General features: G+C 39.2%; 2 protein-coding genes and 2 long non-coding RNA genes across 4 annotated transcripts; 3 read left to right on the top strand and 1 right to left on the bottom strand.

The window, feature by feature from the left end:
- Positions 1 to 24,154: 24,154 nt before the first annotated feature.
- On the top strand, positions 24,155 to 175,692 carry LOC134200720 (uncharacterized). The gene is made up of 2 exons (XR_009975760.1): positions 24,155 to 24,307; positions 175,499 to 175,692. It is a non-coding gene; the product is annotated as an uncharacterized LOC134200720 (long non-coding RNA).
- On the top strand, positions 119,454 to 123,151 carry LOC134200719 (uncharacterized). The gene is made up of 2 exons (XR_009975759.1): positions 119,454 to 120,837; positions 121,287 to 123,151. It is a non-coding gene; the product is annotated as an uncharacterized LOC134200719 (long non-coding RNA).
- A 15,854-nt stretch (positions 175,693 to 191,546) lies between the features above and the next one.
- On the top strand, positions 191,547 to 193,028 carry LOC134200814 (uncharacterized). Its single transcript, XM_062674471.1, has one exon. The coding sequence runs from the start codon at positions 191,547 to 191,549 to the stop codon at positions 193,026 to 193,028; it is 1,482 nt and encodes a 493-aa protein (XP_062530455.1).
- A 335-nt stretch (positions 193,029 to 193,363) lies between these two features.
- On the bottom strand, positions 193,364 to 200,547 carry LOC110385330 (thrombin-like enzyme cerastocytin). Its single transcript, XM_021348478.3, has 4 exons — positions 200,227 to 200,547; positions 197,722 to 197,785; positions 196,455 to 196,601; positions 193,364 to 193,584 (listed from the first exon to the last, which is right to left on the bottom strand). Exons 1-4 carry the CDS (start codon positions 200,316 to 200,318, stop codon positions 193,384 to 193,386), a joined length of 504 nt encoding a protein of 167 aa, XP_021204153.3. The 5' UTR covers positions 200,319 to 200,547; the 3' UTR covers positions 193,364 to 193,383.
- Between the last annotated feature and the right edge of the window lie 40,176 nt (positions 200,548 to 240,723).

Raw genomic sequence — 240,723 nt, 5'->3', positions numbered from 1 at the left:
ATCACGCAGCATTCAAGCTCAGTTTCGACTCACCGCAAACTTCGAGCAGCACTGGCCCTTGCAAGCTAATCTCAGCACGGACAACATTAACTAAAAATGACACGACCTCCAGTCTCGGAGGGGAGTGATGTGGCGGGTAGCCATCATACAACGCAAGATAATTGACAGATGCCTGAATCTCGCTTACGACATTTTCAAGATAAAAGCGCATATATACAAGTTCCGAACAACAACATTTGGACCGTCGGTCTACCGAGCAATATCATCCGCTCGGTGGAAGATCTTCCTTTCGTCGTTAAGACTCCCAAAGTAGTTATAGCGCTTTTTTAACGATGGTTATAGGGACGGTTTTTTTTAGTTTTAATTACTTTAACTCAGAAATAAGTGCTTGTTATAGTCTTTGAATTGAAACAAGAATGTGGCGCGCCTTATGGTGGTTGGATATCAGTTATGCGCGGGCACACCTAAGCTACTCCCTAATGCTTTGCCTCTTTTCATAAAACATTTGAGGAAAGACATGTAACATTTAACAGAAGTGAACATTCGTTTACAGTAGATGGAGAATGTAACTTAGTTCAATGGTTTTTTTCTTTTTTATTGCCTTTGTAGGCAGACGAGCATACGGCCCACCTGATGGTAAGTGGTCACTGTCGCTCATGGACGTCAGCAATGCCAGCGGCAGAGCCAAGCCGCTGCCTACCATAAAGTACTCTCCGCAAGACTCGTTTGAAGAAGGACATGTCATAGCGCTCGGAAAACACCGTATAGAAGAAATAAAGGAATTCTCACAAGTGTTACTCATTGACAAACGAACAGTGATGAAAGAGTGTAGTGGGATCAACTCTTTTCCAAACACCAGCTCACAGCCAAAACATTGGTCATCTAGTTTTGCTCACGATACCATGACCACTGGTTAAGATTAACTTGTAACGGGAGTCCAAATAAATTGCAACACTATTGTCGCTACTCCTAACGTGGTTGGAATCGCTTTTTAATGAGATCAAGACCTACTTGGTGCTAAGTGTTTACCGGAGCTCATAGCATCGACGATGTTAATGGCGTCACCCACCTCCAGACATAGCGAGACATAGTGTATAGCACAACTTCGTGGTAGGACTAGGCAGGGTGGTGGTATATCATTCATTTGCGTAATTACTGGTGGAAGGACCTATTGTGATTCCGCGCGGATAGATACCACCATCCTGCCTATTTCTGTCGTGCAGCATTAATGCGTTTCGGCTTGAAGGGCGGGGCAGCCGTTGTAACTATACCGAGACCTTAGAATTTATATCTCAAGGTGGGTGGCGCATTTACGTCGTAGATGTCTATGTGCTCCAGTAACCGCTTAACACCAGGTGGGCTGTGAGCTCGTCCACCAATCTAAGCAAAAAAAATATCTCTGTGGGTTTTTGTAAGGTAGTCTAACACCAGTAAAATTGCAGAGGATCACAGATTAATAGATGGATAGTATACGCTGTTTTGACGTATTCCGACTATTGAGAACTGTTAAAAGTTAAAACAGTCATAACAAAACACATCTATGTGTGTTACTAGAACAGCGATGTCGTATTAATCTCCATTTCTCTCGTTACGCCCTCCTTACCGAAGGCACGAGGGCTGGTTAATTGTTTGAAACGTTATCGAGTCTGTCGGTAATGCGGCGTCGTATTCCACAGGCATAAAGTTCTAGTGTAGGAAAGATTTAGTACAGCAAACAACTACTGTATGTTTTATTGAGAACTAGCTGACCCGGCAGTTCCGTCCGACGGGGGACACATCAAAGGAAAAACAAAATTGTTTGTTTTTATATAATTCCGAGCATTTTCGTATTTATCCTTATACCTTTTAAACCTTCTCTGGACTTCCACTAATAATTGAAGACCAAAATTAGCCAAATCGGTCCCGCCGTTCCCGAGTTTTAGCGAGACTAACGAACAGCGATTCATTTTTATATAATAATATATAGATAGATATTAAATTTGTTTGGGCTGAATGTTGTGTAAAGGATTAATGAAGCTCACAGGGAACACAACGATGTTAAAGCCAACAACGATTCAATTGTTAGTAATTTCAAAGGGAGCACAATAGGGACTATTCCAAAAAGAAATTGATAGTTTGATTAAGCCAGTCTAGCTATGGGTGTATTATCAGTTATAGAACAACTCAGCCTACGCAATGCAACGTCAAAACTGAATAAATTTGAATTAAAGGAAAAATTTCGTAGAAGTTAACTCGGTCTCAATGATAAGACGGCCGGTGCAGCCCACTGAGTTTCTCGCCGGATCTTCCCAGTGGGTCGCGTTTCCGATCCGGTGGTAGATTCTGCGAAGCACTGCTCTTGCTAGGGCCAGTGTTAGCAACGCCTCCTGGTTTGCGCCCCGAGAGCTCACCTACACGGTAGGGTTACGCTGATATAGCCTTTTTTTTTTTTTTTTTTTTATTGCTTAGATGGGTGGACGAGCTCACAGCCCACCTGGTGTTAAGTGGTTACTGGAGCCCATAGACATCCACAACGTAAATGCGCCACCCACCTTGAGATACAAGTTCTAAGGTCTCAAGTATAGTTACAACGGCTGCCCCACCCTTCAAACCGAAACGCATTACTGCTTCACGGCAGAAATAGGCAGGGTGGTGGTACCTACCCGTGCGGACTCACAAGAGGTCCTACCACCAGTAATTACGCAAATTATAATTTTGCGGGTTTGATTTTTATTGCACGATGTTATTCCTTCACCATGGAAGTCAATCGTGAACATTTGTTGAGTACGTATTTCATTAGAAAAATTGGTACCCGCCTGCGGGATACGAACATCGGTGCAACGCATCTTAGATACGAATGCACCGGACGTCTTATCCTTTCCTCTCAAAGCTATCAGTTTAGGCAGGAAAATAAGGCCGGTGCATTCGAATCAAGCGATGCACTGTGGTGGTGTTCAAACCCCGCGGGCAGGTACCAATTTTTCTAATAGAATATAGCTTTCGATAGAGCTCGAAATGCTCAATAACAAATTAATGTTAAGTAAACAGGATTTGAATATTGAGAAAGTCCGATACCTACCTATCAAAGAGAGCACTGACCTGGAAATTGTCTAGCAAAAGGAAGAGAGGCCGCCCCAGAAGAACTTGGCGGCGCTCGGTGGAGCAGGAGTTAGGTCTCTTGGGCATGACTTGTGAGGAGATAGAACAGAATGCCCAAGACCGATGTAAATGGAAGCATTTGATTCGAGCCCTACACCCCAGCAGAAGGTAATAGGAAAGAATGATGATGATGATGATGAAACAGGGTTTTCTTTGGCCCGAGACTCTACCCTTTCAACTGTACAAAGTACAGAATCAGAGTGATTTGCATGTTCCATATGTTGATTTATGTTACTACATAATATTGTTGAGTTGCTTTCATTTTATTAAACTGTGGTTGCACGCTGAAAGGGCTGACCACAGTCGTTAACTCAGATAACTAACCCTTCGCCACTTCACTTTGGTATATGCAAATCCATTCATATACGCGTAGTGTAATGGGAGTACTCTTCACCCAGTGGCTTCGGTCTTGATTGGTAAGAGTTCTAACGAGACGAGCTCACAGCTCACCTGTTGTTAAGTGATTACTGGAGCCCATAGACATCTACAACGCGCCAAATGCGCCATCCACCTTGAGATATAAGTTCTAAGGTCTCAAGTAAGTTACAACGGCTGCCCCACCCTTCAAACCGAAACGCATTACTGCTTCACGGCAGAAATAGGCAGGATGATTTTGTCGTATACAAAAATTTGTAAAATCTTTTTTCGCTGAACACACGGAAAAAAAAACGTGACGAAATTTACATGTTTTTACGTCCATGTAAGCTTACTAAAAATACAAAATAAATAATTTAAAAAAAACAAGAGCATGCTAATTTTGTGTACACTTTGAGTGGGCCGTATTTTAAAAGTCCTATTCAAATAGGATTCATATATTAACATAAGTTAACGGTACCAGTACGGCTTAGTCAGTACTTGAGTTATTTTGAGTAGGTACTTACAGACACACAAAAAACAAATTTGAATTATTCGTCATTTGTATTGTCTGCCGACTGACATGTCATTTACATTGTTAAAATAATTAGAGGTCCCGCAGTAGTCGAAATTCGACTATAATTAATTGGAATTGTAAGTTTGTACACTATTATGATTGTATTTTATACTTCTATAATCATAAATTTCGCCAAGACTACACTATAAAAAAATATTAATAAAGACAAACAATATTTAATCTACTCGCAATTTTACCACAGACGTCAAGAACAAAAGTTTGACAATAAATAGTATGTATGCGTGTGTGCGTCAAATACATGGTATGTAGTGTGCGTAATGTTTTCTTTATTGATTTAATGTATCTTATAAGCATTATTTAAAAAAAAATAGCATTGTGTACTTCTTCTCTATATTCTCTATAAGTGTGAAAAATTTCATACTCCTTTGTCCGCGCAATTTTCGTAAAAAGGGATACAAAGTTTTTGCTTCACGTATTAATATATAGATTTTAGTTAGGTTGTTGTTACCACCAAGTTATTTCTTTCGTAAAGGAAAACTGGAAATTAGCGAGAAAGCGATTCGTGATTTAGGCAGGTGACATATCCATTCGTATTTCGCTCGTGAGATATCAATACATTTGAACGTTGAGGGTGAAAATATGCCATAGCTCTGACTGCCAACGGGATCCTAATTGATGTCCATCCTCTTCCCAGTTAAAGTCAGTTTGCTTATAAAATATATTTAGAATCCGAGTTCTGTATGTACATTTATTTAACTCTTATGTATTTCCGGTAAAGGATAAGACGTCCGGTGGATTCGTGTTGAGCGATGCACCGGTGTTCGAATCCCAGGCGGATACCAATTTTTCTAATGAAATACGTACTGAAGAAAGTTCACGATTGAGTAATTACTGGTGGTAGGACGTCTTGTGAGTCCCCACGGGTAAGTACTACCACCTGCCTGTTTTTGCCGTGAAGCAGTAATGCGTTTCGGTGTGAAGGGTGGGGCAGCCGTTTTAACAATACTAAGTGAGAGACTTACAAGTCATGTCTCAAAGGTGGGCGGTGGCGTTTACGTTGGTAGATATCTATGGGCTTCGGTAAACACTTAACACCAGGTGGGCGTGTGTGTTATAACGTGTCTGTGTCTGAGGGTGCCCCTGGTATGCCGATGTTACATGAGGCCCAGTCGCGTCACTCCCCAAAAGGTGGTCTATGGGTCGAGAGACACGGGGTTGAGTCGCACCACTTCTAGACACGTCACAACCGGTAGACAACCGGTGAACAGGAGACTCTGTGAGGAGGATCTCAGGGCGCCACCACTTACCGTTCTGGGAGACTCACGCCAATAAATGAAACAATTACAATATATATTACACTTGAGTTTATTAACTACACATGAATACAGATTTAATGGTTTTAATTGTTCACACAGATTGAATTTAGTGGTAAGGTGTCCTTGATTAAATGTGTGTCGGTAAGTATACCGAACACACGAGAAAGTATTTAATGTAAGTGAGATTAAATTAACAATATTATAAACAATGACGGTATCACCAGTATGGTTCACAAAATGACGATGAACGTTCACTGGCTTGCTTCCCCGCAACTGGGGTTGCTGGATCCGAGCCAGGATGTGTATGCAGGTGTGTTTTTTGTTTTACGGTAGTCAAGCACTTTCTTGGATCGCCTAGCCAGAGCACCTCGCTTCCGGCAGCGTCCACGCAGAAAGGTACCTACTGTGGGATCTCGAAGGTGATAATAAAGTCACACTCCGCACCCTAACTGATGTACATGTAATGTACCAGTTATTAGGACCTACACGACAAGACAAAGTGGTGTTAACTTCTATTTAGATAAAGGTTGTGGACACAGTGTGGAGAATAAATTATGAAACACTTACCCTGGTTGAATAAAAATACACCAAGGAACTGTTAAATTGACTTTGGTAAATACTTAATAAAACTTGCACTGCAGCTCGAGAGATGTTGATTGAAAAAGGGTTCGGACAAAGTGACTTGTCCTTTTATACGAATTGTCTTACGGTTTTCGAATGTTCCGCCTATAGTGCTGTGACAATCTCACCCTCGAACCACAGACAAGATAGTACAGTCATGCCATGCAGTGTCGAATAAGTGCACTAAGCAGTGTTTCATAATTATATATTTCCCCACACTGCGCCACGTATACGCTAGAGGGCGTTAATTTAAAAACAAAAAAACAATTTCAATTTTTCTAGCGTTGCAGTTTGTCCGCCCATTTCAGCAATAAAAAAAAGTTTTTCATCGTTAAGCGGCTTATAAAAAATATAATAACTAAAATGTATTCTTAAAAGGAGTCCCCTTTGGAAAAGTTCCGAAGATACTGAAGATACTGGCAGCGTTCCCCCTTTGAATAGCTAGACTAATGCTTTGTCCGAGGTAGCTATCAGTTCTTCGGTCTCCTGTGATGTCGACTAACCTTTTTGCTTTTTCCTTAAAAAGCCTTATAGCGCTAGGACCCCAAGGACCAAGGGTCTCGACACCGAATGGGACAAAAACATATTCCGAGCCTAGACCCCTGTATTTTTATTCTTTAGCTTTTTCAGCCTCTTCACAGGTTGCATCCCGTACCATTTATTTTAGAGATTAATAAAACGAATTGGAGTTATACTATTAAAATAGTTTTAGCACATCGTGAAGCGCTATTTTCATGCTTGTTACGATACGAGCGTTCCACACACATGTATTAAAAGCTTGCTTCTGTGCGGTATAAACCCTTCTGATAACGTAGAGCGACACTAACCTGTTGCGGATGCCCCATTCCTTCATAAAAACGTTCTATAGTTAGTGATACAGCGTGTTGTTAGCCCCTCAACCAAATAAATAAATATATTTCGCTTAAAGAAAAAAGTGCGCATGCAGCTTAGTGCACGTGAAAGAATTGAAACTTCTTTTGCAGTGTGTAATATTCGGGTTTGCTTCAATGTTCATTCTTAAATCAAATTTCTCTCGTAATACGGAATGCCGTGTATAAGAGAAACAACCCTTTCACCAGTTATAATATATATTTAAATTTATAATAGGAAATCTTTTTTTTTTTTAAATCCTTCATTAAAAAGAAAATATTATTATAAGATAGTTAATATGCTACTGCCATCTACAGGAGCAATGAGAAACTAACAAAAAGCCATGTAATGACCGATGCCCGTAAACAGATTGTGTATAAGAGAAACGACCAAGTTCGCTTTCTCCCTCTCTCCTAGGTGGAGTAGTTTTTTTTAATTTTTTTTATTGCTAGATGAGTGGACGAGCTCACAGCCCACCTGGTGTTAAGTGGTTACTGGAGCCCATAGACATCTACAACGTAAATGCGCCACTCACCTTGAGATATAAGTTCTAAGGTCTCAATTATAGTTACAACGGTTGCCCCACCCTTCAAACCGAAACGCATTACTGCTTCACGGCAGAAATAGACAGGGTGGTGGTACCTACCCGTGCGGACTCACAAGAGGTCCTACCACCAGTAATTACGCAAATTATAATTTTGCGGGTTTCATTTTTATTAAACGATGTTATTCCTTCACCGTGGAAATCAATCGTGAACATTTGTTGAGTACGTATTTCATTAGAAAAATTGGTACCCGCCTGCGGGATACGAACATCGGTGCATCGCTCAACACGAATGCACCGGACGTCTTATCCGTTAGGCCACGAGGACTTCTTCGCGATACGCTCTGTCTATTTTCTCACTCTCGCTTGTCCTAATTTGTATGTTTTCTCTCTAGCCGTAACGAATCTGTCGTGGGTTAAATTTTACTCTCAACGTGCCTAAAGGCGTTTCACTCAAACACATGCTTTAAAAGCCAGCATTTTATTTTTGTTTTGATTTTCTTATTATCTTGGTCAGAATTTAAGATCAATGCATAAAATAATTGTATTGTCGTCGGTATTGATAAGTATGTAAGTTATCAAGATAATCGGATGTCTTGAGGTCTATGAAAATTATGTTAAAAGATTAAGTACAAAGGCTTAAGTAGATTAGCTGACGCTGTACAGCAATTTGAGCGCAATGAAAAGCCAGAAAGGTCTTAAAAAGTATTTATATCCATTGATGTCGTAAATAAAGTTAATATACTAAAATCTTAATGTAAAAATCATTGAATATTTCTTACTTACGTATATTGGATAACAAGTTCTATGTCACATGACTAATACAAACGATAATATTGTCAAATTAACTGACCTCTTAAGTACATAATATTTTAAAGCCTAATTATTAAGATAGCGGTCCCCCAGTAGTCGAAATTCGACTATAATTAATTGAAATTATAAGTTTGAACATTATTAGAGTTCTATTGTCAAAGACTAATTTCTATAATCACAAATTTCGCCAAGACTACACTATAGACAAATAATATTAAAGATAAACAATATTAGCCTATTCTCAATTTGACCACAGACTTTAAGCAATAACAAGAGTTGACAGTAAACAAAGAGTGTATGTCAAATGTGTGTGTGTGTGTCAAATACACGGTAGTGTGTGTAATTTTTTTTTAATGACTGCTTTTACTAATCCGTAATTTAAAAAAAAAAACGAATTTTGCACTCCTCTATATTCTCTATAAGTGTGGGAAATTTCATACGCAATTTTCGTAAAAAGGAGTACATAGTTTTTGCTTCGCGTATTAATATATAGATGCCTGGTGAAAAGAGGAGGGTTGAGTAGAGCTGGACATTCCTACCGTAAAACGTCAACGCCGAGCACTGGGCGGCGGGAAATAGCCCAGCCCCCGGATACAACCAGAGACCCGGAGCGGGACCAGTTTGCCGTGAAGGACTAAATCCCTTCGAAATACTGATGTGGAAGGACGTGGGAACCCACCACAATTACATCCCAAGAGAGTCATGGACAGAGAAACATTTAAACTGTTTCAAGGCCATGACCACGACCCTCAGTAATGAGGAAAACGACGCAAGGAGGAGGAGCCTGGTGACTCATCATGATGGGAGTGTAAATGAAAATCCATTTTGCATCCGATCTCACGTATTTTCTCCGTAGCTTCCGAAATTCTAAGTATCCATACTTACTGCTTGTTGCCGCGAAGTATTTTAAAATGTCTAATCAAGAAAGAGCGTAGCCAACAAGCTACGAGAAATCGACCTTGTGTATCCAGTGCCAAGAGCTTATTTTGCCCAATTTATTATTTCTTACAACACTTCCGATCATCCAGAGCCGTCGCAATACGTCTTACTTTTCCATTCAACGTGTCTATTCATATTTATGACTATTTTTACGTGACGCTTGCTTGTCGCCACTAATATTTAGATATTTTTATAGGAAAATCAACACAGATACTTAGAACCCGTTGACTGCCGTGTAGGTCACCGGTGTCCTACGCGGCGCACTGAAGTAATTATGTCGACATCTGTTACGAAGCGTCTGGATTGCCTTCTTTTGTTAATACGATTTTATTAGCTTCAGACGTATGTATGTATGTTTGTAACGTTCTAACCTTATCACCGAACGTTTTAATAGTTCCAGCCGTGAAGCAGTAATGCGTTTCGGTATGAAGTGTGGGGCAGCCGTTGTAACTATATTTGAGACCTTAGAACTTACCTCAAGGTGGGTGGCGCATTTACGTCGTAGATGTCTATGGGCTCCAGTAACCACTTAACACCAGGTGGACTGTGAGCTCGTAACAGCTCCATATCATAGGGCTAGGTATGTATTTCATCATTATTATAAGAATAGTTTCCGTTTCTGCCGTGAGGCAGTAATGTTTTTCGGTTTGAAGAGACGTGCAGCCGTTGTACTGTAAAAAAGAGACTCACCTCTCAAGTTAGGTGACGGCATTCACTTATTTGATGGCCATGAGCTCCGGTAACCTTTCAAACTCCAGGCCGTGAGCTCATTCACATATCTAAGCAGTAATAAAAGACTTCATGACCTATATATTACAAGTATATGTACATATTAATTAGTAAATATACATTAATAATACATGTTTATAACCTAGTGTTCAATTTACTCATGTCTACTGTAATATATAAATTACATTGCCAAAACAAATACATAGATACATACATACAAATACATACAAAGATACATATATAAAAATCAAATTAAATAAAACATTGGCATCGATCAATAAAATAATAAACACATCAAGCAATTTTCGGGAACACAATCAGCATCCCCGATATCAATTTTTATTGCGATCAAAAGGTATTTTTCGCTTTACAGGACGAATCGTAAACAAGTTGGATGACGTAGTACGCGGCAGTCGGGAGCCGTCCGTGGGGCGACGCGCGCGTCTTACACCACGTCACGTATCGCCCGTCGTAGCGTATCACGTAGTCGACGGCCCACGCAGCGTATCACGCCGAATTATTCGCGTAGCGCTAAACGTGCGCGCATTACGCGAACTCGCGTTTACGTAGAGCGATAAAGGGCTGTGAAAGTGCATATACATTTTGGTTTTTTATTTTAACAATCGGTAAGTCATATTAATTGTATTTAAAAGTAATAAACAATTTTTTTAAAGCATTTAAAATCTACAGCTCTTTATGGCAAGGCGTATTGTAAACTAGCTTGGTAACATCCTGTTTATTTCTAAGGATGTAAATTGAGAATTCCTGGGCATTTAATCAGATACCAGTCGCTTAAACTTAGTGTACAGGTTCCCTTACCACTCAATATATATATATATATGTATTAGGAGACAGTAATGTTGAAAATAAATATTACGAACATTTATTCCTAGATAATGTAATTCAAAGGATTTCACTTGAGTTTTCTTTGTTTCATTCACACTATATTTTCAATGTTACGTCTCTATTAAAAGCACCAATACAAAATGATCTGTATTTTTTTAACTATAAACTCGATGATAATTATTGATTTGACTTACGTTGTAAACAAACAAAACATATTTATGATTAATGATGATTATAAATTATGAGGTGAATCTATGTGTAAACTTTGGCATCTGTTAGTGTCATTGTTAACGTTAAGATCTCGTAATGTAATAGTGATCACTCATTACGATTGTCAATAAATTTTCCCCAGTGCTTCAATGTTACAAATCCGTCAAACGGATATTAACACTAAGATAGTATTCTCAGATATGAAAATGACGCTGCCTTAATGTATCGTTAGATTCGTATCTATACCGATATCAGAGAGCGATATGTCTCCCGCATATATGACATATTTCTGCCGTCTTATTTATACTACCACCACCATTAACCACCACCGAAACAGTAGTCCCTACGATTTAGAACTACTCAGCTCGTCAACAGTAAATTTCTAGATATTTTTGGCCATTCACAATGTAGGTCTCGAATGAATTTCAGTCCTCAATGTTTCGCGACTTGAATTCGGTGTTCTGACAAGTTCTTCCGTAAAGCAGGTTCGAGTCATCGGCAATAGGCAGCGACTCGATTTTGCCCTGACGTTGTTCATGTGCGCGAATAACATGCTCACTTATCACCCGATGGGGCGTATTGTTTTCATTTATTCATGGTATAGTTCGGTGAATAAACTTATAACCCACCTGTGCTCCAATATCACAAATAGTAATTATTATCATCTATACTAATATATAAATCCACAGTGGTTTTTACGATGTTCCGTTATAACTACTGAACCATGCATCCGATTAACTTGAAACTTGGTATCCATGTAGAAAATACATGTACTTTTTTTTCCCTACCTATGCTGATAGCCTTGAGAGGCTATTTCGGCTTCGCCCTAACGTTTGTAGGTGAGCTCGCGGGGCTCAACCGGAGAGTTGCTAACACTGACCCTAGCAAGAGCAGTGCTTCGCAGAATCTACCACCGGATCGGAAACGCGACCCACTGAGAAGATCCGGCGAGAAACTCAGTGGGCTGTGTCTGTGGGTTAACATGTACTTAATGGATAGGCTAATATTTATTTGAGTGTTGGACTCCCTGATAATAATGACAATAAATAATAATGTTAATTCTAAATGCCCAGCGAATCGGGCAAGTACGGCTAATAAACTAATAATCCTACTCAGATAAAAATACATACGTTAATTAATAATGTATGAACTTTGCAAAATCAGTTTAAGGATGTACTTTAAGCACTAGGAGGTTTCACACTAGTTTGCGAATGAGTCCAAAATCCAAACCAAAGCACCTCTTTAGCTTTGAGAACGAAGAAGTCGTTAGTCATAACGTTTCCCACCGTTTAAGGCCCACCGGGTTCCTCGCCGGACCTTCTCAGTGGGTCGCGTTTTCGATCCGGTGGTAGATTCTACGGAGCACTGCTCTTGCTAAGGCTAGTGTTGGCAACGCCCCCAGGTTAGGGCCCCGAGAGCTCACCTACTCGCTCGGTTGCGCTGGCGTTGTCTGGCAGGCTACCAGCTTAGGTAGGAATAAAACAAAAAAAATAAAATGGAACTGATGGTGCGGGGACCTCGTAGGAGGTTCGGCCCTCTACCCGAAAAAATAAATAAATAAATGGGGTAGTGTGAGCCCTTACCGGTAGGTATCTCCACCCTGCCCATAATGCGTTCTGTTTTGAAGGTAGAGAGAGCCGTTATGTTATACAGTTGAGACTAACCCCCGTATCTTTAGCCGTTCGCACGAGTTTAACTCGATTCGACTCAACCTCCAACGCACGTTTTGGTATGCTTGATCGTAAAAATAAACTCCACTCAAACAACCTTCGAAAAATTCCTCACCGGAGTGGAGTAAATGAACTGACAAGTCAAGGTACGTCGTGACGTACCTTCTCTCTCTGACGTACCATGATATTCAGGTTGTCATGTCTACGGACTCCAGCAATTAATTAACAGGCGAACCGTTTGCTCGTTTAAGGGTATAGGCTATGAAAAAAAATATGAAAAAGCTTTCACTAAGTTTGTAACTGCTTTACGGCTCATCGAGTCCTTTAGGGTTTTTTGTATCAAATCTGTAGTAAATTACGATTAAGACATTGTTCCATTTTAAAATAAACCATAACAACATATAACAAAAAGTATATTATTCTTTAAATCTCCCAAACTCTTAGTTAAAGCTTACTACCTTATTTTTCTTCCTTAAACCACCATTAAGCTGTAAAATCCAAGATATACGACTGTTTACTGCAACGTTTCGTGTAATTTAAAAGCTCTTTGATGCAACCGAGCTTTGTATCGGAGCTTTTGCGGAAACGAAACGCATTATGTTGTCACGTTTGTTTTTTGCTTTACTGGGTCAAAATGGAGCGATAAACTTCTTTCTATTTCTTTTTCTTAGCCTTATCCCATTGGTGCAGCATGTCTTCTACGCTGTTGTGATGTCCATCCACTTTGTTAGCCACTTAACATCATCTTTACTGGTGGTAGGACCTCTTGTGAGTCCGCACGGGCAGGTACCACCACCCTGTTTATTTCTGCCGTGAAGCTGTAATGCGTTTCGGTTTGAAGGGGACGGGGCAGCCGTTGTAACTATACTGAGACCTTAGAACTTATATCTCAAGGTGGGTGGCGGCATTTATGTTGTAGATGTCTGTGGACTCCGATTACCACTTAACACCAGGTAGGCCGTACGCTCGTCCACCCATCTAAGCAATAATTAGAAAGGTGGCAGTGAACTTGCTCACTAGTCTACGCAAAAATATTCAAAAAATAATGACAGAACGAAGAAGTAGAAGTCAGGATACTGGAAGATTACGTATATAATTCTTATCGTAGTATTGAAAAATAAGCAAATGAAAGGGAGGCGTTGACCCCGTGCGGTTATTGCTGATACTCCTGTGTGGCGGATATTCCGATGGCGCCAGATGACGCCACGGTACATGTTCTTTATAGTCAGTTCCATTAAATATATAATGACTACTGGTTTCCAGTAGTCGAAATTCTATAATTAATTGAAATCATAAGTTTGAACATCATTATAGTTTTATTATCAAAGACTTTACTTCTCTAGATACAGATTTCTCCGAGGCTACTTTATGGACAAATAATATTAGAGACAAACATTATTAATCTATTCTCAATTTGAACGCAGACTTTAACGATAAAAAAAAGAGTTTAAATGCGTGTGTGTGTTAAATAAATAGTATTGTGTAATGTTTTTTTTTTATTGATTATATAAATAGTAGTGTGTGTAATGTTTTTTTTATGCATAATCACAAAAAATATTAACATTCTCCACTTCTTCTCTATATTCTATATAAGTGTGCAAAATTTCATACTCCTCCATCCGCGCAATTTTCGTAAAAAGGGGTACAAAGTTTTTGTTTCACGTATTAATTTATAGATGATATCAAAAACTCCAGAATGAAGGAATACAATGAAATACTTAATTGCGTTTTCTGTAATATAAATAAGATTTTATTGACAGTATGCAATAAAAAATAAAACAAATTTATCTAACAAAATATTCACTCACTTGTAATATAAATAAAAAAAATAACACTGAAAATCAATATTTTGAACAGTATTATTACCAAAGCAAAACTGAACTACTTACTCTCCTCACTGAATGACAGGTGAGTGAATCCGTTTAAGAAAAATCGTTTTAAAACTAAAGGAGTTTTAAAGGTTTTAAATTAATAATGTTTTTCTTTACATATTAAATTTACATATATATATGTCGTGGTTAATGTCCGTCTCAGTCAGTGAGTCTCTGACAGTCAGTCAGTCAGTCGGTCTGTCGGTATGTGGAACGAAACTGTCAGTTTACCCTGTCATTGTGAAAGTTGTGTGTGTTGAGTTTCAATAATTATTATTCAAAAGGTTTTATTGACTTTTTATAAACTGAGTTCAACCAAATACGAGTGATGACGAAACCTACCGCTCAGCCATCCCTGGCGCGTGCTGACATATAATATAAATAAACACCTCAAAATTTCACTTAATATAATAACCAAAAAACTACAACCGATTATCTGTTTATTATCATAACCAGATCGATTAACTTACTTCCACAATACTCAATTAATTGAAGAGCGTATTAATTGAATTATTCATAAGTTGCGCGACTAAATGCCGATAATGGTTTTGCTGTTCCTCTCCAGGGAACAGCTTGTTTCATCGAGATAAAAGATAACGTTAGGGAAAACATTTAACACGCTCACAAGAGACAACGTAATGTTTAAACCAAATCAAAACAAATCAAATTTATTCAACATAAATGAAAGTACATACTTGTTGAACGTCAAAAAGAACTACCGCCAATTCACAAATACTAGACTCCGTCCTGAAAAGAACTGGCAAGAAACTCAGCGGGCACGTCTTTTTTTTTTATTTTAGATTTTTTAAATATTAATTTTTACAATGAGTATTATAACGTAACAATTATTGCAATATTGAAATGCCCGGAGCGAGAAACTCATTCCCACTTTGTGCAATCCTCTAGATAATCATTGACTTTATAGCAGTAGTTCCTTGAACTGAAACAACAGGAAAGAATATAGACATATCTTGGTTAACAGCATGCAGTTAGCCCACTGAGTTTCTCGCCGGATCTTCTCAGTGGGTCGCGTTTCCGATCCGGTGGTAGATTCTGTGAAGCCCTTCTTAGTGTTAGCAACGACGTCAGGCTTGAGCTCCGTGAGCTCACTTACTAGTTCGGTGAATCTAGAATAACTCCTCGATGTTACCAGAAAAGGTAGGTTAAAAAAAAAACCCGTAGCCTTTACAAAAGCGACAGGAAGAGATGTAGAATTTGTATTATTTTAACTTAAAGCTAGTTCGTTCACTTATTTACATATTAAATATGTTTTTTTTTTTTATTGCCCGTGTAGGTAGACGAGCAAATAGCCCACTTGATGGTAAGTGGTTACCGTCGCCCATGGACTTCAGCAATGCCAGGGACAGAGTCAAACCTCTGCCTACCGTTAAGTACTCTCCACAAGCCTCGTTTGAAGAAAGATATGTCATAGCGCTCGAGAAACACCGTGGAGGGGAGAGCTCATTCCAAATCTCTGGAAGCGCACCGTGGATGAGCGCAGTGGCTCCAGGTAGTGTGGATGACTATGGATGAATTCGTGTAATAAAAATCAAACCCGCAAAATTATAATTTGCGTAATTACTAATGGTAGGACCTCTAGTGAGTCCGTGCGGGTAGGTACCACCGCCCTGCTTATTTCTGCCGTGAAGCAGTAATGCGTTTCGGTTTGAAGGGTAGGGCAGCCGTTGTAACTATACTGAGATCTTAGAACTTATATCTCAAGTTGGGTGGCGCATTTACGTTGTGAATGTCTATGGGCTTCAGTAACCACTTAACACCAGGTGGGCTGTGAGCTCGTCTACCCATTTAAGCGATTAAAAAAAAACTACGGTGGCGGGCGGGGCGATAGTAAAAAAAAAAGTACTGTATGTTACTGTTTACTTAAATTAAAATATCTTTCTTATTTTGATTTTGCTATTCGGAAAAAAATAATGTCGCTTACTACTTCCATAGTAGGAGTTTTAAGTTCCGCGTTAATAAAAAAAAAAAAATTCATGTGTGCAATTCACACGTGGTAGAAGTGAAACCTTCCAAAATTAAAATACAATTATCCTAAACGTCTTAAGTATATGTAAAATTTTGTCATTAGTAAATAATTGTAAGGTAGTGCCCTCTGTGAATTGATATTTTAATTTCACGTATAATCCTAAATTAAAATTCACTACAAGAACTTTCATACACACGTTAGTATTAAAAAATCTCACAGATGGCGCTGTATTAAATAGTATGTATATTATTTCTGTCTCATTCTTTGCTGGCTTCATCCTACACATTTTTGTATTTGTGTCTCTTACCTGTCGTTTTTTCCGTTGCATCCGGTTTGAAATCACAACGATTCTAAAGAAGTTTTCACTTCAAAAATTATAAGCGTTTTGACGTAGCTCGTGGCTACGACGACGCTACGGCTCTACAAAGAACAGCTACGTACTACGAATTTTAATTTTTTTCTATTTAATATGGATTCATAACAAAGCCTGTACAAGTATGTACTCCTTTGATTACAGGAAAAGTGAATTCACAAATAAACAATTATATTAACACTAAGTAAATTGAGATTGTTTTTTTTTTATTTTATTTTTTTATTGCCCTTGTAGGCAGGCGAGCATGCGGCCCAACTGATGGTGAGTGGTTACCATCACCCATGGACTTCAGCAATGCCAGGGGCAGAGCCAGACCGCTGCCTACCGTTTAATACTCTCCTCCATAAGCCTCGTTTGAAGAAGGACATGTCATAGATTGTTAAGATTGTTGATAAGTTTATATGTATGACCGGAATGTATGGTATATATACCTATGTATGAATGACAGATAAGCATGACTGAGTGAGAGAGATAGGAGATTTCATGTTAGGAGGTAAGAGAGACGGCGAATGAATGTTTGACACATAGTTTTATTTATAACCGAGGCAAGGAATGAGGGTTGTTACCGGACACAGTGGCGAACAGACGTAGCATCACTCTAAAGAGGAAAGACGTTGATATTTTATGTAATTGTATTCTTTTCTCAGTTGTATGTACTCTTGGTGGTCGTGGTCGTGGTCATCACTTCGGGTAGTGGTTCGCTTCACCAGACGTCACCATCCCTCCCGTATCGCCGACCCCTCTTGTGCACTTGTTTTAGATGGGTGTATCTTGTATTAAGAAAGACAGAATTAAAATCAAGTTTGAGTGAAGGGATCAACTGCTTCACTGGCCCAAACCAAATTACTATCTCACATATACCTACATATATCAACAAACATAAAATATTAGGTATATGTATAAATAAAATTTTGTCGTGTATTATTTATTTACCAGTATTGTGTTGGTAAGGTAGATGGGAAAAGACCTCGGGGGCGCAGCCCAATACGTTGGTCCGACCAGATCCGCACCGCTCTTGATTCCACGTTTCATAACGCCCTCCACACCGCCGGAGACAAGAATGGATCGAGAAAGATCGTGCGTGCGAAGGTGATACAAAAGGGTGGTCACGACCCTCAGCAATGAGGAATACGATGCAAGGAGGACTACAAAAGCTACGAACTTCCAGATAAAAAGTTTTCGTCCCAAGAAGGTGATTTTAGGGGGTAAAATTATGAAAAAACACCAATTTACGAGTACTTTTATATCCAAGCAGATTTTTGAAACTTTGTGCTTCTTACTTTGAAAATAACGGACTTGCGTATGCCTTAAATCTGCACAAAGTATTCCTTAGCGGATGGTTACGATATAACAGACATTACCTATCAAAATTTCCACTTTGTAGCCCCAGCGGCTTAGACTTCGTTGTTGAATCAGTAAGTTTTTTTTCTCAATTATAGCTACAACGGCTGCCCCACCCTTCAAAACGCATTACTGCTTCACGGCAGAAATAGGCGGCGGTGGTACCTACCCGTACGGACTCACAAGAGGTCCTACCATCAGTAATTACGCAAATTATAATTTTGCGGTATAAGTCAGTCGGGACAACTTTTTATGAGTTATTGCAAAGTCTTTACACTTTAAACAATGTTCCGGTGGTAAGGTGTGTGCTGGGATTCGCGCTATGATATCTAATGTTTCCTAGAACCACTTAACACTAAGCAGAATTAAATCCTCTAATAATAATGAATTAAAAAAAACGCTCGGGCTAATTTGAGAAAAATAAGAAAAGCAATATTTGACTTTATATTATAATAATTCCATTAAGAAATCTAACGTGTATACTTCCAATACAAGTACTTTACGATTGATTCGGTGGTGCGGTAGTTAGCTGCCCTGACCATTGCGCCGAGGGTCGTGGGTTCGATTCCCACATCGGGCTAACATTGTGTGATGAACAGGTTTGTTTGCTCTCTTTGTCTGGTTGTTTATTATCTATTTAAGTATATATTTAAAGTATGTTTGTTAGTAATTGGGACCCATAACACAAATAATCCTAAATTGGGGCCGGCGACCGTGCGTGATTTGTTCCCGATCATTTATTTATTTAATACTTGCGACCCGCCCTCGCTTCGCTTCGGAAACTGTAATTTATAATATTATTGATTTATCCACTGTTTAATGTATGTTATTATATATATAAACCTTCCTCTTCAATCACTATATCTATCAAAAAAAATCGCATCAAAATCCGTTGAGTAGTTTTAAATTTTTATGCATACATAGGGATATAGGGACTGAGAGAGACTTTGTTTTATACTATGTAGTGATAATAGACTTTTGTTTTTTATCAAGAACAAAAATCTTTAAAAAATATTTGTTATAATTATAACTATTTGTAAATATGTGTAGCAAGATAAATTTAGAGTTTTGTATTTTACTGAAATTGTAGTATGTTTTTCTTTGAACATAATTTAGAATTAAGTTGGCATACGAAAGGGCCTGATTAAAACATTGAGATTGTAACTTTATGTAGATTTAACACGATTTTCTCTCTACAAGGTTATTCCTTACGCAGGGCTGCCAGATAAAGCGAACTCTAAAAACACATACCTACATATTTTTATTAAGTATAAATCTAACGTTGTTTAGCTGATAATTATTTATCTAAAAACAAGATATTTTGCTCATAAAAATTATAAAAAATACACCAAAAATATTATTTAAAAACCTATTATTCACTATTGAAGTCGTCGTGACCTAAAGGATAAGACGTCCGGTGCATTCGTGTTGAGCGATGCACCGGTGTTCGAATCTCAGGCGGGTACCAATTTTTCTAATGAAATACGTACTCAAAAAATGTTCACGATTGACTTCCACGGTAAAGGAAAGACAAATGGAAAAGTCTGGAGGAGGCCTTCACCCTCACATAAGAGGGGTTCTTGCATGCCTGCATGCTAAATTAATATAACCTTTTTTATATATTTTATGTTGATCCGACTAATATTATACACAATTTATTAAGAATTCTATCATAATTAATATCTATTATTATTAATGTATTATCAACAAAGGAATAACATCGTGTAATAAAAGTGAAACCCGCAAAATTATAATTTGCGTAATTACTGGTGGTAGGACCTCTTGTGAGTCCGCGCGGGTAGGTACCACCACCCTGCCTATTTCTGCTGTGAAGCAGTAATGCGTTTCGGCTTGAAGGGTGGGGCAGCCGTTGTAACTATACTGAGATCTTAGAACTTATATCTCAAGGTGGGTGGCGCTTTTGCGTTGTGAATGTCTATGGGCTTCAGTAACCACTTAACACCAGGTGAGCTCGTTCACCCATCTAAGCAATAAAAAATAATAAAAAGGCAAAGAAAGTTTCTTTATTTTTTTATTATTTTTTATCCATTTTACGAAACAAACAGCATTTCAAAGCTTGGAGATTTCAAGTTCATGAAGTCTGTTCTTGTCGGAGCTAATGCCATACTAAGCTCTTCCATAAGTAAGCTTTTTCATGCAGTCTTAACTCGAGTAGACAGAAACAGCTTTTTCCCCTCGATTGAGAGTGTAGTGGCCTCGTAATTGCTTGCTGTTATTTGCTCTAAAACTCTTTTGAAATTAACATCCATTCCCTCTATCCTTATGGTTTATAAATTTCCAATTCTAGCCGCATTAGTTTATGGATATAAGAAGGAAAGTCAATTTCAGATCCCGCTTAAGATAATTTCTAGAAGTGTTGTTTATAGACAAGTTAAATACAAATATATTTGGACCATCGATTTGAAGAATACCTTGCGGTGGAAGATTTACTCTTATGTTGTACTATATAAGATCCAACCCACGAGAATGAAGCTGCCATTTCTGCCGTGAAGCAGTAATGCGTTTCGGTTTGAAGGGAGGGGCAGCCGTTGTAACTATACTGATACTTTAGAGCTCATATCTCAAGGTGAGTGGCGGCATTTACGTTTTAGATGTCTATGGGCTCCAGTTAACCACTTAACACCAGGTGGGACGTGAGCTCGTCAACCTAAGCAATAAAAATAATAATTGATAAATAAAATTGAATTTAAATTGCTTTTTGGAAGTCATATGAATGTTTCATAATTAGCCACGGTTGGTATTTTGTTACTAGTATTGTAGAGCTTAAGTAAGTGAACTAAAATCTGAAATGTACTTACTACTATACTAAAAGGCAATACTAATACCGAAATGGTGAAAAAAAAGTAGTATATTCTAGTAACTCATGACTCTTATCAAAATTATAAATTGGAGATTTTTTATGGTACAAAATAGACCTATTTTTTTGTAACCCTAACTTGTTAAATACTCCAAAATAAATCTAAATTACACCAATTTAATATTTTTCTAGGCCTTATTTATGAAAGTTTAAAGACCTCGTTTAAAATTAGGCGCGTTGCGAGCTAATCAGTCCTTCATCAGTTAAGAAACTACGCAATATGAAATAAAATATATTATTATCAAATCAGTAAAATCAATCAAATCCTCGACCATTAGTTGACTGACGATTGAACAACTGGTACTTTTCAAGTGCTATTCTACAGAAGGGTAATACCAATCCGATGAGAAGTTCCAATGAGAAACCTGGTGGGCTCTAAGGCGAAGTGGGTGGTGGGTTTGGCGTTTCTATATCTGAGGACCCGATTAGCCGCTTATGATGAGCTCGTAGGCACAAAACAATAAAGGTGGTGGTGGTGGCAAAGTGGGTGTAGCCTATATCATTTGCTAAATACTAAGTTTAACCTTTATGTATATAACCTACTCTTTATTTATTACCAAGGGCTTCTTTCAGTATTATTTTTTAGTCTATAAAGAACTAGCTAAAGAGTTCCTCGCAAAAGATTAAGGCTTCGTTTGAAATTTCAACCCTCGGCAATCCGACACGGATGTCAGTGTTTAATTAAGTTTAAACTGAGGTGGAGTTGTGAAAAACAGATATTACCGGAATTCATTGTTTTCATTCGTATTCATAAGTAGATGAATTTTTGGGTTTTTTTCTCTTACCTACGCCGAAAGTTCGGTTTTCCTCCTGCTCTACAGAGAAGAAAGTCTATCTTTTCCTCCCGCTGTACAGGGAAGAAAGTGTAACTTTTCCTCCCTGGGTACTGACAAGTGCGCATGCGCGTTAGTATCTACGTCTGCTCTCACGCACCTAAAATTCTCCGCCATTGTTGTGCTCGGGTAATTTGGGTGTAAAAGTGAAATAAACAAAAGGCAATAAAATGTAATAGCGAAGTATTAAGCAAAGATGAGTTCATCAGGCAGTTATTATTCAATTGGTAGTAGTTTATTTAAAAATTAAAAAACAGTTAAATTGTTTTCTTAGGAGTAAAGGGGGGTTCTGCCCCCCTACCCCCGACCAGGGCTTCGGGGAAATGTCCTACTTTTTTCCCTTGGTGCATGATGTACAAGGGCGGGATGATAAGTAACTAGCCTAATAATGAAACACTTAACTTTCCATGATAAAATTAATTTTATTTTTCAATATAGTCTCCGTGAGCCTCTACGCACTTATTCCATCTTCGTTCTAAAGCAGTAATGCCTTCCACAAAATTATATCTTCCGAGGCCTGCAAAATACTCCTACAGCGGCTAGGACTTCATCACCAAATTCAAATTTAGAACACAGGTGGCCAGAGATACGAATTTAAAAATGACATATATATTTTTTTAATTTTATCTTTTTAAATAGCAGAGGCTAGTTACTTATCATCCCGCCCTCGTACTATTACTAGAATACACTAGCTACTGAGGAGCGCCTAGCCAAATTGAAATCTTTTGATACTTCAAGTCGATATTTGTCGAACTTATTTTCGTAATCGATTTCTATATGTCTCAGTGTATACCCTCGCCATTACTGATGAAAACATCCTCTCGGAGTCATTGAATTTGGGATGCTTTTAAATTGTAAACGCAAAATCATATTGCAGTGTACTTGTGCTGCATGCAAATTGAATCTACCGACACATGACAGCTAACGCCGAATAGAAGAAATCAAGATTTTTTATTTTATTGCTTAGATGGGTAGACGCGCTCACAGCCCACCTGGTGTTAAGTGGTTACTGGAACCCATAGACATTTACAACGTAAATGCGCCACATACCTTGAGATATAAGCTCTAAGGTCTCAGTATAGTTACTACCCTTCAAACCGAAACGCATTACTGCTTCACGGCAGAAATAGGCGGGGTGGTGGTACCTACCCGTGCGGACTCACAAGAGGTCCTACCACAAGTGAAAACTTCTATCATACCTATCAACCGATAACATCAAAAAGTGTTTGTAATGTATATACACTAAAGAATCCACTGGATGTGGTTCAACATGGTGAACTATGGAGAAATTCTTTGTCTAGTAGTCTGTAGGCTAAAAATGATCAGGAAGATTTTAAGCTCAGAGTTAAAAAGCCTTCATTTCCGCTAGCATTACCCCATTCCCGTTCCTGCGGACAGAATGGAAAGCAGTCGACGTCGCCCCAAACACGTCATTTCGGATCCTCCCGATCCACTAACGGTGCTTCTAGGTACCTCAAGCACCGGTCATCGTCCTCGTTGAACCCGTCGCTTGCGACGAAGGGTTCGACGAGAAAATTAACCCTCAGACACATTCCACTGAGTTTCTCGCCGGATCTTCTCAGTGGGGTGAGAAGGTGAGGTCACGTACTAGTTAAGGCGACGCTGATATAACCTCTCAAGGCTATCAGCTTAGGTAGGCAAAAAAAAATTATATATATCATTGCCAGTTCATATTTTTCACTTTGAATATAATTTTCACATCTCAAGCGAAATTCCCAACATCTAATGTATCTTCTCTATAAATATGGCAATTTATAATATAACAAATATATTTTTTTACTCGAAGGAAGCTTCTCGAACGTAGCGCACAAACATTTATTCTATGACATTAACTCCGGCTTGCGCAAGGAATTTCCGAGCGTAAACGTGCGCAAAATGTTGATATTACGTTAATACAAAAGTGCTTCGTTGTATGTCTTATGTAAAATGGGGAAGCTATAAACTCAGCTTTCTGCGAGTCGTTACATATGATTAAAAACACTTAAAGCTCGCGTTATAAGTGTTAGAAACGGTAAGCCGTAATGTTTTATTAAATAATAGAACGAATTTTATTTTTATTTAGGCGTTTAATTGTAAAAAAAAATGCCGGTTGAAAACAATTAAGTTACGGTAATTTCAAGCTGAATTTAAATTGCAAAAATTTATTCCATTGTATTTAATTTAAATTTTATTTAAAGTGTAAGTTGAAGTCATCGTGGCCTAAGGGATAAAACGTCCGGTGCATTCGTGTTGAGCGATGCACCGGTGTTCGAATCCCGTAGGCGGGTACCAATTTTTCTAATGAATTACGTACTCAACAAATGTTCACGATTGACTTCCACGGTGAAGGAATAACATCGTGTAATAAAAAGTGAAACCCGCAAAATTATAATTTGCGTAATTACTGGTGGTAGGACCTGTTGTGAGTCCGCGCGGGTAGGTACCACCGCCCTGCCTATTTCTGCCGTGAAGCAGTAATGCGTTTCGGTTTGGAGGGTGGGGCAGCCGTTGTAACTATACTGAGATCTTGGAACTTATATCTCAAGGTGGGTGGCGCATTTTACGTTGTAGATGTCCATGGGCTCCAATAGCCACTTAACACCAGGTGGGCTGTGAGCTCGTCCACACATCTAAGCAATAAATAAAAAATAAAAAAGTGGCTTAAAGACTTATTGTGTCGATTCCTTTCTTTATTTGTGTAATTGTATTAATTTCAATTTTAAATGTATGAAGAAACATTTAGATTACAAAGACAAAGCTGATATAAAGACACCACACAACACAAATAGTATTTATAAAATTTATTATGTCTCTCAAAATTTCCCAAAGTACATTAAATGTAAACTTCATTTGAAGGTTCGGATCATCTCGCGAACCCACTTTTTAAGCACAATGTATTTTGTGTTAAAAAGAGGAAGTTTTTTTCGTTACTTTGGTGAGTGTAGCAACGTTCCTGATGGTGAGTGATCATCTATGCTCATGGACAATAGTTGGGACATATAATGCTTGAGATCTTTATGACGAATAGTTTTTTTTTTTTATTCCTTAGATGGGTGGACGAGCTCACAGCCCACCTGGAGTTAAGTGGTTACTGGAGTGGTTACAACATAAATGCGCTACCCACCTTGAGATATAAATTCTAAGGTCTCAAGTATAGAGTTACAACGCATTACAGCTTCACGGCAGAAATAGGCAGGGTGGTGGTACCTACCCGCGCGGACTCACCACCACGCTCCTACCACCAGTAAAAAATACAATGTTAAAATGCTAATTTTTTTACATTTCAAAGTTTTTCTGATTGTCTCAGATGGAAAGACACTATTTAATTACTGGCGTTGGTAGATAGTATAAAGACAAAACCCACCTTGAAACAGTATATTGCTACAACATTTATTTCCCCAATGGTACCGGAGCGCGTAACTGCTTCGCCAAAGAAGCCTATTAGACGAATTTTGCGCGTTCACAGCAAACATTGACCCTTTTGTCATGGTTTGCTTCCGACAATATTGGCATTCTTAGGGTCGATACCTCGGTGTTAAGTATTAGAATCTTCAGGAAGGCTGAAGCTAAGTTGGTTTCTAATGTTCGAAATTCCAACGGTAAGCAGCGACCATGCTGTGGTCGTAGTATTGCTGACGTCCAGTACTAACTGTGACCACTCAACATCAAGTAGGCGGCCTGATAAACTGCTTACGTAATAAAAAAAATGGATACAGAAATCCGCCCGTCTAGAAGGACCCCAGTGCGATAATGCGGATTGATAAAAATTCAAACTCAATTATTAATAAAATCGCACTTAGATCATCGCATTATTCCTGCCGCAATTACTGTTTATTCAGCTTAACTATCAAAGCCTTAATGTAGCCGAGTGCTTGATTTCCCTCGGGACTCGACGAAATGCTAACAAAATATCTAATGCGCGTGTGATATCAGTGGAGACAAATTTGTAAGTCACTTCTCTTAAGACTGTCTACTCCTGGATACCATACTACTGCCGCTTCGTTGCTAGGGCCCTAAGATAGGGCCGGACTTGTCGCTTCCAACTGTAGAGACTACGATGCTTGGCAGCGATAAGTCCTGGCAGGTGATGCTCGACTTCTGCAAGTCCACCATCTGGCAGAAGGAGGCGGCGGAACGAGAGAGCGAGAACTCTTCTTCCGCCGCCGAGCCGACGGTCGGAGGAGGGCATTTGTCCAGCTCCGGCGTCTGTGAGCAGGCAGTCTCCTCCCGGTGATGGTCACGGGGCGCCTTAGAGGGTCGAGGCTGCGCCGCACGCTACCATCACCCTAGCGCGGTGGCAACAGGAGGATGGGAGGGCGGTCCGCATTGCCGTTGTCGCTGTCGTCACCCAACATACTGTGGAAGAGCAACCCAGTCGGCAGTGTATCGCCTCGATGACTCGTCGGTTGGGCGTCCTAGCCCTGGTGTTGCGAGTCGGTTGTAGTGTTGGCCACGGGAACCCCCTACAATACCAGGTGCTGATCCCAGCGGAAATCGGCTGCTGGATATGAGAGTGCAGGGGAGTCGTTTAGTGAAGTAGGGCTCTAAAGATATCCTTGGGCCCGCGATTTGGAGTCGCAGACTAGACCCACATATCGCGCACGCCTATCAGTGGAGACAAATTTGTAAGTCACTTCTCTTAAGACTGTCTACTCCTGGATACCATACTACTGCCGCTTCGTTGCTAGGGCCCTAAGATAGGGCCGGACTTGTCGCTTCCAACTGTAGAGACTACGATGCTTGGCAGCGATAAGTCCTGGCAGGTGATGCTCGACTTCTGCAAGTCCACCATCTGGCAGAAGGAGGCGGCGGAACGAGAGAGCGAGAACTCTTCTTCCGCCGCCGAGCCGACGGTCGGAGGAGGGCATTTGTCCAGCTCCGGCGTCTGTGAGCAGGCAGTCTCCTCCCGGTGATGGTCACGGGGCGCCTTAGAGGGTCGAGGCTGCGCCGCACGCTACCATCACCCTAGCGCGGTGGCAACAGGAGGATGGGAGGGCGGTCCGCATTGCCGTTGTCGCTGTCGTCACCCAACATACTGTGGAAGAGCAACCCAGTCGGCAGTGTATCGCCTCGATGACTCGTCGGTTGGGCGTCCTAGCCCTGGTGTTGCGAGTCGGTTGTAGTGTTGGCCACGGGAACCCCCTACAATACCAGGTGCTGATCCAAGCGGAAATCGGCTGCTGGATATGAGAGTGCAGGGGAGTCGTTTAGTGAAGTAGGGCTCTAAAGATATCCTTGGGCCCGCGATTTGGAGTCGCAGACTAGACCCACATATCGCGCACGCCTCCTAGACACGGGGACCGGGGACCCTACAGGCGATTCTTCCCCGGTTAGAAAAAAAAATTCTATTTCGAGCGGTACACGTGCGTAGGTTTAAAAAGAAAAAAAAAAACTGTTTACTCAATGAAATTCAAATTATTAAAGTGACAATTTTAGATTCAATTGTTTATTTCGATTTTTTTTTTAATTTTCTCAAAGAATACTACGTCAACAATGTTGCAATGAATTTAAAAACGTCGTTTATAAAGTGGATATTTGTATTACTTATTATGTTCACACGAGCTCGGTACAAGACGTAATGAAATTGAATGCAAATGAAGGGACGAAATGGCCCTACGTCGTTCGTGAGGTTGTATCGACGAATGTGGTAAGTTTTTTTTTCTGATAAGAACAAAGTTTTGAGCAAAGGTTAGTTTATACACTTAAACGGGCACTGATTTATAGCTCACAGCGTCATTCCAAAGTATGATATCGAAATGCAAAATACATTTTAATTAATTTTGATGTAATATAACATATTAGCCATTAGGATTAGCAAGCTTAAGTGGCAGTGGATAGGTTACATATCGCGAAGATCGGACGGCTGATGGTGCAGAAAGATTATGGAGGGGAGACCACATACTGCCAAGGACTGTTTAAAATGTCGTCGTGGCCTAAAAGATAAGACGTTCGGTACATTCGTATCTATCGATGCAACGGTGATCGAATCCCACATGCGGGTACCAATTTTTGTAATGAAATACATACTTAACAAATACGATTGCCTTACACGGTGAAGGAATCAAAATCGTGTAATAAAAATCAAACCCGCAAAGTTTTAATTGCGTAACTGCTGGTGGTAGGACCTCTTGTGAGTCCGCATGGGTAGGTACAACTACCCTGCCTATTTCTGCCGTGAAGTAGTAATGCTGGGTCACATTTGATGCAAGTAGCAACGGATCGGCCGCACTGGAAACTGATTTGAGAGGCCTATGTGCAGCAGTGGAGAGCTATAAGCCAAGATGATGATGATGATAATATAATATTTTATGTTTATGCCATTTTGTTCTTTCTAAGAAGGCTGTTTGATATTTTTGCTATCTATTTCCGCCGCAATTTAATCTTGGCTCCTGCCTCAATGTATATTGTTGCATTTATTTTCATAATGTCTACGACTCGACATAGTGAACCGATCAAAATACTATTTAGTTTGTATAATTGTTGTTATCTATAGTTTTAAGCTACAACATAACTACGAATGCATTATTATACATTTTGGATGCATCTGAGATGTTGATTCGAAATCTTTAACAGTTAAAATGTCATTTATAACAACGTCAAAATCACAAACTTGACCCTTATCACCATAGTTTAACGGCGTCATTAATTCAGCAGGATTTCGCCGCTAATTACTATTTGGTAATTCATGAATATTGTTCAAAACAAGCTTGGAAATCGTCGCTTTTGTTTAGTATTTTAAGGGTTTTTTTGACGATTCCAGTGAAATAGAGTAAATTTTTTGAGGGATGACATTAAGTGGTAGATTCTGCGAAGCACTGCTCTTGCTAGGGCAAGTGTTAGCAACACTTCCGGCTTGAGCCCTGTAAGCTCACCCACATGTTAGGGCGAAGCTGAAATAGCCTCTCAAGGCTATCAGCCTATGCCATTTTTTTCCATCCCTTTGTATGGAAAAAAATGACGACACATAAATCGTGTTCTTTATGTTCTCCTTCACTGGTCCTCTAACGGATATTGAGGGGTTCCGAAACACTTATCGGGACCAGAGCCAAGTGATAACCAGGGAGCGATGGTTCTTTGTTTGATGCTACCAGTCGAAGAGACGCATGGGCGAATGTTCTCCGACTTATTCACAACACAGGCATAGTGGCACTCCATCATCGGCTGTTTTTCAAGGGTCCTTCCCTCAGCGCTGTGTCATGTTCAAGCGATAGGAATTCTTAGCGATAGCCAAGGGCTTGGTTGGGCCGCTAATGTTATTAATGTCCATTGATATCGACAACTACTCACCATCAGATGATAAATTTGAACAGTAACAAAAACAGCGAAGAGCAACGAAATAATCGCTATCAAACACTTCCAATCAGAGCACTTATTTCGCTGCACAAATAGAGGGAATTGTAATAGAAATCCGCGAACTCACATAATGTTTTTCAACCAAACTAATTCGCGAGAAGAATCAGCGAAAAATTAGTAGAAGACTTTGCTTGAAGATTATTAATTACTAGCTGACCCGGCAGACTTCGTAGGGCCTCAATCGACAAATATAAGATCTAAACTTTTGTATAAAATAAACTTAACACAAACAAAAGGAATCCGTCCGACGGAGGACACAACAAAGGAAATACATTATTTTTATTTAATTCCGAGCATTTTCATATTTATTTACTTTTTAAACCTCATCTGAACTTCCACAAATAATTCAAGACCAAAATTAGCAAAATCGGTCCAGCCGTTCTCGAGTTTTAGCGAGACTAACGAACAAGCAATTCATTGTTATTTAAATAGATTATACCAGATTTCCGCTCGCAGCTTCGCCTGCATGGACAGCAGTCTATGTCACGTGTGCTGAGATTACTACGGAGTAGTGCGATGAAGATAGCATATATTTTTGCCCCGATCTCAAACTATACCCTTACGAAATTTTGTCAAAATCGGTTCAGTGGTTAGGGCGTAAAACTTAATATACTGAAAGAGATATATTTCCGGTATTAGTACGATTTATCGGTAGTATGGATGGTCTGAACTCCTCCTACTCCTCGTCGTGCTGTCCAATAAATAACAGTTACTAGGAGCTTTGTATTATAATTTTAAGGTTCTGCTATCCCACAGCAGATATCCACATTGAAAATGTAGTCACAGCGGGCGTTTTTCCGTATCAACTCAATTTTCTAAGCACGTCCTCCTATTCCAAACTTGAACTTAAAGTATAAACTACGTTAGATACGCAACTTGGAACTTAGAATATAGCAGAGTTGTATAATACACGTTTCCAGGAAGGAAACTCGACGCTTAACGAAGGATAATAGGGTAGGATCTGGTGGAACGTTGCCGACGACGCTTGTAAGATTTGGGTCTAGATTCAGCACGGATTTGATGATTTACGCAACTTGAAGTAATTTTTAGGATTCCGGAGCCCGAAAACGCCGAAATTGCCACAATATTTTCGTCATATCCGTATTTCATTTTTATTATTATTATTAGCTATTAGAGATCAGAAGTATTTACAAAGCGGCACGACACGAGAACCCTCTCATCGTGGCCGCCGGTAGCTACATTCCCGATCCAGCGGACAGAGTGGAAAGTAGTCGACGTCGTCCAAAACACAAAAGTGCTTCGACTTTCTCAATACTGAGGGTCGTGACCACCTCCTCGCAACAAGAGTTCATTCCGGATCTTTCCACGCCATTTGCTTCTATCTGCTGCCGAGTGTAGAGCATCGTGACCTGTGATGTCGAGGTAGTGCAGATCTGGTCAATCCAACATGTCGGGCCTCTACCTCGTGGTCTTCTTCCGTCCACCTTGCCAGTCACCATAAGCTTCTCCAAGCTGCCGTTATCCTTTCTTGCAATGTGGCCAAAGTATTCCCGAACTCTACGTAGGCAGATGGTAGAAAGCCTCGTCTTTATCCGGCTAAAGCTATCAGTTGTAATTTTCCCAACACACTGAGATATTAGAACAACATTAAAAATCAGTTTTATTTTATTGTTTAAATTCCAATCTCGAATGGCAATTGTGAAAGGACAATAAACATAATATTAGTCCGTTGAAGCAGTGTTACTTCTAGTTGCGACTTGCAAAATTCGTGGAGCACTAGATACTACATTTAAGAATCTATTAAGGAAATGAGTTTGATAATTTCTGTTAAAGGTTGTTTAGAGTTAATTAACCACGGGACATAGCAGTATCATAAAATGTACCAAGCCTGAATTAGGTACATCCATTAACAGCGACGAATAGTTACCGCGACTTCACTATGGTCTTGACTTCCTTTGGTGTTGACAGTTGCTTCATCACAACAGCGAGAGAATGTTTTTTTTTTGTTTTTGTTTTTTATTGGTTAGATGGTTGGACGAGCTCACAGCCCACCTGGTGCTAAGTGGTTACTGGAGCCCATAGATATCCACAACGTAAATGCGCCACCCACCTTGAGATATAAGTTCTAAGGTCTCAAGTATAGTTACAACGGCTGCCCCACCCTTCAAACCGAAACGCATTACCGCTACACGGCAGAAATAGGCAGGGTGGTGGTAACCCACCCGCGCGGACTCACAAGAGGTCCTACCACCAGTAAAAAGTTTTAAGTGAGGCAGAGTGTACAAGGTTTTTAGAGCTAAAATTCGATTTCCTTGAGTGGAGTCGAGGAGGTTTTGAGATAACGGATTTGACTCTTATATTTTTATTGCTTTTATATACAAGCATAAAACCCACCTGATGGTAAGCGGTTACCTTCGCTCATGGACGTCAGCAATGCCAGGGGCACGGCTAAATCGCTGCCTACCCGTGAGTATTCTCCGCAAGCCTCGTTTGAAGAGAGACATTTCATTTGATCTTTGCTTAAGATATTTGAAGTTCAAGGTCTGGTTGTCTCCTGTATCTATTTCCATTTATTTATACCATTTACATTTATATTACATTTTCTTTGTATTTTTAATCAACTGTTCTTTTTTTTTCCTGATATCGTTAACTCCAGTTTTCCACTATAGATTTCTAACCTTTAATTGAGGTAAAATTTGTAACGTATTTCTTGTTAAATTATTAATCTTTTATAATGTTGATCACTTTGTTAGTACAACTAAATAAACAATAACCAAATGAGAATTTCAGCGTCCATTAAAACTTAGCGATGTTTTTTTTTTATTGCTTATGTGGGTGGACGAGCTCACAGCCCACCTGGTGTTAAGTGGTTACTGAAGCCCATAGACATCTGCAACGTAAATGCGCCACCCACCTTGAGATATAAGTTCTAAGGTCTCAGTATAGTTACACCAGTACTATATACTCAGTATAGTTATAGTTAGTACCGAGGAAGTGTGATTTCCGCCACTATGTACGTAATTTGTATTCTCGTCACGAAATACTCGTGAAATTTTTAATTTGAATAATAAATGTTCAGCGTGTTTTATATTAACAACAAAAACATTTCATGTATAGCGCGCTAAGCAAAAAAGAAATCTGTTGTGTTATACACACGGTCTGTCACTAATTTGCGTAATTACTGGTGGTAGGACCTCTTGTGAGTCCGCACGGGTAGGTACCATCACGTTGCCTATTTCTGCCGTGAAGCAGTAATGCGTTTCGGTTTGAAGGTTGGGGCCACCGTTGTAATTATACTGAGACCTTAAAACTTGTATCTCAAGGTGGGTGGCGGCATTTACGTTGTAGATGTCTATGGGCTCCGGTAACCACTTAACATCGGGCGGTGAGCTCGTCCACACATCTAAGTAATAAAAAAACAGCTTTGCGATAACCCGTAGATAGAATTTGGCGAGATAAAAACAAGTAGATACTCCCAAACATCGATCAGCATGGTACATTGAGAATTTTATTTTTATTACCTTCGATTTCCACCCAATGATTTTCTCAAACTTCCAGAGGCCCGATTAAATGGAAAAAGTGAAAATATTTATTACTTTTTTCTAATATACCATAATTTCTGACTAGTGTGCTTAGTGCGAGTTCTTTAACGTTCTCGATAGCGTAAAAGTTAACTCAAATTTGTATGCAGTTGGAACAGCGCCACTAGCGGCAAACGTAGGCAAAAAGTTGAGTTAACTTTTACACAACAAACAAAAATCGTGAATGGAGATTTTTAATTTACTGATTGGGGCTTTGAAGGACGCATGCAAAGGTTTTTTCAGGGCTAGTTGAGGAGATGAGCTTGCGGTCTAACTGCCTCATAAACTCTTGAGACTTGAGGCCGCGATCTTATTCTCATTGTAGACAGGCTGTTTGTAACTACCCGTGCGAATTTACAATATGCCCAAAATTTATAAACATTGTGGTGTTGAATAGTATTACACGATGTTATTCCTTCATCGTAGAAATAATTCGTGAGTACATATTTAATACTTACTCATTAGACAATCTCATTAGATAGATTATAGAATAATTTGACAGAATCATCTCATTAGATTTATCAGCGGGATTCGAAGACTATTATAGCCGCGTTGTTTGATTTGCGTTTACCATGCGTCTCATCCTTTAGGCCACTCAAATAACCATTTGCATATTCAACGATAAAAGCAAGAAACTCCTGCTGAGATGCCGGTTCCTTGGTTTTACCAAAATATGGACATATTTAATACCAGGGTTGTCTAGCCTCACTGATAATGGGGGTGATTATGGTGCATAGTGATTTTCCGAAATAGCTCTGACGGCAGTTCCGATTTTGTCTTCTATTCGCTAATAGCTACACCAGCGTTGGGTTGAAGTTTTTAACTGAATTTGAGGCGAGTTTTTCTTTGTCCCTATTTGGTTTTTAAATTCAAAATCGATAAGTCCTGTCTGCGGAGAGAAACGATCTTCTGTGTTACTCTATTCGGTACATTGAATATTGATGAGTCATGATATAAAAAATATCTACTAGACGCTTCGACTGCGAATTAATATCGTGAGTCATGTGGCTTAGTGGTTTCGTATAGTCGTGCTGTGTGAATTAGCGAGGATCAAAATGGTGATAGTTGTTAAAATGGTGATAGGGCCTTTAATCCTAAAATGTCGGACTGCGACCCCGCTTTTCTCAGGTTTTGCTACCATCCCTTGTAAGGTAAATTTGGGTGACATTTTTATAGTTTTCACAGATAAAATAGATCAACACTTTCATGTTATAAATTTTGTGGTTGATGTAAATGTCTATCGTGTCTTGACACCATACATATATACATAATATGTGTAACCATGAGGCGGTAGGTCGCTGGAGGTAAAAATGTGGATGACGCTGTAGGGTGGCAATCAAAAATATCGCGATGATTTTTATAGTCATAATATTGAGGTCAGCTAAAGCGTTTTGACTCAATAATTAATACTGACACAACATTGTAATTTTTTTAAGCTTTCACAACATCTGTGTTGGTGATATTTTAACTTAAGCTGTTTTTTTTGTTTTTTTTTGTTTTTTTCTCCTCCCTAAATTGAGAGCATTGAGAGGCTATTTCAGCGTAAACTTAATTAATTAGTAGGTGACCTCACGGGGCTCAAACCTGACGACGTTGCTAACACGAACCCTAGCAAAAGCCACTGAGAAGATCCGGCGAGAAACTCAGTCTGAGGTTGTCTGAGGGTTCGACGAGGACGATGACCGGTGCCTGAGGTACCTTGCTAATTTTGTGGTGAAGCCAGATTTTATCTGGGAAGGAGCTGTCAGTATTACAGTCGGGTCCGTTCATCATGGTCACCGCCTTCATTCAGTATTCACGGGCACAGATTGAGGCTTCACACATTACGAGCTCGGTGCTGGCAAACTCGCCTCTTCCGACTTAGACTAGCGGAATTCACGGAAATGGGTCAAGGCTGAAAAAAAATTGGACTTCTAAGAAACGATGCCGAGAAATTCCGAAATTTCAGAAAAATAATTTTCTCTTTCTCCTCTTAGAGGGGCTGCTACGGATCGGCCTAAATATGGAAATTTTGTATTCCCACTAGCCTTTTCGAACACAATTTTTTTTTTAAATAGTCTAAAAAAGAATTTGGCTATACGTTTGTTTTGTTATAAATACGCTTTTAGTGGCTGTTTTAGTGGCTGATCTGTCGCAGGACGGCTGATAAATCCATTGTCTTTCGACATTGTGGCAGTAGTAGATGTTGGAAACCCATTTTTTTTTTTTTTTTTTTTTTTTTTCGGGTAGAGGGCCGAACCTCCTACGAGGTCCCCGCGCAAAAGGGGCGCGCGGGGTATGTGAGACTCAACGATCTGCATGGTGTTGTGAGCAGACCGCGGGCCCAAGGATTTTAGAGCCCACCCACTAAACGACTCCTCTGCACTCTTACACCCGACGTCCGATCCCCTCCGAGGTCAGAACCCGGATGAGGTAGGGGGGCTACCGCGGTCAACACTACAACCAGACGGCGCGGCTCACCCCAAGGACGCCCAGCCGACGGAGCCTTCGAGGCGAATCGAAGGCTCTGAAACGTCGGCCGTCTCGGTACGGCAGCCCGTCGGGCCGCCCAGACGGTGCCGCTGGTGTCCCGGAATACCCCGCTGGACCAGAACCAGCCTGCCGGGTCGGGACGCGATACACCGTCGACCGGTCGCTCTATTCACTCCACGGCAGCGCGCTAGAGTGCTGGTAGCGCGCCGCGCGGCCTCACCCCCTCAGGTCGCCCCTTGACCTTCACCGGGGGGAGGCCGCCACCTACAGGGGCCGGGACGTACGGGCGTATTCCCGCCTCCGGCCCCCGGCTCGACGGCGACGGATCGGTGCGGAAAGGGAAGAGCTCTCCCTCTCTCGCTCCGCCGCCTCCTTCTGCGAGATGGTGGACTCGCAGAAGTCGAGCATCGCCTTCCAGGACGCGTCGCTGCCGAGCATCGTAGCCACGACGCGCGGCAGCGAGAGGTCCTCTCCTATGACCGCGACGAGGGCGGCGCGTTGCTCGTCAAATCCAGAGCAACGCGCCAATGTGTGTTCCGCTGTGTCTTCCTCGTCGCGGTCCGCGCAGTGGTGGCACTGCGCCGTCGGCTCCCTTCCGGCTATTTTGAAAAGGTACCGGCCAAAACAACCATGGCCGGTCAAGATGTTGGAAACCCAACAAAATTGGTATAAAACCTTTTTTATTGTTTTCGTTGTGATTTCTGACATTACATTTGAATTTGAATTTTGGAATGTCCTTAGTTTTGTCAATTCTCTTTTCATCCGTGCTATTGTACGCGATTTATAAAATTTCTAAAATACAAAAAATTTTATACGTGCAATTCTCGCGAGTTTATTTATCAAGTTCCTTGCCTATCCTAATCATACAGTCCACTACGGTAGAAAGTTATTGCTCGTAAAGAGGGTCAATTGCTCGTAAAGAGGGTCACAATCTGGAACAGCTGATGGTGACAGGAAAGGTAGATGGCAAACGTCCCAGAGGACGCAGTCCCACGAGATGGTCGGACCAAGTACGATCTTCTCTGAGCATCAATTTCCATAATGCCCTTCATGAAGCAAAGGATCGCGGCAGATGGAGGGAAGTCGTATGGGAGAAACTGATGCAGCGGGGGAGTCTCGACCCTCAGTAATGAGGAAAACGACGCGAGGAGGACGGTAGAAAGAGATTGCGCAGCACAAAACGATGATAGTTCCGAGACCTCTTCACTCGTCCTAAATCAGATATGTTTCGATTCAATTCGATTTCAAAATAGTTTTCACCAAATTGAAGACTTTCCAATAGATTGAAAAAAGTAACACAAATCAAAGAAGTGGTGAAAGTGAAATAATTTAAAGACTACCAGGATTTGAGATAATTTTAGTTTTTAGATAGACTAACCAGCTCAATTATTTTTCTCTTATGGTTAAAATTAAATTTATTGAAAACCTATTGTCGTGTCTGGCACCGCCCTTATTTTACAATCATTGTTTATAAAGTGGCAACATTTTGTTTTATTACATTAAAGTATATATTTTTTTTTTAAATTACAACACTGTTCATTACCACGAAGCCGTTTCATTTTGAACTCCCACATCAAAGATCTAATAAAATTAAAGTTACGCCGAAACACCTATTTTACTTGCAAAGTATGTTTCGACAAATATCTGAAATCCAATGAAATTGAGTTTCATTTTCGTTATCTCGGAACGTCCCTGACTCTTATACTGCTTAAAATACAAAACAACAATTGCTCTAATGTCATCTTCGAGGAAGGAAATAAGCCGCAGAGGAATACCTTATAGACGACCAAAAAAAATACCGCTTTTCCTTGAAAACTGTTCTCATAGGAAATACGCGTTATGGCGATGTTGTTGTAGCGATACCGCTTTGTATTTTTTTTTATTGCCCTTGTAGGCAGACTAGCATACGGCCCACTTGATGGTGAGTGGTTACCGTCGCCCATGGACTTCAGCGATGCCAGGGGCAGAGCTAAGCCGCTGTCTACTGTTAAGTACTGGTGGTAGGACCTCTTGTGAGTCCGCACGGGTAGGTACCATCACCCCGCCTATTTCTGCCGTGAAGCAGTAATGCGTTTCGGTTTGAAGGGTGGGGTAGCCGTTGTAACTATAGACCTTAGACCTCATATCTCAAGGTGTGTGGCGCATTTACGTTGTAGATGTCTATGGGTTCCAGTAACCACTTAACACCAGGTGGGCTGTGAGCTCGTCAACATACCTAGGCAATAAAAAAAAAAAAAGTACTCTTCACAAGCCTCATTTGAAGAAGGGCATATCATAGCGTTTGGGAAAAACCGTGGAGGGGAGTTCATTCCAAATTCCTGGATGGTGCGTGGCAAAAATGATCTCTGGAACCGCACTGTGGATGAACGCAGTGGTTCCAGGTAGTGTAGTTAACTCTGCTCTGGTGGCGGGCGGTGCGATGGTAAAAACGAGATGATTGAATCATCTCAATCAATTCTTGTATGTCTTGATTGTAGCTTTTTTATATTTTTAAATAATCAATGAACCAATAACAAATCTATATTAATACTAGCGACCCCCCTGGCTTCGCTTCGGAAACATTAAAACACACATGAAACCAAAAAAATATTTTTTTTTTTTTGGAGTTTACTCCTTTAGAATCGATTTACATATATAGGCCCGGGGTATGAAAATTATGGGGACCAAAATCGTACTAGCATGTCACACGAAATGCGTTATGCGCCTGATTGCGCATGTCACACGAAATGCGTTATCGCAGGTGACGCCGGGCTGCTGCGCCGGCAGTCCGCCACAAAGCCTCGTACTGATCGCGCGTTTCTCTCATTATTGTATTTTCATATATTTGTTAGTCGTTTGTTTTGTGTCTCGTTAATTTGTTAATAATCTGTAGTGTATCGTGTTGTCGTAATATAGAACTATTTCTTGTATTGTTTCGTTTAATTTTTTATATCCAGTAAACTCCAGTCGTGCGTCGGAGCGGACACACACACTTTTTTTTTTTTAAAAAGTAGCCTATGTTCATCAGGGGCAATGTCGGCTTCTAATGGAAAAAGAATATTTCAAATCGGTCCAGTAGTTTCGGAGCCTATTCGAAACAAACAAACAAACAAATCTTTCCTCTTTATAATATTAGTATAGATATAGATCAGTTCTCAGTCTACACGTGACTTTTATAGAGTTTTCGTGTTATTATTCCTAATTAAAGATCCACAATTTGACCTTGTACACGAAACCCAAAGACAAGAGAACTCAGAGCAGATGACCGTATCACGAAACCGAATATCTTGCACTTTTCCCTATCACAAGCACGCGAATTTCACCTTTAGATTGCACGTCGCAAGAGCTAATATCATATGAGGTTCTTAATTAATACATCCTCCAAAGCTAAAGGAAAGCGAAGTCGATGCTACGTGATCGAGCTTTTAATGACATTCCCTAGTGGACATCGGGGGGCAGTAATAAGCGCGTCGAAATGACACCGGCCTAGTGATCAGGCGTTTGATTGAGTGAAGTTAGACGGGATTTTCAGATACGCCCATTTATAACTCTTTTTCATTTCCTTTAAAACGAATACACGGATCCGAAGCTAGGTCTTTCAAGAATCAAATAAGGGCTTAAGTGACGGTAGCCACTTTCAGAGACGTAAGAGAGAGAGAGAGAGAGAGAGAGAAGAAAGAGAGAATACACTTTATACCAAAATAGAAAAAATACAATTAACTTAAAAAAAATCAACAACCAGATACATTTGTACAATCTTCTGTCTCGGTCTTAACGCTAAAAAGAATCTCTTCTAGACCACCGTTTAATTTGCAGAAATTCTGGAAAAAATAAAGATATAGTAGGCATGTTGCGATATACTAATATTAGGAATATATTATTATAGAAAATATATACATACAATAAATAGATATAATGTGAAATAACTATTTGTTTTTTATACCAATATACATACTTGGTGATTGGTGTTAACATCGACGTCAGGTTTGAGCCCCGTGAGCTCACCTACTAGTTAAGGCTACACTGAAATGGTCTCTCAAGACCATCAGCTTAGGTAGGAAATAAATAATTAAACCTTGTATACACGACAGTTTTCGAATCTCACTTGAAACCATTAGATTACGGAACGAATTCAATCTCCCAATATTTAATTGGCTCCAAAGTGAGCTTCTAGGACACTATTTGCAGCTTGGCACCATCTTTGACCTCCGTCGGAATTTTATTTGATAGACAGACTTATGATATCAATGCACCCACTAATAAAGAAAAACAAAATCTTGCAAAAAATCACAAAATACGAAATTAAACAAACAAAATAGCGCGTTTAATATCTACAGTGTAGCTATGAATGAGCTCCCAATTAGGCGGTCGAGTGGACGAGACTAGGGTAGGCCCTTTCTGATTTTTTTTAAAAACTTTTTTCTTATTTAACCTTTATAAAACAATTCTTATTAATGCAATTAAATCAAATCAAATCAAATCAAATAAAAAAAAAATATTCAACATAAATGAAAGTACATACTTGTTGAACGTCGAAAGAACTATCGCTAATTCACAAAAACTGACCTCTGTTCTGAGAAGAACTGGCAAGAAATTCAGCGAGCATGTCTTATTTTTTTTAAATATTAGTTTTTTTTTTAAATATACATTTTTACAATGAGTATTATAACGTAACAATTATTGCAATATTGAAATGCTCGGAGCGAGCAACTCATTCCCACTTTGTGCAATCTTCTAGATAATCATTGACTTTATAGTAAGCTTTATTGCACAGATGTTCTTTAATAGTTTTCTTAAGCCTATGTATATGTGGTATAGTGTGTATGTATTAACATTTTACGCTTGTAATGTGTGGAATGTTCCGATTGCAATTTCAACTTTATTTTAACAGTTAGTAGTCTCCGGAGCGGTAGTCATCCAGCTATTGCTTATGACCAACTGAGTTTCTCACCAGATTTTCTCAGTAGGTCTTGATTCTGATCCGGTGGTAGATTTTGCAAGGCATTATTCTTGCTAGGGGTAGATGTTAGATAATTCTTTAAAGCTGAGTTCCGTGAGTTCGCTTCTTCGGGGCTTACTTCGTCGGGGCTACCGGTAATTAGGTAGGGAAAAAAAACCTACTTGTGTGACAGTTTGCTATTCGTGAATCTGTTCGTAAATAATTGCGTCGAGTCAGAGACAGTGGCAACAGTCTTCTGAAAATCATAACGAGCAAGATCGAGGGACTGCTGATTAATAGCCTTTGCAGCAGGCATTTGGAAGGAAAAAAATAAATAAAATAATAATAATAATAAAACAAAAACAAATGTAATGATATAAAATGTATGTAATGATAGTTATGTGTTAGATTATTTAAGTTACTAACAGATTATAAGAAATCGTTACTTACAAAATGTTATGGTTTAAAAAAAAACTGAAATAATAGTATAAATAAATAAAAAATAATAATCCTCCTAAGTAACTTTGTTGTGTCAACCCTAACAGGAGAAAATGTAGACTTTATCCCGATAAGGGGGGAAGTCCAGCGGAACGAAGGGAGATAGTTAACAACAGAGTTCTGTTAACTAATTTGTTGAGAGGGAGACGAGGGGCCAACTTGTTGGACCCGAAAAATATTGCCAAATAAAACGTACACATAATATTTGTGAAACTGGCTATCAAATTATCGGGTTGGTACTTCTGTGTGCTGTAGTAAGTATTTCAATAAGCTATGAAGCAAAGCTATATTGTTGTGCTGAGTGCTAAAACACAGAATTACTCGTGGTATGTTATGCGACTGGGCATACCTATAGATGTTTTTAACAGAATGTTACTTTTTTTTTATGGGATTTTACGACCTGGTAAGACCTTTAAGTCATGTCTTATTTTAATTTATTTTCTTATTTCTATGAAAAATGATGAAATGGAATCAAGATGATTAATTTGAGACATTAATCAACTGGGATGAAATCAAATGAAATGAGATGAGACGATATGGGATGAAATATAATTTCAGTAAAATTGTGGTCATCTACTGAGACTTTTTCATTGGACTTTTTGGAGGATCCCGAGAAGTGACGTCCAGCGGCTTTGTTTCATTTACCCACATTTGTGCACTTTCACAGATATTAAACAGTTAATAAACCACCATTATTACACATTTAAACCTGAACAAACACTAAATAGACAAAATAAAACAAATCACACAACTTCACTCCTCGCGTTCCCGCCAAAAAAGTACAGAATGTTACTCAAAAAGAATTTGAAACCTACCTTACTTTTTACTTTATAAAAATATAACGAAATCAATAAGTTTGTTGCGTGTTTTTTTTTTACGCATTTGATAAATATGTATTTTGGTATTTCCTTGCCAGACTTTCTCAGCAACATAAGTCCTGTGGTAGAGAAAACACTACATATTATAATAGTTAGACATCGCTTACGACACCAGGAGACTTAAGAATTTGGTCGAACTCGACAAAGAGTTCGACGTGCAACCTAACCCAAGAATCATTTAGCGGTAGGCAGCGGCTTGGCTCTGCCCCTGGCATTGCTGAAGTCCATGGGCGACGGTAACCACTCACCATCAGGTGGGCCGTATGCTCGTCTGCCTACAAGGGCAATAAAAAAAATAAAAAAAATCAGTTTGCTGAGTTTCTCGCCGGATCTTCTCAGCGGGTCGCGATTCCGATCCGGTAGTAGATTCATTCGCGAAGCAGCTGCTCTTGAGTTGTTAGGTCTCTTTCGGAGGCGCTCGGGCCCTGTTAGCAAATCCCACCCCTCCTGGCTGAGCTTTTGCTCGCCCACCTGTCCTGGTGAAACTGGAAAGGCCTCCGGGCCACCAGTAATCCTTTAATCCAAAAAAAAAAGAATTGTAATTAATTTTTGATTCCATTTCTTAGAAATTTCGAGACTATACCAATATTGTGTTCCACAGTATTCCGGTTTTCCAGTTTAACTTGATCTCCATTCAAGGGCTCTCGTATTTTGGACAAGTTAAATTGAAAATGTCCTCTGAATGAAAGCTTTGCATATCTTTAACAGGACCGCTTGTTTAAGCTGTGATATCTTGGTGTGTTTTGTGATTTTGAAGGACCCTCTCTTTGTTTTCTGGATAGGGAATCAAGGAAAGAAAACATTTGGATCCGATCCAATTTTTCGTATAGAGACCCAATTTTTATTGTCTGGTCTTCAGTATAGTCACCAGACTAGAAACCGATTTAGAAGAGACTTTGGTCTACTATGAAACTACTTACAAAACATACTTACCCTACTTAACCTATCTATCTAGGAAGATAGCACCAATCCCTGATTTTATTACGGGTGGTACCATACCTCAAGTACTCCAATAAACTAAGGGCGCTTAGAAATCAAATGGAATTTTATAGTTAGTTTTGAAGACACATATTATTGAAAACATTAAATGGATAAAATATCCCGATAACAATAAAACCAAAGAAATTACTTTAAGACAAAAAGGTCTTGGTCTAAACAAGATAAGAATGTCATAAATAGATCAATTGGATTAGATCCAAATCTATTACAGATGTTCAGTTCAGTTTTCTAGACCAAAGCTATGATACATCATCCTAATGGAGTATTATAAATTATAATGACAATCGCAATCGCTATTACAATTATAGTTGCACATTTGGTTGTGTGATACATAGACGTCTGAAGATGGTGGGACTCAGATTATCATATCTATGAGATGGGGTCATAACAAGAGTAAATTTAAAAATCAAAGTTGATCTATTTGGTATGTAATTAAAATCCACATGACCTTTATGGAAAATTGTTTTATTATATTAAGAGATGAGATTTTGAGATTTCCATCAACTGAATATTCTTTTTTAATGCATATATGTGTGGGCGAGCTCATAGACCACCTGGTGGTAAGTGGTTACCGGAGTCTATAGACATCTACAACGTAAATGCCGCCACCCACCTTGAGATATGAGTTCTAGGGTTTCGATATAGTTACAACGGCTGCCCCGCCCTTCAAACCGTAACGCATTACTGCTTCACGGCAGAAATAGGACTCACAAGAGGTCCTACCACCAGTAAAATCATCATCTATAATCGTAGGCAATTGTTTATCTGTCTCTCTGGATAAAACTATGAGCTTAATGTATTCTAAACCGTCCTTCTGGCTGTTAATTTTTTAACATTAATATAAAATTACAACATCTATTTAAATGTCTTTACATAATTAACCCCCACTTTCCTTCTGTATTTACGTCTCACGTTTTTTTCTGTACAATAAACTTGAGGACAGTAAACAAGTGATGTAATTTTATCTGTAAGACGACCCGTTACAGGGACTATAATAAAATTTGCTATTTAATGAAATGCCTAGTTTGAAACAGCAAAGAATTCCTATCATAGAGACTTGGTAGATTGATGTGTTTAACATAAACAACCGTATTTAAGGCCATCCTTCATCAGTGTTGACGCGATCCATGCAACATCCAATATATATTTTTTATTACTTAGATCTGTGGACGAGTTCACAGCCCACCTGGTGTGAAGTGGTTACTGGAGCCCATATACATCTACAACGTAAATGCGCCACACACCTTGAGATATAAGTTCTAAGGTCTCTCAGTATAGTTACAACGGCTGCCCCACCCTTCAAACCGAAACGCATTACTGCTTCAAATAGATAGCAAGGACGTTCACGAAACTTGTTCAAGACGGCATCTATAATAAAGATCAAACTTGTTTTGGGTGACACATTTAATGATTAAAATAAGAGCACGTTATTATACTAGCTACTGGTGGTAGGACCTCTTGAGAGTCCGCGCGGGTAGGCACCACCACCCCGCCTATTTCCACCGTGAAGCAGTAATGCGTTTCGGTTCGAAGAGTGGGGTAGCCGTTGTAACTATACTGAGATCTTAGAACTTATATCTCGAGGTGGGTGGCGCATTTGCATTGCAGATGTCTATGGGCTCCAGTAACTACTTAACACCAGGTGGGCAGTGAGTTCGTCCATCCATCTAAGCAATAAAAAAAAAGGCTGGCTCGCATGGGAGAGAGATCTCATGAAAAAAGTAATTATTTAAGTTGTTTGTCGGGAATCGTCTAGCTGCGTTTCGTCTAGCTACCAAACTAATGACCGTCTCCGACATATATATAAAATATACTTTACAAGTGTCACTTGAGTAAAAATAAAGAATAGTCCTTTCTCAAAATCGTTGCTTTGTATACTTGACTGTGACGACCAACGGAGAAATCAGAAGATCGGATGACACGGTCCTCGAATAACTTTTCACTTTGTTTACGTAAGACTTGGTCTATTTTCAGAATGTTCTTATGTATAAGCAAATTATGGCTATGGATTTTTTACGTAAGAATGAAACGGGTCAATAGAGAAAAAGCGTACGGAAACCAAAAGAGTGTATGTTTAGTCCACTATATGTATACGTATTAATCCTTTGAGCAGGGCCCTGAAACTGCGATACTTTAAGACAACTATTTTTTTTTGTATGGAAACTAGCGACATCTTGTAGCGGATACCCCTAAACTTATATGTTGTTAAAGTTAAGGCATTCAATTATTGTATAACTAAACACAGGAAAAAGTCTTAATTGTCAAATTGGTTAAATTTTATCAATTTGTGGTTTCTAAAAATTTACAAAATCCTTCATTAAAAATTAAATATAGAATAGATAATAATTATGTTACTGCCATCTACAGGAGCAATGAGAAACTAATCGAAGCGAAGCCATCTAGTAGCTGACGCCCGTAAACATTTTTGTTGAGTTCTTGAGTTGCTTATCTATAACTAATGTATGTGTATTATCTATGCCTTTGAGCGCGAACCGTCGATAGATCGACTCTCTATTAATGCTTATAAAGTGCGGAGCGTCACGGTACCGACTATTATAGGTATTGGGCACAGTTTATGACATGTCGTAACGCGAACATGTATAACGTTTTAAATAAATTAATAACATTTATAAACAACCATATAAAATTATTCTGCTGTAAATTTAGCATTGATTTTCGGATTTTTTTTTAAGTTAAAGTTTTAAGGTAATTTTGAAGTTAATTTCTGCAAATTATGTGAAAATAAGCTCAGCATTAAAAGGGTTAAGGTTTTCTTTTATAATTGTAACATTTGAATTGGAGATTAGTCTTCAAGAGCAATATTTTAACACCCTATCGTTGTCATTGGCGAGCAAGGGACATGAAATTCATTGACTAAGAAATGTTTTCCAACACCTAATTTATTCGTTAAGATTTTCGTTAATATTTCTTCAACGCAATCGAAGAGTGAAATTGGCACACGTAAAAACCAGTCGTAAGTTTGAGAAATTTCAAATTATTTTTAAGATATAGAAGTCGGTGAATCGCATGGGGCTTCAAATGTGTTTTGTTTGTTGATTGGAAACAGTTCCGCGAATCAAAAGCAATTTTATTGCTCAATCGGTAATTGATGAATTTACGAGTTTTTTTTTCATTTGGTGGACTCTATGTTATGGAATTTTGATTTCTTTTATATCCACGTACTAGAGATACATTCTAAGTTTGTTTTTAATTACTTATATGGGAACCATCTGATTTTAAGTAGTTACCAGATCCCATTGGCTTCAACAATCTAAATGCCGCCAACCACCTTGAGACGTGAGTTTTAAATCTCAGTTTTACAGTACAACGGCTACATCAGCCTGTAAGCCATATTATTGCTTTAAGGCAGAAATAGGCAGTACCGTAGTATTTACCCGTGCGGGCTTACAAGATGGCCTACTACCAATACGACTTGAAATTTGACAACTATGGTTTGTGTTAATTGAAACTTCAGCCCGATTTAAGTTGTCTTCCAAATACCGCAACCTTGTAACGACAGTCTGGTCACGAGCGTTATTTCTTATTTACCTCAAGAAAGGAACATTTTAGGTTAAACTATTTCGACTACAACAGCAAAAACTGGTGGTAGGACCTCGTGTGAGTCCGCACGGGTAAGGTACCACCAACCCGCCTATTTCTGCCGTGAAGCAGTAATGCGTTTCGGTTTGAAGGGTGGAGCAGCCGTTGTAACTATACTGAGAACACATATCTCAAGGTGGGTGGCGGCATTTACGTTGTAGATGTCTATGGGCTCCGGTAACCGTTTAACACCAGGTGGGCCGTGAGCTTGTCCATCCATCTAATAAATAAATATAAATAAAAACTTATGACTGCTTCGCGGCAGACATAGCCAGGTGATTGTGCCTTGCTGTGTGGGTTTAGAATATAGCCTTGTTATAAAGGCGTAGAAGACGAAGAAAATATGACTGTTCCTACTCCTTGTAAACATATTATGGTTTAAACTTAGCTTAAACTATATTTCTGGCGAATAAAGATTTTCTTCTTCTTCTTCTTCTTCTTCTTCTAAATGGCTTGGTTTAGCTTGGAATGATTTGCCCTGCCAAGCACTGCTCTTATTGGGGCTGGTGAGAGCTAATCCTCTCAGGTTGAGCCCGTGAGCTCACCTAGCTGTACCGGTGCAACCCACTTCGATAAAGCGGCACGACACGAGGACCCTCTCATCGTGGCTGCCGGTAATTACATTCCCGATCCTGCGGACAGAATGGTAAGCAGTCGACGTCGCCCCAAACACGTCGTTTCGGAGCCTCCCGATCCACTAACGGTACTTTTAGGTACCGGGTTCGATGAGTAAATTAATCCACAGCCCACTGAGTTTCTCACCGGATCTTTTCAGTGGGTCGCGTTTCCGATCCGGTGGTAGATTCTGCGAAGCACGGTTCTTGCTAGGGTTCGTGTTAGCAACGTCGTCAGGTTTGAGCCGCGTGAGCTCACCTACTAGTTAAGGTTACGCTGAAATAGCCTCTCAAGGCTCTCAGCTTAGGTAGTAAAAAAAAACCAGCGTAACTGGTCCGTTAAGCTTTCTACGAATAGGTAGGGAAAAAAAAGCGATAATGAAAATTAGCATTGCTTAAATTAATACCCCGAGTCGTGGAGCTTTAATAAACTCTTCACAACTTTTCACAACATAATTGGAATCTGCATCAGACCTCTCGCTGAAATCAAGAAGGGTTAGTAAAAGAAAAAACCTCCAAAGCATTCCAAAAATTATTCGATCCCATTAAACAAACATCCTGTACATCAACAGTCCGCGACGAAACGTCTTGACTACTAACGAGGATCGCGGAATTCTCACCTCTATTTTGTGAGCAGTAAATATCGAATCGGTAATACATCAAATTGGGTGTTCTTCGCAAATTATCTTACGAGTTTCTAGACCGTGAAATTATGTGTTAACAAGTTCCGGGGGAGTTCGAGGGTTGTAATTGGAAAAGACTGAGCTTCCACGAGCCGTCTGGACGCGGGGGGGACGCGAGATGGGGGAGGTGCTAAATGTGCTGGATCACTGTTGTTTGGTTAGAAATCGATTCACGCCACAAAATCGATTTGAGATAAGATTTAAAAATCTAAAATATCCTTACGAGCATATTAGATTCCAATTGTGTTGAATTATTCTAGAATAGCATTGTTAGGTCATCGGTTGCGAGTAAATAGTTCGACCGGAAGCCGGGTATCGCGTTGTCATACACGCATTCAATACCGTAATTGTTGTGGCCACGAAACAAACGCATTTTGCAAGTACGCGATGTTGTGAAATTTGTGAATGTGAAAGAAAACCCTCTGACTTGTTTGTTGCTTAAAACCGCGATAAAGAAGTGTACGTAAGTCTTTTATTTGGATATTTTCTGTCTAAAATCACGAATGCATTTTTTTTATGCGAATATTAAAACTTATATTGAATTATATTTAAGCTCGTGTTTATTGCATTAAAATTTTATCGTCACGAAAATATTTTCATTTTTTAATAAGTATTCACAGACTATACATACTTAATGACTTCTACGGCTCTTGAAATGTACAACTCACTTACCGAAAACATTATGCGATCTTACCGTATGGTACTGTTGCGCCGGTAAGAATAACGCCATCTGTCGCCGAATAGCAGAAACTAATAAAAGTATTAGTTAATATTAGTTGCTTTGATTCGAGAACGTTCGAGAAGTGTTTCATGACCTATGCAAGTGTAGTGTTCGCTTACGCGGCCAGCACCAACTTGAAGCCCCTTCAAATCATTCAATCCCGTTTTTGCAGGATAGCCTTCGGAGCACCATTGTTCCTAAGGAACGTGGATCTCCATTATGACCTAGAGCTTGACTCAATCAGTAAGTATCTACAGTCAGCATAATTGCGCCACCTTGAGAAGGCTCACGACATGAAAACCCTCTTGTCATGGCTGCCAGTAAATACATACCCGATCCGGTGGACCGAATGGTAAGCAGTCGACGTCGCCCTAAGCACGTCATTTCGGATCCTCCCGATCCACTACCGGTGCTTTTAGGTACTTCAAGCATCAGTCACCGTCCTCGCCAAACTCGTCGCTTGCGACGAACAGCTCGACAAGTAAATGAACCCATTGACCCAGCCCACTGAGTTTCTCGCCGGTTCTTCTCAGTGGGTCGTGTTTACGATCTGTCTGCGAAGTACTGCTCTTGCTAAGGCCAATGCTAGCAGCACTCCTGGTTTGAACCCCGTGAGCTCACCTACGAGCTCGATGTATCTAGAGTAACCCCTCGAAGTTACTAGAATAGGTAGGAAAAATGAAGTGTAATGCCATCTATTATCAAATACCGGAAACACATATCGAAACGACCCTTCCTATGGGGAATGTTCTCGATAGTTGTAGAGTTGTCGTATCGACTATAAAAAAGGCGTTGCAGAGATTACACGAAGGCAGTTAGTAATCGGATCCACTTGAACCGAAACAGTGAACCAGCGGTTTACCACAGGCTTGCCATTTTAGGAAGTAAATTCTCATTATTCCAACCCTATCAATGGAGAGTTTTTTTTTATGCCCCTATAGGCAGACGAGCATAAGGCCCACAGGATGGCGAGTGGTTACTGTCGCCCATGGACTTCAGCAATGCCAGGGGCAGTGCAAAGCCGCTGTCTACCGTTCCTAACCTAATCTCTACTTAAACCTAATCTCTACCTAACCTAATTTAATAATCGCTAGTTTCATGGCCACAATTCTATTACGCGTCGCATGGCCCTCGTGTTGTTGACACGTAGATCTCACAGTTTGCTCTATTACACGGCTGGTGTTTGTACTACCATTGAATTCGCCTTCTTGAAGCTTTTTCATGTAGGATATGATTTTTTTTTTATATTTTTCGATCCGGGAAGAATGGTTTTTGAAGTGACACTGTTTGTTGGGGCGGCAGAAGTAAATGCGCACTTTGTGAGCGCAAGTGCTTTAGTAAGCACAGTATTAAATACTATAAACAATTTTAAGCAAAATAGAAGAAAACAAATGTCTCGTCAGCGTTTAGAAATAATATGGGATACGAAACGAGAGCTTTTCCACACTTGTCCACAGTGCTTTTCCAGAGATCTTTTTGCCACGTACCATCCGGCTTTGGAATGAGCTCCCCTCCACGGTGTTTTCCGAGCGCTATGACATGTCCTTCTTCAAGCGAGGCCTGTGAAAACTACTTAACTGTAGGCAAGAGGTTGGCATTGCCAACTTCTATGGGCGACGGTAACCGCTCACCATCAGGTGGGCTGTATGCTCGTCTGGCTAGAAGGACAATAAAAAGAAGTTGATTAATAATTTATGAGTTTTTCAAGTTTTCTGTGGTCGTTTCTTTTGCGGCGCAATTAGTCTGATTGGTATTATCTGAGTTTATATCTGGTACGAGCTTCAGATCTAAACTGAAACAGACATTAAATAAACTGTGGATAGCTGTTGGATTATGACGATGCTATATAGATAGATTTTATTTGTTTGACTTGAGTACAATCTGTTTAATGTAATTAATTGTTTGCACTGTCGGCGCGAATCCAAATGGTTCCAACTTAGAGTGGGTTTTTTTGTTGCTTTGGCTGGTGGATGAACTCACGGCCCAACTGAGGTCAAGTGGTTATCGGAGCCTATAGACATGTACAGCGTAAATGCCGCCACCTACCATGAGATATGAGTTATAAGATCTCAGTTTGTACAGTACAATGGCTGCCCCACCATTCAAACCGAATCGCCTTAGTGTTTCAAGGCAGAAATACGGTACGGTACCTACCCGCGGGGTCTCAAAAGAGGTCCTACAACCAATAAGCAAGAGGTCCTAACACCAGTAATATAAAGAACTAGCCGTACTCGCCCGCTTCGCTGCGCATTTAAAATTAACATTGTTATAATTTATTGTCATTATTATTAGGGAGTCCAATACTCATATAAATATTAGCTTATCCATTCAGTACATGTATTTTCTACATGGATACCAAGTTCCAAGTCAATTGGATGCATGGTTCAATAGTTATAATGGAACATCCGTAAAAACCACTGTACATATACCTAGTCTTGCCATAAATACTGAGACAAAGGAAAAAAAACATTTATAAGTATACTTAAGTATACTTCGTCTGGCCATAAATACTGTTACAATTAAAAATAAACAAAATATTACATTTGAATTTCGAATCTGTCATTTTTATATGATTGCTCATTGAGTTTTCTCATTTTGGCGCTAATACGTTGTACAATATTTTGCGATATTAAAATGGAGTGGGGTGATAAAGAGAACCGAATCGCTTTGATTGCATTACACAAAGTAATGTTTGTGTACCAGGCTATTAATAGGTGCAATGAGACCTCTTCTGTTTGTGACAGAAAAAGACCTGGCCGTCCACGTAGTGTTCGTACGAAAAAGGTGGTCAAAGCAGTAAGGGAAAGAATTCGAAGAAATCTTGTCCGAAAGCAAAAGATTTTATCTCGGGAGATGAAGATAGCACCTAGAACCATGTCGCGTATTTTAAAAGATGACTTAGGACTTGCAGCCTATAAGAGACGTACTGGTCATTTCTTAACTGATAATTTAAAAGAGAATAGGGTGGTAAAAATTTTTTTTTACAATTGAGCAACATTTTAACAAACAAAATGACCGTATCTATGCTCAAAGCTCTAAGGAAGCTTCCCAATTAGTCGACAGAGTGCAACGTGGGCACTATCCGACTTCAGTGATGGTTTGGTGGGGTATTAGCTATGAATGAGTGACTGAGCCATACTTTTGTGAAAAAGGTATCAAAACACCGGCACAAGTGTATCATGATACCATTCTTGAGAAGGTAGTGAAGCCCCTTAAAAACACCATGTTCAATAATCAAGAATGGTCCTTCCAGCAAGATTCGGCGCCAGGTCATAAAGCTCGGTCTACGCAGTCTTGGTTAGAAACGAACAATTCGGACTACATCAGAGCTGAAGACTGGCCGTCGTCTAGTCCCGATCTTAATCTGCTGGATTATGATTTATGGTCAGTTTTAGAGAGTACGGCTTGCTCTAAACGCCATGATAATTTGGAGTCCCTAAAACAATCCGTACGGTTGGCAGTGAAAAATTTTCCCATGGAAAGAGTGCGTGCTTCTATTGATAACTAGCCTCAACGTTCAAAGGACTGTATTGCAGCCAATGGAGACCACTTCGAATAAGATTTTAATACTTTAAATTGTATTATATTTATGTATTAAACTAACACACTATAAAAATAATAAATGTTATTTGCCATAGTTTTTTTTTTTGATTTCCTTTGTAACAGTATTTATGGCCAGACTAAGTATATTAGTATAGATAGATTCACCAGTATATGTATATAGAATCTTAGAATAGATTAGACAGTATATAGAATAGATTCCGATAACTTAACATCGGGTAGGCTGTGACATTCTTCAATAATTTACTCTATATTTTTATTAATTCGTAGAAACTTTTTACAATTTGCGGCCGCCATATAATAAGTGTAATTACTCAAATAATTTTGATTAGTCAGACCGCTCCAAAGTTTCAACTATAATAAAATTAGTCTCCTGAGTCGCTCCGACCCCAATTAGACTAATTATTTAAATTGTTCTTTTTCAATTCAAATGTTGTCATCTATACAAATAAATAAGATTGGAGTGTCGGTTTGTAATAATAAAATAACCGCTTTTTACTACACGCATATGAATATACTAACCGTATTCGCCCGCTTCACTGGGCATTTAAAATTAATATTATTATTTATTGTCATTATTATTAGGGGGTCCAACACTCGTATAAGTATTAGTCTATCCATTAAGTACATGTATTTTCTACATGGATACCAAGTTTCAAGTCAATCGGATGCATGGTTCAGTAGCTATAACGGAACATCCGTAAAAACTACTGTAGATTTAGATATACGGTACATACACCAAAATAACCTTTTTATTTTATTTTGTCTGCCTGTCTGTCTGTTTGTCTGTCTGTCTGTTTGTTCCGGCTAATCTCTGGAACGACTGGACCGATTTTGACGGGATTTTGACGGGACTTTCACTGACAGGTAGCTGATAATATAAGGAGTAACTTAGGCTTTTTTTAGACTAGCTTCACCCCACGGCGTCATCCATGGTACGAAAATAACCGCAGGTAACATCACGGGACATCAGCTAGTGCTGTTATATATTTTGTTAGGAATGTAATATTAAATTTTTAAGCTCATCGTTACATATTTTTTATAGCCGATACCACATCCCTGGAATTATCGAGAATATTCCATATATTTCGAGTACTGTGTTTCCGCCATCTGACAATAGATGGCGTTGAGCTTCTCGAGCGTCCTAGGTGCTACTAGATCCTTCGGTATTCCTTCGGCTATTTGACGATAAATGGCGTTACTCTTATCGGCGTAACAGTATTAATACAACCTGATGGTTGTCTGGAAGAGATCGCTTTTAACGATAAGACCGTCAATTGTACTTTTTTTTTTTTTAATGTTTCGCATTGTTTTTTTTTTGGTGTACATTAAAGAATACTCTCTTTGTCTCTATTGCTCAGTACTGTTGATATATTAATTTCAGCACGCACTGTATTTTAAACAAACACTCATAACTCTTCTAGATATATCGATGTACATTTCACATATCTAAAATCGAAATACATTGCAATACAGAAAACGTGCAAAGTCGAAGCATATTCCAGGCGCGTTCTCGATTTTTCTTGAATTTACAAACATAAGAAATTGGCAGCACGCGCGGAATGAATAAATATATCATTGCTAATCGAATCCTCGGAAGGAAACATGTGACATGCGTGTGACGTCATTACCAGGCCGCGACGTAGCCAACGAGATTTATGAACATATTTTTTTTGAAGTGAAACTTCTTTACGCGCTTGAGGGTAAAATTTTTACAGAACGTCACGCAGGTATGCAACGGAAGTGAAATTAAACTACGATTGAAATTAAGTGCTTGTCAAATGCCAGTAGTAGTAGTTGTTCTATTTTTCCAACTGGAAAGGCAAATGTATCATACCATACAGCCTAATATTTTATATTTTTTTTGTGAAAAATGTTAATAGGAAGTGAAATGAAATGAAAAGAATTTGGAACATTAATCAAATAGCATGAAATTAAATTAGTCAATTCAATTGGCAAAATATTAGTCATTTACAATTTAGAAATCTAAACATAATGTGACTGTCAACACTGAGGTTTGAGATTGACAGACTTTTGGCGGGAACATATCTTCCTTTTTCCCTTCCTGTAAGTCTTGCAAATCTAAAGTTTTAGATTTGTATAAATATAAGCAAGACTTATAAAAGTAACTTTGTACGCACGCACTTTTTTTTCCTAAGCGTCCTTAGAACGTCTTGACATGCATACATGATTTTGGCGCGTATTATTTGTTAATTGTAATGTTTTTTTTTTAGTCTATCAGCCCACAGAGGTCTACTGCTGGACCCAGGCCTCATGTTAATTACACTGTGTGCTTTTTGTGAGTTTTTTAACTTTCTCGATAGCGTAAATATTAACTCATATTTGAATGAAGCTGGAGCGTTTTCCTGTTTGCCGCTAGGGGTTCTGTTTCGTCTGCATACTTTGAGTTAACTTTTACGCTATCGAGAACGTTAAAAAACTCGCACCAAGCACACTGATCAGAATATGGTATATTCGAAAAAGTTAATAAAGTTTTTCAATAAAGATTTATAGTTTTTCAATTTAATCAGACCTCTGGAAGTTGGTGAAGCACACTGGTCTAATTTTAAAATTTTCCACTTAGATATTCTCTATTCTCTCTTTAAAACAAAAAAAATAATGATACAGTTCCGCAATAGTTTAGTTCACAGCGTAGACTGTTGCCAAAGTCAAAACTATTCGTATAATTTTTAATTATTTAAATAGATGATTAGTTTACGACAATTCTATTATGTTTACCTAATTTTAGTTTTAAATTTGAAGTGGATGATGGCGCTCGCATTTTTTTTGTAGGCAGACGTTTGTGATTGACCTCATGGACATCAGCAATGACAGGGGCAGAGCTAAGCCAAGCCTTCCTACTTGTCATATCTATTTGCTGCAGTCAACAGTGGCAATGCGGGACCTCATCCATCAGTCTAGTACACAATTTCTTTCTGAATCACAAAACCTTCTAGAAAGAATTTTCCAGAAAGAATTCCTTTCAGACACAGTCTTCAGAATTGTCACTAAAGAACAAATCCAATGAAATCCGTTTAGATTTAGCACCGAGACTATGCCGGAGCCGGTATTTACATGGGGCATCCCGACACTATCGTAAGGTCGCAACTAAAACTCGTGGTATATACGAAAGCCGATTTTAGGTGTAAGGATTTAAGGATATAATTTCCTTGCGTAAACAAAATAAATAAAAACAAGGCGTTTTGGTTTGGTTTATGTGTCCTTTTGCCGTTTTTATTCAATTCGCAATTTAGTTCCTGTAATTTTGGAGGCGAATATCTTCACAGTATACACGACCTTGGATCAAATGAGTGTTAAGATTTCAGAGAACCGGGAATGGAGCGAACGCAAGGAAGATGAGTTGATGAGATTTTTTAAATGATTTTATCGAAAAATCTAAGCGAACTACTAGAATATCTGAAGTTTTCGTAACGAGATTAATGATGGTCTAAATTCTTGGGATCAATTACCAATTTTCCTGCTATTTGTATCTCTAAAAGAAAAATATATAAATGTAATGTGTAATATATAATATTTTTTATATTTAATATATAATATGTAATATTTTTTTTGCGTGAGGGTAGTCTAAGTGTCAATACAAAAAATTTGTGTTCTAAGATTTATTTTAATTTAAATATAATACAGCTTATATTGTTATGATTTATTGATACCAGGTTGATCACTGACCTCCAATACTCTCATTTCAACAATTATTTCTCCTCTGAACTCACTGAAACTAAAAACTTAATTATCATCACCATGGATATTTACTCCAAACTATTTGCACAACTGGAAGACTTGTCTACAATACTGAACTTAAGAATGGCACAACACGAAGAAGATTTGAAGAATGCAGCTACCACAGATCTCCCACATAAAACCATAGCGAGTTTATCCCGTGAGTTTGCTGAATTTAAATCCTTTGTGTGTAATGCACTAAGTGCTTTGAAAACTCAAATCGAGTTGCTTACTTTGGGCCTGGACAGACACGAAATGATGTCTCGTCGGAAAGTACTGTTGCTTCATGGGGTCAACAATAATAAAGACCCTTCAGCTACTGTTTTGGATATTTTAAAAGGTCCCATGAAATTGAGTCATATAATTTCAACTGACATAGTAACCTGTCATCATCTTGGAGCTAATAAAAGCAAGCCTCGTCCAGTTTTAATAAGGTTCAAATGCCATAGCCATCGAAGTGAAGTTTGGAAGAATAAGGTGTTGCTGAAGGGTTCTGGGTTGACGTTGTCTGAATTCTTGACGAAGTCCCGCCATGATGCATTTCTGGGTGCTCGCAAACATTTTGGCCTTAAGCAGTGCTGGACATCAGAAGGCAAGATAGTAATCCAGCTGTCTGATAAAACACGTCGGAAGATAGAGACTGTCGCTGAGCTCCGTCTGTTGATAAATCAGTACCCTGTGGCACCAGCGCCTAGTGATGAGTCTGTTGAAGCCGTGAAAACCACAAAGTCGCAGGTCAAGAATACGTCGGACAAGAGGATCCGTAAACCACCTAAACAATAATGTTTCACTTTATTTATTTTAAGGAAAGTATAGCATAATATTTATTTTTAATTATTTTACTTTGTTAAAATTCTTTGATGTATTCCATACTCATTTTTATGTCTATCTTTCTGTTTTACTTTATTTCTTAGTTTGGCGTTTGTTAATTTTGATACATAAGTTAATATTATAGTTTATGTTTGTTGGTTAAACTTAGTTATGTATTATGTATAACCATGTATTTCAACATAATAACATAACATTGATATGACTTTGACAAGTTTGACACAATGACATGCATTGGTATGTTACCTACCTCCTTTACAATAGAACTTTGGCTCTGTGGCTTTTGGCCATCAATTTTAGTTGTAGGTATACCAAATCATTGATGATTTAAAATAATTGTCTGTAATTTGTTTTTCTTGGAGGTTAGTTTGATAATATTATATTTTGTATTCTTAGAAGTTATTAACGATTTTAGGTGTAATTTTTACTTTTTTTTTTTTTTTTTTTTGTTTTGTTAGTCTTTGTTTATTATTTTATTGGTATTATTGATTTTTATTACTTATTTAAAGCATTTTATGTACAGTGACACTGATGATAATTTTTTGTCATGTTCTTCTTCTGTTTCCTCTGATAGAAGCTTTACTAGTGCGTTTGATAATGACGATTCCACTCATCTACGCGATCAACTTGCTTATTCCCTTTCGTCTTCTTCTAAATGTTTCAACGTCGTTCATATCAATGCTCAAAGTGTTCACGCACATTTTCCTGATCTATTATCTTCCTTTGACTCAGACCATGTTCACGCTGTGCTTATCTCTGAGACTTTTCTTAAGCCTTCACTCCCATCCTCGCAATATGCACTCCCCGGATACAAACTTTTGCGAAATGACAGGACGGGTCGCGGATGTGGTGGTGTTGCAATCTACCTCCGTGCTGATCTGAAGCATGCAGTCGTTGATCAGTCACCAAGCGAATATACTCAATCTGCTGAGCACCTCTTTATAGAGGTAACTATCCAGCACACCAAGATACTTCTTGGTGTTTTTTATAGTCCTTCAAGTCACATTGATTATTTCTCATCTTTTGAAAGTATGTTAGAAAATGTATGTTCTATATATGACCATGTCTTGATCCTTGGAGACTTCAACACTTGCCTGATCAGGGATGACGCACGGTCTCAGCGATTCCTCTCTCTAGTCTCTTCTGTAAACATGCACCCTCTTCCCTTGGGGGCGACTCATCGTGCTCCTCACTCTACTCCTTCTCTCTTAGATCTTATTATTGTCTCTGACCCTTCCAAAGTTTCAACGCATGGACAGTTATCAGCTTCGTTCTCTTATCACGACCTTATTTACCTTTCTTACAAAGTTCGTTGTCCTCGACGCAAATCGAAATTTCTCCTTCTACGCAGTTTCAAAGATATTGCTCTCGAGCGTTTGAGGATTGATGCTGGTAATCTGGACTGGTCGTCTGTTTACAATTGCAATGACATCGACAGTAAAGTTGCTGCCTTTAACAACCTACTATTAGATCTCTACAACAACCATGCACCTCTCAAGAGAATCAGGGTTAGGCACTTGCCTGCACCATGGCTCTCTGATGAAATTAAGTTGTTCATGAGTAGGCGCAATAAAGCGAAATTGAGGTATAGGAAGAACTCGTCTGAGGAAAACTGGGCAGTCTACAAAAAACTTCGCAACCGTTGCAGTCGCCTGTGTAGGGATGCAAAGAGACGCCACATTCACAATTCCGTAACTAATCTCGATTCTACACAAGTATGGCGATTTCTCAAGTCTCTTGGTATCGGTAAGGCTGTTGAGGAGAATACCGTAAGTGCGAATATTGACGCACTCAATGCGCATTTTGCCAAGCCTCCAGTCACGCTCGATGCCACCATCAAACTTTCTACTCTTAATCATCTCTCAAATCTTTCTAAGCCATTAAATACTTCCTTTTCCTTTACACCAATTGCTAAGCGGGATATTAAAAAATCCTTTCAATCCATTTCCACTAAGGCAGTAGGATGTGATAATCTGCAGCTTCAAATGTTCACACTTATCATGGAGGAACTTGCTCCTATCCTTTGCCACATAATAAATTTTTCTCTTGAGTCCAGTTCCTTTCCGTCACTTTGGAAAAAGGCTCATGTCCTACCCTTGCCTAAAATTGCAAAACCTTCTTCTTTATCCCATTACCGTCCTATCTCTATTCTCCCGATCTTTTCCAAAGTCCTCGAGAGCATTGTTCAAAAACAACTTTCTTTTTACCTCTCTTCGAATAACCTACTGAGTCCGTATCAATCTGGATTCCGTCCAGGTCACAGCACTGTCACCGCGTTGGTGAAAATCACCGATGATATTCGCTTGGCCATGGAGCGGAAATCAATTACTATTTTGGTTTTACTGGACTTCAGCAATGCTTTTAATTCAGTTGATTTTGACATTCTTCTCGGTATCCTATCCTCTCTTAATGTCTCGTCTTCGGTAATTCAGTGGTTTAATTCTTACCTCCGTGGACGCTCGCAGTCGGTTCGCTACGAAGAGTCTTTCTCTGAGTGGTGTGACCTCACTGCGGGTGTTCCACAGGGTGGCGTACTTTCTCCTCTCCTCTTCTCTGTGTTTATAAACACAATTTCTCAATCTATATCTTCACACTTCCATCTCTATGCAGACGACTTGCAGCTATATCGCCATACGAGGGTCGCTGACGTTGGGGCTGCCATTTCGGCAATCAACGTGGATCTCTCTGCGATTTACAACTGGGCAAAGTCCTTTGGTCTTTTGGTGAATCCTTCGAAATCGCAAGCTCTCATTGTTGGTGGTAGGTATATGTGCGGCCTTCTCGATTACAGCTCGTTAGCGCCCATCCTCTACGACAACGTTCCGATAGCGTATTCGAAATGTGTAAAAAATCTAGGTTTATACATCGACAGTCACCTCTCGTGGATTAATCACGTTTCCGAAGTAAGCAGAAAAACTGTTTACTCCTTTCAGTCTCTGAAACGCCTTCAAAAATTCTTGCCTCTTCGCACTAAAATTTCTCTTGCCCAAACGCTTTTACTTCCTCTTCTCGATTATGCTGATATCTGTTTTCTAGATGCTTCTGAATTGCTTTTAGATAAACTCGAACGTCTGCAGAATTTGTGCATCCGCTTCATTTTTGGTCTCCGGAAGTATGATCATGTGTCTGATTTCCGGGCTGAGCTGGGGTGGCTGCCGATTAGGCGACGTCGTGATTGCCACATTCTCTCTTTTCTCTATTCTATTCTTCACAATCCCGATGCCCCTATCTATCTCCGTGAACGCTTTGAATACCTGATTCCTGACGGCAAAGTTAGTCGACAAGCCACATCTCTTCTTTTAAAAACTCCCATTCACAGCTCTAGTCGCTATAGTGGCTCTTTCACAATACAAGCAGTGCGATTATGGAATTCTCTCCCTCAACCTATTCGTGCTAGTTCCTCTCTAGAAGTTTTTAAGAGTCAAATGAAGAAACATTTCCTGTCACTGTAATTGTATTTAAGTTATTGTTTTATGTATGTTTATTTATATGTATTTTTCATTTTATATTAGTTTTTTTTTTTTTAAGCTTATTTTAAAAATCATGCTTTAATAGCTTTTATATTGTACACTATTCCCCTCTTATACATCGTATTTCACTCTGCTATTGGTTTGCTGGAAGAAAACTCATGAATGAGTTAAGCTCGCCTTTGTACATTGATTTCGACATTCTTTAAATCTGTTTTTTATTGTATTTTCTTTGTGTGTACAATAAGTATATAAATAAAAAAATAAAAAAATATAATTTTCTCAAAAAATTTCGTACTATATTTTTCTTCTTCTTCTTCTTTGTCGTTTCCTCATTACTGAGGGTCGTGACCACCTTGGTCCAGTTTTTGCACCAGCTTCCTCCAATGCTGCCTGCATTCGGCAACAGTGGCGGGATAACCATATCCCCAGCTGGACAACCAGCTGGATGAGGCTGCAGCGGCCTAGGGGGCTAAATCCCCTCTAAAAAGTTCTGGTACGGAAAGGAATGGGAAGCTACCGTTACTGTTTTTCCCAAGAAAACCACCATGAGAAAAGACTATATTTTTACTGGTGTGCAAATAGAAATAATACAAATAATTGAGACTTCGAAATTATGTCACAATAAAGGGTCGCGGCATTTGTGCCATGATGTATATGAACCAGCTAACACTTAACTGCTGAAAGCACGAACGACATTCGACACGAAGGAACAGCTTCGAGCTTCTAGTGTTAGACCTGAAGACGTCTAATGCAAAGGTTCTTCCATCAGATTCAATAATCTTTGCATTAGACGCCTTTTGGTCTAACACTAGGAGCGGGCCTAGGCACCCCGGTAACCGTACTGGTCGAACTCGACAAAGAGTTCGACGTGCAACATAACCAATCCATCAGTTCACTGAGTTTCTCGCCGGATCTTCTCAGCGGGTCGCGATTCCGATCCGGTAGTAGATTCATTCGCGAAGCAATTGCTTTTGAGTTGTTAGGTCTCCTTCGGACGTGCTCGGATAGTTGTTAGCAAATTCCACCCCTCCTGGCTGAGCCTTTGCTCGGCCACCTGTCCTGGTGAAACTGGAAAGGCCTCCGGGCCAACAGTAATCTTTCAATCATAAAAAAAAGCTTCTGTATAGTATAATCACAATATACTATTATAGTCAATAATATAAACGTGAAAATTTGTATTTTTGGATGTTAGTTACTTAATCACGCAAATATGATTGAACAAATAAAATTTCGCTCAATAAAAAAAAGCTTACATGAAACAGTCGACGGAAATAAATATTCGATTGCCTAGAGATATCTTAAACTGGGAGGCAGATTAAAGACGCGATATCCGTGGCCTTGTCTGATAAGCTAAAACAAAAAACCACCAATCAAACCGAAACATTCAACCATCGATCACAACATCATTATCAGTTCTCGAGAGACTCATTAAAAGTACAAAAGCCATCTTCCGAACAACAATACACTTCGACACGAGAACAAAAACCCTGCAACCCTGCTGTCTTACGTCTTAAAAGTCTTTTTTTTTTCCTTCCTTTTTTACTTCTTTTTTACCCACAGACATCTACAACGTAAATGCCTCTGCCCACCGTGAGATATCAGTTCTAAGGTCTCAGTAGAGTTACAACGGCTGCCCCGCCCTTCAAACCGAAATGCATTACCTGTGATGTGATAACTACCCGTCCTACCTCCTGTAATATCTGTAGTATTTATTGAAAAATCTTATTAATTATACAAATAAAATTACTGCGACCGAGAATCGAACTCCCGTTCTTAATATATGTATATACCTAATTACTAGATGGAGTACAGTTTGTATAGGCTTGATGGAGACAGAGAGAGAGAGAGAGTTCCAGTTGAAAATTGTCACTAATTACAACGGCAGCGTCTTAATATACATTCCTAATGGTAATCCGCATAAAATACTACCAGTAACTGATGACATACATTTAAATTGTCAAATTACGAAGATCTGTCTCATTCTTAATCCTTGTCTTAGGGATGAGTTAAGGGCGGGTCACATTTTTACAATGATAGCTGACGTGATCTGTTTAAGGGGTGATCTTTAACTGTTGAGTTACGTAGGGGATATAGTTTCGTGGCTGAAATAAGTAGGATAGTTGTGCATCCCGGGTGAGCTTAGAGCACGCTCTTCCGCTGATTGCGGTTTGGAGATCGCAATATGCTGTTGTGATAATCAGGGGCCGTCCATTCTCCAGTGAATCCCTTAGTCGTCTCTCAGGATAGCGCGGGAAACGATGATACGTTGTTCTGGTGGTAAGACCTCTTGTGAGTCCGCGCGGGTAGGTACAACCACCCTGCCTACTTCTGCCGTGAAGCAGTAATGCGTTTCGGTTTGAAGGGTGGGGCAGCAGTTGTAACTATACTTGAGACCTTAGAACTTATATCTCAAGGTGGGTGGCGCATTTACGTTGTAGATGTCTATGGGCTCCAGTAACCACTGAACACCAGGTGGGCTGTGAGCTCGTCTACCCATCTAAGGAATAAAAAAAAATTCTAGTAGGGGACCACACAGCTTACATAAGCCACTATAAGGAAGCCGCCAAAAACGTGATAAGTAGTGTTGGATTTGAACTTCGCTTTTATGGTTTATTTTATTCAATAAGCGTAAAGTTAAACTGGAAAATACACAATTTAAATTCTAACTTCATATAAGTTTTAACATGGTCGCCATCAATTTTAAATAATTATTTTTTGCGTGCGGTTACACCTTAACGCGTCTTAGGGTTGTACTCGAGTAATTAAAAGTACCAAGCGTAAGAGTTTAAGTTAGACAAGAGAATGGATGCATAAGATTTAAGTCTCAAATCGTTTAGTAGCCAAACCCTATCCTTCACACGGAAACCTATAGTCGATTTGCGGCCGTAAACACTATTATTATTATTATTAAGGTACTCTGACAAAATTAACTGCCGGACAGACTATTACTGGTGGTAGGACCTCTTGGGAGTCCGCACGGGTAGGTACCACCACCCCGCCTACTTCCGCCGTGAAGCAGTGATGCGTTTCGGTTCGAAGGGTGGAGTAGCCGTTGTAACTATACTGAGATCTTAGAACTTATATCTCGAGGTGGGTGGCGCATTTACGTTGTAGATGTCTATGGGCTCCAGTAACCACTTAACACCAGGTGGGCTGTGAGCTCGTCCATCCATCTAAGCGATAAAAAAAATAAAAAAACCTACACGGCAGTCAAGCGTTAAATTACTTTCTAGTCCCGTTTCTTAACTGAACTGTGTGCTTAGTGCGAGTCTTTTAACGTTCTCGATAGCGTAAAAGTTAACTCATATTTGTATGTAATAGGATCGTTTGCGTACGTTTGCCGCTAGGGGCGCTGTTCCAACTGCATACAAAAGCGGATTAACTTTTACGCTGTCGAGAACGTTAATAAACTCGCACTGAGCACTTCTGAGTGCTGTAAATCTTTATCTTTGCGCAGATCAAATTCTGTAAAAGAAAATATATGTCTTAGTACGTTCTCTGGGATAACATTATTCGTGGCGGAGTCTGACAAATAGTTTGGCTAACGACCGACGAACGACAGGTTTACAGCTCTCGGATTGTCGTGAATAATGAATTTGCTGTATCAGATCCTTTATATCGATTTAGATAATAGTGCTTTCGACGATAATTTAGAAATTTTTTTTGTACTTAGATTCTGTATTACATCACTAGGGGGTAATTCACCGGGTAATATCATCGGTAATAATATCGGGTAATAAGATCGAATTCTTACCAGTGTTTTTTTTTAAACTTTCCTGATTTAATAACTTTAATAACTTTTGATTTGTGTTATTAAAACGCATAACTGCAAAACGCATAACTACCTATAAGGTAGTGATAGTTTTTTTTTTGATAGCACGATGTTACTTCCTGACAGGCACCAAATTAAGATTCCCTTTGTTATGGGTTCCAGAGACTGACAAACATACTTAAACGTATACTTTTTAAATATATACAGATATATGTAGATAATAAACACTCAGACAAACCTTTTCATCACACAATGTTTGCCCGATGGGGGAAGTCAGGGCTGCTAACTACGTATGCTTATGCTACTTATGCTTATGCTACTTATGCCTGTGCTGCTTATGCATATGCTGCTTATGCTTATCTCCAGGATTTACACTCATAATAGCATGACTCCAAACGGGTATATAAGGCATTTTAACAACAAAGCTACGGACTCTATCAATTGAAGCAGATTGTCATGTATTTCGAATAATGTGGATATGAAAATTTCAACTCGTATTCGTAATAGCACGCGATTTATCTATACATATAAATAAAATTGATGTGTCTGTTTGTAATATTGAAATAAACGCTTTTTACTAATGAATATACTAGTCGTACTCACCCGCTTCGCTGGGCTTTTAAAAATAACATTATGGTCATTATTATTAGGGAGTCCAACACTCATATTAATATTAGCCTATCCATTAAGTACATGTATTTACTACATGGATACCAAGTTTCAAGTCAATTAGATGCATGGTTCAGTAGTTATAACGGAACATCCGTAAAAACCACTTTAGATTTATATATTAGTATAGATATACGGTACATACACCAAAATAACATTTTTTACAATTTTGTGTTTGTCTTTCTGTCTGTTTGTTGCGGCTAATCTCTGGAACGGCTGGACCGATTTTCACGAGACTTTCTCTGATAGGTAGCTGATGATATAAAGAGTAACTTAGGCTAGGCTTTTTTTAGACTAGCTTCACTCCGCGGCGTCTCCCGCTATAGGATAATAAACGCGGATAGAATCGCGGGACTCAGCTAGTATGCAATAAAGAACTTTTTAAACCACAGCAAGTTATAGTTGTTGGCCAATATCTGAATTGAAGTTGGATTATCTGTTTTAAATGATTGCATAACGTTTTTCATTGCAGTACACAATGACATGTAGACAAGCTCAGTGGTTGATTGGTCTGTGATCACAGTAATAATTCAAAGTAGCTGGCACCATGCCTATTGATTTTTTTTTATTGCCCGTGTAGGCAGACGAGCATACAACCCATTTGATAGTGAGTGGTTACAGTCGCCCATGGACATCAGCAATTCCAGGGACAGAGCCAAACCGCTGCCTATCGTTAAAAGGTAAAAACATGAGGTGGATATCTTAATAATAATGTTAAATATCCTATCATCAGGCTAGAATGCTCCTTTTAACAAAGGAGTCAAAGAAATAATTTAAAAAAACCAGCTGTCAATGACAAAGTTTTTCGTCTTTATATATCAAAAGGAACTCTTGAGTCTCTTCTTGAGCGACCTTCGAGATATGGATAAGTGGGTGCTCTCGTGCAGATGGCGTAGATAATAAGTAGACATATACGTATGTTTATTTATTTATTGCTTAGGCGCTTGGACGAACTCTGGTGTTAAGTGGTTACCGAAGCCCAAAGACATCTATAATGTAAATGCCGCTACCCACCTTGAGATATGAGTTCTAACGTCTCAGTTTTTACGGTACAACGGCTGCCTCGCTCTTCAAACCGAAACGCATTACCGCTTCACGGCAAAAATAGGCGGGGTGGTGGTACCTACTCGCGCAGACTCACAAGACCACCATTATTTACGCAAGCTATAATTTTGCGGATTTGATTTACTATTGATAAGCGCTGGGATTCGGGATAAATAAAATTCCACCAAAGTATAAATTAAAACTGTATTAAACACTTATAACACTCAACAAACACTTTAGAACTCTCAATTCGCTTCTTCCGCTTCGCTTCAGGTGATCCGTTCGCTGTTTCGCTTCGAGTAGTTCCGATTACTGACTGACTGCGTGCAACGTTTTTATAGCAACTATTTTATACCACATCCCTAGAATTATCGAGAATATTCCACACATTTCTAGTATTGTGTTTCCGCTATCTGACAATAGATGGCGTTGTACTTCTCGAGCGTACTAAGTGCTACTAGATCCTTCGATATTCGTTCGAGTATTCGGCGATAGATGGCGTTACTCTTATCGGCGTAGCACTATGTATGTATGTACTATTATTGGAGAATATATTTTTATTTGCTTTTCCCTCTTGCTTTTGCAGAGAGACCAGCATATAATGGCGAGAGGTGATCGTCACTCATGGGTACCAGTAACGTTAGGATACAGCTTTGGGGCGTACAGATAGCTTTGTTTAAACTTAGTTTGAATATTAACACAGACAGCTTAGTTCGTACGCTACCAACTTATCAAGTTTATTTTATCTTGTATATTTGATGGGAATCACCAATATTGTTTTGATGCTGACGTTAAAAAAGCTACCGCTAACTCAGCGGTTTATTGAGTATCACTAGTTTCCACTATAGCCTTAAATTCACCGTTGTTGTTGACTTTAGTTTTTGGGCCACGACGGATTTCAATTTTAGATCATAATTTTCATATAGTAAGCGTTCAACACAATGACGCATCGTGCGTTCATTCGTAGTGTTCACTCCGCACACGTCATTAATGTTGTGAGCTGTCTATGCGGAGTTGGAACCGTATTCCATAATTACTCGTTTATTTATCGTGTTCATATTGATGACTAGCGGCCCGCTCCGGCTTCGCTCGGGTCTTTAACAAAAACTTCAACGATATTTGTCGTTGTTTTATTTAAAAAAATAAAAGAACACTTATTGCGGCATAATTATAATAGTTAGACATATGCTGTCGCAACACTTTTTGTTTTTTTTTTTTTATAACAACTAAGATGCAAACGAGCTAGACGGGTAAGTGATTCACCGCCGCCCACGGTCACCAGCGTTTACGCCAGTGCGTTGCCTACCCTTCAGGTAAGAATATGCTCTTTTCTTGAATAACCCAATGTCGCAGTTGTTGGGGAAGACCGCTGATGGCAACGAATTCCAGAGATTTACTGTGCGTGGCAGAAAACTGTTTTTAAAACGCATTGTAGTGGAACGCCAACCATCCAGATGGTGCGGATGATAGTTCCGGCGAGACGATCGATGTTAATAATAATGTGCTCTACAAAGTCGTAGTACATTATATCGTTCTATCATCAATAGTTTTCGCAGAGCACGCGATGTAAAGAATGTGTTAGGTAATTTTTTCACACCTTGGGTTACATTATTGGAGTTTTAGTAAGGAGCCCTAATTTTTTTCAAAAAAGTTTATAGCCTATGTCACTCGGGAATAGTGTAGCTTCCAAACATTGAAAGAATTTTTCAAATCGGTTCAGTAGTTTCGGAGCCTATTCAATACAAACAAACAAACGAATCATTCCTCTTTATAATATTATTAAGTACTAGCTGACCCGGCAGACTTCGTAGTGCCTCAATCAATAAATAAAACACCCAAACTTTTGTATAAAATAAACTTAAAACAAACAAAAGGAATCCGTCCGACGGGGGACACATCAAAGGAAAAACAAAATTGTTTTTTATTTATTTAAATCCGAGCATTTTCGTCTTTATCTACCTTTTAAACCTTCTCTGGACTTCCACAAATAATTCAAGACAAAAATTAGCCAAATCGGTCCAGCCGTTCTCGAGTTTTAGCGAGACTAACAAACAGCAATTCATTTTTATATATAACTATATAAGTATAGATAAGCATAGATATATTATTATAGTATAGACAAAGATACAAATGTTTTAGTGAAAACTAAAATAATTAACTCAGCAATGTTTATTATCCGCCCTGGGGCTTCGAGACCTCAAGTGTATTCGTTAAAGTTTAATAATAACTCATTTTATTTTTAGCTTTTATTAAAGCAAAGCATGAAAATGTATTTACTCGTTTTTGTGAACGTTCGCTGCGGTTAAACGTTTTATAATATAATTTACTTCTGGCGGTTGCTGCAGAGGCGAAGTCACGCTACGTAGGGTGACCATACTTAGTGGTGAGAGTCTTGGAATCTTTAGAAGTCGTCGTGGCCTAAGAGATAATACGTCCGGTGCATTCGTGTTGAGTGATGCATCTGTGTTCGAATCCCAGGCGGGTACCAATTTTTCTAATGAATTACGTACTCAACAAATGTTAACGATTGACTTCCACGGTGAAGGAATAACATCGTGTTATAAAAATCAAACCCGCAAAATTATAATTTGCGTAATCACTGGTGGTAGGACTTCTTGTGAGTCCGCACGGGTAGGTACCACCGCCCTGCCTATTTCTGCCGTGAAGCAGTAATGCGTTTCGGTTTGAAGGGTGGGGTAGCCGTTGTAACTATACTGAGATCTTAGAACTCATATCTCAAGGTGGGTGGCGCATTTACGTTGTAGATGTCCATAGGCTCCAGTAACCACTTAAAATCAGGTGGGCTGTGAGCTCGTCCACCCATCTAAGCAATAAAAAAAAAAAAGTCGTCGAAGCGCACGATAAGGAGCGAGGTGTATTCGTATCAAGTGATGCTATCATCGTCATCCTTTTTTTTTTTTATTGCCCTTGTAGGCAGACGAGCATACGGCCCACCTGATAGTGAGTGGTTACCGTCGCCCATGGACTTCAGCAATGCCAGGAGCAGAGCCAAGCCGCTGCCTATCGATCTTAGACCTTATACCCCAGAATGGACCTTAGCCTGGTCCAGTACGTCTCTTCAGACTGCTCTGTTCAGGGCTTTCTCCTTATAGTTCTTGACACCGATAGCTTTGATGTTCTACGCCATCTAACCATAGACCATAGGGCATAGAGTTTGGGCCTGTCACTCGTCCCTCTGGTTGGCCGTATAGTATTTGTTTTGGCATTCTGGTCTCCTTCATTCGAACTAAATGTCCTGCCTGTCGTAGGCGACCAATTTTTACAGTTTTTATGATATTAGGATCTTTGTAAATATCATACAACTATGATACGACTACGTCAGTGTTCGAATCCCGCATGTAGGTACCAATTTTTCCAAGGAAATCCTTACCAGTAGATGGCGGCATATCTACGCGTTTTTTACTGGTGGTAGGACTTCTTTTGAGTCCACGCGGGCAGGTACCACCACCCTGCCTATTTCTGCCGTGAAGCAGTAATGCGTTTCGGTTTGAAGGGTGAGGTAGCCGTTGTAACTATACTTGAGACCTTAGAAGTTATATCTCAAGGTGGGTGGCGCATTTACGTTATAGATGTCTATGGGCTCCAGTAACCTCTTAATACCAGGTGGGCTGTGAGCGCATTCTATCGTATAAGTAACAAAAAAAAAACATTGTGATACCACATGGCAGCCGTCACGGTAACACCACATTACAGCATGTGGAGTGAGAGCTGCCTACCTCTCCCGGATGCTATCTCGTATTGCGGTAGTTAGCGGTTGGTAATTTACAGCATTTACTATACGTTCATTTTGAGCACCAGCTGATCTCCTGATCTCCAAGCAGTTTTAATTCGTTGTTAAAGCATTGTGAATCATAAAGATGATTTTGAAGAAACGTGGCAAAATGTATATATGTAATATTCGATTTCTTTGTAGCTAATGTAATTCTGTCTTATATTTTTTGAAGATTGGAGATACCAAAAAAAGGAAGGGACTTCGTTGAACTGATGAAATTGCTCGATAGTCTGAAGATCAAAATTCTGTTGTCCGACGTCTTTATAAATGATTAGCGGCCCGCTCCGGCTCCGCTCGGGTCTTTAACAAAAAGTTCTAGCATATTCGACATTGTTTTATTTTTAAAAATAAAAGAACACTTATTGCGGCATAACTATAATAGTTAAACATATGCTGTCGCGACACTTTTTGTAAATAATAATGTGTTCTACAAAGTCGTAGTACATTATTTTATTCTATCATCAATAGTTTTCGCAGGGCACGCGATGTAAATAATATTTTAGGTAATTTTTTTACACCTTGGATTACATTATTGGTGTTGTTTTAGTAAGGATCCCTAATATTTTTCAAAAGAGATTATAGCCTATATCACTCAGGAATAGTGTAGCTTCCAGACAGTGAAAACATTTTTCAAATCGGTTCAGTAGTTTCGGCGCCTATTCAATACAAACAAACAAACAAATATTTTCTCTTTATAATATTATATATATATATATAAGTATAAGTATAGATATATCGAAAAGGGTCGTTAGCACAATTCAGGCACCTGTTAATTATCTTCCATTTGATGATTATCACCACTTTCATTGCTAAGAGTGTGTACATAAAATATTGATTGAAACAAATCATTAACTACATTTTTCTTGGTCACCCTACTTGTAATAAGGAGTACATTGTCGAGCCATTCCTGCGCGAAGTATTCCTGCTCGGAGTCACCACAAAAAATTATAATGAAGTCTGTACCTTATTGATTCAGGAGTACCTTTGCACGAGCTGTTCAAACTGCCTACTGTCATTTATGTTACATGTAGCAGGTGGATATATGCTGATCGCCAATATTGAAAATGCCCGATTTTCTGTCACTAATTTTAGAACATTTTAATAATACTCAAATTTAAAATTCTATATCCAGGATGTTACGTAAGAACTCCGGAAAATGAATACGGTACTGTTTTGTTGATTATAGTTCCTAACAAGCCGCTGCTTACCGCAAAACTGCGGTAGGCAGCGGCTTGGCTCTGCCCTTGGCAATGCTGAAGTCCATGGGCGACGGTAACCACTCACCATCAGGTGGGCCGTATGCTCGTCTGCCTACAAAGGCAATAAAAAAAAAAAACATTAAAAAAGTTATAGGAAACCGAATTGCCAACTAAAGTATTGCGAGTGCTCAATAAAACTAAGCGGTTCTTCAAGTCTTAGATATTACTTATGCTTTACGATGCAGAGGCTTGATCCCAAATACCAGTCATCAGTATTTAACTGCATACAGAGCATTACCATTGGGATTGTCGAAAACCCTATTCTCAAGGATCGTTTGAAAATATTGGGTCTACGCAGGGACTTCATCTTTCTCTTCTCTCTCTTTATATTTTAGATGATCTCGTAATCTTCTTTTAACATTGTACCACCCGCCACTGTAGCACAGTTCATCTTATACACTTAGAACCATAACGTTCATTATTTTCCAAAGATCATTTTGCTGCGTAGTCCCTTCGCGGTGATTCTTGGGTGCTACGACATGAAATTAAGGAGAGACCTCAATTGTACTAAGACAAAAACAATTTAAAGACTTATTTTGCATAGATTAGGCGCTTTTGTATTTGAGAATGCAACCTTATACTTTTGGCTGTGTGGTACGGATCCAGAATAGCGTCATTCTATCTCTTCCCGTGGATGATGTAATATGACCAAGGTATTCACCGAAGAATGGGTAGCAGCGTTTTCTGAGTATTATGCAACGTAGCGGTGGCGGTATTGCTAGCGTGAAGTTGGTGGTAGGACCTCTTGTTTCGGTGGTAGGATCTCTTGTGAGTCCGCGCGGGTGGGTACCACCACCCTGCCTATTTCTGCCGTGAAGCAGTAATGCGTTTCGGTTTGAAGGGTGGGGCAGCCGTTGTAACTATACTTGAGACCTTAGAACTTGTATCACAAGGTGCGTGACGCATTTGCGTTGTGGATGTCTATGGGCTCCAATAACCACTTAACACCAGGTGGGCTGTGAGCTCGTCCACTCATCTAAGCAATAAAAAAAAAAGTCTTGGGTTCGGCTTTGTCTTTTTACATTTGAGAATACAAAAACTTTATGATTTGGGCTGTGTGGTGCGGAATCAGAATAGTGTCATTCCATCTCTTCCCGTGGACAACGTAATATAATCAAGGTATTCACCCGAACATGGGTAGGAGCGTTTTTTGAGTATTAAGCAACATATTGGTGGCGGTATTGCTAGCGTGAAGCAGTCCTGGGTTCAGGTTTGATAGTTGGAACAGCCACTAAATATATTGGTACTTCAATGTCATGTGTCAACGACAAAAAAAAGGTCCAATTCATTTTCACGTTTCAATCATTTTCTGTGCAAAGTGCGCTAATATTCGTCTCTTGACGTGACGGGTGGCTGAAAGTAAGCCGGATATGCGTGAATTTCCTCATTATTGTGTAGAGTGACCATATTTTTTTTGTGTATAAAAAAAATTGAATTTGTATTTTTTTTTATTTGTCTTACTAGTGTTATAATATGTGTTGTAAGTTCGGTAGGTGTTGTAAGCCGACACCTACCAACATTACACAAACAAATAATTGTTTGAATGGTGAGATATCCGAATACGATGCAAGTAAAACTTCGACAGTGGGTATCAAATAATAAAATTAAAAAAAAAAGAATTAAAAGAACATTTTTTTGGAGATATAGGTAGTGTGAAGTTCACAATCCACCTGGGGTAAGGTTGCCTTGAGACATGGACACCCCAGTTGAGTTACGCAAATTTAATAATATGCGGGGAGATTATTTCTGGTTGTAGAGCGTCTTGTGAGTTCGCTCGTACTATCACCACAGACTTGCCTATTTCTGTCGTGAATCAGTAATGCGTTTCAGTTTGAAGGGCAGCCGTTGTACTGTAAACGTTTGAGACTTAGAACTTATTTCTCAAAGTTGACGGCAGTATCTACATTGTTGATGTCCATGGACTCCGGTCGTCACTTAGCACCAGGTGAGCCGTGAACTCATTCAGTCATCTAAGAAATAAATAAAAACACGTGTGGCACTTGGGGACTGCCGCGGTAAAGCTATTGCATAGCATTTTTTATCAGCTTATGCAATTATAATTAGACAATAATAATTTAATATTAAAACAATAAAAAATAAGACTGCGCTGTATAAATAATAACAAAAGCAAAACATTACCTGTCCCCTTCACACTCATAAGCTAGACCGCGCGAGGGAGAGAGATGGGCAGACTTTTTATGATGCGCATGCAGTGCGACGTCACGCCGCGCGCTTATTCACAAACACTACACAAGCGCAACGTGTGAATGTGTTGAACGCGGGGTGTTAGATTTTATTTTCGTTACGGAATTTCTTGATTCGGTCGGTAAAAGCTATGCAATAGCTTTAAAAGATTTTATGAAATGATTGATTTGCCACCAGAAAAGAAAAGAAATGTCTTTTAATTACCCTACCATGCCAGTCTAAATAAACTAGATTGCGATATTCTCGCTCTGATGTCTATGGGCTCCCATTTAGTTTAAAAACATAGTTTTAAAACTATTAATCGGCACAGCAATATTATAACAACAGCCAGGCTCTAAACTAAGCCGAAATTTTAAAATCAACAAAATTGAAATCCAATAGATACATGTTATTATGTAAATACCTAAATAATTTTATGATTTCTCCGAATACAGATAAAGTTCATATTCAATCGGTACAAAATATTAATTTGCTGATTGTCCAATATTATTGTAGTCGAAAACTTTTGTAAACAAGATCGTGAATAGCTTTTACGCGGCCTTCCAATAAGTTTTGATAATGTTCTATTGATGTTTCAATATTTACGCTAAACAGCTTTTGTTGAATCATGTACATATGTATATCTATTGTGTAATTGCGTCAACTTTCATCAAATTTTATTTAAAGGAATTAGGTAGAACAGAATAATTGTTTAACTATTTCTCTTGAATTCATATAAAAAGGAAGGGGGCTGCTATCTATTTGGGTAATATGTTTTTGATCACAGGGGAGGAGAGTGAGAAGGGGGCATCCTAAAAAGACTTGTAAGGAATATGTGAAAGAGGATATGCGAGGGTAGGGTATCGATGTAGAGATGGCGTATGATAAGCCACAAGATAGAACAGCATGAGTACATATTCTTTATCCTAGGCACACAAGTTCCTCTTATCTTGTTCTCAACTGAACCGTGAACGATTGTAGGTCTTGTTAGACGGTGGGCAGACGAGCTCTTGGTCCTTACTGCCCTAAGTTATAACTAGAATTTTTTAGTGGTGGTAGGACCTCTTGTGAGTCCGCACGGGTAGGTACCACCACCCCGCCTATTTCGGCTGTCCAATTTCAAAACCTAGTATCTGACAAATTTAAAAAAAAGTGTGTTTTTGCATTTTTCGACCTTGTAGACCATTCTCCACATATTAGGATAGCAAAAACCCCCAAAAATTTGTAAAAAACGAAGTTACACAAAGTCGGAAACCTAGTATCTACAGTAAAGGTTTTCAAAATGCAAAAATTACAAGATTAGAACATAGTATCTAACATCAACCATTTTAAAAACCTAATAAGTGCTTGTAGTTACTTGGATTTAAAATGGTTCATGCAGATACTAAGTCAATGAAATGGTTGAAATAAACGTCAAAACTCCCGCGAAACTTTAGTAAGTGAGAAAATCGTTGTACGTCTTTCGTGTTTTTGTCTATAAAATGAGTAAAAATCAGTTTTATAAGTCGAAATTGATCTTGAATGCTTTAAAAGAACAACATGGTGAAATGTAAGTACGCTTCAATGTGTTTTATGATTGTCAAGGTTTTTTGTTTTCCAAAATTGCAACCTACTACGACACATAAAGTAAATGAAGGTGCAAATATTCCAGAGGATGTTAAAACTGCATACGAGGAACACAAAGCTAAAGCAAGTAAAGCAATTTAAAAGTATCAAGAAGATGCCTCCTTAGAAAATACTTCCTCTGTGAGATACTATTCGATGGATTTACAAAAAGTTATGTTGTTACCCGACATGCCTAAAGTCAAAGAATCGTTTTTCTTGAGTAGAATGATAACTTTCAGCTTGACATTTGCACCAATCAGAAAGAAAACTAATGTTAATAATATTTGTATTCTATGGCATGAAGACTATTCTGGACGAGATGCTCATGACATTGTTAATGCAATTGCAGCAATGATCGAAAAAGAAAGAGATTTTAATCATTTGATATTGTGGTGTGATAATTGCACAGCTCAAAATAAAAATTGGATCCTCTTTACATCACTTGTTACTATAATAATCTCTGGGTTTTTCAATTTAGAAAGTTTGACTTTGTAATACCTACCTAACTAAAGATCACACACGTATGTCAGCTGATGGAGTTCATGGCAATATGGAGAGGCAAATTAAAAACAAAAGATGCTGTGTACGATTTTGAAGACTATAAGAATGTAATTTTGGGTTACAGATCGCATATTGAAGTTATCGAATTCCAAAAATCGTATGAGTGGGTAAAAAAGAAACGCATACCGCGACGCAATGATGACCTTGTTCCCATTAAGAATTTTTTGCTTAGTTCTTTGGTTGAAGTAATATTTGTAAATGGGTGCCGTAATATGTTTTATAGGAATGATTTTGAATCTCCGTATTCCGAGTTGGATTTTCTTAATAAAAAACACAATCCCTTGATCATGCCAACCTTAAAAAATATTCCAAGAGGCATTAACAAAAGTAAAAAGGAAGGCATAGTAACAACTTTATTTAGCTTATGCCAATGAATAGAAGTTTTGGAGAAGAAGTTTTGGCAAAGTGTACCGATTAATAATAATCCAGTTAATTTAGTTTCTAGTGGACAATTATTAATAACCGAATAATTTATTTTTATTTGACTGTTTTCAAATATTTTGAGTGTTTTTTTTTTTTTTTTTACTGTGAACAAATAGTGTTTGGTTTCCGATTATGTTTTTTTTTTCTTTTTCATTAAAACTGCTTATTTCTGCCCATATTTATGTTGTTTTATTCTGTTTTTTCTAACTATGTTTATAAAATTGCATTTAGTTCCTACTCAGTAAATTCAGACCTAAATGAAAACAAAGCAAGTGATTTTACTAAGTCTATTAATTTGCGTTTATCCCCACTCATTATATTTTAGAACTAGATGAAAACAAAGCAAGTGATCTTACTAGGTTTTCAAATTGTCACACTCAAAAAGTTTGATCTAAGAAAACAATATTTTTATTAGTAACTGCTCCTCTACGTACATCTTTTGTGATAGACGCATGAAATCTACTTTTTTATAAAGCCTGTTATGTACCTCAAATTTTGCAATCACTCTCAAGAAGGTACGACTAATATTATTGAAACGGCACGCTGTCAAAGATATGAAATTGTTTTTCGGCTCTCCTGTAAAATTTAGTTTTATGCAGATACTGGGTTTTGATATTTCACAGCCGATTTCTGTCGTGAAGCAGTAGTAATGCGAAGGGTGAAGAGGACGGTATTCATGATGTCTATTGATTCTTTTTTTTATTTTATTGCTTAGATAGGTGAGCGAGCTCACAGCCCACCCACATCAACAACGCAAATGCGCCACCCACTTTCAGATATAAGTTCTAAGGTCTCAGTATAGTTACAACGGCTATCCCACCCTTCAAAACGAAACGCGTTGCTGCTTCACGGCAGAAATAATTAATTAATCTTAAGAAATAATTAATCTTACAACTGGCACCTTATCGATTAAGAACGCTTACTGAATAATATTATACAAGATAACAAATGATAAGGCGCATTAAATTAGAATGACGTAACCAAAATATATGAAAAGTCACCTAGAATATTTTCTCAAAAATATGTATTTTGTGACATCTCCTACAGAACTTTATAAATCATAAAAACGGTAGACACTCTCAAGGATTATAATATTATGTTATGTTCCCGGCTATATTTCATCGTGACGTTGGCACCGCCGAATCCATGGACCTAATATAGTTTGTTGCAATTTTTGATGCATCAAAAAAAAAATAATGAAAAAAGCGGGTGTTAATACATTCTTAATGTTTATTGCAATATTATCAAAAAATAGTTTTGGTTTTCGAGGCTTACATATTAGCTGTAATCTGAAGATAGCATTATTAATGACAGTGTCAATTATACCAGTCAAAATAAACGCGTCACGAATAATATGTGCATAACGCAGACAAAATATATTATTACGAAACAATTTTTCAAAATTTTCTAATGAAATACCTACCTAACAATTGTTCACGATTAACTTCCACGGTGAAGGAATAACATCGTGTAATAAAAATGAAACCCGCAAAATTATAATTTGCGTAATTACTGGTGGTAGGACCTCTTGTGAGTCCGCACGGGTGGGTGCCACCGCCCCGCCTGTTTCTGCCGTGAAGCAGTGATGCGTTTCGGTTTGAAGGGTGGGGCAGCCGTTGTAACTATACTGAGACCATAGAACTTATATCTCAAGGTGTGTGGCGCATTTACGTTGTGGATGTCTATGGGTTCCACTAACCACTTAACACCAGGTTGGCTGTGAGCTCGTCCACACATCTAGGCAATAAAAAAAATGTCTGTTTGATTTGAAGTCGGTCAAAAGTAAAAGCCTCGCTTTTTTATATTGGATCCATAAAAATGTACGTTCAAATCCCATAAGTTTTCCAGGATGTAAAACCGCCTACCATCATTGTACTTTGAGTGATGACAGTTTCTAAACTTCGTCAAGAGATGGCGCTGATTTCAAATTATGTGCCCCCTCTTTCGTCAATGACTTTCCTTCGATATTTCACGAGGTTCAGATGAATAGAACGCTCTTGAGTTTGAAGGACATTTTTTATAAGTTGATGTCATTATTGAGATTTATAGGATTTTATGTAAAAGCAGAACGAGACAATAAAAAGTGGAAAAAGTTTGAGAGATAAGTTTGAAATGATATCATAAAGAAATTTGCCGAGAAAAAAAAATTGGACCACAATACTTGAATGTGCTGTAATATATTAGTTATATAATTCGCGTTAAAAACCAGCGCTGGTTGTTTACCTACGTACAACCAGCGTCATGCTGAGTCGGAAGTGGATTTACGACCAAGGACGATCATTCTTTTAAGATACGTTGTACATTTCTCAATTTTTTTCATGTGTGCCTTTTCTTACACAGACTTTAGCAATTAAATAGAATTATTATTCTAATTGCGTCTTACAGTAATTGGTTAATCACGAAAATGGATCTTTACGACAGTTAGTACGCATTTCGTGAAATTGATTATACTAGAGGTCCCGCAGTAGTCGAAATTCGACTATAATTGGATTTGTAAATTTATACACTATTATGATTGTATTTTATACTTCTATAATCACAAATTTCGCCAAGGCTACACTATAAAAAAATATTAATAAAGATAAACAATATTTAATCTATTCTCAATTTGACCACAGACGTCAAGAACAAAAGTTTGACAATAAAATATAGTATGCATGCGTGTGTGCGTCAAATACATGGTATGTAGTGTGTGTAATGTTTTCTTTATTGATTTAATGTATCTTTTATGCATTATTTAAAAAAAATATTAGCATTGTGCACTTCTTCTCTGTATTCTCTATAAGTGTGGAAAATTTCATACTCCTCTGTCCGCGCAATTTTCGTAAAAAGGGATACAAAGTTTTTGCTTCGCGTATTAATATACTTATATAGATCTCCTTACCTAACACATACCTCATTAAATAAATAAAATTCACCATTCAAAAGCCACAATGTAGGATTTTCTCATCTGACATGTGTATTGGCTATTCAAATGATATTAATGCATATTATACACCAAAGTACGTTCGGGATTTCGTAGTATCGATAGCACGGAGCTCAGAGCTGAGTCATTATTGGGCGAAGAGAGTATTTTTGTGAATAATATTTGGTATTCGTTAGCTTTTTTTTTCAATGTGGTTGTTATGAGACTTTTAACTATGAATGTGGGAGGCTTTAGAGGAAGAGGTAGACCTAAGAAAAAATGTTTTTTTTTCCTACCTATGCTTATTAGCCTTGAATAGCCTTGAGAGGCTATTGTCAGCTTCTCCTTGACATGTAGGTGAGATCATGGGTCTCAAACCGGGAGTATTTCTGATACTGGCCCTAGCAAGGGCAGTGCTTCGCAGAACCTACCACTGGATCGGAAACGCGACCCATTGAGAAGATCCGGCGAGAAACTCAGTGGGCTGTGTCTATGGGTTAATTTAGTCGTCGAACTCTTCGTCGCAAGCGATGGCTTTGGCGAGGAAAGTGACCGGAAAAATTAAAGGATTGCGTGAAAGACGATATGTGCAAGAGGGGAGTGAGCGAAGAAATTGTATATGATAGAGGAGTATGGAAGGAGAAAACATGTGGCGCCGACTCCAGATGACTGGGAGAAGAGTAGGATAATGATTATGAAGCTTTTTTTGTCATTGTAGACAGACAAGCACACCTGATGCTGAGTCGACTTGTCACTAATGCAGATCAGCAAGGCTGGGGGTGCACCAAACTGTTCTTAGCTCGTTTGTGTTTGAAGTACCCACAGCAAAGGTGAGAATAGGCACTTGAATATTGTTTGTTCTGAAACGTGTTTGTGGTTACATAAACATAAATTTCATGAGATCGAGTTCTGTTTTGAAAATAAACATTTTCAATTCAATCAAAATTCCAAAAAAAAGCCCGCTGAGTTTGTTTCGCCGGTTCTCCTCAAGACTGTGGCTTTTTTTGGAACCGGTGGTAGAGTTAACATTGTTATTTATATTTTGACATTCAACAAGTGTGTCATACTGACATCTAAGTTGAAATAAACGATTTTGAATTTGAATCATAATAGAAGCTTTTCGATTTCTTAACGTAAAATTCTTTTGTTTCAGATCTCTAAGACAACGGATAACTTCAAAGGGAATATGCGACGAAGCAGCTCCTGACTGAAATTACCAAATACCCTTGTACGATGCTTAAATTTTAAGGAGATGAAATAATTAGCGGAAGCTTAAAATGTTTTCATTGTTCAACCAGAGATCCGAAGGCTTTTCTGTTAAGTGAATATTGGAGCTCATAGAGACGGTGGCGGTGTTATTTCTATATAAAATTACAGGATGGGTGCGGCGGGTGTAATATTTTTATATCCATAATATCCTAATCCTAATATTAATCCTAAATAGTTTAGATACCGAGTAATATTTTCGATATTTACATTTATATACTACTCTGAGTTTGGATCAGTCAGTGACCTATTCCTCAAATGGTCTAAAAAGGTTTCTCGAAAAAAAAAGCATTTACTTATTTTTCTAAATCAAATCAAATCAAATCAAAAAAAAAATATCTACATAAATAAAGGTACATACTTGTTGAGCATCAAAAAGAACTACCGCCAATTCACAAAAACTAGCCTCCGTCCCGAGAAGAATTGACAAGAAACTCAGCGGGAATGTCTTTTTTTTTTTAAATATTAGATATATTTTTTAAATACTTGATTTTTTTTTAAATATTCATTTTTACAATGAATATTATAACGTAACAATTATTGCAATATTGAAATGCCCGGAGCGAGCAAATCATTCCAAGCTAAACCAAGCCATTTAAGCTAAGTTTAAACCATAATATGTTTACAAGGAGTAGGAACAGTCATATTTTCTTCGTCTTCTACACCTTTATAACAAGGCTATATTCTAAGCCCACACAGCAAGGCACACAGCAAGGCACAATCACCTGGCTATGTCTGCCGCGAAGCAGTCATACGTTTTTATTTATATATTGCTTTGATGGGTGGACGAGCTCACAGCCTACCTGGTGCTAGGTGGTTACTGGAGCCCATAGACATCTACAACGTAAATGCGCCACCCACCTTGAGATATAAGTTCTAAGATTTCAGTATATTGTCAAATTAAAGTTAGGATAACCAACAACAAATAGTTCATCGACCTCATGTCTTAAGGTGCATGGCAACAATCAAGTCCACTCATCAAGCGCTAAAAATGTGTTTTATTTCGTTTTGTGATAAAACAGTGAGGGTTATTTTATTGTCGTCCCCACGGCAACTACCATACAAATTCTGCATTTAATTACATTATTACAAAATTTAACATTTCTATTTCCTAAATTAACCACCACCATTTTAAGGATGTTCTGTTATGACCATTGATAGATTTGGATGTACAATATACACTCGCCCCACCTGCCCTACGTTAATGGTATTATAACATAAAACTATCCCAAAATGCTTGCACCGACGGTATGTACTAAGTTTCCTTACAATCGAGTGGCTGAAGATTGCTTTGCAAACCTAGACATTAAAATTGATTAAAATATATCTAGATAGATTTTAGACAATGCCCTACGTTGATGGCACTTTAACATAAACTATTCCAAAGTGCTTGCACTGACACTACCAAATTTCATTACAATAAAGTGGCTGAAGAATGCTTAACAAACCTAGACATTAAAATTGATTAAAATATATTTAGATAGACTTTAGACAAAAAACATTAATGGACTATGATAAGTAGTGATAAGTGAGTTGAGTGATCAGCACAAGATGCAGACTAACGTTCAGATCGACACCAAGGTCCTGAAACATTCTCCTGAGCACGGCAAACAGAAGGGAAACTATAGAGTAACCGCAGAGGTGAGTCATGTTTTGCTTATTTTACACGTTCAAAATAAAATCATATAACTGATGTCAATAATTTAACAGTGACCATTTTCTCACACAATAAAAAACGAATAAAATATTTCGCCATAACCCAATAAAATGTTCATTTTTTTTATGACACTAACATTTTTATTATGGATTTTTGGCATGAGATTTTGCGTTTAAGAGGTTTATAATTCAGTAGAAACATACGTAAGCAGATTTAGTCTTTTATTTATTCTAAAATTACTACTTCTTCTTTTTCTCCGCTTTATCCCACTAGGTGAAGTCAGCACAGGTAATTTTTCTCTTCCACTCTCTTCTATCAGCCATCATCTCAACACTCACTCCTTTCTCTCTCATATCGTCATTCACACACTCCATCCATGTCCTCTTCGGTCGACCTCATCCCCCCCTACCTTGCACTACCATTTCCATACATCTCCTAGTCACGTGCATATTCTCTCTACGCATCGCATATTTCAATCAATTTGTTGATTACCTAAAATTACTACTACTATTAGTATTAGAGATATTTCGCACTGATAGTATTATAAGAGGTTCAAAATTCGAAATAAACATGCATACGTAAAAACAGTTTTACTTTTTTGTTTATTCTGCATTCGGGAAACTAAAATTGCAGATTTTAGTTAATTATTAGGTTCTGTTGCGTTATTGGAAACATTGCAACAAATGCGCTAGGTAGTTAATACAAAAGAACTTCAACAACATGCTGACTCCGATTTATATATTGAATTTCCCGGAAAAAGTATGTATGCAAATCAGTTCGATCGCTGATATTTTAGAATATACATCGACCTCACTATCTTCAAAGGACTTGTTTCATGAACGATGCGGTAGATGAATCATCATCATTATTATCCTGCCCTTCTCCCAGTCACTTGGGGTCGGCGCAACATGTTTTCTCCTTCCATACTCTTCTATCATATACCATTTCTTCGCTCACTTCCCTCTTACCCATATCGCCTTTCAAGCAATCCATCCATTTCTTCTTACGTCTACCTCTTCCTCTATATCCTTCCACATTCACCTTCATTTCGTCTCATCACATGTCCATACCATCCCAAACGCGCACTTCTCAGCTTCTCTGTCACAGGTGTCACTTTCAGACTTCCTCTATGAATATGATAACATATTCATAGAGGAGTAGATGAATGTTATCTAGATAAAAATAATAAAAATAATTAGTATTAAAAAGAAACAATAACGCAATGTGATAAGCATAATTTTTGCTATTCTTATCTTCAAGACATATTTTATGTGACGAATGAATTTCTTCGCGCAAAAACTCAGTATAAACAATTTTAAGGTGCAAAACTTGAAATTGCCTGAGTTTTCTTTGTTCTTTAACTTTCTATTCAAAGAATAAAATTTATATTCGAAACTTGGACAATGAGCAAAGAAACTCGCATCCGTTCTAAATACAATATCAGTTCTTATCTACCCGTTGTCATGACAACCAATTTATTTGCATATAAATTAGGGAGTCCCAAAGCCTCAGGTCAAGAATATCGTCATAATACCTGAATTAGCACACTAGCGCCATTGCGGAATTTTCGAGAACCATCAACCAGCCGAATTTAGCTTACTACTATTTAGTTCCGATACTGAATAAAAGATGGCACTTTTCTCAATTGAAAAGATTTATGGTAGCTATAAAAGGAGGGTTACAAACTTTATGTGTCCGGGTCTTTTTCATTTGCTGAATGTAATTGGATTGCTTATCATTTGGTGTAATTTTGAGACAGGCTCCAATTTACTGGACTTTTAGACAACGCAAACACATTTATTTTTGTCCGGGAAACGTTTTTTTTTTTTCAGTTTTTTACGAGATTTAACAAAGAGGGCTTTCATCACGTATTGCCATTTTCGTATATTTTCTCTTTTTACCTTGTTAAATTTAAACTGACCTATCAGCTACGACGTAGGCGTTTAAGTGCTATCGTAGAGGCACGTAGCATTTACTACGATTCTCGTAGACTTCAACATTAAATTGACCCACTTAGCGTTTGAGCGGTCGGTTAAAGGCATTAAAAAGTATGCCCACTACCAGTCACGTTGATCTTCATTCCATTTCTTTTTTCTTTTGTTTCTTTTTGAATCACCTGTCACGTCTCTGTCTCAGACTGTTCCCATAGACACAGGCCATTGAATTTTTCGCCGGATCTTCTCAGTGGGTCGCGTTTCCGATCCGGTGGTAGATTCTGCGAAGCTCGGCTCTTGCTAGAGTTAGTGTTAGCAACGTCGTCAGGCTTGAGCCCCGTGAGCTCACCTACTCGTTAGGGTTACGTTGAAATGGTCTCTCAAGGCCATCAGCTTAGGTGGGATAAAAAAAGTAAATCGTATGTCCTGTAGAAGAGATTGCACGCCACACCAGCGACTTTAATGCAAATGGATTACTTACCTATTTTACAACAAGTTGTGGATATAGCATTATAATCATTACTTTAATAATAAATTTAAAAAAAGAGTTTATTTATATATTTTACTACCGAATAAACGACCAACCATTATGACATGGCACTGGGTACATAGCATCCGAGAATATTTTTTCGTTCAAACAAAATATGAGCGTGGCTGCGTGTAATAAACACTTTTCATAAATTTCATATTTGACTTAAACATTATTTGTTCAAAACACGGGTAAGAGCGCTTCGGAGGGTAAGTAGTTGTGAAAATAACAAATTTAGATGAACTCATTGCCATATCTACAGGGTGTAGGTTTTAAGTTCAGACGTTAGTGATTCTGATTTTTTTTTTAATTGCTTATATGTGTGGACGAGGTCATTCTGCGAAGCACTGCTCTTGCTAGGGCCGGTGTTAGCAAATCCTCTCAGCTTGAGCCGTGAGCTCACCCACCCGTCCGGTCGTAGCTGGAATGGTACTAATGAAAATCTGGCTTGTTTTTTAACTGGACCTCTTTATTTCTGATTTTTCTTTAAAATAATTACAATATTTTTTATGTAAGGTTATTAAGCTATTGCATAGCTTTTATCGCGGGCCTTGGGCGCGCCGACCGAATTATGAAATTCCGTAACGAAAAAAACCTTACACCCCTCACTCCGCCTACCATGTAGCTCGCGTTCAACACATTCACACGTTGCGCTTGTGTAGTGGCTATGAATAGGCGCGTGGCGTGACGTCACACTGCATGCGCATCATGAAAATTCTGCCCATCTCTCTCTCGCGCGGTCTAGCTTATGAGTGTGAAGGGGACAGTTAAGGTTTTGCTTTTATTAATGTTAATATAGCGTGGTCTTGTTTTATTATTGTTTTAATATTAAATTATTATTGTCCAATTATAATTGCATAAGTTGATAAAAAATGCTATGCAATAGCTTTACCGCGGCAGTTCTCGAGTGCCACACTTTTTTTTTTCATTTTAATATTCAATCCGCGACCAACAACCAAGCATCCGGAAACAGGAACTCCAGACTGTATAGTTTTACTCAGAGCGTTCACTCATGAAATATGACAATGACATTTGCTACAACATTGACAGTGACATCTCATGTGATGTTCGATTATCATTTCTTAACAAGTACCTTAGGCTACCAGCGAATAGGTGGAAAAAAGTCCTCCGTAAAACTAATTTTAATTAGGTCTACAACTTGCTGAAGAAAGAAACAAACATTGGGCAGTCAATAAACTATTACACGTGTTTAAAACTATAGAAAAACAACTCACATAGCCACACACCTTACTTAGGCTCCTTACAGATATTGCGATTTTGCTTGTCGTTAGCAAACGTAGAGCCATGGTTCGTAAAGATCTGCTAAGTTTCTCAGTGGATCGTCTCAGCGGTTTGCGATTCCTACCGTGTGGCAGATGCACTCACGAAGCACTTACAGCTTAGGTACTTATCAACAATCCTCCCTACCTCCTTACTGAATCCGAACCGATGAAGCTGGAATGGCTTATGGTCACCCGCAATAGCTCAAACTTAAAAAAAAGGATTGTGTGGTTTTATGAAACCACGGTAAAAGGGTTTTTTCACATTATAGACTTTTTAACTCTGACAAACAACATTTACATTAAACACTGACAAAAACAAAAACAAAATAGCGTGGAGCACTGACACATATGAGTAATAGTCTATACACTACACGGTCAGCTGCTGCGAACTATAGGCGCCGCCATATTGGCCTCGGCTGCTCTGACGAGCGTCTTACACTTTATCCCTACTCCGCGGCCGACCGTCACGCGACATGCAACACACAGACGAAAAAGCTTGAGACGATGTAATAAAAGTTTCCTTCATTGCTAAACTTTTTCGACATTCCCCGCAAAAAACTTGCAATCCAGACAGCCAAATTCTCGTTTATTTTGAAATTAATCTTCATCACGAAAACACAATACATACATATATAATAAAAACACACACCTAACCTTAACACTTTATATCTACATTACCTCCATGATATTATTAGGTATGTGATATTATAATACACCTGGAATGCAGAGCATAGGAAGTCAAAACGGCTTATGTAACTTCCTCAGGAAAATAGTGAACTCTATTATGACAGTAAAAGAATTTTATTTCGCTTTTCCCATATTTCACATATTATATACTTAATTTATGTTCGCTCATGAGTTTTGCAGTAATCGAATCGCTCGCTGCATACAAATTGTATTGCCGCGTACTGATGTTCTTTGGAACGAAGTTTATCTTTACGTTCTCATCACATTTCGGGGTAGGCCGCGTTTTGGCTCTGCCCCTAGCATTGCTGATGTCCATGGGCGACGGTAACCATTCACCATCAGGTGGGACATTGCTTGTCTGCCTACAAGGAAATAAAAAAAACACTTTAACAAGAAAGGGCTTGGAAGAACATGCTCGGGCGGAAGAGTTCAGAGCCCACCTGGCGTTAAGTGGCCCATAGGCATCAAAAACTTATATATCATCGCCCTCCTTGAGACCTGAGTCTTAGTATAGTTACAACGGCTGCCCCACCCTTCAAACCGAAAAGCATTAATGCTTCTACTGAAATAACTGCATTATCAAGTAATTTCTCTAAATAGTAAAGCTCAACTTTTAGTTCCGTTGCGTTTTTTTTTAAGGACAACATCTAGTAAAGCATAACTTATTTAACTCTAACTTATTTAAGGACAAAGACTTCTAAAAAGGACTTTATGTAAAATATTTTAAGAATTATTATTTTTATAACTAGCTTTTGCCCGCGACTCCGTCCACGAGGAGTAGTTACTTTGGCGTAACGCTAAATTTTACCACCCACTTCATTTACGTATAAAGTGAAAATATTTATGAATTATAGAATAATAAGGAGCTTGAGATGGTATGGACATGTGATGAGACGAAATGAAAATGAGGTTGGTAAGAAAATGTTAACTATGAATGTGGAAGGATATAGAGGAAGAGGTAGACCTAAGAAAATATGGATGGATTGCGTGAAAGACGATATGGGTAAGAGGGGAGTGAGCGAAGAAATGGTATATGATAGAAGAGTATGGAAGGAGAAAACATGTTGCGCCGACCCCAGGTGACTGGGAGAAGGGCAGGAGAATGATAATGATGATGATGATGAAGGAGCTATTTAAACCCCTATTTTGAATACCATTCTTTATTGGTGCTCCACTTGTATTGGTCTTACCGTGATGTAGAATTGGCGAGCGACTGAAGAGCTATCCCGCCGGGAGCCGTGCTTTCTGGTCGCTCGCTAAGGCTGCAGAAGGTAACTTCTGCAGGTCTAGTCTCCCACCACTACGCAAGTCCGATGACAGTCTGGCCCATAGTGCGAAAGAGAAGGCTGACCTTCTGGTCAAACTCTTCGCCTCGAACTCGACTGTGGACGACGGGGGTGCCACACCTCCGAACATCCCTCGGTGTGATAGTTCCCTGCCGGAGATCTGCTTTACACAGTGTGCAGTCAGGCGAGAACTCCGACTCCTGGACGTCCATAAGTCGAGTGGGCCGGACGGCATTCCTGCTGTGGTTCTGAAAAGGTGCGCCCCTGAGCTGACGCCTGCGCTAACGCGTTTGTATCGCCTCTCTTATTGCACTAACAGGGTTCCGTCTTCATGGAAGAACGCCCACGTCCACCCTATTCCCAGGAAGGGTGACCGGTCGGACCCATCGAGCTATAGGCCTATCGCGATAACTTCCTTGCTTTCCAAGGTGATGGAGCGAATTATAAATATACAACTCCTGAAGTATCTTGAAGATCGCCAGCTGATCAGTGACCGACAGTACGGTTTCCGTCACGGTCGCTCAGCTGGCGATCTTCTTGTATACCTTACTCACAGGTGGGCTGAAGCCTTGGAGAGCAAGGGCGAGGCTCTTGCTGTGAGCCTTGATATCGCGAAGGCCTTCGACAGGGTCTGGCATAGGGCACTTTTGTCGAAGCTACCATCTTACGGAATCCCCGAGGGTCTCTGCAAGTGGATCGCTAGCTTTTTGGATGGGCGGAGCATCACGGTCGTTGTAGACGGTGACTGTTCTGATACCATGACCATTAACGCTGGCGTTCCACAAGGTTCGGTGCTCTCCCCCACGCTTTTCATCCTGTATATCAATGACATGCTGTCTATTGATGGCATGCATTGCTATGCGGATGACAGCACGGGGGATGCGCGATATATCGGCCATCAGAGTCTCTCTCGAAGCGTGGTGCAAGAGAGACGATCAAAACTTGTGTCTGAAGTGGAGAACTCTCTGGGGCGAGTCTCCAAATGGGGTGAATTGAACTTGGTTCAATTCAACCCGTTAAAGACACAAGTTTGCGCGTTCACTGCGAAGAAGGACCCCTTTGTCATGGCGCCGCAATTCCAAGGAGTATCCCTGCAACCTTCCGAGAGTATTGGGATACTTGGGGTCGACATTTCGAGCGATGTCCAGTTTCGGAGTCATTTGGAAGGCAAAGCCAAGTTGGCGTCCAAAATGCTGGGAGTCCTCAACAGAGCGAAGCGGTACTTCACGCCTGGACAAAGGCTTCTGCTTTATAAAGCACAAGTCCGGCCTCGCGTGGAGTACTGCTCCCATCTCTGGGCCGGGGCTCCCAAATACCAGCTTCTTCCATTTGACTCCATACAGAGGAGGGCCGTTCGGATTGTCGATAATCCCAATGTCACGGATCGTTTGGAACCTCTGGGTCTGCGGAGGGACTTCAGTTCCCTCTGTATTTTGTACCGTATGTTCCATGGGGAGTGCTCTGAGGAATTGTTCGAGATGATACCGGCATCTCGTTTTTACCATCGCACCGCCCGCCACCGGAGTAGAGTTCATCCGTACTACCTGGAGCCACTGCGGTCATCCACAGTGCGTTTCCAGAGATCTTTTTTGCCACGTACCATCCGGCTATGGAATGAGCTCCCCTCCACGGTGTTTCCCGAGCGCTATGACATGTCCTTCTTCAAACGAGGCTTGTGGAGAGTATTAAGCGGTAGGCAGCGGCTTGGCTCTGCCCCTGGCATTGCTGAAGTCCATGGGCAACGGTAACCACTCACCATCAGGTGGGCCGTATGCTCGTCTGCCTACAAGGGCAATAAAAAAAAAAAAAAAAAAAAAAAAATGTTATATAGCCTTAGTCAATAAATGGGCTATCTAACACTGAAAGAATTTTTCGAATCCGACCAGTAGTTCCTGAGATTAGCGCGTTCAAACAAATAAACTCTTCAGTTTTATAATATTAAGTATAGATGAAGCATTTAGTATTTTTTGTGTTGATACAAGGATAAATGTTCCTTACTGCAACTGAAAAGACAATTCTTTTTTCAGTTTGATCTGTTATAATAAGTAGGTTGAACATGGGTGTTCTATTTTGAAGTGTATAGTTTGTGATATTGTTTATTTGTATTCATGAAGCTTCATAATACAATTACGCCTACCCTCCTCAGCTGGTTATGGGTGAAAGACATTGTAACAACAATTCCATTGTTTCTCAAAATGTGATTCTCAATTTGGTACACGATTTACGAAACTAGCAAACTGTGCGTTTTTATTTTTTTATTGCATTTATAGATGGATGAGCTTACAACCCACCTGGTGTTAAGTGGTTGCCGGAGCCCATAGACATCTGCAACGTCAGCAACCTTGAGATATGAGTTCTAAGATCGCATGGTTGGAATATCCCTATCAGCTACCAACGACTAGGTAGAGAAAACCTTACTTTAACCTACCAAACCTTACAACAATTATTTTTCGTCATACTAGTACTAATTAGTTTGAAAATAATGAAATTCATTGCATATCATAAATGATTGAAATCGATGAGTTAGTTTTGATAACTCGTGCGGGATAAAATACGCCATACCCTTTGGCTTAAATGTTCAAAAATGAAATGTGGTTGATTCAAATTCTGGAAATTAAAGTAAGCCACAACAAAAAGTTCAGTGTCTACTGGCCTAAAGGATAAGACGTCCGGTGCATTCGTATCTAGCAACGCAACTGTGCCGGTGTTCGAATCCCGCCGACACATACCAATTTTTCTAATGAAATACTTACATACTTAACAATTGTTCACGAATGTCTTTCGCGGTGAAGAAATAACATCGTATAATAAAAACCAAACCCGCAAAATTATAATTTGCGTTATTACTGGTGTTAGGACCTCTTGTGAGTCCGCATGTGTACGTACCACCACCCTGCCTATTACAGCCGTGAAGCAGCAATGCGTTTCGGTTTGAAGGGTGGGGCAGCCGTTGTAACTACTTGAGACCTTAGAACTCACATGTCAAGGTGGGTGGCGACATTTACTTTGTAGATGTCTTTGGGCTCCGGTAACCACTTATCACCAGGTGGCCTGTGAGCTCGTCTACTCTTCTATGCAACAAAAACAAAAAAATATACACCTCTTTGCTACTATCGCATCCTCTACATACTTTGTAGTAATAAGGATGAAATAATCATAGTACACCATTCACTGTTCTTGGGACTTTATTAGTCTAATAATACTTTTTATCGCCTTTTATATACTAATGCCGAAACAAAAAAGCGTATCTATATATTAATACGTGAAGCAAAAACTTTGTATCCCTTTTTACGAAAATTGCGCGAACGGAGGAGTATGAAATTTCCCACACTTATAGAGAATATAGAGAAGAAGTGCACAATGCTAATATTTTTTTTAAATAATGCATAAAAGATACATTAAATCAATAAAGAAAACATTACACACACTACATACCATGTATTTGACGCACACACGCATGCATACTGTTTATTGTCAAACTTTTGGTCTTGACGTCTGTTGTCAAATTGAGAATAGATTAAATATTGTTTGTCTTTGTTAATATTTTTATAGTGTAGTCTTGGCGGAATTTATGGTCATAGAAGTATAAAATACAATCATAATAGTGTACAAACTTACAATTCCAATTAATTATAGTCGAATTTCGACCACTGCGGGACCTCTAGTTACATTAATTGTTTCGTTTACCTTAGGAAAGAATTTAAAAGAAGGTTTTCTCTCGTCTTTTTTTTTTTGTTCTTTCATTCCCAAATATTCGAGGCGTTATTTATAAGTACGATAACTTTTAATTATTTTTTAATCTCAACGAAAGAAGCACAGAACTGAAAGGTCTTAAAACACTGTAGCTCTATTCGGAGTAACGCCCGTCAGTAAACGCTTAGCCCGCGTGAGGGCCGCGCGCGTCGCGTTCTCCCCGCGACATTAAAAACGCAAAAAAAAAATTGCGATATTATTTTTTATAGAAACCTTTATTTTATATAAAATATTAGAGAGAAATATTTAGTGAAATTTACGTGGTAATCGATTTTTAGTGAGTATCGCCTACGGTCCGATGACACGTTTGATTGTTTTTTGTATCTCGATTTTTTTTATCGAGTTTCGTGTTTGCGATTGGATTTAACTAATTGTTTACGAGTGTTACTTTGGATGCATTATTATAATTGCATTTTTTATGGGCATTAAGCCCTTTTATGATAAACATATCGATTAAATATCAAAATTTAAACACCTATGTTAATTATTGTTACAATCGCAATTATTACATATATAAAAGCACTAGCTTTTGCCCGCGACTTTGTCCGCGTGAAATAGTTATTTTGGTATAACGTAAAATTTTACCCGCGACTTCATTTACGTAGAAGTAAGTATATTTTTGAATAATAGAATGCTAAGAAGCTATTTTAAGGTACCAAAATCATGCTTTTTAGCAAACTTCAAAAGATGAGGTTATTAGTACTCCGCTGGTATTGGTCTTAATGTGATGCTATATAGCATTCCTCAATGAATGAGACATCTAACATTGAAAAAAATTTTCAAATCGAACTAGTTCCTGAGATTAGCGCGTTCAAACAAACACACTCCTCAGCTTTATAATATTAAAAAAAAATATCATAATATACCTATAAAATAAGTATAGATTGACGACTTATTCTAGCGCTTAAATTAAGTCTGATGTTCTTAAAAAAACGACGTGTGTTTTAAAGTTTTCACTGGTCACTGATAGCAAAATAATTCTAACTAGAGGTCCCCCAGTAGTCGAAATTCGACTATAATTAATTAGAATTGTAAGTTTTTACACTATTATGATTGTATTTTATACTTCTATAATCACAAATTTCACCAAGACTACACTATAAAAAATATGAACAAAGACAAACAATATTTAATCTATTCTCAATTTGACCACAGACGTCAAGACCAAAAGTTTGACAATAAATAGTATGCATGCGTGTGTGTGTGTCAAATACATGGTATGTAGTGTGTGTAATGTTTTCTTTATTGTTTTAATGTATCTTTTATGCATTATTTAAAAAAAAATATTAGCGTTGTGCATTTCTTCTCTATATTCTCTATAAGTGTGGAAAATTTCATACTCCTCTGTTCGCGCAATTTTAGTAAAAAGGGATACAAAGTTTTTGCTTCACGTATTGATATATAGATAAACAAACGCTTCAATGGCCTGCTAATATTTTCTCCTGTGGTATGCAGACACGCAGTCTGGTTACGTACAAATAGACTGGACCTGAGGAATTAAGGATAATGACGTCCACTGGAATTCAAATATGAAATCCGTGCCACATTAGTTAGGGTTTTTTTATTTATTGCTGGTGCTGGTGGACGAGCTCACAGCCCAACTGGTGCTGAGTGGTTACTGGAGCCCATAGAGATCTACAATGTAAATGCTGCTTGAGATATGAGTTCTAAGGTATCACGGCAGAAATAGGCAGGGTAGTGGTGGTACCTACCCGTGCGGACTCACAAGAGATCTTACCACCAGTAACTACGCAAATTATATTTTTGCGGGTTTGATTTTTATTACACGATGTTATTCCTTCACCGTGGAAGTCAATCATGAACATTTGTGAAGTACGTATTTCATTAGAAAAATTAGTACCCGCCTGGGATTTGAACACCGTTGCATCACTAGATACAAATGCACCGGACGTCTTATCTTTTAGGCGACGACGACATCAAAACAGTGACAGTGACCGTAATGACAGTAATGCGATCAAATGACTTGATAGGGAGCGGTTTTGGTGTACCTCTGATAGATAACATCCATTTATTGCCGTATTAGGTGAACGAGTTCACGACTTATCGGTTGATAAGTGTTTACTCAGGGCCCATAATGCAAAGGTTGCTATGAGGCCCGTTTTGAGATATAAAGTCGCCGTGTCAATTGTTGTGTAGGGAAATGATACCCCGCCCCGCTTAGCTTACCATGCAGTTATTGTGCATATAGTAATGAGCAGCATACGTTTGTCAGTCAGTGGTCAACGTGCAGCGATCCACCGCGGTCGCTGACGCGAATAAACATGTAATTATACTCAGTGTTTGATTGACCACTCTGATGAGGTTTCCAGAGGAGAACGCAAAATAAACCCTCGACACCATAAATAAATAAATAATAATAAATAAATATTTACTAACAAACACGCCACGTTAACTGGTCCCGTGATAAGTTCGTAAAGAACTTGTGTTACAGGTACCAGATAACGGATATAAATGTAAGATTTTTATTATACACATACATATATTTAATATACATCCATAACCCTGGAAAAGACATTTATATTTATCATACAAATATCTTCCCTTGGCGAGATTAAAACCCGCGACCCCCTTGTGCAGTGACCATGTCACTTACCACTACACCAGACGGCCGTTAAAACCTCACAGTTGTGTATAGCTAATGTACCACACTACACTGAGCGACCTCTTCATGTTAAAATAGGAGGGCCCGTGATACTTGCGGGTCTACAAATCAATCGGCCCGTAAATGCCAATTAGCGATCACTGTAAGCTGCGATAATTATCAGAGAGTGCTACTGACCATTCTCCGGTGAATGCCCTGGCCGATTTTATGTCAAAAATAATGAAGAGGGGCTCATTCTAGGCCACATAGCCAAAAAAGGTACTAATCCGTGCGAGTTGAGATTACGTCTTACCATCTGTGATCCGTGAATAGCCAGCGTCCGTTGATTCAACTTGTATTAAAGATCTACAAAAAACAGTATTTCAATTGTAATTCAGCACCCAATTGATTATTAACGGAAACATTAAATAGAACCCGCTATTCATCATAGGATATGGGTATATGAAGCCTTAAGTGATGTCCAGTGTTATGTGATGTCCAGTCTTCTTCTTCCTGCCTCATAATTTACCCCTATTTTCTGCCGGGAGTATATTTTTAACCCGAAGTGTGTTTTACACTTCGAAATCTAAAATAGTTGCGTTTTTATACTATACTAGTGGTCGCCCAGTAATCGAAATTCGACCATAATCAATGTAAATTATAAGTTTGGCTATTAAGGTGCTATTGTCAAAGACTATACGTCTATAATCACAGATTTCGCCCAGACTACACTATAGACAAATAATGTTAAAGATAAACAATATTAATTTATTCTCAATTTGAGCCACTGAAGTATGAATCCTAAGGTCTATGACAAATCATAGACAAATCATCTGTGCTCAAAAGCACAGACTTTAAACAATAACAAAAGTTTGACAATAAACAATATATATACGAGTATATGTATATGTGTTGTGTCAAATAAATGGTGTGTGTGTAATGCATTTTTATTGATTTAATGTATAATTTATGAATAATTTAAAAAAAAGTAGCATTCTGCACTCCTTCTCTATATTCTATATAAGTGTGGGAAAATTTTATACTCTTCCGTCAGCCCAGTTTTCGTAAAAAGGGGTACAAAGTTTTTGCTTCATGTATTAATATATAGATTAATATATCGATATAGATAAAGATGAGTAGTGGCGTTGATGTCACGTATTAAGACAGAGGCGGTATTTACTTTCTCTTTAAATACTCTCGTGAACTTATATCGGGTAAATCATTAGCTCGGTCATTAATTCAAGGTAGTTAAGCTAAGCTTGATTCAATTAAAATGAAATATAATCACCCATCCGCGACCACGGCTTGGACTTGTATTATTGAATTGGAATGTTTGCAATTATTGTCGTCTATAATTCATGATAGCTTTCGCAGTAGTGAAAAACCAGAGTTGTAAACTGAACAACCTGTGACTGTGAATCTAAAGAACTTTTATTAGTCATTATATAGCATTCTCAAATCGAGTTTCTATTTTTAGGAAATATTATAATTCATTTCGGTTTAGCGTTGATTGAGCGATTTATCCTTCTGGGAGTCTGAACTCAACTATATCACAACAGATGATTTATTCTTTTGGAAGTCTGGAGTCAACGATATCAGAAACTTCACACAGATCACAACAGAAAATTAGATGGCTTAGAGCTTGGAATGTACAAGCGCTAAAAATATCTACGTATTTATAAAAAAAAAAACATATTTATGGTTAACTAATCTGAAAGCATTGCTGTAACAAGAAATTACTGGTGGTAGGACCTCTTGTGAGTCCGCGCGGGTAGGTACCACCGCCCTGCCTATTTCTGGCGTGAAGCAGTAATGCGCTTCGGTTTGAAGGGTGGGGCAGCCCTTGTAACTATACTGTGATCTTAGAACTTATATCTCAAGGTGGGTGGCGCATTTACGTTGTAGATGTCCATGGGCTCCAGTAACCACTAAACACCAGGTGGGCTGTGATCTCGTCCACCCATCTAAGCAATAAAATAAAAAATTAACAAGGTAATATGCATATATTTCTTTTTCATTCCTAGGCGCCGTTTTTAACTATTTGAGATGGACAAGACTATAAGCCTATAGACGTAATGTCTCTTAACAAAATTGTTTCTCGTTTCTTCCCGATTGTGGCAATTGCCAATGTCTCCTGTCGATGACGTTTGAATGACAGTCGCTGCGGGAGATGTCGCCGACAGCGAATATAATGCTAGCGTCGGCTTATAAAAAACGTTAATTGAATTGTCAGCTTAGAAATTTGTTAATAAGGACTAAAATACATCTGTACATGATCTATTACTATACTGAGATCTTAGAACTTATATCTCAAGGTGGCGCGTTTATGTTGTAGATGTCTATGGGCTCCAGTAACCACTTAACACTAGGTGGGCTGTGAGCTCGTCAAACCATCTAAGCAATAAAAAAATAAAAAAAAACTGGTCCAATCAAGAACTCTGAATTCTTTGGTTTGTGCGTGTATTTTTTCCTTTCTTCTTTAAATGACACCAAAATGAACGGAATCGCAAGTGTCCTTGCTTTATTCAACTTGGATGGAGAGGGTTCAGTGAGGCACACGCACCAGTACATCGCCAGTTATGGCAAATATCACGAGTCGTAGTTGCTCACAAAGGGCTTCCCTAAAAGACCTAGGTACCCGAAGATCAAGCTACTAAACATGCTCTTTGAGATCAAAGGAATGTCTTAATTCCCGATTTTCTGAATCAATCCCAAAGTCACCAACATCGCCCGAATAATTGCAAAGGCATGGGGCTAATGTCTTATTGCCTGGCTAGGCAGACGAGCATACGACCCCACCACGGTGAGTGGTTACCGTCGCCCATGGACTTCAGCAATGCCAGGAGCAGAGCCAAGCCGCTGCCTACCGTTTTGTACTCTCCACAAGCCTCGTTTGAAGAAGGTTAAGTCATAGCGCTCGGGAAACACCGTGGAGGGGAGCTCATTCCATAGCCGGATGGTACTTGGCAAAAAAGATCTCTCGAAGCGCACTGTGAATGAACGTAGTGGCTCTAGGTAGTATGGATGAATTCTACTCCGGCGGCGGGCGATGCGATGGTAAAAATGAGATGATGAGATATGAGATAATGACTAATGGAGTCTTGAAATAGACGACTCCTGGGTAAGATTCCGGAAAAAAAAACAGAGCGGTACATTCAGAGATCTACTAGATACAGGCAAGGTGGGCTGTGAGCTCGTCCACCCATCTAAGCAATAAAAAAAAAGAGGCTTATGACGTTTTCTTTGAGTGCTATGGGACCTTAGTGGTTCGATGCGGCTTTTAGTTTCACAAACCGGCTTATATCAATTGTAACTTTTTTATTTAGTGCTTAGACGGGTAAGCGCACTCACGATCCGACTGGCGTTAAGTGCTTACCGAAGCCCATAGACATCAGCAGAGTAAACGCCCCCATCACCTTGAGACGTGAGTTCTAAGTCTCTGTTCTATTGAACAATGGCTGCCCTTTCCTTTAATCGGAAACCTATTATTGCTTCTTGGTAAAAATAGGCAGTGTGGTCCACTACCCCATAAGGTTCCTTATCGCCATTAATTACGCCATTTATATTTTTGTTGGGTTTGATTTTCATTACACAATTTTATTAAGCGATCGTATTCTAGATAGATAGACCGTAATCATTAAAAATCCTCTGCCCTGGAAATTTGTGAAGAAAAATATTTCGTTACGGAATTTAGTACCACAGCTGTTTCTTAATATAACCAAACAATTTTCCCCGTATCTCCAAGCCGAAGGCATGTTCATTGATTAGGCAAACATTGTGCCACTCGCAACATGTTTTTATGTGTTATTTCTTCTTGGAAGTTGTGCCTCTGTGGAGTTTCCTTGTGTGAAAATGTCGGGTCAGAGAACCGGACGTTTTCACTTAATTATTTTCAGTTCATCTCCTTCTACCGCGAAGTAATCAAATCTTACGGTTCGAAGAGTGGGTAGGAGTTATTTTTATAACAAAAATAATTTACAGATTCACTTTTTTTTATCTATGCTGATAGCCTTGAGAGGCTATTTCGATTTCACCTTAGCGTGTCGGTGAGCTCACGGGGTTCAAGCCGGAATGTTGCTAACACTGGCCCTAGTAAGAGCAGTGCTTCGTAGAATCTACTACCGGATCGGAAATGCGACCCACTGAGAAGATCGGGCGAGAAACTCAGTGGGCTGTGTCTATGGGTTAGTTCACTCGTGGAGCCCTTCGTCGCAAGCGACGGGTTCGGCGGGGACGGTGACCGGTGGTTGAGGAGGACGGATTCACTAAATCAAATAGCAACTAAAAACCTTTTTAATTATTAACGCTTTTAACGCTACGAGTATAGTTTTTTTATTACGAGAATGAGTGGACGAGTTCACAGCCCACCTGGTGTTAAGTGGTTACTGGAGCCCATAGACATCTACAACGTGAATGCGCCACCCACCTTGAGATATAAGTTCTAAGGTCTCAAGTCAAGGGCGGATCCAGCTTTGGCGCCAGGAGGGGGTCACATAGTAAAATTTAGATGCGTTCGTTCCCAAACGTTTGCTATTATACAAAGTTATTATATTATATTAAATTAATTAAATATTGAAGGTAAGTAGTTACATAAAATCTGTATGGTGACAAAATATATACATAAAATCATTATATTCAATTAGTGGTCCACCTAAGTCCTGGAACCAGCTCAGGGGGTGGTCATGACCCCCATGACCCCCCCCCCTGGATCCGCCATTGTCTCAAGTATAGTTACAGACATATGTTATGAAACTTTTTTTTGTTTTTATTAAAACGTTTGCTACACATACTTACTAGTAAATTAATATTTATGTAGGGCTGTATCAACGCAGGCTAAACTTGGACCATGAATTTCAATTTTGAATGGCGTAGCTTAAACCCTACAATACGTTAAACATTAAGTATTTGTTCATAGAAGGAGCGCTTGTTTTCTAGGAGATAGTATTTCATGCGATTGACTATTCGTGTATGTCATTGTAATTTAAATAATCGAATATAAGAATATAAGACCGAACAAGTGCGACTAAAACAAAACAATTATAAGTGATAATGCGTTATTTTATAAAAAGACTAGCTGTACCCGTCCGCTTCGCTGGGCATTTAAAATTAGCATTATTATTTCTCACCCCCCCCCAAACATTCTCATCATTAACGCCCCCGCAACTGGTATACGGAGCCCAACCCTCATCATAAATGTTAGCCTATCCATTAAGTACATGTATTTTCTACATGAGTACCAAGTTTCAAGTCAATCGGATGCATGGTTCAGTAGTTATAACGGAACATCCGTTAATCCGTTTACTGGTGGTAGGACCTCTTGTGAGTCCGCACGGGTAGGTACCACCACCCTGCTTATTTCTGCCGTGAAGCAGTAATGCGTTTCGGTTTGAAGGGTGGGGCAGCCGTTGTAACTATAATTGAGACCTTAGAACTTATATCTCAAGATGGGTGGCGCATTCACGTTGTAGATGTCTATGGGCTCCAGTAACCACTTAACACCAGGTGGGCTGTGAGCTCGTCCACTCATCTAAGCAATAAAAAAAATTAAAAAAAAAGCTGTACCCGTCCGCTTCACCGGGCATTTAAAATTAACATTATTATTTCTCATGTATTTTCTACATGGATACCAAGTTTCAAGTCAATCGGATGCATGGTTCAGTAGTTATAACGGAACATCCGTAAAAACCACTGTAGATTTATCTATACTTAATATTGTAAAGAGGAAAGATTTGTTTGTTTGTTTGTTTCGAATAGGCTCCGAAACTACCGGACCGATTTGAAAAATTCTTTTTCCATTAGAAGCCGACATTGTCCCTGATGAACATAGGCTACTTTTTTTTTTTTTTTTTTTATTTGTTTTTTTTTGTTTCATGTGTGTTTTAATGTTTCCGAAGCGAAGCGAGGGCGGGTCGCTAGTATATTAGTATAGATGAACCGGTTGAATTCGTTTTAAGGCTTGTAGATATTTTGATTTTGTATGTTAAATGATACTAATACGAAATTAACTATTTTGACTTTGCATAATGTAAGATTGTTATTCCTAATGTAGCAAGCGTCTTATAAACGTCACATTATGTATTTACGTATTATCGGGATTACATAATTAAAATAACTAGAGGTCCCGCAGTAGTCGAAATTCGACTATAATTAATTGGAATTGTAAGTTTGTACGCTATTATGATTGTATTTTATACTTCTATAATCACAAATTTCACCAAGACTACACTATAAAAAATATTAACAAAGGCAAACAATATTTAATCTATTCTCAACTTGACATCAGACGTCAAGAACAAAAGTTTGACAATAAACAGTATGCATGCGTGTGTGCGTCAAATACATGGTATGTAGTGTGTGTAATGTTTTCATTATTGATTTAATGTATCTTATATGCATTATTTAAAAAAATATTAGCATTGTGCACTTCTTCTCTATATTCTCTATAAGTGTGGAATATTTCATACTCCTCGGTCCGCGCAATTTTCGTAAAAAGGGATACAAAGTTTTTTCTTCACGTATTAATATATAGATATTATTATCAGTTTAATGTAAATTAAGTCCAATCGTATCGTAGACATAGCTATGTTCTTATATGAATTACCAAGAATTACTATTATCAGATTAATGTCAACTAAGTCGAACGATCGTAGACATGTCCATGGCCGTGTTTGACGATAGATCTATTTCGTATTGATGACGTCTTTAAGTCTAGGCTATCCGTCATAGCCTGTAAAAGCTCATAACGCCAAAAAAAGCACGTATATGAGGTTAGTTACTTACGAACTTAAGACACAGTTTGGAAATGTTTTGCAGTGGCGTTTTAGTAATAGTTTTTGCCACTGTAGGGCTTTAGTATATACTCTCATCCTGAATGTTTGCTGACCTCTGTGAAATACTCTCCGGATGGGGCTTAAATAGTGAGAGACGGGTTGCCAGCTACCCTCCTCTCATTATTGATAATCACTAACGTCTTTTCTTTATTGCTTATATGGGTGGACGAGCTCACAGCCCACCTGGTGTTAAGTGGTTACTGGAGCCCATAGACATCTACAACTTAAATGCGCCACCCACCTTGTGATATAAGTTCTAAGATCTCAGTATAGTTACAGCGGCTGCCCCGCCCTTCAAACCGAAACGCATTACTGCTTTATGGCAGAAATAGGCGGGGTGGTGGTACCTACCCGTGCCGACTCACGAGAGGTCCTACCACCAGTAAAACTACTTAAGTTATACTTGAATACCGACAAAGGCTATATTGTGAATCATATGTCTACGTAATATTCTTTAAATTTGTACTCTGTTGCTGATGGTTAGGCGTACTGAAAAACCGGGAGGTCAATTAGGTCTATTAATTCGAGTTATGAGTTTTAAGTTGAACGCCAGCTTCACAAAATAAGTCGCACAAAGCTTTGGGACCGCATGTAACGCCGTTTGAAATAATTCAGCGTACGAATGGTCCCGCAGTAGTCGAAATTCGACTATAATGTTAATTAAAATTGTATATTTAAACATTACTAGATGTTGACCGTTTTTTTTTTGATAACGCCATCTTGTTGTGTCTTTAAAGCGTTTAGTTGCCCTCAATTAAGAAAAATAGTATTATTACTCGCCAATAGATGTCGGGAAAAGTTGATTATTGAAAACACGAATAAAACAACATTTTCTAAAAATAAATCGTAGCTAGATCGATCTATCGCCCCCGAAATCCCCTGTGTACTAAATTTTATGAAAATCGTTGGAGCGGTTTCCGAGATTCAGATTATATGTATATTAATATACAAGAATTGCTCGTTTAAAGGTATAAGATTATGGTTCTATTGTCAAATACTATTTATATTTCTAATATAATCACAGATTTCGCCAAAACTTATAAATAACATTAAAGACAAACAATATTAATCTATTCGGAATTTGACCACAGACTTTCAATATTAACAAAAGTTTGACAATTGACAATAAACAAAGAGTATAACTATATTATGTACTAGCTGACCCGGCAGAATTCGTAGTGCCTCAATCAATAAATAAAACACCTAAACTTTTGTATAAAATAAACTTAAAACAAACAAAAGGAATCCGTCCGGGGGGGGAAACCTCAAAGGAAAAACAAAATTTGTTATTTTTATTTAATTCCGAGCATTTTCATATTTATCTACCTTTTAAACCTTCTCTGGACTTCCACAAATAATTCAAGACCAAAATTAGCTAAATCGGTCCAGCCGTTCTCGAGTTTTAGCGAGACTAACGAACAGCAATTCATTTTTATATATAGAGATGTGAGTGTGTCAAATACATGGCAGTGTGTGTAATGTTTTTTTTTATTGGTTTAATGTATGTTTTATGCATAATTTAAAAAATATATTAGCATTGTGCACTCCTTCTCTGTATTCTCTATAAGTGTGGGAAATTTCATACTCCTCCATCCGCGCAATTTTCGTAAAAAGGGATACAAAGTTTTTGCTTCACGTATTAATATATAAATTACCAATATATTGAGAGGTAATAGGCAACCAGTAATCGCGAATAATAGTGTTACTTCACGCATTAAATTGTTGAAATAAATTAAATATCACTTGGTAAGTATTTTTCAAAACCCCAAATAACACGCTTAAGTAGCAAACCCAAATAAACAGTTAATTTTTTATCCTATTGATATACATCAAACTATTGACGTGAAATTATAAAATCATTGTATCGTCACTAGTCCGTAATGCGTGCGCAATTTTCAAGTTAACCAGACGTCTTGAAGTCGGTGGAAAAGAACGTTCAAAGATTCCGCTACATTTTTTTTGTTTTTTTATTGCCCTTGTAGGCAGACGAGCATATTGCCAACCTTATGGTGAGTGGTTACCGTCGCCCATGGACCTCAGCGATACCAGGGCCAGAGGCCAGGGGCAGAGCCAGGCCGCTGCCTACCGACCTACATACAAACACACGCACATGCCAATCCTTTAAACCATTTTAATTATTACAACCCAGCAGAAAATAAACTAATATCATCTTGCCTATTTATGTTGCGAAACACAAGAGACACAGCGATGTTAATAATTTTTAGATAATAAACTTCTTCTAACAAATCTTTTTTTTTTATTGCCTAGATGTGTCGACGAGCTCACAGCCCACCTGGTGTTAAGTGGTTACTGGAACCCATAGACATCTACAAAGTAAACGCGCCACACACATTGATTGATTAAGGTCTCAGTATAGTTACAACGGCTGCCCCGCCCTTCAAACTGAAACGCATTATTGCTTCACGGCAGAAATAGGTGGGGCGGTGGTACCTACCCGTGCGGTCTCACAAAAGGTCCTACCACCAGTAATTACGCAAATCAAAATTTTGCGGGTTTGATTTTTATTACACGATGTTATTCCTTCACCGTGGAAGTCAATCGTGAACATTTGTTAAGTACGTATTTCATTAGAAAAATTGGTACCCGCCTGCGGGATTCGAACACCGGTGCATCGCTATATACGAATGCATCGGACACATCCTTTAGGCCATAACGACTTCAAAATCTTCTTAAGATAATAATAAATAATGATTCTTCTAATAAATCTTCGAATATTAATATCATTATTAACGAAACTTTTTACTGCAGGCCGTCTCTCGCCTATTTAAGCCTTCATCTGTTTCTAATTACCCTTAGTTAAATTATTTTAAGTATTATAACTAAGTATTAAATTAATAGATATACAGACCAGAGATGGACTGCGAAAGTTACATCTTGGAGCGGCCCAACGGGCAAGAGAAGTCGAGGGAGACCACTAACCAGATGGGAAGACGATCTTAGACGAACAGCTGGCGCAAACTGGATAGACGTGGCACAGGATAGAGACGCTTGGGCATCTTTGGAGGAGGCCTTTACCCGATCCGGGGTTCTTGCTAACTAAATTTTACTGATTTATTACAAAACTCTTTTACATCCTAAATACTTATACATACATTTATATTTATTATATATTTTTTTTAAACTTTGTAAAGCAAGAAATAAAGGGCTTATTATATTAAATTAACATTAATTATCTACATTACGTTGCTACCTACAAATCAACTAAATATACACATCGATGAAAAAATAACAGCCCGACCTTCTGTCTCCAGTTACGCTGTGTCTAAAACCAGGATATAAAATTTATATAGGTCTTTTATCCGGGGCACAATTTAAGCACATTAAACTTTATCGCACAGGTCAGCGTGGATTTAAGCTTTCGTTTATCTTCACGCTGACGACAAACGAACCTCGACAGATTTATTATTTTCCATTAGCGTAACTGATCAAACGTATTTCCCATCTTCGGAATGTAAGCAACAACTATATTCATTAGGTATCATTTTTTGGAACGAAGTTCCTTACGGCAGGCTTGGAGGGGATAGGGACTTTGCTGCGCGACCGAACTGAAAAAAATGTGATAGTAAAACCGTAAGAAAAAATCCGTGGAAAAAAGTCCGTGGAATAAAACCGTTAAATGAGACGTGCGCAGGCGCGACAGTCGTATACACAAGCGAGTAGTGTATAATACCTTTCTCTTTCTCCCTCTTTCTTTTCGTTCTCTCATCCCTTCTCTCTCTATTTTGTAATTATTTCTATTTCTATGTAATTTTATGTTGTCAAACAAAAATAAAGAGACATATTTTGTTATTTTAATTGATAATTAGAATTACGATTTTATTTTTATTTTACGTAATTTATTATTTCCTAAAATACTGAATTTCCTAAATACTTTCCTGTACTTAAATAAAAACTAATCAGCAAAATTTAAGAGAAAAATCAAGAAAACCAACATAAAATTGAGCACGATTTTTTTTTTGCAAATTGTGTCGATTCTGCATTAGCCGAAGGAACTTCGTTCCTACCTGGTGTCCCACGACACCACATTTATATTTTTTATGATAATGTTTTCTCTCTAAGATACGTTTATGAATATTATTTCTCAACTTCGCAGTGAGCGTTTCAAATTACATTTGCTTCTAAACTATCCGCTGAACTCCGAACAAATTTTAGTATTTGTATTAATAATTGAATATAGTTATAGTTTACTGACTAGTTAGTAGATATAGTTATAGTTTAGACTCAAGAGGCTATTCTGGTCTTAAAGGATGTGTAGTAAAAGGAGCCTATGAAAAACAAGAAGAAAAAAGCTATGATATTACATATTATAAACTTTTTTATTTATTTTTTATTTATAACTTCTTATACTAGAAAATATAAAGGCGGACTTAATGCCATAGGCATTCTCTAACAGTCTACCTTAGGGGAGTGCAGAGATGAAGCTTGGTAGGTGTAGTGTGAAGGTGATATTACTTAAACATATGTGTATATATAACATACGTAATATTTTTAGATACAAATGCTCGTACTTAAATAAATACATATACGTAAATATATAGATATACATAAATATATACATATACATATCATAAATATATACATATAAAAACATATATAAACAAATATTATCAATTAGATGACTCTGCTAACTCTCTGAGAAACAGTTCTCGAACCTTCGTCTTAAACGCTTCACGTGTAGTGGCCGACCTTATTTTGAGTGGGAGCGCATTCCATAGAAGAATAGACTGAATAGTGAATGAAGAGTGTAAAAAGTCAGAACTATGTGAAGGACAGCGAAGAAGAAGATTGTGAGATGAACTTATATATAAGTTCCGAAAAACAACAACGGACCGTAGGTAGAGAAAAACCGTATTCCCTTACGTTAGCATTCTATAATGCTAACGGACTCGCGCGGCAACGCGATCAAATTTTTGAATTCCTCCGCGACAATCTTGTAGATATTCTATTAGTGCAGGAAACCTGTCTGAAGCCCTCGCGTCGTGACCCGAAAGTCGCGAATTACGTCATGGTTAGGAATGACAGACTCACCGCCTCCAAAGGCGGGACTGCCATTTACTATAGGCGGGCCCTGCACGTTGTCCCTCTCGATACTCCCTCGCTCTCACATATCGAGGCGTCAGTGTGCCGTATCTCGCTGACGGGACACCAGCCGATCGTCATCGCATCCGTTTATCTCCCCCCGGACAAGCCCCTCCTGAGCAGTGACATCGAGTCACTGTTCGGCATGGGAGACTCCGTCATCCTGGCAGGCGATTTAAATTGCCACCACACTAGGTGGAACTGCCATCGTACAAACGTTAACGGTAGGCGTCTCGACGCGTTTATAGACGACCTCACCTTTGAAATAGTCGGTCCCCCAACTCCAACATGTTATCCGTATAACATCGCGCTCCGCCCGAGCACTATAGACCTGGCATTGCTTAGGAACGTAACTCTGCGCTTGCGTTCCATCGAAGCAATGTCAGAGCTTGACTCAGACCACCGACCTGTCGTTATGCAGCTCGGTCGCCCTCACAACCCAGTCACTGTTACGAGGACCATGGTGGATTGGAATAAGCTGGGCACGTGCCTAGCCGACGCCGCTCCGCCAATCCTCCCTTACGGCCCGGATTCGAATCCATCCCCCGAGGACACCGTCGAATCCATAAACATCATTACCGATCACATCTCTTCCGCGATCATTAGATCTTCTAAAGAAGTCCATGTGGAGGACAGCTTCCACCGCATCAGACTGTCCCCCGATCTTAGGAATCTCTTAAGAGTTAGGAACGCGGCAATCCGGGCGTACGATCGTCTTCCCACGCATTCAAACCGGATTCAGATGCGTCGTCTACAACGCGAAGTCCACTCCCGCTTAAGCGACGCGCGTAACGATAATTGGCATAGTTATTTAGAACAACTCGCGCCCTCCCACCAAGCATACTGGCGACTAGCTAGGACTCTCAAATCCGAAACTACCGCTACTATGCCTCCCCTCTTACGCCCTTCAGGCCAATCACCGGCATTCGATGACGATGACAAGGCTGAGCTGCTGGCCGATGCACTGCAAGAGCAGTGCACCACCAGCACTCAACACGCGGACCCCGAACACACCGAGTTAGTCGACAGGGAGGTCGAGCGCAGAGCTTCCCTGCCGCCCTCGGACGCGTTACCCCCCATTACCACTGAGGAAGTTAGAGACGCGATCCACAACCTCCAACCTAGGAAGGCACCAGGCTCCGACGGCATCCACAACCGCGCGCTAAAATTTTTGCCAGTCCAACTGATAGCAATGTTGGCTACAATTTTAAATGCCGCTATGACGCACTGCATCTTTCCCGCGGTGTGGAAAGAAGCGGACGTTATCGGTATACATAAGCCGGGCAAACCGAGAAACGAAACTTCTAGTTACCGTCCGATTAGTCTCCTCTCGACGATAGGAAAAATTTACGAACGTCTCCTTAGGAAACGCCTCTGGGATTTTGTTACCGCGAACAAAATTCTCATAGACGAACAGTTCGGATTCCGCTCTAAACACTCGTGCGTACAACAAGTGCACCGCCTCACGGAGCACATTCTGATAGGACTAAATAGGCGTAAACAAATCCCGACCGGCGCTCTCTTCTTCGACATCGCGAAGGCGTTCGACAAAGTCTGGCACAACGGTTTAATTTATAAACTGTACAACATGGGAGTGCCAGACAGACTCGTGCTCATCATACGAGACTTCTTGTCGAACCGTTCGTTTCGATATCGAGTAGAGGGAACTCGTTCTCGTCCCCGTCAACTGACCGCCGGAGTCCCGCAAGGCTCCGCGCTCTCCCCGCTATTATTTAGTTTGTATATCAATGATATACCCCGGTCTCCGGAGACCCATCTAGCGCTCTTCGCCGATGACACGGCTATCTACTACTCGTGTAGGAAGATGTCGCTGCTTCATCGGCGACTCCAGATCGCAGTAGCCACCATGGGACAGTGGTTCCGGAAGTGGCGAATAGACATCAACCCCACGAAAAGCGCAGCGGTGCTCTTCAAAAGGGGTCGCCCTCCGAACATCACTTCGAGCATCCCACTCTGTAGTAGGCGCGCAAACACCTCCGCCGTTAGTCCCATCACTCTCTTTGGCCAGCCCATTCCGTGGGTCTCGAAGGTCAAATATCTAGGCGTCACCCTCGACAGAGGGATGACATTCCGTCCCCATATAAAAACGGTACGCGACCGCGCCGCGTTTATTCTAGGACGACTCTATCCAATGCTTTGTAGTCGAAGCAAACTGTCCCTCCGTAATAAGGTAACTCTCTACAAAACTTGTATACGCCCCGTCATGACGTATGCAAGCGTAGTGTTCGCTCACGCAGCCCGCACCCACTTGAAATCCCTTCAGGTTATTCAATCACGATTCTGCAGGATAGCCGTCGGAGCGCCTTGGTTCCTTAGGAATGTGGATCTCCACGACGACCTGGAGCTCGACTCTTTTAGTAAGTATCTACAGTCGGCATCGCTGCGCCATTTTGAGAAGGCGGCACGACATGAGAACCCTCTCATCGTAGCCGCTGGAAATTACATACCCGACCCAGTAGACCGAATGGTAAACCGTCGACGTCGCCCAAAGCACGTCATTACGGATCCTCCTGATCCATTAACGGTGCTCTTAGGCACCACAAGCACCGGTCACCGTCCTCGTCGAACCCGTCGCTTGCGACGAAGGGCTCGACGAGCGAACTAACCCATAGACACAGCCCACTGAGTTTCTCGCCGGATCTTCTCAGTGGGTCGCGTTTCCGATCCGGTGGTAGATTCAGCGAAGCACTGCTCTTGCTAGGGTCAGTGTTAGCAACTCTCCGGTTGAGCCCCGCGAGCTCACCTACTAACGTTAGGGCGAAGCTGAAATAGCCTCTCAAGGCTATCAGCATAGGTAGGGAAAAAAACGGATCGTCTTTCCATCGGGACCTGAAAGGTTGTTTTACTATCGAAACCGATCGCACTATTGCTTCGTTTTAGGGCCAACACTAACCCGTCATTCTGGACCTCAATGTACCGTAAATATTTATTTGTTAAGAAACCATTATGTTTGGTAGAGATAACCATACGACCAAATGCCGCATCGGGTATTAAATTTAAATTTTTAGCGCAAAAATGAAGTAATAGGTCGACACTATGCGCACATACAAACTGACAATATTATATTAATCTAATATAATTGAAACGTAAACATAATTAGGAAAGGTTGATTGAGACATCAATTTTTAATGTTCGAACTTCACCTTAAATTAACCTTCACTTAATAATTACAAACAGATTTTTTAATGAAACCCTTTGTAAGGAGCAATCATGTTGTTTTTTTGGTATTGATGTATTTAAGCACTGGCTACAATCTTATAAACCATGGCATTATAGTTATTGGAACCAATATATGTATATATCATAACGGGAATACCACCACCCAGGGTCACGTCAGATATGAATGAAGTCTCTACAGTATTCCACAATGGATTATCCACCCTTAAAACACTTGTACCTTAGCATTAACGTCAATTGGCGATTGTAATTAACCGGTATAATAATCACTTAATCGCCTTTTATGGGACGAGATGAGGTGGTGCTTTGCTAGGCGATATACCACAACACCTACGAAAACTGTGGACTATGGCAATTACTTAAAGCTAGTCCGTATAATTTTCTGTCCAACTGCGCCAAAAAACTGCCCTTGTAGGCAGACCCACCTAGGCAGGTAGGCACCACACACATCAGGCCCACCTGATGGTGAGTGGTTACCGTCCCCCATGGACTTCAGCAATGCCAGGGGCAGAGCCAAGCCGCTGTTTACCGTTGAGTACTCTCCACAAGCCTCGTTTGAAGAAGGACAAGTCATAGCGCTCGGGAAACACCGTGGAGGGATCATTCCAAAGCCGGATGGTACGTGGCAAAAAAGATCTCTGGAAACGCACTGTGGATGAACGCAGTGGCTCCAGGTAGTATGGATGAACTCTACTCCGGTGGCGTGCGGTGCGATAGTAAAGACGAGATGATGAAATCATCTCAAATAATTCCTTAGAGCACTCCCCATGGAACATGTGCATGCAGAGAAAAGCAAAGTCCCTCCGCAGACCCATACTCATTCAATGTAAATAAAAACAAACCAAATACAAAAAAATACTTTATTGAATTACCGCCCGTATATAAATATGGCGGACATGAACACTTGTACAAACAGTGTCGCGAGAGCACTCGATATTGTGTGCTGACACTCGAGACAGTGAGTGTCGAGCAAATGGCGGATAATGGCGTGTTTTCGGAACCATGAAGTTGTTTATGTGTTTGTTAGAAACGTTGATTTAATCTACTTTCGTGTTCCTAAGGCAAACGGCTCGAACTAAACCTTAGTTCATGGTATTAGCAATACGATTTACGAAGTCAGTACGATGTCGAACAGCTGGCAGAAGACTTGAGAACATGTTTAATGTTAAATTTGAATGGTCACAAGATTGCGAACGGATTCTAGAGAGTAGGCAATTTCGAATCACATCTAGCTGCTTCTACTGTAATAGCTTCGTTTACGTCAATTACAGTGGGTCGCGATTCCGATCCGGTGGTAGATTCTGCGAAGCACTGCTCTTGTTAGGGCCAGTGTTAGCAAATACTCTCAGGTTGAGCCCGTGAGCTCACCTACTCCGGGCGTAGCTGGAATAGCCTCTTCGTTTACCAATGAAGAGGTAGGGGAAAAAAAAGTTAACGGATCATGAGATATTGAATACTGCCAACAGACTTACGACATGAAGTCAAAGTTTCAATCGTGTCGTATATCTGCTACATCCCTTTTTAAACTGGAATGGAATTTTACTGGTGGTAGGACCTCTTGTGAATCCGCGCGGGTAGGTACCACCGCCCTGCCTATTTCTGCCGTGAGGCAGTAATGCGTTTCGGTTTGAAGGGTGGGGCAGCCGTCGTAACTATACTGAGACCTTAGAACTTGTCTCAAGGTGGGTGGCGCATTTACGTTGTAGATGTCTATGGGCTCCAGTAACCACTTAACACCAGGTGGGCTGTGAGCTCGTCCACGCATCTAAGCAATAAATAAATAAAAAATAAAAATAAAAATGGATGTCTCTCTTTTCGAGCTGGATCGGATGACTGCTTCCTGGCAGAAGTTGCTACGGAAGTGGCTACGGATATTGTCATTAGTAATTTTATAAATTTTGCCATATAAATTTTATTACACTTTCTTTTTTCCTTCATCGAGGAAGTCGTTCGTGGACACGTGTTAAACCCGAAAATTAATTCTTACAAAGTTTGGCACGTGCCTTGCACATGCTTTTGGGCTCCAGCAACGCATCGCTTCAATAAATTACCACAACTGCAAAAGACATATGATCACAACATGTATTGATTTTGTTTAACAACTCCCGACCTTAAGTTTAATACCTTAAAGTTATCAATTTGTGTTTTAATGTTCGTTTTCCCGGGATTACGAGATCCAACAACATACTGTCAATCTGTCAATACCCTAATCAAACAGGTAAATTTACAATCTCCCCAAATTAAAATTCGGTTAAAAGTGAGATTTAATTTGGAGACGAAATTAATTATATTCCACGGGGTTGATGGGGGCCCTACGTAATGTCCCTTCAGAAGGTCCGCTCCTTTTGAGTTATCGATTTTTACAGGAATTTAGGGTGCCTAAATGCGAAACTAGGTCAGGACATACATCCGTACTCCTTTACCTACGCCTTGGGAGTATTTAAAGCACTCGTAATAACTAAAAGTATTTGAATTTGATGAGAATTTAAAAACTTAATAATTTTCGTAATTACTGCAGACGCGAAATAAGCAAAACTACGAAATATTTTGAAATTTGGTCGTTGAAAATGAAGGACACAGACTGCGGGAAGAAACGATAAGAAGCGGCAGTTCTGCAGTAAAGGAAGGATGCACAATGCCTTATGTAGTCCATACTTCTCGTAACTACATTCCCGATCCTGCGGACAGAATGGAAAGCAGTCGACGTCGCCCAAAACACGTCATCTCGGATCCTCCCGATCCACTAACGGTGCTTTTAGGTACTTCAAGCACCGGTCACCGTTCTCGTCGAACCCGTCGCTTGCGACGAAGGGCTCGACGAGTAAATTAACTCTCAGACACAGCCCACTGAGTTTCTCGCCGGATCTTCTCAGTGGGTCGCGTTTCCGATCCGGTGGTAGATTCTGCGAAGTACGGCTCTTGCTAGGGTTCGTGTTAGCAACGTCATCAGGTTTGAGCCCCGTGAGCTACTAAAGTTAGGGTTACGCTGAAATAGCTATCAGCTTAGGTAGGAAAAAAAAAAAAAAAACTTCAGGCTCGTACCGCTTCGCGATGAGAAACACCAACAATTTTCACTTATTTACGAATTTAACACAGCAAAGACTCGAAGCGCGCGTGCGGTTGTTCAGCCATATTTCTTTGATACGATGTCGCCACACGATCTCGCTCGCACGCGTCCGTAGGTAAAGTGCCGGAGAGGGATGGGACAGGATTTGCAAACCAAATTAAATGTTGCTATTTTTCGAAAACTAAAACTAACAGTTTTAAACCAGCGTAACCAATTATTATGGTGTCTTGTTAAGATGGTTTTAACTATAAATGTGTAGGGCTTCAGAGGAAGAGGTAATAATAACAAAAAATTAATGGATTGCGTGAAAGACAATATGCGTAAGAGGGGAGTGAGCTCTATCATATCTCAAGAAATAAGATATGATAGAGGAGTATGGAAGGAGAAAACATATTGCGCCGACCCCAGGTGACTGAGAGAATGGCAGTAGAATGATGACTAGGGTGTCTTGTGAGGTCGCACGGGTAGGTACCACCACCATCACCCTGCCTATTTCTGCCATAAAGCAGTTTCTATTTAAAGAATGGGACAGCCGTTGTGTTATAAAACTGAGATGTGGAATTCTTGTTCCTACGTGGGTGGTGGCATTTAGGTCATTAACGTCTATGGGTTCCGGTAACCAATCACGGGACACTGTAGCGAAAGTACAGGCAGAAGCTGTGTTAGCATGCAGATGCAGTAGAGTGACATACGCCTGCCCTTATTAAGAACTAGCGGCCCGCTCCGGCTCCGCTCGGGTCTTTAACAAAAGTGTCAACGTTATTTGAGGTTGTTTTATTTTTTTTTAAATAAAAGAACACTCATTGCGGCATAACTACAATAGTCATATGCTGCCGCGACGCTTTTTGTAATTAATAATGTGTTCTACAAAATCTTAGTACATTATTTTATTCTATCATCAATAGTTTTCGCAGGGCACGCGATGTAAAGAATATTTTAGGTAATTTTTTTACACCTTGGGTTACATTATTGGAGTTAATTTTTTTTCAAAAAAGATTTAGTCTGTCACTCGGGAATAGTGTAGCTTCCAAACAGTGAAAGATTTTTTCAAATCGGTTCAGTTTGTTTCGGAGCCTATTCAATACAAACAAACAAACAAATCTTTCCTCTTTATAATATTAATATTATAGATTATAGATGGTTATAATGTCCTTCGCCGTGAAAAATACTCATCGAATGGCAAATATTTAATCCTGGGGAGATCAATAGTATACATCCAAAATACGTCCAATCATCATCATCATCAACCCACACTCCTCCGTCCAATACACACCCAATAATAATAATAATAACATATTTCTAATAATATATGTCTGGCTTTTGATAAGATCGGGTTTGGCTACAATTATATCAAACTTTTGATGAAGGTGACGGGTCGCTATCGACAATAGCAAAATAGCGCCGCTTATTCGTCGCCCGTTAATGCTAATAAAATATAGCAACTTAATAATGTTTCTCGTCTACAAGTTAATAAAAAAACACATTACGTGTGGGAGTCTAGCCGCTATTAAAATGTAGCCCTTAGGGCATGTATTAAGTGGCATGTCGCACGCTTAGCGTAGGGAAGACGTAATATAAATCTTTAGTCAAATTGAACATTTCATACTGTAATAGATTCTAATGTATAGAGACATCTATGAAAAGATTTAAGGATTAAATAGTATATACCAAGATACGTCTTCCGATTGTGCTGATTATATTTTTCGGTATCTTTTATTTATTTATTGCACAGACACCTCGTGTTAAGTGGTTACCGGAGCTCATGGACATTTACAACGTAAATGTCGCCATTCGTTTTCGATGTGAGTTCTAAGGTCTCATTATAGTTACAACGGCTGCCCAACCCTTCAAACCGAAACGCATTACTGCTTCACGGCTGAAATAGGCGGGGTGGTGGTACCTACCCGTGCGGACTCACAAGAGGTCCTACCACAAGTAATTACGCAAATTATAATTTTGCGGGTTTGATTTTTATTACACGATGTTATTCCTTCGTGTTCGTTCGTATTACCGTGGTAGTCAATCGTGAACATTTGTTAAGTACGTATTTCATTAGAAAAATTGGTACCCGCCTGCGGGATTCGAACACCGGTGCATCGCTACACACGAATGCACCGGACGTCTTATACTTTAGGCAACGACGACTTCAAAGTATTTATGTATTCAGTGGAAAACTTACAGATACTCAAATATTTGGATTAAATGTATTTATAACGCAAAGCCAATTAGAAGTCCTCACAGATATCAATAATACAATTAGTTAAAGTAAGACTGTACTAAAAACAATATTAAATCAAATTAACTTACTTAAACACCCTAAAGTGTACTGTAGTGATATTTATATGATATTTTAATTATAATTTCAAAACGTATATATACACTCGCGAGCAAAAGTTTGGAATCACTTACTTGAAAAATTAGTTCCGCGCGATCTCGTGTACTATTTTTTTTTTATAATCATAAAAATGACATTGTTTTAAAGGTTCAATTCTTAACTTTAAATTGATACTAAATTCATTAAAATCAAGCCAGTATTTAAGAAGCTATCCCGGATTAAGTGAAAGAATAACGAAAAAGACGTGTTTCAATTGCTTGATACGTCGCGAGTTGCGACTTATTGACCCCTATAAAAGCACCTGTTATCGGTTTTTCTTTATCAGTTGACTTTCACACGTTGACCGGTACACATCTCCGCTAATTTTGATTCTTTACCTTGTACGACAATGGAGACAACACCTACAGAAGCAGCACAAATCGTAGACCTATTGCAAGAAGGGCTCAGCCAGCGGGTTGTCGCTCGTCGGCTCCACATAAGCCAGTCCTGTGTTTCGAAAGCTTGTAAGCTTTCAGGAGACTGGTGGCTTTATCCCGAGACTAAGATCTGGACGGCGCCGGTGCACATCGGAGAAGGATGACCGTTTTATCGTGCCAACCTCTCTCCGAAATCGGCATTTACATGGTGTCGACGTCCAACAGGAGCTCTGAGATATTCGTGGGGTAGCAGCCAGCGAGTGGACACTTTGTCGACGACTCAAGCTAGCGAATCTGACTCCAAAAAGGCCTCCCACAGGCTCGAAACTCACGGTAGCTCACCGACAAGCACTCCTTTAATTTGCTCGCACCCATCTTGATTGGGAGGTTGAGCAATAGAGGCAAGTCCTGTTCTCCGACGAGAGCAGGATGTGTTTGCAAGGTAGCGACCGAAGAGGTTGGGTCTACAGGCGGCCTGGGGAGCAATTTACGCAGTGCTGTTTCGCTGAAACAGTGGCTTATGGGGGCGCCATTGTATGATGTGGGCCGGCATTTCCTTCGATGGTAAAACCGAGCTTGTTTTCGTGCCTGTCGGGGGACGAGGAGGCGGTCTAACTTCGGACTGGTACATTTCCAATATTCTGCTGGAACATGTCCTTACCTATGCTGGATATATCGGTGATCACTTTCTCCTTATGCACGATAACGCTCGTTGTCACACTGCCCGTGTAACAACTGTATACCTCGAAGAAGTCGGTATCGCCACATTGGACTGGGCAGCGCTCAGTCCTGACTTGAATCCCATTGAGCACGTGTGGAATGAACCGAAGAGGAAGTTTCGTTCTGGAGCCCCTGCTCCTTCATGTCTGAATGAGCTGAAATCGGCGTTGATTTACGAGTGGGAAGGTATCCCACAAGAATCAATTCAGAAGCTGATCATGTCTATGAAGAATCATCTTGGAGCAGTTACTAGGGCGAGGGAAGGGAACACAAAGTACTGATACTTAATTTTAAGGCTAAATAATTTCTTTTACTTGTTAATTTTTGTTGTTTTGTTCATTCATTATTTTTCCATATTTCCTTGTTTTCCTACCTCCTTCACTTAATCGGGGATAGCTCCTTAACTACTGGCTCGATTTAAATGAATTTAGTATCAATTTAAAGTTAAGAATTGAACCTTTAAAACGACGTCATTTTTATGATAATTAAAAACTTATTTAGTAACCAAGATCGCGCGGAACCAATTTCAAGTAAGTGATTCCAAACTTTTGCTCGCGTGTATAGTTGTTAATTTGTATGTAACAAGAAAAATCAAAGTTCAAAACGAACTTACAAAGCGTATCACGCTTGAGTACTTAGATCACAAGGCATTAAGAATATCTATATATTAATACGTGAAGCAAGAACTTTGTATCCCTTTTTACGAAAGTTGCGCGGACGGAGGACTTAGAAATTTTTCACACTTACAGAGAATACAGAGAAGAAGTGCACAATGCGAATATTTTTTATAATGCATAAAATATACATTAAATCAATAAAGAAAACATTACACACACTACATACCATGTATTTGACGCACACACACATGCATACTATTTATTGTCAAACTTTTGTTCTTGACGTCTGTTGTCAAATTGAGATTCATTATTGTTTGTCTTTGTTAATATTTTTTATAGTGTAGTTTTTGCGAAATTTGTGATTATAGAAGTTATTTATTTATCGTATGGCATTCGTTTACACTGCGTGGTTATAATTGAAATTTACAGTTTGTGATTAGGGTTTTATAATTGACGCAGTGTAAATAGAAGTATAAAATAAAGTAATAATAGAAGTATAAAATACAATCACAATAGTGTACAAACTTACAATTCCAATTAATTATAGTCGAATTTCGACTACTGCGGGACCTCTAGTTTTGTTAATTATATAAACGCCAGTTGCGAGGCCTTAATTCTGACGCGGAATGTATATTTGTTTTCTTCGCAATCTTCTATTCAATATACTGCTTATTTGATTTTCAATGTTTCATTAATTTGTCCACCTGGTTGGAGGACGCCCCACGCTTCTTGTACCCATCCGTGGCCTCCATTCGAGGACTTTCCTCCCCCACCTGGCGTCGCTGGCTCGACAGATGTGACCGGCCCATTGCCACTTCAGCCTGCTAGCTTTGAGAGCTATGTCGTCGACTTTGGTTCTCCGTCGAATTTCTTCGTTCCGGATTTTGTTGACTTAGTGCGCACGGCGGGAAGTCGTTGGATGCGGAAGGCGGAGGACCGCATTATGTGGAAGGCATTGGGGAAGGCCTATGTCCAGCAGTGGGCAGATAAAGGCTGATGATGATGATGATGATGATGATTAATTTGTGCTAATAGTTTTGATTCTCTAATCTATCGATAGAGAGAGATTAGAGATCCTGATAGCCTAGAGAAGCTGATGGTTGTTAGACAAGTTTACGGGAGAAGATCACGCGGTCGCTCACTTATATGCTAGTCAGAACAGGTAAAGATGTTTACCGGCCTGCTAATAACCGACGCAATAAAAACCGCTGAGGATAGCAAGACGTACTCCGCCTGCGGGACCACTAGTAAAGAATAATAAGCCCGGTGTGCTGGTATCGAGCGACGCGACAATGCAAGTACCCAAATCCCACGAGAAAGTACCAATTTTCCTAATGGAATACTCACTTAACTCAAGTTCGCGAATGGTGACTGACTTCCACGACGAAGGAAAACATTATTTAATAAAAATCAATAACACAAAAAATTTCTCTAATTATCTAAGGTGACTAAGTAATGGCTTTGGAATGAGCTCCCTTCCACGACGTTTCCTGAGCGCTATGACTTAACCTTCTTCAAACGAGGCTTGTGGAGAGTACTCAACGGTAGGCAGTGGTTTGGGTCTGTCCCTGACATTGCTGAAGTCCATGGGCGACGGTAACCACTCACCATCAGGTGGACCGTATGCTCATCTGCCTAAAATGAGCATTAAAAAAAAGTAAACATGGTTTATTTAAAAATGAATAAAAAATACACATCGTTCAGCTGTAACACCAGGCTAGCTCTGGTACGTCAAATGCATTTATCGACGGACTTCAAACACAAGAAATACTGAAATGCAACTCTGGTTGTTTTTTACGATATTTTTATTTATTCTTTTTCACAAGCTTTTTTTATTATTGCCCTTGTAGGCAGACGAGCATACGGCTCACCTGATGGTGAGTGGTTACAGTCGCCCATGGACTTCAGCAATGCCAGGGGCAGAGTCAAGCCGCTGCCTACCGAATCCTATGCCTATCAGTGAAACGTGATTTTCCCATGGTCTATATCGTTACGATGGACCGACTAAATAAAGGCAGTTCTAAACGGTTCCGTTAACGAGTGGTGCACAAGAAGGGTGACGTCTGGTGAAGCGCACCACCACCCGAAATGATGACCACGACCACTCTGCCAAGAGTGCAAACAATTGAGAAGAAGAATATGGCATACGATACACGGGAAAATGAGGCTACTCTAACTTCAGCGCTGTCAGAAACATCAATTTCGGACACCAATGGCTGAGCCATATTCCTTTACTTTATATATTTTTATTTATTTATTTTTATTGCTTAGATGGGTGGACGAGCTCACAGCCCACCTGGTGTTAAGTGGTTACTGGAGCCCATAGACATCTACAACATAAATGCGCCACCCACCTTGAGATATAAGTTTCAATAGAACATTGGCCCACAACTTTTTTGTTAATTTTGTGATATTTGCAGTCTATGTTCATGCAAAATCATTTAAATTTCAATTGTAAACGTTTAAAACCCACGGAAAATTCATAATTTTTAGTAAAACTAAGACAATACATACAAAATTGTTGGCATGGCGGGACAAAGTTACCCAGATGGACGGTATTCCTTCGCCGTGGAAGTCAATCGTGAACATTTGTTAAGTACGTATTTAATTAGAAAAATTGGTACCCGCCTGCGGGATTCAAACACTGGTGCATCGCTAAATACGATCCACCGGACGTCTTATCCTTTAGGACACGATGGCTTTAAAATCTATTTGATTTCTTATTGATTTTCAAATTAGCTTTCTTTGTGTACGATTTATTTTAAAGTACTAAACCATAGTATTTTTATTTTCCATAAAACACATAAAAAAATCCGATCCTTGAGATGCAAAGAACAATCAAACAGACAAAATTGTGTGTAAGATTCTATCGTAAATGTTTTATAACAAACCGATACTCACTAAAATCACTTACCAAAAATATTTTACTCTGCAGGGTAACAAAGTAGGGTCCAAAATAGATGTAACATTTCATTTTATCCAAATAAAATAATAAATCAAGGAAGTGTCACTAAACCCGCCGGAGGGAACACACGGGCGGAAACTTCGCGTAATACAGTGAAAGACTAAAATTATTGTAATATATTTGTCAGTGGTTTAGTGTCAAAGTAGTTTAGTGTACGTACAAATGTGATAGTGCAAAGTGAACGAAAGGCCAAAGCTTAAAGTGACAAACGCAATTGTACTTTGAGAACGAGTGTGAAAGCAAATTTTATTTTCTTTATTAAAACCGACCAAATTTTACAAGACAATAATAATTAAATAAATAATGTCATATCATTGAAACATATATATTTTAAAGTCAATTAAGTTTATTGAAAACTTGAAAACTTGAAAATTCATTTACATTCCAATCAATTTTTATAATTTAAAATTTCTATACCATGAATGTGACAAAACTTTGGTGACTGTGTTTAGTGTAATTAATGTGATAGAACCGTGACTCTGAACAAACAAAAGGATTAAGCAATACTAATTTATTTAACGATCCAAACTAAATATTACCAAAATTTTAATAGAAATTAAACATGCGTAGTTGAATTTTATTAGTGTTCTTGTGAAGTGAAGTAATAGAAAAAAAAACATCTGACAACAATTACCAAACAAAAATACACTTGATTACATTAATGTACACTGCCGACCGTAAAAAGTGAAGCGAATTCTCAAGCAACGACATCTGAGCCGTTAGATTCTAGTCTCGGAGTTTCGCGAAAAGGACTCAAAATGAACGTCCCCATGAAAGGAGGTCCTGCACCAACAGTAGCCGTTGTTCCAGTTCCAGAGAGTGAAATGGACGCTCTTCTGCTCGGGAGGACAGCGGTGAGGAACTTTGATCAATACGTCCGAAATGTATGTATTTTATTTATACGCTGACAGTACGTACGGTCAGTATTTTTAGATTGCTTCAAACCATAAAGATATTTTTAATACGCTTTTATTAGCTTCAGACGTGTGTATGTTTGTAACGGAATCTTTGAACGTGATTTTGATCCTTTTCAAAACGTCGGATTAACTCGAAATTTGGTATACTTGTTAAGGACCGATGACAAATCAATATTAAAAAAAAATTGAAAAAATTGAAATCCAATTAAAAAATGAAAAATAAATAATAGTTTAAAAAAACTAACAAAATACGCTTTTATAGAAAATTCAATGCTATTCAGGATATTATCAAAATAACCATTCTACTTGACGGCGTTAACGATATTTATGTTATATAGCACGTGCAATAGGAGTGACTCGCACAAGCCAGGTGCGCCGGCCGTGTCGTTCCACTCGTAAACAACAGCTGCAACAGAAGTGACTCATAAGCCAGCTGCGCCGGCTAGTATAAAAAGGCGGAACGTGCCTTGAAATGAACATTCGTTGGACTGCGCTTGCCTGGTGCACTTACTATATCCTTGTTACGTTGTGTGATTCAGTGACTGTTGTACGTACTGGTTAAAGTTGGACAAGTGTTAAAGTGAATTGTTAAGATAACATATTGTTGATTAAATCAGGAATCAAAAAGTGACATCGTTTTACTTGGTGTTCAACAAGATAATGTCTACCCTCAAGCTTACATCAGAAGTGAGATCAGGACCTTACTCTCACTGGCGTGACGTGTTTGAACATGTTCGAAGTACAGCAAAAAAAACATGATGCAGATCAGAATACTAGTAGTGGTACGCCACAAGAGCGTGAATGCAGCATACGTAAGTCGTGTAATAACGTCTCTGTTACCTCGATGGAAGATCTGAGCCACGAAGAAATCGTCACATCTTACGTTCTGGCTCATGTTGCCCAGTTTGACTGTCGGCATTTACTAACGGAAATACAACACGTAACAAGCTATTGCAAGAAATTAAGGCAAGTGCAAATCTTAAGTGAAACTTCGATCGCAATAATGGATCTGTCATGACGAGTGGGTAGTTCCGACACGAATCGTTTTTAAGCCAATGACTACTGCTAGAGTTACATGGCTCTAGTACAGTAAACCAGGACATGAGACTGTGAATTGTCGCTGAAATTTTAGAATCTACTCGATTCAATACCAATAACACTACACGTTCGATGACTTCGGGCTCCAGCAAGCAAGCAAACAAGAAAGCAAGCAAGTTTCCGTGGGGAAGAAAAATTGACACATCTGAAGTCGTCGTGACCTGTAAGATAAGACGTCCGGTGCGTTCGTGTCTGGCGATGCGGCGATGTTCGGGTTCCGGCTGGCGGATGCAGGTTTTTCCGGTGAAGTGCGTGCTTGTGCGTGCTTGACAAGTGTTCGCGGTTGGCTTCCTCAGTGTGGGAGTAACATCGTGTAAGAGAGGTGGAACCCGTAAAATTGTAGTTTGCGTGGTGGCTGGTAAGATTTGTTGCGGTAAGAAGTTTGCATGGTGGTAAAATGTCTTGTGAGTCTGCACAGGTAGCCGGACGTGAGACTTCCGCGGTCGCGGCCCACCCAGTCCGCGAGAACCGGGCAGATCGCCTCGACGGTACGGAGGCCGGCTGACGGGTCCGCCAAACGACGAGACCACGCCTCCAGCACGGACTGCCGATATTGGAGCCCCCGCGCTCCGGCTGCACTTGCGCTAGGGCGCGCCGCCTCGTAGGAGACTGTGAGGTATCATTGAATAACTGCGATCGCGCGCTGCCGGCGTCGCAGCGCGGCGACGTTCTCGTGGGTAAGGACGTGGCACCAGACGGGTGCTCCGTATAGTGCCATCGACCGCACGGGTACCATCACCCTGCCTATTTCTGCCGTGAAGCAGTGGTGTATTTCGGTTTGAAGGGTGGGGCAGCGGTTGTAACTATACTGAGACCTTCGAACTTCTATCTCAAGGTGTGTGGTGCGTTTACGCTGTGGATGTCTAGGGGTTCCAGTAACCACTTAACACAAGGTGGGCTGTGAGCTCGTCCACACATTAATACGAAGAGCATAATCAAACGAAATTAGATACGAAGTTTAAAGGGCCGTTTAAAGTAGTTGAAGTATTGGATGGTGTCGATTTAATTTTGACTCTCACACATTCGCTTAAGGCTCGAGCTACTACTTGCCTCACAAAAATACAGCCTGCAAAACCTGAACAACCTCCTCATCCGTGGGCGCCCGGCTCTCGCCTGCAAGTCGGCTGTTACGTGTGCGGTGATGCGAGCCATGTAGCTTCTGGGTGTTCCATGCGCTACAAGAAGAAAAACGACACTGCTCCAGGTGCTGTGGCAGGTCCAACCAGAGACGTCAACGTGTGTTCCGGAGCTTCAGTGTGTTACAGATAAGTGGTTTTGGCTTCCCCTTTATGTTCCATTCAGGGTCAGAATGTAGTCTTATAAAACAAAGTCATAGTAATTTATTCAATGGTAAGCGGTTTCATGAACAAGTCACTCTTTGATCTGAAAGTAACTTAGACCAATCATGATGGCAAGAGCACTTAGGGGATATTCAACTCGCCCTTAATAGTGCACGTTGTCGAGTAACAGGGTTTACTCCAATAGAATAGACGTTTGCCGTTCAGGGTAGTTCACTTGAAATATCTTAAAGTTTCAACAGAGTGATAATCCCTCTAGATTAGATCTTGATTTAGCACGGTCGAAGACCGACGAAAACATAAAAAAAGGGCACAAACAGAAGCTTGGTTTAGTCGAGGCAAAACTAAAGTCAAACTCTTTTCCGCTGGGGATTTTGTTTTCGTAAGTTGACCGAAAATGTAAAGGTCCCTTCAACATTACTGCAGTTTTGGAAAACGATAGGTATAAATTGAGACATGTAAATAGTTCTAATAGAGTGTACAAATTTCCACATGAAAACTTACGTGAAATACCTCGAGGCCCGTCAGGCCTACTAGAAATTTCTAAAAATTATAGTGACGATGACGTGACGGCGTACACAGATGGGTTAATTAATCTTGTTCATGAAACTGATCTTAATGATGACGACTCTATCACTGACAATAGAAGCGACATTTTTGTCCGCAAATAGCGATACAGCAAACATAGTCTGTGGGTAGTGATACAATGTCTGTAAGCTCAGGCACCTCAGGTGCAGGTGTTGGAAATGTAGAAAACGATGGTCGGTCTCGCACTATTTCTGAAGAAATTCCGTATAAATGTTCTGGTTTAAGAAATGTTTTAACAAACGCTACCGTACACGCAGATTAAAAAAAAAAAAAAAAAAGAGAATTGTATGTGGCTAGAGAGATGTTAATCCGGACTAGCAAAAAAAAAAAAGAGAAAAAAAAGAAAGTGTGAAGTCATTGAAGAGTCTGTCCGGTCCAATGGCTTGGCTATAGGGATTTTCATCCAGATTAGCCGCAACAATTAGCTACAGGGATTGCGATTCGGTCTAGCATTATCCGGTCCAGTTCGAAAGTTAAAAGGGACATACTTACATACCTGAAGAGTTTTTGAACTGGCCCAGGTATGTAAGCAGTCTGAAGTTTATTTATAGCCAGTATAGGATTTTCTGAAGAATTATGCGAACCGAACCGTACTAGATTGTTAATATCATAGACCACGTTTTAAGTTGCATCCGTTAATGTCAGGATGAACGAACACGTTTGTTGTTCACAGACATACCATAAGAATGCGCGCACGAGGACGAGCGCACGTCAGTATGGCCGTGACGGCGTTAACGATATTTATGTTATATAGCACGTGCAATAGGAGTGACTCACACAAGCCAGGTGCGCCGGCCGTGTCGTTCCACTCGTAAACAACAGCTGCAACAGAAGTGACTCATAAGCCAGCTGCGCCGGCTAGTATAAAAAGGCGGAACGTGCTTTGAAATGAACATTCGTTGGACTGCGCTTGCCTGGTGCACTTACTATATCCTTGTTACGTTGTGTGATTCAGTGACTGTTGTACGTACTGGTTAAAGTTGGACAAGTGTTAAAGTGAATTGTTAAGATAACATATTGTTGATTAAATCAGGAATCAAAAAGTGACATCGTTTTACTTGGTGTTCAACAAGATAATGTCTACCCTCAAGCTTACATACTCATATCTGTTCATAAAATATTTATAACTACTGATACCATCCCAACGCTTTTTTCTACAATAAAATCATTTTTTCATACACTGTTTTTAATTCAAATTTATTAAAATTTATTTCCATTTACTAGTTGGATTTTCTATGAAAGCGTATTTTTTTAGTTTTTTTAAACTATTATTTATTTTATTGCACTCACTGGGTATAACCCAAGGCCCATCTGGCTGCAAATAGCTTCCACCTTTAGATCTGGGATTGAAGCCTCAATTGACGACTGTCCCACCCTTCAAACCAATATGGCCTGAACGATGGAACATACAACATGGGCTCACCACAATGCCACTGTGTATCATGCTTAGCGATAGCAAGTAGAAGCTTTGTATATATTTTATGGAGTGCACAACTCGTTGCCTACGAAATTTAAAGAATGCTACCCTTCCTGTAGCTGAGACAGTGATTTATGTATTTATTTCATTAGTTGCACTAACAAATGGATCACTGACTGAGTATATCGGTAAATGGGCACTCACTGAGCTTGCTATTATAACCTCTACCAGAATGGATAATTCATCAGGTATACTAGTTGTAAGTGTAAGTATCTCGCTTAAGACATTTTCATTTCATACAAGTTCCGAACAACAACATTCGGACCGTCGGTCTACCGAGTAATATCACCCGATCGGTGGAAGATCTTCCCTTCGTGGTATACCTACAAACGTGTTCATATCACGTCAGGGTCACCGGTTTATCATATACCAAAGGCATCTGTCAAATATCTTGTGTTGTATGATGGCTATCCGCGACAGTGAGTGATGTGACTGTACCGAAATTCGAATCCTACATTCGATTTCCACACCAACGAATCTATCTATCTATATATGTATATATAGTCTCGCTAAAACTCGAGAACGGCTGGAGCGATTTGGCTAATTTTGGTCTTGAATTATTTGTGGAAGTCCAGAGAAGGTTTAAAAGGTAGATAAATATGAAAATGCTCGGAATTAAATAAAACTAACAATTTTATTTTTCCTTTGATGTGTCTCCCGTCGGAGGGGTTCCTTTTGTTTGTTATAAGTTGGTTTTATACAAAAGTTTAGGTCTTTTATTTATCGATTGAACCACTACGAAGTCTGCCGGGTCAGCTAGTATAGCAATAAAAATGTGACTTGAGCTATTTTTGATTCCGCATAGTTATAGGTGCGACATCCTGTGGGACCTTATAAGTGGATCCCATCCTTCGAGCTAGAACACAGCTGCTTCAGAAATACACAGAATGATGATACTTAATGTACTTATATAGCTGTACCTCAAGTATATGTACTGCACGATATTTTACAAGTCGTTCGTGAGTAATATTACAGACTGATAAATATAATATAATTCCCTTCATATCCTCGAATATAATAATCAAATTAATTAACGTCTTGAGAGTAATCCAGACTGAAGCAAAGTATGTGTTACGCATATTTATAATTATCTTTAGACATGGTTTTGATGGAGGGGAATTTATTAAACAAAATTGTGTTTTAATCAATGGGTGAAAATTGACTCATTTTTTTTTACTAATGTAGCTATCAGTTTCGCTATATCTTAGCTTGTAGCCTATATTTGCCATAGGTCCGATAATTTCATCTTTCTATAAGCGATGGTAGATTATGAACTATCCTTAAGTACACAATCGACTCTGAACATGAAAACAGTTTTTTTTTCCCTACCTATGCTGATAGCCTTGAGAGGCTATTTCAGCTTCGCCCTAACGTTTGTAGGTGAGCTCGCGGGGCTTACCCGGAGAGTTGCTAACACTGACCCTAGCAAGAGCAGTGCTTCGCAGAATCTACCACCGGATCGGAAACGCGACCCACTGAGAAGATCCGGCGAGAAACTCGGTGGGCTAAAGAAGTATTCTAAAATCGGATTTTAAAGCGGAAAGTATTAAAATAAAAATCTCTTTTCTTCTTCTTAGTCGCATACTTTATTACTGAAGATCGTGTGTCCCTGGATTCTCTGTAGTGACCGCCCTGAGATAAACCAAAAACCGAAGGAAAATAAAAATAATAAACGCAATATTTAGCAATTTTTTAATTATGTAACATTATTCACTATTGATCTTGCTTGCACTTTTAGCATTAAGAATATGTTTCTTTTACATAACACGAATATATTCAACTAGACTTAACCTCTGACTAGCTGTACCTGCCTGCTTCGCTGGGCATTTAAACTTTACATTACTATTTCTCACCCCCACAAACATTCTCATCATTAACGCCCCCGTAACTGGGGTAGGGAGTCCAACACTCATATAAATATTAGCCTTAATTTAAGTACGTGTATTTTCTACATGGATACCAAGTTTCAAGTCAATCGGATGCATGGTTCAGCAGTTATAACGGAACATTCCTAAAAATCAGTGTAGATTTATATATTAGTATAGATGGTATCAGTTTAATTTTAAATAAGTATCACTAATATTCAAACTAAAAACATCGCTAATCCCCCGAACTACTAATCACTACTGGCATGAGCCCCGGAATAAACACAATTTCCTATTCTGGGCGATTTGTCTGGTTTCACAATACCATCTACTTCAACATAAAAGTTTTTTTTTTTAAGTTACCTACCTATCATTCGTAATGAACACTCATTGGAACGCTTAGTGGTTCATGGAAGAGTAGACGGTCAATGTTCTCGCGGCCGATCATCCACAAGGTGGACAGATTTGATTAAGTCATCTACTAAGTGTTCCTTTATGAATGTGCACGTACCGCCACAAAAAGAGAGAGATGGAGAAGTCTCTCAAAAGCCGCAACTAACCAATAAGACATACGTAACCACGACCACTCCGCCATGAGTGTACGACTGAGAAGAAGAAGAACCTAACTAAAAAATAAAGAACCCGATCGACTGATTTTAATTTTAGCACAGAATACCAGTTAATCACATCACATCAGAGAGAGTGTGTTTCACGTGTAATCGAATTATTTGGCGGAACCCAACGCTGAGCATCGCTCGATTATAATTTTATGTCGACGTTTTAGCACGGACAGTTAAAATTCAGTTTCAGATAATGATGACATGATCTGTTTTCATATTTTACTATTTTTCGATAGTATTGTGGCTTTGATCGTATTACGTACCTATACTTCGTTTTTAGGTATAAAAATAAGCCACTAAATGCCACTGAGGAATCTACTCAAAACTTGTTTGGGAAGAGATATACTAAGGTGCTTCGAAATTGCCGAGGCTTAGAGTAATAGAGTCGGGTAGCACACGGGCGAAAGCTGATATTTGCGAAAGCAATGTGGATAAGCGCAGTTATACTAGGTTTCATTGTTTTTCTTGTAGGCAGAAGAGCATACGGCCTGCCTGATGGTGAGTGGTTACCGTTGCCCAAGGAAGTCAGCAATGCCAGGGGCAGAGCCAAGCCGCCGCCTACCGAAAATCTGATTGTGTCGTCATAGTCACCCCATTAGATGAATTTAAATGATCATCTCGCAATTTGTTTGAGAGTAAAATAAGATCAGGGAATCAGCTCAAACAACGATCGTTATAGACTTTTGTTGTAGCAGCAGCAGTTAAAAGATTTCAATATTAAAGAACTAGAAGATGCTTTGCTGCTTAAAAAGGCAATTACCATAACGGACATGAGTTAAGTTCCAACCACAAATATTTAAGATACTGAAAATGTGAGAATAGGCATTCGATTGAGTTTTTTATTCGTCCGTCTCGGATATAACCAAAAAATAACGATAAAATTTGTAGAAAATAACCAGAAACATTGTTTTCAAACAAGTTATAAGGGTAGGCAAAGAGTTTAAACGCAATTACGTAATATTTTTATTGGCTTCAACCGCAGGACAGTTAATACACCTGTAAGATTGCGGTCAGCGACCAATTTAATCCAATTTCATGAATGTATTACAGTGGGCAGGGAGACTGGTTGGATTTCAAAGCAAAGTTAAATGGTGGTATCATCAAAATGGCGTTGTAAAACTTAAAGCTTGAGGTATAAGGTTGTAATTTCGATGACACTGTAATAAAGACTGCCCTAATGGGATCCAGTAATGTTTCGCCCTGCTATTAGTGGTCAAGGTACCTCCGACGGCATTCCGATGTATCTGAGAATTTTGAACGTAAAGATTAGAAAGGTATTTCAGAATCCTCTCACTAAAATGATTTGGCACACTATGTCCTTCGACCCTCGTTGATACCCAGCTGCATCCAGCTCATCAAAAGCTGAAAAACTGTTCAACAGTGGTGCGAATCTTTCTTGCGAATGTCTTAAAAATACTTGAAGCCGTGTTTGAGTTTGAGTAATGTGGTAGATTACACATAGTCACCAAAACCATTTCATCAGATTTAGAAATTGCGTTTTGTTAGAACGGTCAAGCCTTTTGGATTTAAAAAAAATAAAATATAGAAATTGGCTAAGATAACCGTCAGGATTGGATTTGAGTCCGATGTAGGTGTATTATTTGTGTATTTAACGGCCGTCTGGTGTAGTGGTAAGTGACATGGTCACTACACAAGGGGGTCGCGGGTTCGAATCCCGCCAAGGGAAGATATTTGTATGATAAATATACATGTCTTTTCCAGGGTTATGGATGTCTATGAAATATATGTATGTGTATAATAAAAATCTTACATTTATAAAATTCTTAAAAAAAAAAAAATTATTCAAAGTACTTAGGTAGCGGGAAAGAGTGCTTGGTATGCAAGAAGGAGTGCAACGAGAATATATATTATAACGGAGTTATATCAGTTCGAATGTGATAAATGAAAATAATTACGTGTGATATGACGATATGAGAGAGAGAGAGAGAGAGGTGTGAGTGTTGAGATGACGGCTAACAGAAGAGGATGGAATAGAAGAAGGTAAAGACAAAGATGAAGAAGAAGTTCGTGACACCTTGTTAGTCAAGCGTTTAGTGACTATTGTATCGCCAGATATGAGTTCGAATTCCAGTCGGAGTCAGTAATTATGAGAAAAACGTTTGGTTTTAGTGGTCTGTGGGCATTTTGTGTTTGTTGATTTAGATTAATTTTTTGTACCATAGCTCCTGTTTTGATTTATTATTGAAAAAAAAAAATTCTAACCTAACCTAACCTAAACTCGCCAAGCGATATCTATACTTATATAAACATGAATTGCTGTTCGTTAGTCTCGCTAAAACTCGAGAACGGCTAGACTGATTTGGCTAATTTTGGGGTTGAATTATTCGTGGAAGTCCATAGAAGGTTTAAAAGGTGATTAAATATGAAAATGCTCGAATATAAAAACAAACAATTTTGTTTTTCCTTTGATGTGTCTCCCGTCGGACGGATTCCTTTTGTTTATTTTAAGTTTGTTTTATACAAAAGTTTAGGTCTTTTATTTATCGATTGAGGCATTACGAAGTCTGCCGGGTCAGCTAGTATAGCAATAAAAAAAGACAATCCTTTGACAGATTATTTTGTCTGTGACTGTTTATAAATAGATTTTTCATCTTCAAGCCCAAGATTCATTAAAACCGAAATAACTGACGCACAATTTAGTTTCCATTCGGCAATTTCTCATTTGACTGGTTCTTCGAGTCAGAGTAACATATGATAAGGAGTATGTCTGTGGAACGCGTATTTATTTACGTCATATTAACATCGACAGAGGGATCGCTAATGACACAGTACGATGTGAAGATCAGTAGTGCAAAACGGTTTTTAGGTTATCCAAAATCGTATCGCAACAGTGATTATGATTGAGGTACCGGTAATCGTCCTCGTCAAACCCATTGCTTGCGACGAATGGCTCGGCGAGTAAATTAAACCACAGACACAGCCCACTGAGTTTCTCGCCGGAAATCCGTCCTATTATTTTTACCGCAAACATTCTTGCAACTTAGTTTAACAGGTGCATTTATATATTGGTGTTAGTAGGTAGGTACGTAGTATTTTTACTGGTCGTGGCAAAAGGATAAGACGTCACGTGCATTCGTGTTGAGTCATGCAACTGTGTTCGAATCCCACAGGTGGATACCAATTTTTCTAATGAAAAACGTACTTAACAAATGTTCAGGATTGACTTCCACGGTGAAGGAATAAAAATCAAACCCGCAAAATCATAATTTGCGTAATTACTGATGGTAGGACATCTTGTGAGTCCGCCCGGGTAGATACCACCACCGTGCCTATTTCTACCTTGAAGCAGTAATGCGTTTCAGTTTGAAGGGTGGGGCTGCTCTACGGTACTGAAACCTTAGAACTCATATCTCAAGGTGGGTGGCGGCATTTACGTTGTAGATGTCTATGAGCTCCGGTAACCACTTAACGCCAGGGCCGTGAGCTCATCCACACATCTAAGCAATAAAAAAGAGATTTGAGATTTGAACGTCATGACTCATGACCGTCACCACCATGCCCATCAATAGCTACTTTCTAATCTCTGTAAGCGTATTGTGGTCATATAGCGCTAGGTGGTATGAGGATTTCCCCTCATCTATTGCAAAAAGTTAATGTGCAACTGTATCCATTTTGCAGCTCGTATACATTTCTGGGGAATACAGAAGCTGTATCTCTGACAGTTTGGATTTATAGGGGAGCACATGTGCTCGTAATGGAGGTTCTATTTGTGTCTGAAACTAGGAGACCTTATCAATTATTTTTGTATTACAATTTTCTTTAATAGTAGAATAATGGAAAGTTTTGGAACGAAGTTCCTAATGGGATGATGCGGAGGGGTACCCGAACCGGGAAAAAACGTCCGTAACGTAAGATTTTTATTAGTAATGCACACCGTGTACGGCTTCACTTTGTAATAACGTACAAATTAGTAATGCACACAGTGTACGACTTAACTTTGTAATAAAGTGCAAAAAATAACATATTTTTTTATCATTCATTGACCACGATCTCAGAGCGTTCGTTTGCGCAATACACTAACTCTTTATGCAAGCAACCGTGAATGAAGTGTACCACAATATGTTCGCACGTTACCGAATGACCGTGGGTTGTTGCGAAACCTCCAGTTTTATTTTCTTTATACATCGAATAGAACTTAAAATTAATATTTTTATAATAAGGAACTTCGTTCCTATCCGGTGTCCCACGACACCACACATCTTTTTTTTATCTTTAACTGCATCCGTGTGGAGTGTAGTGCATGGAAATCCTAATATTAAGCAATTTAGTATATGTAAGCTTGAGGGTAGACATTATTTTGTTGAACACCAAGTAACACGAAGTCACCTTTGATTTCTGATTTAATCAACAATATGTTATCTTAACAATTCACTTTAACACTTGTCCAACTTTAACCAGTACGTACAACAGTCACTGAATCACACAACGTAACAACGATATAGTAAGTGCACCGGGCAAACGCAGTCCAACGAATGTTTCTTGCAAGGCACGCACCGCCTTTTTATACTAGCCGGCGCAGCTGGCTTATGAGTCACTTCTGTTGCACGAGTGGAACGACACGGCCGGCGCACCCGGCTTGTGTGAGTCACGCCTGTTGCACGTGATGTTTATTAGAGATGTTGTTAACGCCGTCACGGCCATACTGACATGCGCTCGTCCTCGTGCGCCTTTTTATGGTTGTTCTGTAGACAATAAGCGTATTCGTTCATCCTGACATTAACGGATGCAACTTAAAACGTGGTCTATGATATTAACAATCTAATACGGTTCGGTTCGCATAATTCTTCAGAAAATCCTATACTGGCTATAAATACTGATTGCTTACATACCTGGGCCGGTTCATTTAAATCTCTTCAGGTATGTAAGTATGTCCCTTTTAACTTAAATCGGAATTGTTATCCCTTCAGTTTTTCGAACTAGACCGGATAATGCTAGACCGGATCGCAATCCCTGTAGCTAATTGTTGTGGCTAGTCCGGATGAAAATCCCTATAGCCAAGCCATTGGACCGGACAGACCCTTCAATGACTTCACACTTTTTTTTTTTTTTTCTTTTTTTTTTTGTATTCTTTGCTAGTCCGGATCAACATCCCTTTAGCCAAGTCGTTGGACCGGATACACCCTTCAACGACCTACATTTTTTTTTTCTCTTTTTTTTTTTTTTTGCTAGTCCGGATTAACATCCCTTTAGCCAAGTCATTGGACCGGATACACCCTTCAATGACTTACAATTTCTTTTTTTTTTTCCTCTTTTTTTTTTTTTGCTAGTCCGGATTAACATCTCTCTAGCCACATACAATTCTCTTTTTTTTTTTTTTTAATCTGCGTGTACGGTAGCGTTTGTTAAAACATCTCTTAAACCAGAACATTTATACGGAATTTCTTCAGAAATAGTGCGAGACCGACCATCGTTTTCTATATTTCCAACACCTGCACCTGAGGTGCCTGAGCTTACAGACATTGTATCACTACCCGCAGACTATGTTTTGCTGTATCGCTATTTGCGGACAAAAATGTCGCTTCTATTGTCAGTGATAGAGTCGTCATCATTAAGATCAGTTTCATGAACAAGATTACTTAACCCATCTGTGTACGCCGTCACGTCATCGTCACTATAATTTTCAGAAATTTCTAGTAGGCCTGACGGGCCTCGAGGTACTTCGCGTATGTTTTCATGGGGAACTTTGTACACTAGAACCATTTACATGTCTCAACTTATACCTATCGTTTTCCAAAACTGCAGATGATTGAAAGATTACTGGTGGTCCGGAGGCCTTTCCCGCTTCACCAGGACGGGTGGGCGAGCAAAGGCTCAGCCAAGAGGGGTGGGATTTGCTAACAACTGCCCGAGCGCCTCCGCAGGAGACCTAACAACTCAAGAGCAATTGCTTCGCGAATGAATCTACTACCGGATCGGAATCGCGACCCACTGAGAAGATCCGGCGAGAAACTCAGTGGGCTGATGCATGGGTTAGGTTGCACGTCGACCTCTTTGTCGAGTTCGACGAGTACGATTACTGGGGTTCCTCAGCCTGCTCCTAGTGTTAGAGCTGAAGGTATCTAATGCAAGAGTTATTGGATCTGATGGATCCGTAAGGACGTGTCTAGGGTGACTACGGTGACTTGTTCATGAAACCGCTTACCATTGAATAAATTACTATGGCTTTGTTTTATAAGGCTACATTCTGACCCTGAATGGAACATAAAGGGGGAGCCAAAACCACTTATCTGTAACACACTGAAGCTCTGGAACACACGTTGACGTCTCTGGTTGGACCTGCCACAGCACAGTCTCCTACGAGGCGGCGCACCCTAGCGCAAGTGCAGCCGGAGCGCCGGGGCTCCAATATCGGCAGTCCGTGCTGGAGGCGTGATCTCGTCGTTTGGCGGACCCGTCGGCCGGCCTCCGTACCGTCGAGGCGATCTGCCCGGTTCTCGCGGACTGTGTGGGCCGCGACCGCGGAAGTCTCACCTCCGGCTACCTGTGCAGACTCACAAGACATTTTACCACCATGCAAACTTCTTACCGCAACAAATCTTACCAGCCACCACGCAAACTACAATTTTACGGGTTCCACCTCTCTTACACGATGTTACTCCCACACTGAGGAAGCCAACCGCGAACACTTGTCAAGCACGCACAAGCACGCACTTCACCGGAAAAACCTGCATCCGCCAGCGGAACCCGAACACCGCCGCATCGCCAGACACGAACGCACCGGACGTCTTATCTTACAGGTCACGACGACTTCAGATGTGTCAATTTTTCTTCCCCACGGAAACTTGCTTGCTTTCTTGTTTGCTTGCTTGCTGGACCCCGAAGTCATCGAACGTGTAGTGTTATTGGTATTGAATTGAGTAGATTCTAAAATTTCAGCGACAATTCACAGTCTCATGTCCTGGTTTACTGTACTAGTGCCATGTAACTCTAGCAGTAGTCATTGGCTTAAAAACGATTCGTGTCGGAACTACCCACTCGTCATGACAGATCCATTATTGCGATCGAAGTTTTACTTGAGATTTGCACTTGCCTTAATTTCTTGCAATAGCTTGTTACGTGTTGTATTTCCGTTAGTAAATGCCATGTGATGAAGTCGACAGTCAAACTGGGCAACATGAGCCAGAACGTAAGATGTGACGATTTCTTCGTGGCTCAGATCTTCCATCGAGGTAACAGAGACGTTATTACACGACTTACGTATGCTGCATTCACGCTCTTGTGGCGTACCACTACTAGTATTCTGATCTGCATCATGTTTTTTTTTGCTGTACTTCGAACATGTTCAAACACGTCACGCCAGTGAGAGTAGAGTCCTGATCTCACTTCTGATGTAAGCTTGAGGGTAGACATTATTTTGTTGAACACCAAGTAACACGAAGTCACCTTTGATTTCTGATTTAATCAACAATATGTTATCTTAACAATTCACTTTAACACTTGTCCAACTTTAACCAGTACGTACAACAGTCACTGAATCACACAACGTAACAACGATATAGTAAGTGCACCGGGCAAACGCAGTCCAACGAATGTTTCTTGCAAGGCACGCACCGCCTTCTTATACTAGCCGGCGCAGCTGGCTTATGAGTCACTTCTGTTGCACGAGTGGAACGACACGGCCGGCGCACCCGGCTTGTGTGAGTCACGCCTGTTGCACGTGATGTTTATTAGAGATGTTGTTAACGCCGTCATATATAATCCCTTAAAGGCTGGAAGCTGTTGACCAGTTTACCTAGGCTTACCCCTAACTAGGCACGACTTCGGTAAAAAGGTTGCTCTATAGAATGCTACTTGGATATGGGTAGCGTTCGGGAAACCACATAAAATCTTCATACCTCTAATACAGCAGTGTCTGGAGACGAAAGTTTTTAACCAGTGTGTGTCGTCAATAGGCTTTTCTAGAAATTTCAAAGTCAAGAGAACAATAAAAAGGGTTATGCTCGGAGTTTCCCTCCAAGATCGATCTAGGAATAAGTAACATCCTAGGAAAACTATGATAACATATACAGGCTGAAGGATTGGTGGGTTGAAGTGGCTGTGGACAAACTACATTGCTCTTACAAGATCATATGACCGCTGTTCTCATAGATACAACTCACTGAGTTTCTCACTGAATCTTCTCAATGGGTCCGATCTGTATGGTAGATTGTGTGAAGCTTGGTTTTACCCGGACCAGTTTGGTTTTATCTGTATTAAGAGTTAAGTAATTGCAGCGAATCCAGGTGTAACTATACAGAGATCTTCCTGATCCTCCCTAAACACACTATCCCATGATCCAGCAGAAGAGAGTAGAACAGTATCATCAGCATACGAAATAACGTACGAAATAACACGTATAGAATTGAGCTCCAGGAGATCATTGATATAAATCAAGAACAAAACAAGACCAAGTATAACAATAAAACAAAACACTGTACTCAGTTAATTTCTCTACACAAAATTTTCATCATATCATCATCATCATTATCCTGCCCTTCTCCCAGTCACCTGGGGTCGGCGCAACATGTTTTCTCCTTCCATACTCTTCTATCATATACCATTTCTTCGCTCACTCCCCTCCTACCCATATCGTCTTTCACACAATCCATCCATTTCTTCTTAGGTCTACCCCTTCCTCTATCCTTCCACATTCATAGTTAACACTCTCTTACCAACCTCATTTTCATTTCGTCTCATCACATGTCCATACCAACCCAAACGCGCACTTCTCAACTTCTCTGTCACAGGTGCCACTTTCAGACTTCCTCTAACATACTTATTAAAATTTTCATCATACTTATCATAACTTAACCTTCTGCATGTACCTGCTCTATAGAAAGAACGCTGATTTTCACAACGACGTGCTCCAAGTAATTTCAATGCCAAAAGTTTACAGAAATTCATTTAAATTTTACTAACATCAATTCTCAAGTTCACACGTTCCGATTGGTGTTGGGAAATGTACGATTTAAAATCGAATAAATTTGATCGATAATTGCGTATTTATTTAACGGCATGTTCAGGCCGGTGCCTTCAATTATTTTAGAGAAAAATCAAAGATGCTAGCCTTCTAAGGCGCTAAGTATCACAGCTTAATAAGTTAATGTATTTCGCTATCATTCGCCTTTTTTTTTATTTTTTTTTATTTCTTAAATGTTTGGACGAGCTCACAGCCCACGTGGTGTTAAGTGGTTACTGGAGCCCATAGACATCTACAACGTAAATACGCCACCCACCTTGAGATATAAGTTCTAAGATCTCAGTATAGTTACAACGGCTGCCCTACCCTTGAACCGAAACGCATTACTGCTTCACGGCAGAAATAGGCAGGGCGGTGGTACCTACCCGCGCGGACTCACAAGAGGTCCTACCACCAGTTCGTTCATTCACTATCCGCTCTTCAAGCACGCTGTACATCTTCATTTAAATATTATAAGATTAATATCAAGTGCTGGGGTTTTATTACCACAAGAAACTCCCTTATGTACTACAAGCCGGTACATAAATTGGTGGCCCATGAGGGGAACGAAGCCCCTCACTCCCCTTACTTCGTCTTTCTCTAACTCTTTACTGTTTCTCTTCACGCTGAGAGAAACATACACAGCATATAACAACATATAACAATTTAGCACGAGATTAAAATCGAAAAAAAAAACCCGTGAACAGGAAAATCGGTGGTTCCGAAGAAAATCGATTACGTCAAGTCGGATATCGTGTTTTCAAGGCTGGAAATCGATTCTCAGTTTGTATTGTACATTCAATCTTTCACATCGCTTATTGTTGCTATATTAAAACACACTACCTTCTTCAAAGAACCGCTCCTCGGAATCTATGGGTGGTCTCTCTGTTATTACAAAGCAAGCTAGGACTTTTTTTAACACACTTTTATTAGCTTCAGACGTATATAATATATGTTAGTATGTAACGGAGTCTTTGAACATAATTTTGACCCCTTCAAAACGTCGGATTAACTCGAAATTTGGCATACTTATTAAGGACCGATGACAATTGAATACTTAAAAAAAATTTGAAAAAATGGAAATTCAACTATAAAATGAAAAATAAATAATATTAAAAAAAAAACTAAAAACTGCTAAACTACATTAAAGCCATGCTTTTTTACAATAAATTCATTTTTTCTTACACTATTTTTAATTCAAATTTATTAAAATTTATTTTCTATCTTTTAGTTGGATTTTCTATAAAAACGTATTTTTTTAAGTTTTTTTTAAACTATAATATTATTTTTACTTTTTATTTATATAAATAAGGGAGCAGGATTGCATCCTACCTAGTGTAAAGTTTCCATAGATATAACAATGTAAATAGCGCTGCCCAGCCCGAGAAAGGAGAGCGAAAGCTGTCCCCTACCGCAGATCAGAACGAGTGATTGCTTCGTAAATACCATCAGTAAAGTCCTGTGGGCAGTCGCAGTATGCTGGTATAAGACAAAGACAACGCTGCCCATACTCTGATAAATCATACTTTAGTTACTTTTTTTCATTGCTTAGGTGGGTGCACGAGCTCACGAGCCCACCTGGTGCAGTGCAGGTACAGCGTAAATGCCGTCACTAACCTTGAGATATGAGTTCTAAGGTCTCAGTAGCAGTTACAACGGCTGCCCCACCCTTCAAACCGAAACGCATTACTGCTTCACGGCAGAAATAGGCAGGGTGGTGGTACCTACCCGTGCGGACTCTCAAGAGGTCCTACCACCAGTAGAATCTATTCTCGCCAGTCATAACTGGATGTTTATGCTTCCTTTGTGAGATATATTATGCCTATTGGAGAACTCCATTGATGTATGGGATGGCTGCTATCTATGGCTGGAAATTATAAATTTCTCTATTTTTTATGTACATCTCATTTTCGCCAGAATGCTGTTAGCCTCCGAATAAAAGCTTCCCTCAAAGCTCGTATTGTTTGTTGTCACCCGCCACGGTTATGCTGCTATCAGTGCTATCCACCATTTCAATAGACTCATTTATTAAGTTAATCCAAATTCTTTAGCAATTGTTTGGTTTTAGCAATTCCGGCTTTGGAATGAACTCCCCTCCACGGTGTTTTCCGAGCGCTATGACATGTCCTTCTTCAAACGAGGCTTGCGGAGAGTTCTTTATGGTAGGCAGCGGCTTGGCTCTGCCCCTGGCATTGCTGACGTCCATGAGCGACGGTGACCACTTACCATCAGGTGGGCCGTAGGCTCGTCTGCCTACAAAGGCAATAAAAAAAAAAAAAAAAAAAAAAAAAAAAAAATTGTCTATAGTGCGCGCGGAAGTACATAGTTGTTGTCAACGGCTTTATTCGTGTGGTATGTATACAAAATAACATTGTCGGATATTATTATCGTATTTTTTTTCTTGTTTAGTTTTATCGAATCTCAGCTTTTCTATATTCTTTAATCAATTTAATAACATAGCAGTTAAAATAGTTTATCGAAAATCCATTTTGAATTGCACATTTATTATTATCGATAGAAATAAATTAGTCATCACCCATCCTTATTATTCGGAGTCGACTTCGAATTAAATGAAATGGAAAATTTGAGAAAATTCCCCGTTTCAAATATCGACCAATCTTTAACAAATTGTTGGCGCGAGCGAGAGGTTTTTGAATTTGTATTAAATTTCATTTAATTAACACTTTGGTTTTACGGATAAATCTATATCTATATTTAAAAAAAATATGCTTTTTCTGTAAATAGACACTACAAGAACGTTTTATTTTTTGAACCCTTAAAAAGTCTACAATCTTGGTACTATAATTGAAATAAATATTATTCAATTCGTTAAATGTAAGAAGAGAAAGTAAACAAAAGTGTCTATTAAAGTTAAATTTTCGGCTTTTAATGCGGCAGAGTAATTGTATTTTGTAAAAGACAACATTTCATTGTGGAACATTAACAACCAAATCGATACTAATCTATACGTGAAGCAAAAACTTTGTATCCCTTTTTAATAAAATTGCGCGGACGGAGGAGTACGAAATTTCCCACACTTTTTGAGAAGGAGTGCAAGTTTACGTAGCTGTTTAAAACAAGTAAAATTGATGATGACGTTTCATGGTAAAACGTCAAAAAAAATCGTCACCAAAATCTAAGCGAGTTTATTTAGTACCTGCCTCACCAACTTTATTTGTTACCGGCACGCTCAGCTGACGAAAGCATCAAATAATCTTCAAAGACAGGAATCCACAGTTGAAAATTAATCTTTCTAGGGTACCGTGTATTCAAAATTGAATGACGTAAATCTAGATTTAAATAATTCTGCCTGTCGTTCCGTCTGACTTCCTGTCTGATTTTCACAAAACGCCAGGCGGTCTGGCGATTCATCTGCACACGTATAGCAGCAAAGGATCATGAAGATGGAGCTGAGGAATAACAAAGATTAATACTGTCTACAGTTTTGTGTCCTGGATCTCAAAATAAGGTTTCTATATAATCAACAGCTGATGGAGACTTAGAAAACTGGAAATCGTTGCAGATAGCTTTTTTGCCCTGGTATTTGTGTTGCCCTGGGTCCGCAGCCACAACAACCGCTGTAAATTCTGTCAAAATAAATAAAAATTCTACTTACCTACCCGCCCGCATGAGTATATTCTACAACTCGCCCGCTCCTGTGATGTATTACACTTTACTGGTGGTAGGACGTCTTGTGAGTAGGTGCGGGTAGGTACCACCGCCCTGCCTATTTCTGCCGTGAAGAAGTAATGCGTTTCGGTTTGAAGAGTGGGGCAGCCGTTGTAATCACTTAACACCAGGTAACTTAAAAAAAAACGTATCAACGCTACAGAACCCTGTATCGTCCGCAGTTGAACACACACTTGCCCGATTTTTCTAAAGTCACCGGTATTACGTCGGTCCCTTGATGCAGAGCGGAGCTTCGATTAAATTCTTTTAAGCTATGAACGATGAAATGTAAGGTTCAAAAAATCCGACAATTAACGTATTGACTCCTGATGTGGCAATTTTTCAAATTTATCTTTGAGAACGTATGTGATGAGGTTAGAGGATGCCTAGTGGAAACACTCAACGGAATCCATGCTTATAATGTTAAAAGCTGTATTATTTTTTAATCATTGCATAGTTGGGTGGACGAGCTCACAGCCCTTCTAGTGTTAAGCGGTTATCGGAGCCCATAGACAGCTGCAACGTAAATGCAGCCACCCACCTTGAGATATCAGTTCTAAGGTCTCAGTATAGTTACAACGGCTGCCCCACCCTTCAAACTGAAACGCATTAATACTTCGCGGCAGAAATAGGGAGCTAAAATAGACACTGGCACAGTCGCATCGCTTGACACGAGTGTACAAGGTGTGTTATCTTTTGGACTATGATCACTTCTTAATAGCAACTTTTTTTTATATTCTTCACATGATTTATTGTCAGGAGTCTTACAGGCAGAGGATTAATAAGTGATTACGAAAGGAAATTAAATACCCTCAACGGTGATTCTCATGTGCTCACATGACCTTTGTCAAATCTATTTTAAAAGGTTCCCTGAGTTACAAACAGTAATTTGACTGTGCGCCTGCTTTAACCTACAGGGTAGGCCATAAGAGAAAAAGAGTCAGCTGTATTTATCCAACAATATAACTACGCATTTTGTCCATACATACTCGAAATAAACACGCCATCAATCAATTACAGCTGATTGCCACGCCCGTCGTATTAAAAGCAGCCGAGCTAATACCATCATTGCGTTGATGCTTTAATTCGGCTTAGATTTGGTCAATTTGCCTTTGTTTAGGAGTTAAGACACAATAATTGTAGGTATATTGGCATATTAAGTGAAAAATTATGACGGACTCTTTGTTAAGGACTAGCTTTTGCCCTCGAATTCGTCCGCGTGGAATAAATAGTTCACAAATAATATTTTTTTTTAAAACAAATTTGCTTAACATAAAAGACATTATAGTGAGCCAACCTCAATATATAGATATAATTATGCTGTCCCAAACTTTTTTTTAGATCTTTTAAAGGGGAACAGTTCTGTCATATATTATTTTAGCGAAACTTTAACCGTTTTTGCAGCGCACGCAGCGGAAGCTTCTTTTATCTTTAATCTTCAATTATTTTTTCTCGTACTTAGCGTTACTGAAATAAAATAGACATAAATTTTACAAAAGAACACGCACACAGCCGAGCTTGACTAGTGAATAAGTTTTCTTGTAGCAAACCACAAGAAAAGCTATACAAACAATAAGGCAAAGAGTCTTTTTTTTATTGCTTAGATGGGTAGACGAGCTCACAGCCCACCCGGTGTTAAGTGGTTACTGGAGCCCATAGACATCTACAACGTAAATGCGCCACCCACCTTGAGATATAAGTTCTAAGATCTCAGTATAGTTACAAACAACGGCTGCCCCACCCTTCAAACCGAAACGCATTGCTGCTTCACGGCAGAAATAGGCGGGGCGGTGGTACCTGCCCGTGCGGACTCACAAGAGGTCCTACCACTAGTGTAAAAAACTTAGAATATTAATAAAATAATTTGTATATTAGTTTTATTAATATCTCTATGATTAGCCTATACACAACCGCATATCCAAATTAAAAAAGCGATACATTTACCTATCGGTGTTCGAACTAAAATATTGTCATAATAAAATTTCGAAATATCAAAGGCTTTGACTGAATATTTGAAGAAAGGATTCAGCTGTGGAGTGAGCCAATCAAAGTTAAACGAAATCCATTATTCGATCATTCTTTCCCGTTCCTTTCATACATTGAATGAATGATGAACAAAATGGCGTCTTGTAACAGTTGATATATTATTGAGTAGGTTAAGTTCGTTTCGATTTTATATTGGGCGGAGCTTGGTTTGAGTTTGGTTTTGGTTTGAGTTTGCGCATTTACGTAATGTAGGTAGGTGGCGCATTTGCGTGATGTCTATGGGCTCCAGTAACCACTTAACATCAGGTGAGCTGTGAGCTCGTCCGCCCATCTAAGCAATAAAAAAAAAGATATAAGTTCTAAGGTCTCAAGCATAGTTACAACGGTTGCCCCACCCTTCAAACCAAAACACATTACTACTTCGCGGCAGAAATAGGCAGGATGGTGGCACCTGCCCGCGCGGACTCACAAGAGGTCCTACCACCAGTAATTACGCAAATTATAATTTTCCGGGTTTGATTTTTACTACACGATGTTCTTCCTTCACCGTGGAAATCAATCGTGAACATTTGTTGAGTACATATTTCATTAGAAAAATTGGTACCCGGCTGCGGGATTCGAGCACCAGTGCAACGTTAGATGCGAATGCACCGGACGTCTTATCCTTTAGGCCACGACGACTTTTCTCCTTACTACCTACACCTCCTTTTTACTAGCATGCCACTCGTCGCTAAAATACCAAATTGAAATTGTACATTGAGCTGAAGAATAAACCTTTTACTAGACACGTCTGTGACCTTAGTCTTGCCAGTGTCCGTGAGTACTAATGATGACTTTCCAATAGGTGACGTATAATAGGCGTACAGATCATATTTTGGTAACGTGATGTTTTAATGATACCAAAATATCAGTTGAATTTTTGTATACTTTTTACAACCTTATCTTATTTTCCTTCATCGGAGAAAATTGGTTATTCGGGACAGAAGTACACTGATTAAATGGTTTGATTGGTGTACAGACCCATAAGATATCGTACAGCTAATAATAATTGCATTTATTTACTCCACAATACAAACACAAATAAATTTTCAATTAATATGACATAAAAATTCTAATTCTAAGCAATATTACAATATATTATACTAACATAGTGGAGATAGAAAGGCCTCAGCTCAGCTTTATGATAGCTGAAACTATCGCTGTTATTCTGCCGCTGCCTGTAATCTTAATCTATAAACTTAAATCTAATAAATAATACCTAAATTTAAAATTATGTGGCATAATCTACAGAATCCCTGCCTCCGCATTTTGCTTTTTAAGTAGAAATACCTTATAAAAGCTATTAGGTGTTATTTTGAAGTGTTGAAGTGTTATTTTGTTTTTACAAAATTCGATCCGCCTGTTTTTTTTGGAACGAAGTTCCTTACGGCAGGCTTGGAGGAGATAGGGGTTTTGCTGCGCGACCGAACTGAAAAAAATGTGATAGTAAAACCGTAAGAAAAAGTCCGTGGAATAAAACCGTTAAATGAGACGTGCGCAGGCGCGACAGTCGTATACACAAGCGAGTAGTGTATAATACCTTTCTCTTTCTCCCTCTTTCTTTTCGTTCTCTCATCCCTTCTCTCTCTATTTTGTAATTATTTCTATTTCTATGTAATTTTATGTTGTCAAACAAAAATAAAGAGACATATTTTGTTATTTTAATTGATAATTTGAATTACGATTTTTTTTATTTTACGTAATTGATTATTTCCTATAATACTGAATGTCCTAAATACTTTCCTGTACTTAAATAAAAACTAATCAGCAAAATTTAAGAGAAAAATCAAGAAAACCTACGAACACGATATTTTTTTTGCAAATTGTGTCGATTCTACATTAGCCGAAGGAACATCGTTCCTACCTGGTGTCCCACGACGCCACATCTTAGTTACAAAGTTTACATCATTTTTTTTTTCACTTTCTTGGAGTTTCATTCAACCTCAGTGTATTACTGTAATTGCTGTAGCCATTTTTGAAGAAATGTCCAGATCTACAATTCGCTTTTAATATCGATATACGTTATTGACTTACTGTAAAACGTATGAACTGCACCAGTCGATTTATTAAGTTAAAAGCTACAGTTAATTTTAGATTCTAAAATGACTTCCTTCGCGGATTGAAATTATTTTCTCCGGGACTTCAACTTTGTCTTTTGGTTTTTCCGCTGAGTTTAATCTTTGGAGTTCATTTCTTTAAGCATGTCTCACATTTTTATGTGTTTCTTTGCTTAATTATTAATAGGCCGTGCGGAGTGACCTTGGCGGTTTTTTTTATTACTTATATGGGTGGACGAGCTCACAGCTCACCTGGTGTTAAGTGGTTACTGGATCCCATAGATATCTACAACGTAAATGCGCCACCCACCTTGAGATATAAGTTCTAAGGTCTCAGTATAGTTACAACGGCTGCCCCACTTTTCAAACCGAAAAGCATTACTGCTTCACGGCAGATAGGCAGGGTAGTGGTACCTACTCGTGCGGACTCACAAGAAGTCCTACCACCAGTAATCTCTCCAACCAGCCTTTGTTTAATCACTCGTCTACGCTGCCGTCTACACGATAAGACTCGATCTCATATGACACAATAGTTATTCTGTAAAGACAACCGCCTAACATCGGGTGTTCCATGAGCTCGGTCGCGTCTACGACAATTAAAAGGTGTGCAAGCCTTCTGAAAGAATAACTCTTAAGGAATTAACATTTCTTTTTTGTTTCTCTGACCCACATTAACATTTTTATCTCTTGAGAATACTAAAGTAAAGTACATCTCCGCTTAATAAATTCTTGAGTACCTAAGCTCATAATAATGACTAATGTTCTTTTTTTTAAGTAAAACCTTCTTTGGGTTCAGTTTAGAAAAATATAAGCGACTCAGAAAAGGAGGATGTTCACAATTCGATTGTATTTTTTAGGCGCGTTATCTCTGATATTTTTTTCTAGATGAACCGATTTTATTGGTTCTTTTTTATTTAAAAACTGATTCTTTTCGTGTAGTCCCATTGATATTTTATCAGGAGTCGACATCAGGAGTTTTCGAGTTTTCCTTAATAATTCATAATCATTCAATTAACTTCAACCACATTAATGATTTTCTCTTCTTTTTTTTTTAAGTTGACTGTTTATCGATATTTATTATTCAAAATTGTTTTCATAGGAATTTTGTGTTGAATTGAGTGAAGGGATTCCTGTTGAAACAATCATGAAAATAAGCCCTATCTGTTGTCAGCTCTTATCGCCATCCGTGTCAGACTTCGCTTTCTACTGTTGCCACCAAGAAATCTTACGTTATCAAAAAAAGTACTTAGGCCGTAATGATATTGACATGACATGTCCTTCTTCAAACGAGGCTTGTGGAGAATATTACGCGGTAGGCAGCGGCTTGGCTCTGTCCCTGGCATTGCTGAAGTCCATGGGCGACCAGGATTACGACTTAGAAGTTGCTCTATACGGACTCTACTAGTACGATTACTGGTGGTAGGACTTCTTGTGAGTCCGCGCGGGTAAGTACCACCACCCTGCCTATTTCTGCCGTGAGGCAGTAATGCGTTTCGGTTTGAAGGGTAGGGCAGCCGTTGTAACTATACTGAGACCTTAGAACTTATATCTCAAGGTGGGTGGCGCATTACGTTGTAGATGTCTCTGGGCTCCAGTAGCCACTTAACACCAGGTGGGCTGTGAGCTCGTCCACCCATCTAAGTAATAAAAAAATGCATTAACAGGCATGGCAAATATCTTGTGTTCTATGATGGCTACCCACCACATTGGTAATGAGAGGCAGTATTGTTTGGAAGCGACCATGATCACTTACCGATAACACTTAGATGTAATTTAATGTCAAATCCTGAGATTACCAGAAGCCTAATTAAATGGACGTGTCAAAAATATAGTTAATCATTTCCACCACATCTGGTTAAGTGAGACGCAAAAGGGAAAGCCAATTAGGCTGAACTATTTGTTCGTTCTGCGCATATGTACGAATCTCGGGCTTAGTATGCAGGGAGCTAGGAATTTTTCAGATAAATTCATCTTTTTTTTGGCTGCCTACTAATAAACGTAGTGGAGGAGGATGTTGGGTATTCCCTGGACCGCACGCCGCACTAATGTATCCATCCCAGCTCAGCTCAAGATCCGGACTAGACTCTCCACCGTTTGCCTGCGAAGGATTCTTGAATACTTTGGCCACATTGCAAGGAAAGACAGTGACAACTTGGAGAAATTGGTGGTCACTGGAAAGGTCGAGGGCAAGTGACCAAGGGGCAGGAACCCGACCCGTTGGACGGACCAGATTCGTGCAGCCCTGGATACCACAGTGCACGATGCTCTGCACTCAGCTGCAGATAGGAACAGATGGCGGTGCATTATAAAAAAATAAACTGATTCAAGGCCATGACCATGACCTTCAGTAATGAGGAAACCGACGCAAGGAGGAGGAGGAAGCCTTTTTTATAATTCACTTGTTTGTTTTTTAGGCCTCCATTGAGGTTACTAAAGTGATTAGTAGCTCCTAATTATTGTTACCATACGATCCGAGTTCGATTTCCGGTCGAGTCAGTGTCTTTGTACAAGATGCATATTTGTTGTCCCTGTATTGCTTGACCCCGTAACACAGAAGATAACTTTTATTTACCGTCGCTAAATATTTACCATTTATTTATTGGCTCAGGGAACCATTTAGTGCTAGGTAATTGACAATTCCACATTGATATAATATTATAGTATCAATTCGAATATGGATAGACTTCTTTTCACCTTATTTCTGCCATAGTATCTTTGTTTTGTCTATACGATAGAACTTTGATATCCGGTCGATTTTTTTATACGTATAGTTTTCAGTGCGACATTGTATTCTTTCTTATGAGCTTCAAGATTGCATTAGATTTTTTATAATTATATAGATTTACTGCTGAGATTATTTATCTGCTGAGGTTATAACGATATTTTAAACTACGCTCATACTCCAGAATATCTAATCCATAAATACTATTACTTGTCCGCGCGGGTAGGTACCACCGCCCTGCCTATTTCTGCCGTGAAGCAGTAATGCGTTTCGGTTTGAAGGGTGGGGCAGCCGTTGTAACTATAATGAGATCTTAGAACTTATATCTCAAGGTGGGTGGCGTATTTACGTTGTAGAGGTCCATGGGCTCCAGTAACCACTTAGCACCAGGTGGGCTGTGAGCTCGTCCACCCATCTAAGCAATAAAAAAATAAAAAAAAAAAAACTCGACACCCATCATAAAACCGTGTCAAGCTCTTAGACACAGAAAGGAAAAAATACGTCGTCTATAATAAATAGGAGCGAGTGAGTTGCGAGAAATAAGTGTCCCGACGAATGTTCTCGAATCCGGGCGGTCAGATAAATGGGTTTCTTGATAAAAACTTTTTTCTCGCTTTCTCTTGTACTAGGCATTTTGTAACTATTTTATTTCAACTAGAGGTCCCGCAGTAGTCGAAATTCAACTGTAATTAATTGGAATTGTAAGTTTGTACACTATTATGATTGCAATTTATACTTCTATAATCACAAATTTCGCCAAGACTACTACACTATAAAAATATTAACAAACATAATCTATTCTCAATTTGACAACAGACGTCAAGAGCAAAAGTTTGACAATAAATAGTATGCATGCGTGTGTGCGTCAAATACATGGTATGTAGTGTGTGTGATGTTTTCTTTATTGAGTTAATGTATCTTTTATGCATTATTTTTAAAAAATATTAGCATTGTGCACTTCTTCTCTATATTCTCTATAAGTGTGGAAAATATCATACTCCTCCGTCCGCGCAATTTTCGTAAAAAGGGATACAAAGTTTTTGCTTCACGTATTAATATATATATAGATGTATTGCGATCCTATAGCCACATTTGGCTGCCAATATCGTGTAAGGTTTATGATTATTTATATTAATATGATTATATAAAGTCCTATAGATATTAAGAATTATTATTATATATGAGGTTTGTATTGCAAAACATTTAAATATTATTGTTTATTAGTTGCTCGATTGACTGCTTTTAAAGTCACGTGACTAAGCCACGTGCCCAGTCAAGAGGGGATAGCCCGCTGAGACATATTTAAAAGAGAATGCAGTCGGTCAGAGCACATCTACCCGATGATATGTAGGCGAAGTAAAATGTCCCTTAGAAATAAGGTGACACTCTACAAAACTTGCATACGCCCCGTCATGACCTATGCAAGTGTAGTGTTCGCTCACGCGGCCCGCATACACTTAAAATCCTTTCAAATCATTCAATCCCGTTTTTGCAGGATAGCCGTCGGAGCCCCGTGGTTCGTCAGGAATGTCGACCTCCATGACGACCTGGACTTAGAGTCCATCAGTAAGTATCTGCAGTCGGCGTCCATGCGCCACTTCGATAAAGCGGCACGACACGAGAACCCTCTCATCGTGGCCGCCGGTAACTACATTCCCGATCCTGCGGACAGAATGGAAAGCAGTCGACGTCGCCCCAAAACACGTCATCTCGGATCCTCCCGATCCACTAACGGTGCTTTTAGGTACTTCAAGCACCGGTCACCGTTCTCGTCGAACCCGTCGCTTGCGACGAAGGGCTCGACGAGTAAATTAACTCTCAGACACAGCCCACTGAGTTTCTCGCCGGATCTTCTCAGTGGGTCGCGTTTCCGATCCGGTGGTAGATTCTGCGAAGCACGACTCTTGCTAGGGTTCGTGTTAGCAACATCGTCAGGTTTGAGCCCCATGAGCTCACCTACTAAAGTTAGGGTTACGCTGACATAGCCGCTAGGGCTATCAGCTTAGGTAGGAAAAAAAAAAAAAAAAAAATCAGAGCACAGTAGTTGAATAAAACGCATCAATGTAAAATTGGTAGATTAAATCAGAGTGTGAATAAAGTTAGTCTGTTTAATTTATATGTCTGACACCCAAAAATCGTATCGGAAAATTACTATAATTTATCATTTGCTCGTTTGTAGTTTCTTGGTTGTCAATTGAAGATAGAGACGTGACGGAATTCTCACTAAATTAAATTTGAACTAGTTAAATCCCTTACTACTAATGAAGGCAGTCTCGAACTTAAATGATCCAATTCAAGGATTATTTCAAACAATGCTCGTTCAAGTTACCGCTCGTTGTTGAGAATAACGTACACTGTAAATCGTGACACGATTGCTTCGTGGTAGGGAAAGGTATGAATTTGATAATAGAGAGCTTTCCATACTATCAGTATTCAAAACTGGGTTAAGACTTATTATTAATTTAAACTCCAGATCGTCACAATGTCAGAAAAACTCACTACTAAGGTCACATTACTCATAGAAACTGATGGTAGGACCTCTTGTGAGTCCGCGTGGGTGAGTACCATCACCCTGCCTGTTTCTGCCGTGAAGCAGTAATGCGTTTCGGTTTGAAGGGTGGAGCAGCCGTTGTAACTATACTTAAGACCTTAGAACTTATATCTCAAGGTGGGTGGCGGCATTTACGTTGTAGATGTCTATGGGCTCCAGTAACCACTTAACACCAGGTGGGCTGTGAGCTTATCCACCCATCTAAGCAATAAAAAAAACTTCCACAACCTTGAACGTTTGATGCCGGCTGACGAATTTCAGAGTACGTAGTCAAAAATATGAAGTATCAAGCATTTTTTTTATTTTTTTTTATTTCCCTTGTACGCAGACGAGCATACGGCCCACCTGATGGTGATTGGTTACCGTCGCCCATGGACTTCAGCAATGCCAGGGGCAGAACCAAGCCGCTGCCTACCGCTTAATACTCTCCACAAGCATAGAAGCATTAACAGATATATGTATATATTTTTTTTATTACCCTTGTAGGCAGACGACCGACATGATGGTGAGTGGTTACCGTCACCCATGGATGCCAGGGGCAGAGCCAAGCCGCTGCCTACAGCTCTCCTTTAAGCAAGCGATGTACATACAATAATTAATTAGAAGGAAGCTCTCAAGAAATCCACGAAATACTTTTAATATCAAACGGATACAACATAAACTCGAGCTCAGAGCTAATCACACGGCTCCGCGTACGCCAGATAAGTTCCTACAGGGTAACGCCTACGTGACGGAAAAGCGAAGTGCGGTACTGACATTACTGTAGGCAGAATATACTATGTACATATGTATTATTAATATATGTCAGCGCGAGGATGAATAGTTAAATTATTTAAGTGTTAAGTTAAAATTTGAAGCGTTCTAGGGTGATTTGTTAAACGCAAAATGAATGATGAAGACAGTAACGTAAGTATTGCTGACGTCACAGCTTTTTAAAATAACCATGACATAAACTCTCCGTCATAATTTTTTTTATTGCGCTTGTAGGCAGACGAGCGTACGGCCCACCTGATGGTGAGTGGTTACCGTCGCCCATGGACCTCAGCAATGCCAGGAGCAGAGCCAAGCCGCTGCCTACAAAATACTGCCTACTAAATAATCTCTATATATAAAAATGAATTTTATTGCTGTTCGTTAGTCTCGTTAAAACTCGAGAACGGCTAGACCTGGCTAATTTTGGCTAATTTTGGTCTTGAATCATTTGTGGAAGTCCAGAGAAGGTTTAAAAGGTAGATAAATATGAAAATGCTCGGAATTAAATAAAAATAACAAATTTTGTTTTTCCTTTGATGGGTGTGGTTTTAAGTTTATTTTGTACATCTTATTTATCGATTGAGGCACTACGAAGTCTGCCGGGTCAGCTAGTAATCTATATATTAATACGTGAAGCAAAAACTTTGTACGCCTTTTTACGAAAATTGCGGACGGAGGAGTAAGAAATTTCCCAAACTTAAAGAGAATATAGAGAAGGAGTGCAGAATGTTAATATTTCTTTAAATGATGCCTAAAAGTATGTACATACATGAAATCAATGAAAAAAAACATTACACACGTGTATTTGACACACACACGCATGGATACTATTTGTTTATTGTCAAACTTTTCTTGTTGCTTGTAGTCTGTGGTCAAATTGAGAATAGATTAAATATTGTTTGTCTTTATTAATAATTGTCTAAAGTGCAGTCTCGAAATCTGTGATTATAGTCTTTGAAAATAGAACCATACTAATATTCTAACTTCAATGAATTACAGTTGAATTTTGACTACTGGGGAACTACTAGTATTAATAATAAAGCCATTTAATCCAATCAATAAAATGTAGTCATATAAATACAAACAAACATTCATGTACCAGACTCATGTAAGCCTTTCTTTCAAAAGTTAAAAATCATGACTTTTACATCGTTGTATATTTATGAGGTAGCGATTTTTGTCAAAACGAACAAACATCTGTTTGCAAAACCGCAATCTGTTAGGAATACTTTAAAGATCTCTTCGCTACCTCATAGAACTGCCCTTTATGACAAGAGTTTTTTTAGTATGTCATCAAGAATATTTAATAAACTACCTATAAAAATTTTGAACAATAGATTTACAAGATTTTAAGCAAAAATTGCAAGTATTTTTATTAGATAAGGCTTACTATAGTATGTCAGAATATTTAGACGATAACTTTAGATAATTTAGATAATAAAGTAGAATAGAGTTCAATAATTATAATTGAAGTTATTTTTATTTTTATGTAGATTATACTTACACCTAATATTTGTACGCTTTACTAGCAGGACATAGTGATACATTTATTAATATTAACTTATTAATCTTTGTTAACCTATGACCACAAATAATAAATAAATAATAAATATAAAAAATAAATAAATGTTGAATTTACGTTTTAACACATGCATGTATTATTATAAAATGTTTTTTTTATTTTTTATTGCTTAGATGGATGGACGAGCTCACAGCCCACCTGGTGTTAAGTGGTTACTGGAGCCCATAGACATCTACAACGTAAATGCGCCACCCACCTCGAGATACAAGTTCTAAGGTCTCAGTATAGTTACAACGGCTACCCCACCCTTCGAACCGAAACGCATTACTGCTTCACGGCGGAAATAGGCGGGGTGGTGGTACCTACCCGTGCGGACTCCCAAGAGGTCCTACCACCAGTGATTACGCAAATTATAATTTTGCGGGTTTGGTTTTAATTACACGATGTTATTCCTTCACCGTGGAAGTCAATCGTGAACATTTGTTGAGTACGTATTTCATTAGAAAAATAGGTACCCGCCTGCGGGATTCGAACACCGGTGCATCGCTACATACGAATGCACCGGACGTCTTATCCTTTAGGCCACGACGACTTCAACATGTTGAAAAATGAAATCATTCAAATTCAACGTATGAATTATTCGAGGAAGAAATTTAAGATCACGTGCTACCAATGCCAATGCTAATGCCAATCTATCAAAAAATATACGTGCTCAATCAAAATATGAACATTAGAATTTTATTGTAACTAGAGGTCCCGCAGTAGTCGAAATTCGACTATAATTAATTGGAATTGTAAGTTTATACAAGATTATGATTGTATTTTATACTTCTATAATCACAAATTTCACCAAGACTACACTATAAAAAATATTAACAAAGACAAACAATATTTAATCTATTCTCAATTTGACAACAGACGTCAAGAACGAAAGTTTGACAATAAATAGTATGCATGCGTGTGTGCGTTAAATACAAGATATGTAGTGTGTGTAATGTTTTCTTTATTGATTTAATGTATGTTTTATGCATTATTTTAAAAAAATATTAACATAGTGCACTTTTTCTCTATATTCTCTATAAGTGTGGGAAATTTCATACTCCTCCGTCCGCGCAATTTTCGTAAAAAGGGATACAAAGTTTTTGCTTCACGTATTAATATATAGACATTGTAATGGTAACACCTAAGTCCTGGCTAAGTTAGCTAATTTTAAGATTTGCTCATGGCAACCCTATCTTCCGTTGCTACCTTTTAGTCCAGTGCATGGCAAATTGTACTTAAATTATAATTAAAAACGCAAATAATCATTTTACAAGCCTGTATTTTATTATACACAATACGCATGGTGGTAGGCCCTACCACCACACCGCCTATTTCTGCCGTGAAGCAGTAATGTGTTTCGGTTTGAAGGGTGGGGCAGCCGTTGTAACTATACTGAGACGTTAGACCTTATATCTCAAGGTGGTTGGCGCAATTACGTTGTAGATGTCTATGGGCTCAAGTAACCACTTAACATCAGGTGGGCTGTGAGCTCGTCCACCTATCTAAGCAATAAAAAAAGCATTATAATTTTACAATACATATTATATGGCATGCGACCTGTATCTAAACAATAGAATGTTTTACATGGTCTCATTGTTTCAGCAGTTATGCGCACAATTAGAATGATAAGCTCTTCAAATGTGTCAATTTGAAAGGTTTCATGTAAAATTGCGATCCGGAGTGCGTGACAAGGAGCGCCTCCGCTGAACCGTAACTCGGGGAGATAGCCTGATCGTTACCCCTACTATCGATTTCAGCGCGTTATAAATACATATTAAAAAAATGTGTTGTGTCGTGAGACGCCGGATAGGAACGAAGTTCCTTATTATAAAAAAAAATACATGTGTGCAATTCACACGTGGTAGAAGTGAAACCTTCCAAAATTAAAATACAATTATCCTAAACGTCTTAAGTATATGTAAAATTTTGTCATTAGTAAATAATTTTAAGGTAGCGCCCTCTGTGAATTGATATTTTAATTTCATGTATAATCCTAAATTAAAATTCACTACAAGAGCTTTCATACACACGTTAGTATTAAAAAATCTCATAGATGGCGCTGTATTAAATAGTATGTATATTTCTGTCTCATTCTTTGCTGGCTTCATCCTACACATTTTTGTATTTGTGTCTCTTACCTGTCGTTTTTTCCGTTGCATCCAGTTTGAAATCACAACGATTCTAAAGAAGTTTTCACTTCAATATTAATTTTATGTTCTGTTCGAGGTATAAAGAAAATAAAACTGGAGGTTTCGCAACAACCCACGGTCACTTCATTCACGGTTGTTTGCATAAGAGTTAGTGTATTGCGCAAACGAACGCTCTGAGATCGTGGTCTATGAATGATAAAAAAATATGTTATTTTTTTATACGTTATTACAAAGTTAAGTCGTACACTGTGTGCATTACTAATTTGTACGTTATTACAAAGTTAAGTCGTACACTGTGCGCATTACTAATAAAAATCTTACGTTACGGACGTTTTTCCCCGGTTAGGGTACCCCTCCGCATCATCCCATAAGGAACTTCGTTCCAAAAACACAACTTTACTTGCCACGTTTACTGGAATAGATTCCGAGATTACGGCACGTTTTTAGTTACAGGAGTACATGGACAACACCGAGCGGAAACTTTTGAAATGTAAACGAAGCATTTCGATAGTTATTAGCAAATATTAACAAAGTGAAACATCATTGGGACGACGATAAAAAAATAAAATATTTAAACACGATTAAAACCATTAAATGTCTCTTTGGGGTTAATAATCAAAATTCACATAATTCTTTGTGTATTTCTGATAGTATTCGAATAAGGGCCAAAGGTAAACTCATGTCTCAAGATGGGTGGCGGCATTTACGTTGTAAATGTATATAGGCTCCGATGACCACTTGACACTGGGTGCGCCGTTAGCTCATAAACTCATCATTATCATTCTCCTGCCCTTCTCCCAGTCGCCTGGGGTCAGCGCAACATGTTTTCTCTTTCCATACTCCTCTATCATATAATACAATTTCTTCGCTCACTCCCTTCTTACTTGGGAGGACCTCTTGTGAGTCCGCACAGGTAGGTACCACCGCCCTGCCTATTTCTGCCATGAAGCAGTAATGCTTTTCGGTTTGCGTTGTAGCTATACCGAGCCCTTAGAACTTATATGTCAAGGTGGGTGGCGCATTTACGTTGTACATGTCTATGGGCTCCAGTAACCACTTAACACCAGGTGGGCTGTGAGCTAGTCCACCGATCTAAGCAATAAATGACACATATCGTCTTTCACGCAATTCATCCATTTTATCTTAGGTCTACCTAAGCGTAAAAAATGTATTTTACTAACGATGAATGAATCATTGGTAAGGGCCGTCCCCAAGCCCTCATTTCAACAGGATCCTATTTAAAGCCAGAGGCAGCCTGTTCTCCACAGATATTACCGGCCATACCTTATACTTGTAGGTATTCTTTATACTATAAATTTTTCTGTTCTCACAAGAATACGTGACTAGGGTTCTCGAAATTTGAATATACGGTAAACCGGTACACCAAGAGTTAATAGACCTTAGAAATTAGTTTTGGAATTATTCGAGATGATCCCCTCATCTCTTTTTTATCATTGCACCTCCCGCCATCGGAGCAGAGTTCATCCATATTATCTGGAGCCGCTGCGTTCGTCGACAGTGCTTTTCCAAAGATCTTTTCTGCCACTTACCATCCGGCTTTGGAATGAGCTCCCCTCCACGGTGTTTTCCGAGCGCTATGACATGTCCTTCTTCAAACGAGGCTTGCGGAGAGTACTTAATGGTAGGTAGCGGCTTGGCTCTATCCCTGGCATTGCTGACGTCCATGAGCGACGGTGACCACTTACCATCAGGTAGGCCGTGTGCTCGTCTGCCTTCAATGGCAATAAAAAAACTAGTTTGTCAACTGGAGTAATGATTATTAAATCCAATTTCTCTCGATATTATAAAGAGTTGGTGACAGTTAGGTCGTTTTAATTTTGGACGGAGGCTGACCAAGCCCTGTCATATCTAAGGCTTAATTTATTTTTGTTATTGTTGGATATGAGAGTTCACAATCATCATCAAGAGAGATGATCACGTCATCGTCTTTTTACAACCATACCGCCCGCCACCAAAGTAGATTTCCTGCATACTACCTAGAATCACTGCGTTTTTCCACAGGGCGTTTCTAGAGATTTTGGTACCACACACCATCTGGATATGGAATGAGCTTCCCGTCCACGATGTTTCCTGAGCGCTGTGTAATGTCCTTCTTCAAACAAAGCTTGCACAGAATCCTCAAAGGTTGGCAGAGGCCTGGCTATGCTCTTGGAATTTCTGAGCTCCATGAACTATGATATCCACTCACTATTAGTTAGGCCGTATGCTCGTATGTATATGGCATCAAAGTTCCTTAGTATTGCAACTGTTCTATCCCTTTCCCTACCTAATCGTTGGTAATCTAAGGGGCTATTCCAACTTTACGCAGACTGGTAGGTGAGCTCACGGGTTTCATCATCATCATCATCTCAGCCTGTCCATTGTCCACTGCTGAACATAGGCCTCTCCAAGTGATCTCCAGTGCGGCCGGTCCGTTGCCACCTGCATCCAACGTGACCCAGCGGTTCTTACCAGGTCGTCGGTCCATCTCGTAGGTGGCACGGGTTTAACCTGAGAGAATTGCTAACACTAGCCCTAGCAAGAGCAGTGCTTCGCTGAATCTACTACCGGATCGGAATCACGACCCACTGAGAAGATCCGGCGAGAAACTCAGTGGGTCTATGGGCTGGTTTGAACATCGAACCCTTCGTCGGAGTCGATGAGTTTGACGAGGGTCCTATCCTTTAGACGATGTAAAAATAAATAAGATTCTGTTAGCCACTAGTGCGGTACTCACGTGCTAGACATATAGATGGATATAGACAGATGGACAGTGAAAATCATGGTCTGTAAGATGTGAATCTAATACAAATAAGATAGCAACATAAATCAATAAGGCTGGGATATTACCACCCTTATTTACGCGAACGAAAGTATAATTAACGTATCTGAATCCTTCAGACTTATATATGATCGTTTCTTGGTTAAAATAGGTAGTTGCGTATTGCAATAATTATTGGAAATAATACAAATTATATGTGTATAAATAAAATACATGCTTTTAAAATGAACATTCACGTTTATTCTATTTTTATTATAATTTAATTAAACCTTGCCATGCACGGAGCTAAAAAGCTGGAACGGAAGAGAGGGTTGCCAAGAGCAAATCTTAAAATTAGCAACTTAATTAGGACTTAGGTGTTACCATTACAATAAAATTATAATGTTAATATTTTGATTGAACAATACGCGATAATAAACAAATAACTTAGTACCATTTATATTAAAACAATGAAACAAAACTATACGAGCACAAAAGCAACTCAAAAACTTGAAAGTTAACTTCGTGAGCACGATCAATCACTAAATAATTAAGTTAAAAACTTCGAGTTTCAGTATGGCGGCCATTGTGGGGATTCCTTTGCCATTACAGCGCTATTTGACGCTATTCGTGCTATTGTCACCTCGGTGTGCCAGTTCGGCCACGAAGCCTTCGATTTTATAGCATTGGATGGCCAGTGCCTGCTCATTAAAATTTGAACGGTTTCATGAGCCTGAAAATTTTAATTCTCAAATAATGAGACATCTTTTATAAAAGTAATTAGTATTATTGCTTGTTGCATAGACTATTTCATCATAAGAAACCTTGTAAATTATTACCATTGTAAGTATTACCCTGTCTAACGAACATTTGCTTAACTTTAAATATGAATGTTAAAAGTATCTTAACTTTGGGGTGTCGGTGACAACGTACCTATTCTTCAATCCCATATAACATGGAAAAACCTCCTATATAGCAACGTATAAACTACTTCATCGATTATCAAGGAGAAGGTCAATAAAATTAAAACCAAACCACCTTAACAAAACATTACATTAGCTTATACTTGTCTTACTTAATTAAAACTAATCTATTCATATAAAGTTTGGGACGTTTTTTACCCGTAAACATTTTAATGTCGTCTATATCAGCAAATCGCTGATCTAAAGGCCCGACCGTTGCCATTATTCTATTCCCTCCTTTATTGTCCGTTAAATTGACAGCCGCTGTCGAGTTTACGATGCAATATAAGGTAGTATGATAAAGTCTTTATCGCAGTATCGGCAGAATGAGGCAATTTTATGTTATAGGCAAACTTTACAGGTGCTATCACCTTGACTCTAAACACTGGTTAGAAACTTAATCAACGTCAAAATGAGGTAGTTAATTTTGTGTTAGTAGTCTTCTATTTGAATCTATATAGCAAGTCATAGACGTCTGGCACTGTTGAACTTAGGACTCCCTCAATCCTCGCCATAATGACCGCTACCTGCATCCAGTGAAATCCGCAACCTTCAAAAGATCATCGTTGCATATTCGAGCATCGAATAATCCAAAAATTTGGAGTCAGGATTTTTCTATAGGAATGGTTTTGCCCTTATGGTTCTCTGGAGTACCTTGAGCTACAAGGGCGAAGGAGACTGGAGTCACGGATTGTGCAGAGGAAATAGTTTTTTTTGTCCCCCACCACCCCTGTATAGAGACAGCGCGTCACCTGGTCAGGCCCCCCGACGTTGGGAAGGAGTCGGCTTAACGCGCCGGCCACCCCCAACAAACGAGGGACCAGGATCTGAAAGTGAGCACGGAAGGTCAAACGACTGCCCAGAATGAGACCGAGGTACTTCAACTGCACCCCGACCCCGATACGGACGCTCTCAACCACGATGTGGGCATCGACATATGGCACTCTCCGGGGCCTGTGGAACCACATGGCCTCGGATTTACTGAGCGCCACGTCGAGTCCCAATCTCCTGATTTTGCCGACGACATGCACCACCCCAGCGGTGGCAAGACGAGCAGACTCAGCCAGAGGATCCAGTAGTATAATATAGAATACAGTAGCGTAATATACCAGAACCATAACAGATCGAGAAAGATTGCACGCGACACTACTTTGTGATGCAATGACAAAATATCTGCTGCCTTCTTCATCTTCAACCTGAAACCATCCAATGATGAGTGTTTTCCGTATGTTTCTATTTCTACGGGCATGGTGTGGTGTATCATCAGTCATTTCTGTGTGGTGTATCATTTATTTATTCGAGGTCTACAATCATAGCTCTCACTAAGAGCATTTCATGCGAACAGACGTAGTGTGGCGTACACAATATGTTTTTAATGCAAAATATCTTTTCATTGTCCCTAAATGTATTTTCGGTCTTTCATTCAATGTATACACGAGAATAATAATATTGTGATGTCGCTTTTATGTGAGATTCGCATGATTTCCTCGTATTGTGCGGGGATTTTAAGCACTCGTGTTGTTATGGCTCGTAATAAAAATCTACCTTTGGGCTGTTTGGTAGGTTTATCGTAAAAAGTACATGAATTCCGCTGAAGTTTGGTATTCGGAGAAGATAAAAGACCACAATTTGGTTTGGTCGGCAGCACGATATGACCAGTTTAGTCCATAGACGACTGGTCCATGGTCAAGCTCCTCTCAATTTGTCATCACCGCTAATTATTTTCAAGATTACCAGAGTCGACGTTGATTTGATGCCACCATAAACTAAGCCTAAAGGCAAATACAAGATTGCTCAGTCTTTAAAAACAGAATTCCTTACAAATAACCGCAATATGTCGGAGAAGTTGTACAAATAACCAATATTTTACCACTTGCAAAATCGCCGAAGTTTTGATGTGCCTTTGTGAAGGATTTTTGTTGTACACTTTTCTATCAACTCTGTTCCGATGTGAAAAGGCTACCGACTATGATTATATTAAAATAAATGGCGTTGAAGGCCACATCAGTGAAAGACTTGTCTCTTAATAAGTGACTTTGGTAATCAATTAACTCTATAGTTCTATCCTGGGCTGGGTTTCAAAGATTCAGTGTTCCAAGGTTTCAGTCTGATTGGGATGAAAATCATCTAACCCGAAAGGCATGATCAAATTAAATTAGATTAGTTAATACAGCGCTATACTCATTTTGGAACATCTTATGAACAAAGCATCGACGGCCTAATAGGCGAACGGTGTACTCATATCGAGTTCCCCAAGTGTGCTAGGGTTTATATCCTAGAGCACGTACCAATTAACAGGAACGGACCACACAGATATTCACGAACGCCTGTTATAATTGGAAATTAAATTTGCCAAATTAATTTTGCATATTTACTAGTGAGTTCTCTGACTGGACGAGTACGTAATGTCGAAGTAGGGGTGGGTTTCGCTTTAGTAAAGGTAGTAAAGAGTTTTTCGTAGTAAATAATTTCTCGCTGGTATTTTTTTTATTGCTTAGATGGGTGGACGAGCTCACAGCCCACCTGATGTTAAGTGGTTACTGGAGCCCATAGACATCCACAACGTAAATGCGCCACCCACCTTGAGATATAAGTTCTAAGGTCTCAGTATAGTTACAACGGCTGCCCCACCCTTCAAACCGAAACGCATTACTGCTTCACGGCAGAAATAGGCAGGGTGGTGGTATCTACCCTCGCGGAATCACAAGATGTCCTACCACCAATAAAAATCCCTGGTATCCCCCAGGCTTTATACTAAATGAGTTTACCTGTGATGTCTGTTAATGCTAGGTTGAAGTTCAAATCTCGATTTTATCATCCAGCGGCTGTTTCAGTCTTCAAAGCGTTACTCTTGACTATTCCGTGGCAGAACTATACGAGGTTGTGTTGCCTATCCGTGCGGACTGACAATACGTTCTACCAGTAGTTTGTAATAATATGCGAGCGCAAATGCTTAATGTGCTAGGTACATTATAAGCTAAGAAAAATGGTATCATCACTCGATACGAATTCTTAAAGTAAATAAAAAAGGGATATATAGTTTAATAATCTCGGGACCCGAATCTGACACAATGACGTCCACTCGAGCGTCGGAGCGATAATCTCTAGAGGCGCACCGCCCGCGCGGACCGATGCAACGTGGCCCAGTTTTCGATGTGGCCACGAAAAAAACGAGATTGTTGCAAATGATGCGACAAAAAAAACCAGCAGCGTAACGACAAGTTCTTTTATTTGTGCGAGAAAGCAGAAAGCAGGTAGAAATGGCTGGCATGGACTTGTTTTATTAACACTATCCCCCCTTCGTTGGCTTTGGCTAGTGGCAGTGGTGGAAGGGGGCGTTTTAATATGGCTGGCGACATGGCTGGCGGCAGAGCATAGCAGCTGACGTCACGTCCGTTACAAGATAGAAAATGCAATAACCGATACCAGTACCAATTACTGCTTTGGTAATTTGAAACTTTCGGTGCCTATATTGTATGTCTCAACTGAAAACTGACGTCGCAAACACTCTTGTACCTTATCTATGTACGTACCATCCGTTATATCTTGACATTACCGGCTTCCGAGTCGAATTCGTTTTCTGGTGTTATATGACAAAACTAAATATCGCAATCTTGGACTGTTCTGGATCGCCTTTTTTAATACGCTTTTATTAGTTTCAGATGTATGTATGTTTGTAACGGAATATTTGAACATGATTTTGACCCCCTTCAAAACGTCGGATTAACTCGAAATTTGGTATAATTATTAAGAAGCGATGACAATTCAATATTAAAAAAAAATATTCAAATTCAAACGTATTTTGTTAATTTTTTTAAACTATTTTTTTTTTATAATTATTCTGATACCATGCACCCCACGCTTTTTTTACAATAAAATTTTTTTTTTTACTCTATTTTTAATTCAAATTTATTAAAATTTATTTTTTTAGTTAATTTTTTTAAACTATTCTTTATTATTATTTATCTTTAACTCTGTATCTATGACGTCAAATGACCGAGAAACGGTTCGGACATCGTTCGTATTCATTTATTGAGTTTTATTACAATGAACCGGTCATTGTAATGAAACTCTATAACACCTTTAAACATTTTACGTCAATTTAAATTCGTAGAAAATTATCTTCACAAAAATAGACCAAGTCAACAGTTTTGTTCTGAAACCCGATTTTGATACGGGCGTAGCAAAAACAAAAGCATTTTATGGTTTCAATAACAGTGAAATCAATGTATTGATTAATCTTTCTCCTCCACATATATAATTAAGGTTCTACAGTGAATAGTGTGCTCTGAGGAATTGTTCGAGATGATACCGGCATCTCGTTTTTACCATCGCACCGCCCGCCACCGGAGTAGAGTTCATCCATACTACCTGGAGCCACTGCGGTCATCCACAGTGCGTTTCCAGAGGTCTTTTTTGCCACGTACCATCCGGCTATGGAATGAGCTCCCCTCCACGGTGTTTCCCGAGTGCTATGACATGTTCTTCTTCAAACGAGGCTTGTGGAGCGTATTAAGCGGTAGGCAGCGGCTTGGCTTTGCCCCTGTCATTGCTGAAGTCCATGGGCGACAGTAACCACTCACCACCAGGTGGGCCGTATGCTCGTCTGCCTACAAGGGCAATAAAAAAAAAAGAATAACCATTAAACAATTGTTAAAATTTTATCGCCGTAAGTTGAGTGGCCCAACTCGACTCTTGATCCGAGTACTGCCATTGGACAAACATCGCCAGAGGCTGCCTCCTGATACAACTTTAATTCAAATATACAGACTCTATTCGCGCTAGATTCACACATACTCTTGACGGGACGTGTGATTGCTTCGCTCCTTCCCAGGAAGGTGGAGCGGTATTTCGATTTCTTCATGCAGTTCTTTGGTTTGGAAAATTGATAATGATACTGCTAAGAGTAAATTAGACATAGTTAATTGAACTGGTTTGATACATTATACGATGTTTTACCTTCAGGGAACCTTAGAAGTCGTCGTGGCCTAAAGGATAAGACGTCCGGTGCATTCGTATCAAGCGATGCACCGATGTTCGAATCCCGCAGGCGGATACCAATTTTTCTAATGAAATACGTACTTAACAATTGTTCACGATTGACTTCCACATCGTGTAATAAAAATCAAACCCGCAAAATAATAATTTGCGTAATTACTGGTGGTAGGACCTCTTGTTAGTCCGCGCGGGTAGGTACCACCAGCCTGCCTATTATCTGCCGTGAAGCAGCAATGCATTTCGGTTTGAAGGGTGGGGCAGCCGTTGTAACTATACTGAGACCTTAGAACTTATATCTCAAGGTGGGTGGCGCGTTTACGTCGTAGATGTCTATGGGCTCCAGTAACCACTTAACACCAGGTGGGCTGTGAGCTCGTCCACCCAACTAAACAATAAAAAATAAAAAATTAAGACGATTAAAAAATAAACAGTAGCGTCCTCTGAATATCTTACCAGCTTAATGCAATCCCTGACCAGCATTTACTGGTGGTAATTCGTTCTATGGCCGCGCGACCAACACCATGTCTTTTTCTGCCACGAAGCAGTCAATTTCGGTCTGGAGGGTACAACAGTTGTACAGTTGTACAATGCAAAACGAATTGTTTTGCCTCATGTCTATGGGCTTGGGTAATTACTTAATACCGGATAGGACGAGGCTTTGTTCACCCATCTTCTTCTTCATGTTCTAATAGCCGTATGCCCTATTATAGCAGTAGGCAGCGGCTTGGTAGCAGTAGACAGCGGCTAGGCTCTGCTCCTGGAATTGCTGAAGTCCATGGGCGATGGTAACCACTTACCATCAGGTGGGCCGTACGCTCGTCTGCCTACAAAAGCAATAAAAAAAAATTAGGGACTTGGCAAGAGTGTTACGACCAGCAACCTGTCTGACATTAACCTTCCTTGAATGGCATTTCCAGTAGCATATCCATTTCAACGTGATTGCTATAGGGAGATACTTTTTCTATTTCTTCGTTTGGTACTTCTTTTACTTCATCCGTTTTGTATTCTGCGGTTTGCATTTCATTATTATAAACATTTACATTAGAATTTAGATTTTCAAATACCAAAATGGTAAAGATATTATCATTTTCATCACATACTTCACGACTTAACCCAACTTAATCTATCTTAAGAAGGAGGGAGCCTGGAGATCAGTAATACAGGTCTTTGAACCTAGTACAGACTTCAGCTCTTTCAAAGACTTACAAAATAAATTATAAGGTTAATTTCCATTTGTATTTGTACTATTCCTTTAAGAGCGGAATCAGCCCTTCATCACCCACATGATAGAAATATCGCAGATAAGGAATGTGATGGCACAATCTGCTAGGCCACTGCGCCTGGTCCAAATTCAATCAACATTAAAATACACGAAAACGGGGTTGTGTCGAACATCCAATCGCGTCAGCGATTTCAAAGCTCGAGATTTTAAATTGTAATTGGGTCGTTCGATTTTATATCATTGATTGTTTTTTGTCAAAGCATTTTATCAATTCACCGGTATGCGGGCCAATAGTATTGGAATCATTCGTCATCCGTGCATTAAAAAATGTAAATGTTTTAAAAAAAAAACGTTAATAGCATCATGAGGTAGGACTCTTGTGATTCCGCGCGAGTAGGTATCACCACCCGGCCTATTTCTGCCGTGAAGCAGTAATGCGCTTCGGTTCGAAGGATGGGGCAGCCGAACTATACTTGAGACCTTAGAACTTATATCTCAAGATGGGTGGCGCATTTACGTTGCAGATGTCTATGGGCTCTAGTAACCACTTAACTGCAGGTGAGCCAACCCATCTAAGCAATAAAAAAAAAAAAAAAAGTGATCCCCACATTGTGCCTAATCTGCCATCGCAAAAACATAATCGAATAGACCAACACACCAACCAACATCAGTACACCAGTAATTACATGGTAAATGGTCGTTCAACGGTCTAAAGAACCGATGAAATACGAAATAAACGAATGATTATTCGTCTAATCGACAAATTACTCGAATAAGCCCCGTAATTCGCGACTCATCAATATTCACATTGAATAATTACTTGCTGACGGTCGTGCCGATTATCGATTATTCATAACCGGTAGGCTTTAGAGAGATATCTTTGATGTTGGTTTTTGTCTTAAGTTCAATTATGTCCGCTTGGAATAAAACAATTCAGAGAGTGTTGGTATGGCCACAGTCGCCCGGTCATTGGTTGAGATGACGGAGACCACAGCCGAAGAAGCTGTTTCTGTAGAATCTAGTATAATGTATCATAATAGGGAAGGAAGTATAAAAAGGATAGGAATTATAAGAAATAATCTAGCATAGACACTAGCAATCATAACCTACTTAATAATAGTTACTAGAGGTCCCGCAGTAGTCGAAATTCGACTATAATTAATTGGAATTGTAAGTTTGTACACTATTATTATTGTATTTTATACTTCTATAATCACAAATTTCGCCAAGGCTAGACTATAAAAATTTTTAATACAGACAAACAATATTTAATCTATTTTCAATTTGACCATCAAGAACAAAAGTTTGACAATAAATAGTATGCATGCGTGTGTGCGTCAAATACATGGTATGTAGTGTGTGTAATGTTTTCTTTATTGATTTAATGTATCTTTTATGCATTATTTTTAAAAAATATTAGCATCTTCTCTATACTCTCTATAAGTGTAGAAAATTTCATACTCCTCCGTCCGCGCAATTTTCGTAAAAAAGAATCCAAAGTTTTTGCTTCACGTATTAATATATAGATTGTCTAAACTTCTAATTACCACTTATTTGCAGGGGAATATTAACAGTCAAATCCCACTATATGTTACAAACAACAAGTTACGTTACAATTTTTTTACGTTTTTGAAGTAGAGAAATCTCTGGGGCTGGTCTCCGAGTGGGGTGACTTGAATTAAGTTCGGTTCAACCCATAGAAGACTCAGGCGCTCACTGCGAAGATGGGCGCTTTTGGTCACAACTTCACACTTCTAATGATTCCTTACCATTATCTTTGTAACCCCCCGAGACTTTTGGGTTTGATGTTTCGAACGGTAGGAGTCACATAGCGGGTGTAGATAAGTTGAAATCTTAAATTTTAGCAGTCCTCAACAAAGTGAAACGGTACCTACGTCACGGATTGACAAAGACTTATCGTTCACAAAGCACTGGTCTGGGCAAAGGTCTGGTCTCGCGTGAGATACTATTGCCATCTGTGGGCCGTTCGGGTTGTCAGTAATCCCGTTCTCACCACACATCACTTAAAACCTGTTTGAGATGAACCCATCATCTCACTTTTACTATGGCATCGACCGCCGCTGGAACAAATTCATCAATACTACCAAGAACTCAGATTCATCTATAGTGTATCTCCAGAGATCATTTGTGCCACTATCCAGCTTTGGAATGAACTACCCTCCATGGTGCTTGATCGGCGCTGTGTCATATCTTTCTTCAAGGAGGTTTGGGGAGAAGTACTCAGCGTTAGGTTGTTATATAGCTGTGAGCGAGGCACTGCTGAGGTCCATCAGCGGAGGTCCATAAGCGACGTATGGCCCGTATACTCCATCTGTATACAATGGGCATTAAAAAAACGTACATATTTTTAATACCTGTACAAACTCTAAAACATCACCTCGCCACAGCATATAGGCGAAAATCTATATATCGATATATATAAAAATGAATTGCTGTTCGTTAGTCTCGCTAAAACTCGAGAACGGCTGGACCGATTGGACTAATTTTGGTCTTGAATTATTTGTAGAAGTCCAGAGAAGGTTTAAAAGGTTAGATAAATATGAAAATGAATATGAAATTAAATAAAAATATCAATTTTGTTTTTCCTTTAATGTCCCCCTCGTCGGACGGATTCCTTTTATTTGTTTTAAGTTAACTTTATACAAAAGTTTAGGTCTTTTATTTATCGATTGAGGCACTACGAAGTCTGCCGGGTCAGCTAGTTAAAAAATAAAAGAACAAACAAATATGAAAACTTGAATCGCAGACGAGCTATTTCCAAAACCAATCAACCGCTAACGTCACAGTACGCATGTGGGAAATTAAGCCGACAGCTGTGCATTCACAGGATGACCATTAGTTGCGCAAACTGAGAGGCCAAGAGTAATCTAAGACCCACTTATCTACATAATTGTATCTGGAAGCTTAATGACTAAGCAACTGGTCTCAAAGCTAAATATAGACACAATCCCCTTCAGCTTTCTACTAATCCCTAGCTCTTCTAGTTAATTAACAGAAGCTCACTATATATCCGACATGAATATACCCAATAGTACTAACTAGTGGCCAACAGTAGTCGAAATTCGACTTTAAACAATTGAAATTTTATGTTTAAACATTATTATGGTTCTATTGTCGAATACTATTATACTTATACAATATAATCACAGATTTCGCCAAAACTACACTATACATTAATACTCATTAAGACGAACAATATTCATCTATTCTCAATTTGACCACAGACCTTAAACTACTTTATAGGTCTATGCTATAAACACACAAAAGTTTGACAATTGACAATAAACAAAGAGTATATATTTATATATATTTGTGTTGTGTCAAATACATGGTAGTGTGTGTAATGTTTTCTTTATTGATTTAATGTATCTTTTAAGCATTATTTTTACAAAATATTAGCATTGTGCACTTCTTCTCTATATTCTCTATCCTACCTATTACTGCTGTAGAGCAATAATACATTTCGGTTTGAAGGGTGGGCAGCCGTTGTACTGTTAAAACTTAAAGCTTGGAACTCTTGTCGCATTTACGTTGTAGATGTCTATAGAATCTGGTAACCACTCAACACCAGGTCGACCGTGAGCTCGACCACCCATCAATTTTTGATCAACCAAACTAACGTCGAGAGCTGTAAAGGATTTGCCCTGGTGACTAACAATGATGCAGGCAGCGGAGCGTGAATACGGACATTTGCAGCCCTGTTCTAAAATAGTTTTCAATACTAACTACATATTTACACACTCAACTATCCAACATACGACCGCGGAAGATACCCCGCGATGATTACAGAGCACTTTGTTCGGCTTCCGCGAATCTCAGACATAAAATTACTTTTCTAAGATCGCATTTTGTTATTCTCAGTATATCCACTTCTGACTTTTCGAATACCTCACAGATTCCGTGATCAGAAACGAAATGAATGGAAATCGTAGAGTGAAGTTAAAATTTCTTCTCAGTCGTACACTCCTGGCGGAGTGGTCGTGGTTACGTATGTCTTATTGCTTGGTTGCGGATTTTGAGAGACCATCTCTCCATCTCCATTCTCCATCTCTCTCTATTTGTGGCGGTACGTGCACATTCATAAGGGTACACTTAGTAGATGCCTTAATCAAGTCTGTCCACCTTGTGGATGATCGGCCGCGAGAATGTTGATGGTCTACTCTTCCTTAAAGTTAAAGAAGTTAAAGTACTTAGTTACAATCATGATTACAGAGCCCTTAGTAGTGCTACGCGTTGGGGTTCGGGCTAAATAAAACTTCCACCGAAGTACAAATTAAAACTCTATTTAACACTTTAAGCAATTACAGAACACTTTACAATTCTCAATTCACTTCTTCCGCTTTGTTTCAGGTGATCCATTCGCTGTTTCGCTTAGGGTAGAACTGCTTACTAAGTGCCTTCGTGTCATCTCTGCAATGCTGTTATAGTCAATACGACATCTCTACAATTATCGAGAACATTCCTGAGAGGTCGAGTAGTTTCGATATGTGTTTCCGCTATTTGATTATAATAGATGGCGTTGTACTTCTCAAGCGTTCTCGATTTTACTAGCTCTTTTTATATTGGTTTCTGTTATTCGAAGATAGATGGCGTTACTCTAACCGGAGTAAAAATAGTAAATTAAATATCCGAACTCCTCTCTAATGTAATTATAGATAGATGATCGCCGTGGCCAAAATCGGCTAAGGAGAGTATTAATTATTGTTAGGCAGATATACTTTCGATTGATGAGATAGTTTAAAAGATTTTAAGGCTCATTTGATATAAAGTGATCATCAACACTGACCATACTCAACACTCGTAAAGTCTACAAGATTTACCTAATTGTATCAAATTATCTTATCTTATACAACATAATCCAAAGTTTTGCTCGTTATATTATCATCCCAGCATACGTTATCTGTCTGTTCGTGTAGTTCTCACCACAGGAGGTCATGGGTATTGTATCTGTTTACCTTAAATATTTTAAGATTTGCATCTCTTACCACTACTCCGAGTCGTGGCTTCAGTATAAATAAAATTGGTCACTCCAAAACATCATCTTTAAATTGAATTTTCTTGGATTCTTTCGATTTGTGGAATGGTATAAGCAATTTTAAGCTTTCATTTTTCAATTTCGATAATAACAAATAACTAAGAACAAATAATGCACGGTCATCCGGCCCCAAGTTGAGATTCCCTGGGTTATGGGTACCAGATACTGATATACGTACTTATTGTTACGCCGATAAGAGTAACGCCATCTATCGCCGAACAGTCGAACGAATATCGAAGGATCTAGTAGCACCTAGAACGCTCGAGAAGTACAACGCCATCTATTGTCAGAAAGCGGGAACACACAATACTCGAGTTTTGTGGAATATTCTCGACGATTCTAGGGATTTCGTCTCGACTATAAAAACTTTGCAGAGATGGCACACAGTCAGTTAGTAATCGGAACTACTCGAAGCGAAACAGCGAAAGGATCACCTGAAGCAAAACGGAAGAAGTGAACTGAAAATTTTAAAGTGTTTGTGGAGTGTTTTAAGTGCTCTAAGTGATAAATACAGTGCTAGCTTGTAATTCGATAGAATTTTATTTATCCCGAATCCCAGCGCGTAACATTATATACGTTTAAATAAACATATGTAGATAACACGACCAGACAAAGAGTAAACAAAACCTTCATCACACAATGTTTACCCGATGTCGGAATCGAACCCACGACGAGACGATACGAGAAATATTTTGCAGTTTTCATTGACGCAAATGATACCATACATATTAATATATTAAATCAGACTCTCCGCACTCACACGTGCTAATTTTGGTGTTGCTTTCGCTCCTGATTAGACTGCTTAAAATTAAAAGCTAATTAATAAATAGTAATCATACACTGTTTCTCAAACTTTAACTGAAGCGATTCAGATTTTTTTTCTTTTGGCTGACAAATGTCGACTCGAGATTCCTTAGTTCTTTGTTTAACTATTGCATGGATTACACGGTCACCAGAGTCCATATGTACAACATTAACGTCACTAATTTTGAGACATTAAGTTGTAGACTCAATTGCAATTGAAGTCCATGGTCCACTCTTCAAGTCGGGACGCAGCCGTTTCGAGGCAGAAATAGAGCATTGGAATCCAATTACGGAACTCAGAGCAAAACATCTAGTAGTGCCTCCAAGTGGCAAAGCTGTAACAAAGTTAAACTTAGAAAGTTGCCAACTCAATTGTGGGTTCGCTGCTGTGTGCATTTCACTCGGCTACTTAGTTCAAAGGGTGCTTACTTTGTTTGTCTTATGTATGTACAGAGCTATGGTGCTAAGATCGGTTTTCATTTTCTTAGGAGTCGTCGTGGCCTAAAGGATGAGACGTCCGGTGTATTTGTGTGGAGCGATGCACCGGTGTTACCAGGCGGCGGGTACCAATTTTTTTAATGAAATACGTATTCAACAATTGTTCACGATTAACTTCCACGGTGAAGGAATAACATCGTGTAATAAAAATCAAACCCGCAAAATCATAATTTGCGTAATTACTGGTATTAGGACCTCTTGTGAGTCCGCGCGGGTAGGTACCACCGCCTTGTCTATTTCTGTCGTGAAGCAGTTATGCGTTTCTCTTCCAGACAACCGTTTAATTTACAGAAATTCTGGAAAATATAAAAATATAACAGGTATGTTGCGGGGTACTATAGATAATACATTATTATACAAAATATATACATACAATAAATAAAATATATACCAATATTTATATACCAATATACATACTTACATACAATACATACTAATATACTTACATACACATAATAATACATCAAGAGTATGGAAATAATAAATGATGATGCAAACAAACAGCACTAAGCAGATAAGTAGTGTTCCTTCACCATTTTGTACCGTGTGTTCCACGGGGAGTGCTCTGAGGAATTGTTCGAGATGATACCGGCATCTCGTTTTTACCATCGCACCGCCCGCCACTGGAGTAGAGTTCATCCATACTACCTGGAGCTACTGCGGTCATCCACAGTGCGTTTCCAGAGGTCTTTTTTGCCACGTACCATCCGGCTATGGAATGAGCTCCCCTCCACGGTGTTTCCCGAGCGCTATGACATGTCCTTCTTCAAACGAGGCTTGTGGAGAGTATTAAGCGGCAGGCAGCGGCTTGGCTCTGCCCCTAGCATTGCTGATGTCCATGGGCGACGGTAACCACTCACCATCAGGTCTGCCTACAAGGGCAATAAAAAAAAATCTTTTAAAACAGTTTATAATTAAAAAGATAAAAGTCTCGTCGACGTCGTTTAGACCAAATAACCTTTCACCTCTTGATGTGTATACACCAAAAGGTCTCAAGTCTAGCGTTAACAAACAGTGTTATGATTACACGATTATAATTTACAGCGCCCAACTTTTCCTATTTACTCGTAAGCGTTCGGCGGCGCCCGAGCCGCGACTCGCATTAAATATGCATCAGCTTCCCGCTCTTAATAAAACATTAGGTTTTTAAGAACCGCTTCAAACGGCGTGTGTCACTTAACTATGGCTTTGGCTGTGAACAACAAAGAATTTTGGTTAGAGGACTTTAGTTACCGAAAGGCACTGGTAATTTTTATATGTTTGAGAATATACTGGTGGCCCGCAGGCCTTTCCAGTTTTACCATTTCAGGTGGGCGAGCAAAGGCTCAGCCAAGAGGGGTGGGATTTGCTAACAGCTACCCGAGCGCTTCCAAAAAAGACATAACAACTCAAACGTAGCTGTTTTGCGAATGAATCTACTACCGGATCGGAATCGCGACCCGCTGAGAAGATCCGGTGAGAATCTCAGCGGGTTGATCCTGTAGACCGAATGGTAAACAGTTGTTGTCGTCCTAAGCACGTCATTACGGATCCTCCCGATCCATTAACCGTGCTTTTAGGTACCACAAGCACCGGTCACCATCCTCGTCGAACCCACCGCTTGCGACGAAGGGCTCGACAAGTGAATTAACCCATAGACACAGCCCACTGAGTTTCTCGCCGAATCTTCTCAGTGGGTCGCAATTCCGATCCGGTGGTAGATTCTGCGTAGCACTGCTCTTGCTAGCAAGAAGAGGAGAGTCAAGGAGAAAGCCTAAAATAGCCTCTCAACGCTATCAGCATAGGTAGGGAAAAAAAGTAATTCTATATTAAGAATAGTGATCAATAAGCTATATTGTCCTAAAGTCGGTGTCGGTAACCATAGCACGGGAGAATGTTCTCGCATGAAATCATTGAATACGTATTCTTTTACTTACAACAATACACCAATCCAAAATGACCAATCATTACGTGTGTGTGTTTTTTTTTTTTTTTTTTTTTTTTTTATTGCTTAGATGTGTGGACGAGCTCACAGCCCACCTGGTGTTAAGTGGTTACTGGAGCCCATAGACATCTACAACGTAAATGCGCCACACACCTTGAGATATAGTTCTAAGGTCTCAGTATAGTCACAACGGCTGCCCCACCCTTCAAACCGAAACGCATTACTGCTTCACGGCAGAAAAATAGGCGGGGCGGTGGTACCTACCCGTGCGGACTCACAAGAGGTCCTACCACCAGTAATTACGCAAATTATAATTTTGCGGGTTTGATTTTTATTGCACGGTGTTATTCCTTCACCGTGGAAGTCAATCGTGAACATTAAATTTGTTGAGTACGTATTTCATTAGAAAAATTGGTACCCGCCTGCGGGATTCGAACACCGGTGCATCGCTACATGCGAATGCACCGGACGTCTTATCCTTTAGGCCACGACGACTTGTGTGTTCTATGTTAATAACTTAATGATATTTTTGGGTCCAATATTGCCCTTGTAGGCAGATGATCATATGGCCTACTTGATGGTGAGTAGTTATCGTCGCCCATGGACTGCAGCACTGCCAAGGGCAGAGCCAAGCTGCTGCCTACCGCTAAATGAGGTTAGCGTAAAATTAATTAACGACAATTTTGAAACAATACTGAATTCCGTATTGTGGTAAGAACCAGACAGCTCGGTAAAGTTATTTGGCTACAGTTTGACAGGCATGGTCTCTTCTAGCATGCTTCGTACAGTTTCACGGCTTCACTCTGAAACCTACAGTTGAATTTACGAGGCGAGCGTGTTATAGTGCTTAACCGACGCGCTAAGCTACGTAAACACGCAAAACCGGTTCAGATTATCCGGTTTCGTTTACGTTGTAAAAGAAGCGAAGTTACATGTGGTTTTAGTACAAAGATTACCTGTGAAACGGGTTCTAGTAACTCGTCCGGGTGACGGTCAAATCTCTTGATGTGCTTACTGGTGGTAGGACCTCTTGTGAGTCCGCACGGGTAGGTACCACCGCCCTGCCTATTTCTGCCGTGAAGCAGTAATGCGTTTCGGTTTGAAGGGTGGGGCAGCCGTTGTAACTATACTGAGACCTTAAAACGTATATGTCAAGGTGGGTGGCGCATTTACGTTGTAGATGTCTATGGGCTGCAGTAACCATTTAACACCAGGTGGGCTGTGAGCTCGTCCACCCATCTAAACCCATACATATATTCTTTGGAAGTTTGCCGCTATGCAATATACTTGCGGACAAATCAAAAACCTAACAAAAAATGTATAATCACTCAATTAGACCTTCACAGCTTTTGAACAACTGTACGACACTGGGCTTACTCCTTTTCCAAGTATCATAACCGAGCATTCACGTGGTGATGTCCATGGACTCCTGGAACTCCTAATACCAGGTGACCTGTGAGCGACTTCACTTTGCTGATTTCACTTCATTAGTTTCGATATATGCGAACTGCATACGTAACACACAACCAAAATCTGTATATATACATTTTTTTTATTGCTTAGGTTTGTGGACGAGCTCACGGCCCACCTGGTGTTAAGCGGTTACCGAAACCCATAGACATCTATATTGTAAATGCCGCCACCTCCCTTGAGATATAAGTTCTAAGGTCTCAGTATAGTTAGATCGGCTGCCGCTCCCTTCAAACCGAAACGCATTACTGCTTCACGGCAGAAATACGCAGAGTGGTGTTACCTACCCATGCGGACTCACAACACGTCCTACCACCAGTAATTATTCGAGTGTATTTCAAGTATATATGTCGGCGCGTGTTTTTATAAACCATTAGTTCATGACTAATAAAGATGGGACGACAAACAACAGGTGCAAGCATTCATCGAAAACAACACGTGCAAGATAAGAATCGTAAACAACATCGTCCCACCACGATACCTTGCTATAAAAACGCTCCGTTGTTGTCTCTCGAGCTCCACTTCGATAAAGCGGCACGACACGAGAACCCTCTCATCGTGGCCGCCGGTAACTACATTCCCGATCCTGCGGACAGAATGGAAAGCAGTCGACGTCGCCCAAAACACGTCATCTCGGATCCTCCCGATCCACTAACGGTGCTTTTAGGTACTTCAAGCACCGGTCACCGTTCTCGTCGAACCCGTCGCTTGCGACGAAGGGCTCGACGAGTAAATTAACTCTCAGACACAGCCCACTGAGTTTCTCGCCGGATCTTCTCAGTGGGTCGCGTTTCCGATCCGGTGGTAGATTCTGCGAAGCACGACTCTTGCTAGGGTTCGTGTTAGCAACATCGTCAGGTTTGAGCCCCGTGAGCTCACCTACTAAAGTTAGGGTTACGCTGAAATAGCCGCTAGGGCTATCAGCTTAGGTAGGAAAAAAAAAAAAAAAAAAAAAAAAAAACTCTCGAGCTCAGAAGCGAGCGAGTCGCCGTGTCGGACGTAGCGCTCCTATGTAATATACGCTCTGTGTTCATTTCTGGTTTTATTGACTTACGAAGACCGCCCGCTTACCATGTCGCTACCCGAAAGTGGAAATACTCCAACATATTATTATATACCTAAAAAAATTAATAACATAATTTGTCGCGGACAAGCAATGTAAAACAAATAAAAGATATCTTCAGCGAGACCTCTAACTCCACGCGGCAACTGATTTAACACTACCTCACTACACGCTTTTTAATCTATATATTAATACGTGAAGCAAAAACTTCGTATCCCTTCTTACGAAAATTGCGCGGACGGAGGAGTATGAAATTTTCCACACTTATAGAGAATATAGAGAAGAAGTGCACAATGCTAATATTTTCTTAAAATAAAGCATAAAAGATACATTAAATCAATAAAGAAAACATTACACACACTACATACCATGTATTTGACGCACACACGCATGCATGCATAGTATTTATTTATTGTCAAAATTTTGTTCTTGACGTCTGTTGTCAAATTGAGAATAGATTAAATATTGTTTGCCTTTGTTAATATTTTTTATAGTGTAGTCTTGGCGAAATTTGTAATTATAGATGTGTAAAATACAATCATAATAGTATCCAAGCTTACAATTCCAATTAATTATAGTCGAATTTCGACTACTACGGGACCTCTAGTGAATACTAAATGTATCATATAACTTTTTATAAACAAAATTTGACAACGTATTTGATTATGCACTTTCCCTAGTACCTATTATAACTCAGTGAAAGCGCTGATCTGACTAATACGAGCTTGCATAACTTTACCATGAACTTCGCGACCTATATTCAAACTGAAAAGTGCATAGTAACTTATTTACGGGAAACAGGGGATCGTGTTTTGAAAATTCATGTATAAAGCTCTACGCGATAAGCTGTTAAGCTGACTGAGCTTTACTACCGTGTACAGATTGGTGTGCTTCAATGCTATTAGAATATCTGCTATTTATTTTTATCCAGGAAACTGAAATGATGCATGAGAAGAATTAGAGGGCGTATTAAATTATGTAGAATGTGTATACCTAGTCTTACCATAAATACTGAGACAAAAGAAAAAAAAAATCTATTGGAAATAACATGTATTACTTTTAAAGTGTTTTTTTTTATTGCTTAGATGGGTGGACGAGCTCACAGCCCACCTGGTGCTAAGTTGTTACTGGAGCCCATAGACTTCTACAACGTAAATGCAGCCACCCATTTTGAGATATAAGTTCTTAGGTCTCAGTATAGTTACAACGGCTGCCCCACCCTTCAAACCTAAACGCATTACAGCTTCACGGCAGAAATAGGCAGGATGGTTAAACCTACCCGCGCGGACTCACAAGAGTTCCTAACCACCAGTAATTACGCAAATTATAATTTTGCGGGTTTGATTTTTATTACACGATGTTATTCCTTCACCGTGGAAGTCAATCGTGAACAATTGTTAAGTACGTATTTCATGAGAAAAATTGGTACCCGCCTGAGGAATTCGCGGGGTGCGCTTGCGGGATTCGAACACCGTTGCATCGCTACATACGAATGCACCGGACGTCTTATCCTTTAGGCCACGACGACTTCAGAACATGGGGAGGTAGTAGAAAAGTGGGTAATAGAATACTGTATTTGAATATAGAATAAATTGTATTTGTATAGGTTTAGATAATTTCAAAAAAATCTTAATTTACACCACGGTAAACCAATATCATATTGTCTAGATCACAAGCAAACTATGTAGCAGATGGGACTAATATTTTTATCGTTTTACCGCCAAAATAATAATAGATACCAGAGACATCATTTTCTATGTAAACTCGTAAGTAAATTGATTACATAACCTATAATCTACATTAACGAAGCACCCGGTTTTGGACCGACTAAAACCGGGTATAAGCGAGTACGAGTCGATTCGATCCGCTAAGCCTCTCTAGGCCGGTCGCTGTAATCCCTACAAACACAGCACGAAGTTTCGTAAATTGTTTAGAATTAGATAGGCCATTAAATTAACGATTGAGTATCGGATATGGGTATTAGATATGAAGTCGTCGTGGCCTAAAGGATAAGACGTCCGGTGCATTCGTATGTAGCGATGCACCGGTGTTCAAATCCCGCAGGCGGGTACCAATTTTTGTAATGAAATACGTACTTAACAAATGTTCACGATTGACTTCCACGGTGAAGGAATAACATCGTGTTATAAAAATCAAACCCGCAAAATTATAATTTGCGTAATCACTGGTGGTAGGACCTCTTGTGAGTCCGCACGGGTAGGTACCACCGCCCTGCCTATTTTCTGCCGTGAAGCAGTAATGCGTTTCGGTTTGAAGGGTGGGGCAGCCGTTGTGACTATACTGAGACCTTACAACTATATCTCAAGGTGTGTGGCGCATTTACGTTGTAGATGTCTATGGTCTCCAGTAACCACTTAACACCAGGTGGGCTGTGAGCTCGTCCACAAATCTAATCAATAAAAAAAAAAATATATATATATTTACTGCTTTAGTGGTGATTTAACCAATCGATTAGGGTTTAGTGTTTTGTATACAATAATGAAGACATTTAATAAGCGTTCTTTATAGACTGTCTTCATAGCTACAATTCCTGATTGAAATTGAGTGCACGCGGATACTCGTGGGTCCTGTGCCTATTTTGCTTTAATACTTACACGTGTTAATTAGCTACCGGAGCCCATAGACATCAACAACGGTAATGCCGCCACCCGCCTTGAGATATGAGTTCTCACTTTTATAGTACAACGGCTGCCCTTTAAACGCATTACTGCTTCGCTCCAGAAATAAGCTGGATGGCGGTACCAACTATACCGCATTCATATGTAAATACTTTGTATTTCACCTTGTAGTACAGGTAACCCACCTATAACGCGGTAGATACGTGTTCCTAAAAACTCCCGTGTTGCGAGAAACGCGCTATATCAGATTAGCGAGTGAAAAGCCACTACAAAAATGATGAGAATTTTTTCTGAATAAAAAAATCTCAACTATGCTTGTATATATTTTTTTACTTATCTATACATGTAAATAAAATTAGAGTGTCTGTTTGTAATATTGAAATAACCGCTTTTTACTACATGCATATGAATATATATACGGTACATACAACAAAATAAAATTTTTTACAATTTTTGTCTGTCTGTCTGTCTGTTTGTTCCGGCTAATCTCTGGAACGGCTGGACCGATTTTGATGAGACTTTCACTAATAGGTAGCTGATGATATAACGAGTAACTTAGGCTACTTTTTTTAGACTAGCTTCGCCCCGCGGCGTCACCCGCAGTTATTGTCGTGCCGCGCGCAACATTGCGGGACTCGCCTATCAATAATAAAATTTTATGTTTCCGAAGCGAAGCGAGGGCGGGTCACTAGTTATACATAAAAACTAAGCAGTAAAAATTCGGTTATAGCTTAGATGGTTGGACGAGCTCACGGCCCACCTGGTGCTAATTGGTAACCGGAACCCATCTACACACATCTACAACGTAAATGCCGCCACCCACCTCGAAACATGAGCTGTAAGGTCTCAGTTTTTAGAGTATAACGACTGCTCCACCCTTCGAACCGAAACGCATTACTGCTTCACGGCAGAAATAGGTGGGGTGGTGGTACCTACCCGCGCGGACTCACAAGACGCCCTACCACCAATAATTTTTTATTTATTTTATTTATTTATGTACACACAGAAAACAAGACACAGTACAGAGTAATAGGAAAATTATGTACAAAGGCACTGCTTATTTCTTTGAGAAATCTCTTCCAGCAGACCTTCTCAATAATGTGGAACTGTGTTGTAGAATACCCTATTATAGGACAGTTATTTGTTACTTTGCATTTAAAATAGCTTAGTGAACCAAATAACACGGGTTTCCAGTATATGGCACTACCGGTAATGAGTCTTCTGCTCATACAAGCATCTGGCCCGACTATTCAACTGTTTCACTTAGTAACCTCAGCTACGAGACCGCGAACAGCGCTCTGCTCATTAAGGCGTAGTTCCCTTAGTTGCTTACAATTTATCAGTCGTAGCGAAAACGGGATGCGGCACGGAAACAATTTAATGATATATACTTGTTTTAAGGGCCTATCGGGGCTTGGTAATTGGAGTTTCAATGTAATTTTTCTTATTGTTTAGATGGGTGGACGAGCTCACGGCCCACCCTTAAGTGTCACTAGTACCGTTTCGTCTAATTCTGTTAATGATGCATGCATTTTCGTCTGAGAAACAGGACAGGCCCATTACAGTACTAAGAAATATTATGGCCATATTATGATGGGCCAGTAAAAGAATATAAATAGCCACTCTAGACCAAACGGGCCAAAAGCTTCACACACCTATTCGGAGTCTGGTGCGTCTATTTTTTTTCTTTTATTGCTTAGATGGGTAGACGAGCTCACAGCCCACCTGGCGTTAAGTGGTTACTGGAGCCCATAGACATATACAACGTAAATGCGCCACCCACCTTGAGATATAAGTTCTAAGGTGTCAAGTATAGTTACAACGGCTGCTCCACCCTTCAAACCGAAACGCATTACTGCTTCACGGCAGAAATAGGCAGGGTGGTGGTACCCACCCGCGCGGACTCACAAGAGGTCCTACCACCAGTAATGGTTCAGTTAACATTCAAACATGTGGCCGCAGGTTCGCAAATCAGGCTTGATACGCTGCGTGCTGCGCTTGAACGGTGCGCGTGCAACTTGGTGCATGTGAATGAAGTGAAACTTCTTTTTCGATGTGTAGTATTGAGGTTTTCTTCATTTTTCATCCATAAATCAGATTGCTCTTGTAATAGGGAATGCTGTGTATAAGAGATGCGACATCTTCAACATTTATATTATATATATTTTAAATTATAGATTGAAAAATAAATACATTTAAATACTTCATTAAAATTTTGGATGCTACTCGTTGCTAACGCTCGCGTTGGCCTGTAATAGTTACAAATACTACGCGCAAGCCTTCGATTGCCACGGATTCACTGAATTCATTTTCGCTCTGTCTCTTTCTATTCCACCTCCCCAGGAGCGCTAAACTTTTAACGCAACCTTCTTGGAATTCGCATTAGAAGTTTCACTTCACAAATAAGACATAGTTAACTGGTAATAAGACGTCTCGTAAGCTTGTAAAACCGGGTCTTACTACCTATCCAGGTACCATTCTTACCCACGTCTATAGTGAAACAATTTCGAGATCCGGTTTGAAAAATTTTAAAGCACATAATTGCGAAATCATCAATGTTGTTCAATGCAATTAAATAGTGCATTAATAAGAATAGCTCAAAAACGACTGATGTGATCATAATATTCGAATAGAATGACATGAGAAGCACCAGCTTTCAAATAACAAAAAACAATGAAAATCGGATCACTAAGAAAAAGGTAACGCACATAGAAAATCCAGTCGAATTGAGATCCTCCTCCATTTTTAAAGATAGTTAAAAACAAAAGAGAAAATACATGAAATGAATCAAAATCTTGAGTATTCAGGGACTTAAGTTGAATGTCGTCACAGAACTAAACTACCTACATAATTAATTTAAAAATAAGAGACAAAATAAAGTAAAAGTGGTAAAAAGCTAAGTTAAATAAACGACCCGGGTTAATCCACCATAAACCATCAACAAAGTGGGACAGCAGTTTCTCTAAGACCGGATAATCCGGGTAACAGCCACACTAGTACTTTTCATCCATAAAAACGCAACGTAAACATAGCCAGCAAAAAAATCTAGCTTTATTCGCGGCCCGTTACAGATTTTAAAGCTAGCTCTGTTTACGAGCCGTCCATAAAACCTGTTGTATCATCGTATGGCCGGTTATAACCGGTTATGGCCGGTGTTTGTCGGCATTAAGAGTTTCAGTGGCAGTTTTAAATATTTAAAACAGCTTAGAGTCCTGCAAGAGTACTTTCGGTTCAGTTGGAAAGATTTAACAGATAAAAAATTACATACTAACTACAATGTTGTGTAAAAATAATAATCCTTTGAGTCAGTCGGTCTGTAATAAATAGGTACATACCTGTTTTTTTTATCATTGAAGGATTGCTGGTGGCACGGATGCGTTTCCAGTTTCACCAGGACAGGTGGGCGAGCAAAGGCTCAGCCAGGAGAGGTGGGATTTGCTAACAACTGCCCGAGCGCCTCCGAAGGAGACCTAACTACTCAAGAGGTGCTGCTCCGCGACTGAATCTACTACTGGATCGGAATCGCGACCCGCTGAGAAGATCCGGCGAGAAACTCAGCGAGCTGATGCATGGGTTAGGTTGCACGTCGAACTCTTTGTCGAGTTCGACGAGTAATCTTGGTCTAGTCTATTATGTATACCTTTTACGGTTTAAACTCTTGTTTACAATCGTCTCGATATGTTACACATACCTAATAACGCTACATCTGAATATCGCAGTGAAAATAATGATAGTAAAAATGTAAATAATCAACGCGAGATTAAGCCGATAAAGTTTTTTTTTTATTTAAGTATATTCATCATCATCATCATCATCATCTTAGGCCTTATAGCCCAGGGTGGGCCTTAGTCTGGTCCAGTAAGTCTCTCCAGACTGCTCTGTTCAGGGCTTTCTCCTTCCAGTTCCTGACACAGATAACTTTGAGTTCGCGCTCCGCGCCATCCAGCCATCGGACTTCTGCGGCCCTCTGGCTTGCCACAGAGCAGTTGTCTTGGCATTCTGGTCTAGTCCATTCTTACACCGCCGATTTACTACATCAAGAAAACTTCACACAACAGACACAGCACATTCACCCACCACCAAATACTGACACTCAAGAACAAACCCTTACATTCACTCAAATAGAACCTACTACACAGCTTACGGATACGATAGCGGACGAAGGAAATGAAATAGGTGAGGTTGTAGTCGATGAAAACCAAGATCCACTTGTGTTAGATTTTTTGCAAATACTAGCAGAAACTAAAGAAATACCCATTGACAACAGAACTTTCTTACCGAAACCCAAATTTAATAAACATTTTATAAAAAACCTTCAAACAATTAACAACTACATACCCACCTTGCTCGAGACAAATCAATCATTACGCGAAATAAATGACGTAATCTACGCAGCTGCTAAGACATTGATAATTAATAATAAACAAACACCTTATACCCCACCCACCATGCAAAAACCGAAACACGAACCACCGTGGAAACGTAGACTGAAACAAAAAATAGAAGATCATAGAAAGGAATTGGGAAGGTTGGTAGAAGTAAAAGCAGGTTCTAATAGTAACAAAATGAGAAATATCAAAAATAAACTATACGAGAAATTCAAAATTCACAATGATCAGGATCTAAATAACACCATTGAGATACTAAAACAAAAAGTTAAGGCTTTAGCAGGTAGACTTCGCAGATATGACGAAATAAACCAAAGGAAAATTCAGAATAAACAATTTGCTGAGAACCAACACAAATTTTTTAGGTCTCTGAATAGCTCGCAACACAATCCCACACAAATCCCTTCTCAGTCGGAAATAGAAAACTTCTGGACGACAATCTTATCAAACCCAATATCGTACAACAAAGAAGCTCACTGGATAACACAAATAGCAAATTCATCAAATGAAATAGAGGAACACACATTTGAAGAGATAGATGTAGGAAAATTGAGAACCGCGATCCGAAAATCCCAGAACTGGAAATCACCAGGAATAGACAAAATACATAACTATTATCTCAAATACCTCACTAGTACACACAAATATATAGCCAAACTATTTGATAGGATAATTAAAGGTACCGAAGTCATAGATAGTTGGTTCACAAGGGGCCGAGTTGTTTTAATACCTAAAGACGAAAATACTCAAGACCCGAAGAACTGGCGTCCTATTGCTTGTTTGCCAACTATGTACAAGATTTTAACCTCCATAATAGCCAATGAACTCTACAAACATTGCGATAAAAATAACATCATAGCCCTGGAACAGCGAGGTTGCAGACGCGGGGCACGTGGCTGCAAAGATCACCTCATGATCAACAAAGCCATACTGGAAGATGCACATAAATGCCAGAAGAATTTAAGTACGGCTTGGATTGACTACCGGAAGGCTTTTGATAGCATATCACATGAATGGCTACTCAAAGTACTTGAGCTCTATAAATGTCCACCCGTTGTCAGAAATTTTCTGAGGTTGGTCATGCCCATGTGGAGTGTGGTCATGACGGCTCGCGGTGCGGACGGATCTGTAACCACTGAACCTATATACATCCGACGAGGAATATTTCAAGGTGATTCACTCTCCCCTCTTTTGTTCTGTCTGGGTATCAACCCCATCTCCCAAATTCTCAACCAATACCAATTAAAAGGATATACACTTAAAGACAATAATATAATAAATCATCTCTTATACATGGATGACCTGAAAATTTATTCGAACAGTAAAACAAACCTTAAAGTTTTAATAGATAGTGCAGAAATCTTTACAGGAGATATAGGCATGCAATTCGGGCTAAAAAAATGTAATATTCTACATCTAGTCGCGGGTAGGAGAAAAGAACATCGCGGTCGAGGGCACGTTCTGCTGAGCGGAGACGAGTTCAGGCACCTGAGATTAGATGAGAAGTACAAATACCTAGGGATAGATGAGGCAGGCAAAATCGACCACAATGAAGTCAGGCAACAAATACAAAAAGAATATTTCCGTCGCGTCAAATCCGTCACAGGATCGCAACTCAATGCACGAAATATCTTGCGAGCCTTAAATATATACGCTGTACCGGTTCTTTTGTATACATTTGGCATAATAAATTACAAAACCGCGGACCTCAAGAAGATTGATGTAAAGACCAGAAAGATTTTAGCAATGAATAAAGCACACCAACAGAAAGCAGATGTAGATAGGTTATATATACCGATCGATCAAGGTGGAAGAGGGCTAACAAATCTAGAAACACTATACAAAACACAAATAATCAAATACAAATCATACATAGAAACTGAAAAAGATCATATACTTAGAGCAATAGTGGAACATGATAAAAATAAAAGTAAATATTCAATATTTAAAGAAACACGATCAAATCTAAATGAAATAGGATTACAGCAAAATGAAAAATATACAGACAAAGAATTAAAAAATGCAGTAGTTAAGACAAAAATAGAGATAATAAAAGCGAAACCGCTCCACGGTCTATTTTACAAAGCAGTACTAGAAAAAGAAAATATCGACAGAGCCCAATCCTTCCAATGGTTCAAAAGGCAACCGGTGTCTCCAGCATTGGAATCAGCCATATTTGCAATTCAAGATCAGGCAGTGGTGACCAGACAACATGAAAGAGACATAATGAAACGCCAAGTCGATGGTAGGTGTCGGTTATGCTGCATTAAAGATGAGACCACACAGCACATTGTCTCAGGATGCGAAAAGCTTGCTGGCACTTATTACACCAAAAGGCACAATAACATAGTGCAATATGTTTTCTGGTCGCTAGCTAAAAAGCATGCGTTTCAGGTCTCCGACCTGTGGTGGCGAGAACACCTTACGCAGCCGCAGGTTAGGGAGAATGAAGGTGCAAAAATAATGTGGGAGATACCGGTTCAAACCGACGTTACAATAGTTCACAATAGACCAGACATTATTTATATAAACAAAACGGACAACAAAACATACCTCATAGATGTAACAGTTCCCTCAGACTACAATATAGGAGCAAAAGAAATAGAAAAGCTAAGTAAATACCATGCACTCAAAACCGAAATAACCAGATTATGGAAAACACACACAGAAATAGTACCAATAGTAATAGGAGCAACCGGAGTAATAGCCAAAAGCCTACAGAAATACTTAGATAAATTAGATGCAAACATCAACCCACACATCATGCAGAAACAAGCTGCCATACACACGGTCACCATCATCACGAAAGTCTTGGGGGATACGGTCTTCGTAGGAGGGGAAACTGAACCACCCTTTCCCTGAGGGTCTCGGGGCGGGAGCTCAGTAAACCGAGCCTAGAGCTCGAGTAGAGGAACAATAATATAATATAATATAATAGGCCCCCCTAAGTCCTACCTTACGTCCGAGTCGACCATCAGACCACGTGGGGGGCGGGCAACGTATACTATATAAACTTATACGGCTAACAAGGCAAAGGCAAACCCAGTAAAATGGAGAATAATTTGAATAATGAACGTATAGGGCCGCTGCCCGGGGGCGATCGCCGGGGCACGTCTGTAGCTGGTGGCGGACGTGGCAGAATGCTAGCCAGCGACTCACGACGTACCGGCTGGTCGGGAGTCGGGGACAGGGGGGTTTGGGGTAGGTCTCCAGATGCTACAGCCGAAGAATTTAACGATGTTGCTTTGCGGGGTAGGGATATGTCTCCCACATGCTCTGCCGGCACATCGTCATCGACCACAGGTTCTATTAACGATGACGCAAGAAGGAAGTGGTCACGAACCGAATTAGATGAGCTTATGTTTTGTTTTTATCTAGCCAAAGCAGGAGGGCCTGGCTATATAAAACGATTAGAAAAGATCTTTAAAGACCGAAATTCACACATCACAAAGTTTAAAAAATTCACAGGAAATACACTATCCAATCAGGCACGAAGCATATTATCACATAATTACATTTCAAAAGAAGTCCTTGAAGAAATTAAAAGTAAAGCAGAACAAGCGTATCTATTACCTGACGTGTACAGTCGTACTGCCTTGCCAGAAACCATCACACAGACAACAGCAAACACTCTACCTGAACCTATTTACACCGCCGATTTACTACATCAAGAAAACTTCACACAACAGACACAGCACATTCACCCACCACCAAATACTGACACTCAAGAACAAACCCTTACATTCACTCAAATAGAACCTACTACACAGCTTACGGATACGATAGCGGACGAAGGAAATGAAATAGGTGAGGTTGTAGTCGATGAAAACCAAGATCCACTTGTGTTAGATTTTTTGCAAATACTAGCAGAAACTAAAGAAATACCCATTGACAACAGAACTTTCTTACCGAAACCCAAATTTAATAAACATTTTATAAAAAACCTTCAAACAATTAACAACTACATACCCACCTTGCTCGAGACAAATCAATCATTACGCGAAATAAATGACGTAATCTACGCAGCTGCTAAGACATTGATAATTAATAATAAACAAACACCTTATACCCCACCCACCATGCAAAAACCGAAACACGAACCACCGTGGAAACGTAGACTGAAACAAAAAATAGAAGATCATAGAAAGGAATTGGGAAGGTTGGTAGAAGTAAAAGCAGGTTCTAATAGTAACAAAATGAGAAATATCAAAAATAAACTATACGAGAAATTCAAAATTCACAATGATCAGGATCTAAATAACACCATTGAGATACTAAAACAAAAAGTTAAGGCTTTAGCAGGTAGACTTCGCAGATATGACGAAATAAACCAAAGGAAAATTCAGAATAAACAATTTGCTGAGAACCAACACAAATTTTTTAGGTCTCTGAATAACTCGCAACACAATCCCACACAAATCCCTTCTCAGTCGGAAATAGAAAACTTCTGGACGACAATCTTATCAAACCCAATATCGTACAACAAAGAAGCTCACTGGATAACACAAATAGCAAATTCATCAAATGAAATAGAGGAACACACATTTGAAGAGATAGATGTAGGAAAATTGAGAACCGCGATCCGAAAATCCCAGAACTGGAAATCACCAGGAATAGACAAAATACATAACTATTATCTCAAATACCTCACTAGTACACACAAATATATAGCCAAACTATTTGATAGGATAATTAAAGGTACCGAAGTCATAGATAGTTGGTTCACAAGGGGCCGAGTTGTTTTAATACCTAAAGACGAAAATACTCAAGACCCGAAGAACTGGCGTCCTATTGCTTGTTTGCCAACTATGTACAAGATTTTAACCTCCATAATAGCCAATGAACTCTACAAACATTGCGATAAAAATAACATCATAGCCCTGGAACAGCGAGGTTGCAGACGCGGGGCACGTGGCTGCAAAGATCACCTCATGATCAACAAAGCCATACTGGAAGATGCACATAAATGCCAGAAGAATTTAAGTACGGCTTGGATTGACTACCGGAAGGCTTTTGATAGCATATCACATGAATGGCTACTCAAAGTACTTGAGCTCTATAAATGTCCACCCGTTGTCAGAAATTTTCTGAGGTTGGTCATGCCCATGTGGAGTGTGGTCACGACGGCTCGCGGTGCGGACGGATCTGTAACCACTGAACCTATATACATCCGACGAGGAATATTTCAAGGTGATTCACTCTCCCCTCTTTTGTTCTGTCTGGGTATCAACCCCATCTCCCAAATTCTCAACCAATACCAATTAAAAGGATATACACTTAAAGACAATAATATAATAAATCATCTCTTATACATGGATGACCTGAAAATTTATTCGAACAGTAAAACAAACCTTAAAGTTTTAATAGATAGTGCAGAAATCTTTACAGGAGATATAGGCATGCAATTCGGGCTAAAAAAATGTAATATTCTACATCTAGTCGCGGGTAGGAGAAAAGAACATCGCGGTCGAGGGCACGTTCTGCTGAGCGGAGACGAGTTCAGGCACCTGAGATTAGATGAGAAGTACAAATACCTAGGGATAGATGAGGCAGGCAAAATCGACCACAATGAAGTCAGGCAACAAATACAAAAAGAATATTTCCGTCGCGTCAAATCCGTCACAGGATCGCAACTCAATGCACGAAATATCTTGCGAGCCTTAAATATATACGCTGTACCGGTTCTTTTGTATACATTTGGCATAATAAATTACAAAACCGCGGACCTCAAGAAGATTGATGTAAAGACCAGAAAGATTTTAGCAATGAATAAAGCACACCAACAGAAAGCAGATGTAGATAGGTTATATATACCGATCGATCAAGGTGGAAGAGGGCTAACAAATCTAGAAACACTATACAAAACACAAATAATCAAATACAAATCATACATAGAAACTGAAAAAGATCATATACTTAGAGCAATAGTGGAACATGATAAAAATAAAAGTAAATATTCAATATTTAAAGAAACACGATCAAATCTAAATGAAATAGGATTACAGCAAAATGAAAAATATACAGACAAAGAATTAAAAAATGCAGTAATTAAGACAAAAATAGAGATAATAAAAGCGAAACCGCTCCACGGTCAATTTTACAAAGCAGTACTAGAAAAAGAAAATATCGACAGAGCCCAATCCTTCCAATGGTTCAAAAGGCAACCGGTGTCTCCAGCATTGGAATCAGCCATATTTGCAATTCAAGATCAGGCAGTGGTGACCAGACAACATGAAAGAGACATAATGAAACGCCAAGTTGATGGTAGGTGTCGGTTATGCTGCATTAAAGATGAGACCACACAGCACATTGTCTCAGGATGCGAAAAGCTTGCTGGCACTTATTACACCAAAAGGCACAATAACATAGTGCAATATGTTTTCTGGTCGCTAGCTAAAAAGCATGCGTTTCAGGTCTCCGACCTGTGGTGGCGAGAACACCTTACGCAGCCGCAGGTTAGGGAGAATGAAGGTGCAAAAATAATGTGGGAGATACCGGTTCAAACCGACGTTACAATAGTTCACAATAGACCAGACATTATTTATATAAACAAAACGGACAACAAAACATACCTCATAGATGTAACAGTTCCCTCAGACTACAATATAGGAGCAAAAGAAATAGAAAAGCTAAGTAAATACCATGCACTCAAAACCGAAATAACCAGATTATGGAAAACACACACAGAAATAGTACCAATAGTAATAGGAGCAACCGGAGTAATAGCCAAAAGCCTACAGAAATACTTAGATAAATTAGATGCAAACATCAACCCACACATCATGCAGAAACAAGCTGCCATACACACGGTCACCATCATCACGAAAGTCTTGGGGGATACGGTCTTCGTAGGAGGGGAAACTGAGCCACCCTTTCCCTGAGGGTCTCGGGGCGGGAGCTCAGTAAACCGAGCCTAGAGCTCGAGTACAGGAACAAAAATTATAATATAATATAATAGGCCCCCCTAAGTCCTACCTTACGTCCGAGTCGACCATCAGACCACGTGGGGGGCGGGCAACGTATACTATATAAACTTATACGGCTAACAAGGCAAAGGCAAACCCAGTAAAATGGAGAATAATTTGAATAATGAACGTATAGGGCCGCTGCCCGGGGGCGATCGCCGGGGCACGTCTGTAGCTGGTGGCGGACGTGGCAGAATGCTAGCCAGCGACTCACGACGTACCGGCTGGTCGGGAGTCGGGGACAGGGGGGTTTGGGGTAGGTCTCCAGATGCTACAGCCGAAGAATTTAACGATGTTGCTTTGCGGGGTAGGGATATGTCTCCCACATGCTCTGCCGGCACATCGTCATCGACCACAGGTTCTATTAACGATGACGCAAGAAGGAAGTGGTCACGAACCGAATTAGATGAGCTTATGTTTTGTTTTTATCTAGCCAAAGCAGGAGGGCCTGGCTATATAAAACGATTAGAAAAGATCTTTAAAGACCGAAATTCACACATCACAAAGTTTAAAAAATTCACAGGAAATACACTATCCAATCAGGCACGAAGCATATTATCACATAATTACATTTCAAAAGAAGTCCTTGAAGAAATTAAAAGTAAAGCAGAACAAGCGTATCTATTACCTGACGTGTACAGTCGTACTGCCTTGCCAGAAACCATCACACAGACAACAGCAAACACTCTACCTGAACCTATTTACACCGCCGATTTACTACATCAAGAAAACTTCACACAACAGACACAGCACATTCACCCACCACCAAATACTGACACTCAAGAACAAACCCTTACATTCACTCAAATAGAACCTACTACACAGCTTACGGATACGATAGCGGACGAAGGAAATGAAATAGGTGAGGTTGTAGTCGATGAAAACCAAGATCCACTTGTGTTAGATTTTTTGCAAATACTAGCAGAAACTAAAGAAATACCCATTGACAACAGAACTTTCTTACCGAAACCCAAATTTAATAAACATTTTATAAAAAACCTTCAAACAATTAACAACTACATACCCACCTTGCTCGAGACAAATCAATCATTACGCGAAATAAATGACGTAATCTACGCAGCTGCTAAGACATTGATAATTAATAATAAACAAACACCTTATACCCCACCCACCATGCAAAAACCGAAACACGAACCACCGTGGAAACGTAGACTGAAACAAAAAATAGAAGATCATAGAAAGGAATTGGGAAGGTTGGTAGAAGTAAAAGCAGGTTCTAATAGTAACAAAATGAGAAATATCAAAAATAAACTATACGAGAAATTCAAAATTCACAATGATCAGGATCTAAATAACACCATTGAGATACTAAAACAAAAAGTTAAGGCTTTAGCAGGTAGACTTCGCAGATATGACGAAATAAACCAAAGGAAAATTCAGAATAAACAATTTGCTGAGAACCAACACAAATTTTTTAGGTCTCTGAATAACTCGCAACACAATCCCACACAAATCCCTTCTCAGTCGGAAATAGAAAACTTCTGGACGACAATCTTATCAAACCCAATATCGTACAACAAAGAAGCTCACTGGATAACACAAATAGCAAATTCATCAAATGAAATAGAGGAACACACATTTGAAGAGATAGATGTAGGAAAATTGAGAACCGCGATCCGAAAATCCCAGAACTGGAAATCACCAGGAATAGACAAAATACATAACTATTATCTCAAATACCTCACTAGTACACACAAATATATAGCCAAACTATTTGATAGGATAATTAAAGGTACCGAAGTCATAGATAGTTGGTTCACAAGGGGCCGAGTTGTTTTAATACCTAAAGACGAAAATACTCAAGACCCGAAGAACTGGCGTCCTATTGCTTGTTTGCCAACTATGTACAAGATTTTAACCTCCATAATAGCCAATGAACTCTACAAACATTGCGATAAAAATAACATCATAGCCCTGGAACAGCGAGGTTGCAGACGCGGGGCACGTGGCTGCAAAGATCACCTCATGATCAACAAAGCCATACTGGAAGATGCACATAAATGCCAGAAGAATTTAAGTACGGCTTGGATTGACTACCGGAAGGCTTTTGATAGCATATCACATGAATGGCTACTCAAAGTACTTGAGCTCTATAAATGTCCACCCGTTGTCAGAAATTTTCTGAGGTTGGTCATGCCCATGTGGAGTGTGGTCATGACGGCTCGCGGTGCGGACGGGTCTGTAACCACTGAACCTATATACATCCGACGAGGAATATTTCAAGGTGATTCACTCTCCCCTCTTTTGTTCTGTCTGGGTATCAACCCCATCTCCCAAATTCTCAACCAATACCAATTAAAAGGATATACACTTAAAGACAATAATATAATAAATCATCTCTTATACATGGATGACCTGAAAATTTATTCGAACAGTAAAACAAACCTTAAAGTTTTAATAGATAGTGCAGAAATCTTTACAGGAGATATAGGCATGCAATTCGGGCTAAAAAAATGTAATATTCTACATCTAGTCGCGGGTAGGAGAAAAGAACATCGCGGTCGAGGGCACGTTCTGCTGAGCGGAGACGAGTTCAGGCACCTGAGATTAGATGAGAAGTACAAATACCTAGGGATAGATGAGGCAGGCAAAATCGACCACAATGAAGTCAGGCAACAAATACAAAAAGAATATTTCCGTCGCGTCAAATCCGTCACAGGATCGCAACTCAATGCACGAAATATCTTGCGAGCCTTAAATATATACGCTGTACCGGTTCTTTTGTATACATTTGGCATAATAAATTACAAAACCGCGGACCTCAAGAAGATTGATGTAAAGACCAGAAAGATTTTAGCAATGAATAAAGCACACCAACAGAAAGCAGATGTAGATAGGTTATATATACCGATTGATCAAGGTGGAAGAGGGCTAACAAATCTAGAAACACTATACAAAACACAAATAATCAAATACAAATCATACATAGAAACTGAAAAAGATCATATACTTAGAGCAATAGTGGAACATGATAAAAATAAAAGTAAATATTCAATATTTAAAGAAACACGATCAAATCTAAATGAAATAGGATTACAGCAAAATGAAAAATATACAGACAAAGAATTAAAAAATGCAGTAGTTAAGACAAAAATAGAGATAATAAAAGCGAAACCGCTCCACGGTCAATTTTACAAAGCAGTACTAGAAAAAGAAAATATCGACAGAGCCCAATCCTTCCAATGGTTCAAAAGGCAACCGGTGTCTCCAGCATTGGAATCAGCCATATTTGCAATTCAAGATCAGGCAGTGGTGACCAGACAACATGAAAGAGACATAATGAAACGCCAAGTTGATGGTAGGTGTCGGTTATGCTGCATTAAAGATGAGACCACACAGCACATTGTCTCAGGATGCGAAAAGCTTGCTGGCACTTATTACACCAAAAGGCACAATAACATAGTGCAATATGTTTTCTGGTCGCTAGCTAAAAAGCATGCGTTTCAGGTCTCCGACCTGTGGTGGCGAGAACACCTTACGCAGCCGCAGGTTAGGGAGAATGAAGGTGCAAAAATAATGTGGGAGATACCGGTTCAAACCGACGTTACAATAGTTCACAATAGACCAGACATTATTTATATAAACAAAACGGACAACAAAACATACCTCATAGATGTAACAGTTCCCTCAGACTACAATATAGGAGCAAAAGAAATAGAAAAGCTAAGTAAATACCATGCACTCAAAACCGAAATAACCAGATTATGGAAAACACACACAGAAATAGTACCAATAGTAATAGGAGCAACCGGAGTAATAGCCAAAAGCCTACAGAAATACTTAGATAAATTAGATGCAAACATCAACCCACACATCATGCAGAAACAAGCTGCCATACACACGGTCACCATCATCACGAAAGTCTTGGGGGATACGGTCTTCGTAGGAGGGGAAACTGAGCCACCCTTTCCCTGAGGGTCTCGGGGCGGGAGCTCAGTAAACCGAGCCTAGAGCTCGAGTAGAGGAACAAAAACAATTAATAATATAATAGTGCGGACGGATCTGTAACCACTGAACCTATATACATCCGACGAGGAATATTTCAAGGTGATTCACTCTCCCCTCTTTTGTTCTGTCTGGGTATCAACCCCATCTCCCAAATTCTCAACCAATACCAATTAAAAGGATATACACTTAAAGACAATAATATAATAAATCATCTCTTATACATGGATGACCTGAAAATTTATTCGAACAGTAAAACAAACCTTAAAGTTTTAATAGATAGTGCAGAAATCTTTACAGGAGATATAGGCATGCAATTCGGGCTAAAAAAATGTAATATTCTACATCTAGTCGCGGGTAGGAGAAAAGAACATCGCGGTCGAGGGCACGTTCTGCTGAGCGGAGACAAGTTCAGGCACCTGAGATTAGATGAGAAGTACAAATACCTAGGGATAGATGAGGCAGGCAAAATCGACCACAATGAAGTCAGGCAACAAATACAAAAAGAATATTTCCGTCGCGTCAAATCCGTCACAGGATCGCAACTTAATGCACGAAATATCTTGCGAGCCTTAAATATATACGCTGTACCGGTTCTTTTGTATACATTTGGCATAATAAATTACAAAACCGCGGACCTCAAGAAGATTGATGTAAAGACCAGAAAGATTTTAGCAATGAATAAAGCACACCAACAGAAAGCAGATGTAGATAGGTTATATATACCGATCGATCAAGGTGGAAGAGGGCTAACAAATCTAGAAACACTATACAAAACACAAATAATCAAATACAAATCATACATAGAAACTGAAAAAGATCATATACTTAGAGCAATAGTGGAACATGATAAAAATAAAAGTAAATATTCAATATTTAAAGAAACACGATCAAATCTAAATGAAATAGGATTACAGCAAAATGAAAAATATACAGACAAAGAATTAAAAAATGCAGTAGTTAAGACAAAAATAGAGATAATAAAAGCGAAACCGCTCCACGGTCAATTTTACAAAGCAGTACTAGAAAAAGAAAATATCGACAGAGCCCAATCCTTCCAATGGTTCAAAAGGCAACCGGTGTCTCCAGCATTGGAATCAGCCATATTTGCAATTCAAGATCAGGCAGTGGTGACCAGACAACATGAAAGAGACATAATGAAACGCCAAGTTGATGGTAGGTGTCGGTTATGCTGCATTAAAGATGAGACCACACAGCACATTGTCTCAGGATGCGAAAAGCTTGCTGGCACTTATTACACCAAAAGGCACAATAACATAGTGCAATATGTTTTCTGGTCGCTAGCTAAAAAGCATACGTTTCAGGTCTCCGACCTGTGGTGGCGAGAACACCTTACGCAGCCGCAGGTTAGGGAGAATGAAGGTGCAAAAATAATGTGGGAGATAGCGGTTCAAACCGACGTTACAATAGTTCACAATAGACCAGACATTATTTATATAAACAAAACGGACAACAAAACATACCTCATAGATGTAACAGTTCCCTCAGACTACAATATAGGAGCAAAAGAAATAGAAAAGCTAAGTAAATACCATGCACTCAAAACCGAAATAACCAGATTATGGAAAACACACACAGAAATAGTACCAATAGTAATAGGAGCAACCGGAGTAATAGCCAAAAGCCTACAGAAATACTTAGATAAATTAGATGCAAACATCAACCCACACATCATGCAGAAACAAGCTGCCATACACACGGTCACCATCATCACGAAAGTCCTGGGGGATACGGTCTTCGTAGGAGGGGAAACTGAGCCACCCTTTCCCTGAGGGTCTCGGGGCGGGAGCTCAGTAAACCGAGCCTAGAGCTCGAGTAGAGGAACAATAATATAATATAATAAAATAAAATAAAATAAAATAAAATAAAATAAAATAAATAATAATAATATTAGTATAGATTCAATTTTTTAATTTTTTTTTTAAATATTTAATTGTCATCAGTCCTTAAACAAGTATACCAAATTTCGAGTTAATCCGACGTTTTGAAGGGGGTCAAAATCATGTTCAAAGATTCTGTTACAAACATACATACGTCTGAAGCTAATAAAGGTGTATAAAAGAAAAAAGTTACTTTGGTAATTAAACATAACTTTTTTGATTGAATCAATAATGTATTTGTAACAAATCAGTGCTCGATGCTCCAGCCGCCATCTTCGCTGTCGTCGCCACCTCTGATCGCTGGCTTGACGGGACTATTTATGACTTTAATTCCATTCGTTGTGTACTGCGATGACCTGTACATCTTACCCCAGGTCACGAAGTAATCGTGAAGCGGCGATACGGTGGTGGTGGTGGTGCGCCTTTTACCCGTATAGTATGTAGGCATCTGTGAAATATCTATATATTAATACGTGAAGCTAAAACTTTGTATCCCTTTTTGCGAAAATTGCGCGGACGGAGGAGTATGAAATTTTCCACACTTATAGAGAATATAGAGAAGAAGTGCACAATGCTAATATTTTTTTAAATAAGGCATAAAAGATACATTAAATCAATAAAGAAAACATTACACGCACTACATACCATGTATTTGACGCACACACGCATGCATACTATTTATTGTCAAACTTTTGTTTGACAAACTTGACGTCTGTTGTCAAATTGAAATTAAATATTGTTTGTCTTTGTTAATATTTTTATAGTGTAGTCTTGGCGAAATTTGTCATTATAGAAGTATAAAATACAATCATAATAGTGTACAAACTTACAATTATAATGAATTATAGTCGAATTTCTACTACTGCGGGTCCTCTAGTATACATTATTATATAATAATGAAATATATTGTACGTGAAGCAAAACTTATAGAGACTTATTTCCCACATTTATAGAGAATATAGAGAAGGAGTACAGAATGTTAATATCTTTTCGATATCGAGTCGAGGGAACCCGCTCCTCCCCACGACCTCTCACAGCTGGAGTCCCGCAAGGCTCTGTCCTCTCACCCCTCCTATTTAGCTTATTCGTCAACGATATTCCCCGGTCGCCGCCGACCCATTTAGCTTTATTCGCCGACGACACGACTGTTTACTATTCTAGTAGAAATAAGTCCCTAATCGCGAAGAAGCTTCAGAGCGCAGCCCTAGCCCTAGGACAGTGGTTCCGAAAATGGCGCATAGACATCAACCCAGCGAAAAGTACTGCGGTGCTATTTCAGAGGGGAAGCTCCACACGGATTTCCTCCCGGATTAGGAGGAGGAATCTCACACCCCCGATTACTCTCTTTAGACAACCCATACCCTGGGCTAGGAAGGTCAAGTACCTGGGCGTTACCCTGGATGCATCGATGACATTCCGCCCGCATATAAAATCAGTCCGTGACCGTGCCGCGTTTATTCTCGGTAGACTCTACCCCATGATCTGTAAGCGGAGTAAAATGTCCCTTCGGAACAAGGTGACACTTTACAAAACTTGCATAAGGCCCGTCATGACTTACGCGAGTGTGGTGTTCGCTCACGCGGCCCGCACACACATAGACACCCTCCAATCTCTACAATCCCGCTTTTGCAGGTTAGCTGTCGGGGCTCCGTGGTTCGTGAGGAACGTTGACCTACACGACGACCTGGGCCTCGAATCAATTCGGAAATACATGAAGTCAGCGTCGGAACGATACTTCGATAAGGCTATGCGTCATGATAATCGCCTTATCGTTGCCGCCGCTGACTACTCCCCGAATCCTGATCATGCAGGAGCCAGTCACCGTCGACGCCCTAGACACGTCCTTACGGATCCATCAGATCCAATAACCTTTGCATTAGATGCCTTCAGCTCTAATACTAGGAGCAGGCTTAGGGACCCCGGTAACCGTATTCGTCGAACTCGACAAAGAGGTCGACGTGCAACCTAACCCATGCATCAGCCCGCTGAGTTTCTCGCCGGATCTTCTCAGCGGGTCGCGATTCCGATCCGGTAGTAGATTCATTCGCGAAACAATTGCTCTTGAGTTGTTAGGTCTCCTTCGGAAGCGCTCGGGCAGTTGTTAGCAAATCCCGCCCCTCTTGGCTGAGCCTTTGCTCGCCCACCTGTCCTGGTGAAACTGGAACGGCCTTCGGGCCACCAGTAAACTTTCAATCATAAAAAAAAAGAAAAAAAATGTTAATATTTTTTTGTTAAATTATGCATAAAAAATACATTAAATCAATTAAAAATAAATTACATACACTACCATGTATTTGACACACACACGCATGCATACTATTTGTTTATTGTCAAACTTTTCTTATTGCTTAATGCTTTTCGAACACCGGTGCATCGCAAGATACGAATGCACCGGATATTTTATCCTTTAGGCCACGACGACTTCATCTGAACGATTACTTTGGCAAGCACAACAAGCGTGGAAATCGCTTTAATAGGTTCGTTCCGCTGCGTGACCAGCAGGTGCGAACCGTGGCCCCTTAACCAGATTAGACCACACAATCCAACCAGACACTACCGGTTTTAGAATATCTAGTGAGCACGCATGGATAGGTATGTATAACCACCCAGACAATTTCTGGAGCGAAACAGTTGTGTGTTGTTGTTGATGGTCATGCGTTGTACTATAGAACTGGCTTCTAGGACTCATGTCTCAATGAGTGGCGGCATTAACGTTGTTGATGCCTACGGGCTCTAATAACATAATACCAGGTGGGTCGTGAGCTCGTCCACCCATCTAAGCATTAAAAAAAAAATAAGCACAACACACGGAAAACTTTGTTTTTTTTTTAAATTAAAAATCAGGGCTCAAATCTGCAACCCGTGGTGGTGTAGTCAAGGTCGTTAATCGATGTCCCAACTAGACGGTGAACTCACTAATACTAATACACGCTCCTATATCACTTCGGTTGTAAACCTTTGATTTAATTGGTTTAGTTCCAGTGATTCAATCTTATACCTTTAAACGAGCAATTCTTGTATATATACATATAGTTAATCCGAATCTCGGAAACGGCTCCAACGATTTTCATAAAATTTAGTATACAGGGGATTTCGGGGGCGATAAATCGATCTAGCTACGATTTATTTTCAGAAAATGTTGTTTTATTCGTGTTCTCAATAGTCAACTTTATCGATAATCAACTTTATGACTCTTCCCGACATCTATTGGCGAATAATGATACTAGCTTTAAAGACACAACAAGATGGCGTTATAAAAAAAAACCGAGTAAAGCTCGGTCATCATCTAGTGTTACTTATTTGACACAATACACTCACAGTATTTCTGATGTTTTCTATCCAATCAGCGTAAGCGCCAACCAAAGTGAAAACCGTAGGAGCATTAGGGTACCCACAGATTGTTGGGCCAAACGAAATAATGCCCACGAGACGACCGGAGAGTATCGCCGGACCGCCTGCGTCGTGCTGAAATGTATAGCACAGATGAAGATTGAGTACAAAACTCGATTCCAAGTCTTTCATGACCTAAAAACCTTATTGCCTTACTCTTAATCTTGTGTTTCGATAATTGACTTGTTCACTTGAAGATACACATTTGATACCATGGAAATCGTCACAAAAAATATCATTCTACTTATTTTTTTATTTTTTTTATTGCTTAGTTGATTGGACGAGCTCACAGCCCACCTGGTGTTAAGTGGTTACTGGAGCTCAGACATCTACAACGTAAATGCGCCACCCACCTTGAGATATCAGTTCTAAGGTCTCAGTATAGTTACAACGGCTGCCCCGCCATTCACACCGAAACGCATTACTGCTTCACGGCAGAAAAAGGCAGGGTGGTGGTACTTGCCCGCGCGGACTCACAAGAGGTCCTACCATCAGTATGAATATTGTTAGAATAAAGTACATTTTTGAGTCCTTCTTCACTCTAAATGCACAAATATACAAATTTAGACTATTTGTTCTACGTTGTTTGATAGTGTATGTAATAAATGCTGAAATCCATACTAATATATAAATCTACAGTGGTTTTTATGGATGTTCCGTTATAACTACTGAACCATGCATCCGATTGACTTGAATCTTGATATCCATGTAGAAAATACATGTACTTAATGGATAGGCTAATATTTATATGAGTATTGGACTCCCTACACTAGTTGCGGGGGCGTTAATGATGAGAATCTTTGTGGGGGTGAGAAATAATAATGTTAATATTAAACGAGGCTTGTGGAGAGTATTAAGCGGTAGGCAGCGGCTTGGCTCTGCCCCTGGCATTGCTGAAGTCCATGGGCGACGGTAACCACTCACCATCAGGTGGGCCGTATGCCCGTCTGCCTACAAAGGCAATCAAAAAAATGGGTACAGCTAGTTTACTCATGATTTTGACGTTTTTTTATTGAGCTTGCCAGAACGAGAATGCCGAAGATATCATAAACGTAAGGTCGAATTTTATATAGCATCACGACTGTGCTCCTAAATAGAATCCATGATTGTAGCATGAGAACTTTAAGCCACGCCCGCTTTTATTTCAACATGGTTTTCTAGAACCTTCCACCCGCTTTAGATCTAAGTAACTCACATCACAAGCACCTTCCCCCGTCGTCAGTGTCCCGGCACAGAACATTGTTGACGAAACGAATTTGCTAAAACAGAATTAAGATTATTATATATATGTATATATTATTGCTTAGATGGGTGGACGAACTCACAGCCCACCTGGTGTTAAGTGGTTACTGGAGCCCATAGACATCTACAGCGTAAATGCGCCACCCACCTTGAGATATAAGTTCTAAGGTCTCAAGTATAGTATTTTTTGCATGCGGAGGGGTTAATGGCCCATATGCTTCACAGTGAGTGGGGAAGCTGTTTTAGCCTAATCCTTCAGATGGCACTAATTCGGCGCGGAAGAAAATCATATGCAAACGAAAATAAAGGACAATATAATCAAACTTGGTCCATAACAGATCTTTTTTTTATTGCATAGATGTCCACCCATCCACTATTGTTCACCCATTTTAGCAATACAAAAAAATAAAAAAAATTATGGGTTAACGAACTCACAGCCTACCTAGGGCTACGTGGTTACCGGAGCCCATAGACATCCACTACGTAAATGCCACGACCCACCATGAGATATGAGCTCTAAGGTCTCAGTATAGTTACAACGGCTGCCGCACCCTTGAAACCTAAACGCATTACTGCTTCACGGCAGAAATACGCACGGTGGTGGTACCTACCCGTGCGGACTCACAAGAGGTCCTACCACCAGTAATCTTTAACTGGGGTCTGCATTTGGGGGACATTTTGAGGTTAATAAGCGGTAGCGTCGAATGCGATGAAAGATTCGTCTTGTAAATTAACCCCAGACATAAGCCAATGAGTTTGACCCCGAACTTTCTCAGCGGGTAGCGATTCCGATCCATTGATAAATTCAGCGAAGCACTGCCCTTGTTAAAGCTAGTATTAGCAAATTCACCAGTCTAAGCCCTGTCAGCTCTCCTCCACGCTCGGTGAAGCTAAGGTTACTAGCATACATAAAAAAGATGTGTGGTGTCGTAGGACACCGGATAGGAACGAAGTTCCTTATTATAAAAATATTAATTTTAAGTTTTATTCGAGGTATAAAGATAATAAAACTGGAGGTTTCGCAACAACCCACGGTCATTCGGTAACGTGCCAACTTATTGTGGTACACTTCATTCGCGGTTGTTTGCATAAGAGTTAGTGTATTGCGCAAACGAACGCTCTGAGATCGTGGTCAATGAATGATAAAAAAATATGTTACTTTTTGTATGTTATTACAAAGTTAAGTCGTACACTGTGCGCATCTCTACTCTCTACTAATATTATAAAGAGGAAAGATTTGTTTGTTTGTTTGTTTCGAATAGGCTCCGAAACTACTGGACCGATTTGAAAAATTGTTTTTCCATTAGAAGCCGACATTGTCCCTGATGAACATAGGCTACTTTTTTTTATTTTATTTTTTTGGTTTCATGTGTGTTTTAATGTTTCCGAAGCGAAGCGAGGGCGGGTCGCTAGTTACTAATAAATATCTTACGTTACGGACTTTTTTTTTTCCCGGTTAGGTTACCCCTCCGCATCGTCCCATAAGGAACTTCGTTCCAAAAATATTCATGAAATGTCCAACGTTAAAGAACACAAGGTACCTTACTACCAGAAATAATCTTCTGATCATGAATGATACATATTTTTTACATATTTTCGCATGTAAAAAATAGTAAATATTCCAAATGAGTTCATGTTTGCATACTTGTAATATTTACCGCCACCGAACGCAATACGATCTGTATCAACAGCCCTTGCTTACAAGGCATTCTTCCAAAACAAAAACCCTAATTCAATAAAGTATGTAGTCCCCAAGAATTTTCCGTGCAAACATTGGATAAATGTATCTGCAATAAGCCCTTACGTTAGGGCGCTTTCACAGGCAGAACTAAAATATTTAGGAACATTTTGAATTGATGATTGGAAGTGGGTCTGTCTGTCTATTGATACAGTGAAGATCAGATGTTCAACGCTAACTTCGAAAGGAGCTCAACCCTAGAGCAATTGATGCTAAGTGGTTAGAGGTGGTCATAACACATTGCAACGAAACCTCCATGTTAAGAATAATTGATTGACTGGCTCGCGGTAGCAGAAATAGAATAGTGATTTTTATTACTAAGAGTTGACGAGCTCACAGCCCACCTGGTTTTAAGTGACCACCAGTGGCCCATGGACATCAACCACGTAAATACCACTACCCACCTTGAGACGTGATTTCTAAGTCTCAGTGTTTACAGTGCAACGACTTCCCCATTCTTAGATAGGTACCACCTCACTGTTTATTTCTGCCGTGAAGCAGTAATGTGGTTTGAAGGGTGAGGCGGCCGTTGTACTGTTAAAACTGAAACTTTAGGACTTTTGTCTCAAGCTGGGTGGTGGCATTGACGTTGGATATGTCTAAGGACTTAATCTAAGGTGGACTGTGAATTCGTCCACCCACTAAACCAATAAAAAAAAAGTATCATTCTTACAGTAACTTTTCGATTTTTAGACGCAATGTGAATGCACCTTTACTTACTCGCCGTAAACCTCTTTACAGAAAGTGTTCGGGTAGACCGGCAAGAATTTCCTTTGCAAAAATATCGGTCTGGTATCAAGCTTTTGCGACATCTGAAATTTAAATAAGCACAAACACGCTTAATGAAGATTGTTGAGAATAGTGCAGCGTTGCATAAGTCGGTCCGTTTTTCCCATACGGACTGAATTTCTCGCCGGATCTTCTCAGTGGGTCGCGTTTCCGATCCGGTGGTAGATTCTGCGAAGCACTGCTCTTGGTAGGGCCAGTGCAAGCAACACTTCCGGTTTGAGCCCCGTGAGTTCACCTACATGTTAGGGTGAAACTGAAATAGCCTCTCAAGGCTATCATCATAGGTAGGAGGAAAAAAAACAGAGACTAATAAAACAAAAGGTGATAATTGAAACAAAATTAAAAATAGGAATAATCTCAATTCTAATCTACAAATAAAATATAAAATGAGTGTTTGTTTGTAATATTAAAATAACCACTTTTTACTACATGCAAATTAATGTAACTATATATACGGTACATATGTATACCAAAAGAACATTTTTATATAATTTTTGTCGGTGAGTTTGTTCCGGCTAATCTATGGAATGGCTGGACTAATTTTGATGGGACTTTCACCGGCAGATAGCTTGTGTAATGAGGAGTAACTTAGGCTACTTATATTTTGTTTAGATTCCATACGGAATAAGTTGTGGCCACAGTGAGTCACATCTATACTAATATTATAAAGAGGAAAGATTTGTTTGTTTGTTTGTATATAGGCTCCGAAACTACTGACCCGTTTTGAAAAATTCTTTCACTGTTTGGAAGCACTATTTCCGAGTGACGTAGGCTATAATCTTTTTTGAAAAAAAATAGGGATCCTTACTAAAACTCCAATAATGTAACCCAAGGTATAAAAAAATTACCTAAGATATTGTTTACATCGTGTGCGCTGCGATAAACTATTCACGATAGAATAAAAGAATGTACTACGACTTGGTAGAACACATTATTATTTACAAAAAGTGTCGCGACAGCATATGTCTAACTATTATAGTTATGCTGTAATAAGTGTTCTTTTATTAAAAAAAAAAAAACGTCAAATATCGTTGGAATTTTTGTTAAAGACCCGAGCGGAGCCGGAGCGGGTCGCTAGTATTATATAAAAAGAAAAAACTAGACGTGCCTCACAATTTATTTTGTAAAACGAATGAAACACGTATCTATTCGGAATGAAGACCGTAACGTCATCACGTCCGTAACAAGATGTTTTGCTGATCGATTGGTATATAATACCACGTACCAGCGATCATACTGTTGTATTATTATAACAGGTATACAAGGGTCATTACATATAGCATGATAAAAGGTATCCTATATTTCAATCTAAGTGATCTTTGCCCACACATTCGTTAAAATACCTTTTGTTGTTTTCGCGCGTTCGAGTAACAAACATCCAAACAAACAACCGTTCATATCGTAACTATTCAATAAGCTGTACACTATTTCTTTATTTTAGAGTTTGTTTTCGCTTGAAATTAAAACACGATACTTAAGTCTTTCTTGAACTGCATTAGTGCCTGAGTTATTCCGCCCTAGTAGCTCATAAGCATTCTACTCTGAGTTATGAGATACGAAATCTTCAGGATGACGGTACCAACTCATGGGTCTGACTCACTCAAGTCTCAGTGCTTACTTAGGTACATAATATCACGTAGTGCTGATCGAGAGCGACTGTTTAAGAACTAACTTTGCCTATTTATGTTTACTGGTGGTAGGACCTCTTGTGAGTCCGCGCAGGTCCACCGTCCTGCCTATTTCTGCCGTGAAGCAGTAATGCGTTTCGGTTTGAAGGGTAAGGCAGCCGTTGTAACTATACTTGAGAACTTAGAACTTATATCTCAAGGTGGGTGGCGCACTTACTTTGTAGATGTCTATGGGCTCTGGTAACCACTTAACACCAGGTGGGTGGTGGGCTAATCCACCCAACTAAGCTATAAAAAAAACTTAATTGACCAGCAAAAACAAGTGGGACATCAAAGTTGCTTCCACCACACTCATTACATTCATACACGGGCACTGCTATAATATGAAGATCAAATCGCGTTATCTTACTGTAGGGTGCAGTGTGAGTTCGTTATTCAAAGATTATCACCCGTATCTTTAGTCGTTTACACGAGCTTAACTCGACTCGACTCAACCTCCAACGCGCGTTTTGGTATGATTAGTCGTAAAAATAAACTCCACTCAAACGTCCTTGGAAAATTTTCCTAACCGGAGTGAAGTAAGCGAACTGTCAAGTCAAGGTACGTCGCGACGTACCTTGAACGTTCCTCAAGGCTGGTTTTCTATCAATGTCCAAATAGTATGTGGACCGCAAATGGAAATATATGATTTTGTTGTGCAATGGCCTGGATCTGTGCATGATTCCCGCATATTTTGATAATTTAAGTTTGATAATATTTATTAATAAAGTAAATAGTTCGAGGTTAGACATTTGAAGCTCTTTATTTTATTTACCTACATAAGAGACATATTTTGCTTACTACCTGATAAATAAAGTCAATGCGATTATAAGTTTTATTTATATAATAATAAACTGGTGGTTGTGGAAAAGCACTTCAACAACACGATGCAACCAAAATCACACAAAAGCGGCGAATAAAAATACAAAGCCCGATCCGAAATCTAAAATAATAATAGGTTAGAAAATAAAGTGTATACTTTCAGATTTACCGCACGCACACATATTTACGAATAACGTAGCAACCAAAACATCAAACAAGTTCATCTAGTGTCAAACAGACAGCGGCAGCTTGACTTTGACATTAAACAATGACCATAGACTACAGAACTCTATGGGTTTGATGCTAGCTTGATCAAATTTTCATCATTATTACCTCACTCGAGGACAGTTGAGGAATATTGTAATGGTCGACTAAAAATACCAAACTCGAGTAAGTTTCGAGGGAATGCTCGAGCATCATCGGATGAGTTAAGAGTGAAGGACTATTTTACGAAACGTCTAAAGATACGGGCATATGTTGCTTAAAAATGTTTATTGTTAAACTATGAAGTAAATCAATGAAGTGTTAATGTCATGAATGCACCCGGGTGACGCGGTTGTTGATCGTGGACTGACGATTTTTGAGAGTAAAAAAATTTGTGGATTTTTTTTGGGAATAAAGAAATAAATAAAGTTGGAAACAAAGTCGAGCTTAGAAGTTAACGCGTCACGCGAATTATGCTGACAAAGGTGTTCGGTAATATATCCCACATACGGTGCGATAACGTAACTTTTGCAAATTTAGGTAATTTTTCAGGAGAAATATTATATAATTCTTATATAGTTCTGCTAGGCTATAGAAATAAAATGATAATATTTAAACTCCATCAGTAAAAGTAAATATCTCTCTCATCTCACTAATCTATATCAAAATGAATTGCTGTTCGTTAGTCTTGCTAAAACACGAGAACGGCTGGACCGATTTGGCTAATTTTGGTCTTGAATTATTTGTGGAAGTCCAGAGAAGGTTTAAAAGGTAGATAAATATGAAAATGCTAGTAATTAAATAAAAATAACAATTTTGTTTTTCCTTTGACGTGTCGGACGGATTCCTTTTGTTTGTTTTAAGTTTAGTTTATACAAAAGTTTAGGTATTTTATTTATCGATTGAGGCACTACGAAGTCTGCCGGGTCAGCTAGTAACTATTAAAAAATGTATTTACTCATACTCAGTTCAATGTTAATAAAAATTGCATAAGTAACTTTGTAGCACCGTATAAGCGATATCATTGAACACTTACCTTAGTAACTCCCCATCCTAGTAACAGTATCTCGGCTGTATCCGGGATCGCGTTAGGGCTGTCAGATATATCGATGATCTTCGGGATCCGGTGGTAATTGAAGTACAGATGCCGACGGAGTCTGATTACAGCTATGTTGTTTCTTAAAGTTTTAGGATCGTACGTTGGATGGAAGAAAACCTATTGAATGTGATAATGCAGTCTTATATCTTTAGTTTATCGACAATAAGTATTTATGTTGAAGCGGTAGGCAGCGGTTTGGCTCTGCCCCTGGCATTGCTGAAGTCCATGGGCGACGGTAACCACTCAACATCAGGTGGGCCGTATACTTGTCTGCCTACAAGGACAATAAATAAACAAATGGTTACTAGTGGTTTTACTGGTGGTAGGACTTCTTGTGAGTCCGTGCGGGTAGCTACCACCACCATCCCTATTTTTGCCGTGAAGCAGTAAAGCGTTTCGGTTCGAAGGGTGGGGCAGCCGTTGTAACTGTACTTGAAACCTTGGAACATAAATCTCAAAGGTGGGTGGCGCATTTACGTTGTAAATGTCTATGAGCTCCAGTATCACTTAACACCAGGTGGGCTGTGAGCTCGTCCACCTATTCAATCAAACAAACAATTTCACACGCGCACCCGAATGAAGATAGATTAACAAAACCCAAACTCGAGAAAAAAACTGTAATTACTGCAATTTGGGTGCACTTTAGGCGGTACTAATACTGGGCTTATTTTGATCCCGGAACAGTTACGAGTTCTAGTTTAATGGTGCTCCAAAACTGAGAATTAGCGTTCACGTCTTCTCTGGGTTCCGGTGACCAGAGCTAAACGTATCAGAGTAGAGAAGGGAGGGGAGGTCATTCATCCGTCGCAGTAATAAACAATATCGTAAAACATAGTCCTAGAGAGACAAAGACTTAATATGCTATGAACATTACAGAAAAACAAAGGAAAAGCTAGGGTAGCTATCACCACCCTCCCTATTTTTGCCGTGAAGCAGTAAAGCGTCTCGGTTCGAAGGGTGGGACAGCCGTTGTAACTATACTTGAGACCTTGGAACATAAATCTCAAGGTGTGTGGCGCATTTACGCTGTAGATGTCTATGGGCTCCAGTAACCATTTAACACCAGGTGGGCTGTGAGCTCGTCCACACATCTAAGCAATAAAAATAAAATAAAAAAAACCTTGTTACCTCAAGGGCATCAATCATTTCTCCTCCAATCCTGCTATGATTGCTGCCAACCCTCACTTGGAGAATCCTCGGGTTCTCTCTGAAGAATCTATTGTTGTGTGTCCTATAAGTAAAACAGGAAATTACTATTTACAACTCAATCAAAAGTAGTAATCAAAAAACGCGCATAATGGCAACGCTAAATAAATAGTAATCAAATGTTAAAATATATTAACAATGCAATAAGTAATACATACAGCTGTAAGCAAGCCGCTGAAGTGAGGACCAAATCGTGCCAGTAAATTGAACCGCCACACCAAAATCTTCCCATCACATGAATAGACACCATGAACGGATAATACAGCACTGTGGATCTCTCCCCCTTGTAGATTCGCCGGCCGTCATGCTGGTGGTAGGTATTTAGGTCGTTTAATTCGCCTTTTGGGTCTAGAGGACAATATCATGATACTATTAAATTTTGTTACTTATATATGAGGAGAGCTCACGGCCAGTCTGGTGTAAAGTATTAGCCAAAGCCTAGGGACTACGCTGCATTGTGGTATGAGGGTCAAGGGCCAAATATATTACCTACCCTACCCTTGAAACTAAAACGGATGACTGCTTCGCGGCATCAATCGGAAGATTCACGACTTACAATGCATTACCCCGGTGTAATATACAGAGAATCCTGCTGATAACTTTTCGGTGAATCTTTTAGTTGTTAGTGTTTCGCGTGACAGAGATAGCGCTCTACGAAGCCGAAGTTAGTCTATTATCTCTTTCTAAAGGTCGATGTGCGGTATTTAACGCCGGGTACTGTATCAACTTACCCCAATAAATACTATCATTATATGGAAGCACGTGATTATCTTTCGGCGTCTCAGCTAACATCTTATCGACAACCGTATCTATAAGTTCTTCATCGTTCCTATCATTGTAATCATGATTCATTGCTCTTCGGGCAGCTTTGATCACATTCTCATCACCTCTGTCGGCCAATATCTTCATTACATCATCACGATTCATCTTCTCCTTGATTTTTAGATACAAACTTTTTATTTCATCAGTATTTTTATTAAACGTTTCCTTCTCTTGTAAAGCTTTGAAAAAGTCAGTTTGATTTAAGTTCGTTTCTTTTGTCGCGTTTAAAATCATTTCTTCGATTACATCATTATCTATAACGTAACTGTTGATATTATCTATCTTTTCTTTTAGGTCATTGAGCCTTTCATCTTCTGTTTTAACGTTTAGCGCATATAAAAGTTCGTTGACCGCACCCTTAAAGTTGATGCTATGATTAAAAGCACTACCTTCATAAAATTTGAGGAGCAGTGCACTCAAAATGAAATACAACATTTCGCGTGTGCTGAATTTTATATTTTCGTTATTACAAGTACATATTTTACGGTGCCGTTTTTACGAGCCCGCGAAATAAATGTTGATGGGAGAATTAAATTTTTATAGTTTAAAGGATATTGTGAAAGAATTTTTTTTTAATGTAGTGCATAAAAATGTATTGTATTTTTAAGGAAAACTCCGATTTTATTTTGATTTAAAACATAGTTCTTTTTTGCTTATGTTATTGGCGTAGCTTTTTTGGCACCAGACAAGCGTGAACAAGCTCGCGGTCTATTCGGCTTTATATAGATACTCATAGACATCGAAATGTATTTCAAACCACACAAACTGGTGGTAGGACCTCTTGTGAGTCCGCACGGGTAGGTACCACCACCCTGCCTATTTCAGTCGTGAAGCAGTAGTGCGTTTCGGTTTGAAGGGTGGGGGCAGCCGTTGTAACCATACTGAGACCTAAGAACTTATATCTCAAGGTGCGTGGCGCATTGTAGATGTCTATGGGCTCCAGTAACCAGGTGGGCTGTGAGCTCGTTCACTCATCTAAGCAATAAAAAAATAAAAAATGATGACATGTCCTTCTTCAAACGAGGCTTGTAGAGAGTATTAAGCGGTAAGCAGCGGCTTGGCTCTGTCCCTCGCATTGCTGAAGTCCATGGGCGACGGTAACCACTCACCATCACATGGTCCGTATGCTCGTCTGCCTACAAAGGCAATAAAAAAGTATTCTATAATTTTCTTGCCACTCCTGTCATGTAAAAGCTGTCATACACCTAGATCAACCCGTGTCGGAGAGTTACCGACATCTGGACACCTCAACCGTCGAGGCTTTTTTTATATAGCTTAGTATACCTTAGATGGGTGGACGAGCTCACAGCACACCTGGTGTTAAGTGGTTACTGGAGCCCATAGAAATCTACAACGTAAATGCGCCACCCACCTTGAGATATAAGTTTAAAAGTCCCAGTATAGCAATAAAAAAAAAGGTTTGTTGCAAACATTCATGAAAGACCACAACGTGCTGTACCAGACACAAATTCACATTCCACTTGATGTAACATCTAGATAAAGGACCATTATAAAAATAAAATAAAAGTCGAAAAATTTCTTAACAAAGTTTACGCAAGAAACGACTGCTTAATTTTCAAACCAATAAAAAAACTGCCTCCTAAAAGTCGGTTCTGTTATGTTTTTTCTGGCTCGAAATAGCTGTCTTAAAGAAAATAACTTTGCATTGTTGGATTTCTTGTAATTCTCTCGGTGAAAAGAAGTTTCTCGAAGGCTTTTTTTGTGCTCATGATTATGTAAGCACGTCTAGATATTATGAGACAGTAAAAAGGTCAGTAGTTTTGTGATTTACACTCTGCAATGAGCTATTTAAATTCAGTTAACACACATAAAATAATGGCCACCTTTTCACATACAATTTCAGAGGAAGCCGCTCTGAACAGCTCTTGTGAGTCCGCAGGATAGGTACCACCCCACCTTGCCTATTTCTGCGGTGAAGCAATATGCGTTTCGGTTTGAAGGGTGCGATATCCGTTTTACTGAAAACTGTGACTTGGAACTCGTGTTTCAAGAGGGGTGGCGGCATTTACGTTGTAGACTGGTGCCCACTTAACACGAGGTGGCTCCTCACCTCGTCCATCCATCTTAGCATGAAGCATACTGCTTCGTGGGTTAAAAATACTTATATAAGAAAATCGAAATCGCATTACATTTAAACTGCTCCAAAATTGGACTGATTTTAATAGAAGAGACCAACAATATTATTTTTACGTATAATAACAAAAAATTACGAAAAAATCACAAGTCAAATTCACACGTGGTAGGAGTGGAACCTTCGAAAGTATTCTCTTATTCTCGCGCAAGCTATTTAGCCCACTGAGTTTCTCGCCGGATCTTCTCAGTGGGTCGCGTTTCCGATCCGGTGGTAGATTCTGCGAAGCACTACTCTTGCTAGGGCCAGTGTTAGCATCACTCCGGTTTGTGCCCCGTGAGCTTACTTACACGTCAAGGAGAAGCTGAAATAGCCTCTCAAGGCTATCAGCTTAGGTAGGAAAAAAAAAGCGTATGCAAGTCATAAATAATACATATAATGTGCTAAGTCCTGTAGACGTACATTTATATGTTTGTTTGTTTTTGGTATCGCTAATCGAGCGTCGTTCCCGTTTCACAGAAATTCAAGCCACGTCTGTGACCTTTTTTTTATTTCTTAGATGGATAGACGAGCTCACAGCCCACCTGGTGATAAGTGGTTACTAGAGCCAAAAGACATACATAACGTAAATGCGCCACCCACCTTGAGATATAAGTTCTAAGGTCTCAAGTATAGTTACAACGGCTGTCTCACCCTTCAAGCCGAAACGCATTACTGCTTCACGGCAGAAATAGGTAGGGTGGAGGTACCTGCCCGTGCGGACTCACAAGAGGTCCTAACACCAGTAATTACGCAAATTATAATTTTGCGAGTTTGATTTTATTACACGATGTTATTCCTTCACCGTGGAAGTCAGTCGTGAACATTTGTTAAATACGTATTTCATTAGAAAAATTGATACCCGCCTGATAGTCTAGTCAACAAGTTCAAAAACGTGTTAAATAGACATAAAGCTCCTAAAAATATGTACGATAGCTCATTGGATGCGGAATGATGTCTACAAAAATGTTTTTTAAGGGCTTATTAGCACATAAAAAATTGCGATTGTTATAAACAAAATAAGATTTTAAAAAAAAGGAATTTGGTTTTTCCTTAATTATTTCTAAAATAATGATATTTAAGGAATTTTGAAAAAAGATCCTGAAAGAGGAGGAAATTTCCAATAAAAAAGTCCCAACTCCCGGAATTCTATCCCTATTATTTATAAAAAAAAATTAACGCTGAAAATAGCGCTCCGCGAGGTCGTTACAGCATAGGCGCGCCGTCTAAAAAGCCGGTATATCACCTAAAATATTTTTTTTATAGTATTAAATAACAATTTAAAAATTTGAATAAATTATGGTGTAATCTAAACACTTGAACGAAAAAAACCTAGGTGAAAAAAAATTTTTACATCGATTTTTCAAAAATTTACACCATTGTTAATTAACTAACTTTTTTCCAATCTCTGTTTTTATAAATTACGGTATAAAAGTTTCAATAATTCATCTAAAAATTTTTCCCTTCGTGGAGCTCTTATCATTAAAGTACTTAATAAAGTAATGCAAAAAAAAAATTTTAATCTTTATTATTTTGATAATTATAATTTTTTTTAATTAACAAAAAAATAAATTTCTAAAATTTTTTATGAAAAATAGTTTTTTTTTCGTAATATCTTAATATTGCTGTTTTTGCATCTACCATAGGTATTAATCAACATTTTTAAAAAAAATTTTACGCTATTTGTTAAGAAATTGTTTATAAACAAATACACTATTTCGGGATTTTTTTAAAAAAATTTTTTACCGTCTTATTGTATAGGTGAAATAAAGATTTAAAAAAAAAATTCTTAAATAAATGTTTTAATTGTTTAAAATCGTTTTTTTCATATTTCAATTGTTTAAATAATTAGTTAAGAAATTATTTTTTTCTTAAAAATCATCATTGCCTCTTTTCAGCGGATTAACAAAGAAATACATTTTTTTATAAATAATTTCATTGTTTATTAACTTAACAATTTGTTATAAAAAATTAATATTAATCGTTATATTTTTTTTCGAAGACTACATAAAATTACAAAAACAACCATACATAACAAAATATAGAAAAAAAAAAAATTTGTATTTTTTACAGCATTTTTAGATATTATATGATAATGAAATTACAGCCGTTACATAATTTGTCAAGCTATAAATTGTTATAACTTTTAAACTATAAGAGATACGGTAAAGGACACTCAGGTCATTTTTATAAAGGATTTATTTATCTTTAAAATAAATTCAGTTTTCATTTATTTATCAAATGCTTATAACAACTGATAAACAATAGTTACAGGATCGATTTTGAATTTATTTTAAAGATAAATAAATCCTTTATAAAAATGACCTGAGTGTCCTTTACCGTATCTCTTATAGTTTAAAAGTTATAACAATTTATAGCTTGACAAATTATGTAACGGCTGTAATTTCATTATCATATAATATCTAAAAATGCTGTAAAAAATACAAATTTTTTTTTTTTTTCTATATTTTGTTATGTATGGTTGTTTTTGTAATTTTTTGTAGTCTTCGAAAAAAAATATAACTATTAATATTAATTTTTTATAACAAATTGTTAAGTTAATAAACAATGAAATTATTTATAAAAAAATGTATTTCTTTGTTAATCCGCTGAAAAGAGGCAATGATGATTTTTAAGAAAAAAATAATTTCTTAACTAATTATTTAAACAATTGAAATATGAAAAAAACGATTTTAAACAATTAAAACATTTATTTAAGAATTTTTTTTTTTAAATCTTTATTTCACCTATACAATAAGACGGTAAAAATTTTTTTTAAAAAAATCCCAAAATAGTGTATTTGTTTATAAACAATTTCTTAACAAATAGCGTAAAAATTTTTTTTATAATGTTAATTAATACCTATGGTAGATGCAAAAACAGCAATATTAAGATATTACGGAAAAAAACTATTTTTCATAAAAAATTTTAGAAATTTATTTTTTTGTTAATTAAAAAAAATTATAATTATCAAAATAATAAAGATTAAAAATTTTTTTTTGCATTACTTTATTAAGTACTTTAATGATAAGAGCTCCACGAAGGGAAAAATTTTTAGATGAATTATTGAAACTTTTATACCGTAATTTATAAAAACAGAGATTGGAAAAAAGTTAGTTAATTAACAATGGTGTAAATTTTTGAAAAATCGATGTAAAAATTTTTTTTCACCTAGGTTTTTTTCGTTCAAGTGTTTAGATTACACCATAATTTATTCAAATTTTTAAATTGTTATTTAATACTATAAAAAAAATATTTTAGGTGATATACCGGCTTTTTAGACGGCGCGCCTATGCTGTAACGACCTCGCGGAGCGCTATTTTCAGCGTTAATTTTTTTTTATAAATAATAGGGATAGAATTCCGGGAGTTGGGACTTTTTTATTGGAAATTTCCTCCTCTTTCAGGATCTTTTTTCAAAATTCCTTAAATATCATTATTTTAGAAATAATTAAGGAAAAACCAAATTCCTTTTTTTTTAAATCTTATTTTGTTTATAACAATCGCAATTTTTTATGTGCTAATAAGCCCTTAAAAAACATTTATGTAGACATCATTCCCCATCCAATGAGCTATCGTACATATTTTTAGGAGCTTTATGTCTATTTAACACGTTTTTGAACTTGTTGACTAGACTATGAGATGCGAACACCGGTGCATCGCTCAAAACTAATGCATCGGACGTCTTATTCTTTAAGCCACGACGACTTCAAAATTTAACATCAGGTGGGCTGTGAGCTCGTCCAGCACTATAAGCGTTGAAAAAAAAAGCTTATAATTTCAATTAATTATAGTCGAATTTCGACTACCGAAGAACCACTTATTATCATAAATATCCATAGACCTAAATATATCAATGTTATAGCCGCCTACTTCACCACCTTCGTCGGGTGAATGTTACAAAGATATTTTATAAATATTCAGCAGTGTGCAGTGAAAAATGGGGTTAATTTACAGCCGTATACCCCGGTTCGACGTTCGGGTATTCTATCACCAGGATTGATGGGTCGTCGTTAGATGCGTTCGTACTCATAATTCAACGGTATGTATTCACAGCGTGTCTTCAGTTGAGGAGAGCGCTTAAGGTAAACTAGACGATGACCGAGCGTTGCTCGTTTTTTTTTTGATAACGCCATCTTGTTGTGTCTTTAAAGCGGTTAGTTGCCCTCAATTAAGAAAAATAGTATTATTAGTGGCCAATAGATGTCGGGAAGAGTTGATTATTGAAAACACGAATAAAACAACATTTTCTGAAAATAAATCGTAGCTAGATCGATTTATCGCCCCCGAAATCCCCTGTATACTAAATTTTATAAAGATCGTTGGAGCCGTTTCGGAGATTCAGATTATATATATATGGGTCATACACAAAAAGGGTAAAAAAAGTGTTATAGCAATGTATCATCTAAAAGAAGAAATTTATGAATATTTGAAAGCATTTAAATCGTAAAGGTACTATATTACTACTCATTAATAATCGTATCTTGTAAAATATTACATTTCATAAATTCATTTTGATGGCGTTAAACTTCAAAAAATCTCTTCCTGTGGACTGTTACAAGACGAAGGTATAATGTTTGAGCCATGTTTAAAAATAGTTAAAGTACCCTATGTATTAAAATTATTTATTTGTAACACAAACAATACAATAAAGATGATAATATTGAGAATAAAACAAATATATCGTTACTATCTGTATACAATAAATCCAATAAACTTATGGTTACATGAAATGGAGTCTTTTCTGTGGACGCGATAAAACGACACCAAATATTTATTTATTCGACCGCATTAAGCTTGTGTTTTTAACTGTTGGCATCACTAAATTGTGGCCATTCCGGCATTTGATATTTTGTTGTTTCGATTCCAGTGCGAGTGAAAATATATTTTTTATTCCAAAACACACATAAACGTAAAAGATCAAGTGTTCTTTCCTGTTCCAATTATAGACATGTAAATAATATTATCTATAAAAATTTATATTTATTATTTTGATATGAGCATTTAGTACAAGTAAATGAAAAGCATGTTACTTGATTTCTAACCTCAAAGTTAACTTCTTTGCGCAAGAGTTTTTATAAAACATCTTTTCTGTGGACATCTTTCCTGTGGTCACGATGTCCACTGAAAAGACTATGTCCACAGAAAAGGTGTAAGAAACATACCTTAGTTGGTCTAAGTAGAGAAGAACTAAAAGAATAGTCGAACCGAGGACCTACTCCTTTTTTAAAGTTGGCTAGAAAGAGGCTTGATTTTGGCAACATTTGATTCGCAATAAATAAAAAAAATCTAATCAATGTAAATAGAGGAAACGAAAACATTTTTTTTATTTCTATTGATTTCGTTCAGGGGGTTCAACCCTTGGGTCGTGTGTTAGTCCATATCTTGCTTCGTTTTAGTTCATGCTTTTTTTCGTATTGCATTTTTTTTAAAGTAAATATGCCACGAGAAAGCTGATCTAAAATTCAACTCTAAGAAGAAGAAAAAAAACAAAGACGTCAACAAAAGAAGTTGAGCATGAGACGCACACGTGCTAAACTGAGCGGAGCAGAAATTGAAGAGATAAGAAAACAAGACAAAGAAAGATACAAGAAAAAGAAAGCTGAAGGTCTGTCTAATTAAAATCATAAAAGTCTACACTCCCAGGCAGCAAAGGAACATAGGAAGGCTTGGAGAGAAAAAGCGAAAATAAGACGTGAAAAGAAAAACAGCAAAAAGCTAAGGCTACTGATTTGATTAGTAACACTTCATCTTCAAGTTCATCATATTTGGCAAGATCTCGTGTTAGTGTAGGTAATGTTATTAGAGCTCGTAACTTGCGACGACTTAAAGCAGAGAATAAGTATTTAAGAATAAAAATTTCAAACATGGATTCAGGCTTAGTTAGATATCGTTTGCAATTATCAAGATTAAACAGAAAACAGAAAAACAAATCGTTAGTTAGAGCAACGTATAGACAGAAAAAGGAAAATAGTGAAGAAATACAGCTGATATGCATTGTTTTCATTATCGTCTATGTCAAATAAATTTGCAAATGAAGACATTGAATTCGTTTCGGACCTCACATGTTCTAGATTCTGGGTCAAATACTCCTGAAATAGAGTATTTATCTGTACCTAATTCTCCTTTTATACCAGTAACACCCAACGCATCTACGCTATCAATATCACCTGATTTCTCAGACAGGTTTACTCCAGATTATGATATTATATATGATCGAGAACCACGTAAACCTATTAAGCGGGCACTGCGTATATTATATTCTGATAGTGAGTCCGATTGCTCCATAAGTTTTTCATCAAAAAAATGATGGCCATCAACTCCTTTACAATATTCACACAATTCTGATAGTTCTCTGGAAATATTTTGAAATAATTAAAGTCCTTAAATTTCATTACATTGCATATTCAAATTCATTAGCTATCTAAAGAATTATATACGAGTAATATACCATGGCTGTAAAATTATTATAATTCAATATTTGTTTTGTTTCATAAGTCCACCGAAGGGATTTTCCTTTCTGTAGACATTATTGTTTTATTTTTTATTTTCCAGTTAATGTGATTATGTTGACATTTTATTTTCGTTTCGGCATTCGTTTATACCAGTGGTTACACGTGTTTGATTATGTTGTCTTAATATATTTTAGCTTACGCTGCATCACAGCTTTTCATCTCTGTTGTAGACCAAATCGTCTCTTCTGTGGTCCGCAAAAATATAGAAATTGCGATTATGCCAAAAATAAGACATATTGATCTCGGTTACAGTGATTAAAAGATTGATGATCAATAGTTAAATAATAAATAGTTTATTTCGCACTGATTCTGAGATATTTTTTTTGCTGCACTTTTTTGTGCTCTATTTGTGTATGACCCATATATATATATTAATATACAAGAATTGCTCGTTTAAAGGTATAAGATATTATATCACTGTGTCTTGGTATTTTTAATACGCTTTTATTAGCTTCAGACGTATGTATTGTATGTTTGTAACGGAATATTTGAACATGATTTTGAGCCCCTTCAAAACGTCGGATTAACTTGATATTTGGTATACTTATTAAGAACCGATGACAATTCAATATTAAAAGAAACATTGAAAAAATTTAAATTCAACTAAAAATTTAAAAATAAAATTAAATAATAGTTGAAAAAAACTAACAAAATACGCTTTTATAGAAAATTCAACTTTGAATTAATAATAGTCAATCTTGAATTAATAATAATATATATAATAATAATAATAATAATCAAATTTGAATTAATAATAGTGTAAGAAAAAATGATTTAATTGTAAAAAACCGCCACCGGAGTAGAGCTCATCCATACTACCTGGAGCCACTGCGTTCATCCACAGTGCGCTTCCATATCTTTTTTGCCGCGAACCATCCGGCTATGGAATGAGCTCCCCTCCACGGTGTTTCCCGAGCGCTATGACATGTCCTTCTTCAAACGAAGCTTGTGGAGAGTATTAAGCGGTAGGCAGCGGCTTGGCTCTGCCCCTGGCATTGCTGAAGTCCATGGGCGACGGTAACCACTCACCATCAGGTGAGCCGTATGCTCGTCTGCCTGCAAGGGCAATAAAAAAAAAAAAAAAAAACTTGAGGGAGAGAGAAGAGAGATAGAATGAGAGAGAGAGAGAGAGAATATACTTTATTGTACACCAAAGCACAATAAACATCAGAAAACAGTCAACAAGCAGATACGTTTGTACAATAGGCGGTTTTATCGCTAAAAACGATCTCTTCCAGACAATCGTTTAATTACCCGAAACTCTGGACATTCCAGTTGAAATTCTTGTTGAAGTCGATTATAAAATGTAGCGACGGTCGCTCGAAGATTGTATCACACAAAAATTGGCCACATTCAGAATTGAATCCAGTTATGTTTGCGAGTGTGATCACAAGACAACTGATGTAATGCACACATCGTATTGACAGCGGCTTCGGGTTCAGCCTCCCCGGGGAAATCTCTCATGAGATTGTTTCATGAGAACGATTCTTTCTCTGATCTTGACCGCGGGGCTAAAGCACAGATAGTAAGAAAATACATTTATGTTTGTAGATTCATTTAAGATAATGTTTAAGTTTATTCTTTATCGATTTTTCCCATTAAGTTATATCACAAAATTACTGTATGTTTACATAACCTTATTTGGCAACGTTTTTTTTTTAAATGTTATTGCTATCTTTTGTATTTAGTAAAATTGAAACCATCGCTGAACTGTCAAAGCAATTTTATAAAACCTTGTACAATTTTTATAGCGTCAATTTCTCTTATTCCTTTGGTATTTTAGCCGCAAATTTACCCACTGTCATACCTATTACTCGCCTAATGCTCATAACAATACTTGAAGATCGCCTGGTCTAATATTATTAATGTAGTGACGAACATAATATTGCTACGCGCTGGGGTTCGGGATAAATAAAATTTCACCAAAGTACAACTAAAAACTGTATTCAACACTTAGAACACTTAAAACACTCAACAAACACTTTAAAACTCTCAATTCGCTTGTCCCGCTTCGCTTCAGGTGATCCGTTCGCTGTTTCGCTTCGAGTAGTTCCGATTACTGACTGCGTGCCATCTCTACAACGCCTTTATAGCCGATAGTTTTTTTGACGTTCAACAAGTATGTACTTTCATTTATGTTGAATAAAAAATTTTGATTTGATTTGATTTGATTTGATTTGATTTGATACCTCATCCCTAGAATTATCGAAAATATTCCACACATTTCTAGTAGTAGTTTCTGATATCTGACAATAGAAGGCGCTGTACTTCTCGAGCGTTCTAGGTCCTTCGATATCCGTTCGACTATTCGGCGATAGATGGCGTTACTCTTACTTGCGTAACAATATAATACTTTAGAATGAGCTCCACGGTGTTTCCCGAGCGCTATGACATGTCCTTCTTCAAACGAGGCTTGTGAAGAGTACTTAACGGTAGGCAGCGGCTTGGCTCTGCCGCTGTCATTGCTGAAATCCATGGCAACGGCGCCCACTTGCTATCAGGTGGATCGTATTAACGTCAGCCTACAAGGGCAAAAATAATAATAATAATAAAAGCGGGAAAAGCAAAACTTGAAACAATAACATTTAAGCCAGAGAATAGATAACTTATTTCGACTTTGAACAGTGTTGTCTGTTTTAATAAAATGTACTGATTTTAACCAGAGATTTCTCTGAATAATTCATGTTCTTACATAGATGTACAAAATTATATAGCTTTTACTTCTAACTACCATTCGTCCAGCACACGATCACAATGCAATCTCTTAGTCGTTTTAAAGAAATCTTATTAAACAGCGCCATCTATACGCAGAAAATACAATTTGTATTTGTAACGTACAAACTGAGTTGTATTTCCAGTTAATGTAAAATTTTTGCTTAAGTAGTATAAAGTTTATTTAAATGTTAGACTGCGTAACTACATTTTTGTTGTATAAAAATTTAAGTGAATATTTTAGTTTCTATTTTAGCGCCATCTCGTGGCGTGTACGTGTAACGTATTTTTCAAACTGGGAACACTTAGTTTATCTTTCATTTACTAGATGGCGCTGTACCTAATGTCATCACAGCCCATAAAGCAAATCATCAACTCATAAACAACACAAGACCACCACCTTGAGGCTTGAGGTCGAAGTCTCAATTGTATTGTAGCCATTTGAATACGTATTTAAGATACGCTCACAAATGATTCACGGTGCAGGAATAACATGGTGTATTAAAAATCAGTCGCACGCATGAATTATTAATTTGCGTGATTATTGGTGGGTGTGCTGTGAGCCCGGATGCGTGGATAGCGCTATCCTATTTCTGCCGCGAAGTAGTCATGCGCTCCATTTCAAAGGGCAGAGCAAACATTACGCGATAGAAGTGTGTGCTTAGTGCGAATTTTTAACTTTCTTGATAACGTATAATATGATAACTCAAATTTGTATGGAGTTGGAACATTTGCCTACGTTCGCCGCTAGGGGCGCTGTTCCAACTGCATACAAATTTGAGTTAACTTTTACGCTATCGAGAACGTTAAAAACCCGCACTATGCATACAGAGCATTCGACCTCATGTCTCAAGGTCTACGGCGGGCATAGGTCGTCCAATCAGTCGATGCTACCTATAACTTTTAGTCTTCTGAAAAATATACAACTTTCACCACACGACTGTTCTAATAATATTAACTAGTATTCGCCTAATGAATCTGATAGTGATACTAATAACGCAGCATTTCCAAAGATTTAAGAGACAAGCTTAATACTGGCAAGTCAAACGAACGTTAGGCTTGGTGGACTTAAGTGATTTTGAGAGATTACTTAAATTGGCCGAATTATAAGCTTGGGGCCATGAAACGAGCGGCTAAGTCATAAATAAAACTTTATTTTACTTTTGATTATAAACATGTACAAATGGTGTTTTTTATAAGTTTTAGAATGAAAATTTTCGGAATCACATTTCGTATGTTTCAATTTTGACGAGTTTGTCGTGTCTAAATTAGTTTATACGGCTGGGAGGTAGCGGGCTCGACGTGGACTATAATGATAAAAACATTAACCATTTTGGTCTTCACACTCCATTACATTTATCACAGTCATGTGCATACATGCACCCATTTCGTGAATCATATAAGCTAAGACAACACAATATTCTTTAAAAATAATATTTTTTCAGTTTTTAAGAGTCGTAGACATAGTTAAAGCTACTTTTACGGTTTACTATTAAATTTACTATTAGTTAAAACTAGTAGTTAGTTTAGGTGGTCACGGAGGACTGTCATCCATGTGTAGTAATTGAAATGTCGTAAATAATGTACCGAGAAAAAGGTACGCGAGGTTAAAGTACTAAAATTAATTTTTCGATCCAAACCCAGCCCTCGTGGCAGCCTAGGGCTCCGGAAACCAGCACGAGGTGCCCTTCGAACACGTGCCGCGATCCGCGGCGCTGTATATACTTTTTAACAACATATTGTCTAATCATTAACCGGAAATGACGTCGTCGAATGACGCTATGTAACTTAGGAAAGGAGGCTTCAAGGCTGGTATTTGGGAGGAAAATGATGGACGGTGAAACCGTAGTAAACCATCAAAAATCGTAGCGTCACACACATGTAGTCTGTTCCGTTCGAGAAGCAAGAAGAAGTTACAGATGTCAAGTCGCGAAGGCACCGTCAAATTGCGACCCGTGTTGCCGTGGTAAAAACTCAAAAACCCACAGATTGGTTTCGAACAGTAATTTAAGTTATTCTATACTCTTAGCTGCGCAAATACAAACTGCGGTTCATTGGAATTAAACTTAGCTTGGAAACTAGATTTCACATTGGACTTAACTTTATCTTTTGGTCCCTCAAGCCATACAGAACTGACAAAATCAGGTGTCACGTTATTATGAACGGCCCGGGAACAATTCGATTGCGTATTCCTCGTATGTTTCGCCGACTTGTGAGGAGGGTTCGAGTCCACGCATTACCTTCTACCAATAATGCTGTAAATACCAACGGATAAGATCCTCCCTGATAGAGTCACCATCGTGTACATTTGTACATTTGTATTTTCTCTCACAATGGCCTAACCAAACTTAAAACTCAACTGTAAACTCTAAGCTAATCATGCATATGTACACACTTTGAAGAATTGTTAAGATGATAACATCATCTCGTTTTTGCCATCGCACCGTCCACCACGGGAGTAGACTTCATCTATACTACCTGGAGCCACTGCGGTCATCCACAGTGCGCTTCCAGAGATCCTTTTTGCCACGCACCATCCGGCTTTGTAATGAGCTCCCCTCCACAGTGTTTACCGAGCGCTATGACACGTCCTTCTTCAAACGTGGCTTGTGGAGAGTATTAAGTGGTAGATAGCGTCTTGGATTTCTCCCTGGCATTGCTGAAGGCTCCAATAGAGCAGGGCATAAGTCGTATGCTTACAACGCCATGCCTCTTATAAGATGAGGTTTTTTTAGTTGCTAAAATTTGATTGCTTAGCCGAAAAGGAAATCTACAAGAATATTTTGGCATGGTCACAGTACTAGGACGTGCGAACGTCACGTACGTGACTTCAATGTATTAATCCAATAGCACACTACCTTCGATCTGGAGCAGACTTCTTTACAGTCTAATGGACGCATAAAATCTTTTTCTGTTACTTCTAGATATTTTTTTGGTTTCATTTTTCTTAACTAAGATTATAGATTAACTATCTAGATTAACCAGATTAGTTATCATTAAATGTTGCTCTTTTTTTTCCTACCTAAGCTGATGGTCTAGAGAGATCATATCAACGTAACTTTAACTAATAGGTGAGCTTACGGGGCTCAAATCTGACGATGTTGCTAACACGAACCCTAGCAAGAGCCGTGCTTCGCAGAATCTACCACCGGGTCGGAAACGCGACCCACTGAGAAGATCCGAGAAGGTTAATTTACTCGCCAAGCCCTTCGTCGCAAGCGACGGGCTTGACGTGATCGATGACTGGTGCTTGGAGTACCTAAAAGCACCATTAGTGGATCGGGAGGATCCGAAATGTCATGTTTTGGGCGACGTCGACTGTTAAACATTTGGTCCGCAGGATCGGCTATGTGGTCGGCTGGCGGCCACGATAAGAGGATTCTCATGTCGTGCCGCTATATTAAAGTGGGATGTTGCTTATTGACATGACATCACCTTATGAACAAGTTTCGATTTGCTATTATTTAAGATTTTATGATCTTCCTTTTGTATTTCCTGTAACGAAGAGATAGTAAAATAAAATTAATTGAATATCTATTATAGGGATCGTCGAAAAGAGCGATATCAATCCGATTATCGTTTACCGAAATGATAAAATATAATTTAGCTGTAATTTGTGGAAGATCTTGTAACAGACTTAAATGACATTAAGTTTTTTTCAAGTCCCTTTTCTATTGTTATAGCTGTACACTTATTTTTATGGCTCATCACGTAAACTCCCTAATTGTTAACTTTCGTTGTATAGTTGACGAAACCCACTGTTCCAATGTAGTAAGAACTTCAGTCTCGCATCTCAATACGAGTCGTAATACGCGCGCTTTTCTGTCGGGCGTTTCAACTTTGAATTCTCTGTCCAAAAACAAACAAAAAAATTTTTTACCCGCCGTAACTATCAGCTGTTTTCAAAAACAATTAATCGTTTAAACTTCTCCACAATAATTCTATACTGACGCCACACTAACCGAGCCGTGAAGATTAATCGCTTGTTTAATGGCCACGGTTTGTCGGCTTCATTAAAACGGCGGAATTAAATTTTGGTCGTTAACATTCATTATGGAAGTAATGCAGATGTGGCATTTCAGTTAAAAGTGTATTTCGTTAGCTCATAAGCTACGAGAAGCCACAGCAAGTGCACAGGAGGGACACAAGAAGACTACATGCAAGTACTTTGTAGGCATCTTAACTGAGTCCATTATGGACTATTAAACTCTGCCCCTGGCACTAATGATTTCTTTGGGAAGATATAAGACAAAGGGAAGATCTTCCACCGAGCGGGTGATATTGCTCAGTAGACCGACGGTCCAAATGTTGTTGTTCGGAACTTGTATATATGCAAGCTTATCTTGAAAATGTCGTAAGCGAGATTCAGGCATCTGTCAATTATCTTGCGTTGTATGATGGCTACCCGCCACATCACTCCCCTCCGAGACCGGAGGTTGTGTCATTTTTAGTTATCGTTGGTCCGTACTGAGCTTGAATGCTGCGTGATTGTCGCCAGTGCTGCTCGAAGTTTGCGGTGAGTCGAAACTGAGCTTGAATGCTACGTGATTGTCGCCAGTGCTGCTCGAAGTCTGCGGTGAGTCGAGACTGAGCTTGAATTCTGCGCGATGAGGCAGTATAGGTGCGTGCCGTAGGGCCAGGAAGCACGGTGAGTCGGCTGCGATGGTCCTGTTGAGGCTGTGATGCTGGCTTGCTGTGGGACGACTGTCGATGACTTGCTTTTATCTGCGAGAATGTGGGGATTGTGGTAGCCGAAGTTCTTGATGCGCTGATGATGAATCAGAAGGTTGCGTGTTCACATCACGTCGGAGGTCACCAGTTTGGGAATCTTAACGACAAAGGGAAAATCTTCCACCGAGAGGGTGATATTGCTCGGTAGACCGACGGTCCAAATGTTGTTGTTCGGAACTTGTACCTAGTCAGGTCATAAGTATTGTCACACAGTACAAACTTTTCTTTTAGAATGCTGGCCACAAAAAAGTTTATTGAATTCGAATTTCGAATTGTTCATGAAAATAAAAATAGTATACATTTAGAATTTTACTTCTTTTTTACATATGGAGTGGACGCTTAAAGAAGACCGTGTTGCAGTTATTGCGTTGCATCGTTGCGGTTACGCGCCAATTCAAATTTTTAACATACTGAAAATTTTTGAATATAACCAAAATATTCGTTTATCGTACCATCAAACGATACAATGAAGACTCTAGTGTAGATGACAGGTCAAGAAGTGGTCGCCCTCGGTCTGTTAGGACTGCAGCAGTGATAAAAGCTGTGAAGGCGTGAATTCAAAGAAATCCCAAACGTAAGCAGAAACTCTTGGCCCTTCAGATGGGGTTAAGCAGAACCACGGTGAAAAGGGTGTTAAATGAAGACTTAGGGCTTCGGGCATATCGAAGAAAAACAGGAAATCGTTTGAATGCTCGTCTAATGGACCTGAGACTGAAGAAATGCCGCGCTTTGTTGAAGCGGTACGCGGGAAAAAAATATCGGGAAATTCTTTTTTCGGATGAAAAAATTTTTACCGTAGAAGTGAGCTACAACAAAAAAAATTATAAGGTGTACGCACACAGTAATGAAGAAGCGAGCAACCGTATTCCGCGTGTCCAACGAGGTCATTTTCCATCCTCGCTCATGGTATGGTTGGGAGTTTCTTATTGGGGCTTTTTTTTTTTTTTTTTATTGCTTCGATGGGTGGACGAGCTCACAGCCCACCTGATGTTAAGTGGTTACTGGAGCCCATAGACATCTACAACGTAGACGCGCCACCCACCTTGAGATACAAGTTCTAAAGTCTCAGTATAGTTACAACGGCTACCCCACCCTTCAAACCGAAACGCATTACTGCTTCACGGCAGAAATAAGCAGGGTGGTGGTACCTATCCGCGCGGACTCACAAGAGGTCCTACCACCAGTAATTACGCAAATTATAATTTTGCGGGTTTGATTTTTATTACACGATGTTATTCCTTCACCGTGGAAGTCAATCGTGAACATTTGTTGAGTACATATTTCATTAGAAAAATTGGTACCCGCCTGCGGGATTCGAACACCGGTGCATCGCTTCAACACGAATGCACCGGACGTCTTATCCTTTAGTAAGCTTTTAGTAAGCTTAACAGAGGTACATTTTTGTGAGAAAGGTGTAAAAACGAATGCAGTTGTGTATCAAAATACAGTCCTGACGAACCTTGTGGTACCTGTTTCTCATACCATGTTCAATAACAGGCACTGGGTATTCCAAAAAGATTCGGCGCCAGTTCATAGAGCGAAGAGCACACAAGACTGGCTGGCGGCGCGTGAAATCGACTTCATCCGGCACGAAGACTGGGCCTCCTCCAGTCCAGATTTGAATCCGTTAGATTACAAGATATAGCAACACTTGAAGGAAAAGGCGTGCTCAAAGCCTCATCCCAATTTGGAGTCACTCAAAACATCCTTGATTAAGGCAGCCGCCGATATTGACATGGACCTCGTTCGTGCTGCGATAGACGACTGGCCGCGCAGATTGAAGGCCTGTATTCAAAATCACGGAGGTCATTTTGAATAAACTTAAGTCTCATAAGAATCTATGTTTTGTTAAGTTCATTTTGGTATATGAATGGTTACATAATGAATAAACTTGTTTCAATTGAAGTCGTCGTGGCCTAAAAGATAAGACGTCCGGTGCATTCGTGTTGAAGCGATGCACCGGTGTTCGAATCCCGCAGGCGGGTACCAATTTTCTAATAAAATACGTACTCAATAAATGTTCACGATTGACTTCCACGGTGAAGGAATAACATCGTGTAATAAAAGTGAAACCCGCAAAATTATAATTTGCGTAATTACTGGTGGTAGGACCTGTTGTGAGTCCGCGCAGGTAGGTACCACCGCCCTGCCTATTTCTGCCGTGAAGCAGTAATGCGTTTCGGTTCGAAGGGTGGGGCAGCCGTTGTAACTATACTGAGACCTTACAGCTTATATCTCAAGGTGGGTGGCGCATTTACGTTGTAGATGTCTATGGGCTCCAGTAACCACTTAACACCAGGTGGGCTGTGAGCTCGTCCACCCAACTAAGCAATAAAAAAAAAAAAAAAAATATTTTACATTAAACATGTGACAGAATTTATGACCTGACTATGTATATATGCAAGCTTATCTTGAAAATGTCGTAAGCGAGATTCAGGCATCTGTCAATTATCTTGCGTCGTATGTTGGCTACCCGCCACAATATCCTTCTAAAGTAATAAAAAAACTCGCAACCTCCTATAAATTCTCGTCAACTTCATTAGTAACTGGTAAATTAGTGCATTCGTAGTCTAAAACATGGAACAATGCACACAGAGAAGCAATAAGAATTACCGTAACCAGGTAGTAGATTAATTCGCGAGTCAGCTACTCTTGAGTTGAGTTGTGAGGTCTCCTTTGGAGGCGCTCGGGCGGCTATTAGCAAATCCCACCCCTCCTGGCTGAGCCCTTGCTCGCCCCCTATCTTGGTGAAACTGGAAATGAAAATGATTACTGGGTCACCAGTAATCATTCAATCATAAAAAAAAAACTACGTAACGCTTTAATTTTTTTCTGGATTTATTTAAACATTTTCCAATACCTATTACGGTTCTCCATAATAACTAATACTTCCAAACAATGCTTACTCCAGAGAAAGATTTGATACAATTTTCGGACACGTTAATTTTATAGTATCATGTAACGCCACATCCACAACCACCGCGAGCTCCTTGACCGTAAACTTATTTAGCTCCCGCGAGATGAATTTCAGGCAATGATAATTTCTGGGTTTGTTTGCCTAATTAATTATATGTTTAGTATACATGGGTACTATATAAAGCGCGCGTTTATGAATACAATGTAAATTTCAGATTTCTGTTGATTTCGATATTTGTTTGTGTGCTTTATCTATCTATCTATATAATAACGAATAGCTGTTCGTTTAGTCTCGCTAAAACTGGAGAACGGCTGGACCGACTTGGCTAATTTTTGTCTTGAATTATTTGTGAGAAGTTCGGAATGGAATAAAAATAACAATTTTGTTATCCCTTGGATGTGTACCCTGTCGTCGAACGGATTCCTTTTGTTTGTTGGAGTTTACTCCTTTAGAATCGATTTACATATATAGGCCCGGGGTATGAAAATTATGGGGACCAAAATCGTACTAGCATGTCACACGAAATGCGTTATGCGCCTGATTGGCTCCTGATTGCGTGATGCGTGCGCGCGCCAATCAGGAGCCAACGCGCGGCCGCGTTATCGCAGGTGACGCCGGGCTGCTGCGCCGGCAGTCCGCCACAAAGCCTCGTACTGATCGCGCGTTTCTCTCATTATTGTATTTTCATATATTTGTTAGTCGTTTGTTTTGTGTCTCGTTAATTTGTTAATAATCTGTAGTGTATCGTGTTGTCGTAATATAGAACTATTTCTCGTATTGTTTCGTTTAATTTTTTATATCCAGTAAACTCCAGTCGTGCGTCGGAGCGGACACACACACTTTTTTTTTTAAGTTTATTTTATATATAGGTCTTTTATTTATCGATTGAGGCGCTAAGAAGTCTGCTGGGTTAGCTAGTTTATTAATGTATATTTCCGTCGAAAATAGACAAGTAGACGACCCAGCAGAGGATGAAAGGTTAGTGTTACTCAACAGAAGTGCCACTACTAACCAGGACCCTTTCAACAAAACAATGAAAACTCTTCTTCTTTTCGCCCTTGTGCCACTCTTTCCCCCTACATATTCGCTGATAGCCTGACGGGCTATTCTAACTACGCCAGGACGGGTAGGCGAGCTCACAGGCTCAACCTGAGAGAACTTGCTAACACTGGCCCTAGCAAGAGCAGTTGCTTCGCAGAATCTACCACCGCATGGGAAACGCGACCCTCTGAGAAGATCCGGCGAGACACTCTGTGGGCTGTGTCTATGGGTTAGTTCACACGCGAACCCTTCGTCGCAAGCGACGGGTTCGACGAGAACGGTGACCGGTGCTTGAGGTACCTAAAAGCATCGTTAGTGGATCGGGAGGATCCGAAATGACGTGCTCAGGGCAACGTCGACTGTTTACCATTCGGTCCGCAAGGTCAGGAATGTTCTATTTTTGTTATGTCGTTCTGTTTTAGAACATTCTAGAAATGAGATTCAGTAGGTACGATTTAATGTCACATTATTGGAAACAGTAATATGTTGCGCAGAGTACAATATAAAATGAGGACCATTTCTCATTGTATGGGGCCGCAAAACCAGCGTTCTTTTGTACAGTTGCTTATGTTATATGTTCCACAGACTAAAGTCGATATACAGGTAAAAGCTCTTTATTCAGAATAAAGATACCGTGAACTTTGAAAAGCGCGCTTACAAAGGATATTCAGTTGGATACCTACATATTGGAAAACTTTTTATCAATGTGCATGTACCGATATACCGTGTAAATCTGCAAATAAAGAAATAGGACCACGAATGTAGCAATAGCCACGAATATAGGAATGGAGTTGCATTTTTCACAAATAGTGAAAACGCGAATGAAGGTAGAACGAATACGCGCTTTTACTGAACCAAATTAACCAACCAAAAAACATAAAAACTCGATTTTATAAAACCGAAAACCATTCATGAGACGCTTCGCCCGCGGCTTCGTTCGCAACAAGATGCAATTTTATATTAAAACATAAAGTCCATAAAACGATTCAGATACCTAACAACGCTAATTTTAAGTGAACACACATTCCCTTTTATATACATATATGTATAGACAATAACGTAATGATATTCGTCGGAGTGGTCATATCGATCTTTATATATGTGCAAAATCTCATATCAATTGGGCTAACGGTTCTCAAGTTTTAAATGAACATAGGTACATACAGACATACATTCTCTTTTTATATATGTAGATATAATAAACGAATTCAAACACTGAACGAATAAATGCTTTTAATATGAATACCGCCATTATACAAATCGTGTATCCAATTTCGGTTGAGAATAAATTTGTGCAGATGTAATACGGGCACTACTAAATCAGTCAGCTATATTATAGGCCTTATCGCATTCCCACCTACCAAGTACGCTGTGAGCCCGACCATATATCTAAACCTTAAAACCCTTTTATATTCAACGCGGTAACCGCTCGTCGACCTAATGGCCACACACGATCCAATGCTATCCCATATCGGCATCGTGAAATATAACTTCGTTTAATATTCAAATTGTATTCGTGTCGTTTACATGAATACGAGTACTCGTGGTACTAAATTACTTCACAATCAATCTATGAAGATTTACGAATGAAAATATTGTTACGTTGGTAAGAGGAACTCCATCTATCGCCGAATAGTCGAACGAATATCGAAGGATCTAGATGCATCTAGAACGCTCGAGAAGTACAGCGCCATCTATTGTCAGATAGCGGAAACACAATACGCAATTTGTGTGGAATATTCTCGACAATTCTAGAGATGTGGTATCGGCTATAAAAGCGTTGCAGAGATGGCACGCAGTTAGTTAGTAATCGGAACTACTCGAAGCGAAACAGCGAACTGATCACCTTAAGCGAAGCGGAAGAAGTGAATTGAGAATTGTAAAGTGTGCCTTAAGTGTTCTAAATGTAAAATAGAGTTTTATTTGTACTACGGTGATAATTTTATTTATCCCGAGCCACAGCGCTTAATAATACTTATACACATTGAAATATATACATATATAGATAACAATCACAATCAGACAAGGAGCAAACACGACTATTCATCACACGAATGCTGGCCGATATGGGAATCGAACCCACGACCTTCGGCGCATCAGTCAGGTGCGCTAACTACTGCACCAACGAGTCAGTTGACTGAAAACTGATAACCGTCAACGATATCCCTGAGAAACTGTGTTTATAAAAAAATAATATATAAACGTCCCCCAAAAATCGATCGAGGACAGATTTTATTAACCTATTATCATATATTATGATTGATATAGAGCTAGTTAAAATCACCCTTGCTTATTCTCCAGCTATAAAAAAAAAAAAACATTTTAAACCGAGCACTGTATCTGAAGATGCTGAATAAGACGAGCAATTCATTTTCCACTGAGACATTGGAGGCTCTCACAGCATCCTCGAGACGGATACCCGAGTGGTCTTGAGTTCTTTTGTGGCCGAACAATAACTCGAGAACGCCGAGGCGAACTCAATACTGCAGGAGCACAATAGAAACATGTTTGCGCCATGTTTTCTTTGTTAATGAAAATTAAAAATCTTTTTTCTCCTAGCTATGCTGATAGCGTTGAGAGGCTATTTCAGCTTCTCCTTGACGTGTAGATGAGCTCACGGGGCTCAAACCGGGAGTATTGCTAGCACTGGCCCTAGCAAGAGCAGTGCTTCGCAGAATCTACCACCGGATCGGAAACGCGACCCACTGAGAAGATCCGGCGAGAAACTCAGTGGGCTGCGTCTCTGAGCTAAAGTCACTTGTCGAGTCTTTCGACGGATTCGACGAGGACGGTCTCCGGGACTTTATCAAAACAATTGTAAGGATAGGATTGCAAGGATTTTGAAGTCGTCGTGGCCTAACGGATAAGACGTCCGGTGCATTCGTGTTGAAGCGATGCACCGGTGTTCGAATCCCGCTGGCGGGTACCAATTTTTCTAATGAAATACGTACTCAACAAATGTTCACGATTGACTTCCACGGTGAAGGAATAACATCGTGTAATAAAAATGAAACCCGCAAAATTATAATTTGCGTAATTACTGGTGGTAGGACCTCTTGTGAGTCCGCACGGGTAGGTACCACCGCCCCGCCTATTTCTGCCGTGAAGCAGTAATGCGTTTCGGTTTGAAGGGTGGTGCAGCCGTTGTGACTATACTGAGACCTTAGAACTATATCTCAAGGTGTGTGGCGCATTTACGTTGTAGATGTCTATGGGCTCCAGTAACCACTTAACACCAGGTGGGCTGTGAGCTCGTCCTCACATCTAAGCAATAAAAAAAAAAAAAAAAAAAAAAAAAAAACTGTTCTCAGCTTTATTTATAAAGCCATACACAACAATATCGTTTAAATATTTAATAACATTTTTTTGGAGGAAAGATTAGTGGTGGCTGGTTGGCCTTTTCAGTTTCATCAGGACAGATGGGCGAGCAAAGCCTCAGCCATGAGGGAAGGGATTTGCTAACAGCCCACCAAGTGCCTCCGGAGGAGAACTAATAACTCAAGGGCAGCTGCTTCGCGATTGCATCTACTACCGAATCGGAATCGCGACCAGCTGAGAAGACCCGGCGAGAAATTCAGTGGGCTGTATCAGTCGACTAGTTCCCTCGTCAAGCTCTTCGTCGTAATCAATGAGTAAAACGAGGACATTTATTGAGTGCATCGGTCTTAATCACAATACTTCTCTAAATATACTGAATACTGAACTCAATACTTTAAGCAACATAAAATCCTGGGACTTTTTAGATGTTGACAGCTTTAAGTGTCCTCATCCGTAAAAGGTGTACATCATCATCATTTCCTGCCCTTCTCCCAGTCACCTGGGGTCGGCGCAACATGTTCTCTCCTTCCATACTCTTCTATCATATACCATTTCTTCGCTCACTCCCCTCTTACCCATATCGTCTTTCACACAATCCATCCATTTCTTCTTAGGTCTACCTCTTCCTCTATATCCTTCCACATTCATAGTTAACACTCTTACCAACCTCATTTTCATTTCGTCTCATCACATGTCCATACCATCCCAAACGCGCACTCCTCAGCTTCTCTGTCACAGGTGCCACTTTCAGACTTCCTCTAACATATTCATTCCGTATTCTATCCATTCTCGTTACTCCACACTTCCATCGCAACATTCGCATCTCTGCTGCATGCAATCGCCAATCATCCGTAAGTAAATATAGAACTTATTTGATAATTGCATCTAATTAGCACCTCTAATTTCGTTAGCACTTAGCAGTAGTTTATTCCGTGCATTTTGTATTGTTAACATTAAATTACCGGTTGATACTATATTAAATCGTACAACAAACTAACAAATTGCTTTAAAGAATGCGCCAGCATAAACGTATCTATAAATACATGAATCCGTGTGTGTAGGTATTTGTTTTTGTTGTTTAGGTGGATGGATGAGCTCTAGCCCCAGCTGGTTTTAAGTGATGTCCGAAGCATATAGACATCTGCGACGTAAATGCCACCACCCAGCTAGAAACATGAGTTCTAAGTTTCAGTTTTACAGTACAACAGCCCTACCCCTTAAACAGAAACGCATTACTGCTTCACGGCAGAAATGGGCAGGGTGGTGGTACCTACCTAACAAGACGTCCTACCACCATTAAAAAGCAAGCTCTTCCAGGTACACAATCTATATATTAATACGTGAAGCAAAAACTTTGTATCCCTTTTTACGAAAATTGCGCGGACGGAGGAGTATGAAATTTTCCACACTTATAGAGAATATAGAGAAGAAGTGCACAATGCTAATATTTTTTTAACGTAATGCATAAAAGATACATTAAATCAATAAAGAAAACATTACACACACTACCATGAACTTCACACAACACATACATTTATGTATATAAATATACTCTTTATTTATTGTCAATTGTCAAACTTTTGTTAGTGTATAGTGTAGTTTTGGCGAAATCTGTGATTATATTATAATAATATAAGTACAATAGTATTTGACAATAGAACCATAATAATGTTTAAACATAAAATTTCAATTGATTAAAGTCGAATTTCGACTACTGCGGGACCACTAGTTATTATTATTAGAGTTACTAAGTATGAAAATGAAGAGGTTTAAAGCTATTTATTATGAAAATATATAGGTTATTTTTTTTAGATTTAAGTGTACAAACTGCCGCACCGGATAAGGACGCACCTGGTCTAAAGTAATTATCGGTGCCCTAAAAGCCACTCAACTAGCAACACGAATGTAAACTTCAATAGAATCATAAAATCTAGTAACAAAGCTACTGGGCTGAGTTTGAGCTTTAACTTTAATAACCATTGTGCAACGGGCTTTAGCATTCGAAAGCTGCTCAAAGCTCCATCGAGCTTATTAAACTGTGGCAGCAGAATTAGTGCATTAAGCTCGGAGGCTTAGATTGTTTAGACAACTCGCTATGGATGGTAAAAGGGAAGCTTCAAAATATAATCACATTAATTTGCCGGTATTCTATCGGTATGTTCTATTAAAAGGTTATCTGGAAGGTAAATATGATGAGTAATTGATGATAAAGTGTACTGTAGTTCTATATACATAGCTACCACGATTCACCATTGAAGCTCACCTGACGATACTCTGGTGGTAGGATCTCTTGTGAGTCCGCACGGTACCACCGCCCTGCCTATTTCTGTCGTGAAGCAGTAATGCGCTTCGGTCTGACGGGTAGGGCAGCCGTTGTAACTATACTGAGATCTTAGGACTTAAATCTCAAGGTGGGTGGCGCATTTACATTGTGGATGTCTATGGGCTCCAGTAACCACTTAACCCCAGGTGGGCTGTGAGCTCGTCCACCCGTCTAAGCAATAATAAAAAAAAACTCGACATGAAATGAGTGTGAATGCGAGTGAATTAAGCAATAAAGCTTAAAGAAAAGGTCTCGCAACGCGACTAAAAACTAAAATCATAGTTTTGTTTATCGAATTCCATATATACATCCTGGAGAGATTCATAGTGACGGGCCAAGCGCATGGAAAACTATCCGGAGGTGGGAAAGATGGAGTGGTCAAGTGTCCCAGCACATCGACATGAGATGTGAGGAATTTGAATTAATTGATTTGATGCGTGATATTTCAATTTCAGTGTTAAAAATCAACATCCCTCTACTTACCCTAATATCGTTTTTGAGAAGTGCACCTATATAATATTATAAAAGCTGAATACGCATTTAATATATGTAAACTGAATACTAAATAACTTGGTAGTATTTTTTTTTATTGCTTAGATGAGTGGACGAGATCACGGCCCACCTGGAGTTAAGTGGTTACTGGAGCCCATAGACATCTACAACGTTAATGTGCCACCCACCTTGAGATAAGTTCTAAGGTCTCAATATATTTACAATGCATTACTGCTTCACAGCAGAAATAGGCGGCGTGGTGAACCTACCCGTGCGGAATCACAAGAGGTCCTACCACCAGTAATTACGCAAATTATAATTATATCGTCAGTCAGTATAATTGCTGTGGGCAGATGCTATGCATTCCCGATCCTGCGGACAGAATGGAAAGCAGTCGACGTCGCCCAAAACACGTCATCTCGGATCCTCTCGATCCACTAACGGTGCTTCTAGGTACTTCAAGCACCGGTCACCGTTCTCGTCGAACCCGTCGCTTGCGACGAAGGGCTCGACGAGTAAATTAACTCTCAGACACAGCCCACTGAGTTTCTCGCCGGATCTTGTCAGAGGGTCGCGTTTCCGATCCGGTGGTAGATTCTGCGAAGCACGGCTCTTGCTAGGGTTCGTGTTAGCAACGTCATCAGGTTTGAGCCCCGTGAGCTCACCTACTAAAGTTAGGGTTACGCTGACATAGCCCCTAGGGCTATCAGCTTAGGTAGGCTTAAAAAAAAAAAGATGCTACGCACCTCACAGGTTATCACCACTTCTCCTGGCTTATGATGAGCCTGATACACTGATGTAAACAACATGTAAACATGAAAACAACATGTAATGTATGTATATATATAAGTAGGTTCATAAATCTGGTCAAATAATGTAACTATAAATAACTCAAACAGCATCGCTAAACAAACACCGCTGTTTCCATAATTAATGTTTACATCTAGGTATGTAAATGTTTATTTGAGTGAAACGATTTCGCGATTTTTTAAACGTCTCTGTGTTTATTAGCACTGATTAATCAACGTAGAAGCGTTCCACAATTCGTGAAGAGCCGTAGTTAACCACACGAATGATTCATTTTGTTTGTTTATTAGTTAAAACTAGAGGTCCCGCAGTAGTCGAAATTCGACTATAATTAATTGGAATTGTAAGTTTGTACACTATTATCAGTGTATTTTATACTTCTATAATCAAAAATTTCGCCAAGACTACACTATAAAAAATATTAATAAAGACAAACAATATTTAATCTATTCTCAATTTGACCACAGACGTCAAGAACAAAAGTTTGACAATAAACAAATAGTATGCATGCGTGTGTGCGTCAAATACACGGTATGTAGTGTGTGTAATGTTTTCTTTATTGATTTAATGTATCTTTTATGCATTATTTTTAAAAAATATTAGCATTGTGCACTTCTTCTCTATATTCTCTGTAAGCGTGGAAAATTTCATACTCCTCCGTCCGCGCAATTTTCGTAGAAAGGGATACAAAGTTTTTGCTTCACGTATTATTATATAGATAAAATAAAAAGTACATTTGAGCAAACAGCAACCTGAACTGACAATTATATTCGTCTTATTTAATCATGCTGACACTGGTCAGGTTAAAGTTATTGTTTTATCATTGGTCCTTTTAAGCTATTGCATAGCTTTTATCGCGGGCCTTGAGCGCGGCGACCGAATCATGAAATTCCGTAACGAAAATAAAACCTAACACCCCTCACTCCGCCTACCATGTAGCTCGCGTTCAATACATTCACACGTTGCGCTTGTGTAGTGCTTGTGAATAAGCGCGTGGCGTAAAAAACGAGATGCCGGTATCATCTCAAACAATTCCTCATTTGAGCAAACAGCAAACTGAACTGACAGTTATATTCGTCTTCATTATTTAATCATGCTGACACTGGTCAGGATGTTAGAGCGAATTTGTTAAAGTTATTGTTTTATCATTGGTCCTTTTTTTTTATTGCCCTTGTAGGTAGACGAGCATACGGCCCACCTGATGGTGAGTGGTTACCGTCGCCCATGGACTTCAGCAATGCCAGGGGCAGAGCCAAGCCGCTGCCTACCGCTTAATACTCTCCACAAGCCTCGTTTGAAGAAGGACATGCCATAGGGCTCGGGAAACACCGTGGAGGGGAGCTCATTCTAAAGCCGGATGGTACGTGGCAAAAAATACCTCTGGAAGCGCACTGTCGATGAACGCAGCGGTTCCAGATAATATGGATGAACTCTGGTCCGATGGCGAGAAGTGCGATGATAAAAAGGAGATGAGGGGATCATCTCAAGCGTGTGCGAAATTTCAAGTTATTCAAAGGTCTTGAAGCCGCTGAGAATGACGTTCAAAGATTCCGTTATAAACAAACAAAAAGATACAAGCTACTAAGAGTACCAATCTAATAAAATCGTGTTAAAAACTGAGCTACTATACTGTAACTATAACTAAACTGAGACCTTAGAACTGATATCGAAAGGTGGGTGTCGCATTTACGTCGTAGATGTCTATCGGCTCCAGTAACCACTTACACCAGGCGGGCTGTGAGCTCATTCACCCAACTATGCAAATAAATAAAACATTTCCTGCTTGGCTTATATATAAAAATATAATACACTAGCGACCCGCCCTCGCTTCGCTTCGGAAACATTAAAACACAAATGAAACCAAAAAAATAAAATAAAAAAAAATTAAAAAAAAGTAGCCTATGTTCATCAGGGACAATGTCGGCTTCTAATGGAAAAAGAATTTTTCAAATCGGTCCAGTAGTTTCGGAGCCTATTCGAAACAAACAAACAAACAAATCTTTCCTCTTTATAATATTAGTATAGATAATTATATATAGGACCTTACAGTATAACGTCGGCTGCATAGCGCATAAGAATATTGAGTGACGCCACGATACTGGGCGCAATTTTTATGATTACCCACGTATCATATGCGGTCGGACAAGATCTACAATTCAAGATTGATTTTTTTTTTCATGCTAAGCTGATAGCCTTGAGGGGCTATTTCAGCGTAACCTTAACTAGTAGGTGAGCTCACGGGGCTCAAACCTGACGACGTTGCTAACACGAACCCTAGTAAGAGCAGCGCTTCGTAGAATCTACCACTGAATCGGAAACGCGACCCACTGAGAAGATCCGGCGAGAAACTCAGTGGGCTGTGTCTGTGGGTTAATTTACTCGTCGAGCCGTTCGTCGCGAGCGATGGGTTCGATGACTTGAGGTACCTAAAAGCACCGTTAGTGGATCGAGGGGATCCGAAATGACGTGGCAAGATTGAGTTCGGGTATTAAAACATATAATTTTTTTTAAGATTTTAGTTTCTGTATTTGTGAACATTCTGTATTCATCCGAAAGACTGGCGTAGGCAATCCGGCAGAAATCTTTCGTTTGTATGTTGGTCAAAATCGAACTGGAATAATTCTGCTTTAGACCAATATCTGCGGCCCGATTTATATAATAATATTGACTCAACGGTCCAGTAGAGGCCGGCGTTTAAATTTTCTACAAAATCAACATAATACCGAGGATATTCGAAATTGTGGTTGATATTGTTACGCGCTGGGATTCGGAATAAATAAAAATTCTACCGAAGTACAAATTAACACTGTATTAACACTTAAAACACTCACAGAACCCTTTAAAATTCTTAATTCACTTCTTCCGCTTCGCTGCAGGTGATGCGTTCGCTGTTTTGCTTCGAGTAGATCCAATTTCTAACTGCGTCGTGCCATCTCTGCAACGCTTTTATAGTCGAGACGACATCCCTAAATTTATCGAGAACATTCGGAGCAAGTCGAGTAGCTTCGATGTGTGTTTCCGATTTCTGACAAAAGATGGCGTTGTACTTTTCGAGCTTTCTCGAAGTTACGAATTCCTTTGATGTTCGTTTTGGCTATCCGGCGATATATGGCGTTACTCTTACCGGCGTAACAATATGTATAGAAAAATGATTGGTTTATACTTCTAACTGTTCGTACCTAATTTGGATCAAATCTAATCTCCTTGGTGTCACTAACTGATGAGTAAATTCACTGATTAATGGTCGCCCAGTAAATTTTACCATGTTCATTCTAAATTATAAGCTTAAACATTACTAAGGATCTATTGTAATATTTCTATAATCATCATTGTTCTTTAATCACAGATTTCGCCAAGGTAGACAAATAATATTAATAACAATCTCAACAATATTAATCTATCCTCAATTTAATCACAGGCTTTGACAATAAAGAAAAGAGTATAAATGCGTGGTGTGTCAAATAAGATATATTACATGGTAGTTAGTGTATGTAATATTTTTTATTGACTTAACGTATTTTTTAAACATAATTAAAAAAGAAAAGCATTCTTGTCTATATTCTTTATAAGTGTCAAAAATTTCCTATTCCTCCGTTCGCGCAATTATAGTAAAACGTGTGGCACTCGGGAACTGCTATATTGAACATTAATAAAAGCAAAACATTAACTGTCCCCTTCACACTCATAAGCTAGACCGCGCGAGAGAGGGATGGGCAGACTTTTCATGATGCGCATGCAGTGTGACGTCACGCCACGCGCTTCTTCACAAACACTACACAAGCGCAACGTGTGAATGTGTTGAACGCGAGCTACATAGTAGGCGTAGTGGGGGTGTCAGGTTATTTTCGTTACGGAATTTATTGATTCAGTCGCCGCGCTCAAAGCCCGCGATAAAATCTATGCTATAGCTTAAAAAGGGGTGCAAAGTTTTTGCTTCACGTATTAATTATTAGATTAGCGCTGGCTTCGGGTATCAACATTATCATAAGTCCGTTACCTCTGCCTATTCTTGGGCGTCTGACGCTGCACTGCACTTGCCGTAACGAAAAGAAAAACACCAGGTCATATATTCAAATCCGCCCCTGCTCCTTTTCCGGTGAACGCCCGCGGCCGGAAATACGTCATTAGCGCCGCCGACATCACAATGGCCGCTTCCTTCTGTGTAGTCATTAACGTCGCAGGCGAGGTCAGGTCTTGCGGTCTTTGTTGTCATAATTAGAAGAGTACAGAGCGACAGAAGAATGATGATTATCATAGTGTTTCTCTATGACTGTTACAGCTTAAGTATCTGTTGAACTTGACTACTGTCTAATTTAGATATTCATAAATGAGAACAAGAATACTGTTTTTAAGCCTTTTTGATTGCATGGACGAATGAAACGAGCTTACACTTCCTTTTTTAAATTTTTTTATTGCTTAGATTGGTGTACAAAGATTTTATGCGTCCATTAGACTGCAAAGAACTCTGCTCCAGATCGAAGGTAGTGTGCTATTGGATTAATACATTGAAGTCACGTACGTGACGTTCGCACGTCCTAGTACTGTGACCATGCCAAAATATTCTTGTAGATTTCTTACTTGGTTGTGTCAAAACAAATTTTCGCGTTCGACAAAGTCTGGCACAACGGTTTGATATACAAACTGTATAACATGGGAGTGCCAGACAGACTCGTGCTCATCATACGAGACTACTTGTCGAACCGTTCGTTCCGATATCGAGTCGAGGGAACGCGTTCCCGGCCCCGTCACGTCACAGCCGGAGTCCCGCAAGGCTCCGCCCTCTCCCCGTTACTATTCAGTTTGTATATCAACGATATACCCCGGTCTCCGGAGACCCATCTGGCGCTCTTCGCCGATGACACCGCCATCTACTACTCGTGTAGGAAGAAGGCGTTGCTTCATCGACGACTTCAGACCGCAGCTACCACCATGGGACAGTGGTTCCGGAAGTGGCGCATCGACATTAACCCCACGAAAAGCACAGCGGTGCTCTTCAAAAGGGGTCGCCCTCCGAACACCACGCTGAGCATCCCTCTCCCGACTAGGCGCGTCAACACCCCCGCCCCCGCCGTTCGCCCAATCACGATGTACGACCAGCCTATACCGTGGGCCCCGAAGGTCAAATATTTAGGCGTCACCCTCGACAGTAGGATGACATTCCGCCCCCACATCAAGACGGTACGTGATCGTGCCGCCTTCATCCTAGGACGTCTCTACCCGATGATATGTAGGCGAAGTAAAATGTCCCTTAGAAATAAGGTGACACTCTACAAAACTTGCATACGGCCCGTCATGACCTATGCAAGTGTAGTGTTCGCTCACGCGGCCCGCATACACTTAAAATCCTTTCAAATTATTCAATCCCGTTTTTGCAGGATAGCCGTCGGAGCCCCGTGGTTCGTCAGGAACGTCGACCTCCATGACGACCTGGACTTAGAGTCCATCAGTAAGTATCTTCAGTCGGCGTCCATGCGCCACTTCGATAAAGCGGCACGACACGAGAACCCTCTCATCGTGGCCGCCGGTAACTACATTCCCGATCCTGCGGACAGAATGGAAAGCAGTCGACGTCGCCCTAAACACGTCATCTCGGATCCTCCTGATCCACTAACGGTGCTTTTAGGTACTTCAAGCACCGGTCACCGTTCTCGTCGAACCCGTCGCTTGCGACGAAGGGCTCGACGAGTAAATTAACTCTCAGACACAGCCCACTGAGTTTCTCGCCGGATCTTCTCAGTGGGTCGCGTTTCCGATCCGGTGGTAGATTCTGCGAAGCACGACTCTTGCTAGGGTTCGTGTTAGCAACATCGTCAGGTTTGAGCCCCGTGAGCTCACCTACTAAAGTTAGGGTTACGCTGAAATAGCCGCTAGGGCTATCAGCTTAGGTAGGAAAAAAAAAAAAAAAAAAAAAACAAATTTTCAGATAAGCAATGAAATTTTTAGTCACTAAAACTTCATCTTGAGGCATGGCGTTGTAAGTATACGACAAAGAAGAGATCTTCTGCCGAGCGGGTGATATTGCTCGGTAGACAGACGGTCCGAATGTTGTTTTTTTTTATTGCTTAAATGGGTGGACGAGCTCAGAGCCCACCTGTCGTTAAGTGGTTACCGGAGCCCATAGACATTTACAACCTAAATGTCACCATCTATCTTGAGACTTGAGTTCTAAGGTCTCAGTATAATTACAATGGCTGCCCCACCCTTCAAATCGAAACGCATTACTGCTTCACGGCAGAAATAGGCAGGGCGGTGGTACCTACCCGTGCGGACTCACAAGACGTCATACCACCAGTGTTATTTAGTGTTAAGTGGTTCCCGAATCCTATAGACATCATACTATGAATGTCGCCATTCACCTAGAAACATAAGTTCGAAGACTCAACTGTATAGTCTATCAGCCGATAAACTATATAGTTGAGAAAGAGAGAGAAAGAGAGAGAGAGAGCAGAGAAATTTAGATCAGCCGATAAACTACAGAATCGAGTCATATGAAAGGTTGCAAGCCGCCTAACCCTTCAAACGGGAACACAGTGGAGATAGACAGCGTAATGGTACCTACCTGTGCAATCTCAAAATATGCCTAGTAGCGCCCAGTCAACTGATGGTATGTGACACCGTCATTGACCATACCTTACTAAAAATATTCCTTTAATTACTAACAACAAAAGTACAGACTTTTCATCCATTGAAAATGAACAAATAAACATTCACTAACCAAAGTCGTTTGTTACTAGGAGCACTAAAAAATCGAAACTTTTTTTTTATTGCCCTTGCAGGCAGACGAGCATACGGCCCACCTGTTGGTGAGTGGTTACCGTCGCCCATGGACTTCAGCAAAGCCGCTGCCTACAAAAACATCAAAAACACTAAAAATAATGACAATAAATAAGGGATTAAGTGTATTAAAATTTTATCGATATCCACCGTGAAGTCTTAAAGCCGCGAAGAAAACTCTAAATCCCTTAAAGCCTCGATTCTAAGCCGGATTATTTGACTGATGGATCAGCTCGTCTCCGGAGATTCAAGTCTAATTAATATAAACGTTATTATAATAATAATATCATTATTCTATTACTGACACTGATGACTATGAGATTTCGTTAATAGATTTTAATTACGTAAATAAATAATCGGGAAGTGTAAAAAAAATTTTTTACAATTTTTGTCTGTCTGTCTGTCTGTTTGTTCCGGCTAATCTCTGGAACGGCTGGATCGATTTTGACGGGACTCTCACTGATAGGTAGCTGATGATATAAGGAGTAACTTAGGCTACTTATTTTAGACTAGCTTCGCTCCGCGGCGTCACCCACGGTGCGACAATAACCGCTGGTTGTCCAATAATAAAATCTAATGCATCCAAGGCGAAGCGAGGGAGGGTCGCTAGTTAAAAATATCGTATTGAATTATAATTTCGGGCAAGCTCAATTCATCTATGCAAAAGTTTACGGTAATATTATGAATTCGTGAGAAAACAAAAAAAGAAAAAAAAACGTGTGGCACTCGGGAACTGCCGCGGTAAAGCTATTGCATTGCATTTTTTATCAACTTCTGCAATTATAATTAAACAATGATAATTTAATATTAAAACAATAATAAAACAAGACCACGATATATTAAGCATT

Source organism: Bombyx mori, chromosome 20 (assembly GCF_030269925.1).
Source record: "Bombyx mori chromosome 20, ASM3026992v2".
NCBI lineage: Eukaryota > Metazoa > Arthropoda > Insecta > Lepidoptera > Bombycidae > Bombyx > Bombyx mori.
The sequence above is the reverse complement of the archived record's forward strand: the minus strand, read 5'-3'. Positions and strand labels throughout refer to the sequence as shown.

Bases quoted from the DNA above. Each gene is read 5' to 3' on its own strand.
- LOC134200814 (XM_062674471.1), top strand. From the start codon at position 191,547: ATGCAATTCGGGCTAAAAAAATGTAATATTCTACATCTAGTCGCGGGT.
- LOC110385330 (XM_021348478.3), bottom strand. From the start codon at position 200,318: ATGTCGCAAAAGCTTGATACCAGACCGATATTTTTGCAAAGGAAATTC. The intron at 197,786-200,226 runs GTAAGTAAAGGT...ATTCTGTTTTAG, and splicing joins TGTAAAGAGGTTTACGGCGA to CAAATTCGTTTCGTCAACAA. The intron at 196,602-197,721 runs GTGAGTTACTTA...TATACATTTCAG, and splicing joins CGGGGGAAGGTGCTTGTGAT to CACGACGCAGGCGGTCCGGC.